This window comes from Halichoerus grypus, chromosome 9, assembly GCF_964656455.1.
Source record: "Halichoerus grypus chromosome 9, mHalGry1.hap1.1, whole genome shotgun sequence".
Taxonomy (NCBI): domain Eukaryota; kingdom Metazoa; phylum Chordata; class Mammalia; order Carnivora; family Phocidae; genus Halichoerus; species Halichoerus grypus.
Window position 1 is genome coordinate 80572844 of NC_135720.1, and position 288358 is coordinate 80861201.

Below are 288358 nucleotides of genomic sequence, written 5' to 3' on the forward strand. Positions count from 1 at the left end.
AGATACACAGCCTATCTACAATAATTGCTCTGCCTACCCACTCCAATCAAGGAAAGTGCCCCGCTCGACCTGAGACAGTAAGACTTAATTAAGAGCCCAGATTTGCTGTCCCATTTCTTGCCCCACAATTAAATTTTCCCCCCTCTTTTCAGCATTTTCCCAGACACGGAGAAACGAGCGAACAGCTTCCACAATTTCGGGACACTGGTAGTTTCTTGCGTGGGGAGTCCTGCAGCGTCCAAAGGTACAAGAAGGTAAAAATTGGTATCCCGACGCAGCTCCTTGCACCATAGTCTCAGCACAAGGAACAATAACGCCCTCAAAAGTTTCTTCAGCGGAAAAAACGGATTGTATCCGTGTAAGAGGAGTTCTCCTTTTTGTTTTGTATTTCATGCAGTTTCACAACTTAACAGGCCAACCCAGTGTTCTTTCAACGTCTATACAAGAGCTCAAAGTTTGCTAAGTTTTAAAAAACGACTTCTCGTTCCAAATACACTAATTTTCTACGATAGCGTGGTCTCACATTAATTTTATGTAAGCTAGTTAAAACGTACATGACACGTTACTCTTCGCCTCTCTGGTCTCAAAAGTCCTTTGCTTCTTCCAGCCTTAGCTCCAGCGACCAGCCGCCTGAAAGGCATCGGCCAGGTTGGGAACGAGTTGAAGAGACAGAAACGGCCAGTCGGCTAGAGCGGCCACAGCCATACGGCCGCTCTCGCCTTTCTTTCGCTCTCTATGGTCAGAGAAGCTCAAGCCCCTCCTCCGCCCGGAAATATTTATGTTGCCTGACGCTTGCGCAAAGCCAGAAGGTAGTTCCGGTTCCGGTGTGGGGACTTTCGTTCCTGGTGGTCGGTTGTCGCGGTTGGTGGGTAGTAACTGAGCCAAGATGCGGAATCTGCTGGTGAGGAACTTCTCGGCTTGTATTCTTAATGTGGGGCGGCAAGGTTGGGAATGGAGGCTAAGGGGCCTTGACTGAGAAACCTCTCCTGGGAGGGAAGAAGGGTGGGAAAAGGCGACTTCCGAAGTCACCTTGGTCCGTGTCCTTTTCGCCTGCCATTACTTCCCTTCCATCTGTACCTCTCGCCTCCTGTGTTGGGTAGATGAAGGGAGTGGAGAGGCTGGGAGGGTGACCAGAGGTGAGTTAGGCACCCTTGGGTTCTTAGTGGCCATCCCTAAACCTATAGGTCATTCATGAAGTCGGTAGCTCCGGTATGAGTAAAACTAAGGTCCAACTGGGAAGTTTCTGATACCCGGAAGCTTCAGACAGAAAGATGTTCCAGTGGTACTTTGAAAGGCTTTAAGTTTCAACGTTTCTGAGCTTTGTGAGCATCAGAATGCGGTTTAAAAAGCAAGTCATTCACTTTTGGTTGGGACTTTGGGAGCAGTCATGGCAGAAGTGTGGTGTTGCTTCCATCAGGCGGTTCTTCAGTGTCAGTGTCCTTCACCCCTTCACCTGCTTTAAGCATGTGAAATATTTTCCCAAAACTTCGAAAAAGTGAAGGAAAATGTAACCGTGACCGTTCTCTTGTAATTATTCAGTAAGGTTTTACTTAGCCTCTCAGTGTATCATTTATTTTGGAATATAGAGTGCATATTTGTTTCATTATTTAATTCAATTGGATATATAATGCAAGTTTCTTTTTTAAAAGAATTTACCCTATTAAAGATTTTTTTAGGAAAAATATAATGAGGAAAGCATTTTAATTAAGTAGGAATCGTGCCATTTTATTTTGGTATCAAGTGATAGATTTTTAATAATATGGTAGAGTATTAAATGAAAATACTTGAACTTAGTGTTATTTTGTAATCAGTCTTTATTTTTGTAATATCTGTATGTCAATGTTTTACTCAAGGATTATATGATGCTACTACTAGTTCAATCAGGTAAAGATGATTTTTTTTTTCTTTTGCTCAGAATTGCTACTTGAATGTGGTTTTTGGAGACTGCAGAATTTTAATATAAAGAGTAGTGGATGGACAACCAATTGGAAAACCTGGCTGCTGGTTTAGGATTCTTACTGACAAATCGGATATGTTTTAACTGTCAATTTCCCTCTTCTGTAATATTAAAGATTGAAAATGGTTGGTTTTGAAGGTTTCTTTAAGACCTAAATCTGCCTAACATCTATGGATTTTTCATTTCAGGCTCTTCGTCAGATTGCCCAGAGGACCATAAGTACTGCTTCACGCAGGCAGTTTGAAAATAAAGTTCCAGAGAAACAAAAGCTATTTCAGGTACTGGAATATTTTATAGACAGTTATTACTTGTAATAGTAAAATTACCAAAAGGTGGAGATAGGAAGTAAATTTGGTGATGTTTGATTGTTACTGATCCTGCTATATTAGCAAAAGAATAATAAACTGTTGATAGCTAATTGGGCATTTGTTATATACAAGAGGCCCTTGGGGAAGCAGAAGAAATGAGAGGGAAAGGGTATTGGTCAAAGACACTTTGGAGAAGTTACATTGGGTTGGCACTCTTTGGGGTAGTTGCACGAGAATAGACAAACAGACCATAGAAAGGACGCAGAAACAGAACAAATATATATGTAGAAATTTAATATATGTTAAAGGTGCTATTTCATATCAGAGAGGAAAGGATACAATAAGTTGGAAAAATTGGCTATTTTAAAGAAAGTAAAGTTTGATCCCTTCTGTATTGTATATTAAAAGATAAATTGCAGGGGTGCCTGGGTGGCTCAGTTGGTTAGGCATCTGCCTTCAGCCAGTTATGATCCCAGGGTTCTGGGATCGAGCCCTGTGTTGGGCTCCCTGCTCAGTAGGGAGCCTGTTTCTCCCTCTCCCTGTCCATCCCCCATCCCCCCTGCCACTTGTGCGCATGCATACGCGCGCGTGCGCGCTCTCTCTCTCTCTCTCTCTCGTGCTCTCTCTCTCAAATAAAACCTTAACAAAGATAAATTGCAGATATAAATGCTTCTCCTGCAAAACATTAGAAGAAGATATATTTTTTCCAGTTTTATTGACATATGATTGACAAAAATTTTATAGAGGGAGCACACTCTCTCCCTTTCTAAAATAAATAAATCTTTTTAAAAAATATTTTCTGCAGAAATAGTAGCATAACAATATTAAAAAAAAGGAAAGAGGTTATTCATTATAGGATTTTAATACCAAAAAAACCCTAACAACCTAAATACCCATTAATAGGAGACTAGCTAATTCAATTATGATATTTTTGCACAATGGAATGCTATGTGGTCATTAAAAGGAATAAGGTAGGCTTAAAGGGACTAACAGAATGGCTTTTAAGATAGCAGTAAGTAGGGACATCTGGGTGGCTCAATCGGTTAAGCGTCTGCTTTTGGCTCTGGTCATGATCTCAGGGTCCTGGGAAGGGCTCCCTGCTCAGAGGGGAGTCGGCTTCTCCCTCTGCTCCTCCCCTGCTCGTCCTCCCTCCCTCCCTCCCAAATAAATTCAAATAAAGAAATAAATAAAATATTTAGAAAAATAGCATTAAGTGAAAAATAGTATATGGCAGACCCTTACAGCATAATCTCATTTTGTATATTAAACAAGTGTGTGTGTAAATTAGAAGGTAAGGTAATGTAGGCATTAAAAATATTTACATATATTGGGGCGCCTGGGTGGCCCAGTCAGTTGAGCGTCTGACTCTTGGTTTTGGCTCAGTTCATGATCTCAGAGTCCAGAGATCACTCGGGCTCTACGCTGAGCAGGGAGTCGGCTTTCGATTCTCTCCCTCTTCCCATGGGTGTGTGTGTGTGTGTGTGTGAGAGAGAGAGAGAGAGATAAATCTTTAAAAAAATATATTTATGGATATATATAAATATATTTATGGATATGGATATGTACCATATATATATTATGGATATGTTGTGGTGGTTTTCACATGAGGAAAGATGATGGGATAGAGTCGTTAACCTTTATAAGTAGTTAAATTATTAGTGATTTTTTTGGTTTGTTTTCGTGGGTGATCTCTGGTTTTTCCCAAATAAAATTTTAAGTGATTAAAAAGCTTTGTATTCTGTACGGATCTTCCTTGACTTATGATGGGGTTATGTCATTATGTCATAAACAATAACCCATCATAAGTTGAAAACATTTTAAATTGAAGATTCATTTAATATAGTTAACCTACTAAATATAGCTTAGCCTACCTTAAACAAGCTCAGAACACATACATTAGCTTACAGATGGGCAAAGTCATCTAACACAAAGCCTGTTTTATATAAAGTGTTGAATATCTTATGTAATTTCTTGAATACTGTACTGAAAGTGAAAAAGAGAATGGTTTTATGGATACAGAATGGTTGTAAGTTTATTGGTTGTTTAACTTCATGATTGTGTGGCTGATTGGGAGTTGCTGGCTGCCGCTGCCCTGCATCATCAGAGAGTATCGTACTGCGTATCACTAGCCTGGGAAAAGGTAAAAATTCAGAACTTAAAGTACAGTTTCTACTGAATGTGTATTACTTTCACACCATTGTAAAGTTGAGAAATCGTAAGTTGAACCATTGTTAAGTCAGGGGCCATTTGTATGCTACATAAAAATAAAATACTTATATTTAACAGATGTATTAAATATCTACTGTATGCCAGGTGCTGGACTAGGGGTTAAGGATATAATTTAAGGTTATAAACAAACCCCTTCCCCCCCTTTTTTTAAGGAAAAAATAAATCTTACGATTAAATCTAAAGTGTGATGAGTACTGATCTTTTTAATAATTCAGTTGATGAACTTAATCAGTATATTTTCACAACTTTAACATTTATATATTCCTTGGAAAGAACATCTTTATTGGATCTCACTAAATTTAAGAGAAAGAATATTGACTTTTAGGAGTTCTTATTTTAATTTAGTGGAAGTAGAGACAGAATCAGGAAAATTGTAGTCTTTTAATTTTGATGTTTACAATATTTTAATTCCAGGGGTTTAAGGAGGCACTTAATTTTATATAAATGGATTAGTCTTTTGAACTTAATTGAAAACAAATCACAGATGTATTAATTATTGTTTTTTGATCTAGGAGGATAATGGAATTCCAGTGCATCTAAAGGGTGGAGTAGCTGATGCCCTCCTGTATAGAGCCACTATGATACTTACAGTTGGTGGTAAGATACTGGGAGTGCTTGACTTATAGATAAGTAACAGTAAGGATAACTAACAACTTCATTGCTTTTACTGTGCCAGTATTTTAACATAGGAAGTCTGTCTCCAGAATCTGAGATCCTAATGCTTTGCATTTAAGGATTCAACAGGATAATTGATACATATTATATAAGAGCATTTTAATGTCTAAAAAAAAAATAAACCAATAATGTTTGATGGGTATTTATGATAGAGGTAGCTTTCAGAGTGTGCAGGCCATCTACTCTGCCCCATCTACTGTAACAGGGGCTTTTTGAACATTTTTACTTTGATACATAATAAAAAAACATTTTACAACTACACTCAACATCCATGTTTAGGACAGAAACAACCTGTATAGAACAACACTTATTACAGTACCCAAAGTGCTTTGAAATTTTTTTCTGTGGATTGGGCAGGTCCATTGTTCAGTATTAGCAGTGGAATATCACAAATTGGTACGGTTGGAGCAGAGTGAAGAATTTGAATGATTGCTTTCTGGGGGAGGAAGGGAAACAATATTTGAGTGATTACTGTGTGCTTGTCCTATTGATAAGAATGCCACATAAAGGGATTTTTGGACCCCTTGTATTAAGTCTGTAATGTGTCCTTATTTTAAAGTTGAAGAAATTGTGTTAATTACTCAAGATAATATTGCCTCTGTGTGGAAAAGCTGAAATTTGAACCCTAATTACAAAGTCTTCTGCTCATGCCAAGGTGCCTTCTTTGGCTTGGATTAAATACAGTGAAGGGGCATTTTTGGATGAAGACAACTACTAGATAGTGGCATTTGGGCTCTCTTAAGATAAAGTCCTAAATTCTTTTTTATCAGTGTGACTATTTCATAGGTATTCTGGTAGTTAGTTTTATTTTTTTATTTTTATTTTATTTTTTCTATTATGTTGAGTTAGCCGGTACATGATATAGTACATCATAAGTTCTGGTAGGTCATTTTAATAAGTTTTCACTTATTAGCTATTACATTAAACTTGATAATTTAAGTGTATCACTCTTCCTTGGTTTTACATTGATAATATACTTTAGGGAGTGCTTGCATATCTTGACCTCTTTTTTGGTATTTGAATCATTCTTAGCATTTCTCAGGCAATCTTAGGTTAGTATGGAAGTAGCCTTTATATATGTTCTTAATATTACTTAAAAATTTTTTTACATGTTATTCAAGTTGACAAATACTTTGTACTGTATCTAACACTTTCTATAGAAGTTAACTGATACTAAAACTAGATTAAATGTGTTTAACATGTATTTATTTTAAATTTTGCCAGCACCTATCAAAATACTTTTTTATGTTCCCATAAAAGTAGCAATAATGCCAGACTTGCCTCTTTCTTTTTACAACCTTTTAGCTGGAATATTAGGTTTATGCATATAAATCTCAGAATTTCTTAGAAGTTCTTTTTTTGTTTCTTTTTATTTTTCAGGAACAGCATATGCCATATATCAGCTAGCTATGGCTTCATTTCCCAAGAAGCAGGATTGACTTCAGTTTATCATCTCAGCAGGCAGTTGGTTCAGTTTCATTCAGCTCTCTATGGACCAGTAACTGATAAATAAATGAGTTCTTCTTTGGGGATCAATATTTATTGACTTATACTAACTGCCACCAATAAAGCAGACTTTACCATGCTTTGTCTTATTTTATCACTTTATACCCATAATTTCAATTTTTGATCAGCCTTGTAAATCTTAGGGAGCAAAAAAAAAAAAAATGGTTCTTTTGTCATTAGGGTTGTATAAAATACCATTGTGATAGTTAATGAAATTTTATTTTTATAAATAAATTAATAGAGCAGCTCAGACTTACACAGTGGATGGTCTTCAGCCTTAAATGAATGTGACACTCGAAAGCATATTTCTTTGAATCCCTCCCATCCCTGCTGTATTATATCCAGGGATATGCTAGAACCTGGGGTTAGTGGAAGCAGGTCATTTTTGGCTCCTGGGGTTCAAATGTCTTTTTTCTCTCTCTCAGCTATGTTAGTGTATGTTTAAATAGTGGATGTGTTCCACAGCTTAGAATTAGGCTTTAGTAGAGAAGCTATAAACTAATTCAGGACTTGTTCTTTCACACTAACAATGGGCTTCTGTTACTTTATAACATAAAGGGTAACTTCCCTTAAAATACTTTGTTCATTTCTAAAAGTTATCTTTTGGGGGAACTTAAGGAATCAAACTTTGTTGTCTCTTCTGCTAGGTGTACATTTGTAACACTATGAAGTTTAGACTCTAGGTGCATTCAATCTAGGGGAAATTGATAAGTAAAGGTTTATAAACAATTTCTGGGTGTGCCTGGGTAGCTGCGTTGGCTATGTGTCCAACTCTCGATTTCGGCTCAGGTCATGATCTCAGGGTTGTAAGATCAAGCCCTGTATTGGGTTCTTCACTGGGTGTGGAGCCTGCTTAAGATTCTCTCTCCCTCTCCGCACCCCGCCCCTCTCTAAAAAAAATATAAATAAATAAACTTCAATTTCTGGATAAAATTGAGAAAAGTATATTTGGAAAAATTGGTCAAATGTAAAATAGCCAATCTAAATCTTCATGTTGAAACATTGAGGCTTAAAATATAAATCCATCTCAAATGGTACCTGATAAAAGATGTCTCAGCCTTGAATCTCAAAGATTGGGAAGGATCTTGGTAGCCACGTTATGTAACCTGCCACTAAATGCAGGAATCTGCATGACTTTTTTTTTTTTTTACATTTTTTTATTATGTTAATTACCATACATTACATCATTAGTTTTTGATGTAGTGTTCCATGATTCATTGTTTGCGTATAACACCCAGTGCTCCATTCAGTACGTGCCCTCTTGAATACCCATCACCAGGCTAACCCAGCCCTCCACCTCCCTCCACTCTAGAACCTTCAGTTTGTTTCTCAGAGTCCATAGTCTCTCAGGTTCGTCTACCCCTCCGATTTCCCCCCCTTCATTTTTCCCTTCCTACTATCTTCTTTTCTTTTTTTTTTTAACATATAAAGTATTATTTGTTTCAGGGGTACAGCTGTGATTGATCAGTCTTAACACAATTCACAGCACTCACCATAGCACATACCCTCCCCAATGTCTATCACCCAGCCACCCCATCCCTCCCACCCCCACCACTCCAGTAACCCTCAGTTTGTTTCCTGAGATTAAGAATTCCTCATATCAGTGAGATCATATGATACATGTCTTTCTCTGATTGACTTACTTTGCTCAGCATAATACCCTCCAGTTCCATCCACATCATTGCAAATGGCAAGATTTCATTCCTTTTGATGGCTGCATAACATTTCATTGTGTGTATATATATATATATACACACCACATCTTCTTTATCCATTCATCTGTCTGTCTGCCTGACTTCTGACAGAATCTTTTTTTTTTTTTTTTTCAGAATCTTATTACTAATAGCAGAGAACACTGCTTTGGAAGGGAGTGGAATAAATACCAGACATTTATAAATGCTGAGAAAGTTCTTAGGTTGGGCTAGAATTTGGTCCAATTTGGTGATTTGGAACTAAAAAGCAACCACTGGTAATATTTTTTATAAAACATTTTTCCATGAGAAAATGTTCTGTTTGGGCTATGTTAACATGGGAAGATTGGATAAAGTAAAAGTGGGTTGAATGCTTAAGATACTTGAAAAATTTTAAAAATAAAAGCTGAATTTAAGTATTTGCCCTTCACTTAAAAAGTCTGCATTGTAACCAGGGGTGGAGATGGGGAAGGACAAAGGGGCAAGATACCAGAGTAAGGGTTGCTGGACAGAGTCCTGTGAAAATGTCTGCTATACTTTAGCATTTAGTGAAAGAGCTGTTATAATTATTGGTAGATTTCAGAGACTAACCAAAAGTCCATAGAACAGAGTCCTTAAGAAGTATTTGAAAATGTGGCCATCGGGAAACAAAACAACCTTAATTCTAATCTCCATTTTTATCTTTATCATGCAATATGATCTCTTTGAGATTAGTATCCATTAATAAATAGAAGGATCTGTGATGATGTTATCCCATTAATATAAATACCATAAAGACTGGGAACCAGTATAGCATTGTAATTAATGCTAATTGTAATCATACTAATGATAGAAGACCCAGCTTCAAGCCTTGGATTACCATGGGTAGCTAACCTTGCTAAACATGTATCCTCCTTTGTGTGAATGGAATAATACTTAATGTACATGTTTTTTTTCTAATGCACGTAAAGCGCTAAGGATGGTTTCTGATACATACCAAGTGTGCAATAAAAGTTAGCTGCTTCTATGGTTAGCTTTCTGGGAAAAGGAACTGTTATCTTTTCATCTATCCCTATCAACTTGACACAAAGCAGGGACTATGAGCCGGTCAGGGCTGGTAGGACAGGCTCAATTTGATCCACGTCCTAGGTGCTTCTTTCAGCTCTCCTTAGTGTGTGGTTTTCATTCTTGAGACGGCTGCTGCAGCTCCAGCCTATTTTCTTTGTTACCCTGCAGGAAGAAGGGTTGGCGAAAGAGCACACACTAAATAAGTGAGCTCTTTTTTTTTTTTTTTTTTAAAGATTTTATTTATTTGACAGAGACACAACAAGAGAGGGAACACAAGCAGGGGGAGTGGGAGAAGGAGAAGCAGGCTTCCCGCTGAGCAGGGAGCCCGATGCGGGGCTCGATCCCAGGACCCCGGGATCATGACCTGAGCCGAAGGCAGACACTTAACTGACTGAGCCACCCAGGCGCCCCTAAGTGAGCTCTTTTTAAAGAGCCTTAGAAGCTCCAAACAAAAGACGTCAGCTTAGATGTCTTTGGCCAGAACTTTGTCGCATGATCATGCCTGGGTTCAGAGTGGCCAGGAAATGTCTTAGCTGGGCAGATTGCCCAGTACAATTGGCATTCTATATAATAAGAAGGGGAGACTGAGTATTGAGTTGGCAACTAACAGTCTTTCCCCCAGGTTTTTTTTTTCTTACAGTGGTGTGAATCTTATTTATTTTTTAAGATTTTATTTATTTGAGAGAGAGAGAGCACAAACAGGGAGAAGGAGAGGGAGAAGCAGACTCCATGATGAGCAGGGAGCCTGACGGGGGCTCAATCCCAGGACCCTGGGATCATGACCTGAGCTGAAGGCAGACGCTTAACTCACTGAGCCACCTGGGTGCCACTGTAAACAGTGTGGAGGTTCCTCAAAAATTTAAAAATAGAGCTACCCTATGACCCAGCAATTGCACTACTGGGTATTTACCCCAAAGACACAGATGTAGTGAAAAGAAGGGCCATATGCACCCCAACGTTCATAGCAGCAATGTCCGCAATAGACAAACTGTGGAAAGAGCCGAGATGCCCTTCAAGAGATGAATGGATAAAGAAGATGTGGTCCATATATACAATGGAATATTACTCAGCCATCAGAAAGGATGAATACCCAACTTTTACATCAACATGGATGGGACTGGAGGAGATTATGCTAAGTGAAATAAGGCAAGCAGAGAAAGTCAATTATATGGTTTCACTTATTTGTGGAACATGAGGAATAGCATGGAGGACATTAGGAGAAGGAAGGGAAAAAAGGGGGGGGGAATTGGAGGGAGAAATGAACCATGAGAGACTATGGACTCTGAGAAACAAACAGGGTTCTAGAGGGGAGGGGGGTGGGGAGGATGGGTTAGCCCGGTGATGGGTATTAAGGAGGGCACCTACTGCATGGAGCACTGGGTGTTATAGCAAACAATGAATCATGGAACACTACATCAAAAACTAATGATGTATGGTGACTAACATAACATAATAAAATTAAATTAAAAAAATAAAACTATTTCTCACCTTTCTCAAATTGAAGACTGCAAGAAATAAAAGCAGTGCTTTACTGGGTTGTCATTAACCCTAGGAGCAGCGCTGCGGCCTCTCCCATGCTCTGCGACCCCTGTGCCCAGGAAACCTCAGCTCACACAGGCCAAAGCTATCCCACCTCACTTTACACAACAGTCCTGGAAGCTTAATCAGATAAGGCTATTGTACACGACATTTACATTAGAAAAAGCGGGATGGAGGCGCCTGGGTGGCTCAGTCTTTGGGCGTCTGCCTTCCGCTGGGGTCGTGATCCTGGGGTCCTGGGATCAAGCCCCGCGCCGGGCTCCTTGCTCAGCGGAAAGCCTGCTTCTCCCTCTCCCACTTCCCACCCTGCTTGTGTAGCGGGAGGTAGGAAAGCCAGGTGTGTTGTTCCCTTTAAGTAAAGTTTGCTCCACTGTCGGGACATCTTCACTTCCTCAAGGAAAAACAGCAGATGAACCCAAATGGGAACAAGATGATGGTCAAGAAGATGCCCAGGGAGGTGAAGATGTCCTCCGAAACCCAACTCTGCAGACCGGGCAGCCTCCAACAACAATGAAATTGGCAGGATACCTGGTGGTATTTCGACTGTGGATGTTGTAGACCCTGGGGTGGTGGGTGGGTGTCCCCGTGACCGGGTGAATGTGGGGCGGCGGCAGGCTGCTGGCGAAGTCGCCCTGGCCGGCGTCCAGGTTGTAGGCGCGCGGCCGCTCCGGCAGCAGGTGCTTGCGGTCCTTGGCCTGCGGCGCCCAGCCCGGCTCCCACCCGGACTCCCGCTCCCGCGCCGGCTCCGACTCGCGGGGTCGCTGCTTCCAGTCTGGGTTTTGTTTTGTTTTTTTTAAATAAAGTCAACACCGAAAGAGACGACCTGGAAGCATTTCGGTTCCTAGCTCTAATTTCTGATGCCCACAACGATATCCATGCCTGTTCTTAGGCTTGGTTGCATTCCATCGGCAAATAACTTCCCCATTTTGCTTAAATTAGTTCTGGTAGGTTTCTCAGCCAGGAACCAACCAAAGCAGGGTTTCCTGACTTTCCCACTTATTGTATCATCTAATGGAACCACAACTCTACCATTTACCCTAAACAGTACTTAGATGATTAATAAATGGTGGCCATTACTGGTCTCTTACGGCAGACAGGAGTGTTTCAAAAAGATTTCCGTAGGGAACACAAAGGCAAATGGATATGGAGAATACAAGAACGATAAAAACAAGAATTATGATGCTGTTTTAAGCAGCTTGGTTCAGGGTTTGCCGAGATCCCTTCCTGCTGTTTGAGATAGTTTTGCACAAGTTCCCCAAAGCTGGCAATTCCACAGGGTTCTAGCTTGAACTCCCTCTCCTCAGGTCCTGGATACATTCAGGTGGAGAGAAACATCTTGTAATCCACTACCCAGGATTCTTCTATTTACACATCAAGACTAATAATTCAGGTTAACAGATATTGAGTGCCTACCACGTGCCAGACACTGTTTTATGTGCCTGGGACTCGTGGATAAACAGAGTTTGCATGAGAGTGAGAGATGGCGGGGAAGATGGTTAATACAATATAAAAATAAATTGCACAATATATTAGAAGGCAGTAAGTTCTATGGACAAAAAAGGCCAACAGGGAGAACCGGCATGTGGGTGGGGTGACTGGTCCTGGTAGTAAATAAGGTGTGAGGATAGACTTCAATGGGAAGGTCATATTTAAATAAAGACTAGAAGGTGAGGGAGTTAGTAACTCAGATATATGGGGGAAAAGCATTATAGGAAGAGGGAACAGTCTAAGCAAATGCCTTAGAAGTGCCTGGCATGTTCAGGGAACAGGAAGGCAATAGCAGTTCTCACTGAAGCGTAAAGAGAAGTCAGAGAGGTAAGGAGGTGCCGCACTAAGTGGGGATTTGAGGCTGTTGTAAGGACTTTGGCTTTTACTCTGAGGGATATGGGAAGTCATTGCAGGTTTTTGTTTGTTTGTTTTTTACAGAAGACTGACTTACATGTTTTTAAGGGTATTAGCTTGACTGCGGTGTTGAAGTAGGCCATAGGGGACCCAGGGTAGAAGCAGGCAGACCCATTAAGAAGCCCACTGCAACAACCCAGTTGGGAAATGTTGGAGGCAATGAGCAGGTGTTCGTCATAGAGGTAATCAAGAGTGGTCGGAGTACGAATAGAGGAGGATCTTTATCAGACCCCATCCTTCCTCATCCATCCATCCATCTATCAGCCATCCATCTCTCCATCCATCTATCCAACCATCCAACCATTGCTTATTGAAAGCCTACTTTGTTTTAGTCAATGGAGATAGACAACTAAATACATTCGTAAGCATGATAATGGTCTGTAGTGGAAACTGCCATAAAGGAATCAACAGTGTGATCTCTTAGGAAAAATGATGGAGTGGAAGCTAGAAAAGGCCTCAGTTGAACCGAGACCAGAAAAAAAGGAGCCAGCTGTGATAAATGTCAGGAGAAAAGCAATCCGGGGAAAAGGAAATGACTTTGCATGGTTGAATTGCAAAAAGAAGACCAATGTTGTTGGAACATAGGAAGCTGGAGAAAGCAGCAACTGTGATCTCTTCCCCAGTGACTAACACAACAAATGGCCGTGTCCCTACATACAGTCCCTAGATTGATCTTTTCTGTTTTCATAATATTACACAGCACAATCTGATAGCCATAGTACGGATGTAACAAGAAGTTTCAAGATAAACCAACATGTGGGCATTCAACCCAGCCAGTTGTTGTTACTATTATTAGCAAGAATTAGAAACTGAGGAAGTACAGTTAGCGACAGAGCAAACGCATAGCAATTGCATGTGAACTAGACTTTAAATCTAGATCTGTCTTATTCCAAAACCGATTCTTTATCTGCTATGTATCATGTTACTTCCTAGATGAGGAAAGAAGAAAGAAAAGTACTCAGGACAACATTGGACAACAGCTGGGCATGGAGCCTGACGCAGGGCTCGATCTCATGAGCCCTGAGATCATGACCTGAGCAGAAACTGAGTCAGATGCTTAACTGACTGTGTCACCCAGGCACCCCCAGAATGATTTTTAAAAAAGGTTCTTTCCACTTTAGTTGGAACATACTAAGAAAAAATAGACCAGAAATTCCTGTCACAGATGAGAAGCTAGGAGTCTCTTTTTGGTTTACCTCTGTCTGTATTTATCAATAAAGATGTCTACAAAGAACAACTAACAGAATCCCTTCAAAGGATTGAGAGATGTGAAAACAAACAAAATGAAACAAAGTGATACATTTCTCAAGAAGCAATTTTAATGTCAGTTTATTTCTCAAGTCTTAAAAGATACCCTAGCTTCATTTCTCAAAGTGGCCACAGCCCAACTTCAATAATACATTTGTGATCATTGTTTTCCAAATCAAGCTTTTTACTGGTAGAATTTTTTTTATTATAGATGATTATTAAGCATGCTGAGAAAGAAAAAAGATGGATATGTATAGAATACATATATACAATATATTGTAATAAGTACAATATATTACCATTTCAGAAAACATGTTTCAGTATAAAACCAATTCATGTTCAGTAAGCACATAAAAGAATAAAGAAAAATGCTTCTGCTAATGTTCTAATCTTTGTTCTATGTATAAATAACTGGAGCACAGGAGTGCTTGTAGGACTCTGTCTCTTGTCTCAGCTCATTCTCATTCTCGTCTTCATCATGGCACAAATGTGTCCTCTGTTAATGCGTCTTTGCAGCTTCACCACCTGTGTTGGTCTGCTCAGGCTGCCGCAGCAAAATACCACAGACTGGGTGGCTTAAACAACAGGCATTTATTTTCTCACAATTCTCGAGGCTAGGAGTCCCAGGTCAACGTGCTGGCCACGTCAGTTCCTGGTGAGAGCTCTCTTCCTGGCTCGTAGATGGTCCCCTTCTCACGGCTTCCTCACAGGGCCTTTCCTCTGTGTGGCATGGAGAGAGAAAGCGAGTGAGCTCTGGTGGCCTTCCTCTTGTAAGGACATCAGTCCCATTGGGTCAGGGCCCAGCTCTTAGGATCTCGTTTAATTTTAGTTACCTCCACAAAGACCCTATCTTCAAATAGTCACGTTGAGGGTTAGGGCTTCAACATACAAATTTTGAGAAACACACCTGAAAAAAAAAGGGGTGGGTGTATTTCTGGTCCCATATTAAAAAATTTCAAGAAAGGACTCTGACTAGTCCAGGATGCATCAACTGAAAGTTATCATAATTGACCCTATTTGTTTTAGGGCTCACCCCTTGCCAATCAATAGCTTCAGTTTAAGGAGTTAATCCTCTGAAGAGTTTCTCATGGATTAAACATACAGTATTAACAACGTATAGAATTATAGAGTTGATAGTGCGTGCACCTAGTGTGTTCAATTAAGGGTGAGAAGGAGGTCAGCATACTTAAAAGAGTATGATTTTTTTTTCAAGAGTAACAGAAAGATGAAAAACATCTTGGTATGAGAAAAACAAGTTAATTCTAGAAATGCAGAATATTCTGCTCAAGGTTTTTTGTGGCAGGAAAAAAGAAATTCTGCAATGTATGTATCTGAAACTTAAGATATTGTGGCACCCAAAAATCCACTGCAGCATTTCTTGATTTTTTTTTTTTTTTGAGGAGGCTCTCCTGAGGGCAGGAGGAGATATGATTGGAGAAATTCAGAAGGTTTAGGCCATAGCATTGAAGATGGACCAGAGTGGAGACAGAATGGCTAATGAGGAGGATATTATAGTAGACTAAGCAAGATTTGAAAATACTGAAGGAAGTGAATTGTCCTGTTGGGTGAGAGTAAGTAAAGGGTGGCAGGAGGTGTTAGTAAGGATATTAACAATAACCTAAAGTCTTACAAGTCATGTTTTGTGTGAGAATAACCACCATGAAGACAGCAGAAGTAATACAAGAGTGGGTGAATTTGTAAAGAGGGCCAGCAACATTATTCTTAGATTTCTACCTTCAATAGTCAGATGAAAAGGGAAAGCTGATGGTGGAGATGATCTGGGGCCAGAAATTATAATTTACAGTTGCAGCATCTTCCTTCAGAAATGAAACCTGATCTCTACACACTCAGATTTTAAAATATGGGAATCATAGACCAGAAAAGAGCTGCTCAGGGGACCTGAAGTGGCCAGTGCTGTGTTGTGCCTACTTATGCTGAAGGTCACACCAGCTTGGGAGCCCGTGGAGGTCACATTTACAACAGTATCCAAATAACCAAAATTCTGAGCTCCCTCCTGTTCACACGGAAGCACTGCTATTTCTCAAGGTGTCCTAGCTCATTTTTGTGAGACATCAGCCCCTCACGTATGACCAGGAGCATGATTTTCCATATTCCTCCCTTTTGCTCCTCTTGTCTGACTACTTCACCAATACCACGCATGAGAAATCAACTCAGCCAGGCACTGCTCTGCCCAGGGTTCTGTCTTCTGTTCCCAAACCTGCCGTTCCCTGTGTCCCAGGGCAGAACTGGGTGTGCATGGGGAAATGGGGAGCATTTTGCCTTCATGTATTCATTCGAATAACTTTGAAATGCCAATTATGAACCCAACAAGGTTCTAAGTCCTGGGGAGAACATTCATGAAACAAAACTCCTGTTCTCCCTGGGTTATACTGTGAGCCACAGAACCTCAGTGAGGCCTTGAGGCAGCGATCCTGGAGGCCAAGTCTTGCAAAGTTTCTGGTGAGGATGGCTGTTCCAGCTTTCGGCTCCTGTTAGCACCTCTCCAATAAAACGCTCAAGTGCCATAAAAAGAAGCACCCATTTTTAGACACACAATGTCCCAACCCATATTTAGAAAGCAAAAATTGACATTTTTGTTTTGTGGATGAACAGAAAGTATTCAAAGCTATAATTCTGCCTGCTGCATTGACAATCTTTCACATGATTCTAGAGCCTCAGCTTTTCCTTGAATAGTCACTAGGCCTATCATGGGGGTCATCCCAGAACAAGTCTAGCCTGCTTCCGAAGAGTACCTAAGCTGTCACCGCTTGCAAAACAGAAAACAGCTCCACTTTTGATGTGACAGTATTTTTGGGCTTTTGAGACATGTATCAAGATTTCAACGTTCTTGGCGTTCCATGCTCATGGATTGGAAGAACAAATATTGTGAAGATGTCAATCCTACCTAGAGCAATCTACACATTCAATGCAATCCCCATCAAAATACCATCCACTTTCTTCAAAGAAATGGAAGAAATAATCCTAAAATTTGTATGGAACCAGAAAAGACCCCGCATAGCCAGAGGAATGTTGAAAAAGAAAAGCAAAGCTGGCGGCATCACAATTCCAGACTTCCAGCTCTACTACAAAGCTGTCATCATCAAGACAGTATGGTACTGGCACAAAAACAGACACATAGATCAATGGAACAGAATCGAGAGCCCAGAAATGGACCCTCAACTATATGGTCAACTAATCTTTGACAAAGCAGGAAAGAATGTCCAATGGAAAAAAGACAGTCTCTTCAACAAATGGTGTTGGGAAAATTGGACAGCCACATGCAGAAGAATGAAACTGGACCATTTCCTTACACCACACACAAAAATAGACTCCAAATGGTTGAAAGACCTCAATGTGAGACAGGAGTCCATCAAAATCCTAAAGGAGAACACAGGCAGCAACCTCTTTGACCTCAGCCGCAGCAACTTCTTCCTAGAAACATCGCCAAAGGCAAGGGAAGCAAGGGCAAAAATGAACTATTGGGACTTCATCAAGATAAAAAGCTTTTGCAAAGCAAAGGAAACAGTCAACAAAACCAAAAGACAACTGACAAAATGGGAGAAGATATTTGCAAATGACATATCAGATAAAGGGCTAGTATCCAAAATCTATAAAGAACTCATCAAACTCAACACCAAAAGAACAAAGAATCCAATCAAGAAATGGGCAGAAGACATGAACAGACATTTTTCCAAAGAAGACATCCAAATGGCCAACAGACACATGAAAAAGTGTTCAATATCGCTCGGCATCAGGGAAATCCAAATCAAAACCTCAGTGAGATACCACCTCACACCAGTCAGAATGGCTAAAATTAACAAGTCAGGAAATGACAGATGTTGGCGGGGATGCGGAGAAAGGGGAACCCTCCTACACTGTTGGTGGGAATGCAAGCTGGTGCAGCCACTCTGGAAAACAGTATGGAGGTTCCTCAAAAAGTTGAAAATAGAGCTACCATATGATCCAGCAATTGCACTCCTGGGTATTTACCCCAAAGATACAAAAGTAGGGACCCGAAAGGCTACGTGCACCCCGATGTTTATAGCAGCAATGTCCACAATAGCCAAACTGTGGAAAGAGCCAAGATGTCCATCAACAGATGAATGGATAAAGAAGAAGTGGTATATATATACAATGGAATATTATGCAGCCATCAAAAGGAATAAGATCTTGCCATTTGCAATGACGTGGATGGAACTGGAGGGTATTATGCTGAGCGAAATAAGTCAAACAGAGAAAGACATGTATCATATGACCTCACTGATATGAGGAATTCTTAATCTCAGGAAACAAACTGAGGGTTGCTGGAGTGGGGGGTGGGGTGGGAGGGATGGGGTGACTGGGTGATGGACACTGGGGAGGGTATGTGTTCTGGTAAGCGCTGTGAATTGTGCAAGACTGTTGAATCTCAGATCTGTACCTCTGAAACAAATAATGCAATATATGTTAAGAAAGAAAAAAAAAAAAAAAGAAGAAGAAGAAGAATGTAGCAGCAGGGGAAGAATGAAGGGGGGGAAATCGGAGGGGGAGAAGAACCATGAGAGACAATGGACTCTGAAAAACAAACTGAGGGTTCTAGAGGGGAGGGGGTTGGGAGGATGGGTTAGCCTGGTGATGGGTATTGAGGAGGGCATGTTCTGCATGGAGCACTGGGTGTTATGCACAAACAATGAATCATGGAGCGCTATATCGAAAACTAATGATGTAATGTATGGGGATTAACATAACAATAAAAAAAATTAAAAAAAAAAAAAAAAAGATTTCAACGTTCTTGGGATCATGTTTCAATTAGATTCAAACTCCAGGAACTGTGAGCTTCCTCTTCCCCTTAGCAGTGTCTACAAGGAGGCTGCTCTCAGCTGCAGCCTGGGAACAGGAGTAGGCCCTTCCATGAAGGCAGTGGAAGGTCTCTACTTTTCCCTTTTATGTCCTTCATTGGGGGTCATTGTCTTTTCCCAGGGCACCATGTGATAAAATTCTAGGACCCAGAGTACATGACACTTTTATGGAAGGACACAGTTTTCCTGGGAAGGAAAAACAAGGGAAATGAAGGCTTCATTTGAAATGGCTCAACGTAAAAGTAGTGTTCACAAATCAACTCAGATTCCATAGCAATTCCTTGATGCCATGTTTCCATTTCCCTTTCTGTACCCCTGTGGGGCTGGGGAGAGTTGAGAGGCGCTGCAGAGGGGCCTTGGCACCACTAGGAGGCAGTATTGGATAGGAAGAAAAAGGAAAACCCCATTCATCCTATCTCTGTAGAATGAAGGAGCATTTCAGGAAACCTAAATTTAAAATATCATCCTCTTGCCAGTCAGAAGTCATCTGCTTTTCCGCACTCCGATGGCATTGCCTACACGGACATGTTAGAGCAAGTATGCTTTGCATTCATTCTTTCTTTTTTTTTTTAAGATTTATTTATTTACTTGAGGGAGAGAGAGCATGCATGTGTGCGCAGGGGGGAGGGGCAGAGGGAGAAGGAGAGGTTTTTTTTTTTTTAAGATTTTATTTATTTATTCTAGAGCGAGAAAAACAGAGAGAGCGCGAGCAAGGAGAGGGGCAGTGGCAGAGGGAGAAGCCGACTCCCGGCTGCGTAAGGAGCTGCAGGCGGGGCTCCGTCCCACCGCCCGGAGCCCGAGACCCGAGCTGAAGGCAGCCGCTTAACCGGCTGAGCCACTCGGGCACCGGGAAGAGAGAGTCTTGCGGACTCCGCGCTGCAGGAGCCGGAGGCCGGGCTGTATCTCACGCCCCGGAGATTACAGCCTGACCTGAAACGAAGAGTTGGTCGCTCAACTGACTGAGCCACCCAGGTGCCACTGCATCCATTATTTTCTCCATTCACTTGTAAGTTCCTTGAAGATGATTGTCTTAGGCTTCATAAGTTTATTACATAGTATTTGTTGAATAAGTGAATCTTTTATGAGCACCCTCTCAGTACATGCTGAGTTCTTAACAGTTGAAAAAATTTTTTATAAAAACACGATTTTGAAGTTTTAATGTAGAGTTGAAGGTATTAAATAAGGAAGACATAACGAACCCAGCATTGAGCTATTTCACAACTAACACAGCCATGCTTATTTCTTTGCAGGGTGCTGCCACCTGCTTACTTTAGGTCACTGGATCCTCATAATAACCCTGGGAGCTGAACTGAGTGACTCCAGGAGTCTACAAGAAGCCACAGCCCTCAGGGACTCATTTTTTTTTTTAAGATTTTATTTATTTGACAGAGAGAGACACAGTGAGAGAGGGAACACAAGCAGGGGGAGTGGGAGAGGGAGAAGCAGGCTTCCCGCGGAGCAGGGAGCCCGATGTGGGGCTCGATCCAGGACCCTGGGATCATGACCTGAGCTGAAGGCAGACACTTAACGACTGAGCCACCCAGGCGCCCCATCAGGGACTCATTGGATTTTGTGTTTGGATGGGGAGCCTGGACTGAAGGCACCCCACTCCTTTCTTCAGCCTGTGTTAATCCCTTCTGTTCCTGAGCGTTTTGGCATAGAGGAGGTGGAAAAGGAAGACACAGTATTTCTGGCTACTCAGGCCAGTGAAGGCAGGAGGGATAAGCTGAAGAATCAGTAGAGATATGGAAAAAATTATTATAGAGATATGAACGTGTTGGTGCTGAACTGTGTGGAGTGGCTCAAAGGATTGCATAATAAGGGCTGGACTTAGGGAGCATATAGGCGGCCTCTGCCAGCTTGGGGTGGAGCAAGTTCTACGAGAAGGCAGAAGGATGAAGACAAGACATGCAGGAGTTAGGGAAGAAAAGGGTGTAAGGAGGAAAGGGGGCTGTCCCAGCTGCCCATGTAACCTCCATACAGTTAGCTAATAGTGCTTAACCTTGAGAGTTTGCCCCTTGAGATGCCAAGAAAGACTTAATACTTTGTGTTGAACACCTGGCTTAAGGAAAGACTACTCATAATGACCACATAGCTCAGTGTGTCTCAGTGTGCCTTATCTATCGTAATATTGGAGCATCATCTGTAATGTCCAAACCAATCTTTCATGCCTTTCACTGAGTGCCTGAGAAATGTTAGGCATTATTATTACTATTGATAGTGTTACTCATTGTTATTATTGCTACATCATGACACAGAGGCTTATTCTGACCAATTGTTACATTTAGTTTTGGAGACAGAACCACTGATACCAATAAAGAGAGTACAGCACTTATTTATTTATTTAGATAGATTTTTTCCCTATTATTTATTTATTTAATTTTAATTCTAGTGTAGTTAGCATACAGTGTTCTATTAGTTTCAGGTGTACAATATATGCCTCAATAATTCTATACATTACTCGGTGCTCATCATGATAAGTGTACTCTTTGATCATCCCCATCCCCTATTTCACCCACCTCCCCTCTGGTGACCATCAGTTTGTTCTCTATAGTTCAGAGTCTGTTTCTTGGTTTGCCTCTCTCTTTTTTTACCCCTTTTATTCATTTGTTTTGTTTCTTAAATTCCACATGTGAGTAAAATCATATGGTATTTGTCTTTGAACAACTTATTTCACTTAACATAATACCCTCTAGCTCCATCCATGTTGAGAGTCCAACACTTTTGACCCCTGGTGGATTTGGTTGGCTGCTGGGGTAACTACACTTTGCCTTTTAGGCTGACATTCATGAGGGAAGCGCAGTTGGCATAGTACTGTCCAACAAAGAAATCTAAGGGTGCTTCAAGGTTTCTAGACTTGTTTCGTTTCAATGGTGAGGGCCTTAACAACTGGAGAAGGGCACTCCAGCTGGATTTGCTAGTTCTCTTTTGAACTTAACAGGTCGCATCTTCTTAAGCCAACTTTAACATGCCTTTCCTTCTTATTTTAAGAATTAAAAAAATGGGATAAGAATAACATCCCTGTACTTTAAAAAACTTTTATTTTGAAATTTTTCAGACATAAAGAAAATTAGAAAAAAGTGTACTCAACACTTCTATCCTCAGTTGTTATCTTGCTACATATACTTCATCTATGTGTTTTTTCACTAAACCATTTTAATTTGTAGACTATATGAAGTTTCAGTCCAAAATACCTCAGCATGTAATCCTATGTCACATGGTACCATTATCACTCCTAATGAATGAACAGTTATTTCCTTATATACTGACTACATTCAATTGCTTCAACTGACCTCAAATGTTCTTTATATGTTTTTTTTTTCAAGTCAGGCTCTTATCAAAGACCATATGCTATATCTGTTAGTCCTAAGGCTTGTATAAGCCATAACAGTGGTCCTCCACCCCTTTTTCTTTTGTCCATCTGTGAAGACACTAGGTTAGTTGTTTTATCGAATATTCCTAACACCCCTAAACTTGAACTTCATTGTAACTACAATGCTTGGGGTTGGAAGTGGGGATGCCAGGGTGATGCCAGGGTGATGTTAGGAACCTCCATGAGCCACGGATTTCTTTTGTTTTCAGTTTTAATATTGATGTAAATTTTACGCTGTCACCCACAAAAAATAGGATTGTGACATATTTCACAATTTCACTCCCTATATTATCTTTTTTCAGTTTTCTATCATATTTCTGAGGTACTCATACACAGTTTTTTCTTTCGAGATTGAGCTTCCAAATATCCTCCAAATGTGCTCCTTTTTCAGAGTTTGCCATCTATCGGGTGGAATGTCAGAAACTCAAAGAGGCAGGACTCCATGCCAAGGTTGTGGCAAATCAAAATTCTACACTGTGTTTTCAAGTTGGCCTGTTGGAGTTATTTTGTATAATACACTTTTTGCAGGTGAGAACGCTTTTGGCAATGTTCCTAATTTTAAGAAACTATTCGTAGTGTTTTTGTTTGACTGCTGAGCAAGGTAAAAAATCATTGGACCAATTGCTCAAGGTTGGTGGATAAAATCAACCTTCCTTGGCAAACAGAGTTTGTAACTCTCTGCGAACACTTTAACAAGAGCAGTTTCAAAGAACAAATATTTATAACATAAAGGTTACAAGTAGAAGTCCTAAAAACTAGTAAGATAAATTTTTGAAGATTATATGGAAACTCTTTCCTTATCTTAGTCACAGAGTTACACTGATGACAAAATACAGAATGTTGTGATGACAAAATACAGAATAAGTAAAAACTTTACTTATATTTTATGGTAACCGGTATATATATATGTTCAGTTCTATTTTATCCAAACAAAGCCTATTGTAAATCTTGTGGTTTGCATTCTCAAATGTGCTCCCAGAAACAGCTTCCTAACATTTCCCTCAATGTTTCCTGCTTAAAACAAAACAAAACAAATAAATGAACAAACAAGATAACTTTAATATAAATTAAGACTGAGTCAAAGATATTTGGTGTCTTGAGTAATTTATTTCCACTCAGTGGACTCACTGTCCTAGATTGAGCATCCCTGAATTCCTTTCCTTTCCTCTTACCAATATGCATGAATTATATAAGGTTCTTTTTCTTCCTAAAGTGGCTAAGCTGTCAGTGGAAATTTCATTTCATTTTCTTGGTGAAATTGCTTTTGAGGAATACTCCTTACTCCAGGCTCTCACTGCAATTTTGTATTCAAGGGAAGGTTGGTCAGCTTGATTGATACTGAACAGAGAGACCTTCAAGGGAGAAAGAGCTAAGATTCCAGATGCTCATCCTTTCTGCCTAGGGGGACAAAATACAAGCAGTCCACCTTCAGAGGGGTAGGATGACAGGCAGGCATTCTGCACTGGCCCACCTGCTTTTTATTTCTCTGCTTATGTCCATTGGACAGCCGGTAGTCTTGGGCCTAGCTGGTGTAGGAGAACCTTCCCCACTGCTAGTTGGCTATCTCTGCATTTTGTTTCTTCTTGGGAGATCAAAAAACATGAGAGTAAATAAGGCCTAAAATTTACTAGTTTGAAACACTGGTTATGAGAATCTTTGTCTTAGCTGGGTTGATTTCAGTTTTATCAAAATAACTGGGGGTTAACGAGAAATCCTGATCCCTCTTCACAAAGACCATGACCTCTCTCTATATATCCATCCTGGGAAAGGAGGTATGTGAAGTGAAAGTGGGAATTCTCCACAAGGCGAGTGATGAGAGATGAGGGCCTGGCGGTGTAGATGACCATGGAAAGCAGGTTCTGTAGACTCAGAGGTAAACTAAGGATGGTCCAGCTGAGTAGATGACAAGAGGGCTAGTCTTTAAGGGGTGTGTGGTAGTATTTAAAATATGTCCACCCAGGGAAAGAAACAACAAATGTTGGAGAGGTTGTGGAGAAAGGGGAACTGTTGGTGGGAATGCAAGTTGGTACAGCCACTTTGGAAAACAGTGTGGAGGTTCCTCAAAAATTTAAAAATAGAGGGGCGCCTGGGTGGCTCAGTTGGTTAAGCGACTGCCTTCGGCTCAGGTCATGATCCTGGAGTCCCGGGATCGGGTCCCGCATCGGGCTCCCTGCTCAGCAGGGAGTCTGCTTCTCCCTCTGACCCTCCCCCCTCTCATGCTCTATCTCATTCTCTCTCTCAAATAAATAAATAAAATCTTTAAAAAAAAAAATTTAAAAATAGAGCTACCCTATGACCCAGCAATTGCACTACTGGGTATTTACCCCAAAGACACAGATGTAGTGAAAAGAAGGGCCATATGCGCCCCAATGTTCATAGCAGCAATGTCCGCAATAGACAAACTGTGGAAAGAGCCGAGATGCCCTTCAACAGATGAATGGGTAAAGAAGATGTGGTCCATATATACAATGGAATATTACTCAGCCATCAGAAAGGATGAATACCCAACTTTTACATCAACATGGTTGGGACTGGAGGAGATTATGCTAAGTGAAATAAGTCAAGCAGAGAAAGTCAATTATCATATGGTTTCACTTATTTGTGGAACATGAGGAATAGCATGGAGGACATTAGGAGAAGGAAGGGAAAATGGGGGCGGGGAATTGGAGGGGGAGATGAACCATGAGAGACTATGGACTCTGAGAAACAAACAGGGTTTTAGAGGGGAGGGGGGAGGGGGGATGGGTTAGCCCGGTGATGGGTATTAAGGAGGGCACGTACTGCATGGAGCACTGGGTGTTATATGAAAACAATGGATCGTGGATCACCACATCAAAAACCAATGATGTATTGTATGGTGACTAACATAACATAATAAAATTTAAAAAATAAAATTAAATAAAATATGTCCACCAATTCTTTGAGACTTCTCCTTTCAAGATGTGGAGTCTCTATTTCCTCCCCTTGAACCTGGATGGTCTTACGGCTGCCTTGATGAATAAATGTGGCCGAAGCGATAGTGTGTGACTTCCAAAGCTAAATTAGAAAAGGCCAGGCAGCTTCTGATATTTTCTCTTGGGACGCTCGCTTATGGAACCTGCACAGCCATGTAAAATGTCCACCTGAGACCATGATGTGGGGAGGAGCCCCAGCTGTTCTAGCCTGTAGCTGTTTGAGTGGCTTTGGCCCAGGTGCCAGATAGGTGTGAAGAAGCCTTTAGGATGATCCTAAGCCCCCACTGCCTGACCGCACCTGCACAGAGAACGGAATGAGAACTGCTTAGCTGGGTCCATTCAGCCCAGGATCAGTAAATAAATTAATACTATTTTTAACACGTTTGGGGGTAACTCTTAATGCAGCAATAGGTAATTGAAGCAAGGCATTAAAATAGAACAATGCTGATAAACTCAAGTTCTCTCAAAAATTCTGGTGAAATGCAAATAAATCCCATGCCTGCTGAAGTGGGTGTTGCTCTTGTGAGCAAAATTAGTTAAAAAGCACTTTGCTCGGGCTTGAGCCCATCTCTGTTGTGTATTTGTGTGAAAAGCAATGGAGTAAATTCCACATCTCTGTACCAGGGATGGCTTAGGGGAGGCTGGGACTAAAGGGGAGGAAAAATAATTTCCCTCCACCCTTCTAAGTTCTTGGCTGAGACCCCTGTAGTAAACGACAGAGGAAAACAAATAGAAGTTGATTACCATGTGTATCTCCTGTGCACATGGAAGCTACCTCGGGAAAAATGAGTAACTCCCTGAGGTGCCTTAGGATTCAGGCTTAAATACCATTTTAATAGGGAAAGAGGAGGAGTGTAAGCCTCTTAGGGGAGAGGAAATCATTTTTAGGAAAGACAAATGGGCACTTCGAAGAGTAGATGGGAGGTATGATAGTTTGTGACAAAGTCTGTCTGGGTGTGGTGTCCAATTTTATCAATCTTCCCTGGTTGTTGAAACTCCCAAGGAGGAGATTTATGACAATTGAGTTCCTTTTGGACCATGTGTCTTTAGGTCGAAAAGGGGAGTTCAGAGAAAACCTCTCCCTGCATTTGCTATTTTCCAAGTGCCTACAGCTCAAGACAATCAATGTACCAAGGTGGCATATTTGGGGGTGGCATGTCCTGAACTCCTACAGTTATATTTTGGGGTGGCATATTCTGCTACCCTTCTGGGCAAAGCTTTCTTCCTTGATAAAAAGAGATTCAAGAGGATGAAGGCTTACCTTCCAGGCCCCAAGCCTGGGGGCGGGGAGGGGGGGAAACAAGAACCCCCCAGTTCCATCTTCATTTTGGTGCTGAACTCACCAACCTGGAATTTCTGGTCACTGGGCTTCATGTTGGATAATAATTGCCCTTTTGATAGGAAGGTATCCTATTATTTGTGGTTTGACACAATGTATATTTGATATGATGTGGCTTCCAAGGAATGCATGATTTTTTTAAAAAATTCTAAATTTTAAATCCTTTAGTGCATCTTCCAAGAGGTTTCCTGGTTTCAAAAGTCACAAAGGGAAGCTGAAGATAGAATTTGCATTTGATAAAAAACAGGTACTATTTTACTGTTTTTCCCCCCCTCTCAGGATACTAAGCCTACTTCAGCAAGTAGAAGTAAGTTAGGAAATGGATCTGTTTTTGTTCCTTCTGTTTCTGCAAATTTTCTTGTGTAGAAAATGATTTGGAATCCCAAAGTGAAATATGAAATGCCATGGAAGATAATTACATTTTAGGATTTTGTAATCAAAGGCTGTCAGCGGTTGAAGTAAAGTCCTTCCCTGTTTGATTTTAACATTCTAGAATGGTCAGCTTTTATGGGCTGAATTACGTCTTCCCCAAGTTCATTTGTTAAAAGCCTCCTAGTATCTCAGAATGTGACCTTATTTTGGAAATAGGGCCTTAAAGAGGTAATTAAGTTAAAGCGGGATCGTCAGGCTGAGCCCTAACCCACTACGCCTGATGTCCTTATAAGAAGAGATTAGGATGCAGAGGGAGCAGCCACACCCGGTACTGGGACGGACGGACGGACGGACAGACGTGTGAACACACAGGGAGAAGGCAGCTGTCTGCAGCCAAGAAGAGAGGCCTCAGGAGAAATCAAGCCTGTTGATACTTTGATCTTGGACTTCCAGCCTCTAGAACAATGAGAAAATGAATTTCTGTTATTTAAGCCGCCCAGCCTGTGGTATTTTGTTATGGAAGTCCTAGCGAACGAATGTGACAGACATCTGCCCATTGACTTATGGTGATGTAAGGTACAGTTTTTCGTCCCTTCATTTCATCACTCATAAGGGAAGGGATGAAAAAACTGCAAGTTAAGAGACATTTGCAAATAAGTCAAAATACAGAATTATATCCAATGCCACTTCTTTGGAAGGGGCATACAATTTTTATGAATAGGTAATCAGCTTCATCCCACCTGCACTGTATGTTAAATAAATGTTTACGGATTCTGGTTTGAAGGTGACATTACATCATCAGGCTGTCAAGTTTGCTCACAGGTCTCAATCTAACCTCAGAAAGAATAAGGGACTTGGAGCCACTTGTGATAATGAGGTGTTTGTGAAGGAGAAGACAGGGAATAAAATTTGACTCATTGGTTTGACGCAGTGGATAGCTATGAGACAATGATGTTAGAGCCATTGTTAATATTTTACATTTATTAGTAGATAAGGAAACACTTGATTTTATTTTTGTTCGGAGTTCCCAAAAGATGAATTAGTTTCCTGAAGAATATGATCCAAGATCTGTTGGACTAACTCCTTTATGTAAGGTTGTTTGGAAGCAAATTTGTTTCCTTTGTATAATACTTCATGTGATTAGTCTTTTGGCCTAATTATAAATTCAGTTCTCAAAACAGTTTGTCCCTAAGTAAATCGCAATGCTGTTTTCTATTTGATTTTCTAAAAAAAGAAAATCTAATGGAAATGTCCTCACTAGTATTTATTTGTTATTATACTGCAATTAATGGAAATATGTAGTTATTACTCTTTTTCCTCCCAGGTCATTTTGATGCTATGGAAATTACCCAGGATGCTTTCTAATAAAATAAAAATAATAGCTCAACAATCTTATCTAGGTTTTCTCAGGTCTGTCTTGCAAAATTGGCCATCAGGAAATATTTTATCTACCAAAATATAACACTAGTATATACAACAAAATGGTATTTCTTGAACTGTGGCTCACAAAAAAAAAGATACACAGGGAGCTGAAAATTTTTAGTATTTTCTTGCTCAGTTTTCAGTGACATTCTTGGAAATAAAAGCCTGACTTATAAAAAGAAAGCCAATTCTCTTTGATATATTGATATGTAAATTTAGGAAAGGTCCTCAATAGCTATGGAATAAAAACCGGAAACGGCAACTGTAATTTTGTTCGATTTTGTTACCAAGAATGTAGTCGATTTGTTAGAAAAGGTGCCTGCTTCTAATAAGTCAATAATCAATAGTTAAAAAATAAGCATATACGTGTGGAACCTTTTATTAGAAAAAATTTGGCACTATCATCTACAGGAACACAAATTTTGCTCTTCCCAAGTGAGGAAAGAATTCACACAGTTGCACTTAATAGAAGCAGGACCAAGTAGGCATATTTGATGAGCCACCTGCTGTGGAAGCTTTAAGGAAGGCCTACAGAGATGAAATTTAATACAGTAAAAAAAAAAAAAAAATATATATATATCTATTTAGTTTTATTATTTATTTATTATTCACTTATTTATTATTAACATATAATGTATTATTTGTTTCAGGGGTTCAGGTCTGTGATTCATCACTCTTACACAACACACAACACCCACCACAACACATACCCTCCCCAGTGTCCATCACCCAGCCACCCCATCCCTCCCACCCCCCACCACTCCAGCAACTCTCAGTTTATTTCCTGAGATTAAGAGTCTCTTATGGTTTGTCTTCCTATCTGGTTTCATCTTGTTTCATTTTTTCCTCTCTTCCCCTATGATACTCTGCCTTGTTTCTTAAATTCCACATATCAGTCAGATCATATGATAATTGTCTTTCTCTGATTGACTTATTTTGCTTAGTGTAATACCCTTTAGTTCCATCCATGTTGTTACAAATGGCAAGATTTCATTTTTTTGATGGCTGCGTAATATTCCATTATATATATATCACATCTTCTTTATCCAGTCATTTGTCAATGGACATCTAGGCTCTTCCCATAGTTTGGCTATTGTGGACATTGCTACTATAAACATTGGGGTGCATGTGCCCCTTCAGATCACTACATTTGTATCTTTGGGGTAAATACCCAGGAGTGCAATTGCTGGGTCATAGGGTAGCTCTATTTTCAACTTTTTGAGGAACCTCCATACTGTTTTCCAGAGTGGCTGCACCAGCTTGCATTCCCACTATCAGTGTAGGAGGGTTCCCCTTTCTCCACATCCTCGCCAACATCTGTCGTTTCCTGACTTGTTAATTTTAGCCATTCTGACTGGTGTGAGATGGTATCTCATTGAGGTTTTGATTTGCATTTCCCTGATGCCAAGTGATGTTGAGCACTTTTTCATGTGTCTGTTGGCCATTTAGATGTCTTCTTTGCAGAAATGTCTGTTCATGTCTTCTGCCCGTTTCTTGATTGGATTATTTGTTCTCTGGGTGTTGAGTTTGATAAGTTCTTTATAGATTTTGGATACTAGCCCTTTATCTGATATGTCATTTGCAAATATCTTCTCCCATTCTGTCAGTTGTCTTCTGGTTTTGTTGACTGTTTCTTTTGCTGTGCAAAAGCTTTTTATCTTTTTTTTTTAATTTTATTTTACTATGTTATGTTATATGCAAACAATGAATCATGAAATACTACATCAAAAACTAATGTTGTACTGTATGGTGACTAACAAAAGCTTTTTATCTTTTTTAAAAATTTATTTTATTTTTTAAGATTTTATTTATTTATTTGACAGAGAGAGAGCACAAGCTGGGGGAGCGGCAGGCAGAGGGAGAAGCAGGCTCATCAAGCAAGGATCCTGATACAGGGCTTGATACCAGGACCCTGGGATCATGACCTGAGCCGAAGGCAGACGCAAAAGCTTTTTATGTTGATGAAGTCCTAGTAGTTCATTTTTGCCCTTGCTTCCCTTGCCTTTGGCAATGTGTCTAGGAAGAAGTTGCTATGGCCAAGGTTGAAGAGGTTGCTGCCTGTGTTCTCCTCAAGGATTTTGATGGACTCCTGTCTCACATTGAGGTCTTTCATCCATTTTGAGTCTATTTTTGTGTGTGGTGTAAGGAAATGGTCCCGTTTTATTCTTCTGCATGTGGCTGTCCAATTTTCCCAACACCATTTGTTGAAGAGACTGTCTTTTTTCCATTGGACATTCTTTCCTGCTTTGTTGAAGATTAGTTGACCATAGAGTTGAGGATCCATTTCTGGGCTCTCTATTCTGTTCCATTGATCTATGTGTCTGTTTTTGTGCCAGTACCATACTGTCTTGATGATGACAGCTTTGTAATAGAGCTTGAAGTCCGGAATTGTGATGCCACCAGCTTTGCTTTTCTTTTTCAAAATTCCCCTAGCTATTCAGGGTCTTTTCTGGTTCCATACAAATTTTAGGATTATTTGTTCCATTTCTTTGAAAAAAGTTGATGGTATTTTGATAAGGATTGCATTGAATGTGTAGATTGCTCTAGGTAGCATAGACATTTTAACAATATTTGTTTTTCCAATCCATGAGCATGGAATGTTTTTCCATTCTTTCAATTCTTTCTCAATTTCTTTCATGAATATCCTATAGTTTTCTGAGTACAGATCCTTTGCCTCTTTGGTTAGATTTATTCCTAGGTCTCTTATGGTTTTGGGTGCAATTGTAAATGGGATCAACTCCTTAATTTCTCTTACTTCTGTCTTGTTGGTGTATAGGAATGCCACTGATTTCTGTGCATTGATTTTATATCCTGCCACTTTGCTGAATTCCTATATGAGTTCTAGCAGTTTTGGGGTGGAGTCTTTTGGGTTTTCCACATCAAGTATCATATCATCTGCAAAAACTGAGAGTTTCACTTCTTCTTTGCTGATTCGGATGCCTTTTATTTCTTTTTGTTGTTGGATTGCTGTGGCTAGGACTTCTAATACTATGTTGAATAGCAGTGGTGATAGTGGACATCCCTGTCGTGTTCCTGCCCTTAGGGGGAAAGCTCTCAGTTTTTCCCCATTGAGAATGATATTCGCTGTGGGTTTTTCATAGATGGCTTTTATGATATTGAGGTATGTACCCTCTATGCCTATACTCTGAAGAGTTTTGATCAAGAAAGGATGCTGTACTTTGTCAAATGCTTTTTCTGCATCTATTGAGAGGATCATATGGTTCTTGTCCTTTCTTTTATTAATGTATTGTATCATATTGATTGATTTGTGGATGTTGAACCAACCTTGCAGCCCAGGAATAAATCCCACTTGGTCGTGGTGAATAACCCTTTTAATGTACTGTTGGATCCCATTGGCTAGTATTTTGGTGAGAATTTTTGCATCCATGTTCATCAGGGATACTGGTCTGTAATTCTTCTTTTTGGTGGGATCTTTGTCTGGTTTTGGGATCAAGGTAATGCTGGCCTCATAAAAAGAGTTTGGAGGTTTTCCTTCCATTTCTATTTTTTGGAACAGTTTCAGAAGGATAGGTATTAATTCTTCTTTAAATGTTTGATAGAATTCCCCTGGGAAGCCATCTGGCCCTGGGCTCTTGTTTGTTGGGAGATTTTTGTTTACTGCTTCAATTTCCTTGCTGGTTATGGGTCTGTTCAGGTTTTCTCTTTCTTCCTGATTTAGTTTTGGTAGTTTATAGGTCTCTAGGAATGCATCCATTTCTTCCAGATTGTCTAATTTGTTGGCATATAGTTGCTTATAATCTGTTCTTATGATTGTTTGTATTTCTTCAATGTTGGTTGTGATCTCTTCTCTTTCATTCATGATTTTATTTATTTGGGTCCTTTCTCTTTTCTTTTTGATAAATTTGGTCAGGGGTTTGTCAATTTTATTAATTGACATTAATTATTATTAATTTCAAAGAACCAGCTCCTAGTTTCGTTGATCTGTTCTATAATGTTCTTTTGGTTTCTATTTCATTGATTTCTGCTCTGATCTTTATTATTTCTCTTCTCCTGCTGGGTTTAGACTTTATTTGTTGTTCTTTCTCCAGCTCCTTTAGGTGTAAGGTTAGGTTATGTATTTGGGACCTTTCTTGTTTCTTGAGAAAGGCTTGTAGTGCTATATACTTCCCTCTTAAGACCGCCTTTGCTGCATCCCAAAGATTTTGAACGGTTGTGTTTTCATTTTCATTTGTTTCCATGAATTTTTTAAAATTCTTCTTTAATTTCCTGGTTGACCCATTCATTTTTTAGTAGCATGCTCTTTAGCCTCCATGTATTTGAGTTCTTTCCAACTTTCCTCTTGTGATTGAGTTTCAATTTCAAAGCACTGTGGTCTGAAAATATGCAGGGAATGATCCCAATCTTTTGGTACTCGTCGAGACCTGATTTGTGACCCAAGATGTGACCTATTCTGGAGAATGTTCCATGTGCACTAGAGAAGAATGTGTATTTTGTTGCTTTGGGATAGAATGTTCTGAATATATCAGTGAAGTCCATCTGGTCCAGTGTGTCATTCAAAGCCCTTATTTCCTTGTTGATCTTTTGCTTAGATGATCTGTCCATTGCAGTGAGGGGGTGTTAAAATTTCCTACTATTATTGTATTATTGTCAATGTGTTTCTTTGATTTTGTTATTAATTGGCTTATATAATTGGCTGCTTCCATGCTAGGGGCATAAATATTTACAATTGTTAGATCTTCTCGTTGGATAGACCCTTTAAGTATGATATAGTGTCCTTCCTCATCTCTTATTACAGTCTTTGGTTTAAAATCTAGCTTGTCTGATATAAGGATTACCACCCCAGCTTTCTTTTGATGTCCACTGGCATGATAAATGGTTTTCCACCCCCTCACTTTCAATCTGGAGGTATCTTTGGGTCTAAAATGAGTCACTTGCAGACAGCATATCAATGGGTTTGCTTTTTTATCCAACATGATACTCTGTGTCTTTGGATTGGGGCATTTACCCCATTTACATTCCGGGTAACTATTGAAAGATATGAATTTAGTGCCATTGTAAGGTGACTGTTACTGTATATTGTCTCTGTTCCTTTCTGGTTTATGTTACTTTTGGGCTCTCTGCTTGCTTAGAGGACCCCTTTCAATATTTCTTGTAGGGCTGGTTTGGTGATCACAAATTCTTTTAGTTGCTGTTTGTCCTGGAAGCTTTTTATCACTCCTTCTATTTTCAATGACAGTCTAGCTGGATAAAGTATTCTTGGCTGCATTGAAGTAAAAGATATCGTTAAAAGGAGACACAACTCTGCAAAAGATATTTTTCTCATTTTATAAATATATTATTAAATGCTACAGCACTATTCTACCAAATTCATCTCCTTATGTTTCATGAGATTACCAAGATAAATGAACATCTGAGTCAGGGGTGGTAGAGGGGGAAGAGATTAGACTAAATTATCTCTTTTGTAACTATAAGAGTCTGTGGCTTCAGGACAAAGAAGCAATGAGCGTGATAGCCAGTATTTATCTAGCACTTCCCCTATGCTAGGCACTGTTCTTAGTGCTTTGTAAAGTCATCTGTGAGGCTCCAGGGTTATATGGAATGAAAAAACAAATAGCTCCAAATCAGAGGCAAATTTTGACCATTAAATTCTAGAGGTTTTGGTTTAACAAGAAAACACATTATCTCTATGGCCCCAGTATTCTGAGGGATAGGGAAATCTCATCTTTGATTCAGCAATTCCTGCTTATCCTACACTACCCATTCTTCCCATTTCTAGCAGCTGGCCTGTGAGTGCCTAGAATAAAGCCTATGTGTTTCTCCCTCCCTCCCAGTTAGGTAGGGCCATGTGACTAAGTTCTGGCCAACAGAACAGAAACAGAAGTATTGTGAGGTAACATGTAGGAACCTGCTTTCTGAGACTATGTATATGCTTTAGGTGGATCATCAGATTGTACTCTTTTTGTTGCCTCTTTGGGAAGGGACTTTTGTCCCATGAAGTAACACATCAGGCTAAATGATTTCTATATGTCTCTTGCAGGGACACAGCACGACAGCCAGCCAGTTTTTTGTGTGCTTAGCTTTTTTTTTTTTTAAAGGTGAAAATGTACAAAGAAGAAAGTTGAAGTCAAGCTATTACATTAAGGAATTGAAGTAAGTAGATAGAACATAAAGTAGGAAAGTAGTAAATATTAGAAATGGAACAGATCAGTAAAGTCTGTGTTGATCCTTGAATCACTGAAGAATTAATAGGTCACTATGCTAAAGCAAAGAGTGCTTGTTTTTAACATTTAACAGTCTCATTTATTTTATGAACTTGGTTCTCTGGATTCTCAAGATCATCTGCTACTTTCTTGGGAAAATAACAGCTCACATTTTAATATATCTCACTGCCATGGAACGTACTTTCTGGTGCGTCTAACTTTTCTCCTATTCATTCATTACCTTATTCATTTTGGAGATTTGCAAGACTAGAGCTGATCCATGAAAACTTCATCTCTCTCTTCCTCTGTTTTTGTACTTTATACTTCCTTAGTTAAGGATGTCCTTTTCTTATCTGGCTGACTAACTCCTACAGCACCTTGGCTCAAGCTCAAGCATTATCTCTCCTTAGGGAGTCCATTGTTTCTAGAAACCTGGTTTAGGTACCCCATTGTGTGCTCCAGCCCACTGAGCCTATCTCCACCAATGCACTTATTACTCAATGTTGTAGCTCTGTTTGCTCCTCTCTTCTTCTCCCCTGGACTATAAGCTCCTTAAAGTCACTGTCTTTCATCTCTGTGTTCCTAGATACCATCAAAGTGCCTGTCTTATAGCAAATCTACAATAAATTCTTCTTTAAAATTTTTTTTTCTCAGATCTGCGATTCCAAATATCTCAAACACATTTTTCTTTAATACATTTTTAAAGTTAAATTTATCAAGGAGTGGGGTGCCTGGGTGGCTCATTTAGTTAAGCATCTGTTTTTGGCTCAGGTCATGATCCCAGGGTCCTGGGATCGAGCCCCTCGTTGGGCTCCTTGCTCAGCAAGGAGCCTGCTTCTCCCTCTCCCTCTGCTCCTCCCCACTGCTCATGCTCTCTCTCTCTCTCTGTCAAATAAATAAAATTATTTATTTATTTAAAAGATTTTTATTTATTTATTTGTCAGAGAGAGAGAGAGAGAGAGCACAAGCAGGGGGAGCAGCAGAGGGAGAGGGAGAAACAGGCTCCCTGCTGAGCAGGGAGCTGATTCGGGGCTCCATCCCAGGACCCTAGGATCATGACCTGAGCTGAGGGCAGCCGCTTAACTGACGGAGCCACCCAGGTGCCCCAAATAATATCTTTAAAAAAAAAAATTTATTGAGGAGTAAATTACATTTACAAAATACAATAAAATTAACATTTAAAATTGTACAGATTGATGAACTTTGCCAAATGTATACAGTCTTGTAACCACACTGCAACTGTGGTATAGAACATTTCCATCCCCTCTAAAAGTTCCATTTGCTCCTCTGTAGTCAATCCCCTACGTCATCTGGCCCCTGGAAACCACTGCTCTGATTTCTGTCCCCACAGTTTTGCTAGTGCTATACTGTCATATAAAATGGAATCATGTGTAGCATGTGTGGGCATACATTTTCTTGCACTTTGGTTAATTGCACTTCACAAATATTGTGCTTTTACAAATTGAAAGTTGGTGGCAACCCTGCATTGAACAAGTCTATTGGCACCATTTTTCCACAGCATTTGCTCACGTCCTGGCTCTGTGTCACATTTTGGTAATTCCCGCAATATTTCAAACTTTACTATTATTATTATATTTGTTATGGTGATCTGTGGTGGACGATCTTTGATGTTACTATTGTATTTGTTTTGGGGTGCCACAAATTGTTCCCATATAAGACAGTGAACTTACTTGATAAATATTGGGTGTGTTCTGCCTGTTCCCCATCTCTACCTCTCCTTGGGCCTCCTACTCCCTGAGACACAACAATATTGAAATTAGGCCAATTTTCAACTTTTTGAATCTCAGATCTGTACCTCTGAAACACATAATGCAATATATGTTAAGAAAGAAAAAAAGAAGAAGAAGAATGTAGCAGGAGGGGAAGAATGAAGGGGGGGAAATCGGAGGGGGAGAAGAACCATGAGAGACGATGGACTCTGAAAAACAAACTGAGGGTTCTAGAGGGGAGGGGGTGGGAGGATGGGTTAGCCTGGTGATGGGTATTGAGGAGGGCACGTTCTGCATGGAGCACTGGGTGTTATGCACAAACAATGAATCGTGGAACACTATATCTAAAACTAATGATGTAATGTATGGGGATTAACATAACAATAAAAAAATTAAAAAAAAAAAGGGTAGGAGAAAAAAAAAAAAAAAGAAATTAGGCCAATTAATAACCTTATAATGGCCTGAAAGTGTTCAAATGAAAGGAAGAGCCAGTCGATGTGGCAACCTTCATTGTTGTCTTATTTTAAGAAATTGCCACAGCCACCCGTACCTTTAGCAGCCACCACCCTGATCAGTCAGCAGCCGTCAACACTGATGCAAGACCCACCACCAGCAAAAGGATTATGACTTGCTGAAAGCTCAGATGATGGTTAGCATTTTTAGAAATATAATATTTTTAAATTAGGGTATGTACATTGCTGTTTTAGACATATTGCTATCGCACACTTAACAGACTACAGTTTAGTGTAAAGATAACTTTTATACATGCTGGGAAACCAAAAAATTCATTTGACTCCCTTTATTGCAATATTCACTTGATTGTGGTGGTCTGGAACCAAACCCACAACATCTCTAAGGTGTGTCTGTCTGTATTCCTTTGTGTTTCACTTTTTTCACTGGACAGAATGTGTTTGAGACCCACCCACATTACACATATCAGCAGTTTATTCCTTTCCATGTCTAAGCAGTACCCATCTTATGTGTGGTCTAAATATGTTTAACCACTTGATGGACGTTATAGTTGTTTCCAGTTTTATTATAGGGATAACACTGCTATAAACATTCACATGTAGATCTTTATATGGGCATATATTTTCATTTCTCTTGGGTAAATGTATAGGATTGGGATTTCTGGGTTGCATGGTAAGCCTGTGTTTAACTTTATAATAAAACACTAGCATTTTGCAAAGTAATCGTGCCAATTTATACTTCTACCAGTAGTTCATAAATGCTTTTAAAACAAGTATCATATGTATACTAGATTTCTGATTCTTTAGTTGTCAGATATTGCTAAGTTGCTTTAAAAAATGTGTAAAAATAAATGGATGGATGTACTGAGGTCTAGCTTTTTTTTGGTTGCCAGAGTAGAAAGAAATTGAGTAAGACCCATTCCTCCCAAATAATTCCTCCACTGTTTTAATTATCAATATTTGAAATTCCTTCCTTGCAGTGTCATTGTCCCCCCAATACTTTGTTGGAACTCCAAGTCCTCGGGAAGCTGATCTGATAGGATCACTTTGTCGAGATTTATGAGGACCAGTTTCCAAAGCCCTAGCTGTGAGTCGAGTGGGAGGGCCATTCCGAGTACGGAGAGTCTGAGTCTGGGGACGAGCCAAAGACGGGAAGAGCAGAGGTCCGGGATGAGGGACACACACAGCAAAGGGCCAACAAGCCGGCTGGAAGGAGACTGGAGCCGGCCGGCCGTTGTATTCCTCTGCCAGCTCTAGCAGCCGATCGGGGTTTGAGAACCAGCTGTACCACTTTCTAGGCACGTGGCTTTAAGCAAATCCTGTAACTTTTTATTTAAACGTCAGATATTTTTTTTCCCCCTCCATCTGAGATGCTGAGGAAATGATAGTAGCTCCATCTGCCTCAAATGATTGTTGTGGGCATTGCACTGAGACGTACTGGTAAGTGTAACATATACTGCATTAGTGTCTTTTATTTTTTAAATTTTTTAAAGATTTTATTTATTTATTTGAGAGAGAGGGAGAGAGAGCACAAGCAGCGGAGGAGGGGTTGAGGAGCAGGAGAGGGAGAAGCAGACTGCTGCCAAGCAGGACCCTGGGATCATGACCTGAGCCGAAGGCAGACGCTTAACCGACTGAGCCACCCAGGCGCCCCCAGGAGTATCTTTTAATTGGTCAATTTTAAAAGCTGCTTTCCGCCCTAAATTCTCTTCTGTTGAACCTTCTTTTGACTTTTGCTCTATAACTACCATGTCAATGGTCCCCTCTCTCAGATCCATTTAATCTCTTTTCCTGCCCCTTTAGAACATCCTATGTGCTTTAGAGTAGTAGTCTGTGATACTTTCATAAAATTTCTTCCTACCACAGTCCATCTCAGACCCAGAGAACAAAATTGTGAGGTTTTAGACGTGACTGAGATGTGCCTTCAGTTTGGGGTTGTGTGACATGTCCAAGACTACTCAAATTACATTGTGACAAACAGCTCATCAATCTGAGATGCTAGGAGTCTTCTTAATTTCTGAGGGGGTGTAGATATCCTTCTGTGACTCTTCCCCTGTCTCTCCAACACAAGCATCGTTTCACAGAAGTTCAGACAAAGTCATTTATAAAACGCCTACATTTTCCTGGACATTTTCCTATATTCCCTTTCTATTTATAAACTGCATTTGTTTTGCCTTTTTTGTGTTCCAGCATAATGTTTGTTTATAAAAAAGATGTCATGTAATCCTTGCAATGCCCTCCATGATAGGAAAGATGAAATGAAGTTTTAGTGGAGTAAATGACTCGCTAGGGAAAACACATGTCTATGCCATGATGTCATCACTGATGATTCCATGGCCCCTTTGTTCTCTGGGGACCTGCTGTTTCCATAGGCAGTCTAGCTCACAGGATGGTTTTGCTTTCAAGTAAAGCCAACCTCAAAATTATGCTAAGTGCAAGGGCCAGAAGTTAATAGGGGTTAAGGAATTTCTGAAGACAATAGTGCAAAGAAGTTTCCTCTCTTCTTGGCAGCTAGTTCTCTAGACTGAGCGGAATGAGTCAAAATTCTTATTAAGGTCTTATTAAATCTGCTATCAGTAACCAGGATTATTTGGCACCTTGAATAGGGACTGGCTGAGCTTACTTTTTAGCTACCAACTGCCCAGCCCAGCTCAGCTCAGCTCAGCTGTCCAGATGTCCGCAGAAGGTGGATATTTACCACTGCATTGCTATTTATCAGTGATAGAGTCTGCTGCTCATTCCCTATCTTCTCTTCTCTCTTTCTTCCATAATAATGGAACCTCAGAGTTTTAGATGGGCACCTGGGTGGCCAGAATAAACTACGTTGTCAAGCCTCCCTTGCAGCTAGATGTGGCCACGTGACTAAGTTCTGACCAAAGAAATATAATCACAGTCATCCAAAAGCAGCTTGTGGGAATCTTCCTCTGAAGACAACAAAGATTCCTGTGTGACCACCGTTCCCCACTTTTTTTGTGGTCCTTTGCTTTTTTCCTTTTGGCTAAAATTTGTGTGTCATACCTTAGGTCAGAACAGCCATCTTGGGCCTCAGAGAGAGGCCTCACCGGTGGAACACTAAGATGATGGGAGCCTGCATGTCTGAGGACATCATGGAACTGTCACTGTCTTACCTGTGGACTGCCCACCTTTCGACTTCCAGGAGTGTTTTCGTCCCTGTTAGTTCTGTCCCCTGTTCCTAGCAGCAGAACCCTTCTGAGGCAACAGAGCACCAGCTGTGGATGCTTTGAGGAGAGGTGAGATTGGAAGTGGGAGTGGCGATGTTCTCATGGATTCCCAAAAATGGTCTCAGGAAGGAAGGAGACACTGCCTAGTAGGATGTGAGGCCAGTGGGACAGGTCGGTCCTTCCACCTGCACTCAGACCGCATGGCAACTGCCCTGGTGTTGCTTCAGCATCTGCAGCAAGCAGTCCTCGAGGCTGCCCCCCTTCTTGCCTGCTCTGCAGCAGGAACTAATGGTTCTGAGGCACCTGGTCTCCTTATTAGCAGCTCTGTCAGCTGTGCTGGTAAGAGCTAGGTGGGCCAGGCACATCTAGATGCATCCATCACTGCCTATTGGTGGCAGTTTTGTGTTGCTTTAACTTTCAAAGATTTCGGATGCAGATATCCTGTAATGGTGGCAGGCTTCCACTTCCAATCCCGTTCTTGAGGGAGTGCGGCAATGAGTTCCAGCATGTTTTGCAAAATGAATGACTTGCCCAAGAATAATGGAAAGAAGCCCAACCAGGTGCTGGCGCCTGGATCCTAGTCCTGGCACCAATGACAGAAACATGACATTGAGCAGGCTCCTGGGCGGCTCTGGTTCTCAGGTTTTGTAAATGTGAAATGGCACACTGGGTCATGTGATTTCTTTCTTTCTTTCTTTTTTTGAAGATTTTATTTATTTATTTGAGAGAGAGAACATGCACAAGGAGGGGGAGAGGCAGAGGCAAAGGGAGAAGCAGGCTCCTCACTGAGCAGGGAGCCCGATGCAGGGCTCGATCCCAGGACCCTGGGATCATGACCTGAGCCGAAGGCAGATACTTAACCGACTGAACCACCCAGGCGCCCCAAGGGTTACATAATTTCTAAGACCCCTTTGGTCTTACAGTCTGCTGGTTGTCCCTCATTATCCTTTCTCTCTTTCTTCCGTAGGAATAGAACATCCGAGTTCTGTTATTCATCCTGATAATTTCTATCACCATTAGATAGTTGAGGCCTACCATACAATTTTATTTCTATCTCTGAAAGTATTCAACTCACCTGTGTAATATACGTATAGTAAAACATATTACAGTCTTTTCGTTGGAAATGGAAGAAATAAAGCAAATTTGTCCTTATCTTTGGTCTTATATTAGTAAGAATAAGAAATAAAGAGCATTTTTGAGTGTCTTTTGGCAAATGAAACTGGACCATGTTTTTGTCTGATTTCATCTTTAAAGCCAATGACAACAATGAAGCCGATTGTCTCCAGGTGTCACCTGGAAGGTGGAGTTGTGAAAACTTGGGAAGCAGGTGGGGATGGGTTTGATTCTGGCAGCCCCACTATAGACTCTGTGGCCCCGGCCAATCAACTTTCCCTAAGTTTGCTGGTTTCCTCAAAATAATTTTCCAACTACTGCTGGCAACACAGAACCCAAATTTAAACACTTCCTTGGAGCGCTGATTTGGGGACCAGCCCTATAGGTGATTGGCCCTCCTAACCTGCCAGTACTAGATGACCCCCTTAGTCTTCAGGTAGTAGTTGGGTTCTCAGCCTGCCTTAGCACAGACTTCATGAATAGCCAAGGGGCTTGGCTTAGAACAGCAGGTGTCAACCCTCACAGGCCATCAGAATTATCCAGGCATCTTCAAAAATGTACAGATGCCCATACCCCACTATGGAGAACAGATTTGATTAGTCTAAAGGTGGTGCTCAGACATCGGTACAGGACTTTTTCAGACTCATTAAGTGATTATTTTATGCAGGTAGGCTCGAGACCCATTGGCTTAGATCTCCTATAGTCACCTTAAGCCCCATGGTAGGGCAGTAGGGCAGAAGTGGGAGGAATATCCCGAGCCAATCACAGAGCCCACACAATAGCCATATTGGGAAAGCCCATTATTTATTTGCTGAAATCCTCACCTTAGCTCCAGTGTAGACATGGGAATGAGCATCACACACTGGTAGAAAATGCAAGACCAGACCTCTCAACTTCATCTTCATAGGTAGCAATAAAAATAGTAAAGGCACAAGACTTCATTTCAAAACAGTGTTAATAAAAACATAACCTCAACACTTGGTTCCCTACCTCTGTGTTGTGAGCATGGCCCTAAGTGTTCCTAATGTCAGAGATCAGAATCTTTTATTTTGGCGGCAGTTAGTGGTTCTGTTCAAAGCTATTGCTACCAAGAAAAAAGCCAAAAATATAAGAAAAGAAGCCATTCAATAAATAAAACTACACTTAAAAAAAAAAAAAACCTAGACCATGTGTGAAAGTTTGAAATGATTTTCTCAGTTTAAACAATGAGTGAGGACTTTATGTACTTTCAGTCTGATGAGTCAGCATAGACAGGGGGAGGATGGAGAAAATTGTTTAAGCATTTCCCAGATGTTTTTTGTATCACCTGCAGGGTTATGTATTCAGCCACCCATGAACAAGCTTGCAGGAGGGCCAAAGAACAACAGTGCCATCGGTTTCCCTTTGAATAACTAGCTGCCTGTCACACAGAGTGCAACTGTGACTCTTCAGTAGTTTTTCACACTTTGCAAAATTCTGGCAAAAAAGGGAAGGATGCATTTCTCTCTCTTAAAAATATCTGTAATGAAATCTGAGATATTATTTATATTTTATATAAACATATTAATAAAATGTAGTGGAAAGTTCCTCCAAACTTTCCTTCTTAGGAAAAAATAAACCCCCCAGGGATTTTGGTCATATGTAAGGCCATTTTGTCATGTTCTCTCTCTCTCTTTTTTTAAGATTGTATTTATTTATTTGAGAGAGAGAGAGAGGGAGCACAAGCAGGGGGAGCGGCAGAAGGAGAGGGAGAAGCAGACTCCCTGCTGAGCAGGGAGGGCTCCCCCCGCCGCCCGATGTGGGGGGCAGGGCTCAGGGCTCGATCCCAGGAGGGGCTCCATCCCAGGATCCTGGGATCGTGACCTGAGCCAAAGGTAGACACTTAACTGACTGAGCCACCCAGGCGCCCCTTGTCATGTTCTCTTAAAACCAGCTTGCCTGTCCCACTTCCCTAATTTTCCCCACGGCACATCATTCTTTCAGTCATCTGATTTTGCTCAGTCATTTTAAGATATTTTCCCATCCTGACTTCCTAACACCACTCATCTTCCTCTTCGCATGCCACTGTTGTGAGCGCCACAAGACAGACCCTCTGAGTCTCTCACCTAGACTCTGGCCCCCCTCTCCCTGTCTCCTTGCTTGCAGGCTATCTTCTTAGCAAGTTACTGTGAGCCCCATTGCCAGATTAGTTTTTTTACAACAAGATTTTTATCATTCTTTTGTGTAACAAGCATTCATTTTAATATACCATGAAAGACCGTGAACTCAGATATCAGAGAGCTGAGTTCAGATTTGAGTTCCAAAATTAACTAGTAAATCACTTGACTCCTCTGAGCCTCAATTCCTTATCTATTAGCATAGAGATAAGAATTAAATATCGTGGACTGACATATGTAAAATGCTTCGTGCAGTGTCTGGAATACAACCTGTCAATTATTTGCTCAGTAATTATTATATTTAAAGGAGTAAACTCCAGAATCTCAGCCACTTCCAAGCTCTAATACTATTCCATTGTGTTCACAAACTTTCTGCTAAAACAACTCTGCTTTATTTATTGCCCGACATTTCCTGTCCCTTTGCTATTTTTTCAACTTCTCATTTTGAATCTTGGGCTTAGAATGTTAACTGCTAGTCCTTTAACGTCTTCCTCCTCCAGAAATTCTTCAGGAACCGCTTCAGCATACACTGCCTTCTCCTTTCCATGAACTTGCAGCAATTCCTAGTGTGGGGAGACATGTCTTCATGGGTCCCTCATGCTTCTCATGTCTTGTGAGCAGGGGCACTTATTGCTTTTGCTTCAGAGGATCCTTCTAGGGTGTGTGTATATTCCTGGCCTGAGAATACAGAGGTAATTTCTCCCTGTGGGGCAAAGGGCAAGTTTGTTTACTGTTGAGTGTAACAAAGAGAATGCCTCCTTTCAGGGCAGAAGTCAGGCAGGCTCACTGCCCTCAGAAAAGACATGGGTTCCCCAAGCTCGGTTCTCTTCCTGTAATGCAACCAGCTGTGTATGGAAGGGTCACTGGGTCTTCTTTGCATCAGCCTGGGGGTCGGGTGCAAATGATGATCCTCCAGCTGCTGTGCTTGCTATCGGTCCCAGTCCTTTGGGTCTGGTTCCTTGTGGTCGGTCCCAGTCCTTTGGGTCTGGTTCCTTGTGGTCAGTCCCAGTCCTTTGGGTCTGGTTCCTTGTGGTTGGTCCCAGTCCTTTGGGTTCCTGCCAGCATCCGTGAATCTGTAGTATTGTTAACTTGTTAGCTTGCAAGTAAGATACCATTTCAGATCCTAGAATAGTTCTTGACAACTATTACTGTAATTGTTATTATTTGGTTGCTATGGCTCCGAAATGTTTTTTCATAACAATCTCCTCTTTCCCCCCCCTTTTTTCTTGTCATGGGTCCGTGGAGAGACTGATATATAGAGCAACTGGTTTGTGGGGAAATTGCTTTTTTTTTTTCCTGCAGAATGTTCTGAATCATGGGTTGAGTTGATTGCTTCCTGCGATGTCATTTCCCCCCAAATTATTTTTCATGTTACACACTGTCTCCAGACCTCTCTTGAATCAGTTGACTTTTGTTTATGTTTATTTCTGGCCTTTGTTACTACATTTATGTTTTTTTATGGATAGGATCTCTTTTGATTTGTCTTTAAAAAAAATTCCCCCACAGTTTCTAGTGAATATCATGATGAGAGCAACAGCGTTTGCTGAATGAATGCTCAAGATAGAAACGATTAAAGGAGGAGTCTAGTCAGATAATGGCCATCCTTTCCCTCTTTTCCACCAGAGGGCGCATTCCATTTCACCTTAGATTTAGGAACATTTCAAAGTCTGGGATTTGGTCTGCTTTGAATACCTGGGTGTCTGTGCTTCATAAATGTAACTGAATGAAGTGGTAAGTGTATAAAAATGCTTTCTTAAGTGAAGCCTTAGTCTGGTTACACTTTAACTTACACTGGAGCTCCAACTGGGGCCAATGAAACCTTCTATGATTTCATCACTGTTTCATTTCAGTCTACTAGGTAGTGAGTTTGAAGGCCAAGACCAAATCCTGAAAAATGGGTTCCTGTGATTTTTCACATTTTCCTGCAACCTGAAAGTTTATGTCAGTGCACACATCCAACTGTCCACACACAGAGCAGTGGTCTGACTAGAAATTCTGGACCTTGTGCTACTTTGAGGATTATAAAATAAATAGATTCCAAGTCCCGAGGTGGTAAGGATGACTTGACCAGTATTGAATCTGATAGAAGTGAAGTGACAAAGGGTTGCTTTCTTAACTCGGAAGTTAACTTACTTCCTTGTATCTTTCACAGTTTCTCAAGGAGGTCAGAGCTAACTGAATAATCAACTCCCACCAGCATTGGACTTTTATTAAATTTGGAGGGTTCATCCTAAGAAGATACTGAATTAAGATGCAGGTTTTTTTTTTTTTTTTTTTTTTTTTTTTAAGCTTCATAGCTCTCCACGCAACCAGAACTTTTTGAGGTCACATGCGGTCTGAGCTAGCCACCTTGGGGAGGAGGGTAAATATGATGCACTTACTGTTTTCTACTCCAAAGTTGCTCCCATTCTGACAGGGAGAGATTGTTTCAGGACAAGTGAGAGGTGTGGAGGAGGTCCACGCAAAGCCTGTAGACTTCATGAAAGTAGTTCTTTGTGAAGAAGCAGAGACTGTCGAGAAGGCAGGAGTGCAGAATGTCCCCTTTTCCTTCCTTTAGTGATGGCTTTGGCCTCTGGATTCTTCAGCTTTGCTAGTACAGACAGGGCAGTTGTCCACTGCTTCTCATTTTTATTTTATTTTTTTAAAAGATTTTATTTATTTATTTGTGTGTGTGTGTGAGAGAGAGAGAGAGAGAGAGAGCGCAGACAAGTAGGGGGAGTGGCAGCCAGAAGGAGAAGCAGGCTCCCCGCTGAGCAGGGAGCCCGATGTGGGACTCGATCCCAGGACCTGAGCTGAAGGCAGCTGCTTAACCGACTGAGCCACCCAGGCATCCCTCACTGCCTCTCATTTTTAATGTTAAAACATTTCGAAGCCATAAACTCTTCAGAGATGTGAGGGGTCCAGTGAAGTTGCCTCAGGTGACCCAGCTCTTCCTTGACAGAGTTTCCAGGGCAAGGCCTCATCTTAATTATTTTCATATCCAGTGCTCTGAGCTTGTCACCGTACAGGCACATGAAAGGTGCTCATTAAGTGCATTTCGACTTCTTGCGTTCTAAAGGAGAGGATTCAGATACACCGTTTCTGATGCGACTTCTTGACTCCTCAGATACACTGCCTCTCTGCTCCTGAGAATTAGTGTAGCTAGAGGACCGCCTCCTCTCTTCACACCCTTACTCAGAGGGCTTGTGAGGGCTTTCTTCACCCAAGACCCTTAAATCCACTCTGGATACAGCCCACACACAGCCCCCAGAACGGGACAAACAGTGCACGTTCAGCTCGGGTTCCTCTTCCCTTCCCCACCAGGTACCTCAGCACGCACCGCACCCGTACCAGGAACGCTGACTAGGTTAACCACAAGCAAACCAATGAGGAGGCCGCTTTTGCCTTTTTATGAATTAGGGACGCCCCTGTAATCTGAACTCCTTCCTGGAAGTAGCACCTCTTCCTTTGTTTACCCCTGACCGGAAGCTTGCTCCAGCTTTGGGGCAAGAATTCCCATAGGCGGTTAGTTAACGGACACAAAGAAAGCTTATGCCACCTCCTCACTTGTTCTGCCATCTTGTCGGCTCTTAGTCATTCCGGGGAATCAGACAGATGAATGACACATTTTTCAAAAACTCACTGAAAACTCTCAACTTCTGGCTCTACATTGTGTGACTTTGACCTCCGGCGCCAGTGCTCGCGCTGACCGCTAGATCGCGCTGTCGGACAAGGAATCCGAAGCTCCGGAACCGCCGGGAACCCCGGAGTCGGAGGGAGAAGAGGTGAGAGCAGAAGACAGGGAGAGTGAGAAGAGGGAGATCCCGGGGTATAACCTGAGGACGAAAAGCCACAGAAAGCAACCAAACTGAAAATTCAACCAGCTGTGCCTCAGTCGATAAATATCAATTTGTTGCAAACATTAATGGATTCCAAGGGTGTAAGAACAGGACGCACTACAAAAGGGCAGATTGGAAGAGGATTTACGCGTTTTTTTGTTTTTGTTTGTTTTTTGTTTTGTTTTGTTTTTGTTTTGCTTTTTACCCATTTGTTCACTTACCGTGCTAGAAGTCTAGCTTGCGTAAGAGCCCCCGGAGGCCAAATCTTGCAGATGTCGTGCTGGAAGGCCCCTGAGGAACTCCTTTGGATATCCTTGAGTTGCACTCCTGTCCCCTGGGAATGGGTGTGCTTGCATTAGCTTGTCGATATGTGTGTACTCCCCGAACCAGTGTCCCTTCCTTCCTCTTCCTCTAATCCTACTTTGGAAGCATTGCAGAGAGATCCTTTTTTTCGAGGGACAGAGGGTGTTTTGAGGCCGGTGGCTTTGTTACAGACCTTTGCAGCAAATGCATTTCAAATGCATTAAACCTGTCTGTGAGCGACAATGCCTTAAGAGAGGATGGCTACGGGGGTCACCAGGACGCCACTCTGCGTTGGAGAGCGGCATTAAGTGAGCGCTCTTGGGGGCCTCCCGCCCCAGGAAGAGGCACCCCTCAGCTCCCCGGCGGGTGACTGGCCGCCCAACTCCTGGGCTGTGCAGCTCTGAGTCAAACCAACAGCAGAGAACTCTTCTCAAACCAGTAATATCAACACCCAGAGTTACACTGCTCCCCAGCCAACAACTTCGCCATCACAAATTAAAAACAACAAAAAGTACGTAAAGAAAGGGGCGCCTGGGTGGCTCAGTTGGTTAAGCGACTGCCTTCGGCTCAGGTCACGATCCTGGAGTCCCTGGATCGAGTCCCACATCGGGCTCCCTGCTCGGCAGGGAGCCTGCTTCTCCCTCTGACCCTCCCCCGTCTCATGTGCTCTCTCTCTCTCTCTCATTCTCTCTGTCTCAAATAAATAAATAAAATCTTAAAAAAAAAAAAAAAAAAAAGTACGTAAAGAAAAACACGCGCGCGCACACATGCACACATACACACACACCTGGACGAAATGCAAACCCCAGCCACCCTTGGCTGGCGTGCAAGGCAACAGTTTTCCTTTTCTAGACGGTGGGTGTCGGTTTCCCAAGGGGCGTCCCTGGCTGTTCCAGGCCGCTGCGCGGGCCAGGGCGTCTGCAGGGCGCAGCGCAGCGCGACTGGGTGTCTGGCCGGCGGCTGCCGGGACTTATCTGCCTCTCGGCTCTGTCCTTGACTCCGCCACCAGCCCACGTGCGTCTGTAATAAGGAATTTGAGTGAGGGTGCGGGTGGAGGGCTGGCCCGCGTGCGAAGGCTGGCTCTCCACTGGCTGGGGATAAGAGCTCAATGGTACCCGGCTGATGACCTCGTTCTGCGTTGTGCACGTCGGGTTATTCACGCCCAGGATGCGCTCCCGCCTTGGGGGTTTGTGCCGAACACCCGGGTTGTGAGAGTTTGAGAGGGGGGGAGACTGTGCACTGTGCGCGTGTGTGGGCTCTTTGTGAGAGCTGCCCAGCTGGACTTCGAGTGGGCCGTGTGTACTCAGGGAATGTGCAGAGGTGGAGATTCCCATTTTTTTCCGTTCTTTCCCTCCAGTTTTCTCTCTGGCTTTCGCTGGAGGCAGCTGTGAGGGGGGCAGAGTGGAGTGGGGGCGGGGGAGGGCGCTCAGCAAGTTCTTGTCATTCTAAAGGCAAGTTCAGAGGACATCGCGCCTGTTGGAGGGAAGGCCAAATTTGCAGACGTCAGATCAAATAGGGAAAGAGAGGTTTACATTAGCGACAAAAACTCCGCTTTTACTATTGAGGGCGGTCAATTCCAGGAGCAGAGCTCCTGCGTTCGCCTCCGAGCCCTCTCCTCCATCCGGGTTGTTCAACCTTGCGGGGTTAACCTCCCGACGTCAAGAGGCCAAAAGTGCAGAGCTTGTGCTGAGGGCACAGACGTGGGTAATCTGAACCTCTCCTGGAGCGTTTTTCTGATGCCACCGTGTACGAGCCCCGCGCTTCCTCCCGTGCGCCTGGTACCGTTTGGCAACCCCGAGTGCCAGGCTCCCTGCTCAGGCCAAGGGGGTGGAGCCGAGGGGGCAGGGGGCGGTAGAAAGGAGAAGATGCTGGCAGAATGTCAGCCCCCATTTGGCCTCCATCTCTTTGGCAGTTGGGGGAAACATAATTTCATTCGTCTCCTTGACCCCGCGGGGTTTTAAGGGCAAAGTTTTTGGTCCAAAGCCTCCGCCCGGGGGTCAGCTTATGCTCACGGTCTCTCCTGTGATTGCAACTGGTTCTCTGGCGGCTTCTTGTTCTGCGAATCCCTAGGTTTCATTGATTCCCTCGCCCTCTCTCTTGGCTCAAATTAAGCCTCTCAGTTCCGTCCCAAAGCATCAGGGAAGCAAGACAGGACTGGGAAAGCCATCCCGTCGTTGAGCCCCGCGCGGGCTGCTGTACGGGCTTCCAATCGCCGCTCCGAGATTGAAAAAGACAGAAGGCGCGCCGCGTGCACAGACAGTTAGTTAATGGAAACCCTGTAAATCGGTTTTAAGTGCACCCAGGACGGAGGGGGAGGAGAGTGTAGGTGGTGATGATGGGGGATGGGGCGAGGGTGGAGTGGGGTCGGTCACACATTCTTGCAGTTCTGAATATAAGGCAGTCGCTTCCCTCCCTCCCATTGTTCTTAATTTAGAAAAATAAATTCATTAAAGAAAATCGCAAGGATAGGGAAACCCGAGCTCTCCAGCCCGCCCCAAGCGGAGGAGTGCGCGGCTTCCCTTGGCAGCGAACCCGACTGCGGCTGTCCCCCTCCTCGCTTCCTCCTCCTCCTCCCTGCATCCCTCCCCCCTCCCCGGCGGGGCACTGCTACTACGGGGATCGCCACCTCACGCCGAAGGAATGCTGGAAGTATGCACACGTTCCCAAAAGTAGACCTCCTTCACCGCCGGAGGAGCATACATCACCCCGTGGCAGCCGTCCACCTTCTCAGGCGTTTCGTAACCGAGTAAACTGAGAGCTGGGAACAGCCCTCTATTAAGTAGCCCGCGGCGCGGAGCCTCTTCCCACTCGACGAAGGCGAGCCATCGCAGACGCGTCCGCGCGCGGGCAGCTGCGGTCCCGGGCAGTCTCCGCGGGCTCCGCCGCGTCTGCCGCTCCTCCCGGGATCCTCATCCTCTTTGCCTCCTCGGTGGCCCTGCCGCTGCCCACCTCCCGGCAGCCGCCAGGTGCTCCTTGAGCACAGCGCCAATTGCCTGGGCGTGCGGGGGTCACACCGAGCCCCGGCTTCTACGACGCCGGGAAGCCGCTGTCGCCGCCGCTACCTCGGTCACCACCGCCTCAGGTCGGTCCGGCTTCTAACCATTTTCCCTTACCCCGTACCTCACAAAGATAACTAGGGAAACTTGCTTCTTGCTTCTAGCCTGTTCCCTAAGCCCTTAAAGGTCGCAGGCAAGAACCGTTTGGACTCCTAAGAGTGGAGCTGTGCCCGAGATTTGCCGGGTATCCTGGGGTTCTGTGACTCATTTTATCTTTGAGGGAGAAAGAATTGTAGCTTTTCTTAAGAGCTGTGCAGGGCGGCGGTGTGTGCGTAATGCACCCTGTTCAATGTTTGTGTTTGTAGAGAAATTTCATCTATAGATGCTGTCGATTTCAATGAAGGGCGCCCCAGGTTCTGTGGCCACCTCGTTATCTCTTGGCCGTAGCTTTCCCGGGGGTGCGGTGGTGCAGCCCCGGCGCTGGGAAGGTATTTTAGTGACGCACGGTGCGGAATTCTTTGGAGGGCCGGCTGAGTGCTCTGCAGCTCGTCGAAGCTGCGCGGGTGTGTGTGGCATCTTGAGACAGATTCCTAGTCGAGTGTTCCGGCTCCTTTGCTTTTCAAAGCATCTGAGATGGTGGGTTAATCCAGCTCTAGGGGACTCATCCTGGGCCCGACTTTCTCAACTTCTGGAGAAAGCTCCCCCTCCCGACCTCTTCCCGAGTGCATTGGTCGAGGCCCTACTCGGGGTCCGTGCAACCTTTGAAGTAGTTTCCATCCCAAATCCCACACAGTGGGAGAGAGATCAGAGAGTTTGGGGCGCCGGGTTCATTTATGGAGCGGAGACGCGAAGCCAGGGAGCAAAAGAGGTACCCCAAGTCGAGTGTCCTTAGGGAAAGGTGACCCATTCAGGGCGTTCCAGGACCCCTTCCCCCGTCCCTCTCCCGCCTCAGCCTGGACTATGTAACCTAAAGTATGCGGGAGCGCTGGGGAAGGAAGGAGCAAGGAAGGAAATGAGCGCTAAACTCGCCCTTGGCTAACTAATGTCAAGGTCGCAGCGGGTAAAAGAGGAGGTAGGTGACTTGCAAAGGATCTGGAGGAACCCCGCGGGGAGGCGGGGGGAAGTGTAATTTTCTTTTTTAACTGGACGCGGGATTTCAAGAATTGGTCTTTTCCAGCGGGGTGGGGGAGGGGGCAAGTTGGTGGAAGGAGACCAATCCCTTAAGACCTCTCCCCCCACCCGCTCCTCCGCAACTGACTCATTTTCATTCATGAGGATGAAGTGAGGGAATCCTTCCTGACACGTAGGGGCGGCCGTTTTCAGACATTTATGTCTGAGAATGTTCAATGAAACATTAAGCTAAGTATTCACATAAATGTTTTGGCTAAAAGGAGAGAAAACTTTTTTTTTTTTTTTTTAACGTATGGACGGAATGACTGGTGGGCTGGTAGAACTGACTGTAGGTTCCGATATCCCAACGCAACATGATTCATTCTTGCCGCTGAGTCAGGCAGCCAATAGGTGGCGCTCTAGACCCAGACAAAAGAACTTCCACGATTAAAGTTTTTGTGAAGAGTTCAGGGTTAAAAAAAAAAAAAAGCTGCACAGAGCTTTTTGATGGGTCGATTGTCAGCCTTTAACTTTTCGCGAGCACGACTGCCAACTGAGTTGGAAATTACTGTAGCAAAGTTAAGGCCAGCTGATGGGAACAATGGGCCAGTCTCACCTCCTGCTTTTCACTGATGGTAGAAAAGGGTTAGAAATGTCAAACAGCTGTTAATTAGGAAGAAAGAAATCGCTGGAGCCCTTGAATCTTCAGAGCAGCGCCAACATTTTAATCTTGGCTTCATAAAAAGGAGCTCTGGGCAATTTGGCACGCCTGCCCATCAGACGTTTAAAATGCAATTTACACTCAGGCCGAGGAAAGATGCCCTAATACATTGTGCCAATAATTTGGAAGGGCATGGTTGGAGCTTGTCAGTTTCTTTTCTCAAAGAGGGCTCGACCTTTGGCTCATTTTTGGATTCCCAAGGAGGACTTCGTTTTTCAAGCGTCCTCGTCTGTTGCCTTACAATAATTTATGTACTTCACCGTCAAATCTCTTTTTATGTTTTGCCTCTGGCAGCTTCCCAGTTCAGTTCACTGCTAGTAGCTTTTGTGTCTGGATTAGACCTTAGAATATTTTAGAAGATTCCCTTCTGCCAACATAGATTAAGCACCTACTGTGTGCTGGGAGTCACAAAAGATGAATAAGACTCTTTGTCTTTAAGGAATTAATAACCTAGTTACAGAATCAGGAAAAATCAGAATAGAACATATTCTCCTGTGGAGCGTATATACCTGTAATCTTTTGGAACCTGTAATCTTCTGTAATAAGTGAAGTGAAAATATGTTAAATGAAAATATTATTACTGAGAATTTTTATAAAAAATATCTTGGGAAAACAGACAGTGTTTTTTGGTCTCTTCTATGGCTTGTCCTTTTCTAATTATGTATCTTAGAGTTGTTTTCCCCTCATCTTGGGTAAAGGATTTATCAGCTGTGAAGACAAAGCAGCTAGCAGTAGGGTCAGGTTTCAGCTGGGCCTTATATATTTCTGTATAATCCATTTCAGACCTTAAAGAGCTGCATATTGTAGGCAGAACAAAATGAAGAAAAAAAGAGTAGAAGAGGTTTATTATACTTTTCCAAATTACCCTGAGATCACTAAAGTACAGTTACCTAAAGAGTTCAGCAGCTAGGAAAAAGCTGAGGGCCAAATAAAATCCCCAGCTGGAAGAGACATTTAGTTGAGTCAGGGGTAAAATGACCTCTGAATTAGCCATCACCAAGGCAGGATGAAGTCATGTGGGGCCTGGTAGGGGATGCTAAGCAGGACCAACCTCCAGGAAAACAGGACCCTCTTTAAACTAGAAATCCCTCTTAGTGCCATGATTAAACTGCAGTAGATGACCTTGACTTCCACTGCTACACAATAGGCCCATTATGTGCTGGGTTGGGCCCTGCGGTTATTAAGGCAGATCTGGTCGGGTCCTGGCCGGGTTACAGGCTCCAGTTCTAACCTGGTTCCAGGCCTGCCCGGACCCGGTCCTGATACGGTCACTGCTTCCTCCCGCAGATCCCTTCATGCGGCTGTGAGCTCGGAGGACGAGCATGCGGACCAGGCTTCCCCCAGCGCTTGCCGCCCTGGGCGCGGCCCTGCTCCTGTCTTCCATTGAGGCAGAAGGTAAATTGCTCTTCCTTCCCCCTCCCTCGGTGACAATGTAGAATTCTAGAAAGGACAAAGCAAACGATCTTGCCACTATTGCTTGCTCTGTTTTCCCTGTACTGCGTGTTTTCTCGGGATGTTTCTCTCCTCTAAGAGAAACGCCCCCTTCTCCTGAGGTCTGTCCATGTTCCAGCTCTCAGGTCCAGCTCTTTCGCATTCTGCTTAATCCATTCCGTACAGTGCTGTGTGGTCTCCTTGCGCTTGTCCCTGCGGTGTGCTGTCCACACTGCCACCTACACTGCTGCCTTCCGAGAGGACCAGCCGTCCGGGAGGGGGCGACAGCTGCACCCAGCTCTACGAACAGGACGCCTCCTGGTGCTACCCGGGAGCCCCGGAGCGCGGGCGCGCTCGCTCGCGTGGCTGTTCACTACCTGGCTCGGGGCTGCGACCTCGGGGACAGCATGAAATAAAGGACTCCAACAGTGCCGGCTCTGCGCCTCTGTGTGTTTTGTGGGGAGCTTAGTCGTTGAGGCGGGCGGTGCAGGAGAACGAGGTGGCAGCCAAACAGCCTAGAGGATGGGTGGCAAGCAGAGATTCGGACCCAGAATGTGTTCTCGTGGCCCACGGTCACTGCTGTCCCTGTTTGGTTTGCGGGGCTCGGAGGAACGTGGCTCAGGCCCAGCCCCGCGCAGACAGCTTGGGTCTGCGTCAAGGTTTCCAACCCAGGAAGCAAGCGGGCGCCAGGCAAGCCAGGCTCTGTGTCCCTCCCTTCTTCCCTCCCGCATCAGACCTGAGTGGAGTCCGTCAGGGGCTGGGACATGGGTGTCGTGGTCCCCAGGTCTGCAAAACGGCTCCGCCCTGTAGAAAACGAAGGACCTTTGCGAGATTTTTCAACCTCACTTTATTCTTTTCGTTGTGTGCCCTCGATACCCTCATTTCTCAGTATTTATTTAAAAAGTTATTTCTGTATATTAACGTAGTGAGAGCTTCTGTTCCCTCAAGTTATCATTCAAGACCTGACAAACTAGAGTTATTGTTCTGCAAGGTAAATCGGGTAATACCATAATAGACATCTTAATTTTTTTTTTTTTCCCAATAAAATGCCCCTGATGGAGTTAAGGGAGGAAAGAAAAGCGTGGGGCAGCTGTGGGAATTCTAGGGTGGATGGCACTTTTTTAGAGGTTATGGGAAAGGAGAGCCGGCTCATCACAACACTGCTATTTTAAAAAACTTTCTATTGTTTGATTTTCCACTTCAGGAGGGCAGGTACCAAAAAAAAAAAAAAAAATGAAGATTAGGAAAAACAGAGAGGTTCCAACATTTGTGGCCTGCTTAGAAAAGTGACAGAAACTTGGTGCTCTTCTTATCTGACCACTCTGTGAATGTAGAGGCTTTTCAGAGTGGCTTCCGTGAAGTAATACTCAGATGAGGTTGCCTTTAATGTTCCTCTCTATGTCGTTGTTAGGAAGGAATTTTATTTGAGGAGCTTCTGGAAGCCCTACTAAAGATATTTTTAGATAATTCACTGAAGTGACCTATTTATTGCTCATTAAGAAAATACTTATTTGAAAATCAGAAAGATTTGAGAATTCTTAGGAAAAGAATTAGGTTGGAAATGATGTAAGTGGAAAAAATCCATTCTCAATTGGATAATGGCTGGTTAGCAAAGTGCAGTTAAAGAGAACATTTTGACATTGTGTGTCAACTATACAGCAATAACAAAAAGAAGAGAACATCTTACTGTCTACATTACTGATTATTTCTGTATTTCTCACATTTTATCTTTTCAATCTGTTGCTTTCTTAAGCTGTGTCTTTCTTGTCTCCCACCTCCTTAGGGTCAGCATTTAATAATTATATTTTAATGAGATTCATTTTTTTGGCCTTATTCTCTAGTTTGCTACTGTCAAAAAGAAATATATTGTAAGCCACAGTAGCAAGCCACATGTGTAACTTAAAATTTTCTGGTTGCCACATTAAAAAAGGAAAAAGAACCAAGAGACATTACTCTTTATAGTATATTTAACTTAACCCACTATATCCACTGTGTTATCACTTCAACATGTAATCAATATAAAAATTTTTAGTGCGATATTTTACAGTTTTGTACTAAGTCTTTGAAATTGGATATGTATTTTACACTTGCAGTGTGTTTCATTTTGAACTGGCCACTTTTCAAGTGCTTGATAGCCCCATGTGGCTGGTGGCTCCCATATTGGACAGCACAGCTCGGGTGTTCACTACCAACTAAGTGGTCTCACGAGCTTGTGAAGGGCTAACAAAATTTGTGGCCAAGGCCTTTCTGGGGACAATGGCTGGAAAGAAAATTGCTTGGACACATTGGGGGGCATTTCAAAATTTCAACTGGCCCCCCTGTTTCCTACTATGTCATTTTGAACTGAGCTGTAAATTGACCATAGTTACTTTTCTTTCCCTTTTACAATGTCATGCTTGAACTCTTGAATTCATACTATTTTCCAACCAATTTCTATTTACTTAACTTTTTATATGTTGAAAACAATACCTTTTTCGATATTAATTAAAAGGTTTTGGCATACACTTTTTTATCTCCTCTTTTTTATTGTGGTACCACTCTCTTCCTGCTGTTTTCCTTCTGTCTGCTTATACAAGGAACTTTATTTTTCATAATATAGTATTTTGTCTTATGGAAATAAGAGTGAAATGAATTTTTTCTGGCCTTTAGTATTTGTAATTTTTAGCCATAGCATAGACTTTATTGGCCTTGTAACTTGGCCAGTGTTCTGTATGACCTAGAATGGATGAATCATTTTTGGTTCATGTATCATATAGTATGTTAATTGCCATTTAGAAAACCTAACACTTTGCATTTAAAGGTTAATGGCCAGTGTTACCTGAGAATTAGACACCTTTCTAATTAATCTAGAATTCAAGATGAACATGTCTTGTGAAAAACAGGGTTTTAATTTTAGTAAGTTTGACTTGTATTTATAATTTATGAGAAATAACTGGATATTATCAATTGACCAGTGAGTTGAGGCCATTAAAGACAAGCTTTAATTGTCTTGTGTCTAGGTTAAAAGGCTAGTTAATATATATTTCTATAGTTCTGTGTCTATGTTTATCTGATAATACTGTGTCATAACAGAAATTTTGGACTATAGGGCAACTTACAGATCATCTATTCTAATTTTCTCATTTGCAAATGGGAAATGAGGACGAGAGGCTAAAGAACTAATGTAGTTACTTCAGGACAAGGTACAGATGAGACCTACATTTTCTTGTCTTACTTTAGTGCTAGTTTGCCTACACTGTGCTTCTTGCTTGAAAACTGGTCAACCATGAAAGAACACATTTTGTAATGTGTACAGAATGATCCATCACTTGCTAGGTCTTGCCAGTCCATCAAGATAATATTTTGGTATTATGTTTCGCTTTATCTTTAACATATTTTGTATGTTACCAAAACTTATTAGACGATTCTCCTATCTGTCCATCTTTCCATCCATCCATTCATCTCTGCACGGTTGGTAAATTTCCTTTTGGTTGACATAATGAAAAAAACTGTTTTGTAAAATATATATCAAGATAGATACTTTAGATTTAAACAAAGTGTGTAAAGTTAATTTGTCAAATTCTATCTATATCTGAACTGGAAATATCTGAATATTACATATTTATTATTGAACAGCCATCAACGTAAAATATATATCAAGATAGATACTTTAGATTTAAACAAAGTGTGTAAAGTTAATTTGTCAAATTCTATCTATATCTGAACTGGAAAGATCTGAATACTACATATTTATTATTGAACAGGCATCAACTAATTTTTTTTATAGAATAGAAAATATATAGGTATATATTAATAGGCACCTATATACAAATATTGCTTTCTAAAGTTAGTCATTCATTCAAATATTTCTTCTTCTTTACATTGTATGCTTTGGAGTCTGACTATGGGATCAAAGTTTTGCTGCTTACTAGCTGTGTTAATCTCTCTGAATTTCACTGACTCATCTGTGAAACAGGGAAAACAGGGCACATTATGAGGGATTGTTATGAGAAGAAAAAGAGACAATATATAAAGTGACTTGTACTCTGCCTATTGTATAGTAGACACTCAGAAAATGCTAACTATAATTATCATTCCTAAAAAGCCCCACATCCTGCCAATTTAGGTAACAAAAATAATACCAGAATGCAGTTTTTATAGCATAGCTTATTGATAAGGAAAAGCATTGTTCCTAAATGGGAGATTAAAACTACTGGAGTTATGAGTACTTAAAATTTTAGTCTTTTCATTATTGGTATTCAGGTTTTTTGAATATATATCTGATTGCAATATTATTTATTTATAATTTGAGTTCTATTTCTCTTGGTTTGGATTCTCATTCTATGCAACTATGACTCTCTGCAATCATAATCCATTGTAGATAGCTCATACTGGAAATATTCTGGCATCTGCATTGTCTTGGGGAACATAGACACAGCTTGTGACAACGCAATGGCAGTTGTGAATTATTTTTATGCAAAAGAAAAGATTTTCAAAATTAACAAAAATACGTTTTGCATTGATTCAAGTTGACATGGGTCCATATTCACACCTGCCTTGTTATCTTTTTTCATGAAATGAACAAGCAAAAACGTATAAATGGAGTGGCAAGCCTGGAAGGTTTTACACGTGATACAAGTGGCAGGAAGGAAAGTGGAGTGGGCTCTCTGGTGCACACATGCTAGTTGGCCATTCTTTCCTGCTTTTGATTCCCAAGTACCACATCTGAGTTTCTATGAACACCTTAAAATCCTCTGAAATGTTAAAGACTTTTCCCAACAGTCAATTTTTCAGTTTTTCTGGAATCCTGGTCATTTGGAAACCAACAAGGTGGGCCGCTGCTGCCCTTCAGCAGTTTTAACCTAATGTCTGCTGCTTCAGGTCAATTTCCCTGCAAGGTTGGTGGTACTGTTTTTCCATGTACTGATTTTTTTTAAAAAGCATGCTCAGGCCAGTTGTGTCTGCCTTTGCATTAAATTTGTCCTGAGCCATTGCTACTGGAACAATATTTTATAATGATATTCTTAATACCTCTTGTTCTATTAACATTTGTTGCATGCTTGTTATACTAAGAGATGACTCCAGCTAAACCTTGCAATATGACTACAGACAGCAGAATGTTGAATAATTAAACTATGCATGTAGATTAATAGTCTAATCTCACTGCCTGTGTATGGATAGTAAGAAAATAACATTCATTCCATTGCTAGTATATCCAATGAAAATAAAAAGCCATCTCCTACAGTTGGAAGCAGCAGTTCATCAAAGCAAATGTTTGCTTAATTCATTTTATTTCCATTAAAACATGCTATTAATATTACATAAATCCCTAACCCCAGTTAAATTCTGTGACTCATGTCTCAAAGCTACTACTGTATTTCAATTGACCTCTATGAAAACCTAAAAAGGGATTGTAATCCCTCAAAAGAGATGCAAAGAATCTGACTCACAAGGAATACTTTCAGACTTAAATACCTTAAGAAAAGGATGGCTGAAAGTCATCTTACTTTGTTGACTTACTTCAAGAGTAGTAATTTATAATGCATTGACCATGCACTGACAGTGAGTCAGTACAATGCTGCATGATGAGGCATGAACATTGCAGAGAGAATATCATTATAAAATATTTCTGAAACGTCTTTGTGTAATGACTATTGTACATGGAGGCTTTCGTTCATTGTGGGAAACTAAAAACAAGTCAACATTTCATTGACACATGCATGAAGCTGTATGGTTTTGTATGTAAACTACTTCTTTCTGTACTTTTCAATTATTCCTGTCATTGACTTCTCCAAGTTTTTATGCACAGTCATGTCTTCAGATCGCTGATCCTTCTTCACTGTTTCCTTTAAGTTCTGTAAATAAATGTCCATAAATATATGGTTTGATGTTGTCTTTTCATAATTAACCATCATTTTGTAAAGGACCATACTGGCATTTTAATCTAAAATGCCACTTCTAGTATGGAGTATACCTGCTGCAAAGGAAAATAACAGTGTTGGTTTACACCTTGCAAACATACAGCGTATTGGTGTAAACAGGCAGAATATTAGTTTTATAAACATCTGTATATATACTTTTTATATATTTATAAATTATTGACATCTTTTATTACTATTTTTGAATATTTGTCCATGTGAATGTGAATATACATTTAAATGTATATTTCCTTGTGCAACATAACAGTGCTAAATTTCCCATGACTTCTCCCTTTCATTAAATTTCATCTCTGCACAGATTGAGATTTATCAAACAAAAATTATAACAAGACAATGATGCAGAGAATCAAAAACATCAGTGATTCTTTTCCACATTATGGGAAAAAAGTACTATGTCAATGTTCTAAATTAACTTCTATGGTTATAAGCAGGTTGTGATTTGGCATGCTTATTCAAAATGCTCTCCGCATGTATTGAGATCCCTTTAATTGTTATGTGAATTGTTTGCATATGTGGTTATTATCTGTGATTTCATTGTATTTGTATGTACTTGTATCCAAATATGTTTCTATTATGCTTGATTTTGCTGGCCATTCTTGGATGACCTAGCAACTCAAGAATCAAGAGTGTTTTGTGCTGTCTTCTGTAATATGTATACTCTCTGATGTTTTGTCATATCTTGTCAGCTTTTAATTTTATTCTTATCCAACAAGATATCTTCTATATTTGTTGGAAACAAATTTATGCAAAGACAATTTTAGTAAGCTTTGCTCGACACAATTCTTTATTGATTAAATTGACCACTTTGTGACATTGGAAAATGTAATTGATATCAACTCTCTCTTTTGCAGTTGACCCACCTTCAGACTTGAATTTTAAAATAATAGATGAAAATACCGTTCATATGTCATGGGCAAGACCAGCTGATCCAATTGTGGGTTACAGAATAACAGTGGACCCTACAACAGGTAAGTTTTGAGATATTGGGGTTTTAAAACAGAGACATCAAAGATGATATAATCCAGTCTTCTCTCCTCCTTCCATTTCATTATGAGAAAGCTGAAGTTTAGAAAACTTTGGGAATTTAGCCAATGTCACCAGATATTTGGTGAACTCAGGTCTCCAGATTTCCAGCCTAGTACTCACTATTATATTTTTGTAGTGTTGAGCTTTATTAAAATGGTTCACTGTGCTAAGCTGCTGTTATTAAAAGTGGAGTTTTTTTTTTTTTGCTTTATCAGAATATTGCTGGTAATATTTGATTTTATAAAATAGAGTTCTCACTTCTTGATATTCTTCTTGAATTAATCTTTTCAATATTTAAAGTGTCAAGTGATGAAGTAAGTTGTTATGCCTTACTCAGTGTCCTACACGTTTCAGTACTCAGGAATCATTATTCTGGAATAATGGTGAGCTGCCGTGATGGAAGAGAAGAATTTACTTTGGCTAGGTGGATTCCACAGATCCTAGGCTAAGAGTCTTTGAAAAACAAAACAAAACAAAACAAAATAAAAAAGCACCTTGTTTTGGTTGTTCTCAGGAGTTATCTTTAGTGTTTATGATGTTGCTCAAGGGTGGAGAACTAATCTCTGTTGATGAACTTTCAGTTTTAACATGGAATGGAAAAACAACCATTTCTACTAGCACCGGCCAGGTGGTAGGAAGAAGTCTTATCTGGCCGATAGTAGAGAGGGATGGTATTAATATAATTTATCACTACAGCTGTGTTTAAATATTAATGGCCTTTAAAAATACTAATGATTTAAAATGCTAATTTCTCAAGGAATTGGGAAAAATTTTTTTTAATAGGATCTGGGAACTTAAGGGGTCAAGAATTTACTTTTTCTTCTTTGAATCTTTTCTCCCCAAATGTACTGGCAGTTAACACATTCATTCATTCCAAAGCAAAAAAGCTGTTGAAAAACAGTTCTATCCAGTTTCCATGTGTTGGAAATTACTGACTCCTATACTCCCCAAACTGGCACTGACAGCCCCCAAGCCGGCAGAGACCTGGTGTCTGGTCCTGCGGGGGCCCTGGTTGGTTCTGCATGCTCCACACCTAAACCAGGAGTGTTGCTCAGGGTTCTATTATACTACCTGTTACTTTTCTTGATTATTTCTGTTTTGTTTTTTTTTTTTTTAAGATTATTTATTTATTTATTTAATTGACAGAGAGAGAGAGAGATCGCAAGAACAGGAACACAAGCAGGGAGAGTGGGAGAGGGAGTAGCAGGCTTCCTGCTGAGGAGGAGCCCGATGTGGGGCTCGATCCCGGGACCCTGGGATCATGACCTGAGCCAAAGGCAGACGCGTAACGACTGAGCCACCCAGGCGCCCCTTGATTATTTCTGTTTTGATGAAAATTTAATATAATTAAAAATCCTAGCAAGCACTTAGTCCCTAGGAACTACTGTTTCCTGATTGAATTAAGAATGAACATAATCTGGAAGGGAGTACATAGCTGTCAGTGTATAAGTATATACCTAGTATACTGTATTTTGAAATGTTTGATATCTAGTTAAGTCAATTCAGAGGACTGTGGCTACCCATTAATGTATGCAACCATTTGAGGATGGAGAATGCATTCCTTCCACACAGACTGCTTCCCACTACAGCTTAATTTTAACCTATGTGTTTGTTGTTCTTGAGTTGATTTTCATCCCCTATTTGCCTTCCTTCACTCTCCTCCAGCACATAATTTAAAATTAAATTATTTTCTGTTTTATGTCTCATTTATGAAATAATTTTGTTACTACCATTCACCTTCAGAAAAATGGGAGATTTTGGTTTGATATTCTGGTATATCTTTATTCCAGAGGAATCCTTGAGTCCTCAAACAAATATTGAATATGATTATCATAAGTAAATGCTATGCCAGTCCCTTTGTAGAATTTCAAAGTTTTGGTTTCAGAAGATAGAAGAAGATAATGTTTGGATGTTCTGAAAAAATGTATATATATTTAATTTTTTAAATTTTGAGTATATCTGGGAATTACATTATATTGTGTCATGTTATATGTGAAAGATATTTTATTGCATTCATATTTTCCTTTCTGTATTTCCAGATGGGCCCACTAAAGAATTTACCCTTGCAGCTAGTACCACTGAAACTTTATTATCAGACCTTATACCTGAAATAGAGTATGTGGTGACAATCACTTCATATGATGAAGTAGAAGAAAGTGTACCCGTTATAGGACAATTAACAAGTAAGCACACATATAAAGTACCCTTATGCTTTTTGTTTTGCAGAAGATTTCTCCAACTTTCAGGTTTAATCTGTTATGCAGAGTTACTTTGTATCAGTATTAACTATTCTTTCTGTGATCCTACTCATTTATGGATGTTAATAATTCATTCTTGATTTATAACCCTGGTCTTTGGAAGCAGCAGGAATGTTATGAGTGAAAACTATTAAAAACATTAAATTTTGCCAGGCAACAATGTCAATGTCTTTTTGAAATATATCTAAAATCTCACTAAAGATAATTTATTTGCAAGGCATTGCTTATTTGGCAGTATTTTCTGAGCAGCTGGGCATGGATCATATATTTGAAAGACAGTCGTGGAAAACAATATGTATTTTTTTAGGAAGTATTTGTACGGGTTCATTTCTTTTTGTAATAATCAAGTTTTGACTCAGTTCAAACAGGTGGTCCGACAAGGCCAGGCGAGAAGAAACCTGGAAAACCAGTGATACAAAGTAAGTATTTCCCTTAATATTTTTGCTCAGATTTATAGAAGTTACAAATGTAATATAAAGGAGATGTTCCAGCTATAGCCATACTTTGAATTTATTCACTTAATAATTTCTATAGGTGTTATCTAGGAGAAATATGGACAATATAATAGTAATATATGACTAAACAATTATACTACTTACACTCTGAGTTTCTAGTCAATTTTTCATTCTACTTACTAAATATTCATTTTCCTGAGAGTAAACTGAATTGGTGTGTACCTACATTTTTTTTTTTTTTTTTTTGCAGGACTTTGGCAGTAGGTGAAAAACAAAGTTCACCACTAGACTTAACTCATTTCTCAAAGACAAATCAATAGAAATAGGGATATATGAGGAATATAAAGCCAGAACACCAGAGAGATGCCCTCCTTGTGTTTGAAGAGTTTCTTGCCATGAAAATATATTTCTAAATCTCTGGATGTGTTATGCTCACCTCTGTGGTATTTACATGCCTTTCATTGATGGGCAGTGTCACCACTTCCAGTGTCTGTAAGACATCTCTGGTTAACACGTGGGTCTTAACATATCTAAAGAATAGTACACATTTTCCAGAGATGATGTTGGGGTGAGAGATGGAAGTGGAGTCTTATGCAGTTTGAAACAACTTTCCTGGTCATTCTGATACATTCTGGCCCCACCTCTATTATTTCACCTCCACAAAGAATCATGGAGGCAAATTAGAAAAGAAAAAGGCGCGAGAAACGCTGTTTACAGTGTTATTTATTTATTTATTTATATTATGTTCTTTATAATATACAAATGGGAGCCCAACACCAAACAAAACAAGATACACAATGATCCTTGGTGCACTTGTAACCAAATAAAAGGGATTTTATTCAATCTAGGTTTGGCAATTTGTAGCCTCCTGCCTCCTTTGTCTTCTATTGCTTCGTCTGACTTACGAGGATGGACCCTTAAGGGGTTTCTTGGACTTCTAATTTGCCACCTTATAAAGGTTGGATTTATAACCCAGGAGGACAATAAAAGGATTTGAATACAAAGTCCCCTTTATCTGAAATTTTTCCCTACAAATGCCTGTTTATCATTCTTTCTGATGTCTAATAATCTGAAATGAACTTTGTAGTATGCAGTTATAATGCTAATATTTTCCCTGAACCATTGATATTTATTCTAAATCAAAGCATTATATCAAATATTGACTATTTAATAGACTTAAATGAGCCCATTAAATGGTGTGCAAAAATTATTTAGGCATGCAACTTGTGATTTAGCTTGCAAAATTTTCCAGGACCATTTCCTTCTCTTCGTAGCCAAGTATTTCTTTTATTATCTACCAACTGATTACAAAGATGAAAACATCTTCAGAAAATTCACTTAGTGTTGCCTTTCAATACACATTTTCATGAAAATCAGCTTGTTTTCCTTCTGACTGCAGAGAAAAAGAAAGATATGGTGTTCATTTATAAAAGCCAATCATTGCATTTAAAGATATAATATGCCTTTTTTACTTTTGAATGGAAATATTTTTCTACTCTTTGTTTTGTAAAAGTAGGTTTTAGATGTCAAATTTAAATACACCAATAATCAGGACAGTAAGATATTTTTGACTATCTTGCATCATATTTATACTTCTTTTTACATCTTTTTTTTTTTAAAGATTTTATTTATTTATTTGAGAGAGAGCGTGAGAGAGCATGAGCTGGGGTGGGTTGGGGAGGGGCAGAAAGAGAGAGAGGGAGAAGCAGACTCCCTGCTGAGCAGGGAGCCCCAATGCAGAGCTCGATGCAGAGCTCGATCCTATGACGCTGGGATCATGACCTGAGCCGAAGGCAGACACTTAACTGACTGAGCAACCCAGGCCCCCTTATGCTTCTTTTTACTTCTGTTAGACTCTATTAACCCTCTAGACTAACCCACTACAAACTTTAGACAATTATATTCTAAAATGCAGGAGAATTTTAAAAGATTTTCTCTTTTCTTCCACTTAAATACATCTGCTTGAATAGGCCAGCAATTGTTTTGTATTTATTGCTAAATACCAAGGATTGAAGACACTGCTCATTTTATATATCTCCCAGATGTTTTGTGTAATTTGTACTCGGAGAGAAGAGGAAAAGGATGTTGTTTATAAAAATAGGTTGACAGCATGAATACTTTGGTCACATGCTCTTGGAGAGTAGGTCATGTATCTATTTCTCTCTTCTTGCACAATGTCTTATATAGAAATTTAGAGCCATATAGTTCCATAAATGCATCTCAATGAAGGCACTGAAAATGCTTCTGTGTTTGTTAATAAAATATTATATTCTTTTGTGCATGTCAGTTGTGGGTGAAGAACAATGTGAATATGTTCTAATGAACAAAATGATTTAAGGAGACAACAGTTTTTCAATGTTAGTTTGTACTCATTAAAGGTGGATAAAGTTAAGAATACATCATTTAAAAATATATCAAATGTATTTCAGAATGCTCTGTCAGTGCCTGGACTGATCTAGTGTTCCTCGTGGATGGCTCATGGAGTGTGGGAAGAAATAATTTTAAGTACATTTTAGACTTTATTGGTGCTCTTGTGTCTGCTTTTGACATCGGAGAAGAGAAGACAAGGGTTGGCGTTGTTCAGTACAGCTCTGATACCAGGACTGAATTTAACTTAAATCAGTACTACCAAAGGGATGACCTTCTTGCTGCAATTAAAACAATTCCATACAAAGGTGGCAACACAATGACGGGTATGTTTTACAAATTTTATTATTGTTGAAAATAAATGAAATACCTGTTTGGGGAAGAAATCAAACATTGCACAGTTTTCATATCTTAAATAATCTTGAAATTAATCACATGGTTTTTGACTTCGGCAAAACTGTGTGGTAAGGAGTGAATGAACATGTTTCTTTTTCACTTCAGGGGATGCCATTGATTACTTAATTAAAAATACTTTCACGGAATCTGCTGGAGCAAGAGTTGGCTTTCCTAAAGTGGCAATTATTATTACGGATGGCAAATCGCAAGATGAAGTGGAAATTCCAGCAAGAGAGCTTCGAAATATAGGGGTTGAAGTTTTCTCTTTGGGTAGGCCACATTTGGTTAAGTATTTTCTCTTTAGACCTCCCTCAATACCTAATGCTTATGAAGAGGAAAGGTGGATTCCTTAAGGAAGGATGCTATTAGAAGTGTTTAGTGCATTTTACAGTGTAGTGTTAAACCATGTCATCTTTGAGTAAAAATTCTGCTTATGTATTTCTCTCCTATAACTCCCTTAGCCTATGCATTGTGAGGTGGTATTCATATTTTTGCCAGCCCTCTCTACTTTTCAAAGAATACTGGGCCAGTGATTCTAAGAAAGATCCTCCTTGTATTATCATTAAGTGCTTTTTTAAATGTGTTTCCTATATTATGTAATACTTGAAGAATTTGGAGGGTTCCAGCTCATTCAGGACTCTGGAAGAAAAAAGTATTATCTTTACAGATGGCAGGGACAAATGATGGCATGGTTAGGATGAGAGCCTGCTCTGTTTTATTAACCATTCATTTTCCTTTTTGGCTGGCCACCTTCTGTGAAATTATAAAATGCCTTTGTCATTTGAACAGTCGCACATTCGTTATGAAGCAAAGCAATTCTGGTTTATGACTAAATAAGGACTTACAAATGTCTTTAGTTTTGAAGGACTGAGAAAGCAAAGAACTTCCCTAATTCAGCACATTTTTCTTTTCAATATATCCTTGTCCTTTTGTTTTTGAAGGCATTAAAGCTGCAGATGCAAAAGAACTCAAACAAATCGCCTCCACACCTTCATTAAACCATGTTTTCAACGTGGCCAACTTTGATGCAATTGTGGATATTCAGAATGAGATCATCTCCCAGGTGTGCTCTGGTGTTGATGAACAACTTGGTGAATTGGTTAGTGGAGAAGAAGGTGAGTGAATTGTTCAGTGTTCCCCTGTGTTAACCTTTTCCATTATTTGATAGCTTTTATAGATTTACAGGTAGTCTAAAAGTAGACACATTTACTCAAACACATCTTCGGTGATTCTCCAATTGTATACTCGATTATATGGTTTTTCAGTAACTCAACTTGTTGATATCATTTCCATTGTTCCCCCTCCCCCAGTAGAGCATGAAGTAAAATCCTTAAAAATCTTTTTTGGAGAAGTTTGACTTGCTCTTTTTCTCTGAGACCATTTTGTGCATGTTGAGTGTCCATAATTACGCTATCCAGGTACTTGCTTTAATGATCTTACACTCCGATGTAAACATTGACAGGCTGGGAAGACATGTATTTTAGCATACAACAACATCAACTAATGAGAACGCTGTTTCTATTAAATGGTGAAACAAAAAGATTTTCTATCATCATTCTCTGCATGTTTTCAAAACTTTTAAGAATATTTCAAAGATCAGTTTGATCCTTCCACATCTGGAAAATCTTCCCATTTCTATCAGTTATTGCTTCTAAATACATGGGAGAAAGAAAAGACATTTCAGAAGACATTTCATCAACATCCTTTTGGGCATTAAAAAGTCACAGTTTCCATGATTGTTCTCCTCTTAGCCTGAGAATTGACAAGTGATTAAAGATAAGTTCTAAATAGCTACATCTTCAGTCATATAAACTCTTTAATCTCCAAACCCCAAGTATTTTGGCAATGTTCGCTGGCTCTGATTCTATTTCAGAACCCCTTCTCATTACTTCATGGGCTCCAAGCCTTTTTCTTTGTTTTACTGCCTAATGTCCGATTTTTTGCTCTGTGTGATTACAAAATTGACCCCTTCACCCTACTTTCCCCTGATTAACCTCTCTTTACTTAGTCTTTTAAACATTCTAATGCTGACCTATTTTCCCTGGGGTGCATGTGTGAGGGTAGACCAAACGTCCGTCCTGCCACTGTTTGAAATCTGCTTGTATGAGGTGCGCGGCTGCATTGCAGGTGTTCATGCTGTTCCTCGGGGCCTCTCTTTCTTCCTGGCTTAGCCTGTGACTTGTTTTCCCTGTACTGTCTCTGCATCCCACAAAAGTTTTGGCCAAACATCCAGTTGGCACATCTGTTTCTCCCCCTTGCCCCACTACTTGTCACTTTTTAGGCATCATTTTTATGCACTCTGTATGAATGCCTTTTCGAGGAGGCCGTGAGGAGACTTGTGCCTGCTTGATCATCCACTTCTTGCAGGATGAGATAAAAAAAAATCGAAGTATAAATTCTGGGAAGTTGGTTCCACTGATAAATGTAAAAGTGTGAAAATTTGATCTGAAATATCTTAAAATACTTTATGTTATCTGTTAAGTACATGATTATGTTTCTATGTTGTGTAAGGATAGAAATGTTTTAGGGGATCGATATTTCCTTGTTAGTATATGTGTTATAAAACATTGAGTCCCTCTTGGTGGCATTATGAACATAGTTGAACATTTTTTCTTGGCTTAAAATAAGTGAGAATAAAATTGTCTAACATTATAAGAACTGTTGTTTAAGAGCTGCTGAACCCTTCATCTTTATGTATTATAAAGTGTCTTTTAAAGATTATATTTTAGTCTTTATAATATCATTAAAAGAGAAAAAGAATTGAGTAAGTCATTGATTTAACAAATTTATCAAGTGCCTACTTTGGTACCTAAGAATAAAGACAATGAGTAAAATATCAAAACCAGAGTGGAAATCTTGGTCCCAGAGAATTAGGCATCAGACATCTTATCATTAATTTCTTCCAATGACTTCCTTTTCCCCTAATTTTCTCAGCTCCCTGACTAAAAATCAGGCACTGAGTCTCTTTTGGTTTTGGATAGGTATAGGTGGAAGTGGAGAGTTGGGATTAGGCAACTCTTCTTGACTAATTCATGATTAATTTGGGTAAGGAGAATTGAATGTCCAAACCTAAGGGTTGTATCTCACTTTTTTTTTTTAATAGTTTATTTATTTATTTAAGTAATCTAAACACCCAACGTGGGGCTTGAACTCATGACCCTGAGATCAAGAGTCATAGGCTCCTCCAATTGAGCCAGCCAGGCACCCCTACATCTCACTGTTTTTAATCACTGTTCTGCTTGTTACTTTGTAGTTATTGAACCTCCTTCAAATTTGGTTGCCATGGAAGTCTCATCAAAATACATTAAGCTAAGTTGGAGTCCATCTCCTAGCCCAGTGACTGGCTATAAAGTCCTTCTTACACCAATGACCGCTGGAAGCCGACAGCACGCTCTCAGTGTGGGGCCTCAGACCACCATGCTCAGTGTTCGTGACCTTTCAGCAGACACAGAATACCAGATCAGTGTTTCGGCCATGAAGGGACTGACATCCAGCGAACCCATTTCAATAATGGAGAAGACTCAGCCAATGAAAGTTCAAGTGGGTAAGTGAATAGGTCTATCATTGGGTTTGGTATATGTGATGGTCTGTTTGACAGTATGTCTTACTGGTTCAGGTTTAGTTTCAAAATATTTGCAATGGTTTTCTTTTAAATAAGTGTGCTTATTAAGAAAACCAGATATCTATATTTCATGATTAATTTATATTTGTTGAACTGTAATGGGCTTTTTTTTCTTTTTACAGAATGCTCACGTGGTGTGGATATAAAAGCCGATATCGTGTTTTTGGTTGATGGTTCCTATAGCATCGGGATTGCAAACTTTGTTAAAGTTAGAGCTTTTCTGGAAGTTCTTGTAAAAAGTTTTGAGATTTCACCAAACAGGGTACAGATAAGTCTTGTCCAGTACAGCCGGGATCCTCATACTGAGTTCACTTTGAAAAAATTCACCAAAGTTGAAGATATAATTGAAGCAATAAACACCTTCCCCTACAGAGGAGGATCTACAAACACTGGGAAAGCAATGACTTACGTCAGAGAGAAAATATTTGTGCCTAGCAAGGGTTCAAGAGGCAACGTACCAAAGGTCATGATTCTTATCACTGATGGGAAATCTTCAGATGCTTTCAGAGATCCTGCTATAAAACTAAGGAATTCGGATGTGGAAATCTTTGCAGTTGGTGTGAAGGATGCTGTTCGCTCAGAATTAGAAGCTATTGCCTCTCCTCCTGCTGAGACCCATGTGTTCACAGTGGAAGATTTTGATGCTTTTCAGAGAATATCTTTTGAACTCACACAGTCTATCTGCCTTAGAATTGAGCAAGAATTGGCAGCTATAAAGAAAAAAGGTTAGTAGGCTTTGTAGAGCCAAAATTATCTCTTCATGAACAAAGCATTTTTTGGTTCTAAAATTGTGGATAATACGCTTCTCTGATTCTTTCTACATACAGGAAAAAGCAACTTTCCTGTCTTATAGAAATCTATTGAGCTTAGTTTATTTAGCTGAGATATGACTTTCTCCTGGGTATGGATCATGTATTTATTGGTGAAAAAGCTATTTACCATGAGTCATGAGATGTTTTTGATCTTAGATCCTTAAGCTGAGCTGGGCACCAGCTTTATCACACCTATTTGTCATATTCAATTCAACAACCTGTAGTTGAGTGTCTACTATGTGCTAGATGGTGAGCCAAGTCCTTTGGATTAAAGGTGACGAGAACATAGTCCTAGACCTTTGAATTCTTCTTATGCATTCCCTTCCCTGGACCAATTTTGGGCACCGTTCCTCACAGCTGGAATTCTTTATCCTCTTTTCTTCATTTGTTCAAATTCTATTTGTCAGCATTCAGTAAAAAGTCCCAACTCTTTCATCAAGTCTTCCTTAGCTGTTCTAGTGCTGTAACACTTACTACCACTTCCAGTCATCCGGGTTCATAGGTACTGCTCTGTTTTGTTAATAATGTGACACTCTCCTGTCTTTCCAATTTGATCGTACGTTCCTTGAGACCAGCAGTGGGCCTTAAACATTGGCTCTTCCTATGATTTAGTTTAATGAATATTCTTTGGTTAGGAAGAATTCCTTAATCATTACTTTGAAATATCTGTTTACCACCAAAAGTTAATATCTGATTGCCAAGGATTAATGGGAAAATATTGCTGGGATCATTTTAGGTCTGTTACTGTTTAAATATTCCAGTTGTGGGCAGGACCATTCCATTACTGCTTTGTGTTTAGAAACCCCATTCAGTTAAATTTTAATTAACCATTTAAACAGTGTAACTTAGTATTGTGAATGGTCAAGACAAATGATCAAGACCTCCTGGTAGGGCTGTAAATGAGAGGCCTTCTCTCAGAGGTCAGGTGTGGAATATTTACTCAGTACATTTGTCTCAATGACTATTCCCCCAGTGAACATAAGCCATTTCAGAAACATAGTCATCAGGTCCATTTTTGCTTTATAGATTTAAACATTTTAACTGTGTCCTTTTTTTTTTTTTTAAATAGCTTATGTGCCTCCAAAGGATCTTAGTTTTTCTGAGACGACTTCTTACAGTTTCAAAACGAACTGGTCTCCTGCTGGAGAAAATGTTTTTTCATACCACATCACCTACAAGGAAGCTTCTGGGGATGCTGAGGTCACAGTGGTGGAGCCAGCGTCGAGCACCAGCGTCATTCTCAACAACCTGAAGCCAGAGACGCTGTACTTAGTCAACGTGACTGCAGAGTATGAGGATGGCTTCAGTGTTCCCTTAACTGGAGAGGAGACCACTGTGGAAGGTGAGATGAGGTTTCTGACCCTATTTTCCAAAAACTAGCAATTTATTGTGGAACCAAGTTACAGTTTGAAATAACCATCTCCTCTATAGAGATGGTGAATGCCTCTGTAAGATTCAGCATCTATAAAGTACAGCTCTTCATACATCTGTTTAAAAAGTGAAAAAACTTTTATATAAAAAAACCCCTAGATTTATTTTGATGCATTTGAAGTTAAGAGGTATAGAGAACTGTTAATAACTATGGAATTGACTCTTGAAATACTGCTTAAGGCCAGATTTTTCTGTCCCGTATTTCAGCATGTTACGTGCAAATACTTCTGAATTTTGTTTACTTTATCTATGGATGTGATGGCAAATATATTACCCAATGTTTTTTCTTTTTAAAAATTGTGGTAAAATACATATAACATAAAATTACCATTTTAACCATTTTAAGTATACATTTCAGTGGCATTTAGTTCATTCATATTATTATGCTACCATTACCACCATCCGTCTCCAGAACTTTTTTCATCTTGCAAAACTGAATCTCTGTACTAATTAAAAAATAACTCTTCATTTCCACCCCCCCCCCCGCCCCACTGACCCTGGCAATCACTATTCTATTTTCTGTTTCTATGAATTTGACTACTCTAGGTACTTCATAGGAGTGGAATTATACAGTATTCAACCTTTTTTTCTGACTTATTTCACTTAGCATAATGTCCTCAAGGTTCATCCATGTTATAGCATGCATCAGAATTTCCTTTCTTCTTATGGCTGAAAGATATTCCATTATATGTTTATATCACATTTTGATTATCCACTCACCCACAGACAGATACTTAGGTTGCTGCCACTTTTCAGCTATTGTAAATAATGCAGCTGAGAACATGAGTGTACAAATTTTACCAAATGTTTTAAGGATTATTTGTTTAGATATATCCTCTTTACTGGATAGGATTGAGTACTTTCTGATACATTTCACTACATTGGACATTTAAAGGATACCAAGGAACCTGGTTACGAGAAGACTAAGACTAGGCAATTACTCTTTAAGATAAAGATCGCAAATAGTAAAAGACATGTCAATTGTTCTCTATTTTTACTGGGGATAGGTGAAGAAGCTGAAACAGATGCATGAGGAAATTAAGATAGTTACAAAGAAGTATTTGCTAACAGGGAAAACATATATTGGCATATCTTGCTGATAAAAGCTAGAGAATCTTTTTTCTCTGAAAGATTTTTAAAATAAGATTCATCTTTCCTTTTTATGCATAGTTTAGGTATATTTCTACCTGAAGGCCAGCAAATAAAATAATGGCCTAAGTTGACTACTTTTCTTATGATTTTTGTATTGAATAACCTAGAAGTCCATACTTAGATATTTCTGATTTCCTTTTTTTTTTTTTTTTAAGATTTATTTATTTGAGAGAGAGAGAAAATGTGCACATGAGTGGAGGGTGGGGCAGAGGTAGAGAATCTTCAAGCAGACTCCCCGCTGAGCGCAGAGCCCAATGTGGGGCTTGATCTCAAGACCCATGAGATCATGACCAGAGCTGAAATCAAGAGTTGGACCCTTAACTGACTGAGCCATCCAGGCGCCCCAATATTTCTGATTTTCTGATGATTTCTCTGTAATGCCCATATTGTTGCTTGAAGAGCCTGGCCCTTTTCCTTCAGCACTTTAGGATGGGGATGGAAATATGTCTCAAGAAGAAATTTAAGTCCAGAGGGTCTTTGAGTAGAGCCAACTGCATTCATATATGCTCTAGTTTTCGCTCATTGGGCTTCAACAAAAGCATTTGGTAATACATTTCCAATTCCATTGTCTGAGTGAAATCTGGGATTTAAACTTTCTTTAGTCAATAAGGAAGTTTCTGATTTCAGTACCTTTGTTAGGCCAATTATTGAGCTCCAGCTTATGTGTCAGGTACTATGATAATTGCTTTCCATGGATTATCTCATTTAACCACATCAATAATCCTATAAACAGTCTTTTTTTTTTTTTTACTATTGCGTAATCTAAGGCTCAAAATTACACATTCAGCTTCAAAACTAGTAAAGTAGTTCCTCTTAATCCTCAGCTTCACTTTCTGTGGTTTCAGTTGCCCATGGTCAACCACAGTCTAGAAGCAGATGATTTTCCTTCTGACTATTGTTAGAAGGTCAATAGTCGCCTAATACTGTGTCATGATGCCTGTGTCATTCACCTCACTTTATCCCATCACGTAGGCATTTTATCATCTCACATCATCTCAAGAGGGCTGAGTACAGTAAGATATTTTGAGAGAGAGACCATATTCACATAATTTTTGTTACAGTATATTGTTATATTTATTCTGTTTTATTATTAGGTATTGTTGTTAATCTCTTACTGTGCCTAATTTATAAATTAAGCTTCATCATAGGTATGTATAAGAAAAACATAGTATATATAAGGTTCAGTACTATTGATGGTTTCAGGCAGCCTCTGGAGATCTTGGAATGTAACCCGTGCAGATGAGTGGGGGGTGGGGAACTATTCAAATTCATCGGTTTATCTGCCTCATTTGTTCTGGCTAATTTAGTCTTTTTCCTTGCCATGTAAAATGAGTCATGGGTGTAAGTCTGCCAGCTGCCATTGCTTTTCTTAAGGGATACACTTTCTTTCTCCCTGAAGTGATCTACTGCTGTGTTGGCTATTTAGATAAACTAATTATATGTGAGATAAATGCAGATGTATTGCACTGTGCTTTCACTCCAGCAGATTGAGAAGAATGTGTGGTCCAAATGGACAATTTACCCCTTAAATGAATAAGTAATTTAAACATGTTTGCCAACTATAAAGCCAAATGATGTTCTCCTTTAAGCTCAATGAAAATCCCATTTAAGATTGTGAGTCTATGTACATTACCCCCATTGCAATTTGACCTCAAGATTTAGATCCAACTAGCATTCATTAAGTACAGTGTGTTTGGTCCAACACATGTATAATCTAATTATCCAAGTCAAATGACTATATAGATAAAAAAGTTAGCTGTGGAACTGACTGGACAAGACACTTCATTCAGTTGGATAAATATGGTAGAACTGGGTGTTTGGTATTATTTTCCTACTTTTCTGAGAAAATCTAGTTAGAGGGAAAGCCTTGGCTACCTATGTTTCAAGAAATAAAGTGTTTTTATTCTTGAATTTTATGATAACATGAATTTACCATTTAACAGAGTATTTATGATTTTAAAAGTTTACTATTAGATACCTCTTTATTTGATTAAAAAATTAACAGTACTTTGTTTCTTTCTGTGTATTGCAGAGTATTAGTTGTTTCAGCATCTAGTTAATGTCTGGCTAAATGAATGCTGTAACCAGAATGTTTGACAATAAACTGCTTTTGGATTTGTTTAGAAAAATGCTATAATTTGGTGATCAAAAGCTTAGTTTTGCATTTTTTATGTAAAATAAACTTTTTTTTTTTTTTAAAACCAATTTCAGTAAAAGGAGCACCTCGAAACCTAAAGGTGACAGATGAAACTACAGACAGCTTTAAAATCACCTGGACTCAAGCTCCAGGGAGAGTTTTAAGGTACCGAATTATATATAAACCAGTTGCTGGTGGAGAAAGCAAAGAAGTTACGACCCCTGCCAATCAGAGGAGGATAACACTCGAGAACCTGACTCCAGATACAAAATATGAAGTATCTGTAATTCCTGAATATTTCTCAGGACCTGGCTCTCCATTGGCTGGAAATGCAGCCACTGAAGAAGGTAGAGGAAATATGCTGACTTTATGGTAACAACCCAAATCTTAGACCTCAAGGGATGCTGTAGGCAGCTATCCAGACACTACAGCACATGGACATTATCTCAATTATCTGAGTATCTTAGACTGTAGTCCTTTTAGACTTGGGTTACTCAAATTTTTCACTTACTTGTGACAGCGATTTTTTGTGTCGATAGAACTCAAATGCTATCATATGGCCTAAATATTCTTTTAAAAATAATATTATTAAATATTCTAATATAAATTGAAGGATGACTAGGGATTAAAAATCAAACTGCTATGCACCATTGAAACAAATTAGCTATTACTTCGTCAGGAAGATTTTAAAATATTAACCTGTTTTTATTTAAATGGGATGGTTAGACTCCCAGGATAGATTCTGATATTTGTTGCAAATTATTAATGTTTAATATTTATTTCATTGAGAAAAATTAAGGCATTTCTAATTTTCATTTTATTCCCTATCTTTAAAGTTAAAAATAATGACAACAACAACAACATATTAGCAATAATGAACAGTTATTAAGGACTTATTTGTATCAGGTTCTGTGCAAAGAGCTTTTCATATATTATCTCATTTGATCCATGCACAGAGTCAATGGAATTGTTAATATTATTATCCCTTTTTATAAGGAAATCAAGGCTAAAGATACTAAATAGTAATTGAGTCATGCTGCTGATAAGCAGTGAATCTGAGGCAGACACTCATAAGGAATATCCATTCTCAGTCTCAGCTCAGTCTGCATCCCTACTTCCCTCCCTGGGGAACCTAGCTAAATAGCCTTTTCTGCCGAGACCCTTTCTCTTTCCATCTGCTTTCTTCCTCCTCTCTGCCCTTTGGGAAATCATTACCTTCCTTTTTCTCTTTCTAGTTGGGGATCTAGGGCCCTTTGTGCTGGGGACCATAAAAAAGACCCTGACTCTTCATCTTTCTGTTTTCTAGAGTAAAAGGGGCTAGCTGTTATGTGCCTGGTGGAGAGTGTCACAGGGTTGGGTGACTTGGGACCCTTCGGGGATGACATGACCACTCTACCAGAAAAGTCATGAAATGCCAAACATCATAGTTATAAAGGGATAGGCAGCCTTTGAGTTTTACCTAAGGCAAGGTCTCACTTGGGCTGTTTCCTCTCTTAAGTTTTTTTCTGGGGATAGCCTTTGATCATTTATCATTTTTATCACATCAGTGTATTTTCTGGCCATTACATTTAGAAGTTCATAGCCAATAAATCCTTTTTTTGAGGCTTTCTTGGGGGCGTTGATACCTACATTGTGATACTAATCAATGTATTTACAATTTGTAATGCTTTGTTCCACTTTCAGAGAAAAGACTGTAGTTTTTAATGTCAAAGATTCTAACCTGTGTAAACACAGAAGAGGAATTGGATGCCTTTTGCTTTGTTGCTACTAACACATAAGGCCCAGTTTAGAAGTGCTGAAGCTCTGTTTGCTTGTCAACAGTTAACAATTGCTGTGATAGCTCTCAGGATATAAATTTGATGTAGCACGCACACACACGCACACACACACACACACACTTAAAGCAACGAAGTGTTCTTCAAGTCATTTTATTAAATAATGAATTTTAATGTTGTTGTTTTTTTTAATGAAGTTAGAGGGAACCCAAGAGACTTAAGAGTTTCTGACCCTACAACATCAACTATGAAATTATCTTGGACTGGGGCACCAGGGAAAGTGAAACAGTATCTCATCACATACGTCCCAGCGGCAGGGGGTGAAACTCAAGAGGTCACTGTGAGAGGACATACGACCAGTACTGTGCTGAGAGGATTAAACGAAGGGACACAATACTCCTTGTCTGTGACGGCTTTGTATGCATCCGGGGCTGGAGATGCCCTTCATGGTGAAGGAACGACACTGGAAGGTAATCACTGTCATGTTTTATAGAAATCCCTGAGTTTATTTGGGATTGCATTTAGGAAGCTGCAATTGTTTGCAGAGAATCAAATCTAGAAATGTGCTCTCCTTTCTCTTAAAAGGAATTTGTATTGAAAAGTAAGTAACTACAAAACTGCCTCTTATTCAGAGATGTAGAATGTAAGCAACTGTAAAAAATTAAATTTAATCAGGAAAAGGCGTACTGGGGAGCTGAGCGCATAAGAAGGCCATAGAAATATGTTCTTAAAGCCATGGGCTGGGTAAGTGGAGAATAGGTAGGTGTGTGACATTTCAGAGTGAGAAGTGACCTTGGGAAACATCTGTGGATGAAAAGGATTTGGGTTGCCCATAGTAACAAAGCTGCTGCTTCCATCACTAGGAGCAGACAGGAACCCTTTCTGACTCCGAGTCTCTTATCATTCACCATGCATAAAAGCATTTAGCTTGAGAAATATGAGGATCCAGGTTTCTGCTTTGTTTGTTTTCTAAACGACCTCTAAAGTTCAGTTCTGTGTTAGAAGGTTGAAGTTAATGCAGTATTTAGCAAGAACCACCAACAAGACTGGAGCTGTGTGCTTGGTTCTCCAGACTTAATTGTCAGAGGGCTTCATATTTCTTCGAATCTTTTGAAATATAATGGCAGCTTCCATTTAACTCATTGCAACTACAAAGTAAGTTGTGTAAGAGAGAGAAAATGCAAATTTAGCCTAGCCACAGTAAGAACGTCGTGATGTTAAAAAGAAGTATCAGTGGATGGTTATGATAATGAGTCAGTACCATAGTCTGGGGCCTAAATGAGAAATCAGGCATTGATTTCTTCTTGTTATCATCATCTTTTATATGACCTATTTAATGTAAGTATAGGAAGAAAATGAATCTGATGTATCTTTTGTGATGCGAAATCACAGTGACTTTAGGTAAAATATCTGTCAAATTTGGAGGATCCAGGAGTTTGGAGGTTTGTAGATGTTGTAGTTAACAGGGACAAGGCCCACAGTAGGCAGTTTTCATTAAAACTACAAGATTTAGTCAAGAATTAAAAACAAACACCCGGGACGCCTGGGTGGCTCAGTCAGTTAAGCGTCTGCCTTCAGCTCAGGTCATGATCCCAGGGTCCTGGGATTGAGTCCCGCATCGGGCACCTTGCTCAGCAGGGAGCCTGCTTTTCCCTCTGCCGCTCCCCCTGCTTGCACGCTCTCTCTCTGACAAATAAATAAATAAAATCTTTAAAAAAAACCCACAAATAGCCAAAAAATATTCTAATCAATTCTATCTCTAATATTAATCAAGAGTTTAATTCTAATAGTCCATGAAATTTATTTTTAAAAGAGGATTTAAATGAAAGATTAAATACCAGCATGTAAAATACTGATTACTACAAGAGTCCTGGTTTGACTACTTAGCCATGCGACCTTGAAATGGTTCCTTAACTCCTCTGAGCCTTGGTATACCCATCTATAAAGAGGGGATGATCATTGCTTCCCCTGCATCCCAGATTTACTGTGCAGATCAAATGGGGAGACTGTAAGTGAAACTTTTTGGGAACTGTAAAATACTATATGTATATAAAATTCATCAGGAGGAAATGACATTCACTTTAGAATTGGTATCTAAAAATATGGCTTTTGTAAGTATTTCAGAGATATTGATTAGCTGCACTAAAGTTTTGAAAGTAAGAAGAGGTAGAAATAGAAATTGCCTTAATTACAGACACCTAATCTGAACAATAAAACATGTGATCCTTGTATCTGGAGCAACATCCAGAATTTCTGACAAGTTTGTTCTTCTGTTTTGACCTTTTGAGGTTCTCCTTTTCTTGTGCTTCCCAAAGGCTTTCAACATAGATTGTTTATAGGATTTTTTTTAAGGATAAACTTTTGAGCTTTTGTTTTTTCCAGAATAATTGTAGATTATTCATGTTTGTGAAAATTTCTCCCTTATAGGGAATATCTTGGAAATACTTTAATAGTTTTCCTTCTTCTTGTACCTTTTAACCTTCTGATATTCTTCTGCATTTTCTTACCTTAAAAAAATATATTCATACTTAGAATTTTCTTGGGGTTAAAAATTAGGCATTTTTACTGAGAATGATATATTAATCTTTAGAAAACAAAATACACATTTTAATTTAACAGCAAACACATTCTATTAGGCTTTGATTTTTCTGGGCCAGGTGAACAGCTGAACTGTTTATAATTTTATAGCTTTGTACAAGTAGTATAGAAAATCTACCAAGTTGTATGCATGTGTGAGTATGTGCCCGTGTGCGCGCGCGTGCACACACACACACACACACACGTATTTGATCAGAAATTACGTCTAAGGGAAATACATGTGTAGTAAAATAAATCTTAAAAATTACTGTTTTCCATTTCCTGAGAAGGAGGGAAGCAAGATGATTAACTATAGTTGATTGATAACTAAGTTGTAATAATACATTTTTTTCTATTTATACCAAAGCTCTTTACTACAGTGAAGGATTACATAAAATGCTGACAGCCTGATTTTATGAACATATTTATCCCATTGCATTATGTGTGGTAAACTTGACAAATATGTGAAAGCATAGTTGTGACTAAATTAAAATAGTAGAAGATTTTTGCCCCTGGTTATTCCATTTCATTTTATTGTATTAACTCAGCCAAATCCACATACCATATACAAGAATAGGATATGATGGTAAATGCAGGGAATGGAAAGCCCGAAACAGAGCCAGGCAACTGCTTTTGAGGGCCGCTGTTTTTCTAATCTGTTTTTCTCTTGGGAGAGAAGGTGGTAAGAGCAGACCTTGAAGGAATGTTTCTTCCATCCAGAGGCATGGCTCAGCCGGCAGGAGCATTCTGTAGGTTGAAAATTTTATAGATCGCCTCAAGTGCATTCTATTCAAATCAAAAAATGTAAAAAAAATATTTAGTGTGGTCTACAACCGTCCCTAACTTGAATCTGTTTCCTAGTTTGTTGAAATGTAGCCAATGATCAGAAAATGCCCCTGTCCCTGGAAGAGAGATTTATAGCATTGGCATCGGGGAAGTTCATGGTTTGCTCTAGTACTGTATGAAATAGAATCACACAGGCAGTGTTTATTACTATTTCAGATCCAAACTTTAGAGGAATCTGAGCACAAACTATTAGGTTTGATTTATGTTGTTTTTTCCCCGCTGGTTGTTGTTGTTAAAATAGATTTAACGTAATTACTAAAAAGACTGTTGTACATATAAGTGTACTTTAGGTCGTGGTAGAACTTTTAGTTGTCACCGTTAGTGTGTAGAGAGAGGAAAACCTGCTCTTATAAACCTTGAAATGAATAATGCCCATTTTAATTCCGAGATTTACCACAAATGAATGAAAACTTCAGTTTGGGAATAATACGGTTCTTTTTGTTTTTGACTGTTGGTTTTTGGCTATGGAAAAGATGACTTTTCATAATTTCCTTTGTTTCAGTTGCTATAGCAACCTGCCAATGTCCTAGACACAGACAGCTTCCTGTACATCAAACCAAGCTCACTCAGCTGACATTTTGTTACAATGAGGTTTTTAGCACATCATAGGAATTCCTCTGCATGATGTTGAGTAACATGGGGCCTCTCCAAGACGGACTAAATAAGGTCTCTGTTTCCCTAGATTTACTGCTATCTCATAATTTGAAAAATCATACATTCTGGGTATAACAACGCTGAGGTTTCCGGGGAACTTTAGCACAATTCCCAAAGAACAATTCGTATTTCATTTCCTGCGCATTAATGGCTCATCAGAGAAATATCTAGATCACATTGGAGACATAACAATTACGGAAGAAATCTCACATAGGCTTTGAGGTTGAAGGGTGATTTAATTGTTAAGAGGTTTTCAAGAACTATGTATTGCTTAATGTAGTTGTTAGCTTATCAATAGGGAACTTTGTACTTTGGGATGATGGCTCTAATTCACTGGGGTTGTAAATCAAGTGTGTTTCCACATAAACGTGGAAGCAGGTTTTCTGTATTCTGCTGTGGAAAGTTGGATGACTTTTGAGCTGAGCTCTAACGGAAAAGACAAATTGATTTAGAAGAGGATTTACATTACATTTTCAATTTAACTTCTATTTTTGAGAGTGATATGTGAAACTCAATAAAAGCCGACTGGAACAATTTATACAGTTTCATTTCATTATGATTAATTTTTCAGTTATCATCATTGGCTAATTTGTGTTATAATAATTATATTTGAATTGGATGATGATTTGCTTTTCAGAAAGCAAATGGAAAAGGGCTAAGGAAACATAGGAAAGTTACATAAATGAGGCATTAGTTCTTTGGCCTTGTATGTGGAAAAAAGTAGAAATCAACCCCTTGTGGATGTTCAGATCATGAGAAATACACCTGTCTAAATTACTTCCCACAGTAGTAGCTCAGAGACACATGTGAGCAGGCATGAGAAAAATGCCTTTTGAATATATCTAAATATGGTTTAAACAGAGCAGAAATGCTGAGTATCAAAATTTCAAAAAACTGATAAATTTTGTGTGTTTAAACGTATGACAGAAAAGAATGTTAGTCCTTATAACTATACTGGTACTATACTGGGGAGACTAGGATAGCTGGGAAAACTATTGAGAAGGATAAAGTTGAAGGCATACCATCATTATAGAAGAGGACTTATTTGAAACGACTGCCAGAAATTCTATTACCAGAAATAAAAGTAATATACAAAGCATAAGCATTTACCCCAGAACAGCAGAAAACAGGTACTGTGAGATTAAATATTATTGAAAATAATGCCACTTATGTGAAATCCTGAACAAACTGAAACATCATAAAACAAACATTTATGAGTCTTGGGGGCAGAGTAGAAAGAGGAACTTGAGCAAGTTGGGAACCTTTGCTAGAGCAGAAGTGGATTCAGGTTCTGGAAAGCATAGTGACAAAGGGGCAAAAAGACTACTGGATTTGGTTCCTCCTATTCACTGGACCTGTCTATGGCTTCCCCTGTTGAGATACAGTAATGCCTCCTGAAGAAAGGCTATAGGCTTGTCTTCTGACATCTTTCCTTTCTTATTCCTCTCTCTTTCCTTTCCCTTCCCAGGTTCTCTAAAAAGAGACTCCCAAATCCAATCTAACCAAACCAAACCAAATAATCTCTTCTGTGTTATGGATGTCCAAGTTCCTTATATTGAGGACAAAACCTACAATTCAGTATTTTATTTTATTTATTATTTATTTTATTTTATTTTTTTAAAGGTTTTATTTATTTGACAGAGAGAAAGACAGCCAGAGAGGGAACACAAGCAGGGGGAATGGGAGAGGGAGAAGCAGGCTTCCCGCGGAGCAGGGAGCCTGATGCAGGGCTCGATCCCAGGACCCTGGGATCATGACCTGAGCCGAAGGCAGACGCTTAACGACTGAGCCACCCAGGCGCCCCTATTTCGTTTATTTTTTTAAAAGATTTTATTTATTTATTTATTGGAGAGAACACGAGCAGGGACAGTGGCAGGCAGAGGGAGAAGCAGGCTCCCTGCTGAGCAGACAGCCCCATGTGGGGCTCGATCCCAGGACCCTGGGATCATGACCTGAGCTGACGGCAGACGTTTAACAGACTGAGCCACCCAGGCGTCCAAGAATAATAAAGATTTAAAAGATTTTTCAGTGCTTAGGCATATCTCCGGATACTCCAATTTAATTGATCTGGGCAAGGCCCACTCTTTGACACCCCGGGTGATTCTGCGTGTCCTATCAAGTCTGGTCCAGTTCTTTGGCCCCAGAGCCCCAGGAGGCGACAGAGCCCGCTGGTAGCCTGCTCAGCTGGGTACACACCGGGTCTTAAGGCCAAGCTTGGCTTCTTCACAGCCTGCCAATTGTATCACAGGGTACAATTCAATTGCTTCATTTTTTTGTAATCCAATATTTATCCAAGCCAAGATTCCATTAAAAAAAATATTTTTTAAAGGGTTATAGGTCTGATAAAATTTGCTTATCATGAATACATCATATTCTTCCAAATTCTTGGGTGTAATGCAGCAGCTAGGATACCCAACCCTCTAGCTTTTTTGAGAAAAAAAATTTATCAATGTGTGTGACAATGGTATAAACTTAACATTTAGGAATATTCTTATCAAACTGACTGACTGACATATAAGAAGCTTATTGAAGCAGTTTATCTTTTCAATCCTAGCTTCTGGATGGAGGTGCCTTTCTTCTTTCTTTTGATTCCATATTTCTTTGTTACTAACATGGAATGTTGCAATGACACCTTTGGGTGTCAGAGGCAGATTCTATAATTTTTTGAGGATTGTTTTCTGTAATTGAGAATTTACTCAGTGCTCATTGGAATTAGCATTGTCATGCCATTAATTAGAACTTAAGAATGTTTTTTAGTTAGTATTTCATTTGTATTTTTAAAAAAGTGCTTTTACAGACTCTTTTTGGGACACTGATAAACCTTGCAAAGGTCTTTATTGCAATTTCACTAGTATTTTGTTCCAGGTTTACAGGTTCTGAGAGTGTTAAAACAGTTGATTAAAATCCATGGGAATGCATGTCTAGCGAACTAGGCTCCTTTTGTTTGTAGCCCAGAAATATCTCTGTGAATGTATTTTTGCTTCAACCACAATTCTTTTCCTATTATTTTCTCACAGTGGAATCATTAGCCTGTGTTTGTGAGATTGATGTCTGTTGTCATGGAAATAAATAATGTCACAAATTCAGTGCTATACAAAGTAGGGAGGATGCGCTGAGAAACACAACCCTGGAGCAGACGAGAAGCTGAAATGATTGTAAACTACTCCAGTGTTAATTTGGAGGATAATTCCCACAGTCTAGCCAACTTATTCATCTTATGAATGTCATCAGTGCCGTTTTTAGCTCATTTAAGTTCAGTCACTTTCAAGTACAACAATTTTACAATGGCTGCAATACCTAACTGCAATTTAGGCAACTTAGAAGGGGCACATGTGAAAAAAAAGGTGTACATCAAGCAAAGGAAACATGTGCTCTACCTTTAAAACTTAGAGACCAGTTGCTGGGATATCAATGATTAAAACAAAATAAGACATAAAAAACAACAACCAAACTAGATCAAAGGAACAATTTGTTTATATTCCCGTAAGTAGAGAAAATATAAAGATATGTGGCCATTTCAGTAGCCCACACAGTGAAAGAAGGCCTTCAAGTGACAATTAGCCTCAAGTACTGAGGGAGCAAAGTCAGTACGTTCTTGAAAATAAGTATTCTTGGTTTCAGTGAAATATGTAACTAATTTCCCTCCAGAGATGAGATGTCCTGTCAGCAGTTACAGTTATTTATAATGGAGTTAGAATTTTCCATTTGTGCTTGGGGTCTGGTAGGATGCCCAGCTCCTGTTTTATTTATTTTTCCCCTCTAAACTCTACAATATGATAGGTTTCTGTCTACCCAGATTTCTTTTTTTTTTCTTAGTGTTATCTTTATTCTTTGTGTTGAAATTTAGTTGTTTAATTATGAGTATTTTTAAGGTATTCATTTTTACTCTTTGATTCAAGTAAAGTAATGGTTCAAAAATCTTGTAACAGCATTATATATCATTTGCTTGAATTTACAACAATTACTGGTGAAATGTATGCTGTAGAGGCAGATAGTTTTATGTTTATGTCATGCTGTGGCATAAACCCTAGTAAAGGTAGCCAATATAAAGTGACCTGTATATTTATCTTACATTTAAATTATGGAAAGTGAGGGTTTTATTGGAAGACATCTGTGCCTCCTATTAAGTTGAGGTTTCCATATTTTTCCATTTGGGTTGTATTTTTTTTTTTTTTGAATTGAAAGAGCCAAAATTTAGTAGCAGACATTTTCAATCAGCTAGAACAAGTGGTGTGTTTTATTTTGATGACTAATCGCTTTGAAGTCTTCCAGAAGAATGATGGTTTTTAGTTTCGTTAGAGTTAAGCTATATTGCAAGTTTGCACTTCTCCTTTTAAATTGCATGAGCAAATAGAGTTTTCACCAAAAAATGATGCTGGAATTAATTTTTGCAAGTGATATGCAATTGTTGAAGTTATTATAGGTCATACATTGAAACTGAACTTATTTAAATTACATCAGAGAGAAAAAGATGATGGTAAAGAAATAAAGATCTTTGTGAACAATGGCTATGTCATAAAGTAGACTGACATAGGGTAAAATTTTGGGATTTAGATGACTTTTTTTTCCCTTGGTGAACAATTTTTTTTTAAAGATTTTATTTATTTATTTGACAGAGAGAGAGATAGCGAGAGCAGGAACACAAGAATGGGGGAGTGGGAGAAGGAGAAGTAGGCTTCCCGCCGAGCAGGGAACCTAATGCGGGGCTAGATCCCAGGACCCTGGGATCATGATCTGAGCCGAAGGCAGACACTTAACGACTGAGCCACCCAGGCGCCCCTGGAGAACAATTTTTTTAGGCACGTACTCCTTCATGTTTGGATGGCGTCCTTGTCCTGAAGGGCCTTCCAATCTGACTGAACATGAGGGGAGCAGGGTGATAGGTAGGAATCAGAAAGGAACCTAAAGTTTTGTTCCATCAATCTGCTCCACTAATGGAACAGGACAGACAGCTCAGAAAGAAGAAATGGTCAACTTTAGACAGACTGAGTTTGAGTCCAGCAAGTTAGGATGTCCACCAGGATGAAGGACTATTTACATATCTAGTAGACATTGAAAAATGATTCCCCTTTAATTTCTATTCTAGAACGTGGTTCACCTACGGATTTTGTTACTAAAGATATCACTGACACATCAATTGGGGCGTATTGGACATCCGCTCCAGGAATGGTTCGAGGTTACAGGGTCTCATGGAAATCGCTTTATGATGATATTGAGACTGGAGAGAAAAGTCTTCCCAGAGATGCAATTCATACTGTGATAGAAAATCTGCAGCCAGAGACCAAATACAAGGTTTCAGTCTTTGCAGTTTACAGCAGTGGAGAAGGAGAACCTTTAAATGGAGAAGTCACGACTGAATGTAGGTAACATCATGAGTGTGTTGGGTGTGTATTGGTGCTAATTAATAGCTATCAGCTCAAGTGACAGTTTAATCACTTGCCTTTATTTTTCGTTATATGATAAATGGGGATGAAAAATTAGGATCTTTAAAGACTGGTTTAAATTCAGGTTGGTTTATTTCACTTAGCATAAAAATTATATTTTGAAATATTGAATACCATTCAACTACCTATATTTGTCTCTGTCTTTTTTTCCTGATAGGATGGTCAACTAGATAAGAAAGTCAACTAGTGAAAAGATCAGGAGCCTTGGAGACAGAATGCAGGCCCATTTATAGCTGTATGACCTTGGGCAAATTACTTAACCTTCTTTGAGTCTCTGTTTCCTTATCTGTAGGTTGCAGTCTCAGAGTTGTCTTGATTAAATGAAATAGCAATGTGCAAAGCACCAAGCATAGTGCCTAGCCACTTAGAGTTGATTGAGAGTGGCTATGGAGACTATGATTATTATATGCCCAAGACCAATCCTAGAGACTTGACTTTATCCCTCTTGTATTTGGTAAGGTTAAATCAAAAGTCCACTCAGTTTTCTGGTGGCTCAGATTTACCTTAATGTCATTAATATTCTTTCTGGCGAATGATTTCGACTGACTTATCATCATTTAGTATCAGCTGGTTGGTGAAAGATGTGCCAACCTCCCTTAATTCTCTTCCCTAAGAAGCCGTTTGTTAAGCATAGGCATTTCTAAGAATTTATAGGAGAAAATTTTATTCCTTTTGTTCTGGGAAGGTTTTAGGAAAAGGGGAAAGAATGGCACATTCTGGCATTTCCTTTTATTAGAAAGAAATGGAGGGATTGAGGGATTTTTCTGGTAAAGGAGGGGAGGGGGGGTGCCATGAGCAATTTCAGATAAGCCCCATATCCTGATTTTAAGTTGTCCTTGAGTTAAAGTCGTTTGGTCTGAGTTGTCTGAAGAACTCATCTCTCTTTTTTAATCACGGGCAAATTCAGTAGGATGTGTCTAAGTTTAAATTTGTGTCAAAATTAACCAGATTAAAAAAAAATCAGACTCCTTATTGGAAATTTAAATATGTGAAAAGGCTTATTTCTCAGATATTCACATGATTGGTTTCCATGGTAGTAAATGAAATGTTGTGTCTGAATATATTGGCTCATGTAGTTTAAGAATCTGGCAGAAATTCATTCCTATTTCTGGCAGAAATTTATTTGTTGTAAAGAGAAATCATGATATAAACTAGGTCAGATATGACAAATATAGCTAAATTTATCTGTAGGAGTAAAGATACAATTCATGTGGTTGAGCAATTACGAAAGTATATGTATTTAGAGGGAAGCTTTTCCAAAAATTATCCTCCATTGTGTCTTCTTCCAAAAAGACTGAGTCTTCAGATATTTATTTGGGATTGAAAATTTCCACAAGGGATATGTTTTAGCTAAATGCAAATATATTAACAGAAATCCTAAATAAACTTTCTTCTCCAAGAAGCTGAGCCTCTAAGAAATTGTCAGTATTTCTTGGCTAATTGATTGATTTAAAGGTAAGTGAACAGAAAGATCTCTTTTGAACTAGACTAGGGAGGAATGAAACGTGTGTTGTTGTTTTTTTTTTTTTTTTTGAGTTTTATTTCTATGCAAACTGCTCAAACATCTAAGCAGGCAAGAAAGAAGGCAGGAAACTTTCTTTGTGCTACTACCATTTTGTTATATTTTATTTTGCTCTCTTTGTGGGAAGTAAAGCAATTTAGAAAGTGCTTGAGAAATCTGAGTCAGATGTGCTATTTTGGTGGTGGATGAATCCTAAAGTATGGATAACTGGGCAGTCACTAGGTCATTCTCTTGGAGTTTCTTATAGACTTCCAAGAGGACATTTTGGAAATATTTTCAGGATTGCTTTTACCTAAAACTCAGCAATATGGTATGCAGACTGTTGATACAATGAAACCATGCATTGTGGCTAGAAAGCCAGCAGATGCGAACCTTTCTATTGGCTCTCCAGTCCATGGCAGCTGGTTTAGCAGAGGTGCAGTGGATGTTGGAAAGCATCTCGTGAGAGTTTCTAAAACGTGAAAAGAACTTACAATGTGAATGTTGCAGCATTTTATAGCGTGTGGCGTACCTGTCAGTGAAGTGAAAAATCCTGCTTTTTACTCATGGGATGCCAACGGGGCTTTTTTCTTCTCCCTAATATCCAAAGTTTTCCATTAAAACCAGGGTAAGATATGTTGTACCTTATGCTCACATAGCTGCTTTTAAGATTTTCTTTTTATCACTGATTTGAAGCAATTTGCTTCTGATGTGCTCCATGTTTTTTTTTTTTTTTTTATGCTTCTTGTTCTTCTTGGATCTGTGAGTTTATAGTTTTGTAAAATTAGAAAATATTTAGACCATTATTTTTTCCAAATACTTTATTTATTACACCCCACTCTCTTTAGGTACTCCAATTATACATGTATTAGTTTGAAGTTATCACACAACTTACTATAGTGCTGTTCAGTTTTTCAATCTTTTTTTCTTGTGTTTCATTTCAGATAGTTTCCATTATCCTGTTAACAGGTTCACTAATGTTTCTTTCTGCAATTTCGAATCTGCTGTCAATACTATCCTATGTATCTTTCATCTCAGACATTGTATTTTCCATCTCTAAAAGTTCGGTTTGAGTCTCTTTTATATGTTCTATGTCTTTACTTAACATGCCTACTATTTCTTCTACCATTATCAATGTCTGGAATACAGTTGTCACAGCTGTTTTACTGTCCCTTTTGAATAATTATGTTCTATGTGTCATTTCTGGTTCTGTTTCTATGTATTTGATTTTTCTTCTTCTTATGGGGTGTCTTAGTTCCAACTGCCATAACAAAATATCATGAACTGATGGCTTAAGCAACAGAAATTTATTTTCCCACATTTCTGGGGGCTGGACGTCCAAGATCAAAGTTCTGGCAGAATTTGATTTCTGGTGAGAACTCTGCTCTTGACTTGCAGATGGCCATCTTCTTGCTATGTCCTCACATGGCCTTTCCTCTTCTCTGCATGTGGGCGGGGGGGGGGGGGCGAGAGCATGCTCTGATGTCTCCTCTTCATTTTATAAGGATTTCAATCCCATCAGATTAGTACTGTACTCTTATGACCTTATGTAATCCTGATTACCTCCCTAAGGTCCCATCGCCAAATACTATCACATTACAGGTTAAGGCTTTAACAAATGAATTTTGAGGAGACACAATCATTCAGCCTACAACATAAATCATATTTTTTTCCTTCTTTGCATGCCTGGTAATTTTTATTAGATGCCAGACTTTGCGAATTTTACTTTGCTGGGTGCCAGATATTTTTACATTTTTATAAATATCCTTAATTTTTTCTCTGGGATTCAGTCAAGTTACTTGGATGTAGTTTAATTTTTCTCAAGCTTTCATTTAAGTTGTGTTAGAACTAGACCAGAGGATCCTTTAGTTTAGGGATAACTTTATCCCATTAGTGGGACATTACTGGGGACCTGCATGAACTCTAGGAATTAATTGTTCCTTCTGCTCCTTTTGGGTGGTTCTTTCCCTAGTTTTGGGTAGTTTCCTCATGCATATGCACTGATTAGTACTGGGCTGAAGACTCCAGGAGGACCTCTTGCAGATTTTTGGAGCTTTCCCCTCTGTTACACCATCTCCTCTTCAATACTCTGCTCTGCAATTCTAGATGCCTTGGGCATCACAGAACTATCTCCTCAATTAAGCGAGATCACCAGGCTCCATCTGGTTTCTCTCTTCCTGAACTGAGGCTGGAAATTCTCTCTAAGCAATAAGCCAGGATAACTATAAATCTCACTCTTATTTCTTTCTATCTCTCAGGGATCATTCTCCTACATTGCCTGATGTCCAATGTTTGAAAAATGTTGTTCAATGTATATATTTAGTTTATTCAGATTTTTTAGATGTTTCATGTAGTCCTTGCCTATTTGAACATGAAAATTTCTCATAAGATTAAGAAAGATTCTTTGCAATGTTTCCTTCAGGTTAGTGTCTTTGTTTAGAAAATACTTATGACCTTTCAATATTAAGATTATTGAATTGAGTGAAATGATCTTGCTTATAAACTCTATGTAAAAGAAAACAGATGTGTGTTGGCTATTTGTGGATGTGGGATGATCTGTTTCTGATACAGTTATTGATAATTGTGAGATATTAGTAAAAATTATTTAATAAATAATATTGATTATATATTTATGAAACACTTTTTACATATAACGTTTCCTAAAACACTCAGTGTATACCGATTTATCTTTAGAGCCCTTGAGATATTTTTATGTGTTAGAGTTTCCTATTCTTTTGTATTCAAAGTTTTACATGTCCACGGCAGTCAGAAAGAATAGTGTTAACAATAATAGAGAACTCTAGTTAGTCATTTATAGACTGTACCCTTTTCTGAAAAGACTCAAATAATAGTTCTGACCCTAAATTCATGATTTTTAGTATTCCCCACAGCATCATTGCCACAAGAATTATTTACAGCTGGAAATATAATAAAAATTCTAAAAGCTCATCTCCGGAAATGGATGTTTTCTTTACTAAAGTCCCTAGAATGCAAAAGGAAATCCGTGCAATAAGAACTTCCATTTTTTAGTTATTAGCTAGATAAAGAGAAAACATCTTACCATGATCTCACCGAGATTAGGCTCACACGCCATCATGAATTTATGAGAGATCATAATGCTAAGCAAGAGCACAGCGTACATATTTAAGAAACCACAGTTTCTTTTCACATAAATGGGAAAGTAGACGTGTGTATTTTCTTTCAGAGTATACATGTAATCTTCCTTTTATCTCACAGTATCCCAAGATTCAAAAACCTTGAAAGTGGATGAAGAAACAGAAAACACAATGAGAGCTACCTGGAAACCAGCACCTGGGAAAGTCATCAACTACCGGGTTGTGTATCGCCCCCGTGGGGGTGGGAGACAAATGGTTGCCAAAGTGCCACCCACAGTCACCTCAACAGTGTTAAAACGACTTCAACCCCAGACTACATACGACATCACAGTTCTCCCAATGTATAAGACAGGAGAAGGAAAGCTTAGGCAAGGATCAGGAACAACAGGTATAAAATAATAATTTTTTGTGGGGGGGAAGAGTATGATATTTTAAAGGAAGGCTTTCATACATCTATTTGTAAATATCTAAAATTAATTCTGTAATAAATTAAATTATAATAATTAGATAGGATGCCTAATTAGCATTCTATTTTTACCACTCTAGTTCCTGGTAAAATGATTCTATATATTAATGTTCGAATGCTAATCTAATCTTCTCAGTTGTGAGAATTAGTTATATGTCCACTTGGTAGCACTTGGTTACCAGGATTTTTATTGGCTACTATATCCTGTGCCGCCTGACTTAACCCTTTTGATAAATATACAATTTGAAGTGTGATGTATGTGATGATTCCCATGTATATCACTTAGATATTTCTAATTCAATTTCTTACTGCGGGGGGAGGGGGGGAGTAAAAAACCCAAAGCTTAGTCTTATGGATAATATTTTAAAATTTTTTATCTTTACAGCTTCTCGATTTAAGTCGCCCAGAAACCTCAAAACATCTGACCCAACCATGTCGAGCTTCCGAGTGACTTGGGAGCCTGCCCCCGGGGAAGTAAAGGGTTATAAGGTCACATTCCACCCCACAGGGGATGACAGAAGACTGGGGGAGTTAGTGGTTGGACCATATGACAATACAGTTGTTCTGGAGGAACTTAGGTAAGAATGAACTATATTCAGTTTTTGTTAAAAGATTGAATAATTTATGGAAATTAGTAGGCCTTCCACAGATAACCACTTATGTGTTTGCTAGCGGAGGGTTTAGAATCAGCATCAGCGGAAATTATTCTCTTATTCTTGGACTTGCTGAAGTTGACGTTAGGATTCAGAGGCTAGCAGAAGTTTTTGTAATGTTTTAATGATTTTTGTTGTTAAGAGATCAGGAATGGCATTTGTTCAATAACATACTGCTTTTTAAAAATTAACGTCCATATTACACGATTTCACCCAAAGCAGCTTGTCCTTAGCCAAGCCCGTGGAAATGTGGGGTTCTTGTGCCTTCTGGAAAGGCCCAGGTGACTCATGCTGAGATGCTGAGTATGAATCCCCTTCCAGGGTGGGCCGCGGGAGAGAGAAGCAGGACTTTGTGCTTGGTGGCAGCTGGCAGGCTTGGGGCAGGGTGGGCTGATTAAAGGTCTCGCTTCAGGCTGTGCAGTGGAAAACAAGGAAGTCTGAGTTTGAACAGCACCCTACATTCATTACAGTGGGAAGAATGGACTACTGTGCATTGCCTTTTGGAAAGTTTGTTGGTCTCAATCATTGCTGCACCAATATTGAAATCTATATAAACGCTCACTATTTACTTTTATCAGATGAGAGAATGAAATTTCCTGAGCCCACTATGTGCCAGGCACTTTGTGTTACTTTGTAAGATACAACATTTAAATTATTTTCTTGAAGCCCATTGCTTAGAAGCAGTTTGTTATAACCTGCTTTAAGTGAATGTTTGTAAATCAAGATGAATGTCTTTAATAAAGCCAAATATGCTACCACTTGAGCCAGTATACATACAGACTATATATTTTAACATTTCAGGGCAGGTACCACCTATAAAGTAAATGTTTTTGGAATGTTTGATGGAGGAGAAAGTTCGCCACTTGTTGGACAAGAAATGACAACTCTTTCTGACACAACTGTAATGCCCATTTTATCTTCTGGTAAGAAATTGAGTTACATTCTCCTAGGAAATCTTAATATTATGAAACTATTTCAGGTGTGAACTGTTAGGTTAATCACACAGTGAAAAGCAGCTGTAAACATTTTATACTAAAATGTATTTAAGTAATTTACATGCCTAAAAACATATCTTCAAATATCCAGCTAAGCATATCTTTGGCAATATTTTTTTAAGGTCTGTCTCGTCAGCATTGCAATGGTTACATAGTACTGTATTATTTAAAGATGAGTTTTTGCAATGGGTAGGTAATATATATTTTCTCTCTTTTTGATGACTAAAATGCAATTTTATTTTATTAATGTAGTTGCAGAAATGATTTATTTGGGCCGAGCAAGCAGAGTTGGGTTCTATAAGTAGGTGGACAACCATGACTTGGGAAGCAACATGGTAACATAAACCCTTTAGATATTCCTGCTCCTGCCACAATTACAGCTTCGATGTGCATGAAGGCTAGTTTTGAACATTCTTAGAGGTGGAAGTAGTGGATAGAATTTACTTCCAAATATTTTCCAGTGTTTGATAAAAAAGAGCAGATCTGGGCAGGGTAGGGGAAGGCTCACAAAGGCTTAGGTGTCTGGAGTAGTATCTGGGAGTCCTCAATCCTGACGGAGTGTACTATACGTGAAAGACACCTTTGTAGTGCGATGAGCATCATTTAATTTTTCTCAATGAGCTTTTTAAAACAATATAAAGATCAGATGCTAAGATGGCAAGAAGTTGGAAGAGTCATAGCTGGTAATGTAAGCTCTCAGAAAAGAGGGCATTTAAAAAATATGGATGTGGATAAAATAAATGGAAGTGTCAAATCCTGCTGTTTTGTATGAATGTTCTACTGTTTCTGTTATGATGATATTAACTGACTTATATTTTTATTTTGTAGCCTGTGCACTGAGGATATTGGGATTTTTCTCTCTTTCCAAAGCACCCTAGCTTTGTATCAGTGTTTGTGCTTGTTGTCTCTACAGCTCTCAATTTGTATATTTGTTTGCATACTTCTTCTCAATTGTCTTCCTTCTTTCTTGTTTTTTTAAATGTGCAGACTTCACCATCTGTATTTACCTAACTGTTATACATAGTAGATGATAAAGTTAAGCAGCTACCAACTCAGTAATATAATAGCTATCAGGTTTTAAAACAAGGTATCTTTATTTCAAAAAGGTCTAATTTTAAGAGTCATGTATCTAATCCTTCATGATATGTGGAATGATTACCCAGAAACTTAATTATTTTAGAAGAGATGTTTTTAGCTCACTAAAACCTTTCTTAGCTCACACATTTTATCAGTTCATTTCATACTTGTCTGCTAATGACCATTACATCTTATAGAAAACTGCAGCATTTAGTCTTTAGATCACATTAAAATTTTATTAAAATTATTAATGCCTTATAGAAAGATGGCTGTACATTCTCATTTTTATTTCAGCTCTTGGGTTTGTGAGCCCATTCACATTTACAGTGATGGCTTAATTTAAGTCTCCAGGGTCTACAACTGTGGCCAGGAAATAGAGTCAAAGATGAAGGAAAGATTTGTTATAGAAATAATCATTGGAGGGATTGGTGATTCTCATGAATGTTATTTGAGCTTAACGAACCATATGGACATGTATTCAGAATCTTGACCTCCAAATCACAAAGCTAAGCTACAGAACTGAAGCAGCTAGGCAAGCATCCAGGGATGGCAGAGGCATGGCTAGGAAGTAACCCTGCTAAGAATTTGCTCCTGACTCTGTCCTGTCTCACGATTGCCATGTCAGGGATGGAGTGTCTCACCAGAGCAGAAGCAGACATTGTGTTGCTGGTGGATGGATCATGGAGCATTGGCCGGGCAAATTTTAGAACCGTGAGGAGTTTCATCTCTCGCATTGTGGAAGTCTTTGAGATTGGGCCCAAAAGAGTACAAATTGGTAGGTCTGGCAATATTGAAGATCTTCAGACATTTTCATCATGCTCTTTTATATATGCTAATGCCAGTGATGTTATTTTAGCCCTTGCTCAATATAGTGGGGACCCCAGAACAGAGTGGCAGCTAAATGCTCACAGAGACAAGAAGAGCTTGTTGCAAGCTGTGGCAAACTTACCATACAAAGGAGGCAATACTCTCACAGGTGAGTAAGGATGATGTGGTGTGCTTTTAGCTCTTGCTTTTGGTCAGAACTTGTGGCTGAGTAATGATGTGACTGGTTCTCTTTTAAAAATCCCACTAGGCATGGCTTTGAATTTCATTCGTCAACAGAGCTTCAGGACCCAAGCTGGCATGAGGCCTCGAGCTCGAAAAATTGGTGTTCTCATCACCGATGGAAAATCACAAGATGATGTTGAGGCACCTTCAAAGAAACTCAAGGATGAAGGCGTGGAGCTGTTTGCTATTGGTAAGCACTCAAAAGGCTACCGGTGCCCCTGGGGTTACAAAAGCTGAGGATATTTTTGTAGTTAAAAATAGTTTTTGAAGCACAAAAAAACCCAAACAATTTTCCCTATCACATAATTTATCAAAATGATATGCCAAGAAGTTAACTCATTTTCTTCTTTGCCCCTTGTAACGGGACAGAACTACATGGCTTCTTGGAAGAAAGTAATGGATCAAGAGGACAAATGTACTATTAATAGGATTCAGGAAAATTCCTGTTTGGTTTTCCACGGCACCATGTTTATTTTTGATAGCCATTATTTTACTTTCCAGGAAAAACACTCAAGAGACACTTTTTTTTTTTTTTAAAGATTTTATTTATTTATTTGACAGAGAGAGACACAGCGAGAGCAGGAACATAAGCAGGGGGAGTGGAAGAGGGGGAAGCAGGCTTTCCGCGGAGCAGGAAGCCCAATGCGGGACTTGATCCCAGGACTCCGGGATCATGACCTGAGCCGAAGGCAGACGCTTAACGACTGAGCCACCCAGGCACCCCGAGACACTTTTTGGTGGGAAATTGGTGCTAGAAGCATTTAGAAGGAGCTAATTAAGAATAGCCTTTAGTTTATATTATTTTTTCTTTGTTTCTATTTTGTAACTATAGATAATCATTTTATTATTGAGGAAAATCACATATATGTTCTGCTTTAACATTGAAAATTCAAATGCTTTTAATTTGAATATGTCCTTTTTCCTTCAAGGTATTAAAAATGCTGATGAAGATGAATTAAAGATGATTGCAACAGATCCTGATGATACCCATGCATACAACGTGGCAGATTTTGAGTCACTCTCTAAGATTGTAGATGACCTCACCATTAACTTGTGTAACAGTGTCAAAGGTCCAGGTAAGATTAGCCCAGGGTTTCTTACCCTCAGCACTGTTGATATTTGGGACAGATAATTATTTTTGGGATGGGGGAAAGGAACCCTTTAGTGTATTGGGAGATATTTAGCAGCATCCCTTGGCCCTGCCCACTGGATGTTGGTGGCATCCCCTGAGTTGTGACAACTAAAAATATCTTCAAACGTTGCCAAGTGTCTGCTGGGGAAAATAATGCCCTCATTTTAGAATCATTAGTTTAGTCCCTAATTTTTTCTCTGATTTGTTTCTGATGGCAGCAAACTAGAAATGGCTTGTAGCTTATTTGAAGATAAACAAATAATGGGGTAGAAATTGTTCATATGCTTTGGGTATTGAGGATGCATTTATTTGACTTTTCCTTCTTGAGTTTTTCTCTCCAAACATTTACAGATTTTCTTTTTGGATTTTGAACAACAGACTGACCTTTTCCCTGGAGAAATAAACCAGCCAGGAAGCCAGAATTTGTAGGCTTCTGGCTCTGGATTAGCTGAGAGAGTTGTAGTTTTATTTAGTTGGAGAGAACTTTGAGTGGGGATGAAAACATCTTTTATCTGTTTTCCTTTATTTTTTTTAATCAACTATGTAATAGTTGCATTCATTCTAGATTCCCAGACAGTAAAATTGCTTGATAATTTTGTAGGCTTGATTATGACCCAACTATAATAAAGGTTAGAGTACTAAGAATGGAAAAGCTTTCCCCAGCTTTACAAAGACAGTTGAAAGAGTTTTTATGAGAATGATTGACATGCTAATGAAGTCATTGGATTAATTCTCTTTAAATTATGACTGGGGACATCTTTCTAATGGTCATAGTGAGCTTAATATTTCTATTTTCATTGATGTTAATTCTAGATATTTTTCTGTAGTCATTCTGTTGTTCATTGGTCATTTCACTTTATCGACCCACAGAGAGCACAATCACAGGCAGTAGGGTGTTCCCAAATTTTAAAAGACTTCATTGTTTTTCTTCTTTCTTGACTAAGAAAGTGGTTAGCTTCTCTTACTACTGAACTAGGTCCTGTAGGGGAACTAAACATAAATAAGAAACCAATTCCTTTCTCACAGAGGATAACCTATAGTTAAGGAGATAAGACATGATGAATATAAATAATCAAATGATAATGAGGGTGGTGAACTTGGGTGGTACCAACAGTGATAGAGACAATGGAATTGCCAGGACACAAATCCTCCTTCAATAATTATATGTATAAGATTAGAGAAAGGAGGACGTATTCAAGGATGATTCAGAGGTTTTTGAGTTAGGCGAGTGGTAAACTGGTGGTGCCATAAGGAAGGGTGGGACCAAGTTTTAATGAAAGACAATGAGCCCAGGCTTGATTCTTCTGGGACTGAAGAATCCTTTGCCTACCCATTCAGGGTGGTCTTACGAGCAATGGGACTCTAGACTGATATACTGTGTATCAGTATATCAGGATGTGTGTACAGGTTTGAAATATGGGAATAATACTATTTTAATCTAATTTCAAATTTCATCACCTTGCTATGATAATGAAAAAAGCATATGTATTTTATTTCCATGTGTAGGTGACTTGGAAGCACCTTCTAACCTAGTTATTTCTGAGCGAACCCATCGTTCTCTTAGAGTGAGCTGGACACCTCCTTCTGACAGTGTGGATAGGTATAAGGTGGAATACTACCCAGTTTCTGGAGGGAAACGTCAAGAAGTGAGTAGGCAACACCTACAACCCACTCCTTCCTGATAGTGAGATTGAGTCCTTCACATTAGGGTTCAGAAAAATGTTGGGTGTGGAACAAGGAGGATGCAGAGTGGGGCAGAACTGAGTCAGCAATAGTGCTTTCATTTGGGCTTAATTAAAGGGAAAGAGCTTTGCTTAAATTCTATGGTTTCTACAAATTGCAGAATGTCAATATGGTTTTTAATTAAAGGATGCTTGATTTATTTGTGAATTTATATTAGAGTCATGGAGTTGGAAGGAAACATTAAAGATGATCTAGTTTTATGTAATGCATGGTGATTAACATAACAATAAAAAAATTTTAAAAAAATTAAAAAAAAAAAAGATGATCTAGTTTTACCCACTCCTTTTACAAATAAGGAAACAACAGCTGGGAGAATAAATTATATGAATTGTCTAAGATCTCATTGTAATCTGGTAATTTCCAAAAACAAAAGACAATGGCCTCATTGAAATATAATTTCTAAGTTCATTGCAGTTAACGACTTTGTAATTATAGTAGAAAAGAGGGAAGCAATTACAACATAAGTTATTATTATTTTTTTTATTTTTTCCCCTAGTTTTATGTGAGCCGACTGGAAAGTAGCACAGTACTGAAAGATCTGAAGCCTGAAACTGAGTATGTTGTTAATGTGTATTCTGTGGTGGAAGATGAATATAGTGAACCTCTGAAGGGCACAGAAAAAACCTGTAAGTCTGATTAAAAAAAATTTTCTCATTATCTTTTTAAAGATAAACAGGAGGCATTCCATTTGGGATTTTTGGCAGCCTTCCAAATCATTCTTTTATTCAATAGCCATTCAACAAATATTTACTGAGTGTGTTCTTCGTACAGGTGCTCAATACTCAACTGCTCTTACTGGTTGTTCTTGCCATCATGGAACCCCACTGGTGGAATGAGTAGTCATGGCCATAGATGACTTAGAGGGATAACTTACCTTTCATAGAGTTATTCACTTCTTAAGAAAGATATCATGTGGGGAGTGGGACTAAGATTAGGAAGGCGAGCTGTGCAGAGGTGACCTATTTCAGTTTTGCAGGTGGTCAGATCTTCCTGCTGTCAATGAGATCAATCCTTTTTCTGGCCTTCGCCTCCTGGTCTTTACTAGAGAAGCTCTAATGGCTTTGACTTTGAGTAGAACTTTTGGCAGAGATGTTCCTGCTCCTATTCCTGGCAGGGTTTCTGAGGCCTGGTAGGATTTCTGAGGCCATATGAAAAAACTCTTTCCTTCTTCCCTCTTCTTGGCTGGACTCCAGGGGAAGGAGGCCACTAATAAGACAAAGAAGTGGGCATCACTCTCTCCAAGGCAAGAACTGACTCTACTTAATCTTCAGTTCCATAAGTCTTTAACTCTTCTCTCTCTCTTTACTATATAAGTTTTAGGTGTAGAACATTGTAAGTCAACAGTTGTATATACTAAAAAGTGATCACCCCCCAAAGTCTATTACCATCCATCACTCTACACTTGATCCTCTACCCCTTTCACCCACCCTCCAACCCTGATCCCCTCTGGTAACCACTGATTTGTTCTCTGTATCTATGAATTTGGTTTTGTTTGATTGTTTGGTTTTTGTTTGTTTGTTTATAGGCTCCACATATGAGTGAAATCAGATGCTATTTGTCTTTCTCCTGGTTTATTTCACTTAGCGTAATACCCTCAAGGCCCATCACAAATGGCAAGATTTCATTCTTTTTTATGGCTGAGCAGTACTCCATTATATATATATTTCATTATATACATATTGCATATATATATATATATGTATATATCACCTCTTCTTTATCCATTTATCCATCAAAGCACATGTCGGTTGTTTCCATATCTTGGTTATTATAAATAATGCTTCAATGAACATAGAGGGGCATATATCTTTTGAATTAGTGGTTTTGTATTCTCTGAATAAATAGCCAGTTGTGGAATAGCTGAATCATACGATAGTGCTATTCTTAATCTTTTTTGCAAAATCTCCATAGCATTTTCTATAGTGGCCGCACCAATTTGCAATCCCACCAATAGTGTGTGAGCTTGCCAGCACTTGTTATTTCTGGTCTTTTTGATAATAATCATTCTAACACGTATGAGATGATATCTCATTGTAGTTTTGATTTGCATTTCCGTAGTAATTAGTGATGTTGAACATCTTTGCTTGTGTCTGTTAGCCATCTGTGTGTCTTCTTTGGAAAAATATTTATTTACATCCTCTGCCCATTTTTTAATTGAGTTGTTTGTTTTGTTGTTCTTGTTGCTGTTGAATTCTATGAGTTTTTTATACGTTTTGGATATTAACTCCTTATTGGAGTTATAATTTACAAATATCTTCTCCCATTAAGTAGATTGCCTTTTTGTTTTGATGATGGTTTCCTTTGCTGTGCAGAAGCTTTTTAGTTTGATGTGGTCTCATTTGTCTATTTTACTTTTGTTTTCCTTGCCTTTGGAGTCTGAGCCACAAAAACATCACCAAGGGGCGCCTGGGTGGCTCAGTCGTTAAGCGTCTGCCTTCGGCTCAGGTCATGATCCCAGGGTCCTGGGATCGAGTCCCACATCAGGCTCCCTGCTCGGCAGGAAGCCTGCTTCTCCCTCTCCCACTCCCCCTGCTTGTGTTCCCTCTCTCGCTGTGTCTTTCTCTGTCAAATAAATAAATAAAATCTTTAAAAAAAAAAAAAAAAAAAAAAAACATCACCAAGACTGATGTCAAGGAGCTTACCATCTATGTTTTGATTCTAGGAGTTTTATGGTTTCAGGTCTTACATTTAAGTCTTTAACCCATTTTGTATTAATTTTTGTGTGTGGTATAAGATAGTGGTCTAGTTTCATTCTTTTGCCTGTGGCTGACCAGTTTTCCAATACCACTTATTGAAGAGACTGTTTTGATTCCATTGTATATTCTTGGCTCCTCTGTCATAAATTAATTATCCATATATGTGTGGGTTTATTTCTGGACTTTTGATTCTGTTCTATTGACATGTATGTGTGTGTTTGTGCTGGTGCCATACTGTTTTGATTACTGTATTTTTGTAGTATAGTTTGAAATCAGGGAGTGTGATGCCTTCAACTTTATTCTTCTTTTCCTGTGATTGCTTTGACTATTTGGGATCATTTGTGGTTTCATACAAATTTTAGCGTTATTTGTTCTATTTTTGTGAAACATGCCATTGTAATTTTGATAAGGATTGCATTGAATCTGTAGGTTTCTGTGGATACTATGGACATTTTAGCAATATTAATTCTTCCAATCTATCAGCACAGTATATCTTTCCATGTATTTGTGTATCTTCAATTTCATCAGCGTCCTATAGTTTTCAGTCTTTCATCTCCTTGGTTAAATTTATAGGTCTATAGGTCTTTCATTTCCTTGGTTAAATTTATTCCTAGGTATTTTATTCTTTTTGATGCAATTATAAATGAAATTGCTATTCTTAATTTGTCTCTTTGATAGTTTGTGATTAGTGTATGGAAACACCACAGATCTCTATATATTGATTTTATATCCTGTGATTTTACTGAATTCATTTATTAGGTCTAACAGCTTTTTGGTGGAATCTTTTAGGGTCTTCTATATATAGTATCATCATTTGCAAATAGTGACGGTTTTACTTCTTTCTTCCTGATTTGAATACCTTTATTTTTCTTGCATAGTTGCTATGTCTAGGACTTCCAATACTATGTTGAATATATGTGGTGAGAGTGAGCATCCTTGTCTTGTTCTTGAACTTGGAAGAAAAACTTTCAGCTTTTTCCCACTGAATGTGATGTTATCTGTGAGTTTGTCATATATGGCCTCTTTATATGAGGTACATTTCCTCTATAGCCATTTTTTGAGAATTTTTATCAGAAATGGATGTTGAATTTTGTCAAGTGCTTTTTCTGCATCTATTGAGATGATCAGGTGACCTTTATCTTTCATTTTGTTAATATTATGTATCACATGGATTGATTTGTGAATTTGAGCCATTCTTGCATCCCTGGAATAAATCCCACTTGATCATAATGTATGATGCTTTTAATGTATTGTTGAATTTGGTTTGCTGATATTTTGTTGAGGATTTTTACGTCTATGTTTGTCAAAGATATTGACCTGTAATTTTCTTTTTTTGTGTCATCCTTGTCTGGTTTTAGTATCAGGGTAATGTTGGCCTCGTAAAACGTGTTTGGAAGCATTCCCTTCTCTTTAATTTTTGGAAGAGTTTGAGAAGGATAGGTATTAAATCTTATTGGCTATTTGGAAGAGTTCACCAGTGAAGCTGTTTGGTCCTGAACTTTTGTTTATTGGGAGGTTTTTGATTACTGATTCAATCTTCTTGCTAGTAATCAGTCTACTTAGGTTTTCTATTTCTCTCTAATTCAGTCTTGGAAGACTGTATATTTCTAAGAATTTACTCTTTTCTTCTAGGTTGTCTGGTTTGCTGGCATATTATGGTTTGTATTAGTGTCTTATGATCCTGTGTATTTATGTGGTATCAGTTGTAACTTTTCTTTTATTTCTGATTTTATTTGAGTCCTTTTTCTTTTTTCTTTGTTTAGGTTTGTCAATTTTGTTTATCTTTTCCAGCTCTTTGTTTCATTGATCTTTTCTATTTCATTTTACTCTCTATTTCTGACTCTGATTTTATTATTTCCTTCCTTCTACTAACTTTGGGCTTCCTTTGTTTTTCTCTTCTTAGTTTCTTTTTTTTTTTTTTAAAGATTTTATTTATTCATTTGAGACACAGAGATACAGAGAGAGAGAGAGAGCATGAGCAGGGTGGAGACAGAGGGAGAGGGAGAAGCAGGCTCCCTGCTGAGCAGACAGCCCGATGCGGGGCTCGATCCCAGGACCCTGGAATCATGACCTGAGCCGAAGGCAGACGCTTAACAACTGAGCCACCCAGGCGCCCCTCTTCTTAGTTTCTTTAGGTGTAAATTTAGATTGTTTATGTGAGATTTTTCTTGCTTCTTGAGGTAGGCCTATATTGCTATGAACTTCCATCTAAGAACTTCTTTTGTTGCATATCATAGATTTTGGTATGTTATATTTCTTTCAGTTTTCTCTAGGTATTTTTTGATTTCTCCTTTGATTTTCTTGATGACCTCGTGGTTGTTCCATTGTATGTTGTTTGATTTTCATGTTTTTGTATTTTTTCCAGTTTTGTTATTGTAATTGATTTCTAGTTTCTTACTACTGTTGTCAGAGAAGATGCTTGATGTGATTTCAGTCTTGAATTTACTGAGACTTATTTTGTGGCCCAACATGTAATCTATCTTGGAGAATGTTCCATGTGCACTTGAGAAGAACGTGCATTCTGTGGCTTTTGGATGAAATATTTTGTATATATATGTATATATATATACACATACTATATACATAATAGGTATACATATCTATTATGTACATTTCTATTATGTCCATGTGATCTAATGTGTCAATTAAAGTCAATATTTCCTTGTTGGTATTCTGTCTTATGATCTTTCATTGCTATAAGTGAGGTGTCAAAATCCCCTACTATTGTTGTTTTCTTTTCAATTTCTCCCTTTAGGTTTTCAAATATTTGTTTTCTATAGTTTCGTGCTCTTTGGTTGGGTATTTGTAAATAAACACTTATTTATAAATGTTATATCTTCTGGTTGGATTCATCCCGTTATTGTAATGTGGTACTCCTCTTTGTCTTTTAGTATTTTTGTTTTTAAGTCTATTTTGTCTGATATGAATATAGCTATGCCATCTTTCTTTTCATTTCCATTTGCATAGAACAATTTTTCCCATTCCTTCACAGTCTGTATGTGTCCTCACTTCTGAAGTGAAACTTTTGTAGGTAGCATATAGACAGTTCTTTTTTCTTTTAAATCTATTTAACCACTCTTTGTCTTTTGATTGCTAAATTTAGTTCATTTATATTTGAAGTAATTATCAATAGGTATGTACTTATTTCCATTTTGTTGTTTTCTGGCTGTTTTTGAAGTTCTTGTTTGTCCTTTTTTTCCCTCTTTCTCTCTTCCCTAGTTGTTTGTTGGCTTCCTTTAGTGTTATGCTTAGATCCTTTCTTATTTTCTTTTATGTATTTAGTATAAGTTTTTCTTTGTGGTTATTGTGAGGTTCACATGTAGCATCCTATGTATATTAACAGTCTCTTTTAAATTGATAGCAACTTAAATTTGAACACATTCCAAAGCTTTACATTTTTATCCCCCATATTTTATATTTTTGATGACACATTTTATGTCTTTTTATTTTATGTGTCCTTTAGCCAATTATTGTAATTTTAATTAATTTTACTACATTTTGACCTTCATACTTTTTGACCTTCATACTTGCCTTATCAGTGATTGATCTACTACTTTTACTATCTATTTACCTTTTCCAGTGAGATTATTACTTTCATATATTGTCTTCTTATTAATGATTGTCTTTTCTTTTCAGTGTAGAAAAATCCCTTTAACATTTCTTATAAGGTCAGTTTAGAGGTGATGGACTCCTTTAGCTTTTGCTTATCTGGAAAACTCTTAATCTCTCCTTCAATTCTGAATGATAATCTTGCTGGGTAGGGAATTCTTGTTGGAAAATTTTAACTTCCAGCACTTTGAATATGTCATGACCCTTTCTTCCAGCCTGTAAAATTTCTGCTGAAAAATCTGATAGCCTTATGGGGTTTCCCTTGTATGGAATAAATTGTTTTTCTCTAGCTATTTTAAGGTTCTTTCTTTATTCTTAACTTGTACCATTTTAATTATAATGTGCTTTGGTGTGGTTTTCTTTAGGTTCATTTTATTTGGAGTTCTCTGGGCTTCCTGAACCCAAATGTCTGTTTTCTTCCCCTGATAAGGGAAGTTTTCAGTTACTATTTCTTTGAATAATTTTTCTGGCCCTTTCTCTCTCATCTCCTTCTAGGACCTCTATAATGCCAATATTATACCATTTGATGTTGTCCTAAAGGTCCCTTTAGGTATCCTTATTTTTTAAAATTCTTTCTCATTTTGTTGCTCTGTCTGGTTGAGATTCATTGCTTTGTTTTCCAGCCCACTGATTTGGGCTTCTACTTCATCCATTCTGCTGTTGAACCCCTCTAGTGTATTTTTCATTTCAGTTATAACTTCTGTTTGGTATTTTTTTCTATTTTCTATCTCTCTCTTTTTTTTTAAAGATTTTATTTATTTATTTGACAGAGAGAGAGACAGCGAGAGAGGGAACACAAGCAGGGGGAGTAGAGGAGGGAGAAGCAGGCTTCCCGCAGAGCAGGGAGCCCGACGCGGGGCTCGATCCCAGGACCCCGGGATCATGACCTGAGCCGAAGGCAGACGCTTAACGACTGAGCCACCCAGGCGCCCCTCTATCTCTTTGTTGAAGTTCTCACTGTGTTCATCCATATTTCTCCTGTGTTCAGTGAACATCTTTATGACCATTACTTTGAACTCTTTATTGAGTAGGTTGCTATCTTCATTTCATTAAAATCTTTTTCTGGGAATTTGTCCGGTTCTTTGGTTTGGAATATAGTCCTCTTTCTCTTCATTTTGCCTGACTCTCTGTGTGTATGTATCAGGCAAAACTGCTACCTCTCCCAGTCTTGAAGGATTGATCTTATGTAGGAGATGATCTATGGGGTCCAGAGTGCAGTCTCCCCTGGCCTCCAGAGCCAGGCACCCATCTTGTGGGTGGGACATCTCTTGTGTGGACTGTGTGCACCTGCTGGCTGTGGTGAGGCCACAGCTGTGGTGCAGGGTAGGTGGGATATGGGGCACTCACCCAGCCTGGTTGTGGTGTGACTGCTCCTGGGGTAGGTGGAGCATGTAACATGCACACCGGTGCTAGCAGACATGAGGGAGAACACGAAAAATGGTGCTTCAAGTTCTGTCACTAGCAAGTTAGAATGAGATTGCAAAAATGACACCTGCCAGTGCTTCTGTCCTTAGAGAAAGTCACTGCAGGTTCCTCCCTCTCTGGCAGCTGTTTTAAGATTAGTAAGCACGTCTGCCTCACTTATGATCTAGGCACTTTCCAAACTGTTGCTTTTATGCTGGATCTCAGGGCAAGTGGGTTTGTGTGTGAGCCCTTTAAGAACAGGCTCTCTATTCCCTAAAGTTTTATGGTTACCCTTGACTTCATTCCCTGGACTTTTCAAAATGAGGCATTTTAGGGGCTTCTCTTTCAGGTGCTGGACTCAAAGATCAAGGTGCTTGATGTGGGGCACACTCCTTTCACTTCTTGAGGGAAAGTTCCATATTTTGGGAATTCCTTCCCAATTGTGGGTCACCATGCTTGGGGTGGGGTCCTGGGCAAGGCTGAGTTTCTACCTCTTCTACCTGCTTGATATGTCTCTTTTATCTTTGTTGTGGAGGCACTGTTCATCTAGTTCTCAGATCCTTTTCAGAGGATCTGATTTCATATGTAGCTATAAATTTAGTGTAGCCATGGGAGGAAGTGATTTCAGAGTGTTCTTATGCTACCATCTTGAACCCCTCCTCCATGTTTTCTCTTACTAGCCTTCATATTATACCATAGGAGGTGGAAAATAATGTATTTCATAATGGGCAGGATTAATCTGATAATTTCTTTAAATTTTAAACTCAATCTTTGGACAATACATACCAAGCTATATGGGTATTAAATGAAGAGGAGACTGTAAATCTTTTACTGTGCATCATGAACCTATCTTCAAAAAGCCCATGAATCCCCTAAGTTACAGTTATTAATGTATGACACTCTCACTTAAATTTATTTTTTATGAAAGTTGAAGTAAAATACTGTGCTGGTTACTTATGTATGAAATTCTATGATTGTAGACTGAAAATAGTCAACTTAAAGATATTCCAGAAAAAGAGATCGAAATCTCAGGAAGTTGGTATCTATTTTGGCTTCCATACAGACTTATTGGAATGCCAGTTGACATTTAAACTTTCTTCCTCTATGAAATAGTTGTAACTTGCAGTCCTGAATATGAGATGAAACAATGAGATTGGGTTTTTCAGGAGAGAGGAAAGGATTCTATTGATACTCACTGACTTCTCACAGCAACTCATTCTCTATTTAGCATATATAAATATCACTTAGTAAGTAGGAAACAACAATTAAAAATGAGTAGAATGACAGGAATTAGACTGATGTCTGCCTTTACATTCCAACAGTACCAGTCCCCGTGGTCAGCATGAATATTTATGATGTTAGCCCTACCACCATGCATGTGCAATGGCAGCCAGTGGGAGGGGCTACTGGCTACACCTTGTCATACGAACCCATCAATGCCACCGAACCAAGAAAACCCAAAGAGGTGGGAGATATTCATTTCTTTATCATTAGGTCTTTCTGAGACTTTATAGTTTTCGAGTCCGCATTAAACTGCAATTGCATATGAATGCATTTATAACTTTATATGCAAAACAGAAGAATAGAAATTAGACTTGGGGCCTGTGACACATTTTAAGAAACATTGGCATGAAGAAGGAAATTCACTTCAGAGAGATGAAAAAGAAAAGTTGTGTTATCATCTAGCGGTTACAAATAGGTTGTAATGGGCTATCCCCAGTAAGTGGAAACATTTGATTTGAATGTCTTATCTCCCTTTGGCATGTCCATATGCAGATGCGTGTGGGGCCGACAGTGAATGACGTGCCACTGACTGATCTTTTTCCCAACACCGAGTATGCAGTCACAGTCCAGGCTGCTTTGCACGACCTCACTAGCGAACCTGTTACTGCTCGGGAAGTCACGTGTAAGATATTGCCAGCATTCCTTCTTTCCTTATTGCTGTAAACATAATGTTCATTAGGATTTTTCTTTCCCCCAATGGTGCTGTCGATAATTTAATAATTTATGCATAAGTCATAGTGTTATTTATTCCTTATGGCAATCAAACTTGAGAATTAAAATTAACTCTGGACTTATGACAGCATCTTAAATTGACCCTAGGATGTCCTTCTTTTTCACATTAAACACAGCTGATACTGAGATGTTTCTTACAATTGATGGTGTACTTTTGGCCAAGTGTCAGGGCATGGAGCATAAAATGACGGTACATCTTAAAGTTGATGCTGTTGTAGATCCATGAAGTTGGGTAGATAGCACTGGTGAGAAGGGAATGTTGGGTGAGTGTAATTTTGGAGGAAGATACTAGACTTAAGATTAAGATGTTCCAAGTTCTTGCTGAAGTAGGTACTTTATGGCACATATGGAAAAGTCTGTTTCAATTAAGTGAGTTTATCAGTTGACTGAATCCAAAAACGTATTGATCATCTGTTATACTCCAGTCACTATGCTAGATATTGGGAATGTACACTAGGTAATACCAGGCGGCGCAGAGCACGTGGACTCCTTTGTGGTTTGCACTTCTCTTGTGTTTCTTGATCAGTCCCTTTTGTGTTTTTGGTTTGTTTCACTGGCATTTAGGTGCTTTTTCTTGAGGAGTGACAAGGATTGCACTTAGGACCCTTGCCTTTCCTGGCTGGACATTTTGTTTTATGCTTGTTGACGTCATGATGAGATAGATGACTTGGCTTAAATTTGAGGCTCAGCTCACATTTCTAAGGAAATTAAGAAGATGAAAGAAATCTTCAAGGGAGAAGGGGGACTGAGGAGCTTGATAAGGCAGAAAAGAGAAAGAGCCCCTGAAGGGTGGGACAGTATAAATTCATTGACTACAAATAATCAATTTTTATATATTAGACCCTGGTGGTTTTGTAGAAATGGGGTAGTGGTAGATGGAAAGAGTGGGAAGCCAGCTAGGGATGGAGACATGTATTCTCAAAGTGCTGGGAGAGAAGATCCAAAAGTCATAGTGGGATGAAAGGCAAGTGTGGTCATGGGTTTGATATGGAGTTGACTGCACCAGTGGAGGAAGGGAGGCCACAGAGAGATGCCGAGAGACAAAAACATTGAAGGGACAAAGGTGCAGGATCATGGAAGTGGAGGGAGACATTCAGGAGGAGAGATGTATGTACAGAGTTGAAATGAGAGACAAAAGGAAATTGGTCAGCGGGCAGCTAGAAAGTGAGATCTGTCTCATATAACAAAAGAAAATTTCTTTGCTAGTTATCCTCATCTCTGTTCTTTTTAAGGTAAGGCTTTGACTTGGCAAAAATTTATCAATTGGATTTTCTTGTAACAATTTAGGTCCCTGTGGATTTTCTTATAAGCTTATCGGGTGCTTAATTTTGGCCCATCTTCATTCTTCACTCTCATAACCATTTGTTTTTCTATCATTTTCTATTCTTAAGAGAGCATAAGTCTTTCGATTTTGTTTTCTATCTTAACTGATTTAAATATCTGAGAAAGAAACATGAGCTTTTGTGGTGGTACATTTGTGGTGAATCATGATTTACTCTAGCTGAGCAGCAAGTAAGAGCTTATGAAAATAGAGTAGAAGTTTACATTAAAAAGAGAAATTAGAATTGCAATAACAATTTCAGCTTATCTTATTAAAACACAATCCTTCTTAAAAGGATTTGAGCTCTACCTGGTAGGATCATAGTACTTTTATCATGAGAGCTATTTGTTTGAAGTTATTTTGCTGCACACAGTTTAATTTTCTCTGAACAACTCCTTGAAAGCTTGTGTGACTGCTTTAGAGCTGTGTGGTTGAGAGCCACCTGTGGACCTCATTTCTGATGCATCTCCAGTGCCTTTACCCAAACCTCGAGATCTGAGGCTCAGAGATGTGGCTCATAGCACCATGAATGTCTTATGGGAACCCGCGCCTGGAAAAGTCCGTAAATATATCGTTCGCTACAAAACACCAGAAGACGATGTCAAAGAGGTAGGTTGAAGATTAGAATGGATTTGGAAATATTCGTTTTCCTAGTGGGTTTAACAACAGAACCCAAACAAGTACAGAGGATACCATGTTTTGAATATTTGTCACTTTATTAATATAGTGTTGAAAGCTTGTTATAGTGGTAGAGCAATTTTTGAATATTGATAATATATTGGCTTGTGTTGTATTTATTTTAGAAATGTTTTCTTCTGTGATGCTACTCTCAAAATCATCATCCCTTAGTAGACAAAGAGTCATAGAATGTAGATGGTACTTCCTTCTCATCCAGATATCTTTTATGGTGCTCTGCGTTCTGTGAATTACTAAAAAATATCATATGATAATGTGTCTAAAAATAAAAGCCAGTTAGGGGTGCAGGAAAGAAGAGGGGAGTTTGTCAGATAATAGGAAGATAAGACAATGGAGCAGGACTAGAGAAAGGGTAAATAAATAGATTCTTAGAGGAGTGTCCCTTTGGCCATGAGCATTTTTGAGATGATGTTGGGGCAGATATCTGTTTCCATGACAACCTAATTCAAAGTGGGAGCAAATTGAGGGCTTTCACTAGAGAATGGGTTTAAAACTTATGTGTGCTTGGGGGCGTATTAATGTCAGAATCTCAGCGACATTTTTGGAAGATAGAAATAGTTCCTGTAAGCCCCTAGTTAGTGACTGTGCTGGTCAGTTGGATTACACCAAAGCTAATTTATACATATGCACGCATTCATTTCATTCTAGGTTTCAATTTCAAAAGAGGCACAGTGACCAGTGGGTCTCACAGGGCTCTTGTGCACAGCAAATGAGATAATGCACAGGAGAACATTTCTGAGAGATATAAGGCAGTGATACAAAGGGAAACAGAGAAACTGTTGGTGAAAAATGATTAGGTTGTTTGAATCTGTAGATGGTCACTATTTACTGAACCCTAGCATTCAGATAGAGCTCTAGGACATACATTTTTCCCACTTTGGAAGCATTTAAACTGTCTCCAGGTCTGGACTCTTATGCATATTGGAAAACATTGCTATTTTTTGTAGTACAATTCTTATGCTCTTGTGCTAAGAGGTACAGTGAACAGCAGAGATGTTAAAACTAGACCCTTCCTGAAATTGTTCCACTGCTCTATTACAGGTAGAGGTAGACAGGTCACGGACCAGCACCACTCTCAAAGACCTCATCTCACAAACCCTGTACACAGTAGATGTTTCCGCAGTGTATGACGAGGGGGAATCTCCCCCAGTGACTGCTCAGGAAACTACCCGTAAGTTGTGATCATGCTTCACTGATAATTAAGAAACGACATCACGTGACTGTGTAACTGAACTTATGGGTCATTTTGTTGCTTGGTGCTATTATTTTTGAGTATTTAATATTTGAATTCACAGATTGCTTTTCACTTATTTTCTTCCCATCTTCCACCTTCATGTCCATTCTTTTTATTTATTTATTTATTTTTATTTTTCAATTAAGTTTTTAAATTTTAATTTAATTTTATTTTAATTTCACTATAGTTAACATATGGTGTTACATTAGTTTTCGGTATACAATATGGTGATTCAACATGTCCATTCCTTTTATGATAATTTTTATCCTCCTATTATTCTATCAACCACTGTCATTAATTCATCTTCCAGATACTTAACTGGTGTGTGTATGTGTGTGTTTTGCATGTGGGGGTGTGCACATGCATGTGGGTGAGGGGAGCAATGGGGAGGAAGTATATTCTTGATGCATGTTGGACATTTTCTCTGGGAAAGTTGTGTTAGTGATCAAAGATTTTTTGCGATCTTACTGGAGGTAAAGTGCTATCAGGGGTAACAAAATACAAGTATCTTTGCCCTTACTAGTTCATGATTTCATTGTGGAGATAAGAAAAATTAATTGACAACACATGGGATGATGTAGGGAAGGCAAGGTAAGTGGTGCTCAGATTGCACGCTGTCGGATGTCAGGTGAAGGGGAGGCTTGGACAGTGGAGAGGCAGGGGAGATGCAGGGCAGCCCACCTAGGCTCCTCTTCACCTGCTCTATTTTGTTGCTGCTTCCGGAGATGTCTCTTTCTTTCCCTATCAGGGTACTTCCATAGTATTTAACCCAATTTTGATTGCCTGTTGGTTTTTTCCTATCTATTCTGCTTTCCCCTTCCTCCCCCCGCCAGTGAAGGCAGAGACACTGCCTACTTTGTACAACTTTGCATCTCCAGTGCCTGGCACTGTGCTCAGCACATAATTTCCTACTCGAATAGTGGTTAAGAACTTGAGGTCTAGAGCCCGCAGTGCTCTGAAGAAATATAATGAGAGTTACTTACATAATTCAAAATTTTCTAGTAACCACATTTGAAGAAGTAAAAAGAGGGGAAACTAATTTTGATAATGTATTATATTCAACCCAATATATCAAAAATATTATCATTTCAACATATATCAGTAGAATAATTATTAAGTTATTTCACATAATTTTTTTCCATAATAATTCTTTGAAATCCAGTGTGCATTAATTTTACACTTACAGCATATCTCAGTTTGGACTAGCCACATTTCAAGTACTCAGTGGCTGTATATGGCTAGTGACTCTGATAGTAGACAGCACAGGTCTAGAGAATTTAAATGACTTGCCCTGCTTCATCTGGTAAGCTACTGGTGGGATCAGTCCAAACCTGGAACTTTTACTTCCCTGTCCTGTAACTCCCTCACTAGAGCCTCAAAAGCTTCTCCTTTCATACCTAGCTGTCTATACATGATCGGGCCTCTTGTCAAATGGCACAGCTTCCTCCTTAACATCAGACCGTATCTACGTCTGCTTCTTTCTTGCCACGTGATCCCTCTTAGCAATCTCACTTGCCTTCTTGGCGTCGGTTCTTACCTGGTAAGGGTAGTGTCTGGACATGAAAACTGGTACATATGAGTAGCCTGATAGCTTTGCACAAGCATAACAGGTGTAGTAGAGAAAAAAAAAAGTCAGGAAAAAAGACTAGTGATTGCAGGTGATTTAGTATACTAAATCAATACTTTCAATATGTGTTTTTTAATCCTTAAGATTTCCTAATAACTTTCAGTGTAGCCAAAGGGCATCCTTAACAGTGGTTTGTTTTCAGTTGTGCTCATGGAAGTGGTACCACTCATTTTATCTCAATGAGCCTTTTCATTGTCATTATTAGAAATACATTTTTGATGGCCCTGGATTTTGTGTAGTCGGCTTTGGTCAGTAGTGTGTAGAGAAATAATTGATGATGAAATTTCAGAACTGAGGGCAGACCTTCCAGATTCTTTGTGCTGTGAACTAACTAGAGTGCCGGGTAATGGAGGGACTTTTAATTGGGGTTTCAGTAGTCATCTGCACTGTAGGGTTATTCCCATCTCTGGACATGGTCAGTACAGTCTGTTCCACTTGGGTTTAACATTAGGAAAACCTCATGCATGGATTACTTAGATCATAATATTTCATAGACCATGATGGCCCATGCACTCTCTGATAATTAATACCAATATTTGTGCTTATGTGTACTGCTGTGTGATCAAGTCCATGGTTGTGACATGTAGATGTTCAGCTTTCAAATACGACACTGAAAAAAAATGTGTGCGATGCAGAATGATTAACTGGGCTAACTGGGTTAGAAGAGTCTTACTAAGAGGTACTTTTTTTTTTTAAATCCATTTTAATGGAATACAAATAGTAACCTATTATATCCATATGGTGTTTGAAATTTTCGGAGCTTTCTCTTATGCTTCCCTTTCAGATGAACTGAATTGGTAAGATACTTGGTTCTAAACAATGTTTTCAGCCTGTTTCCTCGTGTCCATGAAAATAAAACAAGGTGGTTTTATTATATTGTTTGTATATTATATTGTTTGTTCAGAAACTTAGTCCTGCTTTATCTCATGATAGGCACCGTGCCAGCCCCAACAAACCTAAGGATTACCGAAGTAACACCAGAGAGCTTCCGAGGGACTTGGGATCATGGAGCTTCAGATGTGTCCCTCTACAGGATAACCTGGGCACCTTTTGGAAGCTCTGATAAGATGGAGGTAAAGTTAATTCTCTTCCCTCCCTCCTTCCTCCCTCCCTCCCTCCCTCCCTCTCTTCCTTTCTCCCTTTTTTCTTCCTTTTCCTTCCTTCCTTCCTTCCTTCCTTCTTTCCTTCCTTCCCTTCTTTCCCTTTTTAAAAAACATCTTATTTCATGACAAGGAATCTTGTTTGAAATACGTATTACCCCTGTTGCCTGAAAAGCCTCCTTTCCTATTAGTGACATTTGAACTCCTGGCATGCATCAAAGGTGGAAGAACATCTGACTAAATAATGTCAACAAACTGTCATTGAGAGTATGAGAGACATGGTGACTTAATTTTGTGTTTTTTTTTTTTCTCTTTCACTAAGACCATCTTAAATGGAGATGAAAATACTTTGGTGTTTGAAAACCTGAACCCGAACACTCTCTATGAAGTCTCTGTTACTGCCATTTACCCCGATGAGTCAGAAAGCGATGACCTGACCGGCAGTGAACGCACACGTAGGTGTTCAGCTTTCAAGTAGGACATTGTTATTTTAAAGTTAATTAAGGTAATAGAGCTATAGCTATATTAGTAATATTTCCCCAAATTCTGTTTTTTTTTTATGTTAGCACGTTTGATACCCTTAACAACACAAGGTAAGAGTTTAATTTGCTGAGCTGTATGAATGACCAAATCATGAGTGAATGAATGAATGAATGAACAAGTGAATGAATGGAAAATACCACAAAATCCATCGTAAATAGGTTTTCTGCTTTTAAATTGGAAGGCATTGATTGGAACCTTTTTAAAAAAGCTTTCTTGAAAAACGTTTCTTTACTGTCATTTGTTAAGGAGTCATTTAAGATTCCATGACAATCATCTATCATGAGGTCAAATTTAATCTTTTTTTTTATTATGTTATGTTAATCACTGTACATTACATCATTAGTTTTTGATGTAGTGTTCCATGATTCATTGTTTGCATATAACACCCAGTGCTCCACCTAAAAGTATACTGATTTTCTTGTGAATGGTGCTTATTTGGGGAGGAGGCCTCATTCTATGAGCTTACTCTGTTTCTCAACAATCTTTTTTCAGCTCCAAAAAGTGGCCCACGAAACCTTCAGGTGTACAACGCAACCTCTAACAGCTTGACTGTTAAGTGGGATCCTGCCAGTGGTCGTGTGCAGAAATACAGAATCACTTACCAGCCTTCAACAGGAGAAGGCAATGAGCAAACGGTAATTTTTTTGAAAAAAAAAATAATAACTTGGACAAATTCTACCTCTTCTCCTCAAACTCCTCCCCCCCCCCCCACCGCAAATGTGTAGTTAGTCATACGACTTTGAGAGATGCAAAATTTACCGTAATGAATGGAGTTATTTGACTCAATTCCTGATGGGAACTCAGTGGACATTCTCATGGGGGATGAAAGTTGCTTTTCATGGTAGATGGCCCCACAGCATCAGGCATGTACTTCATGCATAGACATTTCCCTTAAAAACTGTTAGGGTGGATTATCTATGAAGATTTCTAGGTTTTTTTGGTCTTTAGATTTTTAATCTGTATCTCTCTAACTTAGTCAAATACTTAAAGTTTGCCAAATTTCTGTTATTGTAATTTTCCAGTTTTTGCATATCACAAGGTATCTCTTATATCTGGAGTTTCCAGATCTAGATCTGTTTATCATTTTTATATTTATCCGAATGGAGGTTTCTGAGAAAGATGGTGTGACTGTCAATAGCCTTCATCTTCTTTATCTTTCTGATCTTCCCTTGTTTAACAGAGTCCTAGTCCATTTACCTTGCTTACGTTAGTTGTCTGTTTTTGAACCTTCTCCAGATTTGCTTTGTGAAATGTATGACTAGAACTGCACATATATGATCATAGGTCAGGAAACATCATGATTTTTTATGCCAGGAGGGGATGCCTCCTGATTTATTTCAAATGCCTCTTTTGGTAAGGTCTAGTATTTTGTGGACAGTCTTTGGGCTATAGTATTTCCTCACATGGTCTTAGAGAGAGAGATGAATTATTATCAATTAGTCACCTGACTTGCTGAGCTCCAGCAAATGGGTTCTACATCTTCCCAGTTTAGAGATGTTAGCAAGGGTGGATGCTGGCAGTGGTTAAAGGTTTCTGATATTGCATATTAAGTGAGCTTAGCTGAACCAGAAACTCTCCCATCCTCAGTGTGACTTTTGAGCTGATCTTTTGAGGTTTCCATACAATTGGTCTTAGGTAGTATTTTTGGATAGAAATTTTGTCTAATTAAATAGGTTACCAATAATAAACTAAATACCAACTGTAGTCAACTGGCTTTTGTAGGAAATAAGATAAGACACATTGGCTGAACTGATATTTTCATGTCAGAAACAGAACTTCTTTTTCCTATGCCAGGCCAGATTTAGGTAAAACTATAAAGCAGGGGGGGGCTTGTCTTCAGCATTTCCCTGCTCGGTGATAGCAACCCTCCAACTGCTGTCCTTAGTCTCTTTACTGTCTCGCAGAGGCTTGTTACAACTTGAAGGAGTCTCATAAACTCATTCTCTGGAAAGTATTAGCTGATAATCCCTCGAGGTTTGTTATTCTTAGGGGTATTTGCCTTTTACTGCTAGTCCATGAAATAAAGTAATGAATCACTGATACTAGAATCATTTTGGAGATTTGGACAGGAGAAGTAGGTAGACAGCCCTCTGCTTACTCATAGGGCTAGTTCTACTAAGTGGACGCCTTCAGATTTATTAAATATCAAATGGCTTATACGGATGTTGATACTTTTCTCTCATAACATCAAATATTCAATTTAGTAAAATTAGCCACTGTTGTTCAATTTGCCTCATATTGAGGATAAGTGCAGTGTTTCATTGAGGTTTTCTCTGGAGCTCAAAGAGTTGATGGGTGGTAAGTTGGAAACATCTGGACTGTTACTAGCGCATCCAGCCTTCCAGATGTGCACTCTTTGTGGGCAGCGGGCCATTTTCATATGATTTTAATTAGTATCACATAAGTATTTGAATTCGGTAGACTGTTAACAAATCATACCAATTTTCTCTCAACAAGATAGCTAGATGGCCTTAAGCACTGAATAAAAAATTCCAAACTCTGTAATTGGAGGAAATTGAAAAGCTTCATACTGCTAGGCTGGTATCACAGAGATGGCTGGGAACCACAGCCTGAGTGTGGTCTGGCCAAGGGTCCATCACATAGTTTGCACAGCTAATGCTATTAGAATGGCAGTTTTGTGGGGGGAAACATCAAAGTTTTAGATCTTCTGCTGAATGATTTTAATGTGTTTTCTAAAGCAAATAAAAAAAACCCCTGTACAAAAGTAAAAATAGTAGCAAACGGTGTGGAGCCTCTAATATTTGGCAGTTTTTTGCTATCTTAAAGCTCCTTTCCAGCTCACTCATGATTAATGCCTTTTGGGGGAAGAGATCTGTGAAATGTGTTTTGGATGAAATTTTGCTGTGCTAGTGGCGAGCAAGTTGGAATATCTTTTTGAGGTCACCAGTTTAAGGCTTAGAGTGCCTTTTATGATTTAAGGTGCATATTTTACATTTAAAATGATACCATAACTATCTATGGTGAGCACTGTGAATTGTGTAAGACTGATGAATCACAGACCTGTACCCCTGAAACAAGTAATACGTTATATGTTAATAAAAATATTAAAAAAAATGATACCATAAGATATACTTTAAACCTTCAGTGTGGTATGTGTTTCCAGATTTTGGCCAGGGTCTCAAACAGCTCCCTTGCAGAAAGAGCTTTCTCTAACAGATCAGTGAGACGGAGAGAACAAAGCTAACACTTAGCCCTGTTTTGCTCCAGACCACAATCGGGGGGCGGCAGAACAGTGTGGTCCTGCAGAAACTGAAGCCTGATACTCCTTACACCATCACTGTGTCCTCCCTCTATCCTGATGGCGAAGGAGGTCGGATGACGGGAAGAGGCAAGACCAGTAAGTACCAGACTCCTATAGCTTCTTTAATAGCTACCACAGAATCCCATCTTTACCTGGAAACAGTGGGGTGACTCGGTTTTGCTAATCAAATTTTAATGCATTTTTTAAAATGACATGAATTGCTTTTATTTTTTATTTTTTATTTTTTTATTTTTTTTTAAGATTTTATTTATTTGACAGAGAGAGAGAGCACAAGTAGGCAGAACAGCAGGGAGAGGGAGAGGAAGAAGCAGGCTCCCCACCGAGCAGGGAGCCTGACGTGGGGCTCGATCCCAGGACCCTGGGATCATGACCTGAGCCGAAGGCAGACGCTTAACCGACTGAGCCACCCAGGCGCCCCATGAATTGCTTTTAATATCCTTGCTTGGAGTTACCGGTCTCTGTTTATGGAGAAAGACATTTATTACTTTCTAGGATTAAAAAACAACAAACTAAAACAAAAAACCACCCTGGGACAAAAATATCTTGTGGAGAGGAGACATATGTACCAGATTACCACAGACTTTCTTTTATTTATTCACTACTTCAACAAATATTTGTAGGGGCCCCACTGTGGGGTCCCTGCCATGTTCGAGGTGCCTTGGAAATATCAAGGTACCTGCATTTCAAGTGTGCTTGGTGGTTAGGATCATAGTGTCATGTGATTTCTGTGCACTGCAGAACCTCTGAATACTGTGAGGAACCTCAGAGTGTATGACCCTTCTACCAGCACCTTGAATGTTCGCTGGGACCATGCAGAGGGAAACCCTCGTCAGTACAAGCTCTTCTATGCACCATCAGCAGGTGGTCCAGAGGAACTGGTAATTATGTCCTGGAGTGAAAATTACATGTTTATTTAAACTATAGCTGAATGCTTTAAAAGCTGAGCTAAAAATGTTAACGGATTTGCTTTAGGGTTGAAGAAGTTCATATTCATTTACTAGAACTTGACAGAGGGTAATAGATTGTTGCCTTAGTGCCAGGGTGATGGGGAGGAGGGGGGGATTGAGCTGGGGGAGGTAATTATTTCTGGAAGTTCTAAAGGGGGATCCTAGAGTGAGCTTAGGGGTCTAAAGAAGTCTTTATAACCTCTTGTAACAGTTCATATGGGGTGCACCTTATATCCCAATATTACAGAACTTGCTTCTTGACTTGGTCTTGAGTTAGTATTTTGCGTATTACATTGTTTGAGGTATTATTTCTTTTACAAGTTTTTCAAATCAAGTGCTTTATGTTTATTAAAATGTTTAGGTACCAATCCCTGGGAATACCAATTACGCCATTCTTAGGACTCTGCAGCCAGATACCCCATACACCGTTACAGTAGTTCCTGTTTATACTGAAGGTGATGGAGGACGCACATCGGATACTGGAAGGACATGTAAGTTGAGAAGGAAGAAAAATTTAGCTTTTTCATTATAAATTTTGCTTTTCATTATAAAGGCCACATAGGCCCACTAAGAAAATTTTGAAAATTCTGAATGATAAAATAAATATATACCAATTACCCATGATTTATCTTCCGAACACCACCAACTGTTAACACTTCGATGTATGAAATAACACATTTATTATGGTGTTTTTCTACTGAAATGATACTATCAGGATTTATGAATGTGCATACGATCATCAGTCTGCTCTTTCAGTCATTCTCTTTCACTGACGAAAGTTCATTTTGCTTTGCTTTGTGCTTTATACATTTGTGTGAAGCAGTGCTTTGTAATTGGCTTTGAGAGTGTGAATTGTTTATCACATTACTTGATTGCACATTTCTCTGGTTTGCTCATGAAGTGCTTTTGGTCATCAAAATTCTGTGTGCTTTCGTTTGCTGTTAACATCTTGAGAAACCAGTTTATAGCGGTTTTACTGTTCTTCATAATAGTGCTTACAGGCTTTTGTGCATACTAATAAATAATTTCTTTGGCTTTAAAAATATACTTGCTGATGGCTAAAAGGAAGCAAGTATGGGTGGCTTCTTTTGGTAAGAGATTAGTGCTCTAGAAAGATGATGTTGTCGACTCAAGTAGACTTTGGGGTTAATACATGGATTTAATTTGTATGTTTTTCTAAGTCCCACTTGGGGCAGTTAATCGAGAACTGAATGTATGTTCTATTTTTCCCTACTTTTGCCTTTTATTTTTTAAAAAAATTTTTAAAAAGATTTTATTTTATTTATTTATTTGAGAGAGAGTGAGAGACAGCACAAGAGGGGGTAGGGTCAGAGGGAGAATCAGACTCCCCGCTGAACAGGGAGCCCGATGTGGGACTCAATCCCGGGACTCCGGGATCATGACCTGTGCCGAAGGCAGTTGCTTAACCAACTGAGCCACCCAGGTGCCCTTGCCTTTTCTTTTAATCACAGAACACATCAGTAGCTATTTCTTGAATGAAGAAGGAATGAATGAAAGAATGAATAATTGAAGCCAGTGGACTGAATTAGATGGGCTTCATAGCTGCTGTCAGTTTGTACTTAAAAGGCAGACACTACAATTCCTTTTCTCTATCTCTCTTTTTCAGATTCTTGTCCCTTATCCCTTGTCCTTTTATGGCCAGCCCAGTATTACTACTTTTACTAGCTTGTTTTTATCGGCAACAACTTTGCTTCCATATCGACAAAGGCCATAATTGGCTAACTTCGACTAAATTTGGATGTGGAGGGTTTTAATCTGCTTTTGTGTGTAGATAATTAGAAATGGAAGGAGGACAGTGTTTTATCCTGTTACAGAGCATAAGTCCTAGAGAAGTGATCGTGAAAGCTCAACATATATAAACAGACTTCAGCATAGATGTGTCGGCTTTTCTTTCCTCAGTGGTGAGAGGGCTGGCAAGGAATGTCCACGTGTACAATCCGACGCCAAATAGCCTCGATGTCCGCTGGGACCCCGCGCCCGGGCCCGTGCAACAGTATCGCATCGTGTATTCTCCTGTGGCTGGCACAAGACCCTCGGAATCTGTAAGTATTTTGTCCTCTATGAGTTCATTCCAAGAATTGTGTAGATTCCCTGCGCCTCCTGCCATGGCTGCTGGGCCAGAACAGTAAGTCAGTTGTTGGTGTGGCCCCCAGTCTTATGGAAACGTCCTTTCCTGATGAACATAGCCTTGTGTTTGTGCCTTGTTTGCTGGCATGTGAGAATGCCAACCACAAACATGATAATGAATAATGCTTAGATGGTTGCTCCTAATGATTCAAGGCAGGTGTACTAACTACAGGGTTAGTTGGCAAAAATGAATTTTGGGAAATACAAATTAGCTATATGACTTAAAAAGCCTAGTAGTAAATGCAAATCATTGATAGAGCTTGTCGATATGGGCTTTTGTTGTAACATAGAAATGTCTCTGTTATGAAAATCTTTTTTTTTAAAGATTTTATTTATTTATTTGAGGGAGAGAGACAGAGAGTGACAGTGACAGAGAGAGAGAGAGAGCACACAAGCAAGGGGGAGAGGAAGAAGCAGGCTCCCCACTGAGCAGGGAGCCCAATGCGGGGCTCGATCCCAGGACCCTGGGATTATGACCTAAGCCGAAGGCAGATGCTTAACCCACGGAGCCACCCAGGTGCCCCATGTTATGAAAATATCTTAATGTTTGCCTTCACTGGCTCTTACAAATTGTCCAGTTGATTTTCTGTTCCCAGTACTATTCAGTTTTATAAGTAGATTGACAATGTAAGAATCAGAAACTACTAATTTGAATAAGAGTAGTCTCAGAACACCTAAGGGAAAGTAAATCAATAGACTAATTTATGTCTTTATAAATATGGACAATGGTGGTGAACAAAGAAAAACAAATGATTTGCCTGTCCCTGTGTATGGTAGGACAACATTGCCCTTATCCATTTGTGGAGTGGCTCTCTATTTTAACACCAAATCTCTTCCCTACTAGCGTGTGTGGGGGACCCCTTCTCTTATGTGTGTCTAACATTCAGGATGCTCTGTAGGTAACTACCATGAGTCCCAGATGTTGTATTTGGGAATCTTCACAATAAACATAAATGAGAGATGATTGAAGCTAGTAAGGGTAGCTCAGTATGTTTATTAGCTTAGTGAGTGTGAACTCACTTTTTTTTGGGAGGGGGAATTTCTGAGGAGAAATTGTATCTCACGGTGTGGCTTTGTCAGATCTCACGAGGAAGTACAGTAGTTAGCTTCTGATGTGCCTAGGCTCAGCTTTTTATTATAAATGTTACTATGTTGACTAATAGAAGACCTGATAAGCATTTGAGTTGCTGTCAAGCAGAATTTGGCATTTCCTCCCCTCCAGATTGTGGTGCCAGGAAACACGCGCACGGTTCACCTGGAGCGGCTGATTCCCGACACACCCTATTCTGTGAACATTGTAGCTCTCTACTCGGATGGAGAGGGGAATCCCAGCCCTGGCCAGGGCCGAACGCGTGAGGCAGAAATCCTTTCTCCACCCCATTACCTTGTAACTCGGTTTGCAGGGCTTCTCTGAGTGAGTGAGAAGAGGGAGGCGGGTGGTGAGAGAGAGGTGGTGAGAGCTTTCTCCACCTCTGCACAGGCAAGGGTAGGCCTGGGCATGCCGTTCTGCCTGGGCATCCCCACATTCAAATTCCAGGCTGAGGCTCTGGGCCCCTAACAGCCGTCGGGGCTGAGTGAGCTGCTGTGGGCCATTTTCTCATCTGGGACTTAAGTTAAGGAGAGGCTTTTTTCTTCTGCCCTGCAGTGAGTCTTGTCACCAAGCGGGCACTTTAGAAATGTGAGGGCTCCGCCTCTATGTTTCATTAAACAGGAGGTGGTTATAGTAGTTTAAGATAATCCCTTGCTCTCCCAGTCTCTATATTTAAGCTCAAACCTAGCTCAATGTCACTGAAAGTTCAGCATGTAACCGTAGCTCTGAAATGTAGCACTTTCTGTTGTTTATGGTTTCACATTAAAACCAGAGGAGGTCTATATTTTTTCATAAGGGAGTAAACATCCTAATGAGTGTGAAACTCCCACAAATGACTTCCTTAATCTGACCCGGGTAAAACTCTTTTATACCCCTCCCGCCACCCCCATGTCCACTGTGCTCACAGGCAGGGAACTAACTTGATTGTATTTTTATTTATTTAGTACCACGAAGTGGACCAAGAAATATGAGAGTCTTTGGGGAGACAACCAATAGCCTCTCTGTGTCCTGGGATCATGCCGACGGGCCAGTTCAGCAATACAGGATCATTTATTCTCCCACTGTTGGAGATCCCATTGATGAATATGTGAGTCCACTTCTCACTTAGTTGAGCATTTTGTAAACTCTTACCTGGTTGGAAGGTGAAATTAAGCTTTTTTATTTGAGAGTGTACTGTGATTACAGTTGAGTAATTGTGTGACAGTCATGTTTTATATGACTTCCTCTGACATGATATTGGGAACACTCAAATGCGTCTAATGTGGCCTCCCACATTACAGAGAATCAATGTCTTTGGGCCCATTTCTGTTCTAAAGACAGATTGGAAAATTGTCTTATTGCATGAAATGCATATTTCTAGCTACCAAATTTTATTCATTGGAACTGGGTCTAGTGAGACATGATACCTAATATTCTGAGCTACTTAATGTTCAAAAGATGTCACCATCCAAATCTTATCCTTTCTTTAAATCTAATTTCTCTACAAGATACCACTTAAGTATTCAAGTGCTAACTGATGTCTCTCTTCTTTAAATTTAACATTTTTCATTACACTTTGGTTTTGGAATATACATGCTCTCATATTAGTTTCAAACTTTTTGTGTGTCACACTATCTCTTGAGAACCAGATTTAGGTTTCTTGGAGCTTCCTCATTGCCCTCACCAGGCATATCCATTTGCTATGGATGGAAAAACTCACCACTCTTTAAAAAGTGTACTGATTGATAGAAGTCATAGGTCAGGAGAAAATTACACAAAATATTGATAATAAAGTGGTTAGGTCTGTGGTTTGCAACCATTCTGCCACAGACCCTCTTGGATCATTCCACCTTTGTTCTCCCCATGTTATGTTTCATCTATTTGAACTTGATATGTTAAGCTTTAATTCAAACCTGCATTTTTATTCATCAGAAACACATGTAACTGTCATTTGGAGTTTCTGATCAAAATGAGATAAACAGTATTACCACACTTAGTTTGCCAAAGCATAGAAGCTGGTGCTTTAGCGTTTATTCAGCATTGCCACAGACGAGTACTTGACTTCTCCCCACTTTCTGAAAACATTAAAATATAATCCCCCCCAGTTCACTCTTTGTAACCAGGGGACTCTGTGCTGCGAATCACTGGCATAAGCGAGGCACGTTGTTTGTAGAAGTAAAGCATAGTGTTGGAAGAGAGATTGAGAGATTTATCTGGTTTGCATCCTCTTCATGGAGGTAGTTGAATGTGTTTTCCATTTCCTGTTTTTCATCTTTTCCACCTAATTAGTATCAGCCAAGCTGATACTCCTGAGGGCAGGCTCAGAGTGCATGTGTGCTCACCAATGCATTCCCAGCGGCGATCACCGTGCCCGGCCCACAGTGGCTGCATGGCGCATACTCGTTGCAGGCATGCATGAAAATGTAACACACAGATGGGAGATGGAGACAAACGTAGGGCTGCTGTGTGCTGCAGGAGTCAGTAGTGTGCACCGAGGTGTCATGCCTGGTCTTACCTTTCCTCCTCACAACTTCCTCCAGAGACAGGAAGTCACAAGGCTGGTAAATGGCTGATCTGGGATTCGAGCTCAGATCTCTCTGACCCTCAAACCATTACTTGCATGCTGCACAGAAACAGTGTAGACCTTGACATGAGCCTTGTGTAACAGAAGCAAAACATGAAGAAACCGTTGCTGTTTATAGAAATAAAACGGTGTTGTCTTTTGATCTGGAAGGCCTCTGGCTGATAATTAATTTGTAATTTAACTTCCCTACAGACCACAGTCCCAGGCAGAAGGAATAATGTGATGCTGCAGCCGCTGCAACCTGATACTCCATATAAAATTACTGTTATTGCTGTTTATGAAGATGGAGATGGTGGCCATCTAACAGGAAATGGAAGAACTGGTAAATGTCTTATCCCTTTTATAATCTTTAAGTTTTGCCTTTACCGATGCATCCCAAATACAACATAATGCTGCATTAACATTTACATTAAACATTGAATTTTGGCAAAAATGATATGGGAACAGAATTTTATGTTAACTTTTTAGAAGTACACTCAGGAAGAAAAAGGAGACAAAAATCTGCATCTTCTGCTTTGTTGAGATAGTTTTGTTTCTGCTTTGGAAAACCATCGCATATTTTCTGAATAATGTTTTAGTTTGTGTGGGATCAGTGAAGGAGGTAGCTGTTAACTCAGTTAATGTAGTATCAGCAAAAAACACTATCGTGATAGAATCTTAAGTCATAAAGAAGCAAGATGATTATCAATCATCTTTTGTCTTTACAATTTTTTTCTATTGTACCAAGTAATTTACAGAAAATTATTTGCATTCGGGCCCCTTTCTAACTTACATAGGAATCAATTTCTTTTCTTTTTTTTTTAAAGATTTTATTTATTTATTTGACAGAGAGAGACACAGCGAGAGAGGGAACACAAGCAGGGGGAGTGGGAGAGGGAGAAGCAGGCTTTCCGCGGAGCGGAGAGCCTGAGGCGGGGCTCGATCCCAGGACCCTGGGATCATGACCTGAGCCGAAGGCAGATGCTTAAGGACTGAGCCACTCAGGCGCCCACAGGAGTCAATTTCTTACTTTTAGAGCAAAGGTTCTCCAGATTGGTTGCTCGTTGGAATCACCTGAGGAGTTTTAAAACATGCTTGTGCCTGGGTACCACCCCCAGAGATACTAATGGATTTGGTCTGAGGTGTGGCCTGGATCTGCTTATGTTCTAGTGTACAGCCAAGATTGAAAGTCACTGGTTCAGCATAAAGGCAGGCTGGGCTATAGGTCTGAGTTCTGTTACTGGTCAACATGGGCGTTCCTCTTTCCACTTCATTCTGCAAAAATCCACTTAAGTAAATGATTTCAGGTGCCTTGCTACATTCGGTTGCCCCAACTCTTTTGGTGCTTAAACAATCTTGACATTACAGAATTTGGGAGAGGTAACATTTGAAAGCTCCCAAGGGAAAAGCGTGACTAGAGTTGTTTTAGCTTAGTCTCTCAAGGCCAGGAAATTTATATATTTATTGATGCTTATTGTCTATAGAACTGAGTCAATGGAGACTCAGTTTAGTGATTCAAGATGATTTAAATTGAACAACCTTTCATTTTTCACATTCCCTTTGGTTTTAGAATATATTTTGGTACTTTTCTGGGGGAAATGGCATGTTTTAGAATTTTGCGCTTTTCAAAATATATAAAAAAATCTTTACCAGACTTGAATTTTCCAGGATGTGCCAAAGCCGTTTCTAGTTTCTCTTGCAAAAAAAGTTTTTAAGTTGAATTCTCTATTTGTGTAATGAGATAAATAATAACTCAGGGATGACTCAGCATGCTGCCTGACAGCATTGGTTTACAGGGGATGTAGCTGGAGGCAGGAAGTACCTCTGGAGGCTTGAGGATTTGCTCTAGGTTATGCTGGGGGAGGACAGGAGTGTGCTGGGAACGAACATCATTTCAGTCACTCGCTAGCTGTGTGGTCTTGGGCAAATCGAATCTTCTTTATGTGATAAGTTGGTTGGACTAGACAGTTTCTAAATTGCTTTTTGGCTCTAACAATCTGTAATCTATAACATGTTAAAAATGGTATGAGATCTCTTGTAGTTTCTGTAATTCTACATTATATAACCTAACAGCTCTGGGACACATCAGTTCCTGAGTCCATTTGAGTGCTGTTTGAATTTGGACAACTACTAAACTTTCTGTTGAACATTGCAAAACTTTTAGATTGTTTTCTGGATGAGGGCATTATAGGATTTTATTACATTATTCCCATGGGACCGCACTATCAGTACTCATAATCAGTACTCATAAAGTTCTATGCCCTCCTTGTGTGTCAATGAAAGGTCAGTAATGTGTGCCAATATTTGCTTGCAGTGGGACTGCTTCCACCACAAAACATACACATCTCTGATGAATGGTACACGAGATTCAGGGTATCCTGGGATCCTTCACCCTCTCCGGTTCTTGGATATAAAATTGTGTATAAACCAGTGGGTAAGGAAGAACCTTTATTATCATAAAAATGCATCAGAAAGCTGTTTGTTTATGAGGGAGTTCATTAGATTCTCTTGATAGTTCAGTTGTCACATCCCCTCCCACTAGAGGCAATAAATTTTTGGAAATAATGTTCTAAGCCAATAGTCTGAAGTGTCATTGTTACTATGAGTGTAGATGAGACTCTCATTAAATTGCATGATTAAAAACTTTGGCCTGGTTCATAAAATTACACAAATGGAATCTGTGTCCAGACATTCTATAAGTTATTATGATTGTGAAATAATGCATATTTAATCAATATAAACTCTTATATTTTCCATTATGTCAAGGTGTTATTCCATTTGGGGCATATGCATTTTAGTTTATTCTTGCTGGGCTTGCTTTCAACTTCCCATTGACATGTGCACCTAAATGGATATCATCTTGATTAACTGATTTGCTATCTTTATTCCTGTTCTGTCTGTATGCTTAGCAAAATGGAAGAAAAATACTCTTCATACCAAATTTGCCAGGGTCTCTTCCACACCCCAGAAAGGGTGTGAGCTAGGAAAAGATTAAGGAGAGAGGACAAGAGAAAGGAAACATGGGCCTTAAGAGAGATAACTGAGAGGAGGAGGAAGTGTTGGTAACTGAGGACCTTTAGTAGCCAAACTTGTGGGACGAGGACCAAGACAGAAGTTCTTAAATCATCTCCACAACAAATTGGAAAAATGTTAATTGAGCACCTACTATATGCAAAGCACTATGCTGCCAAAGTGGGGCTTAGAGAAGAGGCTTGAGGATTTAGAGTAGTTGACTGTGTGATTGAATTTATTCATTAAAGGAACATCGATGACATATCGACTACATTCTAGGTACTGTGTAATGTATGCTTTGAGAATAAGAGGTGAAGAATTGAGTCTCTGCTTATAGTTTTGTATTCACTATATAATGGAACATGTGTTACAGTGAGCAAGTGCATGATGGGCTGTGGAATTAATGGTATTCATACTATCATTTGAGTGTAAGTTATTTGATTTTAAGGAAAATATGAGACTGGGGTGGAATATTTCTTTGTCTTTTTGTGATTGTTATTAAAGGTTCCAATGAGCCCATGGAAGTTTTTGTTGGAGAAATGACATCATACACGTTGCACAATCTCAATCCTAGCACTACTTATGATGTGAATGTTTACGCTCAGTATGATTCTGGACTCAGTGTCCCTCTGACGGATCAAGGCACTACCTGTGAGTCATGTATCTTTTTTATGGTTGTAAGAAAAATGTAGTACAAATTGCAAGGTCAGCCTGTTTTAGTTTTATTTCTTCTTAACATATGCATGTTTCCTCAGCATTAAGTAAGTGGCTCTTTCTTGTCCAGCCAAACAAATATATAAGGAATATAACTGAGTATACAAAGATGTATGTGATGAGATATTTTTACTTCTCATAAGATATATTTTGAATTTTAAAAGATAAAAAGTATAGAAATTATGATTTTATCCATGAATTATCTGTAAAATTAGATTTGGAATGCTACGTATTTTTTTGACATATGATGTTTAAAAATATATTACCTAAATGCATTGATTTAATTGAAAGTTTTCACAGAAATGCTGTGATTACTGACTCAGCCCAAAGATAGATTTTGTTGTCAACAAGTACTGAATAACTATTTAAAGACTTAGGAGATAGCCCTTTAGAAAAATTTCTTATTATTTTACATGAGACGATATGTAGTGTCCAGTGGGACTATGTGGAATTTCTTTCTCTTGAAAATTAGTGATAGAAAGAGAGGTCTGATTTAGCTGTACCACATTTTCATGTATGTTTCATGTAAGTTTCTTACAGGGAGACATACTAAGAATTTAGGCTTTTTTTTTTTTCAGCCACAGAAGTTTTAAAATTGTGTTATGATTAAAAGTATGCTTTTTTGTCTTTATTTGCAAAGTAAATCTATTTCTTTTTTTATTTTGTAGTGTATTTAAATGTGACAGATCTGAAAACTTACCAGGTTGGGTGGGATACATTCTGTGTTAGATGGTCACCTCACCGGGCAGCCACCTCCTACAGGCTAAAATTAAGCCCCGCAGATGGTACGTGTGCCAAAAAAATAAAAAATTAAAAAAAATAATAATAAAGAACTGGAGCACATAGTAGCGACATTTTAAACTTCAGTAAAGGAGTGAAAGAGATGAAATGATATATAAAAATGTCTTTAAATATAGTTGATGGTGATACTGGTATTTCCTTTTGTCATAATCAGGAACCAGAGGACAAGAAATCACAGTGCGTGGATCAGAAACCAGTCACTGCTTCACTGGTCTTTCACCAGACGCTGATTATGGTGTCACTGTTTTTGTGCAGACACCAAATCTCGAGGGACCGGGAGTCTCTGTCAAAGAACATACCAGTAAGTTTTTGAGTAATCTGAAAATCTCTGTATGGCTTCAGATTAGAATGTTCTAGGTGAGGGAGACTTAAGTGACTCCCGTGTAGGCACTTCTTCCTATGGACCACAGTAATTATAATGATGGCAGATTCATGAAGAAGGAATCTGTAGCTGGTTCAGGACCTTTCTCTATAACAAATCCACGTTTTCCCTGTTACAGAGTTGGTGTTCTTTTAAGGAAAAGGCTACAGGAGGGAGATAAGGTTCTAGCCGGCAGTGAGAAGGTGAATATGCACCCATAGTAGTGACTTTTACTCGCTGACCCTATTCGAAGGTCTTTCATGAGTCCTTTGAGTTGTGGTTTTGCTTTCCACAGCTGTAGTCAGCGTTCGAATGACTACAGATGACACCAAATTTGGATAAAATAGAATTTCCAGTCAGTCAGTGCCAATGAGACTTGATTTGCTATCTAGGACTTAAATTGCTCATAAAATGGACTTCCTGTGATATGAAATTTGCACAGGTTCTGTTCTTCTAATTATTCTTTTTAAATTCTAGCTGTAAAACCAACAGAAGCCCCTACGGAGCCACCCACACCTCCTCCCCCTCCGACAATTCCACCGGCCCGGGATGGTAAGTGGCGGTACATTCAGCTGGTAGGGATTTATAGCCTTCTTATTTATGTAGCCTATACATGATTTCCAATTGATATAGGGTATTTCTGATTTACTATTCTTGCTGAAGAATTTTTAGATTAAAAAAAAAAGATTATCAGTAATTGTTCTTCACCCCCCGCTCATTTTGGTGTGTATGAAATCAGTCATGAACTATAGCGCTTCAGTTGGAACTCTGTTTCCTCGATTTTGCGGATTAATGTCTAGTGATACTTTGCATAGTCCATGGTCACATGATGGACATTTCTTTCTCCTGGCTGCCGGCGTCAATAGGCGCTGTGAACGGTTTTGGCTGTATCTTCAACCTACCCCTGGGGCCTTTGGCTTTGGAATTCCTGGCTTCTGCCCTGGATTGCACAAAGCTAAAAAATGTTCATTCACTAAAGTTTGAGACATAATTGTCACTTGCAGTGAACTGGCAAAAGACATGCTGAGCTAATAGGACTGGTCTCTCAGTAATTTGGGGCAATTCTCAGTGTTTTATCAGATTAAGTTTAAGCTAATTAACTACTGGTTTATTCTTTTTCCCACATTCTGTTTCCAGCATTTAATTGAAAGAGCTTCAGATTTTAAAAGCATTTTTCTTTTGTCTTAGGAGGTTCTAGAACGCTACAACTTTATTAAACCTATTAAATAAATAAAATTAAAAATTAAGAGTGTATTCTTATAGGATAAAATAATATTATACAGGGCAAATAGTGTTATTATAAGGTAAAATAATAATGGGTTTCTTTAAATTAGACTGGCTCCCCGGGTGTCAACATCCAGCACCAGAGTGGTGCATTTGTTACAATCCCTGAGTCTACACTGGCACATCATTTTCATCCACAGTCCACAGTTTACATTAGGATTCACTGCTGGTGCTGTATATTCTACATGTTAGGTTTTTATATACTAAAATTTTAATTTTTTTTAACCCTCCAAGTCTGAAAATTCAAATCAAAGACATTGTTTTATTCCTTCCCTTTCTTCCCTCCCTATAATTCTAGTGGCCTAATTTAAAATGAAAAGACACCTTATTTGCACCAAATCTTTGCTAATTATACACAAAATCTCTATACCCACTGCTGGCTATTCTTAAATTCTGGACATCATTGCTTTTCATTTGATTTCCTCCTCTTCTATTGTTTTAAGCCACTTGAACAGTTCCATGGGGAAAGAACATATATTTGCATAATGGATCTAAACAGATGGAGTAATTCCAGAGCAGAAATTGAGGGCCAGTTAGACTAGTGCTTCTCAAGCTTCATTGTGCGTGTGATTTGTCTGGGTATCTTGTTGTTGTTAATCGGATCCAGGAGGCCTGGGGTAGGACCAAGGATTCGGCATTTCTAAGAAGCTCCCAGGAGATGCTGCTGCTGCAGAACTACACCTGGAGTAGTGGGGTTTTAGGCTACATTTCTTGGTTTTGTGACTTCATTTGAATGAAAAAATTCATGAGATTTGGGGTTTCTCTGTTTTTTTTTTTCTCCCCAGTATGCAAAGGGGCCAAGGCAGATATTGTATTCTTGACTGATGCCTCCTGGAGTATCGGGGATGATAATTTTAACAAAGTTGTAAAATTCATTTTCAATACTGTGGGAGCCTTTGATGAAATCAGTCCTGCTGGAATTCAGGTGGGTACTGTTTCATAGGTGGCTATTCATTTGTAATGTCTTGCTGTTTCCTTTGAATATTTGTTTGTAAGTAGAAAGGCTTTTCAGTATAAACTATGTTCTAACTTTTGTTATTTACTATTTTCTTGACACATGAATTTTTGGGAAGGAGTTGGGTATAAATGGCAAATAGAAAAATAAACCCTCCTCTAGGTATTCTCTTGGCTAGATGATTCTCCTTTTGAAGAGTTTAGGGCATTCCTACTCTGACTTCCTGCTTAAGACTTCCGATGATGATACATTTCCATAAAAGGTCATCTAATGTTCTGGAAATTAAATGCATTATGATTGTCATACCCTGTTAAGTTAGAGGACTCAGTGATGAATAGTGACTGGAGTGGGTGTGCGGCATTTCGTACTTGGTCATTGTGGCATCTTAGATTATGAAAATAAGAGATTTTGACATAAGCCACAAATAATTTCATAAACAAATCACTTCTTCTTTTATGGAATATACTAAATTTCAAATCCCCAAATAATCCTGGGAACATTTTTCCAACCCAAGAAGAGTAAAAATTCAAGCTAGTTATAGTCTTAATTTAATGTATTAGCAACCAAGCCATCTTTTTCATCCTTTTAGAAATTGAGATTTCTAGTAAAGAGTAAAAAAATAAGTACTGCATTTTATTAACTTCTATGTACCAGCTACTGTCTATACATGATTATCAGTCCTTAAAACAACTCTAGAAAGTAAGTATAATTGTCTCCATTTTACTGATATGGAAACAAAAGCCCAGAGATGCAGAGAACTTGCCCTGTGTCACATAGCTACCAATTGGCAGAACCAGGATTTGAATTCTGACTATGAAGCCTGTACTCTGTCCAGTTAATCATACTGTTACTACACTTGTGGTGAGTGCTGATTATTATCACACAGGCAACATTTTAGTATTACCATGAAGAGTGGATGCAGTTAACGAGAAGAAGCAGTTGGCTGAGAACCAATTGCTTCGCTGACATTTGAGTTCAAGATGGTGTGTTCTCATTTCTAATCCTGGGACCTCACTCTTCCCTAGCTTTACCATCCCTTCCTACATCCTAGAGAAAGGTTGTGGATACCATGTGAATACAGCATATTTACAATGTTAATATTATCGACAATTTCATCGAAGAGTAAAAATGAGAATTTAATGAGACAATAGTATCAGTGTTATAACATTAGCTATAAAGAGCTTATAATATTCTGTCAGATCTAAGACACGGACACCGGGAGGGGCCACTGGAAAATTAAAATATAAAAAGAGGCATCTTAACCTCATCACCGACCACATTTCCTTTCAGGTCTCATTTGTGCAGTACAGTGACGAGGTCAAGTCTGAGTTCAAGCTGAACACGTACAATGACAAGGCCCAAGCCCTGGGGGCCCTCCAGAATATTAGGTACCGAGGAGGCAACACAAGAACAGGTACAGTTAATCGAAGTGTACGTAGACCTTCACTCTCCAAAGTGTTGGGAGTGGTAGAACCGAGTGTGCTATCACATTTCATTATTCAGATTCCTATCAGTTGAGTGTGACTAATGGCACTTGGATAGTTTTCACAGAACTGACACTAAAATGTTCCATGCCACACTCTATAGGCAAGGCTCTCACATTTATCAAGGAGAAGGTCTTGACCTGGGAGAGCGGCATGAGGAAGAATGTCCCCAAGGTGCTGGTTGTGGTCACAGACGGTCGGTCACAGGATGAGGTCAAGAAGGCGGCTTTGGTCATCCAGCAGTCAGGTAAGCACAGGCAGTTTGGTGCCTAGTGATTGCACTCATTATCTTCACATGTTTTACATGTTCAGGAATGATTGCAAAAGATGAAACTGCTGCTTTTACTTTATTGTTCCTGCTTTACTCTGGACTCCGTACCCTTGAAATGTTGGTTTATATTTAATCAGATGGTTTAGTAATTGCTCCAAAAGGACATGGTATATATCTTCGTTGAAGATGTGACTCGGGGTGTGTAAAAGAGCAAATCTACCTTCCCCATAGTGGCTAGAAGGCTACAGAATGCAGTAAGAGAATGCTCCTAGAATAGGCTTCATGCCACAGCAGACATGAATTTTGGTGCTGGGTCCCCAGGCAAGGAGAAGCATAGGGAAGCCTTTAGCTTTAGCACGTCCTTGCAGATGCAGACCTGATGCAGATTGCTGAAAAGAGGTGTAGTGAGGCCTCAGGAAGACATCTTTGGGGTCGACCTTGAAAAATCAAATACCCTGAGAGCCTCCTGGCAACACTGCCCACTGCATTCATTTTTTAGGATTACTAGAGATGAAATGAGGTCTTACCAGTACTTGCATTCACACCCTCCACACCCCCGATTCCCAACCCCCAGGCAGAGTCCAAGGTTAACATATTTTGGAGAGAATTCTGTTTTGTGCATGACCTATTGTAGTAAATTACAAAACAATTTGTTATATGGAATTTGTCATCTGGACATACAGGATTCTTTGGCTAAAAGTATGAGTCATGATTAGTGCTAAGTCATAGTGTCTTCTTTCAATACAGATTGTTCTTTGCACTGACTTTTTTTTTTTACTAAATTTTTGCCTTTATGTTACACACTTTAAGAAGATATCCACGTATTTTGGGCTTTTGGCTGATTTAAGTTTGGGGTTATGAATACTTGCTCAAGTTACCTTATTCATATCTCGTTAGAGAACTAATTTCTTATATAGTCTATTTTTTCTACTTTCAAATTAAGCTTTTGGAGTGAAGTCTTTGTTTATTTGTATTAGCCTAAATAAATGAAAATTTATTGCCAGTGGGAATTGTCAATTCCATTTCGAAAGTGGCTAGAGTGCTGCCTTTGAGCCTGAGTTTGTTGAGAATATCAGTTTCAAGAACTCAAATTTTAAAATGAGCCCATTCTTGGGGCACCTGGGTGGCTCAGTCGGTTAAGCATCTGCCTTCGGCTCAGGTCATGATCCCGGAGTCCCAGGATCAGGCCCCGCATCAGGCTTCCTGATCGGCAGGAAGCCTGCTTCTCCCTCTCCCACTCCCCCTGCTTGTGTTCCCTCTCTCGCTATCTCTCTCTCTCTGTTAAATAAATAAATAAAATCTTTAAAAAAAAAATAAAATAATATGAGCCCATTCTTGGTTTCTGAATTACATAAGCTTAAAATGTTAACGGTGCCTAAGAGAGCTGTAGAATAGATGGGTATATTAGGACTGGGGGTCTCTGGAAGGAAACGTGCACCACAATAAGACTTGCTGCTGTTAAAATGTGCTTCTCTTAATTGTTAGGATTTTATTTTAGGAAACCCAATTAGTTGAGTTTTCTAAGCCAGAAAATAGGAAGACCTGGAAAAAGTACCTATTTATTAAAGAGAGTTTATGTCAATTAAAAGGACTTGCTGCATCTATTGAGAAAATCCAGCATCATTTCTGGAAAGATTTTATTTTGAATTGCTGAAACAACAAAGGACAGAAAAAGGGATCTGTAATTCACTCTATAAACACTGCTTTGCAGGGTTCAGTGTCTTTGTAGTTGGCGTGGCTGACGTTGACTACAATGAGCTTGCCAACATCGCCAGCAAACCAAGCGAACGGCACGTGTTCATTGTTGATGACTTTGAATCTTTTGAGAAGATTGAGGACAACCTCATTACATTTGTCTGTGAAACTGCTACTTCAAGTAAGTCCTGGTCCAAATGGATCCACAATCTCACCAGTTTTGGAAGATAACAACTTAGTGGACAACTGTCTGTCCTATATGGGATCAAGTCTGTGCATAAATAGATCCCGGGGAAATCACTTGGGAATCTGATGAATCATTGTTCCTATTGAGATTGTGCTAAATGTGTGTTTGTCAGAGGTCCGCTTTTAGCCCTGACGATGTAATATTCCTTGTATGGAAATGAAATGTTTTAACATATCCTTTTCCCACCATCCCGATGCTATGACATTTGAGTAAATTAATCTTCAGCTTAGAAACGCATTTCTGTAAGATGAAGGTTTTCCCTATTAGTAATCAATTGGTATTTGTTCTGTCAACATCCGTGCTTCAAGGGAGCAATGAAAACACTGACGTTTGCATGTGCACTCCATAGAAATGCACTTGGTTCTCATTTGTTTTTTTGGGTGTAGAGTTTTTATTTTTTGCCAAGACTTCAAGTTCAGTTTTTAAAATACAGTGAAGGACCAAAGATTAATTATTTAAGTCAATTTATCCTCTTCCCCATCTATAAGTGCTGATTCTTGGGATATTATATTATGGAGACAGTTTTGTGGCTAGTATAGACCCCTAGTCCTAGGAAGGGCTATACTTTACAAGTGTTATATTTCCCCCTATTAAGCATTACTAAAAACTCAGAACTCCAGGTCAAGGTGGCAGTAGTCAACAAATGGCTGTGGTTTACTGTGAGAGCTTACGCTAAAGCTCAGAATGGAGCTGCGCTGGGGGAAGTGGGTCTGGATGTACTGTTATCTCCCTTGTACTGCAGGGGGTCCTGAAAGCCATCCCCTGGTAACCCTGGCTCTGGGGGTTCAGGGTGAAAACTATGGCACACTTGTCACTGTTAGGTGATGTTTGGTGGCCAACATGAGGCTTGGCGGCGTGTCAAAGATGGCTGAATAGGGGCAAACTCCTCCTGCCTTTGCATACATTTAAAATCCCCTGGGAGAAAGCTTCTTTCATCTACTGAGGAACATCTGAAAATTTAATTCTTTTTACTTCTATTTTAACTTATTGCATTCTCTATTAAAATCCTTTCATTCTATTTTACTATTCATAAGAACACTGTAAAATGCCCACTTGGGCTGGAGAATTAAAGGAGAAAACATTGATTATACTAGTCGGTATGAGAATTTCTACCACCCAAAGGAAGTGTACAAAAAATAACATATAAAAGGGTAGATTGGTGTTATTTTTTGTAAATGAATGAACAATTACTTGGTACATATACATAGCTGACTTCTGTGCATATACAATGTTTGTATTTCATGTTTATGAATCGTACTTAAAGAGCACTGTACATTGCAGGTTGTCCTCTCATTTATTTGGATGGCTACACCTCACCAGGTAAGCATTTATACCCTTGAACTAATTTATTTCAGGATTTAAGCAATAAAATCATTAAAATAACCTCATTTCAATATTTGTTTTTCTTTTTTTGTTGTAAAGGTTTTAAGATGCTGGAAGCATACAACCTGACGGAAAAGAATTTTGCTTCTGTACCAGGAGTCTCTTTGGAGTCAGGGTCTTTCCCCAGCTACTCAGCTTATAAGCTTCAGAAGAATGCCTTTGTGAATCAGCCTACGGTGTAAGTGTGACAACTAGGAGGTTCCTTTTCTTATAATGGGCCTGACACTTTCCTGAGGTTCTTAGAATTGTGCTGACTTCTTAAAAGCTAGAAGCTTTAGAATTGTCAGCAGTCTCTTTATGGATGATTTAGTTTAGTTTCCTTAAATACAGTCGGGTTAAGTGTCTTCCATCAGGTCCCACAGGAGACTAGGACTCAAGCCTTGCTATTCACAGGCCCAAGAATGTCATCTGGTTCTGTATTATTATGGATTACGGACCTTTTAGGATTTAAGGCTAGGATTGTAGATTTAAGGCTTCTTCTAAGGGAGACTGTTTAAACAGGAAGGCAACTAATTATTTTGAACATTTCTCCCTGTGGTGCAGAGGGACTGAATGGAATAAGTGCAGAATGGGAGCCGGCATTCTTTTTAGTGTTTCAGATCTCCAGAAGATGAAATATTGTGGCAGTTTTGCTTGTCCAAGATCAGACAGGCAGTGGTTAGTTTTTATTGGCCAGGGCTCTGGCAATCTTTTGGGTTAGCTCTAGCTGTTGTTACTTTACTTCATGGAAGTTTGCACCTGGGTATCATAACTAAAATATATATTTTTTTATTCATTAGAATTAAAACACTTTAATGTTGAAAATATGTGTTTGGCAGCTTATGGAGAGAAAAGAACAAGAAGAAATAAAGCCTTCAGAATCTTAGGACAGGGTCAGAAAATGATGTCTGAAATTTGAAATGTTTTGGGAAAGCTGATGGAAAATTCAGACTAAAACCAAAGCTAATTTCTTTTAAGAAAGCACAGATCATATTGTTGTAGTTTGACCACACTGGAAGTTCCTAACTCTTTTATGGTTAACCATGTTGGTTTGCAGCTTTAGGTTTGTCAGTGAACCTTAATACCCAGTGTTTAACTTTCAGTCACCACAAGATATGATTCCTACATTTTAACTTACGACAGCCTACTGTGTTCTCAAGAGTCAGAACTTGTGGCTGAAAGAAGCTGAAAGAAAGAAGCATAAATGCAATTAAAAGTTTTTCATAAGTACTCACTAACTGAGGAAGGAGAAAAATGGATTGGGAGAGAGATGAATTAATACGGAGAAGATAATATTTTTAATATGGATTATTATGAAGATAGTGGGTTTTTGCACATACAAAAGACATTGTGTCAGTTTGCCCAGAACACATGTTTTAAGAAGCAGGGCAGCATCGTATTCCAGAGGCACGAGTGGTGTGATACTGGGACATGAAACTTCAAGAGACATTCTGTGCCCTCTGTCAAAGTTTGTGGAACAATAGCTTCTTTTCTGTCTAAGAGCTGATAAAGCCTTTTTGCTACCTTCAGGAAGAAAGTATTATTAAATGGTCTCAGACAGAAACCCATCAATCCTGCTTCAAAGGCTCCCCCAGAACAATGACTGACTCAACTCTGGAAGAACACACGGGACCACATGTTTTGTCTAATAGTCTTAGAGCCAAGAAACACTTCCTTTTAATTGAATCACATCCTTTATCATCACTAAACGTTTGCACATGTACATGGCTTTAACATTTATTACTGGTTTTATTTTTGGGAACATGTGAGCTTCTGGAGATTATGTGATTTATTTGATTTCAAGGGAGGAATTTGGAAGTGTAAAAATGATTAGAGATAGGGAAGGAGAAATTAAAACCTTAAGCCATATGACTTATGATCTCATACCTTTGACATTGGGAATTAAGTAAGATTCATTCTCTTTAAATTACATCCATAGATATAATGTTTATCACTCTAAAATTATTATGTAATTTTATAATCATCTTTGTGTCTAGAAAAAATTAACAGGTTATTAACAGTTTTTAACAGTAGGATGAAAGACCATTGGGCAATTTCCCAGACTTTTGCGCCCTTAGCAGATTGTAAATAATCTATTTACATAATAGATCTTTAATGTGTGTTCTTTTGATGTGTTTCCTAAATTTTTCCTCTTCTCATATGTAACCAGATTATTATGAATGGATTCTAATACTACCGATAATGAGATTATCCTACAAATATTTAGAATATCCTCTATTTCTGGTGAGAAATCCTTATTAACTAATTGATCAATTATGTTTTATCCAACAGAGATCTACATCCAAATGGACTCCCTTCTTCCTACACGATTATATTATTGTTCAGACTTCTCCCAGAAACTCCCAGTGACCCTTTTGCAATTTGGCAAATCACAGATAGAGACTACAAACCACAAGTTGGAGTGATTGCAGATCGTAAGGATTTTTATCTTTTTTTTTTTTAAATTTTTTTTTAAAAAGATTTTATTTATTTATTTGACAGAGAGAGAGATAGTGAAAGCAGGAACACAAGCAGGGGGAGTGGGAGAGGGAGAAGCAGGCTTCCTGCGGAGGAGGGAGCCCGATGCGGGGCTCGATCCCAGGACCCTGGGATCATGACCTGAGCCTAAGGCAGACGCTTAACGACTGAGCCACCCAGGCGCCCCAGGATTTTTATCTTATACTAAGGCACATGCATACATATTTTTGATTATGTTTTCTCTTTCTGTCTCTTTAAGAACCTTCTGAATATATATATATTTACTTGATATATGCTTTTATGTTTAAAGTTTTAAAAATATATCAGTAAATATTCTAATTACATTTTATCTCAACCTAAATGATTGAATATTTTAGAAATCTCTACAGCAGATGTTATTTGCTAATACTTTCAACATAAAGCATACCATGTGTGATTTAATAACAATTACGTGTTGGTTACAGCTTCTAGCAAGACCTTATCATTCTTTAACAAGGATACAAGAGGTGAGGTGCAAACTGTTACATTTGACACAGATGAAGTGAAGACATTATTTTATGGAAGTTTTCACAAGGTAAAAACATAAAATTATCTGTTTTGTTATAGAAAAATAATATGACTTAAAAATTAAAACTAATGTATAAGTTATTAAAATGTCAGGTTAAATTGGTAGAAACATAGCTATGTCTTTTAAGAACAAAATCTTATTTTAGAGGATTTGATTAATTCAAGAATATTTAAAATAAAACAATAATTCTACTAATAAAGAGATAACTAGTACTAACATTTTGATATATTTTCAGTGCTAATATCCTTTCAAAATATGAGTCACGTAGTATATATAGTATTGGATGCCTATTTTTTCTACCTACCATTTTATTGTGAACCTTTATGTCATCTCATTTCAAAAGCTTAATTTTTGTGGATTGTATTTTAATTGATAAAATTATTCTTTTTTAGAGCACAGTAAGCTCCTTCTGCTTGTTTGTTTATTGAAAAGTTATAAACATGCTAGTCCAAAAGTTATGATTATCTACCAAAATAATTAATATACAAATTTATGAGATTAACTTTTCAATAAACACACTTATGAATTCTCTAAAAAATATTAAAAGTTCTAAGATGCATTCTTAGGGGATCGTCTATTCTTGTTGATCTTCATTAGTTTTTTGCATGTCAGCATCAGAGGATAATATAGACTTTCTATCAAAAAATGATTAATTGACACATTAAGTACTAAAGTTGGGAGCATTAGAAATGAGAACTGTCTAGGTTAGGAATGGTCTTTTTAATGGTATTCCTTCATCTGATGGATTGAGTTAACAGGAGGAATACCACTTGGGCAACAGTATGGCACTCAGAAAATTAGTCCTTGTGCACAGAAGAAAAATATTTCCAGTTCAGTCTGATTCTCAAGTGAAAATTGAACTTTCCTGTACTTGAATAGTTCAGCTAGATTTCTTGCAGATTCTACTCCTGAGAATCTTGGTTTCTTTCCAGAATGTTTTTTTATTGATGAATCACTCTTGCCAGGGATGGCAAGGGACTTTCCTCATGGAGCTCAAAGTGGCTTCAATGTGCGCATTAGTGAGAAACATAAAAAAAAAAAAAAGAAGAAGAAAAACAAAGATTTCTGAGTATAATGGCATATCTACTTAACAGTTTACAGATTTCCATGATGAAGTACAGTAAAATAAATGCCTCACCAGGAAAGCAAATTCTAGTTTGACAAATATTATTAGCTTTAACTGCTCCTTATCTGATAGTAGATGTTGAATTTGGCTAAGTTCTTATGAACTTTTTTGGCTCATTGATACACCTATTAAACTTACATTTGAGTACTTGCTAAAAAGAACTATTTTATTTTTCCTTCCATACCACCGAAGTTATTAGAAATTTAGTCTTCTATGAGCCAACTGATAACAACTTAAAAACTATTGTTTTTAAATTTCTAAGTTTCATCAAATACTTCATTTTACTTAAGGAAAAAAGGGCAGTATTTTGCAGAAGTCTGTAGTGACAGTCATTAATTACAAATTAAGATAATTTTTTTGACATTTCCTTCTTTGCTTGCCTTGATAGAGAGCTATTTGTGTTCTTAGGTTTTATGTAATGCCTCCTCTTTTTCCTTCTGACAAGCTCTCTTGTCTACTCAAATCTCTACCTTCTTTTTTCATCAGACCTTTCTTTTTTTTAGTTTCTCCTCTACTGTTTCACTATGCTCTTTTTCCTCCTCCATTCCTCCACCCCATTCTTTTAACCTATTCTCACTTATCAATTCAAGTGCCAAGTTCAGTCACTATTGTCTATTTACATTCTTTACTGATCCAAAGATTCACTTTTCTTTCATTTTACATCTAATTTGGGAACTAAAGTTCTTCAGTCTTTTGGATGAGAATGGGTGGTACTCTGATAGCAAGAAATTAATGAACATGACATGTAGGGGGCTCTGGGAAAGAGAGGGTGGATAGGCTAAAAGAGCTTAAATAAGGAACGGCAGACAGCTATGGCTTCTTAAGGATTCTCTTGACAAGTTTTTGTGTCTCTGTTCCAAGTGAGAAGTTTATAGTAAGAAGAAAAAATGGAATAGATGAAAAATAAAGATTTAGGGAATGGCAGAGCTTGGGAAGGGAGATGATTTGATGAGAGTGTTCCTATTGTTTTCTACTTGTCTGTGACCAAAAAATGTTTCACAACTGGGAAATAGTCCCTAAATACTTGGGACAGTGGTCTACAGATGAAGAGCCCACTCTGAAATGTTACTATGAATGTGTTTAAAATGTAATGAAACATACTGAAGAGATTGTAGCAAAATATGTTTTTAACATGAGTTTCTTAATGGTTGGTATTGACTGACAATTGGAAAAATTTTGTTACAAATTAAAAGTTTTGATTTTGAGATAATTTTTTGGGGTACTATGATTTTTCAAATACTTTGTGAATTTTTGGCCCTGAGTTTGTTCATACAAGAGCCAACAAATAAATTTTTTTTTAAGCTGGGTGTGGAGCCCAGTGCAGGGCTTGAACTCAAGACCCTGAGATCAAGATCTGAGCTGAGATCAAGAGTTGGGCGCTTAACTGACTGAACCACCCAGGCGCCCCAAGTTTTAGTTCTTATTAGATAATAAATATCTTGAGAATGCATATATGATGTTCTTCTTGAATTCAATATTAGATGATTGTTTTAGGGACATTTAAAATTTATTTTTAGTAAGCTATGTATCACTTTTATATAAAAGTAATCAATATGTAATTCACACTTAAAACTTATAGATGCACTAAATTAGTGTTTTGCTGGTGATTCTATATGGGAAAAATATTCACTGTTTAAAGACATCTCCAGAGATTATCCTAATGCTTATTGACTCAAAGCATTTAAGAGAATTTCTGTTCCTTTTAACTTGGAGCCAAACTTTTCAAAGTAATCATCAAGTACTTACTTGAGTATATGTGCTGTGATAAGTGGAAACTATGAGCATAACTATAAATGAAAAGATTACGTGCAACCATTTTATACATTGTTGAAATACAAATGTTTTGTTAATTATCTGCACTAATAGATTTCAAATTCTGAGTGTCCTCAATATCAGATAAGAAATCAACATAAGATTCTTTCCTTATAAGGAAATTGAATCTTGTATCTATTGATTTCCAGAACTAAATCTCTGTAGAAGACATGTGCTAATTCTTTACTATGTTAGGTATCTATATGGTGTGCAAGTTCTTTTTGACTGAGATTAGGGAGTAACAAATTAAAAATTGAATTTAGCAAAGCCAGTGGAAGACATTTGAGGCTCCTTTCTACTGAGTATAATAATATATTAATAATTTCATAACTTGTATTTGAATAGTTCTTTATAGTTAATGGAATCATTTCATCTACTACTCATCTCTGGTCATCTCAGTAAGGTTACATATGGGAAAATAGGAAATTATGCTGTATGTGTGGATGAGGGCTCATTCAGTTTGATGTTGTTAATAAATGACATTGACATTGCAACCTTGTTCTTGGATTTTTAGTCCAAGACTTGATTTGGGTTAAGAGTAACTTAAAGAACATATTTTTTAACCTGTGATCTGAAAAATGCAGAAGTCAGCCAAGTTTTTTGGGGTAGAAATTTTATAATGGAAACAAATGATCTTTTTAGGTTCATATTGTAGTGACCTCAAAAAGTGTTAAGATTTACATCGACTGCTATGAAATCATAGAAAAAGACATCAAGGAAGCCGGAAATATCACAACTGATGGTTATGAAATTCTTGGAAAACTTCTTAAAGGGGAGAGGAAATCAGCCACAGTAAGTAACCCTTTTTTTTTTTCTTGGTACCTTGTGTTAAGATTGCAATAACATTTTAAAAATAATCCGTGAGTTGTTTTTTTGTTTTTTGTTTTTCTCAGTGAGTTTTTTTTTTTAAAGATTTTATTTATTTATTTGAGAGAGAGACAGAGAGCATGAGCAGGGGGGAAGGGCAGAGGGAGAGGGAGAAGCAGACTCCCCTCTGAGCAAGGGAGCCCGATGCGGGGCTCGATCCCAGGACCCTGGGATCATGACCTGAGCCGAAGGCAGACGCTTAACTGACTGAGCCACCCAGGTACCCCCTCAATGAGTTTTAAGTTGTCAAATTCCTTAGACTGAAACATTGAAAAATTACATTGAGGAAATACACTACTGACAGAACATAATAATGTGCTTGACTGCTAGAAACAAAATAAGATGTCAAGGCACCAGGGAACATCATGTAGTCATCTTGAAATTGGATCAAGTTGGAGAGTACAACACAAATAGTTGCCAGGATAATCAGTGAAATCTAAAATAACTCATTTTTTGTTTTTCAAAGATAGCGATGGTTAGTACAAATTTTGGCAATCAAGACATTAAGCATTTGTAGCTTAATGACACAGACACATGGGCTGTCACTGTCATGGGGCCTACGCTCTATCACAGAGGAGTCATCCTCCGTCTGTCTCAGAAGGAAGATCCGTGTAGTGGGGCAGCCAGCTGACCAACTGCATTACTCACAATTTGCACTGGCTCAAGTTTGAGGCAGAAGCATGCCAAAAGTATTTACAGTGCTATCTAGTAATAAAATTTTAAATTTAGAGTTTTCACTGTCTCAGGCTAATTAAGTTCATATTAAATGTCCATCAATGATAATATTGTTCTAAAAGCAAGGTTAACATCTTTGGCTTCTATTATTATTTTTTAATTGCATTTATTTAATTTAGCTTTCTTCCATGGACTGGATTTCCTTCTCCTAGATTCACAAGTGAAGTTTTTATTCCACGATGTAGAAAAAATTAATGCAAACTTAATATATGGTAATTAACATCTGGACTTTTAATTTAATTAAATTTTTAAATTTTTTAGAGATTAATAGAATAGTTAATATGTTTAACCCTCTAAATTAATAGCAATGATAGTGATGATTACTAAGATTTATCAAGCACTTAGCGTGTACTTTTTAATTTTTCTTTATTGAAGTATAGGCGACACATAATGTTACGTTACTTTTAGGTGTACAACAGTGATTCAACAAGCTTATACATAGACTTTTTATTGAATATTGGATTTGTTCTTTACATAGAATAATTATAACAGGTTTATAAAAGAATGGCTATATCCAAGCAATCTTTGCCTTTTCACCAAAGGAGCTTTATTTTTAAAATGTAGAAAGATAGAAAACATATACTGTATTGAAATAGTTAAACTGAGGGTAATCATAAAAGTTATTAGTCAGCCCCCAGGTAAGAATTTATGAAAAGAAAAGCATCAGTTTTAGGATAAATGAGGAATGACTTTTTTTCAAATGTTATTTTTCTACAAGGGTGAACTCTTAAAAGTTGATTTAAATGTGTATAGTCTTCAAATTCTTAATTAAAGTCTTAATTCCTAAATAAAGCAATTAATGTTCTCTTTAAAAAGACAAAACTCAATCAAGCATTTTATTTTAGCCAAGGAAGTGAATCAGAAGTGGGAATTTCACATATGCATTTTGCCTTAACATCTCTTTCTCTCAGGCATAGGTTTTTATGTTCTTTCCTTATAAAGTAAGGATCACGTTGCTCTCAAGGGTTTTCACCCTTGAGAGAGTCTTTGTGAGAAATTGGCAAAGGCTAAAATGTGGAAACGTTAATATAAAATGTTTTTCGTGCATCTTTAGCTGATGTTGCTGTTGATTGTTTGCAGTTCCAAATCCAGAATTTTGATATTGTCTGCAGTCCGGTGTGGACCAGTCGAGATAGATGCTGTGATATTCCCTCTAGGGTAAGTAAAATGGAATGGAATCGTGTCATGGTCTTAATAGTCCTCCTGGAATAAGAGATGTGGATGCAGATGGTCCGGGAGAGAAAGTAGCACTCAGCAACTGAATCTCCAGGATGGAGCTAAGGGACAGGCATTATGTGCATGCTCATCCCTACCACAGCTCAGGCCAATGACCCCTCCTCCGAAAGCCAGGAATACACAAAACTACATCTGGAAATTCTCCCTAATGGCCAGAGTGGTTATGTGTAGTTAGAAAAGTCCTGCTGAGTCAGCGGTTTTGATAAATCTACTTATTACAAAGCCCTCCTATTGCTTGTAAAATATCAGCATTTTACAGAATAAACCCTGATCTCTGTGGATATCCAAGGCTTATGGTGGACGTAACAATATTACTTTGTGAGATGATGATTTTCCCTCATTGTATCCGTGTAAGTGGTAATAGGTACGAAGCTGAACATAATGATGGATTGGACTCTTTTGGCAAGCAACGAACTGCATACATCCGCAGGATGAATGTGTGTTATTTATTCAACAAATACTTATTGAGCACCTGTTTATTATAAGCCAGGCAGAATTCTATGTGCTTGGGCTACAGCAGTGAAAAGTGAATATTCTAATGGAAGGAAGGGGGAGAGAAAGAATTAACAAGTAGCTATACACTACATTACAAAGTAGAAAGTCCTATGATACAAAGCAAATCAGGGTGAAGGGATAGAGAGCCAGGTGAGTACTGTCAGCCCCCAGTGATAAGGTGAGGTTTAAGCAGAGACCTGAAGAAGCGAGGGAGCGGACAATATGGATAAGGGAGAAACAGCATTCCAGTCAGAGTAGACTGTACATGCAAAGGCCCTAAGGCCACAAAGTGCCCTGAATATCTGAGAAATATTAAGGTGGGGCTGGAGCTACATGAATGGAGGGGCGGGGGTAGGCAGTGAGATGGGCAAGGTGGTGCTGGTTTGTAGAACGTGTAAGGCCCTGTAGTCCATGGAAAAGATTTTAGCTTTACCCCAAATGAAATGGTATTGATATCTGAGCTACTCAGCATTTCTCTAACACTGGATTAGGGAAAATTGTATTAAATTACCAGTGGTCCCCGTGGTGGTTTCGTAAACATTTCTTTGTTATGTAAGGTTTCCTAAAGTAAAACAAAAAATAAAGACGTAAAGGACCAAAGCAAGATTCAACATAAGACTATTTGTCATGCTAAATACAAATTATTTCTTCACGTTGAGAAACAGATTTCCTTGTGTATATAAGATAAATGTGTGTGTGGGGGGGAGGACTGGAAGTCATTCTGATCTCAATTCACAGGCAAATATGCTTTTCAAAATTTCAGAGAGATGAAGCAAAATGCCCTGCTCTTCCAAATGCTTGCACATGTACACAGGACAGCGTTGGACCTCCAGGTCCACCCGGGCCTGCGGTAAGGGAACTGCAGCAGTCCTAGCTTTTCCTCTAAATCTTCGACGTGATCATCTTTTGGCCAATATATAGCGGATAAAATGCTTCCAGCCATCTGTATTTTCTAGGACAGAGCAAGCTAAATTGCAGACCATTTTTTGTGGTATGTTTTGAGATCTGAAATGGAATAAATCAAGAAGGAAATTTGAACACATTTGCACACATTTTTCCAGTCATGCAGGAATGAATGATATTGGCTAGTATTTAAGAGCTTTTCTCTTAAAGATGTGAATCTGGGTTTCCATCTATAATCACATGAGTTTGAAAATTTCTTCCATCTCCTAAAAGCTTCCTGTATATATGTTATGGAGCCATGGTTGAAAGGCTGATCCAGAGCAACTTGTTTAGAACCTAGGATATGTATATTTTATGTAGCAGAAATATCACGAGAATAACATGCAAGGAGGGAAATTTACATATGTGATGATATTATAAACTCCAGGTGAAAATATAGGGGTTTGGAATAACTGGAGGAAGAAGTCTATGACCAGGTCTGTTCATGGGGGTGGGGAGGCCAAGAAAGTGCAAGGAACAACATTGAAGATTGCAATGATAGATTACACTAATCAGCGTGGAACACCCTGATTTTGTCAATCCAGCATCTAACCTGGTGTGGTTTTGTGGGATGGAAGGGATACCTCTAAAGCCTATTGGCCTCTTTTAAGAAAATGGCTAATTAAGGTAGGAAAAGCTCAGAGATTCTCAGAACACCAAATTTTATCATACTTGGATGATAGCAAATAATGTAAATTGATTTTAGGTTAATTACAAACCAGCTCCTCACATATAGAATCAAATGTCACTGGAATTACCACCATTCATTTATTTTTTATCAACAGTGACTTATCTGATTTATATTTGTAATCATAAAATTATATCCTGGATGTAACTTAGATGTTTTTGAGAAGTAAGGATTTTTTTATCCTCTAATTGATGTCATTGTCGTATTTATTTTCTCTTTGTTCAGTGAACTCTGAATTCCTGCTACTAAAGTACATGTTCTGAGATTCTGAGAGTTTAAAGATACTCTTCTTTTTGCATATTAATTTCTCTGAAGAATGCATTCATATAATTCCAAAACAGAATTTTCTCCTTACTGTATTTAAGTAATGCTTGTTTTTTTCCATTAAACTTCAAATTTTCAAATAAATTTCAAAACTTGCTAATGATTAAGAAAAGTTCAGAATATAAAAGTGAGACACTTGAAATGTACAAGGTTTTGAAATTCTCTTTCCCCACATATTTATATGACATGTAATATTCACTTCAATATTTTGAAGGTAGCTATAGAAGTATTGCCTAGAGAATGCCCTGCTTCTTGAAGTAATTTCTATATATCAATGTCTCCCTACTTTCCTTATTGTCACCCTAAAATGTGTTCTTACTATGTATTTTAGGGAGGACCTGGTGCTAAAGGTCCCAGAGGGGAAAGAGGAATCAGTGGGGCAGTTGTAAGTATATTTTAGAGCGCATTTAAATTTTCATGTATATGTTGAAGTCTGATTGTTCAAATTTCTACTAAGGGGATATGAGACTTTGAGCAAGTTAGTTCAAGTGTAGTGTGCTTTAGGCAATATAAATACTTAGGCCTTGTCTCTGATTGTCAAGACGATGAATTAGACTAGCCAGAGAAAGAATTGTCCAAGGCATCTCACTGCTGTAGGAATTACACATAGGGAATCTGCCCAAGAACCTAAGGGTTCTGCTGCATGCAACACGGAGAAACAGAGCCGGTCACGCATTCATCAGTCGGAAGACCCACAGGGAGCAGAGTCCCGCTGGAACCCTGGGGAGGGCTGGGAGCAGTTGTGCTGCTCTTTATTTCACCTGTCTCAGAGAAAGAGCTGAGTGGCCACGCATCCGTTCACTGGGGGTCATCAGCCCCTTTCCACCAGGTCCAACTCAAGCTTATTAGGGCAATCTATCATGACGGTAATGTGTACTTTTTGTCATAATATTACTAATGATAATCTAACCCAGTTAGGAAAGGGTGAGGCTGGGATGCTAACCCAGGGTCCTGACTCCGAGTTTTCACCTTTTCCACCTGGACACGTTGCAAAGAAGCTCCAGCATAGCGCATCTTCTTAGTGGATATCTGTGTTTCCTTGCTTGATACACATTACATATATACATTAGTCCCAGAAATAAGCCCAAGTCTAAGAGAAATCAGGACTAGCTAAAACTAAATGAAATCCACCAAAATTCAAGCTTTGATCTCATATGAATTCATGAATATATATGTATGAATGTATCATATTCAGTGTGTTTTACTTCTTTTAAAAATCTACTTCTAATGGGACTTTTGGAAATTTAAGTGCTCTTGTGGTGAAAAGTGTTATTGTGCTTTTCAACTGATCTTTAATGAGTAATAAAGGGAAGAAAGGAATGGTATTAATAAATGCTTTTATAGGTGTGTAGATTTCTAAAATGTTCGCAAACATTATATGATTGATATCTTAGAGTTATGATGATAAGCTTCTGATTGGATGTTAGCTCTGGAAGGTCATTACATGACTTTGTGGTTGTTTCTCTCTTGTGTGTTTTAGGGGCCCCCTGGCCCTCGTGGAGACACAGGTCCTCCAGGCCCCCAGGGTCCTCCAGGTCCCCAGGGACCCAACGGACTCTCTATTCCGGGAGAACAAGTAAGCATGAAAGCTTTCTGTATTTCAGTGAGGATGGTGGATTAACATTAAGTTGAAGTGGAATATTTTTTACTGTATTTTGCCAAACTCAAAAGTTTTCTGGGAACTCAACAAGGTTAGTCATTGGGATAACTTCCTATGACTATAATTTCAGATATGTAAATAGCGTATGTAATAATGTATAAATGTGTAGATAAAATTATTGCCACTAATTTGACCTTTAAAAAGTAATAGGTGATGCATTTATCCTTCAACATCCTGAAAGCTTTGAAATTACTTTCAGCCTTGGAAGCTCGTGGCTAATATTGATGATTTCAAGGCAAGCTTGCATTGTTTATCTGGGTCATTACTTTCTTAAAAAAACTTTTAAATAAAATGTTGACTTTTTGTTCCAAATGCAAATCTGAAGTTATAAAAAGGTTTTTACCCTTTAAGACTCATATTTTATTTAACTACTACCATTTTTTCTATGCCTTAAAATAAACAAAAAAATACAGTAGACGAATAAGCATACGATATAACTGCATAGTTTTAAAATTGAGCCTAAACTCCCTGTTAAGATGCCTTAACAGATAAATTTTTTTGGCACTTAGAGGAAAAATAATCAATATCAGATATAGCTAGAAATGAAACATGTGGAGGGATAGGGCTTTCTCACTCAAAAGTGTTGACTACATCTACTTTTAGCTTCTTCTGTCCAAAAGGGAGTTTTGGGGCCTTTACCTGTCTTATTACTATTATTAAATTAATCAGTTTTAATTAATTCAACTTGGCCTTTGTAACAATGTCTTTCTAGCATGTAGTTATAAAGACCAAAATTATGTTACAACATAATTTTCATTGATTGACTATCTTTCTATTAATATTGCACCTAATTAGATACATTAAATAAAAAATAGCTTTTTCCCTTCAAATTTTATTTCTGTGAAAACCCCATATGTTAAACTATGTTCTTTTAAAGTAGTAGGTATATCATCCCGTAATTATATAAAGTTATCCTCTAATAAGTGGAAATCAGAACACAACATTTACAGTTTAAAAAGTGAGCATCAATCTCCAAAATGATTTATTCACCTACACAATATAAAATGTGTTTATATTGGATTTATGAAGTGATGGAGATTTCAGAAGTGACTCATGTCTTCCCCTTTTACTTAATCTCTGTAAAATGCCTGAGGACTGTTTTCCCATTGCTGCTCTAGGGGCGCCAGGGGATGAAAGGTGATGCTGGAGAACCAGGACTTCCCGGCCGAACAGTGAGTTGTTCTTCAAGTTGCCTTTTCTTTCCCTCGTCAAGCGCCATTTGAAAAGTTGCCCTTGTAGTGCCCCAAAAGGTGAATCCGGGTGAAGCAGCAGAGCAGAAGCCAGGCTATGGGCTTCCCATGATTTCCATTTCATCCCGTGGTCTTAGTTGTCAAGTTTGTGCTGTTCAATTCAGGTGTCGGCTTCTTGACAATCATCTACTATATGGCGGGCACTGTGATTAGTTCTGGTTTTCTATTGCTTTTCAGAGTCCCCTGAAATATTTTTTAAGAGATTTTATTTACTTGAGAGAGAGAGAGAGAGTGAATGCGCATGAGTGGGGGGAGGGGCAGAGGGAGAGGGAGAAGCAGACTCCCCACTCAGCAGGGACCCCAATGCAGGGCTCCATCCCAGGACCCTGAGATCATGATCTGAGCTGAAGGCAGATGCTTAACCGACTGGGCCACCCAGGTGCTCCCCCTGACCCCTGCTGAAATTGTTTTCAAGCATTTTGAAGAATACAAAGTGTTTTTTCCCACATAGGAACTATATTACAGCATTTCACTTGTTTGTTTCCTTTTGTGTAGGGAACCCCAGGATTACCTGGTCCACCAGGACCAATGGGACCTCCAGGAGATAGAGTAAGTTATCTTGGGCAGGCGCTGATGATGTTGGATAGGATATCACATTGTTGCCTATTAATTAAGAACCCTCCACAATTCAGTCTTCATGGCTGGAGATGCAGGATTCACAGGTCTTGTGGGAGGCTGAAGAACTAGTATCAGTGGACCACCTGACACCAGATCAATCTCAAGGTCCCATGAAACAAAATGGCGGGACTTTGGGCAGGTCCTTGAAATTTTCATTTTGGGAATTTTAAAAAACTATCCTATTCAGAAAAAAGGTTCATAAAAGGAGTGTTAGCTGATTGGAAAGAGACTCAAGAATCCTAACAAATTCTTTTAAATCTCCTAAGATTAAGTTCTTTTCATGAGGCAGCTTTTATGTAACTCTGAGAGTAGTCTTAATTTCCATGGCATTTTCTATGAAGTCAGGACAGCTTTTCTATCACATGTAGAACTCAAATTCCACTTTTACACCTTGAGGATGGGATAGACAACTGGTACTTAGTAGGAATTTTGCTCCTTTGTGGCAACTTTTGGAGTTCTCTTGATTTATGATGGAATCGGTGCAGGAAACCTCTTCTTTTCTAGGACAAGTAATGAGAAGCACAGTGAACATAAATTCTATGTTTTTTTTTTTTTTTAAAGATTTTCTTTATTTATTTGACAGAGAGAGAGACAGCGAGAGAGGGAACACAAGCAGGGGGAGTGGGAGAGGGAGAAGCAGGCTTCCCGCTGAGCGGGGAGCCCAATATGGGGCTCGATCCCAGGACCCTGGGATCATGACTGAGCCGAAGGCAAACGCTTAACGACTGAGCCACCCAGGCGCCCTTAAATTCTATGTTCTATTCAATGTTACAGAAACATTTGGTTTCATCGGAAATGACGAATACCTTAATAAGAGATTTTAGTGTCACTCAGAAACAAGGAACTGTTGACTTTTCAGTATCTTAGGGGTCAGACAACACCCCAGAGTAGTCTGTATTCTGACTAATCAAGTTAAAGCTTGTGATTAGCAGCAGGATCTGAGAGAGCTTACTGTAATAGCTGTCACTAACAAGCTGATTTGCTAACCTTAATACCTCTAAGACACCAGGCAGAAGAGGAGGGTAATTCAGTTGGAGCCAAGATTTGCCCAGATAATACTGAATGGTGGATGATATGCCAGTGAACTTTATTTGCCTACTTTTGAGTTTGAGAGAGAGCGAGGTCAGAGAGAAGACTGTGTTCTTTGGAGATGGTACTTATGTAATACATTCTTCTGACTCTTCTGAGACTGGCACTTCAGGTTTTTTGAATTCTTATTTTATAATAAAAGACAGTAGTAAGATTGCCGAGGTGACAAGTTGGTCTATTCAATTAGAAAACAAAACCAAAGATACTGCAATTAAGTGATGATGGGCTGACTCACTTGGTGCTGTTATTATGGAAATCTCGTGGGACCCATCCCGTCCAGCCAGTGTGGGCTTCTTGCAGATACAGTAAGTCGCCAGTGATATCCCATCAACAGATTCTTCCCCGAACTGGTGGTCAGGCAGCCATTGCCACCATCACTGCTTCTCTGAACGAAGGAATGGGAAGGGTCTATGCTTTTTTGCTTTTTCGTTCTCAAACTCTAATTTGTGAATCCAACTTTGTGGTGAGGCCACCCAGATCTCCCAGGCTGAGAGTGAGGAAACTTCTCAGGAAATCATTCCCCTCTTTCCCACCCAGCCTTGTTCACCTACCTACCACTTAGTTTCCTACCACTAATGCTGAAAGTAGGGTGCACAGCTGATGGAACATAAACAACTTTGGAAAGTTAGATAGACTTTGGTATAGGCATCATGGCTGAAAAGAAAGAAGTAAAGAAAGAAACTTGAACTCTGTGGTGGAAGAGAAGAGAAGAAAGCTCAGGAGAGCAAGCCCAAGGACCACAGTGAGGAAGGAAGACTTGTTACCTATATGGAGTTGGGAGGAATTGGATGCATGTGTTGTCTTCAGCATAGATGATTTGCAAAATGAGGCACAGCTTTGGGGACCGTTAGAAAGAAACAAAAGAATTGCATGTATAGGTATCTAATACATGTGTATTCATGAAAACAACCATGGGTCTTCTCAGGCAGCCTCACTTAAGGGGAAGCAGCAATAACCACTGCAGCTTTGAAAATGGAGAATAAAGTAAAATTATAGCACAAAGTTCTGCAGATGGCTCAGTGGGCAGACCTTCTGAAGACATCAGAATAAGATCCTATTCAACCCAACTTAGACATATGTTTCTTCTAAAAGAAAATGGTTGGTTGGACCTAAGTGTTCATGGATGGACATTTGAGATATATATATATATATATATATATATATATATATATATATATATAACATTCAGCCTTAAAAAAGAAGGAAATCCTGTCATTTGCAACAACATGGATTAAATTTGAACCTGGAGGACATTATGGTAAGTGAAATAAGCCAAGCACAGAAAAAAGAAATACCAAATGATCTCACTTATGTATGGGATCTAAAAAAAGTTGAACTCATGGAGGCAAAAAGTTGCATGGTGGTTGCCATGGGCAGGGGTGAGGGGGATATGGAGAAATATTGGTTAAAGGCTATAGAGTTGCTGTTTAGGATGGATGAACTTTGGAGATCTAATGCACAGCATGGTGACTATAGTGAATAATACAGTATACTTGGAATTTGCTAATAGAGTAGATCTTTAAATGTTCTCATCACACTCAAAAAATGATAACTGTGTGAGGTGATGTATCTGTCAATTATCTGGGTTGTGGTCATCATTCCACAGTGTACACATACATCCAAACATCATGTTGTACACCATCAATACATACAACTTTTGTCAATTATACTTCAATAAAGCTGGAGGAAAAAAGAGAAAACGGTTGATCAGGAATTTCTTAAGCTGACTGAAAGAGGATTATTCAGAAACATAATACTCACCTAAACAAACAAACAAAAGAGTGTCCTATATTGACGTTGGAGAAATTTAGATGGAAGAAATGCAATTCAAACTGCCTAAGCAATACCACCGGGGCATTTTTGCTTCTTCAGTGGCTCTCAGAAGCAATGTTGATGTTACATCAGATGAACTTGGAGTCTGTTTTTTGTTAAGCAGGCCTGGATCTCCCAGAAAACAGTCTGAAATCTTTATCTGTTTAAGTTTCTGGAAAAAAAATGGGTGGTGGTGGAATATTTCTAACATAATTTTAAAAAAATAATTTAAACTTCCTCTGTCGTAAAATCAATGGAAGCATGGATACTTAATGCAGGCAGTTATCCAAATGCTCTTGATTTTTGCTCGAATCCAAGAATATGGATGAAATTATCAATCTTATTCCCTGCAGAAAATGAGACAAAAATCTCCTTTGACAGAGGAATGCAAGAACTATAAAAAAGACCTGACTCAGAAATCCTCTGCTGAATTTCAGAGATCCCGCTGTTGGAATGAGTGCTAACTGGGTAGCAGAGTGACTCATTCCAAGCAGAGGTCATCTGGCACTTGGATGGAGGCAGGTCGTGAGAGCCACAGAGCAGGCCTGCAGGGCAGGGTGTGGCGTTGCGGGGGCACATCTGTCTTTCCAGTCAACCTGACACCCATGCGGATCTGGCCTCCTGTGCGAGATGAGGAGAGACAAATCACTAAAACAATTAGCTGAGGATCTGAGGATTTTCTTTCGAGTCGAAGGCAGTTAAGACAACTTCACACCTTTCCAGGGTCGGGGAGAGAAATGCCCCTGGAGTGGAGATATCAGTGGTCCTGCCCTTGGCTGCCTGGCCATTGCTTAGGAAGTGAGGGAATTTTTACTCAGGTGGTTGGCCTTTCCTTCATCTTTTATGATGCCATGAGTTTTGGGCAGCAACATTTCCTTTCCTCCCACTTTGATTCTTTTTGGGCTAGTTTTTGAACATTGACTTTTCAGTAGAAAGTGTTAGCCTTGCTCTAGGCTTCCTAACACTCATACAAAAGCAAAAGCTAGCATCTTTATAAAAGGAGTCTACCTTCTTTGGAGAAGATTAGTGTGACTCTTAAAATGACTTTATTTATAACTATATAAATGAATAAGTATGGAAATTAACTATTCAGTAAAAGGCATAACATAAATTGGAAAGCATTTTTTTGGGGGGTATATTTGTCTTCATAGTGGAAGGTTACTTGCAGTTGGGTACTTCACTCTTCACTCTTAGTGAGCTCTTTAGTGCCTTTCCTTTTCTCTTGGTCATTATTTCACTAATCCGAAATTAATTTTATGTTTACAATAGGGCTTTACGGGAAAAGATGGTGCAATGGGACCCAGGGGCCCCCCTGGGCCACCGGTAAGAACTGAACGGATTACATTGTTGTCTCCCCACCACAACCCCTGCCCCCATTTGCTTAGGAAAAGCCCAGGAACCTGGCCTTTGAGGCACATTCCGTCAGTGCTGTGGGGTACACTGTCAAGGGAGCTGTTGGCTTTATTTTCCTAAATCAAAATGGGCTACAGAAAACAGATGTGTTAAAATACAGAGTCTTTCTTTTTAAACAAGTTATGTTTGAAAAATAGAAAAATACCCCTAAGTTGGCCACTAGCTGGTTAGCGCTTCTGTTCCTTCCAACCCCACACTGAGTGGTAGGGTTTTAAGACCTTACTCGTTACTTTCTGTTCTAAAATTTTAAGAATCTATGGTCTATTAAGATTTTAAGAATCTAAGTATTTCAATTTTAAGGATATTTATTACTGACCACTATCAGTCATTCTGAGGAAGTAAGTTTCACCCAAGGAGGTCTTCTAATTAAGATCTTTGGGGAAAATACTGAAGCCAATGATTTGGAAAGTGGCATCTATATACCTGCATCTGGGTGAGATCATAATGAACTTGTGTGAGGTGATGGATGCTCTTCATGTCTGATGGTAGGATATGAAGACTTGAGAGCATGTGTTAAAATAATGTTATTATTTATGTTTAATATATATGTCCTCAGGTAGAGGAGAATTTAAATGTATAGTAAACTTGCATTTTAAATATTTACTACAGATTTAAATATTTACTATAGAGCTTTGCATAATTGACAAAGTAAAGGATTAACTGTCCTACAAAATTTGATGATTCTATTTTAAGGAAATTTTAGGCTTTAGAACATAAGGTATTGGTTAGGAGATATTATAAATATTTTATGAAAAATATGACTAAGAATTTTAAAACTGTGTTAAAAGCAACAGGGAGAAATTCTTATGGGGTGAAGGGTGCTCACATGATAGAACAAAGTGGAAGTGTAGAGAAGGCACCAAAAAAAAAAAAAAAAAAAAAAAAAGAATTTCTAGGCAGAGAGCAGGACTCCTAGCAGCAAGGGAAGACTCGGCCACAGTGGTGCCTGATTTAGCACAAACCCAGCTACTTTCTTAATTTCTTCCCCAACCAAAGTTTTCACTCTTGTCTTTTGATGGGTTTTCTGGTTTTGCAACAGAGATAAACTAAAACACAGGGATTGCTTTCTGCCAATTCATTTTGTAACCAATCTACTAGAATCACAGTCTGTGAACTGTGAAACTGTGTGTAGATACAGATTTTTTTCAAATGGTCCTAAGCTGTATTTGGGAACTATATGCTCCATAAGATTGAGAATTATCAAGATTTTCTTTTTTCTTCATGCTATCTTAAAATTTGGTTTTACTCTTCCCTATTGCGTGCCGCTTCTGTGAAAGGCTTTTAAAGCTGGCCACGTTTGCTAGTTTACTCGAGATGGGATTTTTCTTTCATTGTGTCCTTCCCTTTCTTGGCCTGGCCCATGTGTTGCAGGGAAGCCCAGGCTCCCCAGGCGTCACAGGACCGAGTGGGAAACCAGGAAAACCCGGAGACCACGGCAGACCCGTAAGTGGACAGATTGTGTGTCAAGAGGCCTTTCCCTGTGGCTATAAATAACGAGGATGCTACAAGGCTTTGGCCTATTTGTGTTATCTCTGTCGTAATGGGTTTAAAGCATTTGTTGAAACTATACTAAAACCCATGGATTTCACTTGGTACCAGTTCTAAAATTTTTCTCTCTAAGTTATAACATTCGGGGATGAAAATTGTGGTCATAGGGTTTCTTTAAAAGGAGAATGGGATTTTGAGCCAAGACATATTTTTGCACTGTATAAACACTCAAAGCTGGGTCAGCAGAATGATTCTTTTATTTAGGAATGGTATGCTGCTTAAGATAGAAAAATACGTGATGGTGGTTCTCGGCGCCTCCATCCCGTCGAGAGTTTTGCAGATGTTAACCCTTCATGAAGTCATCCAGTCATGCATTCACTCATTTCTCTCTCACTGAGGATGCTAGAACAGTAGTCCCAGGATTAAAAGGATTTTTCTAATCCACTACTTTACTTTTTTATACGGCCCTGCTCCAATTTATATACAGTTTATCTTTCTTTCAGTCAGATGGTTTGATTAAAATAGTAGTTACGATGGCATTATGCCGATCTGGTATTTTCAAGTTAGTCCCTCCAAAACTGAATTTGAAGTTCCTAAAATCACAAATCCAGAAGTATTTGTAATGACTGTTGAGCATCATCTTCTTTAGAACCTTTTTCTTCTTTGTATATATGAAGTGTGAAAATATTTTCAGCAGTTTATTTGTCTGAATTGAATTCTAAAAGATAAAAATTTATGTCAAAGATAATGAAGTCCAACTATTAGCAATGACACAAGTCCACCAGGGCTATTCTCTGGACAGAAATCTTTTTTTTAAAGTATTGTCCAAATTATATAAACCCCAACTTAAAAACTGTTTAATGTCAAAGAAACTTAGGGTAGAATCTTTATGTGACAGAGCCTGCCTTCCATGTTTACATAAAATTAAGCAAGCAGCATAAAGATGAAAGGACTCCTGATACACTTTACAATCTGTGTGTACCCTAGCACATGAATTTATTACTCTCTTTTCCTCAGTGAATCGTAGCAGAAACTTCACAAGAGCAGTTAAAAGCACATGGAACTTCTCTACCCATTCAGAATTCTATTTCATTTGACTATGACTGAAATGGAGTTTCACATAAGAATCTACCCGATGTAATTGATGGCTGGAGCTAGACACCTAAAAGAAACTTCTGCTCCCTTTACTTGAAATGTGATCTCTAGATACTGGCAATAAAGATGATTCCTACAGATCATATATACTAGAACAATCTCAGAGTGGCAGTAAATTAAAAAACACACGCACACACACACACCAGGAACAATCTCAAAGTAGCAGTAAATGTAGGATAAAAAATTCCTTGAAATTTACAGAAGGCTCCAAACTAAGTCATAATAGTGTTTCCATAAGAGTCTAATATTTTTGGCAAAGGGAGCACCAAACTCTGGTTTCTTATAATTTGGTAACATTATTTGGACCTTACCTACCCTCTTTTCTCCCTTTATTTTCCTCATCCTTCTAAGGTGGCAAATTGCTCCTTCTTTTCTTCTCTTTTCTGACGTACCTTTAATTTCTTAAACTAAAACTAGCAGATGGGTGTATAAAGGTCTCAGCAAAGAGCTTGGCTCGATCACTGTTAGCTCATGTCATTAGCTATGGTCACCAGTTGGTATCTTCTTGCTAACTTGTAACACATGATGTGGTATAGAGGGTACTTTAAGGAACTGCTTGTGGAATATTTGTAGTCATTTACTCAACACCTGGTTAATGCTTAAATGTGTTAGCCCGTGTTCCAGGGTCTGGGGATACAACAAAGTTTGTGTAAACAAGACAAAGTCCTGGCCTTCATGGAGATTCTTCTAGTGGGGGATACAGACCAAAAATGTGTAACTAAACAATATCGTTTCTGGTGGTGGTGAGTAATACGAAGAAAAAGGGAAAAGAGTAAGGGGTCAGGGAGTAATTGTGATAATGAGAAGGTGGCTATTTTAGATATAGTAGTCAGGGAGCCCCTTTGAGGAGGTGACACTGTTGTGACATGAGGGAGGAAGCTGTTTGAAGATCTGTGGGAAGGAGATTCCAGGTACAAACAAAAGCCCCGAGTGAGGAATGAGTCTGGCAAGTGAAGGAACAGCAGAGAGGCCTGCGTACCCTAGATGAAGGGCGTTGAAGGGGAGAGGGATAACAGGCAAGGTCGGAGAGCTGGGCAAGGTGATCATGTGGACCATCTAGCTGATGATACGGAATTCTTATTTTGTGCTGAGTGTGATGGGAAACCCTTAGAGGCAAAGGAGTGACATAATCTTATTTCCCTTTTAAAAATATCACCCTGGCTTCTGTGTGGAAAATAGACTCTATAGGGGCAAAATGGGAAAACAGGAAGGCCAGTGGAGAAGATATTGGAGTTGTTCAGGCAAAATTCTTGGAGGCTGTAAGAAGTGGTTTGGTGTGGGGTATTATCTGAGCATCAGGTTTGTCAATGGTTGGATGCTCCTTCCATGATAGCAGTTGGCAGCCTAGAAACACATTATGGAAAGACGAAAACTTCTTGCACTTTAGAAAACTTTTTAAAGATCCTCTGGCCAGTGAGAGGCTTGACAGAGTAGGGACAAATATTCTGTGGCTGTGTTTCAATTTGGGGCCACCATTTGGATTGAGTTATTTAGTAAGAGAGACACATGGTTCCTTTTATATTCAATGTACACACACACCCAATAATTGGAAGAAGTTAGAGATATATACTGAGTTAGGAAATTGACCAAGAGCCCACTGGTTCTTACTAGAACTGAACCTGGATTAACCTCATGGACCGTCTAAAATAAGAAGCTGAGCTACCCAGTCATGGTGTAAAGGAAAGTATAATGGTACCAAGGGCAATTTCTCATCCATATTTTAGTTCCAGGCTTATACCATGAACAGCATCATGAATGTATGCAGAATACGTAACTTCTAAATCTGTGATCATAAAATTCACATCTCAGCACTAATTTGGAGGATATGTTTTTCTGAGAGAGACAGACAGAGAGACAGTGAAAGAAAGATTCCTTTTTACAGACAGGCAAAATGCGAGTAACATGGATATAAATATGCTGTGTCATTTTGCTAATCTGTTAGAAAGCAGACCTTGCTGTCTTTCATCATGTGCCTTCACGAATCATTTTAGATCATGTTTGTCAGTTTCTAATCTATGAAATTCCTGTATTTCAGGGTCCATCTGGATTGAAAGGAGAGAAAGGCGATAGAGTATGTATTTCTTAAAATTTGATTTACGTTTATTTTGTGTGTTAAACATTGAAGTCTGAAACTATAGAAATAATATGCTAATGATTCTCATTGATTTAATTAACAAGGGAGACATTGCTTCCCAGAACATGATGCGAGCAGTTGCAAGACAAGTCTGTGAACAATTGATAAGTGGTAAAACTTCTTTTATTTTTAATGTATGAATGGTTTTTAAGTTTATTGCAGGAAAATGCAGAGTTTGAGTCATAAAGTTTCTAAGATACATGTTTCTATTTCATTTTGATGATCTCGTATTTTTATTCATTCTCAGTTTTGGATCTGGTTAGATAAAACTAGTGATATTTTAATGACTGTGTCATTAACATAAAATAAGAACCCAAGGTAAAATAATAACTTGTTATCCTATACTTAATCTGATGCAAAATCATTGAAAGGGCTTTTCAATTTCCTTATTAGGATTTTCAGTGATCTTCATCCGGGTATATGTAGAAGCAGCAAATGTTGGATTTTTAAAGTTTTAAACTTTAAGTTATTCTATGACTTTAAGGAAGGAGGCCCATCAAGATTAATTTGATCACAGAAAGTACATTTTGGTGGGGACGTTTTTATTTGCCTCCTTATTTTTTTCAGACTCTTTCTTCTTATTCTATGAAGTCTACCAAGTAATAAAGTTCAGTGCCCACAAACCGAGTATGGCCTTAAACTCAAGGTTCCCTATTTCAGAAATCTTAACAGTGTTTCTTCAAGTGTGATCCTGAGGAACACCTGCATTAGAATCACCTTGTTAAAAATGAGGGTTCCTGGGCCACACCCCAAACATAGCCAATCCCTGTCTTTGGAGATGAGGCCCAGAAATCTGGATTTTTCAAAGGATCCCACAGGTGATTCTAACTGGCACTACAGCCTGATTATCATTCTTAGGTACACACAAAAATAGTATACTTTCTTAATTTAAGAAAGGTTCTCTTTTGAGTGACATCATCTGGCAAAACATAGGGCTTTATATCAGAGCCATATTAAACTTTTATAACTCTTTTATGGTTGATAGTAATGCTGTGGCTTACTGGTCAGTATTTTGTGGAGACAATTGTTTATCAGGGATCATTTTATCCTGGATGGCTGGAGTGTTTTATTTTTAGGCTTCTAATTAGAATGTGTCCTAGAGGGGGAGGAATAGAGATGGATTGCACTAGGCACTAAGAGAAAAGAGTTTCACCATCTCATCCCTTCCCTACTGGGTTTCTTACTAACAAGTCTTCTTTCTGTTTGTAGGTCAGATGAGCAGATTCAATCAGATGCTGAATCAGATTCCAAATGACTATCACTCCAATCGCAACCAACCAGGCCCACCGGGTCCCCCAGGCCCCCCTGGCAGCGCGGGGGCCAGAGGAGAACCAGGACCTGGTGGGCGACCAGGCTTCCCCGGCACACCAGGGATGCAGGGACCCCCGGGTGAACGAGGTGGGTTTCTCTGGCTGCTACGCAGGGATAAAGAAAGTTTGCAAGTGTGGGATCTGGGTCAGGTTGAAAAGCACGTGGAAGACTGAACTTGGCAACTGCTTTAACTATTCTTGTTTGGACAGCCCCAGAAGAGCTATGTGTCCATGAACCTGTCTTTTCATTCAGGCAGCCCCAGGCCATCGAGATCTGTATCAAAGAACACAGGAAGATTTTGTCAGGAAATCTCAGTAAAGATAATGCTATGTTCTGATGGTTTGTTGTCATTGTTGATGGAAGAAACTGTATTTTGGCAAACTGGGACGCTAAAATCTGATTAATTATTGTGACTGGCAAGAGTTGGGCACCAGCTGAATGTATTTAAGCAGCCCTACAGTTTTAGATCCAAATTCTTTTGGTTCCTTTATTCAGGGCCTGGCACTGGCCTTACGTGTTTGTTTGGCTTTAATTTCATGGTAGATAAGTGTCATTGAAGGAAAAAGAAGAAAAATAGGATTATTTGATTCCAGATGTTTCAAGACTCTGGGTGTTCGCTTTGGTCAAAGCAGCAGCTAATATTCTGGAGAAGACTTAGATACTTCGGTAATTCTGACGGTTTGGTTGTTGTGCAATGGGGCTACCAAAGATAAGATACCTTTAAGATGTTTCTCAATGAGTTGTAACTATTTACTCAAGATTCCTGTTCTAAATTACTGTTTCTAAAAAGAATATATTTGACATGTTTGTTTTCTTCAAATAATTTTTCCCCTGACTTGTAGCCAGATTTGTTTCTTGGCCATGAATCTGGAATTACCCAAATGTCTAGAAAGAATTTGGCTTCAAGAGTGAACTTCTGTGAAAAATTAGGTTCTGCTTTCACTAAAACAAGTGAATTACTTGAATTAAGCATTATCAGTTAAGATGAAAACTATGTGTTTCCCGATAATTTTCTCCTTGTGCTTTCTCTTTTTGTCCTCGCTTAGGGTTGCCGGGAGAGAAAGGTGAAAGGGGTATTGGGTCTCCAGGACCTCGAGGGCTGCCTGGCCCCCCAGGTACGTTTGCCTGGACATCAAATAAGTAAACAGCAGAAACACTGGGAGAGCATACAACCCCGAGATTCACCATCTGATCCTCTGAGCTTCAGGCAGGCCTGCCACCACGAATATATTTTAGCAAGAAGTTCAGCTTGTATAACCTCACTTTTATGTTCTCTTTGTTCAAAAAACTATTTGACTGTGTTCCATTAAGCATTTACTATAACTTTAATATAAGAGGGTAAGAGTTTTAGTGACACAGAGGGTTTCTGTTTTCGTTTTTATGGAATTCCTATTTGTTTTGTTTGGCCACATAGCCTTTAAGGATGGTGTTATTTCCTGTTTCTTCTCGTATTCTTCAAGATGTTACTAGCAGACCGAGAAAATAATATTCTCACTAAAAAGCCTGACACATTGCAAGATTTCATTCACAGTTTCTTTATTGATGTTTTGGAAAGAAATAATAGTTGTCTCGTTGTTTTATGCATTTCGTTTCCTAAACTGAAAATGGATTTTTGTTTTTCTTCATTGTAAGGTCCACGAGACCCTTGTAACCAAGGTCAGCTCTAGTGGTTAAATCTTTACATTTATGTTAACCATAAATAAGTATAACTTGATCCAGAAATAACATCCCTTTACATAGTCTGGAGGTGTGAAGCAGGCGCTCCCATGTTTTCCTGGTAGTCTGATGTGCCTAATATAGCCATTTTCTTCAGAGAGTTTTATCTCTGTAAGAGTGGGAGCCATTCGGGGAACTCATTGATATCTTCAGTTTGGCTTAATTCTTGGTAAGTCAGTTTTCTTTGGATAAAATCATTAAAGTAGTTCTATCTCTGTCATTAACTCTCGATGGATCACTGGTAAGAAAGTTCCACACTTTAGTTCATACTGGTGATATCTTAAGGAAATATTTTTTTTCTGTACCCTAGTGCATCATCTAGTCTTGAAAATTGTTGATTGCCTCAGGAGATGTATTTAACAAAAGGAGAAATCTTTGTTTTAACCCCATACTAGGTCCACAAGGAGAATCCAGAACGGGTCCACCAGGGTCCACAGGATCAAGAGGTCCCCCTGGCCCCCCGGGTCGTCCTGGAAACTCAGGTATCCGAGGCCCCCCAGGTCCTCCTGGATACTGTGACTCGTCCCAGTGTGCCAGCATCCCATACAATGGGCAAGGCTATCCAGGTATGTTGTTGCCCGTGTAGGAACCCACATTCACCTGAATTAAGAACCTTTATGGCAATCAAGTTCCCTAGGATTGAAGGAAGGTTGATTTGGGGATTTCTTGAAGATATCAACTCTTTCAGTTACATGTTTTGATTATGTAGTAACATTGTTCTCTCTCAAAGCGTAAAACATTACTTCATTGTTGGGAGTTAAATAATTATTTGCTTTTCCTTCCTGTATTTCTACATTTGCCAAATCACATTGTAAACCTCTCCTTAATTTCTTTTGGAAGTTCAGAGAATGCAATCAAATGACTTTTTTTTTTTTTTTAAACCTAAAGATTGGGAACAGGGATTTGTTGAATATAATTGTAGAATGTCAAGAGTACATACTAAAAAATTGTTTTGGGAATCTAATATTTAGGCAAACTACTTGATAACATGGTGCAGACAACTGAAAATAATTCACTGTCTCATGCTGTCCATAGTATTAACGGTCATAAAATCTGGGACTTGATTTTTTCAAAGAATTGGTAGGGCAAATCTAGTGTTTGACCATTATTGAGGCCAGGTCTCTTATACCTGCTTTGGGGATGTGGGGACAGGGGAGATACGTTGATCTGGGAATAAGAAACTCATGCTGTGGTCAGTGGTGACCTTTTCATCAGCGCACCCTCAAGCATCTTGCAAGTTTTAAAAATGATACTGCTGTTTGATATGGTTGGCTACTAGCAAATAGTGCATGAGTAGTTGAATATCTAAATATCTATATATCTATATATTTATGTGCATACTTATATATGGCCAAAAGTAATAATGAATTTTAATGCCAATTTCTCATGCAACTCATTCACAAAATTATAATTTACTTCTTTATAAGATAAATTTTAATTACCTCTACCTTATGGTATGTATGAATAACTGGAAATATATGGATATATATATATATATATATTTTAACCATTACATACTTAGATGGATGTGTATATATATTTTTTGCATAGTAATTCAACTTTTAAAAACTATCATCTTTGACCTGTTTCAGGTTCCGGCTAACAAATTTTCTAAGTCGCCAGTGCTGCTTACAGTTTGAATACATGAAAATCCTGTTTCTGAGATGTTTGCGCACGTGCTTATTAGGAAATGAGTCTGTATGGAAATTTCACCACAGATATGGTTAAAGAAGCGGGTGGACATCATAAAGGAGGGTGGAGACTCTTTATACTAACTTGAATGAGACAAAAGCAGTGGTGTTAGTTTATAAGCCTGATGCATTTCAGTAATAATGTAGAAAAATATTATTAAAAAAAAAAGTTCAAACCCACAACCATGAGGAGCCTCAGTCGTGAAAGAGGCGCATAATAAAACTACTAACCAGCGGAGGTCATGCCATTTTGAGAAAAACAATTAACCTGGTTAAAGAGAAATGTCTTATGTAAATAATAAACTAATTGTGGCTTGTAAATGATTTGTATGTGATCCTGTCCACTAAAAGCACTTAACAATTCTACAGTAAGCTTCTGCATCAAAGCCTGCTGCTTGCTCTGTGCCGGAATAACACCGAATGGAATCTCCTCATCTCTTGCTTGTTAGCGATGTGTCTGATTCAGGGCATGTGTCTTATTATTCTTATTTTTTGTACATGTACTCTCATTTGGGTTTTGTAATTGCAAGTTTCAAACCAAAGTTTTACAATCACTTTTTTTTTGCTTCCTGTTTCGCTGTAGTCACTGGGGTTCCTTTACCCACCGAACTGTAACTCAGTCTGTGGGAGAGACAGCCACAGAAAATGTCCTGTACTGTATATTACCTGGTGATAGTTGAATTTCACCTCCACAGTTCAGTTTCTAGGAGCCAATAAACTTCCCCTTATCTCCTCATCTTTCCAAATTGTTCTCTGAATTGAGGAGTTTGAACTCATGAACAGTGGCTTGGGGATTCGCGAAAATCCTACCTAGGTTTCTGCGTTTACAGTTCTTTGGCGCAGCCTCTGACCGTTCCCAGGTACTTGTGCAATGATTGTATGTGCTGCTGGATCCTTGAAGGTTAAAAAAAAAAAAAGTGCCATTTTTATTATTTGATCATCACCAAATTCTCTCTGCAAATGGACGTAATCAGAACATTGTAACTTATCTATTTATAGTGATGAGATTAAGACTGGAGTGCCATCACCTCGGGTGATGATTTAGCTTTTGCTGTGTGTGTGCCTTCCAAATCATGCCATAACTGTAATGTTGAATCGGACAGAGCCGTACGTGCCCGAGGGCGGGGCCTACCTGCCCGAGCGCGAGCCCTTCATCGTGCCGGTGGAGCCCGAGAGGACAGCCGATGAGTACGAGGACTACGGCGCCGATGAGCCTGGCGACGAGCAGCCTCCCCACGGGCGCTGGCGGCGCGCCCTGCCCCGCAGTCCGGGGCAGTGAACCTGAGACCGCGCGCGCAGCGCTGCCACGCTGGGGGGAGGTGTTGGGATTTTCATTGACAGGTCAGACAGCAGTGTACGTCTTATCTGCGATGTTTCTTCCGGCGTTGCTTCATCCGAGAGTATGCTTTCTGACTGTAGAGAACCTTGTTTCTGCAGGAAACCTAGCTCGCTGCACGCAGTCTTGTAGACATTTTTGCCTTTGCCCTTGAAATGCTTGCAAAATACTTTGCTCGCAAAAGCTGCAAGGAGAGAACGTGCCTTGTGCCTTTAGTTAGCACAAAAGGCAGCCTCAGTGAAACTCTTAGGTTAAGCAGTAAGTCCTGGAACCCAGAACGACTGTATATTTCGAGAGGGCAGTTCATCTTTTCCAGTACTTGTTTGCAATTCAGTTACACCACGATTCAAGTAATTCCCCTCCTCAAACGGAAAAGGAGGAAAAAACCCCAACTCCATTGCAATTATTTATCTTCCTCTTCTATCTTCTGTTATATGTTAGGGCATAGAATGCTCTTATACATCTCCTTTAACAACCACAAACCTTAAGCCATGTAGCTGAAATTATTGTATCAACTGGATACAGTTCCATATTGCCTTAAACCTCCTTGTTTTAGACACACTAACATTTATGCCAAATTGCAGATTATTCTGCAAAGATGGAATTGCATGTTTGTGTTGTATATTTAGTATGAACTTTTTTTTTTCAGAACATAATGTTTCTTAGTTATCAAAAGCAGTTGGAAAATGTTTGCAAGACTATGAATATAGAATTGCTGCTTTTATATTTTAACTGCAGATTGTGAATTTCACTGCCTTATATTATTTATTTCTGAAACAAAAGAGGCATTTTTCAATAAAACTACTGAAAATTTGACATGGTATGTTTTTTCTTTGAATGGCCTTTTGGAGTGTTCAGGCGGTTGTCACAACAAACAAGTTTATATCCTTGGATATGGTTACAAATCTTGCTAATACTATTAAATTATGCTAAATAACTTTAGATTTTTAATGATACAGTGAAGTCATAGAGAATGTTGAGAGCCTTAAAAAGCTCAGCAGATTCCAAAGGCTTTATTGGGAATGTAGAGGATGTGTGGGTTGGTGGAAAAACAACGAGGTATCCTAGGAGACCACAAACAACCAAATAATCTTTAACAACCCACATGATTTTGACTTAATCACCTTCCTATACCATATTTTACCAAATAACATGTTTAATGCAAAAAGGAAAATTCCTTAATGGAAATTTTTACATTTAGTTTTAAAAATTTTCTAAATGTAAAAATTTCCTTTTGCACTTTGGTGAATTCAGTAACTTCATTCTAAATAGCAAAGAAAACAATGTAAATGCTGGTTTGAAAGAACCAACATCAATCGAAGGAGAGAGGTAGTGATAAAAAATTTGCTTCAGAGCAAAACATCTGAGTTAAATACTTCCCGGAGACCAAGATCAAAAGGAAACGACAATAAATGAATGCATTGTGTTCAGGAGGTTTCCAGCAGATAGTGCTAAAGTCATAGCATTCACCTGTAATTCCCCAGTACCTACATTTAAAAAAATTTTTTTATTATTATGTTCAATTAGCCAGCATATAGTGCATCATTAGTTTTTGATGTAGTGTTCAACGATTCATTAGTTGCGTATAACACCCAGTGCTCATCACCACACATGCCCTCCTTAATACCCATCACCCAGTTACCCCATCCCACCCCCCCCCCTTCTGTAACTTACATTTTTAAAGTTAGAAGAGACCATTGAGATCATCCCAGTTCAATTTTTTGCTTTATGGAGAAGGAAACAAACTCAGCTAATTAGTATCAGAACAAGACTAAGACTCTAGGTCTTGTGGTTCTTAACCCAGTTTTATTACGAAGTACTCCCCCCTCTCCCCTCCTGGGAACACATACTCTCCGGGCAGGAGCTTTCAACCCTTACAGTTCTATGAATTTATTCTGATTAATTTTCTGATTCACTTGCGTTTCTGATGCTCCTTAATGAAGAGCCTTTGTATCAGGAGACTGAAGACAGGTTCAGTTCCTTGTCACTGACCCAGCTGAGTACCAAGACCACATGAGTTTGGGGCACAAAGGAATTCCATCTTCTCTCACTGGCTCGATGTGGGTTTGATTTTTTTTTTTTAAAGATTTTATTTATTCATTTGACAGAGAGAGAGACACAGCGAGAGAGGGAACACAAGCAGGGGGAGTGGGAGAGGGAGAAGCAAGCTTCCCGCGGAGCAGGGAGCCCGATGCGGGGCTCGATCCCAGGACTCTGGGATCACAACCTGGGATCATGACCTGAGCCGAAGGCAGATGCCCCTTTGGGTTTGATTCTTGACATCAGCGATGCCCTGAATTAACTACCTGCTAGTCTGTGCTGGGAAAAGGGATGAGGGGCCAAGGGTTCTAACTAGGGGATAAGCACAAAATTAATATCTAGCGGAGCTACATGTTGTGATTTTTATTTTCATAGTATATTTGCTCCTTAGGTTTGGTAAATCTTATGTTAAAATTATTTTTGTAATACCTGATCGAGTGGATACAGACAAGTGATAGGGAGAAGAGGCCAGGTATCGCGGGTTTAAAAACTAATGGTAAAACCTCGCAAAATCAAACATCTGAGTGCTGGTTTATTTATTCAAACTTACTTTGGAGGAAACATAGCACAACCTGAAACACTTATTCTAGCTCTTTAAATTTGAAAGTGTTATAAGAAATTCATTTTCTATAATTTATATTAGCAGCTAGGGCTCTTATTTTTAAGAAACTAGTCTGAAAGGTCGGAAGGGATTGTAGCTTCGAATGAGGTCTACTGTGGGAGATATTTCAAAAATTTAAAAACAGCACATACATAGATACTAATTTCCGAGCATTCTTATAAGAATATTTTGTACAGTAGGATTAACAATTTTTTAAGTAAGTTTAACAGGTGGCTGCATGTACATTTTCTCAGATTCGTGAGCATCTGTTTTTGAGTCTGTAAAGAATTATGCTACCTATGGGGTTGCTCAAGCTTGCATTTAATTTTTGTACAAATAAGGTGAATGTAATTGTTCCCAAGTATTTACGATATTTTACATATATTGTACTGTATTTGGCACATTAGGTTATGTCCTCATTTAGTTTTTTGTCATAATTTCTCCATAATAAAAGGGGCTTGATCATACTGCCCTCATATGGTTTGAGTGCCTTATAAAGAGTAGCCACTTGGGGCGCCTGGGTGGCTCAGTTGTTAAGCGTCTGCCTTCGGCTCAGGTCGTGGTCCCGGGGTCCTGGGGTCCTGGGATCGAGCCCCACATTGGGCTCCCTGCTTTGCAGGAAGCCTGCTTCTCCCTCTCCCACTCCCCCTGCTTGTGTTCCCTCTCTCTCTGTCTCTCTGTCAAATAAATAAAAAAAATAAAAAAAAATATAAAAGAGTAGCCACTTATATAAAGAACAGCTGTGGTAAACCTTTTATTTTCAAAGGCAATCCTTTAAATACAAATTAACATTGATTCCTAAGTTTCTCTATACTTGAGGTTAGAAGATGAATTTAAATGTGAATGTCTAAATGAACATTTATTAACTTTTTCACTCTTAGATCTGGCTGCTGAAGTCTATTGGAAAAATCACATGGACTTGCTTTCAGGGAATGACCTACGCGTGGTCACTTACAGACTGTCTCCCATGCTGATGTCTTACCTGGTTCTTTATCAGTACATCCAGCAGTATATCCCTCCTTGAAGTTCTACAGACAACTCAAAAGTAACACATTTGATATTTACTAGGATTAGAATTCAGCTGTGACTAACAGAAAGTCACAAAATAGCAGTAGTCTAAACAAGTAGCAATTTCTTTATTTCTCATGTTTAAAAAGCCAAAGACCCAGGCTCTTGCTATCTTGCTGCTCCTCTCTTTGTGGTTTCCATGGCCCAGTTAAACAGATAATGCAAGATTGTTAATCGAACTCTGGCTATGGTGTCCATACTCCCCTGCAGGAAGGAGAAAGGATGGAAACCCCCCCCCCCTTCCATTTAAGTACACTTCCTGGAAGTTGTAAACATAACTAATAATAACAAATTTATATTCCATACCATTAGCCAGAATCTAGTCATTTGATCATATCTAGCTCTAAGTGTGAAATGTTACCTTTATTCTGGGTGACCATGTGCCAAACTAAAACCAGATACTCTATTACTGTGTAAGGGGGGAAGGAATACTGGGGGTCAACTCAAGGCTTCAGTCTTTGACACAGTGTCCAAGTCTCAACATGTCTCTCCATAAATCTAATTTCCTCCATTGTCTGCCCCCCCGAACTCTCCTATCGTCAAGTTCCTCAGGCCAGAAATTTGAGAATGACCTTAAATTCTTCATTCCTTCATTTCTCACATCTAATCAGTGAAGACTAGCTGAGTGAACTCCTACATATATCTGAATCACCCTCATGACTCAATTGTTACTACTCAATTTTAGACCCTTGGGATTTCTTGTTATGACTATAATAAATGGTCTCTTAAAGGGTCTCTTTTCCTGTAGACTTGGCCCCCGTCAAATAAGTCTTCAGATTCCAGAGTCATTCAGCATGTTGGAGATGGAGACCCAAGAATATGTATATTTTAAATATATTCTTCAGGTGAGTCATAATGATCAGCCAGAATGGGAAACTTTTACACCTTCTGTCTTTGGCTTTCGATATACTTTTTATGCCAAAACTATATTTCTGGCCCAGTCCTTTCTTTTGATCCTTTAGGCACATATATCCACCTGCCTTGATACATCTCCAGTTGGACATTTTACAGGCATTTCAAATTCAGTGTGAACAAAGTGAAATCCCTCACCCCTTGGTCCACCCCAGTTTTTTTTTTTTAAAGACAAGGTTCTTGTCTTTGTGAGTGATACTCTCTCAATTGCTTAACTTAGAAACCTGATAATTAACATGACTTTTCCTTCCCTCACCTCCTACGTCCCATCAATCACTAAATCCTTTTGATTCTCTCTCCTAAGCACCTTTCAACTGTTTACCTCTCCCATATCCCCACTGCCATTCTTTCCCTCTAGACCTCATTGACTGGTCTGGATTCCCCAGAAGTCGTCTATCTGGTCTCTTTCCAGACACTCTTTCTTCACTCCAATCCATTTTTCTTACACCTTAGCAGCCAAAATTTGTTAAAAATGCAAATCTGTTCACATCACTAAATTTCTTAAAAATTTTTAGTGGTGTCAAGTTCAGAAACCTTATCATACTCATTAGTCATTAAGGATTTCCTTAAGCTCTTCCTACTTTTTGACATCCTGATACCTCACTTATCTCATTTGATTTTCTCCAACTACGCTGGACTCCTGCCCTGCCCTTCCATTATTTTGAACCTTCGCAGGTGCTATTTCCTTTCCCTGGAACATGCTATATTCATTTGGTCACATCTTATTAATCCTTTAATTTGATGCTGAAATAATCACTTCCTTTGGGATACCTGTCTTACCACTTCTCAAGTTCAAGATCCCTGCAATGTGGCCGAGATCATATTTATTTTGTTCACTCTTGTGTTTCTAGCAGCCACCAAAGTGCTGGTATTTAGGTGGTGTTTAATACATATTTACTGAATGAATAACTTCGGGTGGAATAAACTATTTTCCTTGACATCTCAGATTCTATTTGAAACATCAAAATACTGTATTAAGATTGAATAATTCATGTGTAATTGAACTTCATGTCCACTTTGTTGCAGAGCAGTATTCTGCCCCCCCCCATAGGAGCCACCTATCAAGTGATAGAATGTCTTGATTATTCCTTACTTTGGGCTGCTATATAATTATGCTTCTTTTCATGGTACTATCCTACTGTTGGAGGAGGACATCAAGAGAACACGACCACCAGTTGACCTATGAGCTGGACCTGGGCAATCGGAGGCTCTCCCCATCTCTGCCCTTCCCATTTCCACACTGGGAGATGTTTCAAGGATACAGGCTTGAGAGAGTAAGGTGTTGTTGGGAACATCTGGACTGAATACATGACTGAACCAGTTAAGACCTCCGTATATACTTTTTTAAGATTCTGGTGGGTGGATGGGGATATCTACTTGTCTCGTAACCACCCAACACAAGCTTTATAATTTCCCTTGCTTATTAAATCTGCCACCTGGAGTGGTCTGCCTCTTTCTTTGTTTTCCCCTTGTCCCCTCTGTATAAGGGCCAGTCTCAGATTTCACCAGGGAAGCTCCCAAGGTTTCGAACCAACAGTTGGTGAGCCAGCTAGGACAGATGGGTGTTGGGAAAGAGGCATCCATGAGGGAAATCCTGTGTTGACCATTGACCTCTATGTGGGGAAAGGTGGCCCATATGTTAAATAGTTGTGGCCCACAGTGTGAGACTGCAGGGCCACCCTGAACATGCTGGCTGGTCTAATGCACTTATTGGAGGAACTGTGCATGGGCGGGGGACACTGCAGCAAAGAGAAACACATGGCTGCCACAGGGAGCTGGGCTTTACTGTGGGCGGTTTGACTGCACACCCATGTGCAATTAGAGCTGAAGCTTGAGCTAGAAAGTTGGAAGTAGAGCTGAGATTAGAGAAGAATGTGAGGTTGTCCACAACTCTGTTGGCTTTGGGGCTGAGAGATGAGGTGAGAGGGCCAGATAATAAGTTGGTGACCTTAGCATGTCATTCTGCAAAATAAGGAAGTTGCAAGCTGCTGTGGATGAAGGTGAAGCATTGGTGACAAAGCCTCATTGGGACACGAAAGGGTGGAATCCCTGGGAAAGTGAGGTGAACAAAATGGAGGATGCTGTAGTGATTGACAGTGGAATGGATGAACACCCCATGCCTTCTGACGCCTAATACAAAAGAAAGCAAAAGCATAGCAACAGCAACACCAGTCAGTGGGGCAGGCCCCAGTTCATGATGAGAGAATATACGCCCACTGAGCTTATTGATATAGCTGCCAAGTTCCAGCAAAAGGCCAGAGGAAGTATCCAGACATAGTACAGCTATGAAGGTGGGGGAGAAGAGGTAGGGGGTGGGGGGGGGGTGGGAGTGCGACAGGAGTGCGTTTTCTGACTCAGCAGGAAGCAAAGAAAATGAGCAACCTTACTACCTACCGTGGCCTTCAATAGTACCTGTGCTTAGGGGGTTCAAGGCACTCACTACCTTATAGACTGGATTATTCTAATCTGCAGGGAGGCTCGGCCCAGTGAAGGGGGTTTCTCTTCTTCCTGGGCATGTGTGAACCCAGAAATTTCTAAAGGAGGTACAACAAATTCCTAGGGGGTAGGGAGTGAGAGAGATCATATACGCCCCTGTCTTTGAAAGCCCAGATCGGGTCACATTCACTGTAGGAATGAAAGCCATGATACTCCAGTCTGCCCTAGGACCTGGTATGGATGCTGATATCTATGCTGAGCCTAGCTGTGGGACAAGACATTTATGATATTGAGCAGTCCATTGTGGATCCGGGGGAAATAGACAAGTCCTGGGAATTGGTATGGTTGTGGGAAAAGCCCGAGACAGAGAGGGAGCTTGAAAAGTCAAAAGTTTATTTCAATCAATTGTAAAGTACAAAAGTAACCCAGAAGCAAATGTGGTTTGACTTTATTGCTGCCGAGATCTCACTTGAAAAGACAGACTGAGAACCTAATAATGTATTGGCCAGCCTATGGAAAGCCTTGAAAATGAACAATGGTTCAGACCTGCCCCACCTGCCCCTACTATCCCTTATGCCCCATCAGCTCCAGCAGAGGCCTCAGGGATGCAGTCCTATCAGGGGTGAGGCCACCCACACCTCAGGGACAGGATGAAGGCCAAGATTGCCTCTAAGTGAGGGCTGTGGGGGCAATCAGAGGCTTCACATTGAGCACTATTCATTGATATCCCAGAGATAAACAAAAGGTGATGGTTCTCATTGTTACTAGAGCAAAATGTACTCTAATACATGGTCACCCTCAGAAGTTTTTTGGCCCTCTTAGTACCATCGATGGTTACGATTATGGGTAGCAAGTTCCCTTTGACAATGCAATTTGGACATTCTCTTCCATAAGAATATAAGGCTTTTATCTCTTTAATACCAGAGAAAACATTGGGAATGGACATTTTACAAGGTCAAACTCTGAACACCTGTACAGGTGAATTCCACCTCTGGGTTATAGTCATCAAACCAGTGCTAAGGAGAAATGCCAACGGGGAACCAGTAAGAATGGCAACAGTCAAATGATATAAATTGCCTGGGGGACATAAGGAAATAGGAGAATGGAACCAAGTGGGTATTGCACTCCCTGCCCATTGTGCTTTCAACTGCCTGGTAGTGCTGGTAAAAAAGCCAGATAACTCATGGCGGAAGACTGTGGACTACTAAGAATTCAACAAGTATTACTCTCCATCCATGCATCTGTGCCCAGCATTGACGCCATCTTAGATAACTTTGCCATGGCCCTATGAGTGTGCCACATTGTACTGGACTTAGCAAATGCTAAAATGCAAAAATCTATCTGTCTTGGAGCTGCCTGAGACCAGCCTTATAAATAAGTTCTCTTGCTTATTGAATCTGCCACCTACCAATCTGGAGTGATCTGCCTCTCTTCGCTATCTCCTTGACCTCTGTGTACAGGGGCCAGTTTCAGATTTTACCTGGGAATTTCCTGATGTTTTGAACCAACATCTATACTTGTGAATTTGGGGCAACGTGAACAATAAAAAGTAGATAATTGAAGGGACGCCTGGGTGGCTCAGTCGGTTAAGCATCTGCCTTCGACTCAGGTCATGATCCCAGGGTCCTGGGTCCTGGGATCGAGTCCCACATCAGGCTTCCTGCTCAGCGGGGACCCAGCTTCTCTCTCTGCCTGCCACTCCCCCCTGCTTGTGTTCCCCCATCTCTCTCTCTCTGACAAATAAATAAATAAAATCTTTTAAAAAAAAGTAGATAATTGGCTAGATTATAGGAAACATTTCATGTTCTCTTTTTCAAGGTTGATAACTGGAAAATGAGAAATAGAGGTTGTTCCAAAGTCTCACTGAGTTATTAATTCAAAAAGCCTCAGGTGTTCAGGAAATGCCACAGAGAAGAAAGGATGTTTTTATCTTCTTTCATTAAAAAGAACTCTTTTGCCCAAACCACTCCCTCCAGAACCAATACCTCATAGGATGGTTAGACCATGGTGTTTGCTCTGAAATTGATGTTTTGTTGGGAGAACTGTAGTCAGTCATTGGAGCTTTTGATTGCAGTTAGAGTTACCCCAAATGGGATGAACCAAGCATGTAAAATGGGAAATACCTTTAATCAGAACATTTCCCAGGGTTGCCAAATCAAAGCAGATGTGAGATATTTATCAATTTAAATTTCTGCTGTTTATATACCTCAAAGCAAAAGCTACTGAAACATGTTGTTTAAGGTCAATTCCTTTGAGCGGAGCTCAACTAACAAAGAGAATTTACACATTTTTCTTCTATATATACCTTTAACTTTACATTTTCTTATAATATGTATTTTGTTTTTCTCAACCTCTCATTTCTTAGTTTCTCAGCCAGCATTATTAATCTTAGAACAGAACGCAAAATGTAATTGATGCAAGGACATATGAAGTTAGATTTTAAGAGAACTTCTAATGAAGTTATAAAATATTTTCCATGGATGTTTTAAAGACAGGAAATAAAACAGACATGTAAGCTCTTTTGTGCCTGGCATGATGCTAAGTGCCTCCACTTAGGCATTCTTGAAAGTATTATTATCCCCATTGTACAAATGAGAAAAAAACGTTCAGAAAATTAACTGACTGCTGTGGTCATACAGTTAGAAAAGAGAGGGGGCTTCCGCTCTGTGCCTGTCTGCCGTGCTGTGCTATCCTCACCTGCGGCGGTGCCGGCCGGGTTCTGTCTACGAGTCATGATGCAGTTCAGAGCGCAACCTCTGCTCTCAAACAGACCTGGGTGTGAGCTATGGCGTGGGTGCTTTCGCACTAGCTTAAGAAGTTCGTTTACCTCTCTGATTCTAAAGTTCTGAAAACTTGGGCCTTATGCCTACCTCTAGAGTTGTGGGAACATTAATACCAATATTTATTATATTTTTGGCCATATTAAAAAATTAGGCCGGGGCGCCTGGGTGGCTCAGTCGGTTGAGCCTCTGTCTGGGGCTCAGGTCATGATCCCAGGGTCCTGGGATGGAGTCCCGCATCGGGCTCCCTGCTCTGTGGGAAGCCTGCTTCTCCCTCTGCCTCTCCCCCAACACACTCTCTCTCTCAAATAAATAAATAAATAAATAAATAAATTAACTAATTAATTAAAAAAAATAAAAAGGCCAGATACAAATCCTGTGAGAAGGCATTAGAGAATATTAGTTATTCCAGCTCATGCAAGGTCATTCAGTTCACTTTTCAGCCGAATCTTTCTTCCTTTCTCTTCAATTTCCATTCCATCATGTGAAGTTTTAACACCTGTTTCTCCTTTTACATGTTGATAGCTTATAGTCCCTATTTTCATTACTCTTCTCAATTGAGTGAGAGGAGATAATTATGTGAACATGTCTAGCACATTGGTCACTAAAAATAAATGCTGTCTCTTTCCCCACAATAGCTCTGGTAAATTGGTCTTAATGTAGTGATTGGATTTCTCAGTGCTTCTTGGGGATCCTGGAGAAAGCTATTGTAAAAGGTTTTAGTAAAGGTCTTATACCACAGGAATTTAATGTTCCCTGCCTTGACTTAACCAGATGGAAGAATGTGGAGGAGGAACGTGGTAGGCCTGCATGAAACAGGGAACCTCTGGGAATAATTTTTTTTAACCTCTATCAGAATTTGTTAATGAGGAGAGTTTCACAATTTTTAAAGGTATTGGAATCATGTCTTTCTTAAATAACATTGTGTTCTTAGGTTGTGAAGCCAAGAGTTACGTTTTAAGAATAAAATAAGAAGGGAAAGCAACTCACCCAGGGCTTGGCAATGTAGTAACGGAAAAAGAAAGGCTCTGGAGCCAGGAAGACCTGGATGCAAGTCTGGACTTCGCCGCTTACTAACTGCTTTGGGAAAGTAATTCAACTTCTCTGAACTTTTCTTTTCTTTTCTTTTTTTTTTTTTTTAATATTTTTATTTATTTATTTGACACAGAGAGAGACACAGCGAGAGAGGGAACACAAGCAGGGGGAGTGGGAGAGGGAGAAGCAGGCTCCCCGCAGAGCAGGGAGCCAGACATGGGGCTCGATCCCAGGACCCTGGGATCATGACCTGAGCCGAAGGCAGACGCTTAACGGCTGAGCCACCCAGGTGCCCCTGAACTTTACTTTTTTAATCTATGAAACGAGTGTAACTCCCTTGTAATGTTGTATCAGAAGTAATACGTGCATAAACACTTGATATGTACTAATTTACTTTTAATCTAGTGGAAATTCTTAAATGGGTAGAATAGCTTTTTCAACATTTGATACAGGGCTTATTTCCATGCAGATGTTCTGTCATTCATTATAATGAGTGGGATACCAGCAAGCTGTTATAAGAGAGGGAATGTACCAGAAAAAAATGTAGCTTTTCGCACAAACATTCTTTTACACTATGTCTAAATTGGAGCTGACTGGGAATTCCTCTCCTGTCCTCAAGTTAATTAGCTATTTAGCAGAATTATCTTTGTCATGGCCTATTTCTTAGCAGAAATCGATCTTGAATTTAAAGGACTGTCAGTGAAGTTAATAACTATCTTTAGAATTGATATAAGAATTAGATACCATCATGTTAGGGAAGCATAGGTTCAAGAAATGATAGGTCTTGTTACTAGTGGAAATACCTTAAAAGACCTATCAATTCAGACAATGGCACCAAGGGTTTAATTACATTTACTATCCAAACTGGATGCAATATAATTGTTTACTGTGCTTTTTCTTGAGTATTTTGAGATCTTCGTCAAATAGGACTGGCCATTAAATGAATTGTTAATTGAATTATTCCTTGGACTTCCAGCATATTCCATGTGTAAATATTCTGATCTGCAGATGAATAAAATGTATGTCCAGGAAATCACTTCAACAAATTTAGAGCTTAATAATTTATTTGTGAACAGAACAAATGCCTCTTGGCCATCTCCTCAAACACTGACAACATTCCACTCTTTAGAATTGAATAAAAAATAATAACACGTATCAACCAGGAGTCAAAACACCCTTTGATATACTGTGGCATGCAGCTGGGCAAGAGGGTCACTCAGACATCCTGGACACAGAAGCTTCATATGGGTTTTGTTTGGGGTTTTGATTCTTGTGGACAGGCAGCCTTAACCACTGAGTACTTTCCATGTGAAATCCAAAGTCTCTTCCTGGAACTTGTGGATAGGGAGAAACTTCCTAAAAAGTTGGCCCAACTTGTCATTAAATCTTTGGTCACTAGTGCACTGAAAATGACTATGCACTTGTACACTAATTCTTCAGTGAAATCTATTAAAGGGATTATTAAGATTGAGTGTGATAAGATGATAACAGCTGAACCACCAGATTGGCAATGTGGGTGAGGGGCAGTGGGGGATTCGTAGGAGGGAATCTTCTTGAAGAAGGTTATGCTTGAGCTATGTCAAAAAAGAGAAGAAGACTTCCCTTTTATCACTCTCAAGCATGGTGCTAATTCAAACATCTTTTGTAAAATGTGGGCTCATTATTCCTACAACATAGTGGAAAACAAATAGTATGGAGAAAAATTACATTCTATAAAGGCTAAGGTAGTCTTTACTGTGATAGAAAGTGATAGATCCTTGTTTTAGTTCTGATTTTTAATGAGTAGTCAACATTTAAGTTGATTCACTAACATTATTAATAATATCAAACATCTATTAAGTGTTTTATCATGTGTCACTATGGTGCCAAACATACAATAGGCATTAAATGAGTTAATACATGGCAAGCACTTAGATCAGTTCATGCCATGTAGTGAATGCTCAAGAATATTTTTAGCAATTATTGTTATCACAAATCTACTGTTATATACAACCTATTATATAATGGGTATGTGGACAGAAGCTTGAAGTGATTAAGTAATATACTCAGGATCACAGAGCTAGTAAACAACAAATTTGGGACTGGAATTCAGGAATCTCTAATTCAGAACCCAAACTCTGAATCATTATGATATACTCTCCAGTTTATTAAAATTATTTTCTAACAACCTGCAAACTAAATTCATATTTAGTAATGGTGGAGAACATGAGCTTGTACACATTACTTTAACCTAGACTATTGCCAGTCAGTTTTTTAAAGCCCTGATAACATGTTGTATACTATAAAGAACAATTTATTCATTAGTGGGATTTAAAAATCTCTGGAGATAAAGCAGATATGCATAAATAGGGGGTACAGATGTACCAGGAATCAGATAATCCTGGTGAAAGAAAGTTTCACCGAGCATGAAAAATGAAATTGTGTTGGTGTAAGGAATCATATAGTGGGGAGGAGTCAGGCCACCATGGGAGCCAGTAAAGGCAAGTGGCAGCCCCTGGGAGAATACAAGAAACAAACCTCATAGTCCCTAGATTATATGGGATTCATATGAGTTTTGTCTTCTGTCATTAGATTTGCATAAAGTAATTTGCCAATCAGCCACATTTATCAAACTCCAGCAAAATAGCAAATCTGGGTTTTGCTTTTGCTTACTTATTTACTCTCTCCTCTTTCTTCCAATTGTTTTTGTTTTCCTTCATTCCTTTCTCTTTCAGCTCCTGTTATATATTCAGGAAATCTCAGGAAAGAAACTCAATCTGAAAACCAAAAAAAAAAAAAAAAAAAAAGAGAGAGAGAGAGAGAGAGAATCTGTTTTGAAAACCATAGTCTTCACTCTCTTGGAAACTGGAGTGCCCTGAGATGGAACCATGGGTGCCAGATTTATCTTGAAGAGATGGAAGACTTCTCTTTAGATTTTCTTCTAGGCTGGGGCTAATTCACTTCTGGGGATCTAAGTAGGTACCTCTAATACTCACTCCCAAACCCATTCCCATTAAACTGACATTTTTTTTTGAAATTCACAAATATGTGGAAATCAAACACATATAAGTAATCAATAGGTCAAAGAAGAAGTCAAAAGGGAAATCAGAAAATACTTGAGATTAATGAAAACAAAACCTGCCAAAATTTGAGATGCAGCTAAAGCTAAACTTGTAACTATAAATGCTCATATTAAAAAAAGGAGAGATCTCAAGTCAATATTCTAATCTTCCACCATAAAACACTAGATAAAGAAAAACACACTAAACCCAAAACAAGCATAAGGAATAAAATAATAAAGATTAGGAAAGACATTATTAAATTAGAGGATGGGGGTGCCTGGGTGGCTCAGTAGGCTAAACGTCTGACTCCTGCCTTTGGCTCAGGTCCTGATCTCAGTGTTGTGGGATCAAGTCCCGTGTTGGGCTCCGTGCTCAGCATGGAGTCTGCTTGGGATTCTCTCTCTCCCTCTCCCTATGATCCTCTCCCCGCTTGTACATGCGCTCTCTCTCTTTTTCTAAAATAAATAAATAAAATCTTAAAAAAAAACAGAGAATAGAAAAAAGCAGGAGAGAAAATCAACAAAACCAAAACTCGATTCTTTGAGAAGATAAACAAAATTGACAAATCTTTAGCTAGACTGACCAAGAAAAAAAGACTCAAATTGGAGAAATCAGGAATGTAAGAGGGATATTACTTCTGACTTCTAGAAATTAAAAGAATTATAAAGAAATAGTATGAACAACTGCATACCAACAAATTAGATAACTTAGATGAAATGGATAAATTTCAAGAAGAATACAAATTATCCAAGTTGACTCAAGAAAGAATCTGAATAGACCTATAGCAAGTGAAGAGATTGAATTAATAATCAAAAACTACCCACAAAGGAAGTCCCACACACAGATGTCTTCACTGGTAAACTCTACCAAACTTTTAAAGAAAAATCAATACCAATTTTAACAAATTTTCCAGAAAATAGAAGTGAAGATAACATTCCCAAATCATTATATGAGTCTGGTATTATGCTGATAGCAAAACCAGACAAAGATATCAAAGGAAAACAAAACACTGCAAACCAATATCTTTTATGAACATACAAGCCAAAATCTCCAACAAAATACTAGCAAACCAAATTCAGTAGCATATAAAAAGAATTATACCCCATGACCAAGTAGGATTTATCCCAAGAATGCAGTTTATGGTTCAACAGTTGAAAATCAATTGATGTAATACACCACATCAACAGAATAAAGAACCCAAAACCACACAATCACTTCCATAGACCCAGAAAAAGCATTTGACAAAACCCAATACTACTTCAGGATAAAAACATTCAATAAACTTGGACTAGAGGGAAACTTCCTTAATTTGACAAAGGAATTTACAAAAAACCTCACTGCTAAAATCAAACTTGATGGTGGTAGACTGAATCTATCTGTACCCTAAGATGAGGAACAAGACAAAGACAATCACTTTGCCCCTTCCATTCACATTATTTTAGAGATTCTAGGCAAGAAATTTAGGAAAGAAAAAGAAATAAAATATTTCCAAATGAGAAAGGAAGAAGTAAAATTTTATCTATTTGCAGATGCATGATGTTATGTATAGAAAATCCTAAGAAATCTACTAAAAACTATGAGAACTGGTAAATGAGATGAGTAAGTTTGCAAGATATAAGATCAATATACAATAATCAGCTGAGTTTCTGTATACTAGTAATGAGCAATCTGAAAATTAAGATGAAAAAATCCATTTGTAACAGCATCCAAAAAGAATAAAATGGGAATAAGTTTGACAAAAGAAATACAAAACTTATACTCCGAAAACAAAAGAAAATCTTGAGAGAAATTAAAGAGGTCCTAATTAAGTAGAGAGACATCCCATATTCATGGATTTGAAAACTTAATATCGTTAAGATGGGAATTCTCTTCAGATTGATCTACAAATTCAACACAACCTTTATCAAAACCCCAGGTGGTTTCTTTGCAGAAAGTGACAAGATGCTCCTAAAGTTAATATGGAAGTTCAAGAAATCTAGAACAGCTAGAACAATCTTGAAAGAGAATCATAAAGTTGGAGGACCAAAACTTCCTGATTTCAAAACTTACTCCAAAGCTCTAATATTCAAGACAGTCTGGTACAGGCATAAGAGTAGACAAATAGAACAATAGAATGATATTAAGAGTCTATAAATAAACCCTTATATTTATGTTGCATTGATTTTCAACAAGGGTACCCAGACAATTCAATACAGAAAGAACAGACTTTTCAATAAATGGTGTCGAGACTCCTGGATATCCACACACAAATAGTTTCCTTTCTCACACCATACACAAAAATTAACTCAAAATAGATCATAGGACTAAATGTAAGAGGTAAAATTATAAACCTTTTTGAAGTAAGTGTAGGACTAAATCACTTTGATACTGCTTTAGATAAAACCTTCTTAGAAGTGAACAAAAGCAACAAAATATTATGTTAGAGTTCATCAAAATTAAAACTTTTGTGTTTTAAGGGATATATTAAGCAAGCAAGGAGACAACCCACAGTATTGGAGAAAATATTTGCAGATCATATATTTGATAAGGGACTTGTATATGCATATAGAAAGAACTCTTACATTTAAGTAATGAAAAACCTTATAACCCCATTTAAAAATGGGCATAAAATCTCAGTAGACATTTTACCAAAGAAGGTATAAAAATGGCCATTTAGCAAATGAAATGGTGCTCAACATCACTACCCATCAGGGAAATCCAAATCAAAACCACAGTGGGATACCACTTCAAACTCATTAAGATGATTATAATTAAAAAGAGATAATAACAAATGTTACGAGGTATGTGGAGAAATCAGAACTATCACACACTGGATGATAAGAATGTAACATGGTACAACTTTTTTGAGAATATACCAAAAAATATACCACACCATACACAAAGACAGTATTACTAACTATAGTAAAAACCACAGAATTGAACACTTTAAATGGGTGAATTGTGTCTCAGTAAAGCTGTTCTATTAAAAAGAAAAAAAAAAAGGAGGCCGGCATCTGGATCTGGTAGAGATACAGAATGATCTCAGAATTTTAAGATGGGTAACCAGAAGTTGGGTAAGGGCTGAGTGGTGGCCAGAAACTTAGGGAATTTGATGTCAAACACTTTTTTCTTTTGGAGATCCATCTCAGTCTCCACAGGTGCTTGGCTTGCTCCTTGCATGTCTGACTTCATCACTGCTTATATTCAAATTCTCTTTTGTGTATGTATGTGTGTGTATATGGCGTGGGTGCCATGGGAAACATTTTAAGATTTATTAATGATCTATATTCTAGGGCAAATCAATTTTGGATAAAAGGTTTAATCAGGGAAAAGGGAAAGAACCTCTGAAGGCACCAGATATCATGGAAAGGTGAATGCAATTGCAAAAGGCTGAGAAAAGGAATGTTGGAAGAACCAGAAACCTGCCTTATTAAGATCACAGCTCAGCCAAGAGCTCTACTCAGTTGTCACATTCTTGTAGACATGAATTCCACAGGGCAAGGCCCCATACTATCTGGGTGGGACTGGCCAAGAAAGACTTTGTCTTACTTTTATGAAGACTGTTGGGACCAATAGCTCTACCAGATATATGTTGTGACAGGCTCAGTCTAGATCAAATCATGGAAAGCCGGGGGAAACTCCTCTGTCTGGGTTGTTGGAAATACTTGAGGAGAAAACTGGGCTATCAAAATATAGACTAGATATCTTCAGTCTGAATGCTTTCCCCTGTTTGGCCTGAAAATCACGAAACTAGATTTTCAATCACTGGAGGGAACATTTTTCCCGGGAATAGTTGAAGATCCTATCAGAATCTGAGAGTTCCTGGATAGTTGAACATGCATGCTCAATATCCTTATTCTGTTAGTAACACATTACAGACAATGAAGCCCCTTCATCCTCTTGGTTAGGGGAAATATGCAGGAGAAAAACGAGAAAGCACCATTAGAGACATGGGATAGAGAGTGCTCTAGACCAACAGGAGGTAAAGAAGTCAGGAACAAAAGATATTCCTTTTTGATGAGATGCAAGGATGCTTTTAGTACTCGGAACAGTGCAACAAGGGCTGCATTTGACTCAGTGACTGAGTGCTGAGGAAAAGTGTTAGTTCACCAGTTGGGATGTCTTGTGTTGATCACATGTTCAGACCTCCCTCCAGCTTTTTCTACAGAGCCTCTTGTGGGAAAGAGCAATAACATTTTTAGTGTGGGCCACATAGACTCTCCTAGGGAGGCTCGCACTTCAGAAAGCACATGGCTTATCAACTTGAACAGATGCTAGATGACTGGCCAGAAAACAAGAGTCTTATAGCTTTTAGGAGTGTTTGAGAGCATATGCTCTTTTTATAAGTGAGATTGCGCAAGCAAGGGTGAAATTTCAAGTTAAGTATTAAGCTGACTTTTTTAATGGGAACGATTCGTATCTCTAGTGGTATGAATCTTCAAAAATAGTTCATTAATTCACAAATACGCCTCAATAAAGTGTGCTGGTTATTCTCCTTTTTCTCATCCTTCAGCCCTAACCCCTAGATCTACTCTGTGCTCTTGGCCTCTGGAAGCTAATGTCTTAGGAAGAAATCACTTGGGATCTTTTCCTGGCTGGCTTTAGTTTGGGTTCAGGCAGGGAGAAGCACCAGCAGGAGATCAGAGGAAGGGGGAGACAACTTATTGTGATGCCTCATGTCTGGCAGCAGCTATGCGCTACCACACCGTACCTCCTGCTGGGGTCTCCCTCTCCTCAGCTCCAAGTCTCCGCGAGCTCTGACAACAACAACATCGGTGTTTTCTCCCCAGGTCTCTTCACCGCTGGGGGTGGTAATGCCTTCCTATTAACAAGTTCCATTGCTAGTTTCTGGATGCTTTACCATTCTTAGTTTATTTTCTTAACTTTCTCACACCTTTGTAAACCTTCTCTTTATTAAAGCCTTATCCTTTGCACCCTTCTGGAGAAATTTCTTTTTCTGAGGCTCTGACTGACACACAAGGTGTCAAAATTTAAGAAAAGAACACCGATTGGAATTAGATTGGTGATGAGCTGACTCAGGGTTCTTGGGGACAAGGCTTTAGCTTTTCTGAGCTTCTCGTTCACCTCATGTAAAAAGACCAGGAAAGTATCTTCTTACTCTAAACCAAACACAACATAAATGGCTGAAAGAGAAAGTGGCAGAATGGATTAGATGACAAGCCTCAGGGTTTTTAGGTAGTGGAAACAGATACAAGAACAAACAGGCTGAAATCATGTGAAATCAGGGGAAATTTTATCTTTGTAAAGGAGGAATACTAAGAGAAAATTCGGTCTCAAGCCACACATAACTGAAGGCTGGATTTCCTTTAGATAAGGAAAACTGATATACTGGCACAGCAAGTTGGGGAGACCTGCAATTTTAAGGAGTTCATGTAGGAAAAGGCAGCCTTTTCCTTGATTCCAAATGCTATAATTCAGGAGAACTAACTCACTGACAAGATATCAGCGGGTTGCCATCATTGCTTAGCACCACGTGCTGAGGGGTGCAGCCTGAAGGCCCCCGAGTCCCTACGGACTCTAGCTTTAGAAGGCTCCAGGCGCCTGCTGGGTCAGAGTCTTCATTCAGTTCTCAGACTTTGTCAAATTCAACTTGCATGCTCCTAAGGAACTCTTTTTTAAATCTTACCTTTCCATTTTTAGTCCTCAGGAAGCACAAAAATGGGTGGTTTAAAAATAACGATTACTTTCAGTTTTATTAAAATGCAGACAAATTTTCAATAAACCCAGATTTATTCATTAGCCTTACAGCATTCTGCTTTCCTGGAGGGCTTGAATGGGCTATTAGAACTTGTTCAGAAGGCTAGCTGCCAAAATGTCAAATGTGGGGATGAATGAGAGAGTATGGAGGGAAGGAAGCATAGAAAAACAAATGAAGAAATTGTGGAGAGAAGGAATGTATTTGGAAAGAGACATACGGAGAGAGATTGAGAGCTAAATTTTGCTCAACAACGGAAAGAGGAATGATGGCTATACTATATTAGCTCATTGACTAACTGTAGAAGAAAGGAAAGCCATCCCTGTGATATTTGGAGAACTTTTCATTGAATATTTAATTTGGAAGTAAAATCTCCAAGAGAAAGGCTGAAAATGATGAATTGCAAAAATACGATATTCATATAAATATTGGATGAACACATTTACAAGAAGGCTCAACGGTTGTTGTCTAACATAATTTGGTAAATTTTGAAAGTCTGAATAAATGGAATAAGATCCACCACTTGATTTTGTTCATTGTTGTCCATTCATCATGAGAAAGGAAAGGGATCAACAGAGATGAGCATAGGCATTCTCAGTGAAGTGAGAACAATCATTTAATTGATGTTTGTAATTGGAATAGCTTCTCTAGGAATAAGTCTCTTGGACTCATCCTTAAGACAAAAGTTAAGTTTTGTCCAAAGATAAGGAACTCTCCCTATTACACCAGTGCTATATGTATTTCTTTTTGAAGTTCTTCCAGCCTTTATCAGTTATATTTGATTTTATTTGGGGTATTTTTTTTTTCTTAGCCAACATCGTCTGCGCATAAGTTTCCAAGGAATCCTTATTTCAAGAACAGCTTGAATCAATTCAGCTTTGGCATTTCAGAGCAAGACCTAAATGTCTCATCCTATTAGTATGTCATTTTCTGGCATGTATACTATCATTATTCGTGGCAATTAATTCTGTGGTCATCTTATTTTTCCTTGTTGCTTTATCCATAGCTCTTGTTCTCTCCAAAAACACCAAGAAATTATCTCGGGAAAACCAATAGAAAGCCTAATTGTTAGTGTAGAAACCATCAAAACCTGGAGATGTAAGGAAGAAATATATATGGGTAAAACATAAAGGAAGAAATTGGTGGACCAATTCTCTAACTTCTTGTGGATGTGATTAAAATATTATTGTCTCTTGATATTTATCATGGATTATAAGGAACTTCTCATGATTATTTCCATAAAACGCTAGAATAAATAGCTTTATAAAACTGTAGACTATAAATAATTTCTGGTTATGCCTATGCTGAATGAGATGAACTTCTTGAATACCCAAGTGACTCAAAATCTTAATTTATAGTTTCCAATGATCTTTTAAATGATGACCTTTAATTATGATTTTCAAAGGGCTTTTCACTTAAAAATTTTGATGACACCCATTGACATTGATAAGTCCTTCAGCATTTCATCTGTAAGTGAGCAAAGGCAGGCAGCCACAGTGGCTTCAAATATAATGTATAATATAGTCCGGTGCACAGTTAAGCTGAAAGTCGCATTGTACCCATCATATATAGATGATGTTGAGTATTTCTTTTGGTGTTTCATTCATGTTATTGCTGTTTTCGCTTGAATTCTAATGATTTATCAGTTCAAGTAAATACTGATGGTAGAGCTTAGACTTCCCTACACAAGACCAAAAGTAAAGCTTTAAAACTTAGGCTCATTTTGCAGGTGCAAGATATACCATTGAATTACTACCTTTGGGATTTTACTATTTTCTCTGATAAGAACATTGCAACATAACTAAGCGATTTGAGTTTCCTAGAGGAAAGGCATTCCTGGCAGATGGAGGCCCTTGTAAAAATCTGTGAAGGAACATGAAGGGAGGGAAGAGAAGGCTGGGAAGGCACAGGGCTGGGTTTGGAGAGGGAAACAGGAACCAGATGGTGGAGACAGGGTCTTGTGTCAATCTGAGAAACTTAACTTTTGTCTTCAGGATGAGCATGAAGGTGATGTCGAGAAAGGATGAGGGAGATATTTACGCCGAGTGATACATGATCAGAAGTGCCCATTCATCCAACCTCCTCCCCCCCCACCCCCCCCCATCCCTCCGCCAAAGCTGGGTCTTACAGTCACTGTGGAATTCTTTCCTCCAGTCATTGCCTGGGAAAGAGGCAGCCATGAGCTGGAAGGGAGAGAATGAGACTGGTGTTTTAGAGTTCCTTTCTTGCCTGGGGGATGGCTACTTTGCTGAGTTTAAAGGGGAAACTAAACTTGCTTATAAAGTTTCTGTTAGGTGACTTGGCAGTATACTTGTTTGTACAGAGTCAGTAGACCAGATGAGCCACAGCTCCTCCTCCTCATGCTTCTCTTTTTTTTGTGCCCTTTGCTGCACTGAGGACACATTTAAATTTCCTAACTAATTCTGACTAAATGGAAACTTAAATCCTACAGATCCTAACAGAGGTATTACATTGTTATTAAGGGACTTTTCTTCGATTGTTCCTCATTCTCCTTTTTCTTTAGGATTAGGTGGGTGGAGACTTGTGAGAACTCTCTTGAGCACGCAGCTATGTTCACTGTTCAGATGGGTAATCATCCTTCTAAACCAATCTTATCGTCAAGGAATGAAAGGGAGAAAATAGGAGACAAGGAGATCCAGTTTCTGCCCCAGGCACAGTGTGTTCTCATTTGAGAATGTATTACGTTTTCCAAACTGGATTATTGTCCCAGTGGTTGATATTTTTAGATTATACTGATATCAGATAAGTTATCTGAAAAGTAATTAAACAAAAGAGCTTCTTAATCCACACTAATGGAAACCCATATTATAGACAAGTGTTATTATTAAAACATAGTAGGCACTCAAATATGTTTTGAATAAATGATTGAGCAAATATCCTCCTGGGAATTGAAGGACTTATCTTATAAACATACGGTGTTCCAGTATAAAGACTAAACTATTTGGACATGTCCCTCTGTGGGATTTTCACAGTTTTGGCCAGATTTTGTTTTGTTTTGCCTGCTTCTGTTTGCTTGATAGTGAAGATTTGAAATCTGAGGCTTTCCAAGTGCAATTCGTCAATCTTGAGCCCTCCATTTCAACAGAGCACACTTAAAATATTTTTTTTATTATTAATTAATTTATTCAGAGGCACTGCGTCAGCCTCTTTTGATAAACTGATGAAGTAAGACACCCGCTGCCCCTCACAAATTCTTAGTTTATAGCACAGGATAATTTCTTAGAAAATATCAAAGTAACATCATTTGGAAGACAGGTCAAATGGTAGTCAATTAGCTATCTAAGCCCTTTATCTGAATAAATTTCCAGAGTTCTCAAATGTGGCACAATTTATGAGTTCCTTCCTGTCTGCCTATAAATGTATTCAAGTCCCCCCCCCCTTAAGAAAATCCCACTTTAGACACTTTATCTCATTCCTTCCTTTCACTGCCAAACTTCTTGAGAAACGTCTTTGCCTGTTACTTTCATCTTCTCGCCATCAACTTCAGCCATAATTCCATGGAACATGGCCGGCGTTCCCATGACTCAGCTCAAGTGACTCTTGCAAGGCCACTGAAGATCACTGTATACAAAGGCTTTTTTTTTATTCTATTCTCTTTGATGTTTGCTGCATAAGACACTTTTGGCCTCCCCCTCTTTCTTGAAACTCTCTTCCCTTGTTTCCCATGATATTAGCACGTTCTGTTAATTCTGTTATCTGAATGGCTGCTCTTTCTTGCCTGATGGGTCCACTCCCCTTTGTTTCCTGAACATGTGGGTACCTGCAGGGTTTTCTGACTTGCCTTGTTTCCATTTTTCTTTCTGCTGGTTTTAGCACCTTGGTTTTCCTTCAGAGAATCAACTTCTATGTCATCTTCAGTCCATGTAGTGCCAGAGGGGCTGACCCAGCAACTTGGTGCCAGGGCTCAGCACCTGGCCGCGGCCTCTACAATCAGCGTGTTCCATCCCATTCCTCGTCTCTTTGCTACCACAGTGATTGGTCAGGGGATGGTTGTATGACCCAAACTGAGCCAATCAGAGTCAGCCTCAGAACATTTGCTGGAATTCTGGGGAAAGAAAGCTTTTTTTTTTTTTTGTCTCTGGCAAAGTTAACGTTTTAAAATACAAGTCTAGTTTACAACTGCAGGTGACAATTCTGCGGCGCAGGGTGTCAGGGCCAAAGCAAATGAGTGTGTGCTCAGGACTGCAGTGGCTTGGAGAGAGGCTTTTGAGCCCAAGTGGTGAAGTTTGAACACTTCTTACCTCTGTGTAAATGTAATTTATTTAATTGCACATTCATATAACTTAAATTTTAATAATTTTAACAAATGATTCACAAAACTCCTGAAGATTTAACAATTGACTCCAGCTTATGGATGCCTCTAGTCTGACTATCCATTGATGTTTCTTGGACGAATTAATTATTACTACGTTGGCTGCCAAATGGTAATTTTTTTATAATTCAATTGTTCCTGCTACACTAATGAGTTGGCCTTTTAACTCTAAAGGACAGCTTATTTATTTATTTTTGTATGTATGTGTGGACTCACTGATACTTTTATTCAATAGGTTAGAATCCATTAATGTCACAATTTATTTTGATGCTTCCGTCATCCACAATCTGGCCAGGGAGGAGCCCTTCAAGCTGGCATCTGTTACCTTTTGACATATCCTCATAATTTTTTTAAGACTTTCTTTTAGGATTTTTAGTTACCTTCTGGTACCAGAAGATAATTCGCTGTATGTTTCTACATATTGTTTCCGTCTCCTGTGTAGGTTACTATTCTCTCATTGCCATTGTTGCCTACAACATGGATGCCCTCCTCCTTGTCCTTGGGTCCCCACAGCTCATTGCAGGGCTCTGAACAGTTGCTCTCTGTCTGCTTGGGCTGTGGCCCTTGTCTCCCTGCATAGATGCCCTCCTCCTCGGCTTTGGCTCTGGCATCCACCCCCACCTCAGCTCCCCCCGTGTGGATTTGATCACTATGTAGTTTATGCTTTTACGCATTAGTTGACTCAACTTCGTGGTTGTTTTGTTAAGGAATATTTCATCTATGTCAGGTCCTGGCAAGCTTTGTAAACGACTATAGCATCAATATTGTTGATTTGTGGAACATGCATGTTCTGTTGCATCTTCAACTGTTCACCTCTGCCATAGCAAATGGGTAAATGTGGTTATGTCCCAATAAAACTTTATTTACAAACAGCTGGCTCACAGACTGTAGTTTGTTGACCCTTGATCTGTGTTCATGAGGTCCATAGTTTTGGTCGCTAGTTTTCTTTAATATTTCTGTCGATTTTGGTATCACGGCAATACTGGTTTTATGAAATGAGTTATCTCTGTTATTTTCTGGAAGAGATTGTACAGAATTGGTATCATTTCTTCCTTAAATTTTTGGTAGAATTCACCTGTGAAACCATCTGCATTAGAGTTCTCTATCAGTCTACTTTCTGTCACAAACTGGGCTGTGGAGGCCGGGAGCTCATTTCATAATAAGCAGGAGGGGTGCTTGGTGAAAGCTCAACAGTGAATCCTTCTCTGACCACCTTTTTTTTTTTTAAACCAAGTAACTGATTACCAAAATACTTTTTTGGCGGGTGTAGAGTGCCCACTTTTCTCTGAAATTCTTAGATGAAAGCTTGATCTATTTAGAATATAAAATAAACCAAGTTTTATTTTTCTAAATTGAAGAAAATGTAAGACAGGAGTTAAGAATCTATCTATATATCAATCTCTTTTTTAAATCTATCATCTATCTGAAGATGTGGACCCTAGCAAGTAGAAAATATAAAAGACATTCTGGCATACTTTTTATTACAGAGGTAGCGATATATGTGACACTCTTATGTTAACATCTGAACTTACCATGTGTCGAAATCTTATAGCGACGCATCATCTCACAGCCACAAGTCCCGTCGTCAGGTGATATTACTCCTGAAATATTCCAATGAGAGGCCAGGAAGTCTAGGCCCTTCATATAGTGCTGATCGTTTGCCGATAGCATGCACAGACACATGGAGTGATTACTGGCCCGAGTGGAGACCAGCACAACACTCTTGCTCCCATGCAGCCAGCAACACAATTTGACCTGCTGGAAACAAATAATGCTTAAAATATGTTCACCTGGCCTACCATAACCTTAAGAACTTTCATTTTCCGTACTCTGTGTCCCTTCCCAGTTAATTGTCTTTTTCTATCAGGTGCTGTAATGAAAGCAGCCAAGAAAATGAGCTTACAGGTTTATGTTGACCCCGAGGATACATGTTTGTAGTACATTTGGGTCCTACAAACAGATTAGGAGAAGCCAAGTCTCAAATTAGTGACCTTTTTGTTCTTAGAAAAGATACATTCCCTAGCAGTGAATGAATCCCTGTCCTTGACCTCACAGCCAAAGGCATGTTTGTGCCATTCGGTTTGTCACCTGAATGAGATGTTTCTGTTCCATTGACTGTGCCAAAAGATACTGTGTGCTTCCTTAAAGCATTATCAGCCTGACATCGACTGGTAAGGCAGATGCTGTTCTGGGTATCTTCCTTTGTCTCTTCAGGGCCACTGCGCCCCCCCTTCTCCACCCTGCTCTATGGACAGCAGGGGGATTACATTTATAGTCTTTCTTGCTCTCTGGTTTTGAGTTGGATTTGGCTAACGGGGAGGCACCCCTCCTTATAGGTTCTCCACTGTCTGGTTATGTCCTTGCGCTGAGGGTCACAGCTCCTGTAAGCTGGTCTTCTCCATGTAGCTCTCTCTTGGTAACCACCGCCTCCCCTTCCCTCTTCAGGCATAGGCCTGGTAACTGGAATGACTAGCCCTGAAGATCTTGTGGTTACCTTATATCCTGCCCATATCTCTGCAAAGAGTCCTTTCTTAAAATTTTCATATTTTTGGGGAGCCTGGGTGGCTCAGTCTGTTAAGCGACTGCCTTCAGCTCAGGTCATGATCCTGGAGTCCTGGGATCGAGTCCTGCACTGGGGGGTCCCTGCTCAGCGGGGAGCCTGCTTCTCCCTCTGACCCTCTCCCCTCTCATGCTATTTCTCACTCTCTCTCTCTCAAATAAATAAATACAAGCTTTAAAAAAATAAAATTTTCATATTTTCTTTATTTGAGCATACCATCTTTTTCCAGTTGATATCTAGACTGATACAGAAGGATCATTAAACAAATCTTAAATCTTTTTTATTTCTCTGGTTGTCATGCCATAATACTTCTTAGCTTGGTTCCCATAGATTGAAATCAACTCATCAGAAAATTCCTGTGGGCAATAAAAAAACTGGAAAGTCAAACTTGTATTTCCAGTAGGCAAGTTAGTTTTGTGTATCTGCAAGGTTAATTGAGTATAAGCTGGTTAAAGCTTGTTGCTCCAAGGTTCTGTTTTTTAAGTTTTGGGAGTGTTCTTTAACTCTAACTATATATACCTGGTTTGAGATACCTTCCTCCTAGGCCCCAATTTTTGCAATGAATAGAAAGCTCAGATCATGGATTGTTTTTCAACAATTTCTGTTGAAACTTTCTGAGAGCTAGGATATAAGAGGTCTGTATTACATTTTTTCCTCTCTTTGCTAAATACATGGAAAATTTGGTTGAAATTTCTTCTTTACTACTAATTATTAGAGAGCTTCTGTTAGGTCACACTTGGGCAGTGTTTTAGTAAGTAAAATGCTTTGAATCACATGAAGTCTTAGATCAGTCTATTTTTCCATGAGTGACCTGGTTTGAGAGGCCAGATGACAATGGTGGGGACATATGCAGGCAAAAGTACAGGTGAAGTTTTAAATAATAATAATAATAAATATTATCAATAATAATAATAAATATTATAAATAAATAATAAAAAAATATTATCAGCGAACAATGGCACTATATTGCTTTTAGAATATGTTTGTATTTTTAAATTCCTAAAGTAATAACGTAGCAAATAAAATATTAGCCATCTCCTTGCTTTTTCTCATCTATAGATCTTCTCTCCCTACTTTTTGAAATTAATGTTAACCATTTGATATGTTCCATGTTTTCTCCTGCTTAACTACAAATATACTCAGACACGAAGACTTTTTTCATTTTAATATTGTACTACACGCATCACTTGGTTCTCTTTTTTATGTGAAAAGAATATAATGAATATCTTTCCAGTCCACTACATATTGATTAAATCTATTCTTTTCAATAGTTGTAGAGTACTCTACAGATTGTCTTGTGTGATGTTATGACAGTTTATCCAGCTCCTCTTCTACTGATAGGGAGGCAGGTTAGCAGCTTTTACTGGTACAAACAGTGCTGCAGAAAGCGTTAAGGAACATTCAGCTTTACATATTGGTCTTCTTACTTCTGTAGATAGAAGTTTAGATGGAATTGTTGGATCAAAAGTTACACATGTTTGTAGTTTTGCTAGATAGGCCAAATCACTTCCTAGCAATATATCAACTCATATTCCCATCACCACTATGTGAAAGCCCCAGCTAGTACTGGGGATTATTGACTCCTAATTTCTGCTCCTCTGGTGAGTAAAAAATGGTCTCTTGTTGTTATTTCTTTATTTTTCTTTGCAATTTCAAGACTACCAATGAACTTAAGCACTTTTTATATGCTCATGAGCTACTCTCATGTTCTCTTCTGTGTTCAGTTACTTACTCTTTCACCTTTCTAATTGACAATTTGAGGGGCTCTTTGTTTATAAATATTTACCGGTGGTTAGTCAGGAGGGTTGCAAATATTTTCTTCCAGTGAAAAAAGTGCAATCTTTATCACAGAAACATTTTACATTTTAATGAAGTCAAATTTGCCAAACTTCTCTTTTGGGAATTCTGGGTTTTTTGTCTTTCTAATGAAGGTCTACACAAATCCTCTGTGTTTATATACATATATATGTAAAATTAGATCCTGCAATATGTGGGGTTATGTTGTAGCTCTCTTGCCTGGGCAGGAGGGGAAGGGCCCACTCCATGCTACTCTTAAGTTTCCAGTTTCTTCAGTTGGGAGAAGCTGGGAGCTATCTTCAACCTCAGCTATGAATGAATCCCCTTCTCTGTGTGTAGCATGGGAATACTCCACGCCTTGTACTGGCTTTGCTCTGGGGGTGATTAGCTCTGTTCACTCACCTCCTGGTTTGAGCACTGCTTAATCACAGAGCTTCTAGGAATTGTTGCCAGCTCCCCTGGTCAGATGGGGCTGATTCACCTCTTTGCCTGTACATGGGCCAACTGGGCTCTCGAGCCAGCAAAGTTCCTTATTTGAGGATCTGAATCAGGCAGATCGGTAACTTGTCAAGTTCCATGGTCAGAGTGAACCCCTGTTCTGGTTCTGCCGATGAACAGAGCTGCTGGTTGGGATTAGTACTTGGGCACTGCAGGAGTGAACTCAGTCTGCCAAAATCCTTGTGCTCCTTGTGAGAATTCTCTTCTGCTCCTCTGTCAGTCAGATTCCCAGTGGTTGAACCCTGCAGATTCCTAGGCAATCCCTGTGGTGTGAGATCACAGTAGGGGCTCCCACAAAGCAACTCATAATGCTGTGGTGGCTGGATGTCCTCCCCAGGTTCTCTTTTTTCCACTGAAGGAATCAGAGGCTCAGGGGAGACCTCTTTGTGTGGTATTGAGCTATTTTGTGGGTGGGCAATGTGGTCAAACCTACAGTCATTTCTTTTACACTTCTAATACAGCCTGTCTTAGTCTCTGTGGTGCAGGAGTACTTTAGACTCACCCTGTATTCTAGGATTCTCTCAGTGGTGTTTTGTTCTTGAATAGTTGTTAGTTCTTCTTGTGAGGGAGAGTGAAATCAGAAACAGCTTATATCACCATTTTGGTGACATCATTCTATTCCTTTTGTTGTCTTTCGCAGTCACATTTTTTTTGGCATATGTGTGGAACAAACCACACATGCAGAGCTTTATGGATTAATTTAAACAACATGAGGGAAGTGTCCAGACCTTCCTAGTTATAGGATCTCATTTATTATATTAGCAGCAGTAACCATCACTTTCATTGAAAACTAATTTTTGCTCTCCATGGTTGTGAGTTTTTTTTTTAAAGATTTTATTTATTTTTTTGACAGAGAGAGACACAGCGAGAGAGGGAACACAAGCAGGGGGAGTGTGAGAGGGAGAAGCAGGCTTCCCGCGGAGCAGGGAGCCCCATGTGGGGCTCGATCTTAAACAAATGAGCCACCCAGGCGCCCCTCCATGGTCATGAGTTTGTCAGCATCTTTTTTAATACCATTTTAATGCCTTTAAAAAAAGGTCTTAAATTATTGAGGATTGAAGTTGATGGAGAATCTTTGTATTTAATTAAAATAGTTGTTTTATGAGACTGAGAACTTAAACTGTTGTCTGGAGTCCTTATGTGATTACAGATTTGTGTAAGGCAAAAACCAGCTCAAGACATTTGTTCCCATTTTCTTGGGGGAGAGTATTTATCTTTTGAAAATTAATGATGTCCATGAATTGGAGCACCAAGGCTGTTTTTCATAGACAAGTACTTTATGAAAAGTATGTCTTATATTTATATTTTTTTATTTTTTATTTTATTTTATTTTTTATTATGTTATGTTAATCACCATACATTACATCATTAGTTTTTGATGCAGTGTTCCACAATTCATTATTTGAGTACAACACCCAGTGCTCCATGCAGAATGTGCCCTCCTCAACACCCATCCTCCCACACCCCTCCCCTCTAGAACCCCCAGTTTGTTCCTCAGAGTCCATCGTCTCTCATGGTTCATCTCCCCCTCCAATTTCCCCCCCTTCATTCTTCCCCTCCTGCTATCTTCTTTTTTTTTTTTAACAGATAATGTATTATTTGTTTCAGAGGTACAGATCTGTGATTCAACAGTCTTAAACAATTCACAGCGCTCACCATTGCACATACCCTCCCCAGTGTCTATCACCCAGCCGCCCCATCGCTCCCACCCCCCACCACTCCAGCAACCCTCAGTTTGTTTCCTGAGATAAAGAATTCCTCATATCAGTGAGGTCATATGATACATGTCTTTCTCTGATTGACTTATTTTGCGCAGCATAACACTCTCGAGTTCTATCCACGTCGTTGCAAATGACAAGACTTCATTCCTTTTGATGGCTGCATAATATTCCATTGTATGTATATACCACATCTTCTTTATCCATTCATCTGTCGATGGACATCTTGGCTCTTTCCACAGTTTGGCTATTGTGGACATTGCTGCTATAAACATCGGGGTGCACGTACCCTTTCGGATCCCTACTTTTGTATCTTTGGGGTAAATACCCAGTAGTGCAATTGCTGGATCATATGGTAGCTCTATTTTCAACTTTTTGAAGAACCTCTATACTGTTTTCCAGAGTGGCTGCATCAGCTTGCCTTCCCACCAACAGTGTAGGAGGGTTCCCCTTTCTCCGCATCCCCGCCAACATCTGTCGTTTCCTGACTTGTTAATTTTAGCCATTCTGACTGGTGTGAGGTGGTATCTCATTCAGGTTTTGATTTGGATTTCCCTGGTGCCGAGCGATGTTGAGCACTTTTTCATGTGTCTGTTGGCCATTTGGATGTCTTCTTTGGAAAAATGCCTGTTCATGTCTTCTGCTCATTTCTTGATTGGATCATTTGTTCTTTGGGTGTTGAGTTTGATAAGTTCTTTATAGATTTTGGATACTAGCCCTTTATCTGATATGTCATTTGCAAATATCTTCTCCCATTCTGTCAGTTGTCCTTTGGTTTTGTTGACTGTTTCTTTTGCTGTGCAAAAGCTTTTTATCTTGATGAGATCCCAACAGTTCATTTTTGCCCTCGCTTCCCTTGCCTTTGGCAATTTTTCTAGGAAGAAGTTGTTGCGGCTGAGGTCGAAGAGGTTGCTCCCTGTGTTCTCCTCTAGGATTTTGATGGACTCCTGTCTCACATTGAGGTCTTTCAACCATTTGGAGTCTATTTTTGTATGTGGTGTAAGGAAATGGTCCCGTTTTATTCTTCTGCATGTGGCTGTCCAATTTTCCCAACACCATTTGTTGAAGAGACTGTCTTTTTTCCATTGGACATTCTTTCCTGTTTTGTTGAAGATTAGTTGACCATAGAGTTGAGGGTCCATTTCTGGGCTCTCTATTCTGTTCCACTGATCTGTGTGTCTGTTCTTGTGCCAGTACCATACTGTCTTGATGATGACAGCTTTGTAACAGAGCTTGAAGTCCGGAATTGGGATGCCACCAGCTTTGCTTTTCTTTTTCAACATTCCTCTGGCTATTCAGGGTCTTTTCTGGTTCCATACAAATTTTAGGATTATTTGTTCCATTTCTTTGAAAAAAGTGTATGGTATTTTGATGGGGATTGCACTGAATGTGTAGATTGCTCTAGGTAGCATTGACATGTTCACAATATTTGTTCTTCCAATCCATGGGCATGGAACGTTTTTCCATTTCTTTGTGTCTTCCTCAATTTCTTTCATGAGTATTTTATAGTTTTTTGAGTACAGATTCTTTGCCTCTTTGGTTAGATTTATTCCTAGGTATCTTATGGTTTTGGGTGCAATTGTAAATGGGATTGACTCCTTAATTTCTCTTTCTTCTGTCTTATTGGTGGTGTATAGGAATGCCACTGATTTCTGTGCATTGATTTTATATCCTGCCACTTTACTGAATTCCTGTATGAGTTCTAGCAGTTTTGGGGTGGAGTCTTTTGGGTTTTCCACATAAAGTATCATAACATCTGCAAAGAGTGAGAGTTTGGCTTCTTCTTTGCCGATTTGGATGCCTTTTCTTTCTTTTTGTTGTCTGATTGCTGTGGCTAGGACTTCTAGTACTATGTTGAATAGCAGTGATGATAATGGACATCCCTGCTGTGTTCCTGACCTTAGGGGGAAAGCTCTCAGATTTTCCCCATTGAGAATGATATTTGCTGTGGGTTTTTCAAAGATGGCTTTTATGATATTGAGGTATGTACCCTCTATGCCTATACTCTGAAGAGTTTTGATCAAGAAAGGATGCTGTACTTTGTCAAATGCTTTTTCTGCATCTATTGAGAGGATCATATGGTTCTTGTTCTTTCTTTTATTAATGTATTGTATCACATTGATTGATTTGCGGATGTTGAACCAACCTTGCAGCCCAGGGATAAATCCTACTTGGTCGTAGTGAATAATCCTTTTAATGTACTGTTGGATCCTATTGGCTAGTATTTTGGTGAGAATTTTTGCATCCATGTTCATCAGGGATATTGGTCTGTAATTCTCCTTTTTGATGGGGTCTTTGTCTAGTTTTGGGATCAAGGTAATGGTGGCCTCATAAAACGAGTTTGGAAGTTTTCCTTCCATTTCTATTTTTTGGAACAGTTTCAGAAGGATAGGTATTAATTCTTCTTTAAATGTTTGGTAGAATTCCCCTGGAAAGCCATCTGGCCCTGGGCTTTTGTTTGTTGGGAGATTTTTGATGACTGCTTCAATTTCCTTAGTGGTTATAGGTCTGTTCAGATTTTCTATTTCTTCCTGGTTCAGTTTTGGTAGTTGATACATCTCTAGGAATGCATCCATTTCTTCCAGATTATCTAATTTGCTGGCATAGAGTTGCTCATAATATGTTCTTATAATTGTTTGTATTTCTTTGGTGTTGGTTGTGATCTCTCCTCTTTCATTCATGATTTTGTTGATTTGGGTCATTTCTCTTTTCTTTTTGATAAGTCTGGCCAGGGGTTTATCAATCTTGTTAATTCTTCCAAAGAACCAGCTCCTAGTTTCATTGATCTGTTCTACTGTTCTTTTGGTTTCTATTTCATTGATTTCTGCTCTGATCTTTATTATTTCTCTTCTCCTGTTGGGTTTAGGCTTTATTTGCTGTTCTTTCTCCAGCTCCTTTAGGTGTAGGGTTGGGTTCTGTATTTGAGACCTTTCTTGTTTCTTGAGAAAGGCTTGTATTGCTATATACTTTCCCCTTAGGACTGCCTTTGCTGTATCCCAAAGATTTTGAATGGTTGTGTTTTCATTTTCATTTGTTTCCATGAATTTTTTTAATTCTTCTTTAATTTCCTGGTTGACCCATTCATTCTTTAGTAGGATGTTCTTTAGCCTCCATGGATTTGAGTTCTTTCCGACTTTCCTCTTGTGATTGAGTTCTAGTTTCAAAGCATTGTGGTCTGGAAATATGCAGGGAATGATCCCAATCTTTTGATACTGGTTGAGACCTGATTTATGACCTAGGATGTGATCTATTCTGGAGAATGTTCCATGGGCACTAGAGAAGAATGTGTATTCTGTTACTTTGGGATGGAATGTTCTTACCATATCTGTGAAGTCCATTTGATCCAGTGTGTCATTTAAAGTCTTTACTTCCTTGTTGATCTTTTGCTTAGATGATCTGCCCATTTCAGTGAGGGAGGTGTTAAAGTCCCCCACTAGTATTGTATTGTTGTCGATGTGTTTCTTTGCTTTTGTTATTAATTGCCTTATATAAGTGGCTGCTTCCATGTTAGGGGCATAAATATTTACAACTGTTAGATCTTCTTGTTGGATAGACCCTTTAAGTAGGATATAGTGTCCTTCCTCATCTCTTATTACAGTCTTTGGTTTAAAATCTAATTTGTCTGATATAAGGATTGCCACCCCAGCTTTCTTTTGGTGTCCATTAGCATGGTAAATCATTTTCCACCCTTTCACTTTCAATCTGGGGGTGTCTTTGGGTCTAAAATGAGTCTCTTGCAGACAGCATATTGATGGGTCTGGTTTTTTAATCCAGTCTGATAGCCTGTGTCTTTTGATTGGGGCATTTAGCCCATTTACATTCAGGGTAAGTATTGAAAGATGAATTTAGTGCCATTGTATTGCCTGTAAGGTGACTGTTACTGTATATTGTCTGTGTTCCTTTCTGGTCTATGTTGCTTTTAGGCTCTCTCTTTGCTTAGAGGACCCCTTTCAATATTTCTTGTAGGGCTGGTTTTGTGTTTGCAAATTCCTTTAGTTTTTGTTTGTCCTGGAAGCTTTTTATCTCTCCTTCTATTTTCAGTGACAGCTGACTAGCTGACAGCCTAGTATTCTTGGCTGCATATTTTTCTCATTTAGTGCTCTGAATATATCCTGCCAGTCCTTTCTGGCCTGCCAGGTCTCTGTGGATAGGTCTGTTGCCAATCTAATGTTTCTACCATTGTAGGTTACATATCTCTTCTCCTGAGCTGCTTTCAGGATTTTCCTTTTGTCTCTGAGACTCGTAAGTTTTACTATTAGATGTTGGGGTGTTGACCTATTTTTATTGATTTTGAGAGGGGTTCTCTGTGCTCCTGGATTTTGATGCCTGTTTCCTTCCCCAAATTAGGGAAGTTCTCTGCTCTAATTTGCTCCAATATACCTTCTGCCCTCTCTCTTTCTTCTTCTTCTGAGATCCCAATTATTCTAATGTTGTTTCATCTTATGGTATTGCTTATGTCTCGAATTCTGCCCTCGTGATCCAATAGTTGTTTATCTCTCTTTTTCTCAGCTTCTTTATTTTCAATCATTTGGTCTTCTATGTCACTAATTCTCTCTTCTGCCTCATTTATCCTAGCAGTTAGAGCCTCATTGATTGCACCTCATTAATAGCCTTTTTGATTTCGACTTGGTTAGATTTTAGTTCTTTTATTTCTCCAGAAAAGGTTTCTCTAATAACGTCCATGCTTTTTTCAAGCCCAGCTAGTATCTTTAAAATCATCATTCTGAACTCTAGTTCCGATATCGTACTAATGTCCATATTGATTAGGTCCCTGGCAGTCGGTACTGCCTCTTGTTCTTTTTGTTGAGATGATTTTTTCCATCTTGTCATTTTGTACAGAGGAGAATAGATGAATGAGAGACCAAAATGCTAACAGGGTAACAACGTCCCCAGAAAATATGCACTAAACAAATCAGAAAAGACCTGAAACTGGGGGAAAAGAGAAAGAAACAAAAAAGAAAAAGAAAAAGATAAAACAAACAAACAAACAAAAAACCAGAATATGATGAAATATGATCAGGCTGGTGCATAGATCAGTGCCACACACTAGATTTTGGGCATATTTTGGTCTGTTAGAAGAAAGTGCCTCCCAAAATTTTAAAGAAAGAAAAACTTATATATGTACAAAAATAAGGGTTAATACGATGAAGGGATGGAATATGACTGTAAAGATGAAAATTATAAAGACTTTATAAAAGGAATTGATAAGATAAGAAGTTGGTTGAAAAAAGAAAGAAGAGGATTTAAAAAAAAAGGGAGAGAATGTGATCAGGCAGGAGACTAGAACAAAGCCATACACTAGAGATTTAGGGTATATTTTGATCTGTTAGAAGAAACTGTACCTCAAAATTTTAGAGAGAACAACTTATATATATATGCCAAAAATAAGGGTAACTACTATGAAGGGATAGAATATGACTCTAAAAATGAAAAATAAAAAATACTTTTTAAAAAAGGGATGGATAAGATGTTGGTTGAAAAAGGGAAAAAGAAAAATTAAAAAAAAAAAGACAGTTAAAAAAAAAATTAACTTTGAAAGACTAAAGAATCATGGTAAAAAAGCCTGAATTCTATGTGCAGTATTCCCCTAGCACTGGAGTTCTGCCGTTCTCATTGATCATTAAACTTGGTTTTGGCTGGCTGTTCTTGCTGATATTCTGGGGGAGGGGCCTGTTGCCGTGGTTCCCAAAGGTCTTTGCCAGAGGCGGAATTGCCCCACCCTTGCCGGTCCGGGCTAAGTAATGTGCTCGGGTTTGCTCTCGGGAGCTTTTGTTCCCTGCGAGCTTTCCGTACAGCTTTGGAGGACGAGAGTGAAAATGGCAGCCTCCCAATCTCCGCCCCGGAGGAGCTGAGAACTCGGGGCCCCACTCCTCAGTGAGCCCCCAGAGAAAAGCAATCACTCCTGTCTCCCCGGTTTCTGGCCACACTCCGTGCTCACCCGGCCTGTGACCGAGCGTTTCTATCTCTGGCTCACGACCCTGTGTGGAGTCTCCAAATCCAGCAGATCCCTGCGGTGTGCTCCCATGCCACTCCTCCTGGGGGAGGAAGGAGAGTCTCCCCAGATCTGCCACTTGTTGGGTCCCTCCTGGAGGAGCAGTGGCCCGACTGTGCCCCGGATCACGGTTTATGGCAACCCCGAGCTGAGAGTCCGCACCTCTGCTCCATCTCTGCAGCCGGCTTCCCTGCTCTGATACCTGGGAGCTCTGCCGCACTCAGACACCCCTGGTCCTTCTGTGACCCCGAAGGTCCTGAGACCACACTGTCCCACGAGGGTTCCACCCCCCACTTCGCCACTGGAGTGACGTCCCTCAGTGGAGCCGACTTCTAAAAGTTCCGATTTTGTGCTCCGTGGCTCTATCACTTGCCAGAAGCGGCTGACAGAGGCCCCCTCCCCCGCCGTCTATCCTCCCGAATATCACCTCGGATTCACCTCTCCGCATGTCCTACCTTCCAGAAAGTGGTCGCTTTTCTGTTCAGAGAGTTGTTGCTATTCTTTTCTTCGATCTCCTGTTGAGTTCGTAGGTGTTCAGAATGGTTTGATCCCTATCCAGCTGAATTCTTGGGACCAGACAAAATCCAGGTCTCCTACTCCTCCGCCATCTTGCTCCACCCCTATTTATATTTTTTTAATCAAATAGTATTTAAGGAAAGTATTTGGGTCTGATTATAGTTAGGAAACTCAGAGATTTCATAGGTTCAAGTCATCAGCAGTGAACAAGATTTAGATTAAGAGATGTTTTATAAAGTCACTAAGATAAGTTAAAAACATGGCCCCCATTAACTCAGGTTTCCACTAACTTGTATAATTGATAAAAAAATGTCTTTTGTCTTGATCCACTGGATAGAGATGGTGCCCTAGTAGATATTTCAATACTTTTCCCCAGTGCCTATCCACCTCTGTCAAGAATTTGTGCAAACATCATGGGACAATTCCAAGCCACTCACCAAGAGACAAGAGAGTTTCCCTCTTCTGAAGTTGTCAGCTGCTAGTCTGAAACCAAGTAATATATGACATATGGCTATTTCCCAAGATAACTGACTTGTTTTATTATCCGAAGTTAAACCCTTTCATATGCCTCCCAAGATCCTGACTGGCTCAGAAGCACATGAAGTAAATGCATGTAACAAATCCCTTATTTTGAACATGAGCAGAGAACATATATTTCTTATTAGTAGAAAACTCGAATTCTCATCAGACTAAACAAAGGTTTAAAAGAAATGTACATATTCATGGTTTGAAGGGGGGCTAAAAGATTAGCCTTCTCAGGGCACCCTCATGTCTCTTCTAGCTCTGAGGACCAGATAAAACCCACTGGTTCCCAGTATCTGACCAGGGGTCTGGTCTTACCATGTTGTTGTGAGTCAACCCTCTTCAGTCTTTCAGCATACAAATGTAAACTTGGACAAATGCAAAAGCTAGTTTTTATCTTTTTTTTTAAGATTTACTTTCATTTATTTGAGAGAGAGAGAGCACACAGGGGGAGGGGCAGAGGGAGAAGGAGAGAGAGAGAATCCCAAGTAGACTCCCTGATGAATGAGGAGCCTGCAGGAGTATGTGTGGGGGGAGGTCAGGGCGGGGGAGGGGGTTGGATCTCACGACCCATGAGATCATGACCTGAGCCAAAACCAAGAGGCAGACATTTAATCGGCTAGCCTACCCAGGTGCCCCTCAAAGCTAATCTTTAAAGAAGACTTGGTCTCCATATCTAAAAGGGGAAAATGTGGCAAGTGAAAGTTGTTCCAGACATATAAGTCAATATTCCTATTATACTCATTTTTCCTCTGTAGCTCAACTCATCATCCCCCAAGCAGGGAAAGATCTAATTCAGATGTAGTCATTGATTGAACCAAAAGTGAACACTTGACTCATGTGTTCTTAGAGCAAAGAGTTGTGCCCACACATAACTGATCTTATCTGATCAGATTTCATTTTGTAAAACTTAGAAAAAAGGGACACAGAAGGAAGCAGGCAGTTGGGATTGAGGAGATCACAGGGGAAGCATTGGAGCTGGTCACATAGTTATACCGTGTGTTTAACTAGAGTATGAGCAAGTGAGGGAAGGAGATGTAGGGATGTATTATGGGGGCTTAGGGTGGGAGGGACTATTGGCCCCATGAGGTAGCATGAGGCTTTTAGGTCTTTATTCCCAAGTTCTCTTGGTGCCTGGAAATGTCTTCTATCCCCCATATTTGTGAGAGCCCCTCATCGTTTCAACTTGATTTAGTAGGAGCAATTTCTGTTTCTTGCAACCAAAAGAGTCTTGACTGAAACAAAGATAAAGACATTATTATAAAATCCCAAAGATTTGGAGGCCAACTGATAATAGCAGTATGCTTTAGACAGAACACTGGTCCCTTCTACTCAAGCCCTGGCACTCTTGCCAACAACAGAGCGGCCCCTAGAACGAACTTTAAATTTCTGGGGCACAGATTGTTTACCTGCAAAATGGGAGAGGAGAAAGAGGATTGAATTGCACTATAGGTGAATTTCCCTCAAGTTTTAACATTCTTGGAATCTACCAATTTTGTTGAACTTCAAGTGGGTATAGCTATTTGGTTTCTTTACTTTTTATATTGGTACCAACTCAGAGGAGAGACAGGCTGGGATAAGAAATGGAAGTTCCTGTATGCTTCAGTTACCCATTGTGGGAGCCCCTTCTCTGGGATTTGGAAGTTTCTACTCAGAGTATCTTCTGTTCTCTAATAGTAATAGACAGTCAACTCTTTTCCTTTCAGTAAAATAGCTGGAAGGGGAGTGGAGACCTTATCTGATCATCTCTGGCTAAAATGGTCTTATGGATATAGAGTAGGATTTAAGGATACTTAGAGGCATGCTGGAGGGTTCTCCTGTTGCTCTTCTTCTCACCCTCCTCCCCCTGTCCTGCCCTCCCTTCCCCCTACCGAGCTCAGATTTTATACCTTAAATTCCATGAGTGATGGTAAGCACTGGCCTCTAGACGCTAGAGTCCTATTCAAGACTTCTAATTTAAAATTAAAATTCTCTCTGGAGATGGACTAATAGCAAATTTTCTCCTCCTTCCAGGGGAGATAATCTTAGATTATCCAGATGGGCCCAATTTAATCACAAGAATCCTTAAAAGCAGAGAACCTTTCCATGCTCTGGTCAGAATAAGGAGGAGATGTGACTATGGAAGAATGGCCAGAGAGATGCAATGTCACCAGCACTAAAAGTGGAGAAGGGGGCCACAAACCAAGAAATGGACGTAGTCTCTAAGGCTGGAAAAGTCAAGGAAACAGATTCTCTCCTAGACTTTCCAGAAAGTAATGCAGCCCTGTTTACATCTTGATTTTAGCCCAGGGAGACCTGTGTTGGACTTCTAACCTACAGAACTATACATAATAAATTGCGTTCAGCCACTAAGTTTGTGGTAATTTCTGACAGCAGGAATAGAAAACCAATATGGTCTGCATGACTATGAGCACTGCGGTGTTCGCTTTTTCTCTAGAATTACAGTCTAGATTCCTGATGATCAAAGTACAGTTGGCAACTTTTTGTGATCTGTAGTCTAGAGCTTTTTCCACTGAACCAGAACTCAGAAGGTCAGAGTGGAAAGAAGACAAGGCCAGGGTTTAAGTTCAGGCTCTGTGCTTGGTAATTATGTAACCTGCAGTGAGTCGTTTAAACACTTCGGCTCCAGTTTCCTCAACTCTACCTTAAGGACTTTGAAGTAAGATAACTTCTATTTCATTTTAGTGCTGGCCTTTGATGATTTCTCCGAGGGCTTGCCTTATGCTGGAGGTAGGTTTTAATGGGACACTCTGTTTAAATGGCCCCATCCACCAGGAAGTGGTTTACATATATGTAAACCACTTTCCATTAAACACACACATATATGTGTGTGTTTAATGGAAAGTTCCACGAGGAACAGTACTATGTCTCATACTTAATTTTCAAGTGTAGTTTTGCTTGTTTGGTGAACGATGGGCGTTTAAAGTATTTGTCAAGGGGAAATATTTTATCCTAATTTTTGATTCCTCCATAAGGAGTGACATTTGAGGACCATTTAAGATGTGAGAAAGAGTAGATCAAATCAAGGACCCAAAACTTCCGGTTTAATTTTCAGCAGAATATTAATTATTTATTTTACAGTTATTGTAGAGCAGAATTAATTGATCCCACAACTACTCTTCATTATGAAATACAGATTCTTTGATAACGTTATCTTTTTCTTATTTTTATCCCATAAAGATTTTTGCCTTTATAGTTTGCATAGCAATTATTCTTTCCCTTAGAATAGTCTGTACTATGTTTCTGACACACTATTTACTTTAATCTGCCTCAATATATTTATTTACATTTTTGACTCATTTGATTACTTTCATTGACTTTTTTACTGATGGAATTTTAAAAACCTATCAACAAAACCTAAACCTTCCTTAAGTTCTTTTTAGTTATTTTGCCAATAATAATATCTGTTAATGGTTGCTTGTTTATTATATGTTGGATGGCTTTGGTTACTGAGGTAGAGGAAATATGTTTTAGTTTTGGAATTATTTTGATGTCAATTACAAAACCTTTACTTTTGAAATTCATATTTCCTTTGTTGTCAGGCAAATGAACATCAGGAGACTGAATGAATTAGAGAAGAACCTTACTTAATTGTTTTTTTAACTGAATATCAAAACTTTGTATGAAATGTACAAAACCTAGCCTTAGAGTCATGCTGAAATCCATGCAAACTGATATTTAATATTCAGGACCATATAATTATAGAATGTCATAGTTGGCAAGGACTCTAAACTACAGTTATTATTATTTTTATTATAAACATTTATTTCAAGCTTTTCGAGTCAACTGTTTACCAAATCTACTAAAATAATTAGATTAGAAAATTAAATAAGCTTAGAATAGATAATCCATTGTATCTGAATAATAAAAACAACTCCAAAGGGAATTTACATTTAATTTATAGCCCTTTTTGCATTTGCATTTTGGATTGCTAGTACTTCATGCTGACCCCAAGTCTAAAACAAGTCACTGAAGTGACCATTTAGGGATTGACCCAGCAGTGGAAAGAACACTTGGCACTGGACCCAAAGGCTGGGATACCTGCCCAACTGCTAGCTCTTCCTATCTGTGCAATCTTGTGTCAGATATTTCATTTCTCAGGTCTTTAGTTATTTCATAGTCCAAATAAGGCTCTTGATCATCAGCTAAGAGCCTCATCAGTAATACATTATTTAGAGAAAATGCCCAGAATATAGCAGGCATTCAACAAATCATTTTGTTCTTGCATATATTCCATTTGGTTCCTAAAGCATGATACTTCTATAACACTCTTCCAGAAAAATCTGAGTGTTGTTCAGGGCATACCTTATGTTCTGTGGGACTTAATACTCTATGTTCCATGATGTCCTGCATGTTAGAATATTCATTTGATTAGTGGGTTACCTTACCTGCATTGTAGGCATGGTGCTAAGAGTGAGATCATCTACATAGAAGTACTATAGATATAAGGCTACTGTATTGTTTGCTAGAAATCTTAGATGCACTTCTCTTATCCATTTGTACTTGTGCATAGGAATTTGTAACACAAATTTTTGCATTTGCTTCATTTGTGAGTCTATTTTTTCTTTCTCATTTATTTCCAACTTATGTTTTTTTCTTCATTTTATATAACTTTGTATGATGTCATTTCTGTTTTAGAACAAGGTGGGATACTAACAAACACATACATATATGTGTGTGTGCATGCACACACACACACACACACTAATATCATAATTACTGATTTTAAAATTATACACTACAAAGAAAGAAGTAAGTGAGCTTTAGAATTCTGTCTAATTTGTACATGGTAAACTTCTGATTGTCCTTAGCAGTTGGATATAACAGCTTTGTGATAAATAAGAATTCATTTTGCACATCAGGCTGGGAAATTTTCCCCTTAGAAACATTGCATGCCTAATTTATGAAAGGATTGAGTCTATATTCTCAAAGTTTATTTATGTATGCTTATAACAAAGTGTTTGCAACACACTGTACTTTAGACTAAACCAATTAGCATTTAACTGCTTCAATGATGATTTTCAACTTTTTAACTGTGAATGAGGGAACTTCACCCAACAGATCTACCTGGGGTCTTCCCAGCTCTCCCAGGCAAAGCATAATTCTAGAGCTTGTTGCCCATTTGCATCTGGAATATATTCCTGCAAGAGAGCATGGGGATCTTTCTGAGGCCTGGGTTTCTTCAGAGGTACTGTTTTGGGAGATGTGATACCCTGGCAAATAATATTTCAGTTTAGTATTGGACTCATTTACAAATTTGGCTCTAATGATACTTTTTTTGAGGATTCACCATCCCTGATCCATCCTTCCTTCCTTCCTTCCTTCCTTCCTTCCTTCCTTCCTTCCTTCTTTCCTTCTTTCCTTCCTTCCTACGTACCTTCTTTTCTTTCTTTCTTTCCTTTTCTTTCTTTCTTTTTTTTTTCTTTCTAGATTTATTTGAAAGAGAGAGAGAGAAAGAGAGAGAACAAGTACAGGGGGAGGGGCAGATGGAGAGGGGTAGAATCCCAAGAAGACTTCCCACTGAGCACAGAGCCCTATGCAGGGCTCAATCTCACAACCCTGAGATCATGACCTGAGCCAAAATCAAGAGTCAGAAACTTAACGGAATGAGACATCCAGGTGCTCTTCCCTGACTTTTTCTAATTCACTTCCACTTGTTGTCTAAACTCTTTCTACGCTGGGTCCACATTTATCTTCCTCCAGCTGGCACATCAATTTCTGGACACACACATACACACAGTATATTGGTAAGCATATACAATATACATTGTTTATATTTCTTCTAAACTTCAAAAAAGATATTTATGAAAATAAAATGACAACTGAGCAGTATTTTGTTTTATCTTTTTTTCCTAAAACATAAACCACTTAAAAAAGGAACAGACCATAACTGATCCGATGTTTTGTAACAGTACATCTTATTTACTTTAATCTTATAAGAGAAATAAATATAAATGTAAGCACATTTTTTGTTGGCACAAAATCCTTTAAAAACTAATGCTTTTATTTTCTTTCTTTTGTTTTTCTCAGTTTTCATGCCACCTATTACGTTGTTCCATTCTCTGCATACTAATTAACCTGGAGACTGCCTTAAAATAGCATATGCTGAATGTTTATGGGACCTTGAGAGCTTTATGAACAGGTTCATTCTATGGGTTGCAGAAACAGCCTGAAGTCTATAAATGGTTAGTCATTTAATCAATTCTAAGAAAGCCAGCACCCACAGAGAGGGGTGAAAGTCATAACATTTATTTTCTTTAAAATCTTCTATAGATTTTAACTCGATATGGCAAATTTCAAATATTAATTTCTTCAATTCTCCCCTCTCCAAAGCAATGAGCTCCCCATCACTAGAAATATTCAAACAGATAACAGACTGTGATGTCAGGAATATAAAGATCTCCTGAAATATGTGTGTGAAAACATTTTGAATGTGTCAAGCATTAAGCAAAAAGGACTATTTAAGAACATGAGCTTAACTTCACTGTACTATTTTGTCTGCCATGGTCTTCCTCGAGTCTAAGATTCAATACTTGAGAATTTAGCTTTCTTTTTTCTTAATATGAATAACCAAAAGTGCTGTCTACCCATAATGTCAGCCAACTCTACTTCCTAACTAGCTCTTACTCCTCAAGTATTAAAATATCAAAATATGTGTGTGAAGATCCAATAAAAACACTTGAAATTTTAGGAAAGAGATATTGGAAGTCCTTTGGGATGTATAAGTGAACAGGATGGCTAAGTTTATTTGTAACTTCCAGTTTGGTTGGATGCCCGGGCAAATTCAATTCCTATTACATATGAAGTAAAATTTTGGGACGTGAAAATGTCCTCTTACCGGTTCTATTATTTATGAAATTTCTTAGTTTTTTTTTTGATATAAAAAATAATAAGAAAAATATTTTCATGGAGGTTAAGATATTGCAATAATAATAATAGTTAATATATAGTGAAAGCTTACTATTTGCAAAGCACTGTTCTTAAGGACTTTGTAGGTCTTCCTTCATTAATTTTCACAATGTCCTTCTGAGATTATTAATTTGATGATCTCCTTTTCATTGATGAGAAAACTAAAGCCCAGAGACCTGAAACAACTCACCTAAGGTCATTTGGAAGGGATGCATACGGTCAGGATTCAAATGCAGGGAATCTTGTGCTAGAATCTGTGCTTTTTACCACATACCATGCTATCTCCCACATAATTCAAATCCAACAAGACTTGGGTTCAAATCCTGGCTAGAGCTTGTATCACCTGAGTAACCCTGGAAACTGGGTCTCAGTTTTCTCCTCTGTAACATAAGCACAGTAATACCTGTCCTACTGGGTTGTTACTAAGAATAAATGAGATAATCTACATAAACGCACAGCAGAGTACCTGGCACAAAGTAGATACTACTATCGAATGTCAGATGCTTCCCTTTCCCCTAACGCAATGGAGTTAAAAAATTTTCTGAAAAATAACCCTCCCCTTACCACATGATCTTTACAAAGCCTAGTTAAAACATTCAATAGCAAATGGCTTGCTTACTCATTCTCTATATTCTTTAAGATTATTGTAAAGAAAGCAGAAAATACTTACCTGTCAAGCATAGAAACTTGTCCATTTTTTTCTCTCCTTTCCTCTCTTTTCCCCCTGCTACTGCTCAGTGGTGATGTTTTTATGATAGGCTGGGGTGGGATTGGGGCTGAGGCAGAAACAGTTGAATCTGTGGTTCTTTTTGAAATTTTCATTATAAGCTCATGAATGCTCCTTTGATTAGATTTTGTTAAACCTTTTCTTGAAAAGATCATTGTTTTCTGTCTCTTAAATGAGGAATTACACAATACAGATACCACATCTTGTAATAAGTGAACCCCCTAGTGAACATTACTTTAAGAAGAGGATCATCTATTCAGGATTTTGTGGTGAAACTGGCACATGGAGGAGAGATCTGTGTGTTAGACGTCATTCAGATATGCTTCTCCAGCAGTAACTGGGTCTGTTGATGTAGATGAGGGGTTCAGGCATCTCCGATATCTAAATCTGAGGGCTGTGAGGAGGGAAAAGTGCAATGAACTCAGCATTCCTCCGTCTGTTGAGTCCCTTGATGTCAGGCTCTGAAGGAGCCAAGCTTGTGGTGAGAGGGGCAAACAACAGATCGTTGAAAAAATGTGCCCTTGTCCTTCCACTGTTGTCCTTTAGAACAGTTTAGCTTGAACATCTTTAACATATCATACACTTCTCTGGTATTGAATACATGGAAGAAAGTCAGCACTGTGCTCTGTGGGTCATAGGCTGTGGTTTGGCAGGACATGTGCATGGATTCCCAGGCCACTTAAACCCACGTGAGTAATGGTAACCAAACCCCTTTTCCATTTCCCACCCATACACATGTCTGCAGAAGAAAAAGACTAAACAAAATGTTCTTTTTTTATCTTAAATGAAAACAAATAGAAAAATGAGTGGCAGAAAGATCTGGTCCAGTTTACTGTAAATGTCTCTGGAAAAAGGCCCTATCACAATGAGTGAGAAATCCTTTGTTCTCAGGTTTGAAATACAAGTACCCTTTCAGTGAATATTTAACCTGTGAGCTCCTCTCAATAGAAATGAAGTTCTCACTGAGTAACTCCGTTGCTGCAAAAGGTATTGTGGGTCACTGGAGTAGGAGGCCTGTCCTCAGAGAGCTTGCAATTTTCCTTTTAGTCATTTTATTTAAAATTTTATAGTTGTCTTCTGGATAAAGATAACAGAAGTAACACAAGAGTTTGTATCTGCTCCCCTTCAAAATTCTACTGAAGGAATGGCAAGGGGATAAAACAGAAAGAATACCAAAAGGATGAAGAGAGAGAGAGGAAGGAGATAACAGCAGGTGAGAGAGGACAACGAGTCTTTGGAAGCTGGAAATTAGAGGATTTGTAACAGGTTTAAGGGTAAGATGCAGCTGGAAGTGTCTATGGGAAGGATAGCCAGGAAAGAAAGCTGAATTTCTCCTGCAGAATTTAGCAAGGGGTCAGGAGATGGAGGCGCCCAAGTACTGCAAAGTCATGGGGCCGAAACTAGGAGGGTTCTATGCAAGTTTGTACAGGAAGCAAACTCCCGGATCTTCGTTCCCTCCTGGAGCACTGCTGAGCCCTTCTCTACCAATACCAAGTTCTGGAGATTTATTTCTTTGGAGTCATTACACCAGATTAGTTCTTGATTTAGGGAGATAATGGGCAGGAGTGAGCTGCTGAGCTGAAAAAGGGAATCAAGTGAAATCTGTACTGGATGGTAAGCCACACTGCCCCCAACTGGTTGCCTCCCAGAATGCTGGTTCTCAGGCGTTCACTTCCCAGGCAGGGGATGGAAGAATCTTTCTCTGAAGAAACTGAAAGGGCTCTAGCATTCTGACATTTGGAGAAACCTCCTAAAAATCCATCCTGTTGCTTACTCACCCTCTGATGAAGCCCGCCCCTTGACAACTCCCTCATATTCCTTTCCCTTCACCTCCCTCAGTATGGAGAACATCCAGTTATCCTTGGTTAGCCTCACTCTTAAACATGAACGGATATCCAAGGATCACCAAGAAATATTCAATAGAAGTCTCTTCCATTTAATAGAGACCATAATAAATGAACAGAAAAAGGAAGTAAATGCAAAGAAAGGAATAGAAAAAAATAAAAAAAACCCCTAAAGTTTAAAATCCTCAAAGAGATAAAAATCACTGCATCCATAGTATTAGAATAGGATGCAGTGAAGAGTAACATTGAGAAGCAGGAAAAAAAAACAAACTTCTGGGTATTAAAAATACAATACTCCAAATTAAAATTAAATAGAAGACAATATTAAAGAAATGTCTAAGAAAGCAGAATGAAACATAGAAAGACAAGATAAAAGGTATGGAAAAATTGAGGTTCAATCTAGGTTCTAAGAGGTCCTTAGAGGACAACATTCACTTAAGAGAAATTATGAATGGAGGACCAGAAAATTGGAAGAAATTTCAAATAATCCATATAAGGACATAAATTTTCAGATTAGAGGGCCTATCAAATGTCCAGAAAGCAAAAAAAAAGACCCACATCAAGATTTATTAGGAAGTAGAGAGAAGATTCTGAAAAAAATCTAGGTTGATAAAATGTCATCTTTTCCATTGAGGGCTAGGAATGGCATAAACTGCTCAAAGAAACTGTGAGCTAGAAAATTATGAAGAAATACTTCCAAAATTACGAGTGTAAGTTATATCCCCCCTGGAAATTATAGTACTGGATCATTCAAGTTTTCAAAAAATCATCTGTCCTGCGTTCTTTCTTAAAGAACTACCGAAGGTTGTAAAAGATAGAAGTAGGGGACCCACAAAACATGAGACAAAAGATTTTCAGGATAGTGACCAAGGGAAGTCTGAGTTATTACTGTTAACAGTTATTTACATAGTCATAATATATATGTAAACACTGATTATCATTTTAGCCAAAAATTTGATATAATCATATCAGGAAAATAGGGAGAGGTGAAATAAGTTTATTATCATTGGTGGTGTTGGGAGTGGGGGTTGCAGCGTTAGAGAGGAGAATCCTGACTTATCATAAAGGAAATAACGTTTAAAATCAGTAAGTCAAGGAATAGCAGCAGAAGCACATTATTTAGTGTTACAGAGTTGATGAGTGTAAGATTTGCTGCAAGCGTGAAATTAGTTGCTTCTAGGAGAATGAACCTGGTTTTGGTAAAGATTAGTTAAGTTTTCTTTTTTTATGGCTTTTTAGTGCTATTAGAATTTTTAAAACTAAGCTCCCGAATGACATAAAAACAAATATAAAAAAAGCATGTAAAGTTTTCTTATTTTATCAATCAGGATAGATTAGGTTATGTTGTAGTAACAAATAACTCCAAAATTTCAGTAGCTTAGTGCAGGAAAATTTATGTGGATGCCTCATGTCCAACATGGGTTAGGGGAAGTCTTGGATTTCCACTTCTGTAGTCACTTAGGAACCCAGGGATGGAGGCTTTGTGTCAACTGCACTTTCATAATCATTGTAGTAATGACAAGGAAACTTTGGAGGTTTCTAATTGGCGATTGAGTGCTCTGGCAGAAATGCTACACATTATTTCTGCTCACAACTTACTGGTCAAGGTTAGTCGCCTGGTCACACCCAGGCTCAAGAATATTAGGAAATTCCCACCCAGAACCAAAAAATGCAGTCAAGAAATGGGCAGAAGATATGGAGAGACATTTCTCAAAAAAAGACATCTAAATGGCCAACAGACACATGAAAAATGCTCAACATCACTCGGCATCAGGAAAATACAACTCAGGAAACAACAGATGTTGGCGAGGATGGGGGGAGAAAAGGAAACTCTCTTACACTGTTGGTGAGAATGCAAACTGGTGCAGCCACTCTGGAAAACAATATGGAGGTTCCTCAAAAAGTTAAAAATAGAGCTACCCTAGAACCCAGCAATTGCACTACTAGGTATTTATCCAAAGGATACAAACATGGTGATTCAAGGGGGCACCTGCACCCCAATGTTTATAACAGCAACATCCACAATAGCCAAACTATGGAAAGAGCCCAGATGTCCATCGACAGATGAATGGATAAAGAAGATGTGGTACACACACACACACACACACACACACACACACACAGGAATATTACTCAGCCATCAAAAAGAATGAACTCTTGCCATTTGCAGTGACGTAGAGGGTATTATGCTAAGCGAAATAAGTCAGTCAGAGAAAGGCAAATACTGTCTGATCTCACTCATATGTGGAATTTAAGAAACAAAACAGATGAACATAGGAGAAGTGAGGGAAAAATAAAATAAGACAAAACAGAGAGGGAGGCAAACCATAAGAGACTCTTAACTATAGGGAACACACTGAGGGTTGCTGGAGGGGAGGTGGGGGGGATTGGGTAACTGGGTGATGGGCATAAAGGAGGGTATGTGATGTAATGAGCACTGGGTGTTATATGAAACTGATGAATCACTAAATTCTACCTCTGGGGAGAAAAAAAGAATACTAGGAAATTCAGTGCTCCATGTGCACAAAAGGTGAGGAGAATTAGGTATCAGTGAGCAGAATGAGTGACCATCACATGCATTTTTCCGTTTCACTTTAGTCTTTTTTCCCTGTCTCTCTCCTTTCAATCTTCTACCCTCCAAACCAAGTAATCAGTATTAACTAAGTGAATGTTTTTCTACTCTTTATGTTTTTATAAAAATGCACCATTATATATATATATATATATATATATATATATATATATATATGTTGCTCTCTAACTTGTTTTTCTTACTTAGCAATATACTATATTTTCTTTTTCTTTTGTTTGTTTTTTGTACTGTATTTTCTAAGGTGAAAATATTTTGATGTAACTGACTGTACATACTATAGCATGAATGTACTACAACTCATTTAATCAATCTCCTACTGTAGATATTGAGGATGTTTATAGATTTTGTCACAGAAAACAGAGGATCAATGAATATTCTTGTATGCATCTTTCTATGTTGGAACTTTATTCTTTTAAGGTGACACCCAGAAGTGGGATTGTTGTGTCAAACAATAGGTGGTTTTACATTTTGAATAGTCATCACCGAATTACTTTCCTTTGAGATTGTTGCAATTTATATTTCCACCAGCAAAAATCAAATTGCCCACTGAACAGCCATCCTTACGAGCACCATGCAATCTTTTTTTCCTTTTTCTAAATTCCTTTCACTAAATTGATGGGTTAAAGTTTAATTAAGAAGATATGACAAATGTACTTGGAGTGACTGATGATGAAGAGAATATGTAAACAAGAGAAAAATGAAGTGTTAAGGCAGTACAAAAGATTCTTAAGGGGAAGACAGTTCTTGAACTATAAGGAAGTCAAAGAATATTCCAGGGGCGGAGAACAACACAAACAACCTCCCAGAGGCAAGGACGCTGTTGCCAAATTTGCTGAACAGCAAGATAGGCTCGCCTGCCGTGGAAAACACATGGTGGACAATGGAGTAAACACAGTGCTGGGCCGGTAGGGTCGGAGAGGATTGTTCTAGGTGTTATGATAAGGCACAGAAATTTAGACCTGAAACGGAAGGGAAAAGTCAGCGAGCCTTGATTTCTCCACGGAAAAGTGACGTAGAAGGCAAGTGCTCCGGAGAGCCTTTTGGTAGGAGGCTGCAGGTAGATTGAATGGAGACCAGCCAGGATGGGTTGTACTAATAAAGGCACGGACAGCGTTCATACGTCCCAATCCACGTCTCCTTGCATGGAGCAGACACAGTTTTGCTTAAAGAAAGAACACGGTGACATAGAGATAAACTGTAGTTTTTGTTTGTTTTACAACCCTTGAAATTGTACCAGAATGGCAAAAACAAAAGAGCAGAAATGTGAGGGAAATCAGGCTACAGGGAGAAGCAAAGGAATGAATAAGACTAATTCAGAACATGCCATGTAAGAAGAAAGCAACATTAAACAGCAAAAGGCAACAAATAATTTGGCAAAGACATTCTCTGTATAAACACAGCTGTCAGAGAACAGGAGAACTCAAAGCAAAACCACCTCCTAGAATGAGTAATATAATGTACAGCTACTCTAGGAAGGAAAACTATTATGTAGGTTAAACTTTTGATGTATTTTTGGCTGGTGAATACAATGTAAGTATAATTCCTTCATAATTTGGATGGTTTAGATAGGTCTTTTCTTTTTTATTGGATATCTATTATGGCCTTTGTTTTAGACTGGGAGGAAAACAGAAATGCTATTTTTAGAATGTGGTATGAGACCTCAGAGTAACATGATCATCACAGAAACTAACAGGAAAAGTCGAGCGCAGATGATACACAGGATTGTGCGTAAAGATGTATATTACATGTGCAGATACACACACACACACACACACACACACACACACACACACACGCCCCTTTCCTGGCAATGAAGTAGCCACGTCAGTTGCAGGCTAATAAAAGTTGAGCACGTTTTAAAATCAAACAACAAAAAACAGGTTTCATTTTTTAATATTGAAATGCAACCAATGACTTTCTTGACATTTTTTCAGTTTTTTGATCTCTTTCTGTACCAGTACAAGAGGTGCCATTTTGGGGGACACTGCCATGTGTACTGTAGGGACACTGAATTCTCAATTAAAATAGAATAATGAACAATTACTTTAAATAGGTAACTCTGCAGGATTTCTTTGGACATTTTATTGCCTTGGGTTGGGTAATGTAATGTTCGTGATGACTACTTCTGGCTCTCCTTTCTCCACACTGTTGGGTGGTAGCTCTGGGTAATGTGACCAGTCGTCTCTCTTCTCTCAGAGCCCACTTCTTTCGAGTGACACCCTCCTTCACCACTTGCCTTTCACATTCTTCTTTTGTCCCTTCCTTCTGCATCAGTGTAAGATATGAAAGATCATAAATGTCACACTGGTTCTGTGATTCTGGCAGTTCTGTCGTTCAATCAACGCACCATCTTATTTTTGACAGCAGCATCAAAGGGCATTTTGTGGAAAGCCATGCATCGCTTAGTGACATCAACATTATGAGAAGTTTCACCCCCAAAACAAAGGTTTCTAAGCTGACTTGGTTTTTAACGTTACTCCCTATAACTACAGTACACATGGCTTTGTAGAAACTACGTAGGTAAGCTACATAAAGTGGAAAAAGAAATAGGACAACACAGAAAAAAAATTTAATTTCTTTTTACATCCCATTTTCAGTTCAGAATTCTAGAGTTAAAGTGGATTTTTTTTGTAGTTAATTTCAGATAGAAGATCTGAAATTGGCATTTTAGGGGAATATTATATTGGGGTGAGATGTCTGGCGTGGGCAGAAATTTGCTTTCTAACGTCATTTCCCACCTCCTACGTTGGTGGTTCTCAAACTATTCGTGGTAGAGGACTAGCTTTTCCCCCATCTCTGCAGACTGGTATCTTTGTAAAAGTCAAAAAAACTAATAACAAAAATGAAAATAAAAACAAAAGCGTAAGCCCCCAAATTTAATATTAAATTTAAACATAAGACTACTCTGTCAAGTTGCTCTAAAAGTTTATAAATGCCCATCTCAAGGTGTGCACTAATCCTAATATAGATGAGAGGGGGGAAGCTCAAGGATGTACGGGACAGTGGTGGACCATGCTTTGGGAACTGTCCCTGATATTATTGCCCATCAGTATTTACAGTTTCCCAGAAAAGAGATTCTTCATGGTGTGGTGCAGAACATTATCAATAAAATAAAATTAATGAAAAAGAAAGGGAAAGAACATAATTACTTGGCTCTGAAATATACACACTTCTCAGAGTTCCAAGATAGACTGAGTAACTAAGGGCTCATGGGATGTGTGAAGGCTGACCTAAAGCCAACTGTGAACTCACCAAAAAACAACAGTATACGCACTGGAATGTGATTTCTTAAGTGCCTTATTCCTGTAAGGAGATGGATAAAATTGTAGGCAACCAAACCGCTTTTCGTGTTTTTTGGAAGAAAGTTCTTGATAAGCCAGCTGGGAGTTGAAGGTGAGACTGTAAGAAATCAAAGAAGCACAGAACTGTTCTGTGCAGTGCAATGGTGATCATTGACTGGTCAAGTCTGTGAACTTTGACATGAATCTGAGCTCTGCTACTTATGAGGTCTGTGAACCTGAAAATGTCACTTTCCTGAGACTCCGTTTCCTTCAGTGGAAAAAGGAGTCGTAATAATAGTGTACTTCATAAGGCTGCTACTGGGATGATTAAAAATATGGTACTCAGTATGTATTAGTTATTATTGTTAGTAATAATCACAAATTGTTTCCTGCGTCAGTAATGTTACTGCAGACTCTAAGGGTGGAAGGTAGGTGTACATTTAAGGACATTTACCTTATGTTAGATAGGAAATTATTCCCTAAAACCTTACACAGAGGGTTAATTATGTTCCACGTCAAAAAGGTCTATAGCCTAATAAATTTTGGAAACCTTGCATGTTTTGAGACTCACAAGAACATTGTTATATTAACGTCTCTTGGAAATCATGCATAAATAAACTTGGGAACTTTTACATAGCGCACTTCTTCTTAAGCATGCTTGATCACACAGTGTCTTATGGGAAAACATATCAGCTAATGAGAATTAGCATACATTACATGCTCATTGTGTGTCAGGTACTAATAGAATAGTTAGCTTATTCCATACCAATTTACCTTGGTATCCCTATTTTACAAGAGAGGTTGAGTAACTTGTTCAAGATTACATACTCCAGAAGTAGAGGGTTAGGATTCACAACCAATCATTTGGTCTCTGGTGACCACATGATTTTCTTCCTAGGATCTAGCATTCAATGGAAGATACCTTAGGAAATGCTGGTTGTGAAGAGGATATTGTTCAGGCTGGGGTAGTCACAGTGATTTGTGTACAGCACGTTGTTCACACTTGTATTCCTTTCCTTACACTGTGCCACTCGTTCTCTTTTTCCTTCTTAAATGTTACAACTTACCTATGACCCTGGTCAAACCACTTGTTCTTTTCCCCATAGTCTTCCTTATAGTTTCAGCCATGGTGGTCTCACTTCTGAAATCCTAGACACTTAGCATCTGTTTCACTGAGTTCGTGGACAGATGTCCTACTGAACTCTGGATATGTTGCTTATGCGAATGATGTTTTCTTAACTAGCATGTAGATCTTTGAAAGTGGTACCGTTTTGTGCTAGAAATTCTAACAGCATAACAAATGTATGTTGGTTAGTATTTTTTATTTAACGTCTGGAGCTATTTCAAGTTTACTTGGTATGAGTCCCAAGTTGTTAACATGAAGAAATGAATTCCATTTGCAGCCCTAACCATTACCATACAAATTGGAAATGATCACCTTTGCTTGTTCATGTAAGTGAATAATTCACAAGTTCAACTAAAAATAACACTTTTGTAATTAGAATTACAGCAAATGACTATGCATATGATCTTTGACATTAAATGGCATTAAATATATTCATAAGGACTAGAATAACAAAATATACTTATTAAAGTCACATTTCATTTGCTTCCTAGTTTGATTATTGGGGTGACCTCTTTCCTAGGTGGTTTGGAGAAGTTCTGATGACAAGATTATTTTAAAATCAAGTCATGGGGCTTGAAAAGTGCTTGAAGACTCATCTAGTTCTCTTCTGTAAGTTCCCACTTAGAGATATGCCACTATAAACTGCAGTGAGGTTAGAATCCATGTTTTTGTAGAAATGGGAATGGCCCAAACAGTTATAACCTTTTGTAGAATAGAAAATACTCAAGCCTTTCTCTACCTCTTAATTCCATCTCAATATATCTATTTGCTGTTATTTGAACGTTGTTTGAGAAATGTGAGTGGATGGTAATGAACTTTTTATAAAAAATCATCTAAAATATGCCATTGAATTAAAAGAAAATTACTACAAATTCAAAAGTTTAAAACAATGAAAATTATTCTAAAATACAGAGCAAAGAAGTTTTTGCTAAAAACTTTTCTGTGAGCCAGTGGAACTGAGACAGACAAAGAAAAAAATTAGTGAGTTGCTCTGAATTCTTGAGAACAGGGTTTATCATTAAAACCTACTCTTGGGTACATTTGCCATGACCTGAGTCTTCAATATGCTCCCAGGGCAAAGCCCTCACTGGTTTTGAGAAGCTACTGCTTGTCCTTGGAGCAGAAGGCCTCCCATGCCCCTTGCCTCCTACTCCAGCAAGGTGATCTCTGCAGTTCCCAGTTGTCACATGACCTGCTCAGCTCCAACTTGCATCTGGCAGACCTGGGCATCATAGTATTAATGCAGTTGCAGCCAAAACCAAATTTTCACATTATGCCGCGTTTGAGTGTGATGGGTGCAGGTTTGCATTTATGCTCCCAGTGCCAGATGCTGGAGGTGTTGAGACACAGACTGTGTCCCCTGCCTGAAGAGCATCATCGTCAGCAGAGAGATGCAAAACCTATGAAGATGGTGCTGCGTTGAGTGCTGGTGCTAAGGGAGCTGTAGGGGAAGGGCCAGAAAAGACTGGTAGGGAGCTAGCTTTTGAGGTGAAGAGCAAGTGGAGATGGGTAAAGCATCTTGGGAAATGGAAACAGCACTTGCTAAGGCACCAGAACATGGAAAGTGTGAGCTTGAAGAAAGAACATGCTTTAGATGGGCGGGTAGATGGCTGGGAGTATCAATCAGAAGATGAAATTGCAAATGTAGATTAGGTCTTATTTTTACGTTTTACCTTTTCTCTTTTTGGGGGGGTTTTGTTTTCAGTAGTATTTACTCTGCGTCTCCCATAAATTAATGCAACTCCTAGAAAGGAGAGAGAAGAGATTTCTACTTCCTCTATAATTCCTATCAGTCACCAAACAAGTATTTGTTGGTTGCTAACTAGATTACATGCTAGATTATAGTGTTAGACTCAGATCATTAAATAGTAACAGAATCTATCTTAATATGCAATATTATAAAAAATGGTAGTTACGTAGAGGCTTACTTAACACCACTGCGTGGAACTTTGTGTCAAAATTTTTTTTATATAAGTAATTTAAAAATATTTTGTTGATAACATAATACTATGTAAATATTTTTTTATTTAGTTTTGTAATTTTTTATTATTCTTTTGATTACTCTCTTGATTCCCAGGGCTCAATATATTTATGATTTTAGGATATCTTTTGTTACCCACCTCCATTGTCACAATGGCTGTTATAAAATTTATCACCATTCAGACTTGATAAATGAATGGTTTTCTTTGGCTGTTTAATTATGATGGCCACTGGAGACACTTGGCATACTATGTATATTTCAGAAATGTAGTAGGTAAAATCACATCTTAATGAATTGCAACATATTGTGAAAGCATAAAGGGAACACGATAACAGGTCCCTAATTCGATTACTTTTGTGATGTGGATGCCAGTTTCCATTTGGCTTTTTTTGTGAATCTAGATTTTTATCCATTTTATCCATCAGGTACATCAGACGGATGGTGCACATCTCCCTTAAAGAGAATTCCAGAGACTTCTCATGATAATATATCATCCTACAACTTTTAGAAAAAAAACAAAGTAATTTTTAAGTGAGGCTGTCAATATGAAATGTTAATTAAATTCATATTATCTAAAATAAATATAATGGAAATCATTGCTCAGTTGCAGTTTTATTGATATGCAATTCACAAAAGACTTAAGCATGCTAACCTTAATGGAAGGATTTTTTAAAGAAGGGTGGTTATAGAAATGTAATGAACAGGATTTTAGCCAAAAAGATTGTGTAAATATTTAAAATCTCAAGAATTGAAGAGCAGGAGAATCTGATTTACCCAGACACTAACAGCATGTCAGGGTTAGTGGCTTCTGTTCAGTCCGACGTTCCCGTCTGTAATGTAAGGTTTGCAGCACCTCCAGCAGGAAGCATGTGATTGCCAGTACAAACGCATGCTCACTGTGGAGAGTGGAGCCCGGCAGGATGAAAACATTGAGAGACTGTGACCTCTTCAATTCAGTCTAATAGCTGGCTAAATCTGAGACGTAATTAACTTACGTATTTACCCTACCTTTTCACAAAATGGTAGCTGGAGGTCTGTAGGACCAACTTACACAAATGGACCTACTTATTGCAAATCCATCTGGAGATAGTTGAATACAACTTATTGACTTTCATATGAACATTTCTCCTTGTTCTCATGCTTCCTTAGAAATATAAACATTTATGCACGGCCCCTGGCGCTCTCACTGCTATCAACTTCTCGGCTGCAATTGATGTGCTATTGTAATATTTTTAAAAACCTTACACTCAAAAAGGTTAAAAAAAAAAAAATTCTGCCAGTCGCATGCTCCTCTGACTGAGCTAGCCAGGTGCTACTCTATGACTGCTTTTAAGATTATCCTTTTCTAGCAGTTTTACTATAATGTTCCTGGACATTGTTTACTTTGTTTTCGGCTTTGAATTTGCGAGATTTTTCATGCTGTTGCTTAACGACTTTCATCAACTTTGGAAAATTAGCTATTATCTCTTCAAATATTGCTTTTACCCTACTTGTCTTTTTCCCCCTGTGTATATAGGGGAGAGTATGTACATGCTAGGCTTTTTCACCATGTGTTATATATATATATGTATATATATATGTATATATATACACACACACACACATATATATGTATTTTCTCTCCTCTTTTCTTCTTCATGTGCCAGTTTGCATAGTTTCTCCTGAATTGCTCTATCTCTCATTTCTCCTCAGCTCAAAACCATCTGCTCTGCAACCAGTTGATTGAATTAATTGTTACTGATTTGTCATTGGGTTAGAGAATTTCCATTAGATCATTTTTTATAGTTCTAATTTGATGGCAAAATTTTCTATTTTGTCATTTGCTCTCTAACAAATTAATCACAGTTATTTTAAAGTTAATGTCTGATAATATAACATATACGTCATTTTTTGCTTGATTTCTATTGTTTATCTTATTTCTTGGCCCCATTTTCAGGTATTCCTGGTACATTTTAATTTAATACCTGATTTGTTTATGTGTGTGTGTGTGTGACAGAGAGAAAATTATAAAGACTATTATCTTATTCCTGAGAGGATTAGTTACAGCTTCTGCCAGATAGTTAGAATAATGGAAGATCATCTTTGTATGAAGATGGAGCCAATTCAAGTTGGGTTTGAGTCTTTACAAGGCCTCATCTATTTACAGTTTGCTTTTCCTCTTAGAAGGTAGTACCTTACATCAGAAATGCTGATGACTTTACCAGGATCCTACACACCATTTAGGAATTGGTTTATGCTGCTAGGGAAAATGAGGTGCAGAATGTCAGCCTCTGCTATTCACATCTCTTTGGAATCTTTAACTTAAAAGTTTCCTGCCTTGGTTTTTGTTGTTTGTTTTTGATCATTTTACTTAATGGAAAATACCTTGTGGGGGGAAAAAGCAAGTTAGAATTTTGGAGTTACCTCCATGTGCTGCTAATTTCCCTAGTATCTTGACCCTTCAGATCCTGGAGGCCTTGGTATCTCTGTCCAAAAATATATTTTAAAAATGTATGCATCATATCTAGTTATTTTTGGTGAGGTTGTTAGTCTTCTACAAGTAGATTAAGAGACAGAAGTCCCCTTTGAAATTGATTTTATGTTAAGTCTTCTCTTGGCAGTCCCTCTTCTACCTTGTTGGCCCTAGTGGACATTGCCACTGGCTGAGGAAGCACTTTTCTTACCTTTACTTCTCCTTCCCCTCCCCCATTTGGCTAGTCACCATCAAAAAGATAGGGGGAGGGGAGATAAAGTGTACATGTAAGTTCTTACTTGATTGTTAGCATAATAAGATAATTTTATTCTCTCTGGGTGTAATAGGCACTTGGAGTTGATTCTCTCTCTTGTGGGAATTCTGGTAGTTTCTTCTGAGGACCCACTCTAAATGTTTATCTGCACTTCTTGTGTCTTAGCCAGTGCATTCTCCTTCAGCTAACCACTCTACTCTCAGCCTCTGATTTTCTGGTGGTCCCCTTCTAATTGGATTTCATTCCCTTTCCAAATGCCCATCTTTGGAAGGACTCAGAGCAGCTTCAGATTAGCCCTCTCTCCTTTATATCTCACATTTTGTTTAGAAGAGACCTTCAGAATCCTTGCCTAGATAAGTGCAGATGTAATTGGTTTTTAATATATTCTGGTCGTTCTGCCTTGGACTAAATCTTGTCTTTAGATTCTTTAAGTGTTCTTATGTATGATACAGCAATCCTCTATGATCTCTCCTCCTCTTGGAAGTCCCTCTATCTTGGGGGAAAACACATGCCAAATCTCTTGCTGACTCATGGTACACTAGCAGCTCTTTTTATTTTTTATTTTTTTTTTAAATGGCTAAAAAATATTTATTATTTTTATTTATTTTATTTTATTATTTTATTTTATTATGTTATGTTAATCACCATACATTACATCATTAGTTTATTTATTTATTTTTTTTATTATGTTATGTTAGTCACCATACATTACATCATTAGTTTTTGATGTAGTGTTCCATGATTCATTGTTTGCATGTAACACCCAGTGCTCCATTCAGGACGTGCCCTCTTTAATACCCATCACCAGGCTAACCCATTCCCCCACCCCCCTCCCCTCTAGAACCCTCAGTTTGTTTCTCAGAGTCCATAGTCTCTCCTGGTTAGTCTCCCCCACCGATTTCCCCCACTTCATTTCTCCCTTCCTACTATCTTCTTTTTTTTTTTTTTAAACATATAATGTATTATTTGTTTCAGAGGTACAGGTCTATGATTCAACAGTCTTACACAATTCACAGCGCTCACCATAGCACATACCCTCCCCAATGTCTATCACCCAGCCACCCCATCCCTCCCACCCCCCCACCACTCCAGCAACCCTCAGTTTGTTTCCTAGAAGCTCTTTTTAAAGAAATCTCTAGCTCAAAAAACCAAAAACTCTCTTAACTGCATCTTTTAACCTTTTGCACTCTCATGTAAACTTTCCAAATACAGCAAACTGGGTAGCTTAAAACAGGAGGCTAGAAGTCTGAATTGAGGTGTCGGTGGGGCCATACTCCCTCTGAAACCTGTAGGGGAGTCCTTCTTTGCTTCTCCTTAGGTTTTGGTGGTTTGCTGGCAATCTGTAGCATTACTTGGCTTATAGATGCATCACTCCCATCCTCTGCCTTCGCAAGGCATTCTTCCTGTATGTCTATCTTCACATAGCCAACTTCTTATAGGGACACCAGTCACATTGAATTAGTGGCCCCCCTAATCCAGTATGACTTCAGTTTAACCAATTATATCTGCAATAGCCCTATTCCCAAATAAGGTCATAATTTGAGGTACTGAGGGTTAGGATTTCAACATACCTTTCTTAGCAGGACACAATTCAATGCATAACAATCTTAGATATATTTGATTTATCTAACTGATTATCAAACACTTGCTGCGAGATCGTCTAAGTTAGTGTCATAAGTCATTTTGATATCTGATGTCTATTGACCTTGGTGCCTCTTTTGAAACTTCTAATTTAGCACTCTGATGGATTCGAATATAAACTGTGTTATGTATACAGCTGTTAAAATACTACTAGTGAGCAGTACAGGTTAATTGGGGTTTAGGCAATATATAAACAATCAAAGAATTGTAAAAAATTTCAGGAAACATCCACGGTTTTTTTGGAAAGATAATTTGATACTTAAAATTTTTTAGTAAGAGATAATAAATTTCAGTTTTCTGATGTTCTGTGACATAGTAATTGCAATGACAAAATGATCTCAAGCTAAGTCAACTCAAGAAATTTTATTTTTTTAGGTAGGCTCCACATCCAGCGCAGAGCCCAACTCAGGGCTTGAACTCATGACCCTGAGATCAAGACCTGAGCTGAGATCAAGAGTCTGACATTTAACCAACTGAGCCACCCAGGCACCCCATAAGAAATTTTAACTTATTAGAACTGAAAAAAAGTCAACCCCTAAATATAACACAATTTCATAATTATTGAAGTTTGCCTATACTTTAAATAAATCTTGCTATTGATGCATTAGTGATCAGTGTAATCATATAAATTGTTCAATGGAGCTTTCTGGGTAACTTCAAATATAATATTTATCACTCAGCAAAAATGTAAACATTTCAATGAGAAATTGATAAAAGATTAGACTCTATATTTGTGCAAAAACTTTAAAAAGCATTCAGGGAAAAATTCTGAATTTACAAGCTAGACTCTGTGGCCATGGGGGAAGCCTAGACTTCAGTGCTTATTTGGCAAAAATTGAAAAGGAAATTAAGAAATTACTTATTAATCAATGTAGTTAAGCAATATGAAGGGAAAATTATTGACTATGCTGCCATTTGCAGAAGAAGAGTTCAGAAACAAAGGCTTCACCTATCTCATACTCAAATGTAGCCATTTAAACAGTGTAAAAAGCTTGTAATAAAAAAAAGGAGACCCTTAGTGATTTCTTTTTATCCCATTACACTTTCAAAAGATGGCTACTTTTAATTCTTTTAACTTCTTCAAGAAATTACCTCCATAATTCTAAATAATGTATATGTATAATACTTTCTCTTGATTAGGCATTTGTAGACATGGTCTACATGGACTTCTTACTATGGTATATATAAAGATTTTAACTCTGTTGCATCTCACTTTTTCCAGTATAGTTATATCACAATTTTTATTAAATATTTTCATTGATTATGATAGCAAATATTGTTTACTGCACAACCAATTAATGTGCATGTTTATGTTCTTTTTCTTTTTCTTTTTTTAAAGATTTTATTTATTTATTTGAGAGAGAGAATGAGATAGAGAGAGAGCATGAGAGGGGGGAGGGTCAGAAGGAGAAGCAGACTCCCTGCTGAGCAGGGAGCCCGATGCGGGACTCGATCCTGGGACTCCAGGATCATGACCTGAGCCGAAGGCAGTTGCTTAACCAACTGAGCCACCCAGGCGCCCTCTTTTTCTTTTTCTGCTGTTTGCATCTCCTGGGGTTAATAATTGTCTTTCTTTTTGTTTTTTCATTTGCTGTTTCTTTGAACCTAAGACTGAGTCTCTCCACATTTTCCAACCGCTCTGTAGATTACCTCTCTTTACATTTTCCTATATGGTCAAATTGGTCAGGTAGTCTGTAATTTCTATTTTTTTCCTCCTGGAGACTTCTAGTGCCTTCTATACTCCTGCTCCAAAGTAGATTTGGTATACAGGATGATAGCTATCATCCTGGGATGTCCTTTTGCAGAAGTTTCAGGAATTCTCTGTACTTTGTTCCTGTACTGGATTCTCATTTCTGTTCATGTCTTTTTCTTGGCTCCCCCACTCCCTTTTATTTTGGTGATGCACATGGTCCAATAGCTTCCTGAGAAGGGATACACAGGAAATAAATAAAGACCATGAATGTCTGAAATTGTTTCCATTTTATCCTTACTCTATACTGATAGCTTGCTGAGACATAAACTTCTAAGTAGAAACTAATTTTACTAAGAATTTTAAAGATATTATTCCATTATTTTCTTATTTTTATCATTGCTGTTGAGAAGTCCAGTGATACACCTATTCTCAATTCTTTGCTTGTGACCTTTTTTTTTCCCCCCTGGAAATTTTAGGATCTTCTCTTTTCCCCTAAACATCCATGGTGAGGTGTCATAGAATGGTTACATACATATAATCTTTTTTGTCCTGAATGTTTTCAGTTGGAAACCTTATGCTTTTCAGTTCTGTAAAAATTTCTTATATTATTTTTTCCATCTGTTCTGAAAATCCTAATGGATTTTGATATTCTAGATTCTCATCAGTATCGTCTCTTCATCTTTGTCCACCTCTTTATTTTAGGATGATTTCTTTATCTTCCCACTTGTGCTCATAATTCTTATTTTTGCTATCATATTTTTAATTTCTAAGAGATCTTTTTTAGTTCCTAAAAGCCCCTTAAAAATAATATCCTGTTCTTATTTCATGCATAGAATATACCCTTATCCCTGAGGGTGGATGATATAATTCTTTTCTTTTCTCTCTGCTGTTTTCTTTTCTTTTTTATATTTAAAAAAATTTTTTTCACATACATCTTATACATTATTGTTAAATTTACTACTAATTATTTTGTAGTTAAGCATACTCTGAATTACTTTTTTAAAACATATAATGTATTATTTGTTACAAGGGTACAGGTCTGTGATTCATCAGTCTTACACAATTCATCAGTCTTACACAATTCACAGCGCTTCTTTCTTCTACTACTTCCACAGTCTCACTTTCTTCTGATTCCTTCACATGATTTCTCTTCTTCATGTAAGAGGCTTTACTCAAATATCTGTTGATGATCCTTGGCTATTCATTCACACTTAAAAACGAGATCTTGAAGGATTGGTTATAAACCTCTTGTACATAGTTTATTTCATTGGCAGGAAGCACTCATTTTAAAGCAAATGGGCAACATCCAGGTTTGGGGTTGCAACCTACATATCAGGTTTTTTTTTTTTTTTCTTCTGACTACATTAACTTTCTCCAGAGAAGAGTAGATTCTCCAATCTGGTAGAAGTTCAAAGACAGTGGAAGACTGAAAGGTGGCATTCTGGATCTGTGCAGGTTTCATTTCACTATTTAGTGTGTACATTTTCACTTAGTACACTTGTGTTCAGTCAAGCACCTCATTCCAGTCTTCCTTTCTGCCTTTGTTCTTGAGTCCAGAACATCTCAGATCTTAGGTTCAATTCATCTAAAAATATACTTCTTTCTCCTATAGTAAAGGGTAGCAGTTGTTGTGAGGTGGGGGTTAGGGTGAAGATGGGAACTGGGGATCCACCGATTAAGGTTTGCCACTGATTAAGGTTAACTGTCTCTAACTAATGTGTTTGATCCATTATTAAGGACTCAGAGCTGAAACTCGGACCTTGCTATACTGTGTATGTAACTCCTTATTGTTTGTTATTATGTTCCAGATTGAATTTTTTGCAAGAGTTGGTCGTTCACATAATTAATCAAAGGCTGTTGGTGGTTTCATTTATCAAGCTAAATGGTCTCTAAATTAGTCTTTTTTTCCTCCCAGAATTTTCTGGGTAATACATCAATCCAGTGGTTTCTCTAACCATAGTTTTTCTCAAACATAATATTCATTCTTGTCTGCCAAATTAGTTACAAAGTTTGGAACACTGTATATACATAAAAAAATCCATGGCATCTGTTGATTTGGATATGATTCTTTCTGGCAGGATATAAGATCTCTTTGCTCAGAAAGTACTCTAGTCCTTTTAATCTCCCAGTGATGCTATAAACTTCTCAATAGACACTTTATGCATATTTGACAGCTATGATTTTAAAAAAGTGGAGCAGATAGCAAAGAATAAGAATCCAGAGTAACAGAGCTCTTGGGTGATCCTAAAAAATGCATGTACAGAACATTTTATATGAGACAATGGTTTGGGAATAAATTGTCTTTCTGAGAAATTAGAAACAGCCTTTTCTTCACAGATCTACCAGTGAGTTCCCATTTAAGCTACACTACGGTTAACCACGCTGGTGTACGTCTAAATCACCACTAAATGAATGAAAGTGTTTCTGCGAATATAAACCAATTAACCTGTTCCCCAATCAACTCCTTGGGATAACTTCTGTCAAAAGCACCTCCATTTTGATCATGTAGTTTGGTTTTTGGTTTAACTTTTATTTCACAAATGAGGCTAATATGATAGCTTCTGAAATAATCTTCACACTTTTAGAATCTTCTATACATCTTGTTGAAACACTACTGGCCAAATTTAGCAAATTTAATTTCATCAAGTGTAACTCTGATCATATAATCTTTTGAGAAAAAAAGCAAAAAGCAAAAAACAAAACCCTTTGTAGATTACTTTTTTTTTTTTTTGAGAAAGAGAGAATAAGTGCAAGTGATGGGGGGAGGGGCAGAGGAAAAGGGAGAGAGAGAATCTTAAGCAGGCTCCATGCTCAGCGACCCTGAGATTTCATGACCCTGAGATCATGAACCTGAGATGATGACCTGAGCTGAAATCAAGAGTCAGATGCTTAACCTACTGAGCCACCCAGGTGCCCCATAGGCTACTCATTTTTTACCCAATGAAGATACCATTTAAGGATATCCATATAACTTTTTCTTTCCCACTTGACCTTTGCTATTTTTCTTAATATATTTTGCGTTCCATTAAATAAAATTTTATGCCTTTCTCTTGTGAACTCACATGACTACAAGACCAAGCAGGGAAGGATTTTTTAGTGAAGTATATATTAAGGAGGGCACATGTTGTGATGAGCACTGGGTGTTATATGCAACTGATGAATCATTGAACATTACATCAAAAATTATGATATACTATATGTTGACTAATTGAAAATAAATAAACAGCATTATTGAGCTATAATTGATATAAAATAAACTGTAGATATGTAAATGTACAATTTATAAGGTTTGACATATGTATATACCTGAGAAACCATCACTACAATAAAAATAATGAACGTATCTATCATCCTAAAAGTTTCTTTGTGCCAGCTTAGAATATTTCCCTTTTGCTCTTTCCTACCTGCCCCTCCCCCTTGCCCCCCTCCCCCCTCTTCCAAGCAACCACTGATCTGATCTGTTACTAGGGATTAGTTTGCTCATTCTAGAGTTTTATATATATGGAATCATACAGTATGTGCTCTTTTTTTTTTTTGGTCTGACTTCTCTTTTTGTTCAGAATATTTTGAAATTTTACCTTCTTGGGTATTGGGTATTTTTGTATGCATGTAAATGTTATCGAACTTTGTTCTGGGATGCAGTTAAAATACTTGGAAACAGTTTCTTTTATTCTTGCTCTTAAAATTTGTTAGATAGGGCGGTCTAGAGCTAATTATTCACCACCACTGAGGCAAGACCCTTCTGATCACTCTACCCCAGGCCCCATGAATTACGTAGTTTTTCCATCTGCCTGGTAGGACCAGGCACTATTCCCAGTCCTGTGTGAGCACGGGCCATGTTTCCCTGTAATCCTTAGTGGTTCTTTCCTTGGCTTAGGGTGGTTTCTTCACATGCATGTGCTGATCAGTACTCTGAAATACTCAAGGTATCTGGAGTTCTTTATCTGTGAAGCTCTCCCATTGTCCGCAGACTGTCCTGCAAATTCTAGTCGCTTTGGTCTATTGGACTTTCAATCCTATCTCTTCAACTCAGGAATCCAATGGGCTCCATTTGGGCTCCCTCTGGCTGCATGGCTGCCTGAAAACTCTCAAAGAAGGCAGCTCAGCAGGTGGCTCGCCTTGTTTATTTTTAGTCTCTCAGGAATTAGCGTCCTTTTTTGCCTGATAGGGTCTTGAAAACAGTTGTTGCAAATATTTTGTTTGGATTTTTGTTAGTTTTAGACAGGAGACTAAATCCAGTCCCTTTTACATTTTCTAAATATCTCAACCAGGTATGACGTCGTTAATTTTGGAATCCTCACAGCACCTCATCTCTTTCTATAGAAAGAGATGTTTTATAATTCCTCGTTTTATAATTGTTCTGTTTTACAATTACGCATGCCGTTATTTTATTCTCCGAGGATATTTGAGGCTCCTTGAAAACAGACACTACTGTAATGCTTATCTTTGCTTTCTGTCTCTTCTATAAGTGGTTGTCCTCTCTGAAGTAGTCAGTAAATATATGTGAATTGAATTAATGTAAAAGACATTTTGAATTTATAGATGAGGCCTAGCCTGTTGTTACTTCAGAAAACGACTTTTTGCTTAAATTCAATAATCTCAAGTGAATACTTAGATGATCAGTACCAGAATTTTTCCTTTTGTAAAATGGTGGCATAATGAAAGCTATTATGTTTATTACATGTATAAAAATATGCCCCCCCCATATTAAATGATCTGTAGCAGCTAAATTCTGGGCATTTTCCAGAACTGTCAAGGTTGCTAGAAATTAACCTGCTTTTTATTTTATTATGTTATGTTAATCACCATACATTACATCATTAGTTTTTGATGTAGTGTTCCATGATTCATTGTTTGCATGTAACATCCAGGGCTCCATTCAATATGTGCCTTCTTTAATGCCCATCACCAGGCTAACCCATCCCCCCACCCCCCTCCCCTCTAGAACCCTCAGTTTGTTTCTCAGAGTCCATAGTCTCTCATGGTTCGTCTCCCCCTCCGATTCCCCCCCTTCATTTTTCCCTTCCTACTTTTTTTTTTTTTAACATATAATGTGAAATTAACCTGCTTTTAAAAAATATATTACAGGGCGCCTGGGTGGCTCAGTCGGTTAAATGTCTTCGGCTCAGGTCATGATCCCAGGGTCCTGGGATCGAGTCCCACTTCAGCGGGGAGTCTGCTTCTCTGCCCCTCTCCTGGCTCGTGTGCATTCTTTCTCGCTCGCTCGCTCATTCTCTTTCTCTCTCAAATAAATAAAATCTTTAAAAAAATAAAAAATATATTACAGATATCAGTCAGATTTGTCATAAGGGACCTTATATGTCTGACAAGTATATTGACATTATCTTTCATTGAAGTACAACATGAAAGGTGACCGGAGTTATGTCATAGTTTTATCATAGGCTCAGCTTATTGACACCCCTCATGATGTAATTTTTTGGAAGTGCCTGTCTGTCCTTTACCAAACTCTGTATGATTTCTTTTACATCTTTATTAAAAGTATGTATCTGTGGTAATTCCTCCTGATGTGTATTGTTATTATAGGTGAAGCTAGGGTTGATAGAAATATCAATCAAGAGCTGGATGAAGGCCCATTTTCAAGTCCTGATTCTGTCACTTAGTCACAAGGAAACTCTGGGGAAAAATTAGAATATATGATTCTTATTTCTACATTTAAAAAAGTATGGATAATAAAGTCTTCTTCAAAGGGTTCCTGTGAGGATCTCATGAGAAAATGTTTGTGAAAGTGTTTTGTAAATTGTAAGGCATCAAACAAATACTAGTTCCTACCATTTTCTCAAAATTTCTGTGCCTTGTCTAGGGCTTGGGTCCAGGAGCCTGAAAAGCTAAGTCTACTTGCCATAAAGTCCCTGTGAGTCGATCCACTAAGTGAGGACAATGCTTTTGACATCTGGGTTCTATTATTCTAGCAACTGTCAGGTTTCTGAGTTCAGAGGAAATGCTCCTATTTCAGTAATTAATTCATTCAAAAATATTTATTGCACAACTACTATTGTCGAGGCCTTGCTCTGGTGTTTAGGATAAACCAATCAGTAGAAGAACAGTCCCTGCCCTCACAGGGCTCACATTTTGAAAGGGAGGGAACAGCCACAAACAATGGACAAAAATAAGTTATTTTATTGGAGTAACAATTGCCATAAGAAAAGATAAAAGCATACAGGATAAGGGGGAATCAGGAGTGTGGGATAGGTTGGGAGTGGAAACTGGGAACAAGGCCTCATCGAGAGGGTGACAGCAAGGGCATGGAGAGACCATTACGGCTGTGTGGGCATCTGGGGGGTGTGTCAGGCACAGGGGATGTCTGGGGCAGATATGCTAAGGCGGGAGTAGCCAGAGTAAGGGGCCATAATGAACAGATCAATGGCGTATTAAATGAAAACCACGTTTAAATTCCAATTTTCGGCACAGCACTTTGGTTAAATAATGTCGAATGATTGATTCTCAGAGTTTTTCAAACTGAAAGTTTTCATCTCTGCGTTTAGTCATATTATCAGTGACGTCTTACGACAAAACCCTTGTGGCCGACCTGATTATTACAGCCAGGTTTCAGGAGTGGAAGCAGGCCTGCAGTTGGCCTAGAGGACCCGAGGACGCTCAAAGTGTGGTGTCCCCTCTGTGGCAGGTTTATCAGCTTCTGATTCTACTTACACAGCTTAGGCTGGAAGATGGAGCCTCAGCCAGAAAATGTCAAGTAATTGCAGCCAAGTGTTTGGCTCTCTCCTGACATTGGAAAAGGGAATTTTTTTTTCCTTCACTTACTTACTCTCTTGCAAGAGTGTGAACTTGTTTTCTACAGCCAAAACAAACAAGCTTGAAGATGATGAGACATATCACACCCAACCACAAAAGGAGGGGGATTATCTGAGGCAGAACAAATGGCTTCCGCATGGCCCCCGGTTCCTGCCTGTACAACACACCTGATTGACTCCAAAGATAGTCCAACAAACCACGGACCTCTCTTTTTCTCCCCCCAACCCAACTTGTATTCCCTCCCAGTACGAATTTGGGTGTGGGCAAAGTAATTCCAAATGGAAGACCAAAATAATGGGTTTGTATGATGAGAGATTATAGGGCCTGCACTTACATGCAGAGCCCTAGGGGGCAGGGAACCACCCTGTCTATTGCAGATGGAACACAAATCCTGCAGAGAGTGAGCAATAACTTATTTTGGCATGAATATCTGCCATAGCCATGTGCAATGAATGTTAGTGATAGTCATTGACATCCTATTTCTTTCTAAAGACAATCTCCATGAGCACATAGCTGGATTGCATAATTTTAACAGGAAAGATGATTATTTTTTGTCCCATGCAACAGGGGTATAATCAAGATGAATAGATTTTACATTAAATGTTTAAGGAAAATCACACTTCAGGTAATTTTGAAATACGAATACCATGAGGAGGGCCAAATCTGATCCCCGAAGAAGAGTTTCCTGGGCCTTTTACTCCCAACAGGCATTTGAAATAGAAGTCAAGATCTAATAGTCTCAGGCTATCCAAAGGCCATGTGCAAGTTTGATTCCAAGGAGTTAAGAAGAGGACCACTTAAAGGGTTTTCAAAGACCATTGGCAAGCTTCTATTTGTAAAATTCTGGAGAGTAATCTATCATTGCAAAAAACTACCATGCTGGCATTTTTAAAGTAAACTTTTGGTTGAAGCAAAACACGCATAAATAAAAGTGTGCGAGTTTCTAGAGTATAGCTGGAAGAATTTTCACAAAGTACACATATCCATATAACCACTACCTGTAGCAAGATGTTGACCATCACAACCCCTTTTTGCTCACTTCCAATGAGCTAACCATTATTCTGATACGTGACAGCATTGATTTGTTTTGGAGGTTTATGCAAATGGAGGCATATAGTTACGTACTTCTTTATGTTTTCAAGATTCATTCATGTTATTGTGTATGGAAGCTATTTTTCTTATTCTGAATGGTATTCCATTATATGAATATCACACAATTTCTTTATCTGTTCTCCTGTTGATGGACATTTGAATTTTTTCCCCAGTATTTGCCTGTTTTTGATAATGCTACTGTTCACATTTTATCCATTTTTGGTGAACATCAGTGTACATTTCTGAGGGGCATTCTACTTAGGAGTGGAATTGCTGGTTCATAAGTTATGCATATGTTTGGCTTTGACCAATGAGTACATACATACTTACATGTCCCATTGCTCCCCATTCCTTATTGCATTCCTATATTTTTATCTGGGATCATTTTCCTCTTGTCTGAAGAACTCTACAATTATTTTTTCTTAAACCTTCTAGCAAATAGATTTTTTTTTTTCAATTTTTGCTTGTCTGGAAACACTCATTTCACTTTCATTTTAAAAGTTGTTTTTGCTGAGTATAGAATTCTAGACAGTTTTTTCTTTTGTCATTTTAAAGTTGTGATTGCATTTTCTTATGGTTTCTATCCTTTCCATTCAGAGGGGGAGTATCAGTCTTAACCGACTGAGCCACCCAGGCGTCCCTAGGGGAATATCAGTCTTAATGTGGCTCCTTAATTTATAATGTCTTTTTTGTATAGTTATTATAAGTTTTTTTTCTTTGTCTTTGTGTTATGCTGAAAACTGTGGTTTGGTGTAGTTTTCTTTGTATATATTTTGCTTGGGATTTCTTGCACTTCTTTAATCTATGGTTTCTATTTGTAATAACTTTTGGAAAATTCTCACTCATTATCTCTTAGGGAAGTATTTGGAGTTTTCCTTACATAACATCATGTTCTTTATTTGTCCCATTTCAATTTGGATGACTTTAATTTTCTTGTCTAATTACTCTGGTTAGAACCTTCAGTACAATGTTGAATAGGAGTGGAGATCTAAAGATTTGTTCTTTATCTTATGGGGAAATTATTCAGTCTTTCACTGTTAAGTACTATGTTAGTTGTAGGTTTTTACAGAAGCCCTTTTCAGGTTGAGGAATTTTCCTTCTATTCCTAGTGTGTTGAGTGTTTTTGTCATGAAAGGTATTAGATTTTGTCAAATGCTTTTTCTGTGCCTATTGAAATGGTCATATGGGTTTTGTATTTTATTATACAGATAGGATGTATTACAGTAATTGGATTTTGAGTATTAAACCAACCTTGAATTCCTGGATTAAATCCCACTTGATTATAGTATATAACCCATTTCATAACTTTCTGGATTCAGTTTGTGAGGATTTTTCCATATATATTCATAAGAACTATTTGGTCTGTAGTTATTTTTTTCCTGTTATATCTTTGTCTGGTTTTAGCATCAGGGTAATACACTGTCCTCATATGAGTTGGGAATTGTTCCTTTACCTTCTGTTTTATGAGTGTTTGTGAAGGATTGGTATTAATTCTTCTTTAAATGTGTGGTAGCATTTACCAGAGATGCTGTTAGGGTCTGGAATATTCTTTCTGGGGAATTTTAAAATTAATAATTGAATCTCTGTATTAGTTATAGGTCTATTTAGGTTTTCTATTTATTCTTCTGTCAGTTTTGATAATTACTTATTTTTAGAAAGTCTTCCATTTCACCTAAGCTATCTAATTTGTTGGTGTACAGTTGTTCATACTATTCCCTTATAATTTCTTTTTCTGAATTTCTATAGTAATGTCCCTCTTTCCTTTATGATTTTAGGAATTTGAATTTTCTCTCTTTCTTCATCAGTCTGTATAAAAATCATTACTATTTAAATATTATTTCTGCCCCTTCTCTTGCTTTTACCACTCAGAGCCTCAAATGATACATATGTAGACATATTCACTATGGTCTTTATGCTTCATATTCGGTTCTGTATTTTCTATTGTTTTTGTGTTTAAGTTGGGAAATAGTCTACTTATCTGTCTTCTAGTTCAGTATTTCTTTCTCCATTTCTTTCTCTTCACTATTTCTTTCACTATTTCTTTATAGGTTAAACTCATTTTCTGTGTTCCTAACTTAGTTATTTTAAGTTCTAGAGTTTCTATTTTAGTTTTTCCTTATAGATTTCAATTTTTTGTGAATAAAGTCTCCATTGTCATCTATTTTCTTAGAGATATTAGTCACAATTTTAAAGTCTATGCCTGACAACTCAAAAATCTGGATCACTTGTGACTTTTCTTAGTTTATTTATTCTCTTGATTCTATTTCTTGGGAGCAGTGGTAATTTTTAATTGAATGTAACACTATAAATATTGTAGAAGTTTGGGTGATAGAATCTTACACCTCAGGAGGAGAGTTACTCTATCTTCTGGCAGGCAGTCAGGGTAAGGGCAGACCTCCTCAATGCAGTTCAAGAGTGTGCTCTCTTGATTTTGGGTTATTAACTATAACAATGAACTTAGGAAATAGAATTTCTTTATTTTAAATACATTAGGTTTTGAATTTTAAGATATAATCTAGGAAATGAATCTTTAACAATTTATTTCAATATCTGTGGCTGTGCAAAAGTCAACACAATACTCGAGTAGGAAGGATCAATAGAAAAAAATGTGGTATTCATTTTAAGCCATGGCCTGCTAAATACTGGAATACTATCAAGTGTTTTATTCCTTGCCCCTCACAGAGTTGGTATTTAGCAGACAGCTTCTCAGAGAATAGACGCTAAATAATGCTTGGTCATTAAACTGAAGATTAGAAGTACTTGTTTTGAGGTTAGTAGTATCTAATTAACAGAATTGTTGTAAGGACTAATTGTGGGACCAAACAAGTACTGAATGCCCTATGAAAAAATTCACTTTTATTGTACATTTATGAAAATTTTTTTGTTTTAAAAAATATTAGTTAGCATACTCTTCCTTTTCCTACTTCTCCCACCCCCAACATACCTACATACACACATCCATTGTTGCCTGTTTCCTTATTGTTCCTTTGTTACTTTAGGCTTTGGGCACCAGATATCCCTTTATCTAATATTTCTATCATACTGGTGGTTTTCAAAGTCTAATATTTGATTATTCAGCGTTGTAGCTGTCCTATCCTATACAATACTTACATTTTCCTGGTCATTATAAATCTCTTATGAGTTCTTATGTAAGCTTTCAGCCTGAATGCTATTTGAGAAGAAACTATTGGAGAGTTTATTATTAAGCCAAAGTCAATCCAAACAAATTTCAAATCATTACTGATTTCCCAGAAGTTTTGGATCGGTGACCTTAGTGTTGAGATTGTGGACTGGTTAACTTAAGGCGTGAAACATGAACACCATGAAATATTAAATAAGGTTTCAAGATCTCTCATGATATAACAAGAATTACAAATGAGCTCATGAGAAGGAATTTTATCTTCTGTAAGCTTACCTTTTTTTTTTTACACAATAAACAGAAGTAATTTTTTCCCAATTCTTTTCAAATAAAATTAAGGGAAGCTTATTGAGTTCAATTAAATACAATTACATTTTTGTTTTATAATTTATAAGTCTCAGGCTCGTTTATTAGAGCACCTTTAAACAGAGATGCTGCAAACCTCTCAAAAAAGCCAAAATCTTTGCTTTCTCCTATCAAACACAGGGTTATTTTCAGAATTAAGCAATGTTAATGTTTTTAGATTGGAAATAATCTCTTTGGAATATGAATTCCTGTTTTCCTTACAAGAAAGCATTTTACCAAGTTGGTGGAGAATGCTGACATTTAGATTGCACATGTACAGTTACTCACTAATATGTTTAGACTGGATTAATTTAAGGAAAGAGAAATTTTAAAGGCTGTGCACTAGCCAATGAAATTGAGGAAGTAACTTGGCAAGGTCTAAACATGGAGCTTTCTGATATTTAGAAGAGCATTTGTTAGTGCTATATTGTGATTCAGAAAATGCATCCTTGACAAAATGGCTGTGAATGTAATTTTTTTTCTTTTTAAGAAAGCACTTGAGGTCTCTCCTTTGGATCATCACCAGCCCAAGAGAGCTGTACATTTTCAGTGAATCACCATGGTGTTCTTACTTCTTTCCAGGAAGGAACTTACTCTTAAATACAATTTTCCCTGCCAAAAAAGATTTCATTTGTGAGTATCAGCTTGAGAAATGAGTTGGAATCACTGTTTTCTGTTCTGTCCCTAAAGAAGGGAGCTTGATTATCAAGTTAAAAATAATACTATGAACACAGTTCAGCTTGTTATTTTCACAGGTCCAATTAACAAACCGAATATATTTTATGGGCTACTTTGATGAAGAGAAATAAATAGTTTTCTTTTTTTTTTCTTTTAAAGATTTTTATTTATTTGTTTAACACAGAGAGAGAGAGCACAAGTAGGCAGAGCAGCAGACAGAGGGAGAGGGAGAAGCAGGCTCTCCGCCGAGCAGGGAGCCCAATGCGGGGCTCGATCCCAGGACCCTGGGATCATGACCTGAGCTGAAGGCAGCCGCTTAACGACTGAGCCACCCAGGCACCCCGAAATAAATAGTTTTCTTATTCAGTTAAGGTTTATGATGGAAGGACTGAAAAACTAAGGAGAAAAATGTTTGGTTTAATTTTATTGAAAACTTAGAGATCCTCCTTTTGAAAATTAGTCATTTACATTGTTTCAATATGTAGGCTGGGAAGCAGTGTGCTCAACATGAAACTTTCTAGTTCAGGGTGATTTGTTCTTTAACCACCCCTATTAGGGTCTATCACAACTCTTTTTTTTTTTTTTTTTTTTTAAGATTTTATTTATTTATTTGAGAGAGAGAGAGAGCACATGAGAGGGGGGAGGGTCAGAGGGAGAAGCAGACTCCCTGCCGAGCAGGGAGCCCGATGCGGGACTCGATCCCGGGACTCCAGGATCATGACCTGAGCCGAAGGCAGTCGCTTAACCAACTGAGCCACCCAGGCGCCCTATCACAACTCTTATCACCAGAAAAAGAATGTTTACCAGGAACCAAGAGGTCACTTTTAAAAGTTCAATGGCACCTGGGATCAAAGACTTGTATTTCCTACATATGTTTTGGAAATTCAGAATGGGGGTAGAGTCTGTCCCTGGGAAAGTAAAAGCACAGGAAGCTCTAGATTTAAAACAATAAAATGCCATTAATGCCCTATGAGGTACCAAAACATACTCTAAAGCTAGTTAGCAACATGTTACTTTACTAGTACCAAAATCAATAAACACATCAATGGACAGAATAAAAAATTTAAAAGTAGACCTTAGTTAATAGAAGAATTTATGTATTACCCAGAAAAGTGGTCTCACAAATCAGTACTGCCAAGTTGAATTATAAGTTGATAAAATTGTGCTGTGATAATTGGATAATATTTGGAAAATATAATGGTAAAACTTTATTTCATTGTATATACCAAAGTAAACTCAGATAGATTAAAGAGTTAAATATAAAATATAAAACCATGTTTTAAAAGAAAAATATGAATAACATCCATCTGATTTAGATTAGGGGAAGTCTTTCTAAGAATAAAAGCCATGAAGAAGTGCCAAATATTGAAACTACTTTAACATTCAGATGTACAAAGTTTAACCATACAAACTTTTAACTATGAAAGAATATAAAATACTATTAAAATTAAAAAACAAATTAATATGACAAAAGGGTTAATATCCTTCTTACAAGGATATTTATTAAAATGATTAAGAAAAACAAGAAGGCTTCAATTAATACATGGTCAAACCACATAAAAACAAGACATGGAAATGGACTATAATGGATTTTAAAAGGTTCAAATTCATTAGTAAGTGAAAATGCAGTTAAACTTTGGATTCATATTTCATGAATCATGTGAAAAATGATACTAGGAATGCTGGCAAGGGTAGGCACAAGAAGACTGGTCCCATCTCTCCTCAGTGGTAGGAATGTCAGTTATTATTAACTCCTGGAAAATAATACAGAATGTGTGCTTTTTGGTGAGGAACATTTTAACATTGTAGTCATTCTAGGAACCCATTCCTAAGAAATCATCAGACTTTGAGTCAAATGCTAATAAACAGGGAGATTTTTTGCAGCATTATTTATGGTGGCAAATAACTTGAATAAAGCTCCCCATAAATGTCCGATGAAAGTGAGATTATCAAATAAAATAGATGGAATTTTATATAATTATTATAAATTGTGTTTCCAAGGAATTTTCAAGGATATGGAAAAAAGTCCATGGTATGATTGAGTGAGATATGGCAGGATAGAAAATTTATATAGAATATGCTATAAATTTTGTAAACTTTTAGTGTGTGTGTATGTATGCACACATATGTGTAGGAGAAATACTGGTTGGAAATATATTAAAGTGTCAATAGTACTTTATTCTAGGTGATAGGACTAGAATAAATTTTAATTTTTGTTTTTTTGTACTTTATAATTTTTACAGTTTCCACATGAAGTTTGATTTAATTTTTTAATTAGGGGAAAAATATCATTTTTAAAAAAGATTTACTTATTTATTTTAGAGAGAGAGAGCGTGAAAGTGTGAGTGGGGGGAGGGGCAGAGGGAGAGAATCTTCAAGCAGACTCCCCACTGAGCATGGAGCCTGACGTGGGGGTCGATCTCATGACCCATGAGATCATGACCTGAGCTAAAATCAAGAGTTGGACACTTAACTGACTGAGCCATCCAAGTGCCCCGAGAAAAAATATCATTTTTAAGTTAAAAATTCAGTATTTACTTTAATAATGAGATCAGTTTACTTGGAATTTTTGAACTTACAATGTCTCATGATGAGCTATGTAAAATTGACTAATGTCTTGATTAATATCTCTGACTCAAACATTTAATACATTCCTTACAAGTTTTAGCAAGTGGGTGACATCCTTGCTCTTCTTTCTCCACGTCTATCTCTTCACTTTTAAAATGTGGCAAGAATAGTGGAACAATGGGTTTCTTCAAGTAAATGGAGCATTGCAAAAAAAAAAAAAAAAAAATCAGACATTCCCCATGGGATTTGTCACCTTTTTTTATTCCTGGCAAGACACTGATGATTAGGAAATAGAGAAGTTGGCCACAAGGTGATAAGCAATTCTTTCCTCTGGTAAAGGCAACATTTATCCCCTCAAAAGGGAAAACTAGTAAACTGGTATGGTTAGGAAACTCAACTCATAAGCATTCTCTTTCTCTCCTTAACCTCCATCATACTTTAACCCTCCCATGCACTGTCAGACCTCTTGAGCTGGTCTGTACCTATGTCCTGATTTCCTCACCACTCACTCAGCCTCTCCACCTCCAACAGTGTGACTCTTTCCATGCCCATTTCAGTAAAAAGCATGCTCTCAAAAATATCAGTGCTGAGGTCCAAATGCCTTGCTTCAGTTTTCTGTCTCCTTGATATCTCCAAAATATGCCAAACTTAATCGTCTTTACTTTGAAACAGTCTCTTCCCTTACCCTTGTGACACTATATCACCCCTACTAATCATGGGTACTCTTCAAGATTTCATTGGCTCTATGCACTTTTGTCTTTGTAGTCTCTTGGATGGGAGAGAACAAAATTACACTGTCTTATTTTAGCTATTCCTTCTATAAAGATTGTTAGTTTATGAATTTCTTCCACAAGCAGCACATCCCCCATGCTATGTGCTTAGCTGGGAACTAGGTATATACAGATGAGGATGAAGAGGAAGAAGAAGAAGAAGACAACCAACCTTCAAAGTGCTTTAGATGGATTAACTAATTTCATTTCCCCAATAGTCCTATGGAGTAGGCACCATTATTTCTCCCATTTTGCTGATGAGGAAATTGAAGCACAGAGAGTTCAAAACACTCCCCCAGATCATGGAGTTAGGAAAAGGCAGACTCAACATTCAAATCCAAGCAGTCTGTATTTTTAACACTCTGCTGCAATACTGACAATGCCTTAAGCAAATTCAAACTCGAGTGGGAAAGTCATAAAATTAAGAGAAACTACAACATGGCATGGAGATTTTTACTGCAAGATATAGGAAAAATCCTGGAAGCACAAAGGAAGGACATGTAAGCCATTCTGGGGATATAGGGTAAGCTTCCTGGAGTTGAGTTTGCAATGTGAAGATGGGGAAAAGGCAGAGATAAGCATACCAGGCAGAGACAACTTCATGTGCAAAGATGTGTACATGTTGTGAGAAGCAAGTATTGTATTTCTGAGGAATTGCACATCGTTTGGTCTCTCTCTCTCTCTCTGTGGTGGATTCTCCAGAGTGATACGAAATGAAACAAGAGATAGGCAGTGATGAGATACCACAAAACATGGAAAACCATGCTTAAAATGCTGGCTGCTTTTCTGAAAGTGATGGGGTACCATTGAAGGATTTTATAATGGGTAGATATATGACCACCTTTCATTTTCTAAAGGCCAGCCTGGAAGCACTATAGAGGATGGAAACAACAGGCTATAGACAGGTGAGTGGGTGGTCCAGGTGAGACGTGAGAGGGTCATAGCCAAGTGTCCACATTTAGAAGGGAGGGGAGAATCAGACACAAGCTTTGGGAGGTAGAATCCACAAAAGTGGTATTTGGTTATATATGAAGAAAGATCCAAGGGAAGAGTAGGAGTCAAGGATGACTTTTATGCTGTAGGCTTGGGTGAAAGGTAATCCCAATTCCTAAAATAAAGAATGGGATAGGGGAGCAGGTCTGTGGATGAAGATGGGGAATTCAGTTTCTGAAGTGGTGAGTTCCAATAGGTTACTGAGTAGAAGATTGAAAAGGAAGCTGCAAATATAGTTCTTGATGTAGGAGGAGAGGTCAGGGAATACAGATTGGGGAGTCCCAGGGATGTGAAGAATGGCAGATGAGATAATCTTGGGGATAGCACAGGGCAAGAAGAAAAGCCAGGCAATGGATCCCTCAGAAAATATGGATATTTAAAGGATGAAGAGAGGCAGAGAAAGCAGGAAAGGAGTCAGAGAAAAAACTGCCAGAAAAATTTGTGTGCAGTTTTGTTAAGTCCCTTAAAATTTATAAAGAGCTGACTAGCCTCCTGTTACTTAAAGAAATCGAAATTCATGAATTTCTAGTGGGAAAGTGTGTCAGGGAAGGAGTGCTGGAGGAGATAAATTTGCTTTTCTTGCTTTCTCTTGTTTTCTAAGAAAAGACAAGACTGTTCTCAAAGGATGATAAACAAAAAGATCTATTCTGTGAAGTGCAGTGTTTTGCTGGGCTGGACATCGGAAAGATAATTGGAAATGGAAGAATAAACAGTGGGCTTGCCTGAAAGGAGGATGTCAGTTTGGGAGAGAAAGTTGGCTACTCGTTATTCTTCGGTTCTATGCTTCCCAAATATCTTTGCTTTAATCACTTTTAAATGTAGATTTTGCTGTTAGAATCATAGAATCATATGATACAACAGTCCCACTCCAAGGTATCTACTGAAAAGAAATTAAAATATATGTCTATACAAAGGCTTGGAATATGAATGTTCATAGCAGCATTATTCACAATAGTCATAAATAGGGAAAAAATCCAAACATCCATCAAAGAGTGAGTGGATAAGCAAAATGTGATATATTCATACAGTAGAATACTATTAAACAATAATTAGGAACAAATTGTTTCATATATGCTGTAACAAGCATGGACATCAAAAAATTATGTTAAGAGAAAGAAACCAGACACAAAGATTATGTACTGCACGATTCTACTTATATGAAATTTCTAGAAAAGGCAGAAACCAAAGGAGTTGTTGCCTGGGGCTGGGGGCAGGGATTTACTGCGAATGGTCTAAGGGAAATTTATAGGGTGATGAAATGTTCCCAAACTCTATAAATCCACTAAAAAAAATCAATGACCTGTACACTTATGATGGGTGAATTTTGTAGTATGTAAATTCTACTTCAATAAAGCTTTATGCGCCACAAGAATCATAGAATCACTTTTTTATGGCTGAAAGAGATGATGTATCCAACTCTTATTTTGTTTCAGATTCTTCCAATTTTTTTCTCTTATTATTTCTAGTTTTCCCTCTTACCTCACTTACACAAGCTTCTATACACGGTGACTGATATTGAACCTGTCTAGGAGACAGACTGAGTCATAGACACTTATAGACAAGATGAAACATTATGATAGTATGTAGTCACCTTCCTAAATGACTAAACAGATTTGTTTGAATTGGGGACAGAACTTGTTATGTGGGATAGAAAAGGTTTATGCTTCCTGTTGATTTTCTTACTTCTTCCCTTGCGTAAATCCGTGTTGGTGACTCACTAGGAAAACTAAGAATTCTTGAAGTTTGGTTATGTTTCTCTCTGATTTTTCTCTAAAGAAAATTAAGTCTCTTTCATTCTTGAAATGCAACATTTTTTTTTGATGAATCTTACAAGTATAAATTGTCAAAGAGAAGGTCCTTGAAAATCATATGTATTGTACATACGTAGTTTTTTTTTTTTAAACCTATGAGTCTCACAGCTTATTAAAGGTAGAGATAGAAACAGATTTTGGTTTAAAATTCCTAAGTGGTTTATGATAGTCTTCAAAGATTTCATTCTAGTTACCAATACTTACCTTTTTGAGCTCTTCTCTTCTCTGAGAAACAGATCTGTTTACCCAAGTTCCAACTAGAAATGTTGGATGATCCATGGAACATCTCTTTCTCCAGGGGCCTAAATGGAAGTCATCATATACTCTTCCTCAAAGTGGCTAAGTACTTAAGATCATGTGCTTTATTGGCTTTCAAATGACAGCTTTATTGCATGTTAATTTTGTGACCTTGCACATGTAATTTAGCTTCTTGAAGTCCTTAGTTTGCTTATCTCTAAAATTATAGTACTTATAGGATTATAATAGCATACCTTTGTGGTAAATATCAAGTGAGATAATTCATTAAGGTACTCTGCACAAGGTTTCAACAACCATAAGGTAGTGGGTTTCTGTTGCTTGTAATTAAAAACATTAACTGATAGAACTTTAAAACCCTTTCATCAAATGAAAGTGTGCCTAGAATATGGAATGTATAAAATCCATAAACATTTTTTTCAAACGAGGCTATCCAAGGCTGGGCAAGCTGATTAACTAACTTATGGACTTGCTGCCAGTTGATGTGAACTTTATGGTGATTTTAGAGGAAGGAGGGGCAATGGTCTGGAATAATGGCAGGGGCTCAGGTCCATGGGGCCATATCATTTTGGCCCCTGAGTGACTGTGGCAGTGGTCACCACATGGAAGTAGTAGAAAGAGATGAATTCTGTCTCCTTTTTGAGTTTTCCCAGGGAGGGTCTGGTAGCCAGTTCAGTAGGCTTTGGGTGCCAGGCCAGTCTCAGTCTTTGGAAGGAGGGTACATATAGCTATGACTTCTACACAATGGATTACTCAATAGTTACCTCGTGTAACTGGTTGCATTCTCCACCACAGAGCAAGGGGATCTCTTTTTGCCAAACTGTCCAGAAGGGTTCACCCACAGTCATGACAGGTGTTTTTATTTTACTTGCAGTCTTCTTTGAAAAGCCCTTGGAATGGATAAGTTCTTGGCATGCAAGCTTAATCTGAAGGGAGTTCCAAGTTGTAGAAAGCTTCTTCTTTGGCTAATAAAATTCCTCTACCTCTTTCATTACCAACCTCCTCCCTCTGCTTCCAGGAATTTCTTATTTTGAGAGGTCTCAAACTGGCTTACACCAACATCTGCGTACTGAAAACTTGATTCTGTATGTTGAAAGATTTTAGGGACCAATACCATATATCCTCTCTTCCTGCTTCCAAATTAAATCATGCCTTCTTCTCAGACTCTGGTTCCTTCCTGCCCTTGGTCAGCCTATAGCCGCATTTCTGTGGAATACAGAAATTAATAGGATTTGTGTACACATCAGCTTTTGGGCATTTGTTTTGAAGTATTTATTTACGAGTTTCTTGCTCATTGTTTGACTCCTGCTTCTTTCCTGGTCAGTTACTTCTTTTGTTTCCTACTTCCTTCCTTTCTTTGTCCTCTGCATCATTTACCACTCTTCAGGGTGGTGGGAGGTGTATTAGCTTTTTTCTCCTTTGTCCATTAAAGTGTTTACAGTTCCATTATATAAAAGCACAAACACAAGACAAGGTACTTAATGGAAGTGTTTATGACCCTGAGCAGCACAGTGATCTCAACACAACTCTTGTCCAAGGAAAGTGCACTGCTAGATCATTAAATGTCTTGACTTGGAGGGGACAATTTGAAAGCCATCACCTGCCTCCAGACAGACTCTCACCTATATCCCACACAGAGTCTGCCAATGGAAATTTTATACTCTCCCCTCTAGTATCTTAATGATGCCTCTTAAGAAATTCTGCCTTCTCAGGGACGCCTGGGTGGCTCAGCCAGTTAAGGGTCAACTCTTGGTTTTGGCTCGGTTCATGATCTTGCAGTCATGTGATCGAGCCACCCATCAGGTTCCGCACTCATTGTAGAGTCTGGTTCAGATTTTCTTTCCCACTCACTCTCTCTCATTCTCTCTCAAATAAATAAATAAATAAATAAAATCAATAAAATCTTAAAAAAACCCACAAAATTCTGCCTTCTGTTGACACACACATATAGATGACATGGATGGACAAGGTATCAAATCCTTTGTCTCTGTATTTCAGAGAATAGTTTGACACTGAAATGGACTGGGAATTCCTGATTCAGCTCAAGGTCAAATTTCAGAGGTTCGTTGTTAAGAACCTCCTAAAGCTGACTCTGAGAAAATTCTGTTCTGAACCTTAATACAAAGATGGTCTTAAAACTGGCCAGCCTACAGAGGTTTTTATGCTGGGTGCAAAGACTGGGATTTAACTTGTAGAATTTGGGCTCAGTAAACATCCCTAAAACTGCAGTAGAATTTGACAAATTTCTGGGGGTAGAAAAATACCTTTCTTCAATCAAAATCATTTTGGTATTGGATTACCATGAAAATCCTTATTTCTCCTCTGTATTCAGGGAAAGGAGAATAACTAGACAATCTTCTTCTTCTTTTTTAAAAGATTTTATTTATTTATTTATTTGAGAGAGAGAGAGTGATAGAACATGAGCGGGTTGGAGGGACAGAGGGAGAGGGAGAAGCAGACGCCCCCCACTGAACAGGGAGCCCAACACAGGACTCAATACCAGGACCCCAGGATCATGACCTGAGTTGAAGACAGACACTTAACCGACTGAGCCACCCAGGCACCCCAAAATATTCTTCTTTTAATAGCTATTGATATGCATAGTGGGAAGAACCAAACTGAGAATATAACTGACATGTAAATCTTATCATTCGTGAACAGAAAAGCCATTGCATGCAGGGCCAAATCTAGGCAAATTCGGAGGAGACAAAATATGTGTTTTTATATTTTAATCTCTATATCTGTGCCCTATTCTATTTTCATTAGTATTCTTTAATGCTAATTTCCATACTCTATATGTACCCAACACTCTTATATGTTCTTTCTACTTTTCACTTTTAAAAATTTGTACTCAGGAAAAGATGAAAAATACATTCACACTGTGTTAACACTACCAGGACTATACATACCAAAAATCACTGAATAGAATTAATTGTAAAACTTTTTGTGGAATTTCAATCTTTTTTTTTTAAAAGATTTTATTTATTTATTTGACAGAGACAGAGATAGTGGGAGCAGGAACACAAGCAGCGGGAGTGGGAGAGGGAGAAGCAGGCTTCCCCCCGAGGAGGGAGCCCGATGTGGGACTCGATCCCAGGACCCTGGGATCATGACCTGAGCCAAAGGCAGACGCTTAACGACTGAGTCACCCAGGTGCCCTGGAATTTCAATCTTAATCAGTAGTATGGGAGATAGAATTCTGTGTAGTGGATCCTACTCCATAGAAATTATGTAATATAGGAACTTGGGCCATAATTTCTGACCTGAAATTAACTATTTGGAATTGTTCTTATGTGATGAAAGGCAAAATATTTGAAAGAGGAGTTGTCTAGAAAAATGAACACAAAAGATTGTCACACACTGGAGAGGTAATCCACCATATCTTCATAAATTTTGCTCTTTTTTTATTAATCTGAGTCTAAATCCTGTCCAACATGGCATTCTCGTTTTTATTACTTGGCTATTAGTTAACAGCATATTTAAACTACTAATACCAACTCTGGAAATTGGTCAAACATAATTACATCAATGGGAAAGCTAACACATTATTAAAAATTCTTAAAAGTCACTTTGACTTCAGTAATACTCATAATACAGGCCTTGTGTAAGTGGACCTCAGGATATGATTACTGAATTAATTTGAAAATAATTTCCAACAAATAAATTTAAAAAACACCAGTTCTCTGTAATTTTTTTATGGGCTACCTTCAGACATGGAGGTGCATGGGAAGGAAGAGGAATGGAGTCAGTATCCATTTCTAGCCTGGAACAAATTGCAACTTTTCTCAAGTGTTTATATAAGTGACTATTTACAAGACTATTCTAGAGGAAACATGATAAAATAAATCTGTTGAAAATGTGGCCTTTTCAAAATTTTGAGTCAAGAGCCCTTTTCTTAGTTTAAATGGTTGGGATTTTTTTTTATACCTTCTGTTCCTTCCTAACATTCAACCCCACTTTTCATTATGCAATACCTTTTCTTCTCAAGGAGAAAATCTATGTTCACATAAACAATAGGTATATAAAAGCTACCTTTACAGGACTATCCTAATAGATTATTCTCCAGAGTAGGAAAGGCAAATCTTCAATGCATTTCATAATGGTTGGCCCAGGGTAGATACTCTGTAAATACTAGATTAATGAAGAGAAAAAAGAAAACAAATGAATGGCCAATTTGAATGATAGACACAGATATTTTGCTTTGAAAAGGAGCACAAATTTATGCCTTAAAATGACATCTGTCTAAAAGTCCTTTATGGGATATCTTCCAATTTCATCTAAAATAATTTTAAAAATAAAAATGTAGTAAAAATGAAAATACAGCCCAAATGTAATCCTTAGAGACAACCTGCTGCAGACACTTAGAGAAATCCCAAAACATTAAGGTTGCCAATATCTGGATTGATAACAATTAACTACATATTTAGCCTAGCTGTATTTTGCCTAATGTAACAAAACCAACTTCACGTATCTGAAGTAATGGAAGACATCTTCTTTTTTACGAGGCTCAGAGTTAGGCCCAGGCAATAAATCAGCTAGAAAAATGAGCAAGCAATTCCATTACTCATGCTTTTGGAAGAGAATGAAACTGTTTTTCTACTCCCATTTTTTTCTCCCTACTAAAAAATATGCAAACTTACTAAAGTGACCAATAACCTCAGAAGATGTCACCTCTCCAGAAGACTACCAGAAGATTTGCTGATCCATCAAAACTATACTTACCAAACCTACTGTAATAAGGGAGAACACTACCATTATTATCTTAGAAATGTCTCAGAAGATGTGGCGCCTGGGTGGCTCAGTGGTTGAGCGTCCAACTCTTGGTTTCAGCTCAGGTCATGATCTCGGAGTCATGAGATGGAGTCCCAGGTTGGGCTCCATGGTCAGCACGGAGTCTGCTTGAGATTCTCCCTCTCCCTCTGCCCCTCCGCCCCTCCCCCCACTCTCTCTTTCTATCTCAAAATAAATGATAAAATCTTAAAAAAAAAAAAAGAAAAAGAAATGTCTCGGAAGAGGGAGGTCAGGGCAGGATATTTTTATGTGTTAGTGTCCAGACTCAAGTTGCTTAAAGCTGGTCTTTCATGGCAGGGAACATATTAAAATTGAGCAAATTTCATGACATAATAGTTTAGGATTGGTGAATGCAATGAAGTGAGGGTCTTGAGTAAATCTTAATAAGCAAGATGTTTGCTTAGATTATTTTCTTTTTTAAATAAATTGGTTTACAGGAATTTACTGCAGCAATCAGGGAAATTATTTATTGATTTATATTCCTATCTTCCTTTAATAATGTCCTGAAATAAATAGTTAAGTTGTGTTGAAAGAAATGGGCTGATTTCTCCATTCTGATTGTTTTTTTTTTTTTTTTTTTTTTTTTTAGATTTTATTTATTTATTTGAGAGAGAGAATGAGAGAGAGAGAGAGCATGAGAGGGGGGAGGGTCAGAAGGAGAAGCAGACTCCCTGCTGAGCAGGGAGCCCGATGCGGGACTCGATCCCGGGACTCCAGGATCATGACCTGAGCCGAAGGCAGTTGCTTAACCAACTGAGCCACCCAGGCGCCCCATCCATTCTGATTGTTAAGCTCTGTGGACACAAGTGGTCTCAGCTCTCACAGGTTTGGAAGCAGGGGGAGAATGGTGATGATTGTTTCCTGAGACATTCAAAACCAAGGTGGTTGGGGTAGAAATAGGAAGAGTCCTAGTTTTAGTGGATGCTATGGATTACAAACATACAGTTTGTTAGCAATATCAGGCATGTAAGGGACAGGATTTGAAGATCTCCCCTAAGTTTAGCTGTACTACATGAAATCCTCAAAGACATTGGGAGCCTGGATTAGAAATTGCACAGTGTTAACCTGTTCATCCTCAGTAAGTCTTAGTTGGCATTTTGACTGGCACCCAACTAGGGAGTAAGCAGGGTCAAGGACCTGCTATTTCCCTAGTCTTTTGGAAACACCAGGTCTATACAGGGATCTCCTTATCTGAGGATAAGTACACAGAACAAAACTTAACAGAGGACCAATAGAAATACAATAGGAGAATGGAAAAAAGACACCATTTGCAGCATAGTGCTCAAAATTATTTACCTTGGAAGTCAGAAATGTTTTATATTCTATTTGGCATCCTTGGTAGGGTACAGAATGACCTGACCACTCCAAAAAAGAAACAGAAAATTATAGGTATTAAAGGGAAAGAGCATAAATAAAGAGACAAGAAGATAAGATAAAAGGGAGGGGAGAAGAAATAATTAAAATTAATAGTCTAATAGCACATTTTTTCCTAAAAGTTGACCTTGCTGAAGAATAAACAAAGCTTTGAGTTGTGTTACAGAACTTGTGACTTTGGAAACAATTTTTGTCTTAAACACGTCAGAGCAGAGAGAGAGTGCTGCTCTTCAAACATGGGAACTAACATCAGAAGGTTTATGGTGCTGGTGGAAACAAGGATATAGATTTGGGAGAGAAAACTCAAATTTAAAAGTTAGACTTTTTGTTATCAGTTTGTGAATGACCATGATCATATAAACATATTTCGTGATTCTTTGCATTCATAAAAGCATGTAGAATTTTTCAGGGCAGATGTCAAAAAACAGGCCTTTAAAAAAAATTAATAGTGTTATAACCCTTATTTCTTTATATCGAGTAGTGGGAAGACAAAACAGAACATAATTTCAAGTAAATTAGAGCATAGTTAGAAAATTGCTATTAGTTTAGCTCCCTGGGTCCTAAGTGTTCTGTATCTTGTAGCTTCTCCCACCAGCAAAGAGAAAATACGGATGATATAGTTCTGGCATAAAAAAAAAAAAAAAAAGAATTCCTTCAGAAATAGGCTTCACAATTTTCTTTCAATTAGGGCTGACTCTCTTTTAAAAAAGAGAATCACATTTCTGGTTTCATGTTTTTTCTCTCTCAAAATGGGAGCTCTAAAACCTCTAATACAGATATGTGTAAGAAATTCCGTAACTAGATTTGAGGAAAGCAATTGAGTTAGGAAGAACTAGCTAACATGAAGTTAAGTAATACATACAAATAATTTCATTTATAAATAATTTATAAATAATTTCCTAAGCAACATTTAAGAGGAAGTTTCTGGATCAGACAGTGAAATGAAGCTGCCTGGTAGAATCTCCCCACTCCAATCACAGTGAAGTAACAAGTAAGGAAAAATGAGGCGAAAGAAGTCCACACAGAGCAGCAATCGAAACCAGAAAGTGATAAAACCCAGAGCTTCATAGAGCTACAGCTCAAGAAAGAAATATGATTCTGGAATGGCAAGACTCCAAAACCCACAACATTCCCCAGAAGCCATACTGATGAGTTCACAAAATCCTAAGAACTCTCCCTACTCTTCCTCAATCTGGAGAGGGATACCGTGAGTAGGTCGCCTTATATTTCTAAGTGATCATCTTTTAAATGAGAAATAGCAATCCAATTTTACTCTATTTTACTGCAGAGTTCTTTCCTTTGTAGTATGTCTATTGTATTGTTATGCCCTCAACTACAAATTGCTATAATATACAGAGTATTAGTTGTGTAGAACTTCCAATCTATAAGGGCAAGAATCTGTGTTTTGAATAACAAAGAGAAAAATGGCTAATGTTTCCCACTTGTCAGTGGAGGGAGACTGGTTCATGCTGAGTTTTACTGGACTCTTGTTTTCCTCTAAGGTTTACAACTAGGAGTGAAGTGTCACTTCCAGTGATTTGAAAAACACAGATATCCTTCACCTTCCTTCTTCTATCCCCTCACCAACTGGAGTTGGGAGCCATACATATGTGTTTTTAGAAACAATTTCCACAAACAATTCTGATACACATACCCTGCTAAGCACTCCTTCAAAATGATATTTGTTTTGTGAAAAAGTACACTAAAATAAAAATAAAATAATTGTTCTTTGTTTAAATACATTTGGATTAAACAAGGTGAAACAAGCTTTTTTTTTTTTTTAAGTAGGATTATACAGAGATTTTAATATACTAATAGGATTGTGAAATTCCAAACAGTTTTATTTTATAAGCAAAGTCTGGAAACAATGAACAAAAGGGCCATGCTGGATTATTTATAAAGAATATTTCAATGCAGCCCAAACTTTTTTTCCTCAGGTTCAACAGGAAGATTGTAATCTATTAAATCTGGCGACAATATGCCAGATCATATTACATCAGTAATAACCAATGGCTAGTCACTTTGTGACTTTGTTAAAGAAAGGTTGAGAGGACATATGCATTAAAAGTTTTAGTGGGGGCCAAGCCTCCCTCTCTGGGGTGGGCCAGGACGCCTCGCTCGGTGGTTGGTGCTGCCTAAGATAAAGCCCCTTGGCTCCGACTCCATCCTGCGACCCTCCTCTGCTCCAAATCTAGGCACATTCAATGAAAAGATTGTTTTTCCCAACTTAAAAAAAAAGTTTTAGTGCACATTTGTTCGTTCTTTGGTTCCCCGGTGGTTCTTTCTTTTTACAGTAGAATCCGGAATTCCTTGTGGGGCATTACTATCATAAGTGGGCTCAATGTGAAGTGCTTCCCAATTTTTCCCTCTTCCTACAATAGCCAAAGATGCTTTTACTTGCCCTGGATACATTCGGTGTGCAGGCATGTGATCCACACTGTGCCAACTGGGCACTTATCCCCATGACTTAGAGAATAAGAGATATGGGACAGCTAGAGTACGGATCCTGTCAGGAACATCATTTTACTCTTCAAAGCTTCTAGAAAATTCATTGATTAACAAACACTGTGTTGAAAATTTGGGTAAGAGTATTATTCGTAGTGTTAGCCGCAGCTATTTTTCCAAGATAAGGGGTGGTTATTTAGTGATGTTGCTGATGCAATTGGGAAAATTGAGTGGTTTCCACTAGACTCTTCCATCCTTCTCTTTTGTCTGCAGGGAGATGCCCCAGCTTGAAGACCAAGCCAGCATAATTCATGGTTAAAAGAGGACAAATTTAAGAATGTGTAAAAAATGAATATTAAAACCCTGAATGCCTTGACAAATTTTTTTTGAGTGCAACAAACATTTGTCCAGCACTTATACTCTGTGCTAGGTCGTCTGTCATACAAGTTATTTAAAACAAAAGCATTTTTCATTTTCTGTACAGCAACCTATCTGACTCATTTATTTCCCAAGTGAGGAATAATGCCACAAGATATTAAATATTCTCTGTAAATTCACAAAGCTTAATGAAGAGCCAGGACTGAAACTGATGCCCGATTCAGGGCTGCTTCGTCTGCTCCCATTTGGCTCTTCATGAGGGCTGTTCTGAAGAGGGTGACTGTCCTCAGTGTGCAGTTAAAGCAATGGAGAAGCAGTGACTAGATGGGATGAAAAGAAGAATTTGTCAGTAGGGCTATCGTATATTCCTGTGAGTTACTAAATTTCTTCGTTAGGAGGCTTCTAAATAAATACCACAATCCATCTCTGTGCGTCTATTTGCAAGTAGCTGGCTAGGGTGTACCCAAATCTAAAAAATAAGAGCATCGACCTAGGGCTTAGGTGTGCAGACCTTGCTGTCTTACTTTAGGAGGAGTGGGAACCCTACTGAGTCAATCTGTAAAAGGAGCAGTTGAGCCCAAACACAGGAGGATGATCTAGAGGTGCAGACTGCCTACATTCAAACCCTGATTCTCTCACTGACTCATTACGTGACTATAAACACGTTACTTAACTCTTTGTGCTTTGGTTCTTTTGTCGTAAAATGAGGGTAATAATAGTACTGGCTTGTCTGATTTTTGTGAGGATTAAATGAGTAATAACTACTAAGCCCCCAGTACAATGTAAGTTTTGGCTCTTACTGATACGTGATATCTGCTAAAGTCTCTTCAAGCTTAAAAAAGTATCTGAAATTCAGTGCTGAGCAAATGTATTAGATGTATTGGCTACAATGTAAAAAAAAAAGCAGAATGTGGAATTTAAGAAACAAAACAAACAAAAGAAAAAACAAAGACAGAACAAATCAATAAACAGACTCTTTACTACAGAGAACAAACAGATGATTACCACAGGAGAGGTGGGTGAGGGAATGGGTGAAATAAGGGATGGAGATTAAGGAGTGCACTTATCATGATGAAAAAACATAATAAAAAAATTCAAAAAGCAGAACAAACATACCTGTCGATGAGGAGAGTCAATCTAGTTGTATTTAAGGCATCTTTCCTGAGCGTCCATTTTGTACCTTGCATAGTTCTGAATGGATTAGGTGACTTGAGTTGGGAAAACATCTTAAGTAACATTGTCCTCTGATTTATGATGCTCATTGTTTCCCTTTATTTTCATTGTAAAAAAAAAAGTACATAGAAGGATAAAGATATGAAAAATTAGATCTGTGTCCTCAAAGCCAAACAGAAATATCGGAAAAGTGTTAGAATCAAGAAAGGAATCAGTAACTGCTAGGAGAATCTGAATGCTTTTTATGCGAGGTTTGAAGTATCTTCATTATCACAAATACCTGCCGTTCCCACGGAAACAATCGGACAGATGAAGCACTGGGTTTTTAAGAACATAGAAGTTGTTTTAAAGAGCATAACACGAACTTGAATTCTTCCTGAATTCCATTCCCTAATCTGAGTTGGAAGTCAGTAAATGTTGAATAACACAGTTTTTTTCAGTTCTGGGCTGGTTAGTCTCCATAGGCTGAGCTGGCACATTCAGCCATCTTGATGAAAAGTAATTATTGTACCCACTGAAAACTCCTTTGACTGTAGCAGGGACATGGAGTCATTTACTGGGATTACTGCTGACAGTTCTGTCCTGGAATAATGGGCTCCTGGTTTACTGGACTTTTCTTAAGTGGAAGCTTATTATTGTTTTCATTTGTAGCTTTAATATTTTCTTTGTCCAGTACCAATTGTTCTCACCAGACGAAACTTAGATTCTTTTCTTTTGAAGTAACCTTGAAAGACTCTGACAGAACACTTTGACTAAGCTTGAGTCACGAGACTGGTGCCACCCTGCGCTGTTTTTCTTGCCCCGAAGGTCTTTGGCAGCACCACTTCTGATATGAATACCACTTATAGTTTGCCTACAGTTTTAATAAAACCTTTTTTGCTGGAATCAGCATTGCTTCTTCCAAGTTGCTGCTTGCCTCAGAAGGCAATGCCCCCAAGTGCCACCATATGAGCAAATCCTGCAAAACTTGTGTCTTTGGTTTTGTTCACAGATGCTGATGAAGAGACGTTCTCCCAAAGAACTCAGGTTATTCAGGCTCAGCTGCATTTTCACATGCGTTGAAGCTTGTTTTGGAAAAGTTTTTGAAAGGACTCTCAGCAAATGTGTGAAGAAATTATGTAAATAAAAATAGTGAGACACTTTCATTTTAAGAAGAAAGTCAGAGACGTTTTCCTGGAATAACATCCGCACTTAGCTCCTGTCTTGAAACAACATCACTACCATGATGAGGTTACCCAAACGTAGTCCTTAGGGGAGTGGGCAGATGCTGAACGAGCAAGGGTGGCAAGGCTGGTCTACAATAATCCTTACCTGCCCAGATGGTGGTCAGTCCATGCCTTCCTCATCTCTGTATCTCCCTCTAGCCCCTCGCCTAGGGGAACAGCGGCTGTCTGCTCGGGAACCTCTAGTTGAGTGTGTATCAGTACACCAGTGCATACTCTCTAGCGTCTGAGAAGTGAATAGGACAGAATCCGCCCCAATCCACCACGTGACTGGAAAGACAATTCCAGATGATGCTGATAACATCTCTGTTTACAAACAAATGCCATTAAAATTCTTAAGAGAAGTCACTTAAGCTGATGGTGATTTATTTTTAAGATTCCTAAATTTTAAGTTTTCTTTTAAACTTTTCCTTTTACCATCAGAATGAAAAAGGTTATATTCTTTATTCTAACAGTAAAAGTTATTTCACATGCAAGTATTTTGCATGTGAAAAATCCCTACATTAGAGAAAAATATATTAAAACGAAGTAGAAGTTACCTAAATTCCAGCATCCAGATATAACTACTCCTACCATTTTGGTGAATGTCCTTCTGGATGCTTTTCCATACTAGAGTTCTCCAATTGTGCTACACAGAGGTCTGGTTCAGATTATATATTATTTTTTTAAAGAGTTTAGTGATAAATTAAGTCTGAGAAATGCTAGGTTAAACAATATTAAGTATGTTTCTCTGTTGTAGATCTCTTCAGAAACTTTAATATCTGCTTATGCTATGAGAACCACTAAGAAAAGTTTACTATGTAGTAGTTCTCAAGCTTATAACCCTGGAATTCCTTTTTGGAAAACAAAACCCCCAAATCTGGAAAATGCTGTCCTTTGTCACTTACTCATATATTAATATACTTTACACAAATGAGATAACAAAACTTAAGCCAATCTTTATCTTGTTTTCACGTAAACTCAACCATGGAATGTGTAACAAATATGTGTACTCATGAATAGAGATCCACATCATGATTTTTAATGGTTAGGTAATATTCCATTGTACATTTGTATTATCTTCTACCTCAGCAAATTCTCTATTACAACTGGGACACAAAACCAAAACAAAGTCATACACACCAAATTTACAAAAATATTTGCAAAATTGTAATGAAATCAGTAAGCAAAAAGGTAAACATATTAGGAACAAATAAAAGAATATAGACAATTCACAGAAAGAAAAACAGTAGACTAATAGAGACACAAAATTATGTTCAAACTCACATCCATGCAGTGCAAATAAGGACATTGAATTATAATGTTTTATTGATTAGACTGGTAAAGAATAGAAAGATCAACAAAACTCAGCATTGGTGAGGGTTTGAAAAAATGTACACTATTTTCCCTGTTACTGAAAAACGTAAATTAGTAACACCTTTCTTGGGGGGGAGGGTAACATCTACATTTATTAAAATTTTCAGTGAGCACATCCTTGGAACCAACAGGTCCACTTTAGGTTACTTTTTGGCGGAAAAACCACAATCATCTTTTATAAAGTATCCGTTATTGAGGTCTTATGGTCAGCAGTGTAGTGTTAAATTTGTGGTTAAGACAGACCTCTGTTCTCCACTTTTCCTCAAGAAGCTTATGAATGTGCAACTTTGAGTGAACGAAGCTCACACTCACTAAAAAAACTGCACAGGACTTTTTACCAAAATTTTTTGAATACCCAATAATAATAATGCATTTGACTAAAATCATGATTAGAACACTGAAATTAATCCAGCTCTTTCTAAAAAGAATTTTTCCACTTTAAGTAGTGATTAAAAGAAAGTTTATATTCCCAGAAGTTCCTGGCAGGGCTAGCATTTAGTACAACTGGAAATCCTAGTGAGTATAGGCTAATGAAGGGCAGGTTTTAAAAATCAGGATTTTATATTCGGAGACACACCGTCTGTCTTTTCCTTCTTGCACATAGTTGCACTTCTATTTCTATCATGTTTCCCTCCTTTAGTCCCTAAACAGTAGCTTTTTTTTCTTCAGAAAAATAAATTCTGGTGTAGAGGGAGAAGTCAGCTAGATAAGATAAACCTATTCAGCTGGAAGCTCCATGAGAAAATGAATTGTACTGTAGTCACTGCAGGATCGCCAATACGCGATGCTTATTGCCCTGCCCATTGAGTGTACTCTACTAGTAAAGATTTCTTGACTCTACTTATGAGCAAACCTCCTGTTAATAAACCTAAACTTTGGAAGGTGAGCTTTCAGTGGAAAGCCTAGCCATGATACCCACTCCACATCCATGTGCTCATTAAGCATCATTTCCTACATAAAAATATAAAATCACTGAATAGAGTAGGAACGTCAGGGCCAAATGGAAATTTAGCTGAATGAGAATTATAAAGAGTAAATATTTGGAAATTCTCCTGTGTCAAAATCAGACAGGATCATTAAGATGAAGTATCAAAGAAATAGGTGAATAAGTCCCAGGAATAAAAAGTACAGCATAGGGAATATAGTCAATGGCGTAACAGTGTTGTATGGGGACACATAGTAGCTACTCTTGTGGTGAGCACAGCATAACTTACAGAGTTGTGGAATCACTATGTTGTACACCTGAGACTAATGAAACACTGTGTGTCAGCTATACTTCAGTTAAAAAAAATAGGTGATTCTACAGATATGAAAACAAAATGGAAGGAGGGAAGACGATGAGAACAAATACTTGTTAAGTACCTTAGGTGTAGTTAGAGGCTTTATGTATATACTGTGCTTAATCCGATGCTACAAGATTGTTGTTATTGTGCTTATCTTACAGACGAGAATAGAGTGGGTCTAACAGTTTAAATAATTTGCTAAAGACCACGGGGCTCATCAATGGAATAAATTGCTCATATATTGGAAATAAAATCTGCTCTTCCTCACGACAAGGAAAGACCTGCCAAACAGAGCAAGGAGAGCAAATCAAAAGAACAGCAACAGAATCATCAACTTGATAAGCCAGGATGGTAATTCTGAACCTTTAGTGTGTATTAGAATCCCGGAGAGCTTGTTAAAACCGGCATTGTGGGCCCCACCTCTAAAGCTCCTGAGTCAGTAGGTTTGGCACGGGGCCAGGAAATCTGCATTTCCAGGTCATTCCCAGGTGCTGCTCCTGTAGCCGCCTGACCGGGAACCAAACATTGAGAACCACTGCGACCTGGCTTTCGTCTGTATTGATTTCAGAAAAGCAACTGAAAGACATCTTCATAGTATCTTTTTGGTCAAGATTTGTCAGGTATTAATCCATAATTAGTTTCATTCAACAAACAATTTTTTCAGCAAACTGTTCACTCAACAAATAGAGCAGTGCTGGGACAGAACATGGAGTTATAGATTGAAACCTGCTCCCAACCAATAAAATGTAATTGAGTAGGAATTCAAGACAAACTTTGATCATAAAGTCAATATATGGTTAACAAGAAAAAGAGGCTCCGAACATGCTAAAGTTACCTCAGGATATATTAATACAAGTCTGTATTACACCCAGATTAAGAAGTTTAATTCCGGGTGCCACTTCGGCGCATAGAACAGAGTCCAGGTGTGGAGAGTTTAGCTCAAACCCTCAATGATATCGTTGTCTTGGCATCCATTTTGTTTGGCCAAGTGGTTGGCAGCAATCTTAAATGGATACTAACCCCTCATGCAAGCATATGCCCTAGATAACAGCCACAAAGTCACAAGTAAATTCAACTTCTCCAATGTCCCTTGTGATTAACATTCTCTCCTGCATCTCAAGGCCTTCCCCTTGTGCCCTCTTAGGTAAAACCTCCCAGGAGCTTACCAAAACCCTGCTCTTTTTGGTTTAAGTTGTCCAACCCAGCTGTAGCCTTGGAATCCAAAGCACTCTACCTACCCACAGATCTAACAAGGGGAAGAGCCCAGGGATTGTGCTCTCCACCTGCACCCTGCCATGACTTTCCCAAGTGGCCCCTTGAGTTGCGCCATGTACCTCCTTCAGAACCTGTGAGTAATAGACTTCTCTATTTCAATTTCCCTCATGGTCTTTTGTTGAACAGGCTCACTATCTGACACCCCAGGGCCCTACTTAATAGAGGGTAATTTGACAAGGTCAAAACACTGGGATACGGAGAGGTCCAGAACCGCTGAGTAAAATGCTAGGACGTGGGGAAGACTCAATGGCTGAAACTATTGGGTGGTGGAGTGGCAACCACTACAATGGTGAGGAGTTGTACCAAATTAACTCTATCTACTTCTGACCTACGATTCAGTTCAAATTATAAGGTAAAGATACATAAACTACTCTTGTGCTACAACACAGGAGGAACCAGGTGCTGCAACAGAGCTAATTTAAAATGTGCCAGGAAAGAACAGGAAGGATGGAGTAGGTAAGACCATTGTGACTGAGCACGATTTCACAGTGATGCTGCATCTGAGGTGAGGCATGAAAAAAATAGCAGAATTTCAAAATGTGGAGTTTAAATTTGTTAAATTCAACCAACACTTCTGGGGTGTTCACCGCATGTGGGGATTAGGCACCTGGGATACAAAGATAAATAGGAGAATGGTCCCTGCCCTCCAGAGTGCCCAGCCTCTGGGCATCAGGTCGTGAGAAGAAAAAAGACATGGGTCCTAGGTGTCACGAAGTTCACAGTATAGTGGAGAGAACTCTGCAATAGAGTGGAATTGAAATTTTGGAAGGGGTGGAAAAGCTTCTCTAAGGGAAGAGCATGAATAGAAACACAAGTATGGTTGTGACATGCATGGGGCCCTCTCTCTGGCTGAGCAATCCAGTGGATGGGATGTGTGGGCATAAAAACTGAATAAATGCAATGAAGGATTGTGTGAGTCAGTAATAATGTAGGTGAACAAAGTAGGCCTGTCTAGTGAAGTTTGGGCCTAATTGTTGGGTGATAGGCTTTATATAAAGGATGTTGGAGAATACGGGTGACATGATCCAGTCTGTGATCTGGGAGGATATCTGGAAGCCAAATTAAGGACAGATTTGGGGAGCAAGAGGTTGGATATAGGGAAATTAGATGAGAGATTAGATCTCACTGCTAGAGATCATGAGAAAGATGAGTGCTTTTTTTCATCATTACTAGGAAGTTCAAAGTTGAATCCAGGTTAAATAATTTCTAAGGAAAAATATACATGGCGTCATTCTTAAAAATACTCAAGATAGACATTTCCTTTCTTTCTTCTTTCCTTTCTCCCTTCGGTGTCTATTTGTTTCTCCTCTATCTGCGCCCCCCCTACCTCTTTCACATCCCCACTCTTTTCCATTTGGGAGTATGTTTCTAAATCCACGAGAATACTCTTGTGTTAAAATCAGCAGAGAACATAGAATCATAAGATAGTATGTTGGCATGTTATAAAGTATTTTCTGTGGCTCCCTGATTCTGGTAATGCAGGTACAAGGATTGCTGGTCTAGACTGGTTTGGTCTCTTTTCGATTGTTCAGGGCCTCTGCGTTATACAACTCAGGGCACGATTCCCGTAGAGTCTGTGTGCATGGCGTCCCCTGGAGTTGGGCGGCATAGAGGCAGCCTGGCTGCAGATAGCCATGCACTTCAGGGTTGGCAATGCAGAATATCCTGGCAAACATGGTGGCCTGTGGAGTTAATCCTGAATCTTACCACTCCGTCATCCCCCTGCTGCTCCCAACATATGACTCTTGCTTGTTTCCCAATGTTTGCTTTTCTTTTCTTTCTGTTGTTGTTTTTTTTTTTCCTATGTTTGCTTTTCTTGTTATCTGACTCCATTCTTCTCATTTTCTGGTTTTGATTTTCTCTTTAAAGCAGCATTATTATTTAAAAAAATATATGCAATGAATTAGTCTTTTGGACAACATGAGGCAACACATAGATGCATTGCATGCTAAAATAGCTTCTTTTACAGGTGTTTCGCAAAGTAGGTATGGTGGCAGTTTCTTTAAGGCAGAAAGGCTTGCCTCATAGATTTTTTTAAAATTTTCACTGTCTAATAGCATTTTTTTCTAATATGAGTGTAATGCCAAGATTGTGTTCCAGACTAAAATCCCAAACAAAAGATAGAGATTCATGAAATTCCTGGTGTTATTTCATAATAATTTGTTTACTGGTTATTTTTTAAATAAATAAAGTGAAATATTATCTCAAATCAAAGCATACACATCAAATTCCAAGCAAATGAAATGGAATGACAAAAATTGAATCAGTGACCAAGAAGTATGTACTGGAGGCCTGTGACATGCCTAACACTGTGTTAAGTGTCCAGGGATGCACAAAAGACATAAAAGAACTATCTCTGCCCATAAAGATCTTTCAATTTAGATGGAGAAACTATGCACAGAAAATAATCCAAGAAAATGTAGGAAAATATAAATCCCTTTTGATAGGTAAAAACATTAAGCACAATACTAACCAACCTATATAGTCTCGGTGTAGGTTAAGTTAGGAAAATGACGCCCCAGTGGAACCAACCAACCAACAGAAAAATCAAAGGATAAGTTTTCCCCTTTACAGATACATTTGACATCTTGCTGGTGGTTGGAAAAAATACTTTATTAAACTAAAGATACCAACGATCATGCTGAGAGATAGTAATTCCCAACTCAGGTCAAATGCACAGTAGGGGAAATATTCTGTCTTGGCAGGAAAATGAGATGAAACAATTAGGCACTTTTTCAGGTTCAGAAAAGACTGCATAAACTGAGGTTAGGGGAGAACAAGGCATAATTACGAAAAGATCAAATGGAAAAGAAATGGTGAACCAGCTTGTTTCCATGACTCACCTGGGAGTGAAACTGCTATCACATGAGCCATTTCCTGAAGTCTTTCTAAAGCCTCAGGCCCATCCTTGAACCCTAGTCCATCTACCTCCAAAGCTTGTGTCCCTACATCCTTCATCTTCCCGTGAATGGCCCCTGGGGGTGGTGTTGGGAGGGTAGTAAAATGAATTGCTTGAGGCTCTTCTAGGAGAGAGAAGACATTAGAGAACCTAAGGTAGAACAGGGAGATTCAAATTCCAGTGCCTCAAAAACACTGCCAGTCTAGGAGACCACCAGAGCTGGTGGTTAGTAGAGGCTAGTAGAGAGTACCCACAGGTCTCGAAGGACCCCTTGTTAATCAGCTTCTGCCTGCCATCTGTTAAGGAGATGTGGGCATGCCTGGTCTTCCAGTGTTTCAAGAGGAGCCAGAAATCCAGTTGTTCATGTAAAAACATCTCTCACATTTAAAATGTTGCTATTTAATTCAAACTTGTTTGAAAAAATAAAATGCTGTGTAGGCCAAATAAAACATATTTCTAGTTAATAATTGGCCTGTGAATCAACAGGTTGCAAACTTTAAGATGATGTACCATTTGAGCAGCTTTTATTACTTGAAGGTTTCTTCCCTTCTTTACCAGAGAAAGCCTTTAGAGTTAAAAGGGTCATCTCCCTCTGTGCCTTTGATTTCTAGAAGGAGAGTGAAGTTACTGGGGAGAGAGAGAATGGCGATGGATTGCAGGCTCAGAAACTGTATGGGTCCCAACCGCAGAAGTTCCAAATAACCATTTGACTCTGTGCTAATTCCCATGCAGTCTATATCCACCTAGACTGTCAGCCTTTGTAGGCAGAGGCGGGCTTTATGTATCTTAGAACGTCATTGGCTAATTGGTCCAAGACTAGGCAGAAGTGAGTGCTCCAGGAACACTCAAATGTTGACTAAAACATTTAACGTAGATTGAGCCATAGAGAATGGCCAATCTTTGATTATTTTTGAGCTAAGAAAGTCAATTTTATAGTATTGTGACTGGCTCAGAGTCATCTCTCTTCTCCGATACTAATGAACCAATGGTTGTAGTGGGCATGATTGGCCTTGAGCAGGTTTATAAAGTTATCAGAATTTGTTCTGGGGAGAATTTAACATGATGAATGTAAGTGTAGACTATGAAGCTGGTTTGCCTAGGTTTGACAACTGGCTCTGCTATTTTCTAGCTAGTTTGCTTCAGTTTCCTCATCTGTATAATGGGGCCAAAAGTAGAGCCTACCTTCTAAAAGTAGAACCTACGTTGTGAGGGTCAAAAGAGTTATTGCGTGTGACATCTAGAAAGGTCCTGGGCACAGAGTAAGCTCTTAGTAAACGCAAGCTATTATTTCCTTTTTCTCTTTCTCTACTTCTCATGATCAGTCGCCTAGGAATTGCTCCTGCTACACCGTCTGTGGCCCCGCTTTCTTTTGACAGCACTATCTCTCGATCCAAATGTCTTTCCCATCAGCTCTAGCCTTAGTTGTCACAAGAAAGGCAGTTGGATAAATTATGACTGACACCGGTTTACTAGGTGACTTCTGCAAGTGGCATTTACATTTAAAATAAAGCACTCAAAGAAGCAATCTTTTTTCTTGTATTTTTTATTATGTTATGTTAATCACAATACATTACATCATTAGTTTTTGATGTAGTGTTCCAGGATTCATTGTTTGCATATAACACCCAGTGCTCCATTCAGTACGTGCCCTCTTTAATACCCATCACCAGGCTAACCCATCCTCCCAACCCCCCCAGAACCCTCAGTTTGTTTTTCAGAGTCCATAGTCTTTCATGGTTCGTCTCCCCCTCCGATTCCAACCGCCTTCATTCTTCCCCTCCTGCTATTTTCTTCTTTTTTTTTTTTTTTTAACATATAATGTATTATTTGCTTTAGAGGTACAGGTCTGTGATTCAACAGTCTTACATAATTCACAGCGCTCACCATAGCACATACCCTCCCCGGTGTCTATCACCCAGCCACCCCATCCCTCCCACCCCCCACCACTCCAGCAACCCTCAGTTTGTTCTCACTGATATGAGGAATTCTTAATCAAAGAAGCAATCTTTTCTTCCCCAAACTTTCCTGATGACAAGAAACACCCAAGACTGTTAAACCTTCAGATCGCTTCTTTGGAAATTCAGGTTTAGTTAGGCCAAGATGGGCCCTGGGGATCTATATTTATAAAAAACTACCTCAGGAATTATTTTTTGGTAAGTCTGGAAAAACCACTTTAAGCCAAATAACTCCATTGCTGATGATTATATCCTCTATGATTGGCCTGCTTTCTTCTTCTTTCTTGGGAGTGGTTTGTATGAGCCCCTAAATCACAAACATAGGCCACTCTTGTCCATCCACACAGATAACCTGAGATCTTAACTTCAAAATTAACAGTGAAATTCTAATTTTTAAAAATTGCTGTCATAAGGAAGCAATTAAAGTCTATAAGGAAAAGAACTTGCTTGTAATCATTGCTCATAAAAATACTCTTCAGACTAGTGTTAACTCAAAGAGAGGAGGAACGGTAGCACTTGCTTTACCTGGAAACTTGTTCGATGTGCACCATCTCAGGTCACACCCTGGACCTCATGAATAAGAATCTGCATTTTATTTATTATTTATTTATTTAAAAGATTTATTTATTTATGTATTTATGTATGTATGTATTTATTCAAGAGAGAGAGCCAGGGAGAGAGTGAGCGGGAGGGAGAGGGAGAGAGAATCTGAAGTGGACTCCCCACTGAGCACAGAGCTCAATGCAGGGCTGGATCCCAGGACTTCGAGATCATGACCTGAGCTGAAACCAAGAGTTGGAGGCTGGAGGCTTAACCTACTGAGCCACCCAGGTGCCCCAAGAATCTGCATTTTAATAGAATCTTTGGGCGATTCACATGCATAGTAGAGTTTGAGAAGCACAGCTTCAGAGCAGGAGAAGACCCTGCTGACATACATTTAATTTACTCAGTATAATTTGGCTGGCAATAAAATTTAAAAATTTTTCCTGTGTTTTTGATGTTCACTTTTTAAATAAGGTAATTCAGTGTTTTGTATTTTGACAATATCACTTTTGCTGAAAAGGAAAAAAACATTCTATGATACATTTCTATCTGTAAAGAGTCTTTCCTGTATCTTAAAACTTCTTCCACATACATAAAACAAACTGAGGGTTCTAGAGGGGAGGGGGTTGGGAGGATGGGTTAGCCTGGTGATGGGTATTGAGGAGGGCACGTTCTGCATGGAGCACTGGGTGTTATGCACAAACAATGAATCATGGAACACTATATCTAAAACTAATGATGTAATGTATGGGGATTAACATAACAATAAAAAAATTAAAAAAAAATAAAAATAAACAGTACATTTTAATTAAAAAATGTAGCTAACTACCACAAACATTAGCTCAGCAAAAGTGCAAAGTATGCTTTCCACGTGTACCAACTTAAAGAAAAAAACACATTAGCATGATCTATTTTGATATATCTGTGGTTTCTTCGCAGACTATATCTTAGCCACCTCTCTAACTTTTTAATGAAAAGTTAGAGAGAAAAACTAAATCTAATTCAGATCAGTGACATCAATTGGCTACATAGCATCCATTTTTTCATGTTTAGTAGGGACAGCAGTTCACATTTTTTAAAATCAAGTTGACTTAGATATGTGATAAAAATTAACATCATCTTTTTGTCTTAAATTTTGCCTCTTATTCTCCCACATGCAGCCTCCAAACCTCTCATGTAGCACATGTCCCCGACATAGTAGCTGCTCATTTAATATTTGATGAATTGAAATAGAATTGAGCTTCACTCATGGACTCTCTCTTATGTTCTTGGTCCCATATCAGTCTTTTAGTCATGTCTAAATACACATACGATGCTTCTGGTCCACATCATTTTCTTTTTCTTTTCTTTTCTTTTATTATTTTACTTTGAGAGAGAGAGAACACATGAGCAGGGGGAGGGGCAGAGGGAGAGAGAATCTCCAGCAGCTTCTACACTGAGTTCAGAGACTGATGTGGGGCTTGATCCCACGACCCTGAGATCATGACCTGAGCTGAAATTAAGAGTTGGTGACTTACTGACTGAGTCACCCAGGTGCCCCAGTCCACACCATTTTCAATGTGAAAGAGTGATTAAGCTCTTTGTGGACTCATTAAACTCATTGAGGATTATGTTGCTTTTTTTAAAAAATTTTATTTTATTATGTTCATCACCATACATTACATCTTTAGTTTTTGATGTGGTGTTCCATGATTCATTGTTTGCGTATGACACCCAGTGCTCCAATCAATACGTGCCCTCCTTAATACCCATCCCCTCACCCACCTCCCCTCTAAAACCCTCATTTTGTTTCTCAGGGTCCATAGTCTCTCATGCTTCATCTCCCCTCTGACTCCCCCCCTTTATTTTTCCCTTCCTACTATCTTCTTTTTTTTTCAACACATAATGTATTATTTGTTTCAGAGGTACAGGTCTGTGATTCATCAGTCTTACACAATTCACAGTGCTCACCATAGCACATACCCTCACCAATGTCCACCACCCAGCCACCCCATCCCTCCCACCCCCCACCACTCCAGTAACCCTCAGGTTGTTTCCTGAGATTAAGAATTCCTCATATCAGTGAGATCACATGATACTTGTCTTTCTCTGATTGACTTACTTCGCTTAGCATAATACCCTCTAGTTCCATCCACGTCGTTGCAAATGGCAAGATTTCAATTTTTTGATGGCTGCATAATATTCCATTGTATATATATACCACATCTTCTTTATCCATTCATCGGTTGATGGACATCTTGGCTCTTTCCATAGTTTGGCTATTGTGGACATTGCTGCTATAAACATTGAGGTGCACGTACCCCTTCAGATCACTACATTTGTATCTTTGGGGTAAATACTCAGTAGTGCAATTGCTGGGTCATAGGGTAGCTCTATTTTCAACTTTTTGAGGATTAAGTTGCTTTTACAGAGCATTTCTTTGAGGAAAAACATGAACAGGAAAACATGTTTATATGAATTTTTCATCTATTTTTAGTCTGTTTGGATGCTCATCAACTGCTAAGTGACTCAGACGAAATGTGTTACTTCACGTAAGAAGAAGAAGCTACTGACTAATTGTCTAGAGAACATATGTTTTTTACCGGAAAGATAATCAGTTTCTTTGAGTCATCTACACTCTCCAATGGACCGTATCTTGGGAGAGTGGGCATCTGGGTACAGTTTTATGTATGAAATATCTTAGTTTAAATAAACCAATTCGCCACATACATCTGACTTACAAATATAAGTAGAAAGAGAGGTCATGGTTATCAAAAGTAGGACAAACCCTGAGATACTTAATACAACCAGTGATTTGTAATTTTTGTCCTACTTTTGATCACCCTCTTTCTACTAACATTTGTTAAGTCAGATGTATGTGGAGAATTGGTTTATTTAAACTAAGATTTTAGCTAATACAACCAACAACCTAGAAATAGAATTGTTACTGCTTCTTAGAATTAAAACTGACTTAAAATATCTTCGTCATCAGAATATTGTTAGTATGACTCTATTTAAAGTTAAAAATATGGTGAGGTCCAAAGAAAAGCATTTAGTCAATGTTCATTAGGATGGTACATCAATGGCATCAAGTATATAAATATAAATGTGTTATTTTATGATAGCCATAAAAATTTTTATAGCTCTTCTCTGCCACATGTATCTATGTTTTTTTTTTAAACTCTGTTAAGTTCAAACAGTTTTGAAATTATAAACATCTGGGGAAAAGTTTTCCTAAAAATTTACTAATTTCATGGCACTTTATTATATTTTCAGAATAGCTTACATTTAAAAACTAAATTACCTATATATTCCAATACAAACAGAGCACACCCAAGTTCATTATGTGATAAAATGACAATAGCTGTTTTTACAGTGATCTTGGATATTGAGTTTCTAAGGGCAAAGAAAAGTATTAAGAAAAACCTGTTTAAATTGAAAAATCTGTTAAACAAGATTATTTCCATATTTTTATAGTTAGGAAGAAAATGTGATAGAGACATTATCATACTACTGTGAATTTTAAGCTTAAATTTTTTAAAATAAGAAAGGAAAGGATGCTGCATATAGCAAGACAAAGGCTGAGAACCCCTTATAAATTTCTTGTGAGACCTACTGCCTCTTCTGGATGAAGCCTGTATCTGTGCTGTCCAATACAGTTGCCTCTAGACATAAGGGACTAGAGGGCACTCAAATGTGGCTATCAAGACGCAAAAGATTACTTTTAAATTTTATTTAATGTTAGTTACAATTAAGGTTTAAATAGTTACAAGTGCTGTTGGCTGTGATCTGGGTAAGTGCAAATCTATACATTAAAAAAGGAAGAGAATACTAGTTCTTAGGGAACCACTGCTGGCTTTTTCTATGGCTGGAATTTTGTCAGTAGATTGCCGTATCCCAGAAATTGGGGTTGGGCTCTCAGATATTTTTAGACTAAATAGCTAATTTAGATCAAATATTAAGCACAGGTTGTGATGAGGAGTGGTATGTATGCTCACTCAAGTAGTTTACTACCAGGATTACTAATGTTACTACAAATTCTCTGGTTTTCCAAGAAGTCCATCCAAAATTCCGTATGTGGGAGGGCAACTTTGGTGTGAGCTTCTCAATTCTGCCCACCCCTTCTCCCAAGTAACCTCACCCCTGAGTTACTTATTTAGGCAAAAAAAGGAATGTGCAGCATTGCAACCATATTCCAAACCTTTTTCTTCAGGCTCTAAAGATTGAAAGGCTATACAAATGTGATTTCCATTCATGTGACAGTGACTGGAAGATAAATCCACAAGCATACATTGGCAAAAGGCAAAAGTTGGAGCCCTCTTTTGATAAAAGTCAGGGGAAGTGACAGAAGTCTGAAGAGCCAACCAAGCTCTTGAATAAAATGGATGTACCAATGCTAGAGGAAAACAGCAACAACAACAAAGCATATTTAATGTTCTAATTCAGTTTAAGAAACATGAGGGTAAAGAATTTGATCAAGTGGGGTGCCTGGGGCTCGGTTGGTTAAGCGACAGACTCTTGGTTTCTGCTCAGTCATGATCCCAGGGTCCTGAGATGGAGCCTTGTGTCAGGCTCCGTGTTCCACACAGACTGCTTGTCCCTCTGCCTCTGCTTTCTTCTTCCTCCTCCTCCTGCTCCTCCTCCTTGTCCCCTTTCTCTCTCAAATAAATAAATAAATAAAATCTTTTTTAAAAAATAATTTGATCAAGCAATGTGTGGCTTGATCAGATTTTACTGGTTCAAGGGAGCTTATGAGGAGCCATTTCAACATCTTACATAATACATTTATCCAGAGAGGATAAACAACTTGACTCAGATCACATGTATATGGGAAGAGAACTCTACTCTACCTTCTGAGTTAATGGCTAGGCCAATGGGTTTAACCTAAGAAAACCTTTCCTGCTTCTCTAATACTCTGTAGAAAAAGCCATTTATGTTGCTTCTGAGGCAGGCCTAAAAGACAGCAGTTCAGAGCCAACCTAAAGCAGGAATGTCTCTTGTCTCCTTTCCCCAGTGCTAGCCCCAGAAGAGAAATTCCCCAGACAACTCTTCAAATATGAGCTTTTTAGCTACCCGTGATAACCTATAATTTCAAGCCTTTTAAGGTCATTCTGGGAGAGAGGTTTAAGATGAGAGAGTTCTTTTTCCTTTTGAAAAAAGAAACCTCTGGTTTTCCAAACATTTCATAAACCTCTGGAACTCTTTGGAGTGAGCCAAAAGTGGAAAAAGTAACTGGAACTTCTTGGGAAAAATTAGTAGTAGCTGTTGAAAAGAGCATTTATCAGTAATCCAGACAGTGAAGAAGTTTGGACATTGCTGAATAGGCAGAGTGTGGCCAGAAATGACCAGACTTGGGGTATTGCTGGTCAGATAACCTGGTCTAGAAGTGGGTTATATTAGCTTCCTACCGTTCCTGTAAGAAAGTACCACAAAGTGACTTAAAACAATGGAAATGTATTCTCTCATAGTTCTGGAGGCTAGAAATCCAAAATGAAGGTGTTGGTAGGGCCATGGTCTCCCTGAAGGCCTCAGGGGAGTTTGTTTTATGCCTTTCTCTTAGCTTCTGTTGTTGCTGGCAACCCCAGTGTTCCTTGTCATGTAGACACACATGCCAATCTCTACTTCTGTTGTCATTTGGCCTTCTCTCCTATAGTGTTTTCTCACCTCATCAGTGCATGTCAGTCTAACTCAGGGGTACTCCCACACATGGTGACATCTAGTGTGTCTGGTCATGGGCATCTGAATCCCCTTGAATGCTGAGATTCCCTAATGGTTTGACTATCCTTCAGTCTGAAGACTGCAAGCCCATGTGTTTTCAAGGAATTTTGCTGACCCTGTAGGGCTATCAACATGGAAGGAGATTCAAATCTATTAACAGCTCTGCAAACCTGAAAGACATAAAGTATGTTCGACCATTTTTTTTGAGAGCCAATAAAATTTTGCACAAGCCAAGATGGAACATGAGACATAAGTTGTTTTCTCCCTCTTTAATACCTATAAGCTGTATGAGGGGCATAGTCTCATCTGAAACAGGCTTCATATCTTTGCAAATGATAGTTTACATCATCGAATGTGGCTCTAAAACAGAGATCTGTTTTACCCAGTTCCTTATCAGTTTTTCCTTGGTTCTCCTGCCTCTCTTCCTTTGTCAGCTTTGTTTTCAGCCCTTGAGAGAGGCCTTTGTCTTATCCACAGTTGAGCTGATGGATCGTGTTTATCTAGAACTACTGTATACATACTGTATACGTCACAGTCCTAAGGGAAAGCTTCATGAAATGTTCAAGTGTGGTTTGGTTTAAATATTTATAGTGAGGCATATAGACAGCTGATATGAATGAGGAACCACATGTTAAATTTTAAACATTAGGTGAAAAACATCAAAGAAGTGTAAACGTTGGCTTCTTGTGAATGTAATCACTGGGTCAAATTTGCGTGTTAATATATGATCAGATTACTGTATGGTGTTCTCACAGTTGGGAGGAAATAAAGTAGCTGATTGTCCCAAGATGAAGGCTTCTGTAAAAGCTATGCTACCATTTGTATTTTCTTTCTTAAAACCTAGCAAAATCAAAGTAGCATCAGCCAACTATTTTTAATTTTTACAACTATGACAACTTTTCTTACAACAGGAACCATAAAATATCGATCATTTTTAAAAAGTGCTCAACTCATTTCCCTGCTTCTTCCTGACTTCTCAAGGTGGAGCTATTGTTGGACCTACGTTCAGGCCCAAACCTAGTCCAGTCCCTAAGCCAAGAGTGACCTGGCATGGCACATCTTTCTGGCAAGAATGGTTGGGAATGACATGAGCTGAGCCAGGCATCCCAGACTGGGGCTCTGGGCCTTGATTAATGTTTATCATCATTTTCCCAATGAGTGTGATCCTATTCCCTGAGCCTCCGGTCTTGGTTGCCCCCGCCCCCCCCCCCCCACGAGTGCATCTACCTCTGAGGGCCAAGATGTCACTAACTTTCCCACTGTCGCTGGCCTGTGGCAACTGACTGCTGCTGGGTTCCACCAGTCAGTTTGGCATTCTTGTTACCATCACTTCTGAGAACCACACTGCAGCCTTCTTGACACCGCCATGAACTAACAGGTTGCCTTCCCCTCTTTGCATTTCCTTAACTTTCCCAAATCAACATCTCAGATACCAAATGCCTCTCTCCTGTTCTCTAGAGTTTCCATTTGTGGAGCTGCCTTTGGCTGATGTTCTCTAGAGTTTCCACTTGGGAGCCGCTCATGGTGGGGAGGGACCTGTGGTCTGGCCACCGCAAAGGTTGTGTCGGGAAATTAGCATGGTAATCTGATTGAAAGGGAAGGTCTGTGAAGTTGCATTTGTGAACGGACACAACATTTTCTTCAGATTAAACCCATATTTGAGGTGGTTTTGGGAGAGGCTGATGGAGGTTATAGGTAGTGGGGGTTAAATACCCTCAGGGTCTCCCCTTTGTTCTGCTACTGAGCCTAAATATTTCTTTCTTGTTTTCTACAAAATCTTTCTTTTATCTCAAGACTTTGATAAATAGTAGGAAAAAAACCCCTAAATTTGTTTGTTTCTTTAAAAAAATAAACAATATAATCATATTAACACTTGAACAGTGGCCCTAAATAGCTTTTTTTTTTTTTTAAAGATTTTATTTATTTATTTGAGAAAGAGAGAATGAGAGAGAGCACATGAGAGGGGTTAGGGTCAGAGGGAGAAGCAGACTCCCTGCCGAGCAGGGAGCCCGATGCGGGACTCGATCCAGGGACTCCAGGATCATAACCTGAGCCGAAGGCAGTCGCTTAACCAACTGAGCCACCCAGGTGCCCGTGGCCCTAAATATCTTAATGCAAAAATACTAATTTTAGTTTCTTTAGGCAGTACGGTATGTCAAGGGTGAGGCAGAACTCTCGGTAACTTGGAATGCTTGGATCCAGATGTGGCTGACTTCTCTAACTTTATGCACGAGGCCATCCAAACAACAGGAATAAAAGTCTTGCTTCTATTTCACTTTTCTCTTTAAAGTCCCAGGTATGGTCTCTCAGTAAACTTCCTCTAGGACAGTGAACTTCCTCTTGAGAATGACTATTTGCTTTGGGTTTTAATTTCTCCGTCAAAAAAGATCCTTATCATTGAAGTCTTCACAAAATACCCAGTCAAGCCATTTATTCTTCTTACTCATTTCTTGACTCTTTTTCTATTTAGTCTTTCTACAATAACTCACTCTCCCTTGTGGCTACTTGCTAAGAAAATAAAGTATGGGAAAGAGATAGAACGAGGAGATGGTTATTTCAGGGAAAGATAAAACCTAAATTTGAAATTCAGACAGCCTTAGGCAAGATGATCAGTAGAAGCCAGAACATCAGGATAATAACAGGAAATGTTATTAAAATAGCTTTCTTAAGTGTTTGTTTCTTTGTTTTTTTTACTTTTATTTTTTTATTGTTATGTTAATCCCCATACATTACATCGTTAGTTTTAGATGTAGTGTTCCATGATTCATTGTTTTTTTTTTTAATTTTTTTATTGTTATGTTAATCCCCATACATTACATCATTAGTTTTAGATATAGTGTTCCATGATTCATTGTTTGTGCATAACACCCAGTGCTCCATGCAGAACACGCCCTCCTCAATACCCATCACCAGGCTAACCCATCCTCCCACCCCCCTCCCCTCTAGAACCCTCAGTTTGTTTTTCAGAGTCCATCGTCTCTCATGGTTCTTCTCCCCCTCCGATTTCCCCCCCTTCATTCTTCCCCTCCTGCTACATTCTTCTTCTTCTTTTTTTCTTTCTTAACATATATTGCATTATTTGTTTCAGAGGTACAGATCTGAGATTCAACAGTCTTGCACAATTCACAGCACTTACCAGAACACATACCCTCCCCAGTGTCCATCACCCAGTCACCCCATCCCTCCCACCCCACCCCCACTCCAGCAACCCTCAGTTTGTTTCCTGAGATTAAGAATTCCTCATATCAGTGAGGTCATATGATACATGTCTTTCTCTGATTGACTTATTTCGCTCAGCATAATAGCCTCCAGTTCCATCCACGTCGTTGCAAATGGCAAGATCTCATTCCTTTTGATGGCTGCATAATATTCCATTGTATATATATACCACTTCTTCTTTATCCATTCATCTGTTGATGGACATCTTGGCTCTTTCCACAGTTTGGCTATTGTGGACATTGCTGCTATAAACATCGGGGTGCACGTACCCTTTCGGGTCCCTACTTTTGTATCTTTGGGGTAAATACCCAGGAGTGCAATTGCTGGATCATATGGTAGCTCTATTTTCAACTTTTTGAGGAACCTCCATACTGTTTTTCAGAGTGGCTGCACCAGCTTGCATTCCCACCAACAGTGTAGGAGGGTTCCCCTTTCTCCACATCCCCGCCAACATCTGTCGTTTCCTGACTTGTTAATTTTAGCCATTCTGACTGGTGTGAGGTGGTATCTCATTCAGGTTTTGATTTGGATTTCCCTGATGCCGAGCGATATTGAGCTCTTTTTCATGTGTCTGTTGGCCATTTGGATGTCTTCTTTGGAAAAATGTCTGTTCATGTCTTCTGCCCATTTCTTGATTGGATTCTTTGTTCTTTGGGTGTTGAGTTTGATAAGTTTTTTATAGATTTTGGATACTAGCCCTTTATCTGATATGTCATTTGCAAATATCTTCTCCCATTCTGTCGGCTGTCTTTTGGTTTTGTTGACTGTTTCCTTTGCTTTGCAAAAGCTTTTTATCTTGATGAAGTCCCAATAGTTCATTTTTGCCCTCGCTTCCCTTGCCTTTGGCGATGTTTCTAGGAAGAAGTTGCTGCGGCTGAGGTCAAAGAGGTTGCTGCCTGTGTTCTCCTTTAGGATTTTGATGGACTCCTGTCTCACATTGAGGTCTTTCAACCATTTTGAGTCTATTTCTGTGTGTGGTGTAAGGAAATGGTCCAGTTTCATTCTTCTCCATGTGACTATCTAATTATCCCAACACCATTTGTTGAAGAGACTGTCTTTTTTCCACTGGACATTCTTTCCTGCTTTGTCAAAGATTAGTTGACCTGTTTCTTTGTTTTAAGAGGGATCCCTGACTATGGCCAAAACTGGTCAGGCAGAAATACTTTCCTCAACAGGGGTGAGGTCAAAGTAGATTTGTAACTGGTTTGGGAGTCAAACTTGGACAATGGAGTCGGGAACGAAGATGGCAGTTCATAAGCTTTCTAAGTTATAACCTGATATTGACTTGAATAATCAACTTTACCTTGGTCTTGAATGATAGGACAAAGGATTTCAGATTTGCCTTTTCCTTACTTCAAAGTGGACAGCATGGCACTCTAAAGCCAGTCGTAGCCATTCCTGCAGCCTGGATCCCAGTATAAAGATGACATGGAGTAGACTTGTGATGGACAGGTAGGATGAGTAAAAATTAGCTTTGCTATGGCTAACCATTGGGGTTTATTGTCACAGTATAATTTGGTGTGCATTGGCTGCTACAAAATTCGACTAGGTAAACAACTGCAGCAACAGAAATCCACAGTGGCTGATAAGGGATGTAGGAATGTTGTATGTCTGTGTGTGTCTGTGTGCATGCATGATCCTGTACACACACATGTGTTTATGTATGGGCACTGGATGATAAAACCTTTCCCTTTCCTCATACCATGCATTTGTATATTTTGCTGTAATGAATTCTATTTAGAATAGTGAATGGGAAAGGAGACATGGTCAAATTTAGAGTTGGTTTCATCCATTTCCTGCTGGGTGAGGACAGGGAGAACAATGTTTTGTTTTAATCTAGTAATTAGAAAGGAATTGAATCTGATTGTCTTTGCAGATCTGGCTAGCTTATGACTTTATGCTATTTTTTTTTGTTGTATGTTCATGCTGAATGATAGGCATAGCTAAATCTTCATGAATAAAAAAGACATTAAATCTTTTGTCCAGCTTAAGCATGAGAGAGGGCAGAGGGAATAAGTCTATCAAATACTGACCATTAAGCATGAAGATGTCTGTGAGTACGTAGGTGCAACACAGAACTAATGATGACCAGTTTGCACACAGATCCACCAGGTAGATTGTATTATTATTCAACCTATTCCCATATGTTTCCAGTAGCTGAACCCCCCCTGCCACTTGGGCTACATATTATGCACTGTAGTAATTTTTTATTGTGTTGCCTTTTGTGGGTATCTTCATTAAAATACACTCTGATTGTAGAATGAGGGATTTTGCATTATCAAAGGGATTTCAAGAATCAATAGTGAGAAAGGAATGTTGGAAGGTGAGAAAAATTAGAGCAGGGGTAGTTTTCCCCTGAAATAACAGAAAAGGGACTGATTGTTTGTTCTGCATATGATTGAGTTGTTCTGAATCTACTATTAACAAACTTCTTGAAGATGCCGAGTGTGATTTGCTAAAGACAGCATGGGATTTGGAATTCAAGGATGCTTCAGCTTAGGTTCCCCTGGAAACAGAGTCTGAGATGAAGATTGGTGTGTAGGAGGTTTATTAGGGGGTACTCCTGAGATCAAAGCCTATGGAAGGGAAAGAAAGAAAGAAGGAGGGAGGAAGAAATTGAGTTCTGATACAGCCTCATTGGAGACCTTAGTTGACACAGAGGGAAGTTCTCATGATGGGATGGTCTCTCCAACTGTCTCAAGATAGAGGAGAGGATCAAGCCTTTATACCTCCATCAATTATTCATGGGACGAGGGCCTCCTTGGAAAAGGTGTGGCTTTGGGTCAAGAACTGACATCAATTACTATTTTATTTGTTGTGCAGGCTAGGAAGGCTTAAATTCCCATGAATTATACAGAAATGCTGTATCAAATGCACACTAGGAGAGAGAGAAACCTATGGACAGAGAAGTTTCCTTTAATGCTATTGTTCTTAGGCTACACAGACCAGATGGCAGTGCTGCTGCACTGCACAGTTCCAAGGGGTTCGTGGTCTATTATATGTAGTTCAGATGAATATTGTCCATATGAATAGCACTCCTTAGATTTGTGCAGTAAACAACCTGTGCAGCCATACACTTGCTGTGCCTTAATATGAGGTGGAAATATAAATGAATGTGATTGTTTGCCCAGAATTATCTTCTCCAATTTGTCAACATCTGACTGAGTAATGACTCAAGCTATAGAGCTGACTTGTTCCTTTTTAAGCTCACCTGGCATCACTTGCTTTATTTCATTGTCTTTGTCTTCCTTTGAATCTGTTTCTTTTTCAGATAATCCTAAAATATCCAAGGTCCAAGGATCACATTTTAAAGAACAAAGCCAAAATAGTCTGCTTTCTTGAGGGGGCTGGCATTCTCTCTTTCTCTTCTGTAATACGATGTAAAATCTGTGAATTTATTGAAAGAGCTGACCACATAAATGGGATGCTGTCTTCAGCAGTAAATGTGGACCCAACCTCTACCCATGCGCACACCTCCCGAGGAGAGTAGGCAGTCCTGAGAGTCAGCTTAGAAAAACATTAGGTTTACTCGCATTCTCACTTCTCAATTATCTGAGAGAGCTGAGGAAGAGCGGTTGTTCCAGGCAAACATCCTGGTGTAGTGAGGGCACGGCTTCCCTAGTCTTAACTGAAGACCCTAGAATTTCCTTCCTTCCTGTTTTGTCATTTCATGAATTCCTATCTTAGCATAATCTTTTTTTTTTTTTTTTTGATAAGGGGATCTGGGTTTTACGCCACCCAGCTTTAAAATGCAGAATGGCATCTGTGTAGTTTCACCTCCTCCCTCAGAGATATAGAATTTTTCTAATCTACCAGGAAACCGGGTTTATGGACATCTGAGAGCCATTTCAAGGAATTGAATAGACTGGTTACTGAAAATACAAGTTGTCAAAAGAAGAAAACAAAATTAGGACTTTATCAACCAAAACCAGGATTTGGAGTTTTGTTAAAAATCCCTTGGACAAAACTCAAGAGTAACCAACAAGATATGGCCCACAGCTTGAGTGAAAGATGCTGTCATGTAGGGCATGCAACATCATAAAACCTTTTGTAAGGCTTTGGAGCCTGGCGACCTGCCCTGGAGTTGCCAGTCAGGGTGCTTATCCTGCTGTTCTGCATCTTACTGAAAGCACTGTGCTGTCAGCTCCAGGCTCAGAAGCGGGCTTGCATTCCATCAGACTTGTCTTTGACCCAACAGTGTCCATTTGCAGCTTGGCCAGTGTCTAATGAGGTGGCTTGGCATGAAGCACTGTCCAATTGAGGGAGCAGCTAATTAGTTGAGTCAGAGAATAAGAAGAGAACAATGAGAGGGAGATGAGAGCTGAATGGACTGCAGAAAGAAGTATTAGGGGGCCTCTGGGGTGTTACAGTTCCAGCCAACCGCAAATACCCTCGGTTAGAATAAACCAGGGGAGCCTCTGTTTGTCACAGGCAGCCAGGCTTTAGCCCTTGACCCTACATCAGCCACCAGGCTGGCCTGGTTCTAAGGGTGAAGGAATCTGATCACTGAGGCTGGTTTCATCACCTTTAGTGGGAAAGACCGCAATATCTGCCTTATGGAAAAGTGTGAACCAGCCAAAGCCAATGGGGAGTAAAGAATGTGGAAAAAGAAAAGGTCAAGTTGTGCAAATCTTGAGGGTAAAGGTTCTCTCTTCCTACCCACCTTTCCTTCCTTCTGGGAGATTTCTGCCTTCATCCAAATCAAAACAAGGCCCCAGTTTGAATAAATGCCAACTAGTTAGCGCACAAATGAATTAATTGAAGTTGCTTGCGAACCATCATCCAGATTTTAGGCACATGGACAATTTTTAAATTCTGAACCGTTACATGAGCTAGCTTGTTTTAAGGTTGAACAGCCAGGCTGACAGCAGAAAATCTGGAGACATTAAGCAAGGGAACTCCCGAAATTTAAGTACATCCATTTTAAGCATACGAGGGTGTGTCTGCATGCATTTTTGGTGGCTGCGGCTGTGTGGCTAGGTGAAAGTATTTGGTCTAACCATGAATGGGAAAGAGTTGATAATTTAGGGCAGAGCCCAGCGTGTTCAATTCAGCACGCAGAGGAAAAGATAATATGATTTAATGCCAACTGTGTGCTCTTATGGATCTTAGTGAACTGGAAAAGTTATCTCCTCTGTCTAAGCATGCCACTGATATTCCTCATCCCAAGATACATTCTAACCGTTTACGTTTCATGCTTCCTGGAAAACAAAATTTCAGACTGCCTGGAAGGTTTTGCTATTTTAGGACATTGTTGCCAGCATTTCATTAGAACCATATTTAGTTGAATACCTTCAGAAGAATTTTGTGCACAAAAAGATGGACCCTGAACTAAATCTTAATATGTTGATATATTTTGACAAATAATAAGTAACTTGAAAGAGAACTAAAGTTCTTTAAAGGTAACATTGTTGACTTAGTATTTACCTATATAACAAACTAAAAATAACTGTGTTGCACAAAAATGATTGACTGTTTGGCTTCTATGGTGCCACACAGACATGATTTAAAGGCTCAAGAGGAAAACTCTCCAAGACAGCATGAAATCCGATTCCTCATGCTGTCAAGAGCCAAACACTGGTGGTCAGAGGTTTGGCCTCAGTGAGACCGTTGTATATATATATATCACAGTCATTGTTTAACAATACCAGTAGTTTGTATTCCTAAATTGGTTTTGTGGCTGTTTGTTAGTTCCTGGGAACCCTAAAAAAATGAAGTATTAGAGAACCGAAAAGGGGAAAATTTATTTAGAGTCCATCGATTGGTGAAAAGAAATCCATCGAACAATTCAGCTCATAATAGTATCTAGTCTTCCCCGCAGGTTGCTGGAGAGATACTACCCCGGGAATATAGCGGTATCAACGTTCTGAATGTAGCTCTTCATGAAAGAAAGAAAAACTAAATTTGAAGTTATTTTAAATATATTTAAGTATAAGGACATTCAAAGTTCCCTAATCTTGACTGATTGTAGGGAGGATTAGTATAGTAGTAAGGTCTATTTTGTCAAGCGGGCCTAGTCAGTAAAGTCAGGGAAAAAAGAATGCCAAAGATCTTGATCAGCTGTTGCTGACATTTACTAAGGTTTAATTGAATATGTCATCTTCAATTTATATAGAGTATTATAAGTTCTTTAATGAAAGAGTTTTAAACATGCTCCATGCAATTTTATTTATAAGATGAACTTGTCCAGAAGTTTCTTTTTCATGGGCAATTTTAATGTAAGTATTGCTTTGTGTCAGCTTAAACTTTTACATAGTTCAAAGATGTGAAGTCTATATTAGTGATATTTAAAACTATTGAAATATCACAAAACAGAGTTCAAGTTTACTGTAATGATTCGGATATTTTTGTAAGAGAAATGGAGGTCATAAAACTCATACCACTAGCATGTGCATAAATAGGACTGTAATTTGGAGACATCCATAATTAATCTGGGTTTTAGGATTCTTTTCTTTCTTTTTAAAATTTTTTTAGAGAGAGAGAGTGCACACGCATGGGGTGGGGGCAGGGGAGGCAGAGAGAGAGGGAGAGAGGGAGAGAGGGAGAGAGAATCTTAAGCAGACTCCATGTCCAGCGTGGAGCCTGATGCGGGGCTCCATCTCACGACCCTGAGATCATGACCTGAGCTGAAATCAAGAGTCTGATGCTTAACCGACTGATCCACCCAGGCGCCCCTGGAATTCTTTTTCAAAATTGAATCTAATTCTGTCTTTCTGAAAACTTTCATGCCATATTTTGATGTGTGGAAAGCTAAACATAAATGGTTAGGTTACATTTTCCTCCTGTGGGAGTTTGTGGTAATTTGCAACAGGCAAGACTCTCCCATGATCTGCATCCGTAGCTGTGCTGTGTACCAGACACCCTGTAATGATTGTGGAGCATGGCTGCCCTTGGTCCTTGAATCTCCACTCCCTTCTATGCAGATCCTGGAGTTTCCTTTCAGGATTTACCTTCCTACTCCTCTTCTTCCTCCCCTTCCTCTCCTCCCCTCCCATCATCAGCCCTCTCCCTCTCCTATGTCTTCTCATCTTCCTCTCCTCCTTCCCTTCCTTTTCCTCTTACCCTCTCTCTAGTAATATATATAATAATATATATAAACATGTATATAACATATATGTGTTTTATGTAAGGTGACTCAAATACTACATACATGCATTTTATGGTAGCAATATTTTGCACTGTTAAAAATTAGAAAATAAAATAAAAATCATATTGTCACCAACTCTAGATAGTCATTTTAAACTCTAATGCATATCCTTTCCAATATTAGATCTCTATATAACATATATAATACTTATATATTGTTTTCCATATATATATAGTTTTACAAATATGTCTACCTATTTTGTGCGTTATGTGTGTGTATACATAATATATAAATACATGTGTATGTATTTATGTGATTTGTTGTTTTATAACTTGCTTTTTCCAGTTAGTCATCTCCATTTTACAATTTCAGTAAATTTTCATCTCATATAATACCTAAATCTTATTTAAATTTCTCCAGTGGATTCCAGAATGACCACCGCTGCTGCTTCGCCCAAAACAGTATCCCATTAACAACCTGATGTTTATGCCCCTGTAGAGTCTTTTTCATCAAGCATAGTCCCTTTTATTATGATGCTGACTTGTTGCAAAAACAGGCTCACTTGTCCTGCAGAATGTGTTTCCTTCTCTTGATTGTGTCTAACAGTCATGGGAGGGATGACTTTATGGAATATTCCAGGATGCGACACACTTTAATTTTCTATTCACAGTTTGAGAGTGAAATATCCATTGATAAGCAATTTGCTCTTCCTATCTAGAAGCTTTTATGACATTCTTCTTATTCATCAGGATATACTTAGATGTGTTTCTTTTTCATGAAAACTAACTGGATCTCAGTGTGCAGATTCAGCTCTTTTCTCAGGCCAAGGATATTATTTTTCATGCATCCCATTGTTTCTTTGCAAACACCCATTAGTTGCTTACTAGGTCTTCTACCACTCTTTCACCTTTTCCCACATAACTTTTACTTCTTTCATTCTTATGCTTTAAGGTATTTCTGGCTATTGATCTGGTCATTCATTGGTCAAACTCCTTTATTTATTACCTACTGATTTGCCTTAGTTTGAGAATAATGATTTGAATCTCTAGGAAATCCTTCTTTTTTTTTAAAATTGTTTGAATCTTCTTAAGTGTTCATTGTTCATGATTAATTTTTATTAGGAGATCATCTGTCTCATGCAGCAATTCAGCAATTCTATCTCACAGTGTGTGATTACATTGTTAGTCTGATCCATTTCTTTAGGCTGTGGGGGCTCCATGGATGGGAAGTTATTTCCCCTGCCAGCACATTGGAGCTCAGGCCAGTTGTTGAAATACTGGTGAGACTGGTGGGAATCCCGTTGTGGTGGTCTGGTCCATAAACCTATGGGCCACAGGCAGAATGTCAGCACACTTACAGCACACTTACAGTGTTCCTGGAAGAAGTCTATTCTCTGTCTTCCCACAGTTTCTTAGGTGAGTTAAGGTAAGGAAGACTTTTCACAAACTGAGTGAAGGTAAGGAAAATTTTTCATAAACTGAGTGAAGGTAAGGAAAATTTTTCATTTGCAATCTTGGAAACTAGAAGATAGATCATATAGAGAAAAGACTCACAACCCAAGAATCCTATACATGGCCAAGATGCATTCACATGTCAGGCTGAAAGACATGATCTCAAGGATAGGCAAGAACTCAGATTGAATGCAACCCAAATTCCCTATATTTGGAAAATTTATGAGAAAAGACTAGAATAAAACAACAAATTAACCAAAGCAAGGATCTCAGCCTGGACCAAAATGAAGAGACAGAATCTGGACCAAAATGCGATTGAGGCAGTGTGGCCCAAGAATTATAAATACAAGCTCTGAGTGGCTCACCTGAATTTAGTTCTTGACTAGGTCACTCATTTGCTATGACATTGGGCAAGTATTTAACATCTCTTTGTCTCATTTTTTCACTTACAGAATAAGGATTGGGAATAATGGTAGGACTTATCCCACAGTATGGTTGCAAAGAAAAAGTGAGTCAATAAATGTAAAACATTTAGAAGAGAATCTGGCACATAATATATGCTCAGTAAAAGTTATCACATTAGTATTCTACATATCAGTTTAAGAAAACATTGTCTAACAGTACATAAGTGCTGGATAAAGACTCTTGAAATAGAAGAGACATTTCATAAGGGAAATTTTGATATAGTAATCACTAAATTATCTCAGCAAACCATTGGTATGTGGGGAAAGAAAGGCAAGATAAAAGTGACCCAAAGGATGGGGGCTTATGTAAGGAAGGAAGAATGTGGGGAACATAAAAGTATTTCAAAGTTGTATTTTTTTTTTTTTTGAGAGGTGGGGAAGCAGGTAGGATTAGAACATTATTGGAAACAAGAATGTAGTTTGTATCTTGTTTTTAAAGCAATCATAGTGACATATGTGTCTGATTAAGAGAGCAGGGAAAGAGATGGTAACCACTAAGGGAATGGAAAAATACACCAGAAACTTTAAATTAACATGGGGGAAATAGGAATGAGCAGCAATTCAATCAAATTGACAAAACCAAGGGGAAGAAAAATAGGGAAAAAACAATGTAAGTAAGTAGTAAACAGTGGAGTAAGGTAAAAGGAACAAAATCAACAACAGTAGGCCTTTTGCTAAATGTGAATAGACTGGATTTACCTATTAAAAGTCAGAAATTGTTACTTTGGGTTAAAAAACAAAATTTGGATCTGTGAATTTACAAGTGCATATTAAAAGTAAAAAATGTCTCCCTTCTTTCCTTCCTCCCTTCCTTCCTTCCTTCCTTCCTTCTTTTCTTCCTTCCAATAAAGGGATTGTGTAACACAAGGAAATGCAAAACAAAAGAGAACTGGAATAACAATATTAATATTACATAAGATGAAATTAAAGGTTAAAAACATTTAGAATAAACAGACATACTGTGTAAAGGAATCTAAGTTCATGAAGATTTGCCATAAAATGACAACACAGTGACAAAATATACAAAGCAAAAATTATTAAAAATGCAAGGAAATCCTTATAAAAGTACAATGATAGTGAAAGATTTTTTACCACATCTTTCTCAGAAATAGGTCAATTTACTAGGCAGAAAAATAAGTATTTATTTAGCAAACTTGGTGTGTTTGATGTATAGATCTTACATTCTTCAAGTAGAGAATGTAATTTTTTCAAGTATCTAAGTAATAAACAATTGGTCAGATACTTAGCCACAAAGAAATCTATACTAAATTTTAAAAAAGGGAGACTTTTTAGGACATACACACTATTAAAATTAGAAGTAAATAATAAAATGGAGACCCCCATCAAAAGCTCAAAATACTTAAAAAGTAAGAAATAGTACCAGATAATATTTGGATCAAAAAATGAAATTAAAAGGAAAACATTTTCTAGACATCAGTGAGAAGAATACTTTTTCCAAATTTCATGAAACCTAACAACTAGCAGGTCTCAGAAAAAAATAAATATAATATTAGATACTACCACCATTAAAAAGTCAAGATAAAATAACGAGGTACTTACCTAATGATTTTGAAAAAGAACAACAAAATAAAAAAAAAAAGTTGGGAAATGAGAATTAACTGATAAAAGACCTGAACTTAATGAAATAGAAAACAAAAATTATTGAAAAGATAAATTAGTCCCAAAGCAAGTCTTTGAAAGAGAATTACATATTTTTATTAAGCTTTATCTAAGGATCTGGTAAGATCAGACTCCAGCAAAACAACAACAACAACAACAACCAAAAACCAAATTGTTCACTCAAATTAGGATAATTCCAGGATGGCTTGAAGAGATACTGTTCACCAAGATAAGGGCATTGTATAGGAAAGACAGACAGAATAGCCCAGTATTTTCAGGGAGTAACAGCAGAGTTGTCCACACCACTTGCTCATGAGGGGACAAAGAGAGGACGCTATTAATCAAAACTTGGAAGGAGAGAATTGTGCAGAAAAGCCACATTCTATGGCCTTCAGTGGAGTCAAAACCAGCCTGATATGACCCTGTGGGGAGTGAGGCAGGGGGTATATACTATCCCTGAGCCTCACTGTACTTTTTCCTTCTTATCTCCTGCTGCAAATCCCCATTGGTAAATCTAACTGGAAGCCAGAGTGCCCTGGAATTCACTGATACGGTCTATACAAGTTCACCTCCTGAGGCACAGAGCAGTGTGAGGAACAGTGGAGGTCATCTGGAAGGGCAAACAGGTATCCAGCACATTATCAAATTCATAGCATGAGTTCTCAATCTCAAGTAATACCTTTCACAGATTATATGCTGGGAAATTGTGGATTGTCACTTAACCTGAGACATACAGTGCAGATAGTAGCCAATAAACTATTGATTTAAATTATATGTGGTGAAAAGAAGGGGCACATGCACCCCAATGTTCATAGCAGCAATGTCCATGATAGCCAAACTGTGGAAGGAGCCGAGATGCCCTTGAACAGAAGAATGGATAAAGAAGATGTGATTCATATATACAATGGAATATTACTCAGCCATCAGAAAAGATGAATACCCACCATTTGCATCGACATGGATGGAACTGGAGGATAAGGATTATGGTAAGTGAAATAAGTCAAGCAGAGAAAGACAATTATCATATGGTTTCACTCATATGTAGAATATAAGGAATAGCATGGAGGATCATAGGGGAA

At 38.7% G+C, this 288358-nt stretch overlaps 2 protein-coding genes and 2 long non-coding RNA genes across 9 annotated transcripts; 3 read left to right on the plus strand and 1 right to left on the minus strand.

Annotated features, from left to right (window-relative positions):
• Positions 1 to 748: 748 nt before the first annotated feature.
• COX7A2 (cytochrome c oxidase subunit 7A2) lies at positions 749 to 6754 on the plus strand. The gene is made up of 4 exons (XM_078055082.1): positions 749 to 901; positions 2146 to 2235; positions 5007 to 5091; positions 6550 to 6754. Exons 1-4 carry the CDS (start codon positions 887 to 889, stop codon positions 6606 to 6608), a joined length of 249 nt encoding a protein of 82 aa, XP_077911208.1. The 5' UTR covers positions 749 to 886; the 3' UTR covers positions 6609 to 6754.
• Positions 6755 to 19420: 12666 nt separating this feature from the next.
• Positions 19421 to 41099, plus strand: LOC118525888 (uncharacterized). Of its 2 annotated transcripts, XR_004912363.2 has the most exons (6): positions 19421 to 19477; positions 19625 to 19946; positions 22705 to 22841; positions 26775 to 26853; positions 39785 to 40012; positions 40911 to 41099. It is a non-coding gene; the product is annotated as an uncharacterized LOC118525888 (long non-coding RNA). The 2 variants fall into 2 exon arrangements; XR_013440940.1 differs by lacking the exon at positions 19421 to 19477 and having other exon boundaries at positions 19519 to 19946.
• Positions 41100 to 49915: 8816 nt separating this feature from the next.
• On the plus strand, positions 49916 to 167375 carry COL12A1 (collagen type XII alpha 1 chain). Of its 5 annotated transcripts, none has more exons than XM_036076812.2 (66): positions 49916 to 50394; positions 53427 to 53534; positions 60340 to 60456; positions 62554 to 62697; positions 63132 to 63191; positions 65657 to 65920; positions 66096 to 66260; positions 66932 to 67105; positions 69244 to 69534; positions 69735 to 70337; positions 71494 to 71766; positions 75219 to 75491; positions 77117 to 77389; positions 86083 to 86355; positions 91179 to 91445; positions 91909 to 92101; positions 92978 to 93099; positions 94874 to 95023; positions 95105 to 95224; positions 95324 to 95488; positions 96228 to 96374; positions 97937 to 98076; positions 98670 to 98799; positions 107205 to 107347; positions 107659 to 107788; positions 109692 to 109828; positions 110957 to 111086; positions 113710 to 113849; positions 114199 to 114331; positions 114443 to 114469; positions 114912 to 115054; positions 117648 to 117777; positions 118441 to 118580; positions 119011 to 119140; positions 120570 to 120712; positions 122020 to 122149; positions 122832 to 122974; positions 124643 to 124772; positions 126744 to 126863; positions 127946 to 128092; positions 128824 to 128940; positions 129111 to 129257; positions 129795 to 129869; positions 131387 to 131526; positions 132847 to 132970; positions 133144 to 133287; positions 135023 to 135187; positions 136535 to 136573; positions 136676 to 136814; positions 138908 to 139050; positions 139558 to 139667; positions 143242 to 143391; positions 145282 to 145359; positions 146696 to 146782; positions 148218 to 148271; positions 149367 to 149462; positions 150665 to 150718; positions 151292 to 151345; positions 155585 to 155638; positions 157100 to 157171; positions 160407 to 160442; positions 160550 to 160616; positions 161715 to 161903; positions 162863 to 162931; positions 163928 to 164098; positions 166327 to 167375. In XM_036076812.2, exons 2-66 carry the CDS (start codon positions 53462 to 53464, stop codon positions 166500 to 166502), a joined length of 9363 nt encoding a protein of 3120 aa, XP_035932705.2. In that variant the 5' UTR covers positions 49916 to 50394; positions 53427 to 53461; the 3' UTR covers positions 166503 to 167375. The 5 variants fall into 5 exon arrangements, with proteins under 5 accessions (XP_035932705.2, XP_077911211.1, XP_077911210.1 ...); XM_078055085.1 differs by lacking the exon at positions 166327 to 167375 and adding an exon at positions 165125 to 165544; XM_078055083.1 differs by lacking the exon at positions 49916 to 50394 and adding an exon at positions 50857 to 51380.
• An 88746-nt stretch (positions 167376 to 256121) lies between these two features.
• Positions 256122 to 258621, minus strand: LOC118525886 (uncharacterized). The gene is made up of 2 exons (XR_013440941.1): positions 257151 to 258621; positions 256122 to 256354 (listed from the first exon to the last, which is right to left on the minus strand). It is a non-coding gene; the product is annotated as an uncharacterized LOC118525886 (long non-coding RNA).
• Between the last annotated feature and the right edge of the window lie 29737 nt (positions 258622 to 288358).

What these genes read in the sequence shown, in the direction of transcription:
- COL12A1 (XM_036076812.2), top strand. Translation starts at nt 53,462, where the DNA reads ATGCGGACCAGGCTTCCCCCAGCGCTTGCCGCCCTGGGCGCGGCCCTG. An exon ending in GGCAGCTATAAAGAAAAAAG is followed by an intron (nt 70,338 to 71,493) that starts GTTAGTAGGCTT and finishes TTTTTTAAATAG; the next exon opens with CTTATGTGCCTCCAAAGGAT. An exon ending in GGATGGCTACACCTCACCAG is followed by an intron (nt 136,574 to 136,675) that starts GTAAGCATTTAT and finishes TTTGTTGTAAAG; the next exon opens with GTTTTAAGATGCTGGAAGCA.
- COX7A2 (XM_078055082.1), top strand. An exon ending in AGAAACAAAAGCTATTTCAG is followed by an intron (nt 2,236 to 5,006) that starts GTACTGGAATAT and finishes TTTTTGATCTAG; the next exon opens with GAGGATAATGGAATTCCAGT. An exon ending in TATGATACTTACAGTTGGTG is followed by an intron (nt 5,092 to 6,549) that starts GTAAGATACTGG and finishes TTTATTTTTCAG; the next exon opens with GAACAGCATATGCCATATAT.